Raw genomic sequence first — 288358 nt, 5'->3', positions numbered from 1 at the left:
CATATGTGGAGCAGATGAATAGGGACTCAGATATCAAAGTTCTGAAGTAAATAGTGAGATTTGGTCAAGAAAGCATACAATTGGGCTTTTCAGCTTACATGAGGTGATTAAAACTAACTGATAATATGATTCAGAAACTTAAGTGGATATAAACAAGAGGAAGTCCTAGGATGGGACTCTGTGACTCTCTAATGTAAAGAGGTAGAGGGGAAGAGGGGAAGTTAGCAAACAAAACTGAAAGAATAGTGATGGGATTGGTATCAAACGCGAGAAAGTGTATTGCCCTGGGTGCCAAGTGAAGAAAAGTGTTTCCAGGAGATACGAATGACCCACTCTGTGTAATGCTGCTGCTAATCAAATAAGTTGAACTTGTATAATTGGATGTACGAAATAGGGAATGGTTACAGTGGGCTGTTGGGACAACAATCCAATTTGTGCTAGCTTTAAAATAAAATGGAAGGATAGGAATTAGAAATAGTTTTACTAACATGCAGTCAGGGGTTTATTAAAGGTATCTTTTCCAATAGTGATGAACTGTGGTTCTTGAATAGGACTAACCAGTACACTACCAATCCTGACTACAATCACCACAATTTTGCTCTCTTCTAAAAATTCCAATGAATTTTCCCTATCATTTTGATCCACTCTGCAAATGTTTTCCTTCACACTTGAGTAGCTTTTAGGGTTTCTACCTCCTTTTCTCTTGTCTTCAGTTATTCTTTCAATTCACTTACTTTCACTCTAATTCTTTCTAACCTGTTTTTAAATCAATCTCTTGATTATTCATTTAAATGTGTTTTTTCTTTTCATTTCTAGAATTCTTCTTTTTGACCTTTTCAAATTTCTTTATTTTTTTTTTCCATCACCCAACCCTCAGACACTAACTTCTTTTTTGGTGGTCCATCTTATCCCTTAAATTTTGATTCATTCTAAATATTTGTACTTTATAATCTGTATTCAAGAATTCCATCATTTGGGTTTTTTTTTTTTTCTTTTTTTTTTCTTCTTCCTGTTTTTTTTTTTTTTTCTGGCATGATTTTCAATTTTGATCATAGCTTCCAAATCCTATATGGCCTGGGTTGAGAATAACTGCAAAAGTTTTTATTCCACAACAATGATTGCTAAAGTCTGGGAAATAATTTGGCTATGATAAACTGTACATACAGGGATATTTTTTTCCTATGAAGAAGATAATGGCAATGACTGTAGATGAAACACTGGAGCTTTATTTTTTTATGTGCTAGTATATATTTGGAAATTTAAAAATGAGAAACGTAAGATATTTTAAACTCTCTCTCTCTCTCTCTCTTTTTTTTTTTTTTTTGTAGTCTGGAAAATACTATATCCATTTTAAGGGAAACAAGCCTAAACTGAATCTGCCAAATCAATACTAATTTGATCTAGACAACACATACTAATGGTGAAGAATAAATAGAGTAGAAGTTGGGATAGAATTCTTATTTATGTCATCGTATAGATAATACTCATATTATATAATTGTTAATTTCAAAATCAGATCCTCTGGATTTATAATTTATTTTGTCCTTGTGCACTCTGTGTCTGCTTTCTCTTGGATTACTTGAATATATTTAGAACTCCAGATATGCCTGGATGGCTCAGTGGCTGAGTATCAATCTTTGGCTCAAGGTGTGATCCTCGGGTCTTGGGATGGAATTCCACATTGGGCTCCTTGTGGGGACCCTGCTTCTCCTTCTGCCTATATCTTTGCCTCACTCTGTGTGTCTTTCATGAACAAATAAAATCTTTTTTTTTTTTTAAAGAACTCCATTTCAATTAGTATATTGGTTTCTTGACTATCACTGTTTACATTATATTTTTATGGTTGCTCTAAGATTCCAGTACATATTCTTAACTTTTCACATTCTAGATAGAATTAATTACACAGCTTAAGAAATCTTGTACACAACAAGTTGATTGATCACCTCTTCTACTCATCATGGTATATAGTTGTCATATGTATTATATCTTACATATGTGGTAAACACTGGAGAAAACTTGCAAACTTTGCTTTGAGTGGCCAAGCACACTACAAAAAAATTAACAGAAGATTGTCTTCCATATTTATCCCAATATTTATAACTTTACATGGCCTCAAGCCTTCCCAAAGACCGAGTTTTCTAATGAAACTATTACATGTAAACTTGACAAATTTCCTTCCTTTAGCACTTCTTGCACTGCAGGCCTGCTGGTGATGGGTGTTCTGAGTAGTTGTTTGAAAATGTCTCAATTTACTGTCATTCAGGTAGACTATTAATGACATGGAATTCTAAGTTGGCACGGTTTTTTGTGTGAGATGGATATTATATTGTGTCCTAAATTTCATTATTTGTAATGAGTGTCTAGGCATAGAAAATGTTATTCTCCCATTGCTTTCAATATTTGCTTATCTGTTTCAAAGTATGACTATAATCTGCCTACTTGTGATGTAGGTGTTTTGTTTTGTCTTTGGTGGGGAGTGGTTTGCTGGGATTCTTGAAATTAACTTGGTGTTTTTCAACAAATTTGAAATAGCTTCAGCCATTATTTCTTCAAATAATCTTGTATTAATCATTTCCTTCTCCTTGTATGATACTAATTATATGTGTCATAACTTCTGATATTATCACGTTGATCTCTCTTGTAAAAATTATTTTTGATCTTCTCTCAGATTGCATTATTATTCTTCTCCAATCCAGAGCATCTGAGGGGGACAAAAGCTAAATATTTCCATATTGCCTTAGGAGGAGCCACAAAGAAACACTGGCTATAATTAAGGACAGAGCAACATATTTTAAATCTTAAAGTCATATTTTGTCTAAAACTTTACAATCATTAATAACCGTAAGATACCTAGGGATAGGGCAGCCCTGGTGGCTCAGTGATTTAGCGCCGCCTTCAGCAAAGGGAGTGATCCTCAAGTCCCAGGAGTGAGTCCCTCATTGGGCTCCCTGCATGAAGCCTGCTTCTCCCTTTGCCTGTGTGTCTGCCTCTATCTCTCTCTCTGTGTCTCTAATGAATGAATAAATAAAATCTTTAAAAAAAAAAAAAGATACCTAGGAATAAACCTAGCCAAAGAGGTAAGTGATCTGTAATCTGAAAACTATAGAACATTGGTGAAAGAAATTAAGGAAGACACAAAGCAATGGAGAAACATTCCATGATCATGGATCAGAAGAACAAATATTGGTAAAATATCTATGCTACCTGGAGCAATCTGTACATTCAATGCAATCCTTATCAAAATACCATCAGCATTTTTCTCAGTGCTAGAAGAAACACTCCTAAAAATGTATGGAATTAGAATAATTTGTACCTAAATAAGCCAAAGTAATGTTCAAAATAAAGTTAAACCTGGTGGTATCACAATTTGGGACTTGAATCTATATTACAAAGCTATATTCATCAAGATAGTATGGTCTTTTGTTTTAAGATTCGTTTATCTATTTGAAGGGGTGCAGAGGGGCAGAGAGGTGGGAAAGAATCTTCAGCTGACTCTGCATTGATCTCAGAGCCCAAGGTGGGGCTCGATCTCATGACTCTGAGGTCATGACATGAGTGAAAATCAAAAGTCAGACATGTAGCTGACTGTGACATCCAGACACCCCTCCGTGGCTCTTTTTACTCAGATCACACTAGATTAACCCTCTGAAAATATTGTTTCATATTTATGTATCTCCAGTGCTTTTGGTAGATTGTCTGACTTAAATTCACTTTACCAGAGGTTTCCAATGGCTTCTTATGGGTACATGTAAGATATTAAGCACCTTTTTCAGAAGTATGTAGATATGTTAAAAAAAACTTTGGGAATGGAAGCCCCAGTGGCCCAGTGGTTTGGCGCCACCTTTGGCCCCGGGGTGTGATCCTGGAGACCCAGGATCAAATCCTGCATCAGGCCCCTGCATGGAGCCTGCTTCTCTCTCTCTCCCTCTGCCTGTGTCTCTGCCTCTCTCTCTCTCTGTCTGTCATGAATAAATAAATAAAATATTAAAAAAGATACTTTGGGAGAAATTGGGATGTGTTTTACATCACAATGTTAACATTAAGCAAATTTGCTCTTTTCTCCATTATCAGTAGTAAGAAATACATATGTGTGGATGGGATACTTGCAACTGGATGAAAAAGGACATTTCCGTGTCTTCTTCTCCCAGGCCCTGGAAGGTTCCTCAACTAAGAAATAAACAGGCTATCTTGCCAAATATTGCCAATTATTTTCAAATTTCTTCATTTCAAAAGAGACAACTGTTAAAAGTAACTCATTGAGTGAGGAGACTGGCCTTCTTCACCAATGAGTGAAAGAACAGGAATTGCAACTTGATTGCAAATATGAAAATGCATGTCCAGAAAAACTTACTCTTGTTTACTATCCATAAGTGACATATATTGAATTTTTAAAGTCATGTTTTAAAATGCAAACATCTTTGTTGTGTATGATGGAAGTGGTTAAGTCAGATAATATATCTGATGTCCAGTGAAACTAATATATTGTAACAATAAAGATTTGGATGAATGAGGGGAAGAAGACAGTGTCAGAGCTTGGGTTCTCTTGGAAATCAGTCTTTGTTAAATATTTGGGAAAACAAAATAGGAAGATATCACATGTAGTAAGAATATCATCTAGTTAGGCTATATATTCAGGATCTTTAGATATTATACTATTGATTCCTCAGTTCAGCCGTATGGGGTAGCTACAATTATGGTCATCATGTCACAAGAGATGGCAATGAAGCATCAAGTCCCTAAGTCAAAATGGCTGATCTAGAGAATACTTGTGTGCCAAGAGGTGGTGTTCAAATAATCTTCAAGTAACTCTATGAATAAGATCTATATCTATAATATTTCCCAGGATAGGAAAGTGAGCCAGAACAGTTATGCAACTGACTCATAGGCCTAAAGTGTGTATTTAGATATTACATTGAAGAGGCCTAGTTTCACTTCCAATGTCCTTAAATTTTATCCTTTACTGCTTATTCCCATTTGTAAATTGATCAATGACTCTGGTGTGAGCATCTACATGAGGATGTTTATTACTATCTGAAACTACAATAATTTTGCACAGAAGGGGCAAAAACTAGATGAGAAGTGAAGAAAGTACTAAATTGTCCATCTATTTCCCAATATTTTTCTTTTGCAAACATCTCTATCTCATGAAATCTGAGAAACATATCCCTAAGGCTATTGTGATAGATTATTGTTTGATAAAACTACATTTTCACCATCTGACCACTTTGAAAGGAGTACACATTGCAGAAAATCAATGCTAAATTCAGCCATGTGACTTGTTTTTACAATATAATGTGAGTGGGAATGTGATAGCTTATGAGTTAGTCCAAGCAATAAGAATTATATTTCTCTAGGGCCTAATTTCTACTATAAATTGTCATATACCATGTTGCCCACTCTTCTAAGAAATAAATAAATAAATAAATAAATAAATAAATAAATAAATAAATAAAGTCACAGCTGATTCTGTAGTCTGGAGCCAAGCCCATACATGCGAAGCTTGATCAACTAAAGCCCAATCAAACCACAAAATGGTGAATGAGAAAGAAATGCTTATTTTTTCAATGTCAATACAATCTTGAGTGTGGAGGCCGAGAAAATTAAGGCCATTCCACTTTAAGTTCAGCGTTAGCACAAGTACAGCCATCCCAGGCCCCTGTAATAAGAGCTGAACTTTACCTTACTTCAGTTACAGGAAGAAAACAGCTTACAGCTTAAAGTCCTAGAAAGCCCCATATTAGAATAAGAACAGAGCCCAAGCCAAGGGCTGGAAGCCTCTATTAGAATAAGAACAGAACTCAATGCAGTATATTTTGTTATTTTTTTTTTTGCCAAAACTTAAAAATAAAAGGCAAACAAACAAAAAAGAAGATTTGATATTGAAAACAGCAAGAGAAAACTACTCATTACATTTAGGAAAATAATTATATGCTTCTCGCCAGAAGCAATAAAGAAAAAAAAAAAAACAGAAGGTCAAATTCAGAACTGAATGTACTAAAAAAATAAGAAAGAAACCAACTCTTCTACAACAACAACAACAACAACAACAACAAAAAAAAACAAAACAGAACAAAATAAAATAATACAAAAAGATTGTCAAACAAGAATTATAAATTCAGCAAAACACTGATAAGATTATTTAAAACCATCCTTATGGGGCACCTCAGTGACTCAAATGGTTAAACATCTGCCTTAGGCTCAGGTCATGATCTCTGGATCCTGGGATTAACCTATCCTACTCCCCCTGACAAACTCCCTGCTCAGTGGTGAGTCTGCTTCTCTCTCTCCCTCTGTTTTCGCCTCTGCTTATGTTCTCCCTCTCATCAAATGAATAAAAATCATTTTTAAAAAGCCATCATTATAACACTGGATGGTTGAATCTATACCACATACCTTATTTTTGTTAGCATTTGTTAATTTTTGTGATATGCTATCACCATGAATGCTGCATTTCAAGTCACCAATGTGAACTCATGAATACAGTCTAGGAAAAGACATGCATAATTGGTGTTCAGGAAGCAGTGTTAGCCGACTTCAGTTTGACATTCTTAGAAGTACAGGTTCCCTGTTCTATAAGAAAGTAGAGTGTTCTATGAAGGCCTTCCTAAGCTGAAATGGTTAAATTGAAGAAACAATAACCATTAATTTATATGAAAAAGTTGTTGGTCCAAAAATTATCTTCTTGGGCTTTTCTGAGACTGTAACTCATCTTGCTAATGGATGCACAGAAATAAATTGAGATGAAGCACAGATGCTCAAAAAGAGAATTCAAAGCTATGCTTGATACTGAGATGCCCAGCACAGGTTCTGAGGAAGGAATTTGATGGGGCACTCTCAGAGCTTAGGGTGTGTGCTGCCTCTGTAACAGCAAAACTACCACTGAACACGATCTTTTGCTTCTGCTTTTTGTCCTAAAAGCAAAAATCCTCTTCAGATTTCTGTCATTCAGCAAAAACAGATACTAATGTGGGTCTTTCTAAAAGTGACATGACAGAATGCAAATGTTTGAAAAGTTGAGAAATAACTGTAATAGTTAAGGGGAGAAAGGATGTACCTTAGTGCTATTTTCATATAGTTTATAAGAATTTAATCAAAATAATTTGAAGTAGAGGGCAATCAATTAACGATATATGTGTAAAGATGGAGGGCTAGGAGGTCCCATGCTCACTGGCCCCACAAAAAAACCAATAAGAAGAGTCACTAAACATTCAAAGTAAGAATGGGTCAGGGAAATCTCTAGACAACAAAAAAATCAGTAAAAACCTTGTGGAGCTCAGAAGTCCAGGATAAAAGGAATGTAAGTATTTTGTCTGCATCACCGAACCCTCCAGTTGAGAGCCACTTGGCAGTTAGAGAAATCTCCTCAGAGTGAGTTAAGACATGGAGAAAAGGGGAGCAGGAGAACCCAGCAAGCTTCACCTATGCAGGTTTTGGAACAGAGATGCCCCAACTATCCAACAAAAATATCAAACTCTAGAATGTCAGGTGAAATCAAGACATTCTCTGATAAAAGAAAACTAAGAAATGTGTCACCACCAGACCCACTCTCAGTTAAAGAAAAATTATAACATTCAATGATTCTCAATGTATGTAGAGAAATATTTAAGGCATATAAATGGGACACAATAAAGGAACATGAAGGTAAGGCTCTACATCTTAATGAAAGTGCTACGGATTGTGTTAGACTGTGTAGACTGTGATATATGCATATATATTTATCTATATAAAGATATCTGATATCTATATTATTAATATGAAGAAAATTAGAACATATATGAACATATACATAACTTTATATGTATAAAGGTTTTATGAAGAAAAGATCTGTTTTGCTATAAATTATAATCCATCAATTAGGTCATGATGTAGAATATTATGACCTTCATTTTTATCCCACAGCATCATAAACAGTATCAAAAAATAAATTCCAGTTTGATCATAAAACCTAATTAAAAGGTAAAAAATAAAGAGAGAAATGAAAAGATGACTCCAGGAAGGTAATACAGGAAATTATATTCATGAATTTTGGTGAACCTCTGAAACGGGCCCAAAATAATCACTAACACACAAATGGGATTAATTGGACCATGGCAACATTCAAATTCTGATCATTAAAAGACTCCAGTTGGGGAATAAAATGCAAGCCACAGCCATTTCCAACTAGTAAACGGAAAAGCACTCATATCTAAAATATGACAAGGGCTTGGGATGTGTGGGTGGCTCACTTGGTTAAATGGTCTGCCTTAGGCTCAGGTCATGATGGCAGGGTCCTGGGATGGAGCTCTGCCTGGAGCTCTCAGGCTCCCTGCTCAGCCAAGAGCCTGCACTACTCACTCCTGCTGCTGTTGCTCCCCCTGTTCGTGTTCAAGCTCTCTCTGTGTTTTTCTGGCAAATAAATAAATAAAATCTTTGAAAAATATAAGACAAGGACTTCTAAGATGTGAAAAGAAAACACTATCTTGGAGAAATGAGCAAAAGAAACACTCGAGCACTTATTCTCACAAGAGAATATCCCAATGGCTCACAACCTAGAAAAATGGTACAGCTGTAGAACCATCAGAACTTATTGTAGTAATTTTTCTCAGACTGCTGAGTTTATCCTCAAGGGACTATTTGTATAATGTGTGTTTACACAAAAACTAGATAATTATAGGGATAATTTATTATATTGAAAAATATACATATCCAAGGTTGTGCAATTTCATGCTAATGTTAGAGGAAAATGTCTTATAATCATTTATAAACACAGTTACAATGTTATATTAATACATTATTGTTTTATTATGACAAATGCATATGTACATTCCATAAATATACCATATACTATGTAGCTATATATAATAAATTATTATCAATATGATTTGTGGAAAAGGACATAGAAAAGGCCTTCCATAAAATAATTATTTGTAATTCCCACATACTAAAAAGGAACTAAATTTCTGAGAATAGATTTTGAAAGGTCATCTTCAAAAAACACAGTTGAAAATTCACAAAATATAGACAGATGCAATACATAGATGGATTACAAATATCATATGAGAGTGAAAGGAGACACACATAAAAATGCATGCTGCATGATTCCATTGATATACACTCCAAAAATAAACAAAGGTGTTACACATTATTAAAATTGGCAGAGGTAATGGAGGCTCTAAACTTCTCTTTTCTGCTCAGATTTTAATTATGTGATTCCCACTACTTTGTGAACAAGTTGCACAATCATATTTTAAGTTTCTTGGTGTGTTGTAAAATTAAATAGTAAAGTCATTTCAGACAAAAGAGCTTTTATGAAAGCATGTTTTATATGAAGAGCACGAATTGGAAATTATTAAGTGTACATTAAAGGTATGAAAATGTAAATAAAATATCGCAGACTCAAACTGTGCAATAGTAACAGATTTTAAAATAAACTAAAAATATGTACAAAAATATGGATGAACTCTACAAATATATCAACTGATAAGCTTTTATTAAATCTAAAAACATTTGAAATATTATCATTTCCTCTTTATCATTAATGTTGATCGGGGTAGAGTTCTTGAAGTACAACATGTCAAAATCTCGTTTGATGGTTTTCTTTCAATGCTAATGGCCACAGTAATGTCGTGGAGAAAGATTATGACATATTATCCAAAAAGTTTTTAATATTAAAACATGCAAATGTACAACCTGCATTAGTATACACGGATGTATATAACATATACATGCACCCTTATAAGCTTGTAAAAATAAAATGAAACACGCACATATATACTCTCAAAAGAGTTGGGCTTTTATCCCCAAATTTATATGCCCATATAAAGTAAACCCACAAAAATGTCCATCTCTACATGTCCCTTGAGTCACTGAATAAAACCACTTTTTTGGAATTGTTTAATGACTCATCTTTTATCGTATTATAACAGGAGTAAATTTGAGGCCATTGGAAACAGTGGGTATGGAGATTATTATTTTATTTTAATATTTATTTATTTATTTAGTTATTTAGTTAGTTAGTTATTTGAGAGAGAGAGAGAGCATAAACAGGAGGGACAGAGGGAGAGGTATAGAGAATCTCAAGCAGACTCTGCTCTCAGCCTGGACCCCAATGGGGCTCAAACTCAAGACCCTGGGATTATGACTTGAATCAAAACCAAGAGTTGGACACTTAAAAGAGCCATCCAGGAACCCCAGGTATGATCATTATAAATGAGTATTTCCTCCTATTATAGCATAAGAAATAATATTGTTCTATATTCATGATTTCTGAACATTTATTATGTGATTTTCTACTTAATTTACCCCACAAGAATCTTTGCCAAGCTTAAGACGGAGATAAAATACAAATTCTACTAGTATATGAGGTTTGAAAGTGATAGTGTACCTTTCTGGGTCGTTATTTCCAGGGAAGTGTTATTCCGCACTTGTCCTTCAGTAGCTAGAAATATTAAAACAATGCTCATACAAACTTAATATTAAGCTAAATAAGTCATAATGATTTGAGTTTCTTAGTTTAAATTTGGTGTATTGTTTAAAATTAGAAAACTCTGGAATAAAATTGATTTACCAGTAAAAGTTTAATAAAATGATGAACACATGGGGGAAAATGATAAACATATGGGGGAAAATAATCCAAAGCTCTAAGAACCAAACATCTCCATTTCTTAGAGTATTTGATTTAGCCCATCTCAATTAATTTATATTTCTCAATAAGGTCTCTCCTATAATTTGCATTTGAGTTATGAAGTCTGAATATATGTCTGATACTCTCTACAGTGATACCCTTACTTCTACTTTTGACAAATTCGAATTCAGAATAACCATTCCACACTTAGGGCATATATGCATTAAAATGAGCTAATACAATTCCATAAAGTTCTGTAATATTTTAAGACACTGATGATCATCAAAGGGAAAAATTCCCTTGTGGTCATTCAAATACTCAGAGAGAATACCAGCTATTTTAATCACAGTGTACATCAAGACAAGGCAGATGATTCCCAGGATTCCAGCAATGAGCTTCCCTGGACATGATGATAAATAGTGGGAAGAGAAATGAAAACACTGACAAAGGATGGATGGAAATAATCATTTAGGAAATTTACATACAAGAGAACCAATGATGCACAAGGAGTCACGTATAAATGCATGGCCCCCAAACCTGCATCTACTCTTGTAATCTTCTCTCAGAATATACCGTTGCATTTGCAGTAAATATATTACCCCATGAGATGTGATAAAGACCATGAATTACAACACTTGAACAAGGCTCATCCTTAGATTTCAACTACAATATTATATTCCTGCTCCAAACTCTGATCCTCACAAAAGAAAAATATGGGAGATCATTTCCTACTCATACCCTCCACTCCAGCACCCAAAGAACACATCCTAGAAAATTATACTGTGTGTAGTGAATGTTTTACCTTTGCAGGGGTAGTTCTTGCCATCCCCTTGAAGATCCTGAGAAGCATTTTGAAGATTTAATTCTGCATAGGTTTTTTCCTGCTCAGTTACTGAAGTGGAACACTTAGTGCCCTTAGCTTTCATTTGCTGTCTTTTTGAGTCCTTAGACTGATTGAGCTCTGCATAGGTACCTCCTTGGTTATGCATGTCTGCAGCTGCAAAGTGGCAGGCACAGTGCTGAGTGGAAGTGTACTGAAGGACTTGATGAAGAGTATATGTAATGACAAGATAGTGTCATTAGCAAGGACAGCGACACTGGGTGGAGTGTGGGGTGAGTGATTTCATTTGCAGTTGAGCAATGCAAAATCTGGTGCTAATTTCCTTAGAACTTTAAAGAAGTGTTTCATGATAGTATAAGTGGTTTCTACAATGTTATTCTATGTTTGACACAATAGTATTGGTTGGAGTAATGTAAAGTGAAAATTAGTGAAGAAAGGAATTCAGGAATAATATTGTCCTTCTTAAGACAAGATCAGAATCCGCAGAAACACGTGAACATTATTAGAATAACTGGGTTAATATTAAAATGCTGTATTAGAAAGAAAATGCTGCACCAGTATTTCTGACAATTTTTAAATGCATTATTGGTTAAAAAATTGAGTGCCCTAAATTAAGGAATACTAGTTTTGGCATATAAGAATTTCCTGTAGTAAATGACTTTTAGTTGAGGACTTAGATTTCTTTCCTAAAAGGTAACGTTCAGCCATCATGTGACCATTTATTTTGAATAATTGTGGAATTCTGAGAAATCGTTATATTTTAAAAGAAATAATTTTATATGTTGAAAAATGTTATGACATAATAAATTTATCTCAGATCTGAACAATACTGAAAACAAAAACCAAACAACATTTTTTTTTTTTTTTTTTTTTTTTTTTTTTTATTTTTTTTTTTTATTGGTGTTCAATTTACTAACATACAGAATAACACCCAGTGCCCGTCACCCATTCACTCCCACCCCCCGCCCTCCTCCCCTTCTACCACCCCTAGTTCGTTTCCCAGAGTTAGCAGTCTTTATGTTCTGTCTCCCTTTCTGATATTTCCCACACATTTCTTATTTAACACCAGAAATTGATAGCTGATTTAATGGCAAACATCTGAAACCATAAAATGATAAAATTGTACATCATTTAGAGTAGAACACTATTGGTACAAACTTCCAGAAAGATCTTTGAATGTCAAAAACATAAGGGTAGCTTTAGTTATATAAGGAATTCTAATAAATGAAGTTAATGTCATTTCATAATTCAGTCCATGCGTTCTGCAGTCAGTGAAATTTGGAATTACTCCTGACTCTCCGATTTACAAAGTATGACTTTTAAAATATTCCTTCCTGTCTAGTTTATACTAATCTAAAATGGGAATTAAAATATGTAAAATATAATGCATATAAAACACTATTCCATCTGGATTTTCTAAGCTCTTAATACTGTATTAGTTATTTTAAGTACTTTTAACACAATATTCACATCACCATTACTGATTCATAATCTTTGGACATGTAACATTAGTCATTAGATAAGAATGTCTTTCAGTATTAAATATCTTTCTTTGCCAATTTTGATCAATTTTTTAAAAAAGTCTTTTGATTGTTGCATACTTAAGTTTAAGTTAGCATTTTCAGAAGATCCCTCATCTTGCTTTTCATGAAAAAATCAAACTTCTTTTATATATCAAAGCAAATGTATGAGAAATTAACTTTTACTTTTAGGATTTGGTGATTCACTTTCTTTAAGATTTTATTCATTCATGAGAGACAGAGAGACAGAGAGGCAGAGACATAGGCAGGCAGAGGGAGAAGCAGGCTCCCTGTGGGGAGTAGGACTTATTCCCAGGACTCCAGAATCACACGCTGAGCTGAAGACAGACACTCAACCATTGAGCCACCCCTGTGTCCCTGATGGATTCATCTTAAGAATCTATTTTTCTTAAGTATTTATTAAAATTTTAGTTGGTTAACATATAGTATAATATTGGTTTCAGGAGTAGAATTTAGTCATTCATCCTTTACATAACGCTCAGTGCTCAGCAATACAAGTGTCTTTCTTAATAGTCATCATGCATTTAGCCCACTCCTGTTCACCTCCCCTCCATCAACCTCCAGTTTGTTCTCTATAGTGAAGAACATCTCATGGTTTGATTAGTTCTCTTTTTTTTTCTCTTCACCTATGTTCATCTGTTTTAAGAATCTATTTTAAATATGAGCTAAATATCAAATAATATATGTAATTCTATCTATATTGATGACAAATCCAAAATTAACTGTTCCTTGTCATGATGCTTATGGGATTTCACTTGAAATTCTGTTGATTTGCAAACATAATTATGCATGTGTAAATGCACCTAATTACTTCTCCACAGGCAAAAATTTGAATGCTTTAAGAAATTCTCCAATGTATTTCCTATTCATTCCTGTCTGTTACCCTGAAGGTTTGGAATAAAAATGCCAATGTTCTCTGCCATTTGATTATGTATTAGTTGTACCTCAGTTGCATCCCATCCAGCATTTGTATCTCCTACTAAATGAGGTGGTTAGGAAGAGAGACAGGGCAGTGCAGACACATACCTTCTGTTGGCCAGAGGGTAAGGCATCTTCCAGTAGGAGACCAGGTTACTCTGATAAACAGACACTAACTGTGGTCTTTACAGACTGCAGGCCCTGTGAGAGCTCAGAGTGACCCAATAGTGGAAAAAGTAGATTTCTCATCACTGTGTCACTTAAAATTTGAACAGGAAATTCTTACACTTGGGCTATTTTGAAGATACTTTATCTCATCACACACTTCCAGAATATAAACACTTTCAGTTTGTAGTGTGTCATTTATTTTGTCCATTGGCAAGTATCTCTGAGAAGCTTTTGTGTTCCAGAAGGTATTGGGATCAAAGCCTTGGCAACTCAGGCTGTTAAATGACTTCCATCTGATCAGAAACACTGAGAATTAGGCCTTCTGAAAAATATCTTACATGTTTAAGTTTTACTTTTAGACAAAGTTGCCGAATTTTCCATTACATGCTTCTTGTTCTTATGTGCTTGCTATGTCATTTGCAGAGGGAGAAGCAGGCTCCATACAGGGAGCCCAACGTGGGACTCGATCTCAAGACCCCAGGATCACACCCCAGGCTGCAGGCGGCACTAAACTGTTGTGCCACCGGGGCTGCCCCCTGCCTTGTTTTTTAATAGACCTGTAATCAATCTCATTACTTGTAAAAAAGTTATTTATATTTCTGCTGAATAGAACAAAATGCCTGTGGGAAGGACACAATATTGAATAATACAGACCAATAGCACCATGAAGGAGGTTTGAATTCTGAATAATTACTACTACTTATGGAGTCATCCTCCAATGACAACAAGTTGGCTCTATTATAATAGTAATACTTGTTTTCTTTTTTTTTTTTTTTTTTTTTTTTTTTTTTTTTTTTATTTACTTATGATAGTCACAGAGAGAGAGAGAGAGAGGCAGAGACACAGGCAGAGGGAGAAGCAGGCTCCATGCATCGGGAGCCTGATATGGGATTCGATCCCGGGTCTCCAGGATCACGCCCTGGGCCAAAGGCAGGCGCCAAACCGCTGCACCACCCAGGGATCCCGTAATACTTGTTTTCAATGAGATAAGCCTAGGTCTAATGAAGTACTGGGAAAATTAATGTAATTTTTGAAAATTTTACTTAACTGAAAAAATTGAGCGAGGGCAGCAAAGGTACTTTTAAAACACAATTAGGTGATACATAAACATCCACAGAAATAAAGCATTAAATCTAAATTACATAGTCTGCATCAATATAATTCTTATCCATTTTTTACATTGTTGGATTTAACTTGTGAATAATTTTGGAGGATAGTTGCATGTATATTTCTATTGGTCTATAAAGTTCTGGGATTTATTGCAATTAGGTAACAATTTTATTTTTATTTTTATGTATTTATTTTTAATTATGTACTGTTGACATACAATACTATAGTAGTTTTAGTTGTAGACATAGTGATTAAATATTAATACACATTATGATATTATCATGATAAAACTCATTACCATATGTCTCCATACAGAATCAATAGTGTTATTGACTATATTCCCTATGCTATAATGTACATCATTGTGACTTATTTATTTTATAACTGAGAGGTTGTACCACTGACTTCACATATTTCAGCCCTTCCTTATCCCCTCAACCCTATAGAAATTAAACACTCTTCATATATAAAGTCTGCTTCTGTTTTGTGTGTTTTTAGATTCTACATCATCAGTTTAATCATAGGGATTTTGCTTTTCTCTGACTAATTTTATTTACATAAAACTTGTAGGTTCATCAATGGTGTCAAATATGACAAAAATTTCATTATTTATATCTGATTAATATCCCATCATATATATAGTATATATATAGACATATATATATCCCATCATATATATACATATACACACACACACATATATATATATATCCTACTTATTCATTCATGTATAGATGTGACGACAAATGGGTTGCTTCCATATCCTGACTATTGTAAGTAATACTGCAATAAATAGATGGTGCATACATCTCCTCAAGTTAATGTTTTCATTTTCTTCAAATAGATACCCTGAGGTGAATTTTCTGGATGTTCCACTATTTCCATTTATAATGTTTTGAAACCTCCATACAGTTACCCATCCTGACAATATCAACTTAAATTCCCACTAAGAGTGCACAAGATGCCCTTTAATCCATATCTATGCCAATATTTGTTATTTTTGTCTTCCATTCTGACAGGTATGAGGTGAGATTTCATTAGGGCTTTGATTAACATTTTCCTGATGATTAGTGATGATGAATAATAACTTTTCATGTGTTGGCCATCTGTATGTCTCCTTTCAAAGAATATCTATTCCGGTCGATGACCCATTTTTAAATCCTTTTTTCATATTAATTTTGGTGTTGAGCTGTTGGAGTTCTTTGTATATTTTGAATACTAACCTCTTGTCAGATATATAATTTTCAAATATCATCTTACATTCAGTAGGCTGCCTTTTATTTTGTTGGTGTTTCTTTGGCTGAACAAAGCTTTTTGAGTTTGACGTATCATTTTTTTTTCCATTTCATTGCCCTTCTTTAAGGAGACACATCCAAAGAATAAAGTTAAGCCCTCTCTCCAAGAACTTAATGCCAATGGATTCTTTGGGAATTTTATGATTTCTGGCCTTCCATCTGGTTCTTTAACTCAATTTAGGTTTATTTTTGTGTATGGTGTGCAAAAGTAGTTTAATTTTTTAGCACATATTTTTCAGGTTTTTTAAACAACACTTAGTGAAGACTCTCATTTCCCCATCGTCTGTTCTTGCCTTCTTCATCGTCTATGAATTGACCATATAAACCGAAATTTGTTTCTGGATTTTCTTTTTTTTTTAAATTTATTTTTATTGGTGTTCAATTTACTAACATACAGAATAACCTCCAGTGCCCGTCACCCATTCATTCCCACCCCCCGCCCTCCTCCCCTTCTACCACCCCTAGTTCGTTTCCCAGAGTTAGCAGTCTTTACTTTCTGTCTCCTTTTCTGATATTTCCCACACATTTCTTCTCCCTTCCCTTATATTCCCTTTCACTATTATTTATATTCCCCAAATTAATGAGAACATATAATGTTTATCCTTCTCCGATTGACTTACTTCACTCAGCATAATACCCTCCACTTCCATCCACATTGAAGCAAATGCTGGGTATTTGTCATTTCTAATTTCTGCGGTTTCTATTCCATTCATTTGATCTCTGTGTCTATTGTGGTGCCATACTGCTTTGAATGCTACAACTATGTAGTATAGTTTGAAATCTAAGAGCATGTTATGTCCTGTTTTATTCTTCTTTCTAAAGGCTGCTTTGGTTTTAAAGTCTAGTTTTTCTAAGTATTCTTACTCTGGCTTTCTTTTGATGTCCATCTGCATGGTAATTTTTTTCTCCACTCTCTCAACTTTAATCTGCAGTCTCTTATTTACAGCACATACATGGGTCTTGTCCTTTTTACCCATTCTGACACTCTATGTCTTTTGACTGGAGCATTTAGTCCACTAATATTCAAAGTTATTATTGATAGATAAGTATTTATTACCATTTTATTACTTGTTTTGTCATTGTTTCTGGAAATTTTCTCTCATCCCTTCTTATCTTGGTCACTTTTGGTCTCTGCTTTACACTTGTGCCCTTTAATATTTCCTGTAAGCTGTTTTAGGTGTCACAAACACCTTTAATTTTTGGAGTGAAAAATTATTTATGTCATCTTCCATTTTGAGTGGTAGCCTCTGTGGATAGAGTATTTTTCATTGCAGATTTTTCAAATTCACCAATTTGAATATATCATACCACTCCCTTATGACTTGCCAAGTTTGTGTTGAGAAATCTCCAGCTAGCCTTATAGGTCTTCTTGTTTAAGTTAAGGAATTCTTCTATTTTTTTATTTTAAGATCTTTTTATCATCATATTTTGCAAAACTATTTATAATATGTCTTTGTGTTGGCTGGTTTTATTGATTTTGATAGGAATTCTCTGTGCCTCGTGGATCTGGACTATAAAAAGACACAAAGCAGGGCATTATATAATTATAAAGACAATCCAACAAGAATATCTAACAATTGTAAATTTATAGCACCCAACATGGGAGCATTTAAATATTAAAATCAATTTGTAACAAATATGAAGAACCTCATTTAGTAACACAATTATAGTAGGGAACTTTAGCACTCAACTGACATCAATAGACAGATCATCTAAATGGAAAATAAACAAGGAAACAATGGCTTCAAATGACAATCTGGATCAGATGGACTGAACAGATATATCAGAAAATTTTGTCCTAAAACAGCAGAATATACATTCTTTCCAAGTGCACATGAACATTCTCCAGAATAGATCATGTACCAAGTCACAAAACAGGCAACCAGAAATGCAAAAAGATTGAACTCATACCATGCACCTTTTTTTACAACAGTGCTATCAAATTTGCAGTCAGCCAGGAGCAAAAAATGGAAAAAGCAAATATGTGGAGGCCAAATAAAATGTTATTACATACTGAATGGGTCAACGAAGAAATCAAAGAAGAGATGAAAAATATGTGGAAACAAATGAAAATGAGAACACCACTGTAGAAAACCTTTGAAATGCAGCAAAAGTGATTCTAAGAGGGAAGAATATACCAATACAGGCTTACTTGAAGAAGCTAGAAAAATCTCAAGTAAACAACCTAATATTATCTCTAAAGATCAATGAAGGAAGCCCAAAGCCAACAGAAAGTAGAAAATAATAAGCAATAGAGCAGAAATAAATGATATAGAAACTAAAATTGATAGAGCAGATCAATGAAATGAGAGCTGGTTCTTTGAAACAACTGATAAAATTGGTAATCTTTTAGCCAGACTTATCAAAAAGAAAAGTAAAAGGACACAAATAAAATCACAAATGAGAGAAGAGAAACAACAAACATCCTTACAGAAATAAAAGGACACAAATAAAATCACAAATGAGAGAAGAGAAACAACAAACATCCTTACAGAAATAAAATTATAAGAGAATATTATGAACAACTAACTATATGCCAACAAATCGGACAACTTGGGAGATATGGACAAATTCTGAGACACACATAAACTACCAAAACTGAAGCAGCAAGAAACAGAAAATTTGACCAAACTAATAACCGGTAAATAAATTGAATCAGTAATAAAGAAAAAAACAGCCAAAATACAAACTCCAGTGACAAATGGCTTCATAGGTGAATTCTACCAAACATTTGAACAAGAGATAATACCTATTCTTATCAAATCATTCCAAAAAGGTCAAAAAGAAAACCTCCAAATTCATTCTATGAGAACAGCATTACCCTGATACCAAAACCAGATAAAGACTCCATGGAAGAGAGAACTACAGGCCATATCTCTGATGGAATATGGACACAAAAATTCTCAATAAAAGTCGAGCAAATAAATCTAACAATACATTAAAAAAAATCATTCATCATGATCTAGTGGGATTTATTCATGGACTGCAAGAATGGTTCAATATTTGCAAATCAATCAACATGATACACCACATTAATAAAATAAAGGATAAAAACCATATGATCCTTTCAATAGATGCTGACAAAGCATTCTATCCACTCATGATAAAAACTCTCAACAGAGTAGGTTTATAGAGAACATACCTCAATTTTATAAGGCCGTATATGAAAAACTCAAATATCAATCTCCGTGGGAAAAAACTGAGAACTTTTCCTCTATGGTTAAGAAAAGACAGGAATGTCCACTCCTACCCCTATTGTTTAACACAATACCAGAAGTCCTACTCTCAGCAATCAGACAACACATAGAAATCAACAGTATCCAAATCAGTAAGGAAGAGGTCACTTTGACTATTTGTAGATGACTTGACATGCTCCGTAGAAAACCCAGAAGACTCCATCAAAAAACCGCTATAGAACTTCTTGGGCAGGGCAAGATGGCAGAGGAGTAGGGTCCCCAAGCCACCTGTCCCCACCAACTTACCTAGATAACTTTCAAATCATCCTGAAAACCTATGAATTCGGCCTGAGATTTAAAGAGAGAACAGCTGGAATGCTAGAGTGAGAAAAGTTCGTGCTTCTATCTAGGTAGGAAGATGGAAAAAGAATGCATATAAAAGAATCCAGTGGGGGAAGGGCCCGTGAGAAGCCGGGCTAAGGCCAGGTGGAGAGAGCCTCCAGGACAGGAAAGCCCAGTCCTGGAGAAGCAGGAAATTTTCCAATCTTCCCAGATGGAAAGGCGCTGGTAGGAAAGTTGGGCAGGACCCCAGGAGGGGCAGTGGAGCCCCCAGGTTCCCCTGGGTCACTAACAGAGGAGGTGGCCCTGGGAGAGTGCACACCACACACTGCAGGCTGAGCTCCCTAAAGGGCTGGAGCCCAGGCCGGCAGGGCATCGGGAGAAGCTCAGGTGGGGGCTCCACATGGAGGGGGCCATGCGGTCCTGGGAGCGTGATTCTAGTGGCGCCAGGGGATACAGCCCAGGATCCTGCACTCCCCTTGGGACAAGCAGAGTCTGGGAGGGCACAGGACAGCGAGGACGCTCCTGCCGCTGGGCACCCCTGAGCTGTGCAGATCAGCGCCCCTGCCCCTGGAGCATCCAGGCCCATGCAGACTATGGTAGTTACTGCTGGAGCAGCCTCCAGGGCTAGAAAGCTGGCCGCCGCCAGTCTTTTTGTTCCTCCCTGTTTCACCTTGTGCCTGGGATGGAGCGGGGCCACCAGGTAACAGGGGTCTCACAGGATAAAGAGCTCTCACTGAGCCATGCACCAAGCAGGGGGTGGGGCAGCCCCCCAAGGTACATACCCTGAGAATCAGCATAGCAGGCCCCTCCCCCAGAAGACCAGCTCGAAGTACAGGGGAAGAGCAAGTTCTTGACTGCGCAGGGCTCAACAGGAGTACAGGGGAAGTCCAGGGACTTACAATATATAGGATCAGAGGATACTGCTCCCTGTTTTTTATTTTGGTTTTTTGTTTTGTTTTTGTTTTTGTTTTGTTTATTTGTTTGTTTTCCCCTTTTTTTCTTCTTCTTCTTCTTTTTTTTTCCATCCCTTTTCCGGTACAAGTTATTTTAAACCACTCTACACTGAGCAAAATGACTAGAAAGAAGAAATGACCACACACACAAAAAAAATAAAAATAAAAAAAAATCAGAAATAGTACTCTCTCACAGAGCTACAGAATTTGGATTACAATTCGATGTCAGAATGCCAATTCAGAAGCACAATTAAAAAACTATTGGTGGCTCTGGAAAAAGCATAAAGGATTTAAGAGACTTCATGACTGCAGAATTTAGATCAATCAGGCCGAAATTAAAAATCAATTAAATGAGATGCAATCCAAACTGGAGGTCCTAATGATGAGGGTTAATGAGGTAGAAGAAAAAGTGAGTGACATAGAAGACAAGTTGATGGAAAGAAAGGAACTGAGAAAAAAAAGGGAAAAACAATTAAAGGATCATTAGGAAAGGTTAAGGTAAATAAATGACAGTCTCAGAAGAAACAATCTACATTTAATTGGGGTTCCAGCGGACACCAAAAGGGACAGAGGTCCAGAAACTGTATTTGAACAAATCCTATGAGAACTTCCCTAACTTGGGGAGGGAAACAGGCATTCAGACCCAAGAGATAGTGAGATCCCCCCTTAAAATCAATAAAAACTGTTCAAAACCCCAAAGTTTAATAGTGAAACTTGCAAATTCCAAAGATAAAGAGAAGATCCTTAAAGCTGCAAGAGACAAGAAATCACTAACCTGTATGAGGAGAAGTATTTGGTTAACAGCAGATCTCTCCACAGAGACCTGGAAGGCCAGAAAGGGCTGACATGATATACTCAGGGCCCTAAATGAGAAGAACATGCAGCCAAGAAAAACTCTATCCAACAAGGTTATCATTCACAATAAAAGGAGAGATAAAGAGCTTCCAAGATAGGCAGAAACTGAAAGAATATATGACTATGAAGCTAGCTGCCAGAAATATTAAGGGGGACCCTGTAAAAGAAAGAGGGAGTCCAAGGAAACAATCCACAAAAACAGGGACTGAATAGGTATCATGATGACACTAAACTCATATCTTTCAATAGTAACCGAACGTGAATGGGCTTAGTGACCCCATCAAAAGGCGCAGGGTTTCAGACTGGATAAAAAAGCAAGACCCAGCTATTTTCTGTCTACACGAGATTCATTGTAGACCTAAGGACACCTACATCCTGAAAATAAAAGGTTGGAGAACCATTTACCATTCAAATGGTCCTCAAAAGAAAACAGGTGTAGCCATCCTTATATCAGATAAACTAAGGTTTATCCCAAACACTGTAGTAAGAGGTGAAGAGGGACACTATCTCATACTTAAAGGATCTATCCAACAAGAGGACTTAACAATCCTCAATATATATGCCCCGAATGTGGGAGCTGCCAAATATATAAATCAATTATTAACCAAAGTGCAGAAATATTTAGATAATAATACACTTATACTTAGTGACTTCAATCTAGCTCTTTCTATACTCGATAGGTCTTCTTAGCACAACATCTCCAAAGAAACGAGAGCTTTAAACGATACACTGGACCAGATGGATTTCACAGATATTTACAGAACTTTACATCCAAACGCAACTGAATACAAATTCTTCTCAAGTGCACATGGACTTTCTCCAGAATAGACCACATACTGGGTCACAAATCAGGTCTTAACCAATACCAAAAGATTGGGATCATCCCCTGCATATTTTCAGACCATAATGCTTTGAAATTAGAACTAAATCACAAGAAGAAGCTTGGAAGGATTTCAAACATGTGGAGGTTAAGGATGACCCCGCTGAAAGATGAAAGGGTCAACCAGGAAATTAGAGAAGAATTAAAAAGATTCATGGAAACTAATGAGAATGAAGATACAACCGTTCAAAGTCTTTAGGACACAGCAAAAGCAGTCCTGAGGAGGAAATACATCGCAATACAAGCATCCATCCAAAAACTGGAAAGAACTCAAATACAAAAGCTAACCTTACACCTAAAGGAGCTGGAGAAAAAACAGCAAATGGATCCTACACCTAGCAGAAGAAGAGAGTTAATAGAGATTCCAGCAGAACTCAATGAAATAGAGACCAGAAGAACTGTGAAACAGATTAACAAAACCAGGAGTTGGTTCTTGAAAGAATTAATAAGATAGACAAACCATTAGCCAGCCTTATTAAAAAAGAAGAGAGAAAAGACACAAATTAATAAAATGAATGAGAAAGGAGAGATCACCACCAAGGAAATGCAGATGATTTTAAAAATACAGTATGAGCAGCTATACACCAATAAATTAGGCAATCTAGAAGAAATGGATGCATCTCTGGAAAACCACAAACTACCAAAACTGGAACAGGAAGAAATAGAAAACCTGAACAGGCCGATAACCAGGGAGGTTATTGAAGCAATCATCAAAAACCTCCAAAGACACAAAAGTCCAGGGCCAGTAGACTTCCCGGGGTAATTCTATCAAACAATTAATGAAGAAACCATACTTATTCTACTAAAGCTGTTTGGAAAGATAGAAAGAGATGGAGTATTTCCAAACTCATTCTATTTGGCCATCTTAATTCCAAAACCAGACAAAGACCACAGCCAAAAGGATAATTATAGATGAATATCCCTGAACAACATGGATAAAAAATTCTCAACAAGATACTAGCCAAGAGGATTCTACAATACATTTAGAAGTTTATTCACCATGACCACGTGGGATTTATCCCTGGGATACAAGGCTGGTTCAACACTCGTAAAGCAATCAATGTGATTGATCATATCAGCAAAAGGAAAAACAAGAACCATATGATCCTCTCAATAGATGCAGAGAAAGCATTTGACAAAATACAGCATCCATTCCTGATCAAAACTCTTCAGAGTGTAGGGATACAGGGAACATTGCTCAGTATCTTAAAGCCATCTACAAAAAGCCCACAGCAAATATCGTTCTCAATGGGGAAACACTGGGAGTCCTTCCCCTAAGATCTGGAATACGACAGGGATGTCCACTCTCACCACTGCTATTCAACATAGTACTAGAAGTCCTAGCCTCAGCAATCAGGCAACAAAAATAATTAAAAAGCATTCAAATCAGTGAAGAAGAAGTCAATCTCTCCCTCTTCACAGATGACATGATTTGGTACCTAGAAAACCCAAAAGACTCCACCCCAAGATTTCTAGAATTCATACAGCAATTCAGCAGTGTGGCAGGATACAAAATCAATGCCCAGAAATCAGTGGTGTTTCTATACACTAAAAATGAGACTGAAGAAAGACACATGAAGGAGTCAATCCCATTTACAATTGCACCCAAAAGCATAAGATACCTAGGAATAAACCTAACCAAAGAGGTAAAATATCTATACCCTGAAAACTATAGAACACTTCTGAAAGAAATTGAGGAAGACACAAAGAGATGGAAAAATATTCCATGCTCATGGATTGGCAGAATTAATATTGTGAAAATGTCAATGTTACCCAGGGCAATTTACATGTTCAATGCAATCCCTATCAAAATACCATGGACTTTCTTCAGAGAGTTGGAACAGATCATCTTAAGATTCGTGTGGAATCAGAAAAGACCCCAAATAGCCAAGGGAATTTTAAAAAAGAAACACATAGCTGGGGGCATCACAATGCCAGATTTCAGGTTGTACTACAAAGCTGTGGTCATCAAAACAGTTTGGTATTGGCACAAAAACAGACATACAGATCAATGGAACAGAATAGAAAATCCAGAAGTGGACCCTCAACTTTATGGTCAACTAATATTCGACAAAGCAGGAAAGACTATCCACTGGAAAAAAAGACAGCCTCTTCAATAAATGGTGCTGGGAAAATTGGACATCCACATGCAGAAGAATGAAACTGGACCATTCTCTTATACCATACACAAAGGGAAACTGAAAATGGATGAAAGATCTAAATGTGAGACAAGATTCTATCAAAATCCTAGAGGAGAACACAGGCAACAAACTTTTTGAACTTGGACACAGCAACTTCTTGCAAGATACATGTACGAGGCAAGGGAAACAAAAGTACAAATGAACTACTGGGACTTCATCAAGATGAAAAGCTTCTGCACAGCAAAGGAAACAATCAACAAAACTAAAAGGCAACCTACAGAATGGGAGAAGATGTTTGCAAATGACCTATCAGATAAAGGGCTCTTATTCAAAATCTACAAGAATTTCTCAATCTCAACACCCAAACCCAAATAATCCATTTAAGAAATGGGCCAATGACAGAATAGACATTCTCCCCAAGAAGATTTACAAATAGCCAACAGGCACATGGGAAGATGCTCAACATCACTCATCATCAGGGAAATACAACCAAAATCATGATGAAATCCCTTCTCACACCTGTCAGAATGTCTAAAATTAACAACACAGAAAACAGATGTTGGCAAGGTTACAGAGAAAGTGGATCCCTCTTATACTCTTGGGTGAATGCAAATCGGTGCAGCCACTCTTGAAAACAGCATAGAGGTTTCTCAAGAAGTTAAAAATAAAACTACCCTATGTGTGATCTAGCAATGGTACTATTAATTATTTACCCAGAGGATACAAGAATATTCTCCGAAGGGGCATATGCACCCTAATATTTACAGCAGCATTATTAACATTAGACAAACTATGAAAAGAGCCCAAATGTCCATGGACTGATGAACAGGCAAAGAAGATGTCATACATAGACAGAGAGATAGAGAGATAGACAATGGAATATTACTCAGTCATCAAAAGATGATATTCTCTTTTGCAATGATATGGAAGGAACTAGAGTGTATTATGTATGTTAAGCAGAGTCAGCCAGTCAGAGAAACTACCAGATGATTTCACTCATATGTGGAATTAAAAAAAAACAAAAAAACAAACAGACGAATATAGGGGAAGGAAGGAAAAGAGAGGGAGGTAACCATAAGAGATCCTTTACTATAGAGAACAAACAGTCTTGCTGGAGGTTAAGGTGGGCAGGGGATTGGCATGGTGACTGGCATTGAGGAGGGCACTTGTGATGAGCACTGGGTGTTATAGGTAAGTGATGAATCACTAAATTCTAGTCTTGAACCAATATTACAGTATTTGTTAACTAACTAGAATGTAAGTAAAAACTTGAAAAAAATAAAGAAAGAAGACTCATGGAATGGTAAAGCTTGCAGGGACCATGGTAGTCCAGTAGCAAGCACCTTGTGCATTGAAAGATGAGGAAGGGGTGCCTGGATGGCACAGTCAATTATGTGACCAACTGTTGGTTTCAGCTTGGATCCTGATCTCAGGGTCATGAGGTCGAGTCCCACATTGGGCTCCGTGTTCAATCTGGAGTGTGTTCTCCCTCTCTCTCTAACCCTTCCACTTGTGTTCTTTCTCTATCTCACTCTCAATAATAATAATAATAATAATAATAATAATAATAATAATAAATCTTAAAAAAAAAGATGAGAAAAATAAATCACATTTTCAGACACAGTGTAGACCCTGGAGCTACAAAGCCTCACCCATACCACATACACTACCCTGCTTGCCTCATCTTTCCTCAATCTCCCTTTTCTGCTCTCTCTTCCTCCTTCTTCTTTCCTGGACACCATATGCTTAGTGAGGCCAGCAGGACCAAGAGCTAAAAATGTCCTGGGCGTGGTCTTTCATAAAGGCTTTCATCAAAGGCATTTATCTTGAAGTTGAAGCCATGATGAGCCAGGAACAGAGACTTGTCTATATGTACAGTGTCAAAGAATCTGTAAGACAGCAGAGGTTGATTTTTAAAAATTATATCCTAATTAGCAAGGCAATAGGACCTTCTCCACCATTTAAGTGAAAAAACATGTTTAGCTTAAAATTCACCAGTGGTAAGCAGAAGATGGATTGAGTACACATGGCAGAGGGGGTCTAGTCAACTGGCCAATCAGAGGGAAAAACAACAAGCCCTCCACCTCCTACCGAAATGTATTATAGGGGAAAGGTTTTCACCGTCAACACTACTGGCATGTGGGCCGGATGAGCCTTTGTTGGGGGACTGTCCTGTGAATTACGGGATTTTAACAGCTTTCTAGAACTCTACCTACTAGATGCCAGTAAAACACGGATCCCCTACCTGTGAAATCAAGCATGTTTCCAGACATTGCCATACATCCCATGGGGGACAAAATTGCACATGGTTGACAACTATTATTCTATATCAAGGCGACCAATAGATCCTACTGTAGAAAGGAAATACTGTCTACTAGTGCTGCCCTATCTGTTATGTGGTTATTACATATCTGATATATATGGCTAGTGTGATTGAGAAAGTGAATTTTTAATTTTATATAATTTTAATTAATTTTAATGTAAATTGTCACATGTGCCTGGCCAGTGACCACCGTATTAGTGAAGACCCATATGTATAAAGAACTAATTATGAAACAACATTCTCTTAACAATCAACAGGTCAAAGAAGAAAAAATTCTTTCATAGAATAACTTAAGGGGGAAATTAAAAAGTATCTTGAGGCCATCAGGGTGGCTCAGTTGGTTAAGCATTCAACTCCTGATTTTGCTCAGATCATGATCTCAGGATCTTGAGATCAAGCCCTGTGCCGGGATCTGCAGTGAGTGTGGAGCCTGCTTAAGATTCTCCCTCTCCTTTCCCCCTGCCTCAACCCACTCCTGGGTTCACTTTCTAACATAAGTACATAGTATCTTGAAACAAATGAAACAAGGAAACACAATATACCAAAACATTTAGGCTGCAGAAAAAGATTTCTAGGAGAGCTTAATGTTATAAACACATACAGAAAAAATATACATAAATATCTCAAGGAACTCTAGAAAGAATAGATAAATGGATAAAGAAGAAGTGGTACATATGCAATGGAGTATTATTCAGCCATACAAAAGAATGAAATCTTGTCATTTGGAATGATGTACATGGAGCTAAAGAGTAATGCTAAGTGAAATAAGTGAGTCAGAGAAACACAAATACCATATGATTTCATTCCTAAGTGTAATTTAAGAACAAAAAAATGTGCAAAGGGGGGCACCTAGGTGGTTCCGTTGGTGAAGCAACTGCCTTTGTGTGTTGTTTATTTTTTTCACTTCACAAGGCTTAATACTGTTTCATGAAAAGAACTCTTACTAAACTAGGAGTAAAAGTAAACCAACTAAACATAATAAAGACCAAATATGAAAAAAAAATCCCAACTAATGTACAAAATAGAAAAAGACTCAAACTTTTCCTCTAAAAACAGGATCAAGATAAAGTTCTTTACTCTGGTCTTTCTGTCAAATATAGTAATCTATATTTTGAGAAATCTTAGCTAGAGCAATTAGGCAAGTAAAAGAAACAAAAGACATCCAAACTGGAAAGGAAGAAGAATAACTATATTTGCAGGTAACATAATCTTATATGTAGAAATCGTAAGGATTAAAAAAAATTAGAAGCAGTAAACAAATTCAACAAGGTTGCAGAAAACCAACACACAAAAAATCAGTTGCATTTCTGTATGTTAACAATGAACAATTTAAAGTGGAAATTAAGAACACAACTCCATTTACCACAACACTGAAAAAAGTAAGATATTCAGGAATAAGACTAACGAAAGAAGTGAAAGAATCATACACTGAAAATGAGAAAACATATGTCAGAGTAATGTTTAAAAAAACATAAAAAATAGATATCTTACTTTCATAAATTGATAGGCTTAATATATTTTTTAAAGATTTATTTATTTATTGATGAGAGACACACACATAGAGAGGCAGAGACAAAGGCAGAGAGAGAAGCAGGCCCTGTGCAGGAAGCCTGATGTGGGATTCGATCAGAGGACTCCAGGATCATGCCCTGAACCAAAGGCAGACGCTTAACCACTGAGCCACCTGGGCGTCCTGATGATAGATTTAATATTGCTAAAATGTCAATGCTGCCCAAAGTACTTCACAGGTTCAAGGCAATCTCTATCAAAATACTGATACCATTTTTTTTTCCCAGAAATCAAAAAATCCGTCCTAAAATTATTTGGAATCAAGGGAAGCCAAATAGTCCAGATAACTTTGGAAAAAAAGAACAAAGTTGGAGAATTCACATGTCCTCGTTTCAATACATTGCCCAGCTAAAGAAGTCAAAATAGCATGGCCCTGGTATAAAGATAGATATACACAGACCAGTGAAGTGTAACAGAACCAGAAATAAACCCTCATGTATATGGTCAGATAATCTTCAAAAAGGACGTAAAAACTACCCAATAGGGAAAGGATAGTCTCTTTAACAAATGCTGTTGGAAAAACAGAGTATCTACATGCAAAACAATAAAGTAGGCTCTTGCCTGACATCATCTACAAAGACTTAACTCAAAATGTATCAAAGAACCAAACGTAAAAGTTAAAATTATCAAACTCTTGAAAGAAAACACAGGGAAAAGATTCACAATATTAGATCTGCCAATGATTTCTTTCTTTTTTTAAATAGGCTCCATACCCAGTGTGGAGCCTAATATGGGGCCTGAACTCACAACCCTGAGATCAAGACCTGAGCTGACACCGAGTCATATACTTACTGACTGAGCCACCCAGACATCCATGGACCTGGCAATGATTTCCTGACTATGATACCAAAGCACCAGCAAACAAGTAAACATAGACAAATGGGGTATATAAAACTTCAAAGTGCATCAAAGGATACAATCCAGAGAGTGAAGAGACAACGAATAGAATGGGAAAAATATTTGCAAATCATATATTTGACAAAAAGTTAATATACAAATAACTCCTATGAACTTCGTAGCAAGGCAACAAGTAACCCAATGAAAAAAAGGACGAAGAACTTGTATAGACATTCCTTGAAAGAAGATGTATAAATGGCCAATAAGCCTATGAAATGATGCTCAACATCACTAACCATTAAAAAATGCAAATCACAACCATGATGAGGCTCACATCACACCCATTAGGATGACCACTATAAAAAAAAATGTTGGTAAGGATATGGAGAAATTAGAATAATTGTGCATTGCTGATAGGAATATAAAATGGTGCAACAACTATGTAAACAGTATGAGAGTTCCTCAAAAAAATTAAGAATAGAACTACCATATAATCCAGCAATCCCACTTCTGGGCGTGTAGTCAGAAGAATTGAAAGCAGGGTCTCCAAGAGACATCCATCTTCATAGAAGCATTCTGTATCATAGCCAAGGGGTGGGAGCAACTCAAATGTCCATCAAAGATAAACGGATAAAGAAAATATGGTATATACTGATTTTTATTCATTTATGAGAGACACAGAGAGAGAGGCAGAGACACAGGCAGAGGGAGAAGCAGGCTTCATGCAGGGAGCCCGCCATGGGACTCCATCCCAGGTCCCCAGGATCAGGCCCTGGGCTGAAGGCGGCGCTAAACCGCTGAGCCACCTGGGCTGCCCTCTCTTTCTTAGTAAAAAGAAATTTTACCACATTACAAATGGAGTATGACACAATCACTTGTACATTTTAATTAGCTTAGTCTAGGATCCCCAGGTGACTCGGGGGTTGAGCGTCCGCCTTCCACCCAGGGTCTGATCCTAGGATCCAGGATCAAGTCCCCCATCATGCTTCCTGCATGGAGGCTGCTTCTTTCTCTGCCTATGTCTCTGCCTCTCTCATTCTCTGTCACTCTCATGAATAAATAAATAAAAATCTTTAAATAAAACAAAACAAAATAATTAGCTTAGGCGTTTGCTGGAAAGTGCTGCTTGTTGCTCGACTTATGTTCCATGGAATCCATGAGGCACAATCATACTTACATTCGAGGCTTGCTGCTTTCTTTGTGTCATCAATGTGCTCCTGCTTCTTTATCCCTCTTTATGCTTTTTGGTTTGATGAATTAATTTTCATTATTCTATTTTAATTACTCCATTTTCTCCATTCAAGATTCAGCTTTATTTCTTTTTTTTATTTAATGATCTTCAATGATGTTACTTCTCCTCTGCTAACTTCCTAGTTTTGGATATGTGTCTACATTTATATCTGTTTCTCTGTTTCTCTGTCAGTGTGCGTAGATACACAACAGTATTTCAGTTCAGTTGGTGGTCAAGCTGGAGATTCATTGCCTACTGTCTACTTAGTTCTGTGGCTGACAGCAGGTTTCCTACTTGTTAACAGTCTGAAGACTCACCAGATTGATACATCATGCTGCCTTTTTATGATCACCCTCATATGTTTCAATTCTTCATGCCTGCAAACACACTAATTCTTACTTTTAACAGTCAATGTTCATTCCCCTTTTTTACATCCATGTATATTCATAAATGGTCATGTTCATTTTTATATCCATATTCAAGTAGGCAGCATTATTTCCATATATATGTATACACACACACACAAACACACACACCAATCTTGCTCTCATTTTGCTCAGACGGTCTGTACTTCAAGTAGAAAATTTTCCTTCAGTTTGAGGAGATGCCTTTTGTTTGTTTCGTGGAGCAAATCTGGCCATGTGTTTTCTCTGTTTTGTGGGATATGATTCAGAATTCCTGGGATTCTGCTTCCCTGCTCAGTGGGATGCCTGCTTCTCCCTCTCCCTCTGCCTGTCTCCACTGATTATGCTCTCTCTCTCTCACTCTCTCTCATAAATAAATAAATAAATAAATAAATAAATAAATAAATAAACAAAATCCTAAAAATTAATACTACTTCTAAAAAATAACACACAGAGTGAGCATAAAGGTGGACATGCAGGCCTGCTAGACCTGGCTGGAGACCCCCTCCCTCATGCCTATGTTTGTTGTCTTCCCCTTGTGTTGCTGGCTGCAGAGATGCATGACCTCCCGGGGATGGAGGAGGCCCATGGAGGAGCCACCCTGGCTCCTGAACGACCCCGTCATGAGTTCAGGCTCCTATCTGAACAGCCACTCAGCGCTGTCAGGTGGGGAAATCTGTGCTGACGCGGTACTGACATTGGAGGAGTCACTTGGTAATTCAGCATAATGGGATAGAACTACAAAATGGGCATCACCAAATTAACTGAAATAGTTATCAGTCTACTAGTTTTAAAATCACCAATGGACACCTGGCTCAGTCTGAAGAGCGTGTGGTTATTGATCTTGGGGTCATGAGTTTGAGTCCCACATCGGGCACAGAGTTTCCTTTAAAAAAAAGAAAAGCACAAGTATTTAAAAATACCCCAAATCAATAAAGCTCCCACCGCTGAGCTGGCCCATGGCGGGATGGGTCTTCCCACCTGCTCCTTCAGGCACTGAGCCCTGAGCAAGATAGTGCCAGAGCTGACAAGCAGACCAGATCCTCCCTCTCAGAGCTCATGCTCCAGGGGGGAAGAAGAACAAAATACGGAACATCATCAGGAATGAAAAGAGCAATTGCTCCCTAGGAAAAGAGCCTGGTGCTACCTCTGGGTCCTGAGCTCCGCAGGTGATGCTGTGACAAAGTGTGGGGCTTTGACAAATGCAGCAGCTGGGGCTCCAGGGAGCCACTGAGAGGAGGAGGTGAAGCCCCAGCAGGGCCACTGCCTCGCCAGGATCAGAGCCTGGGAAGGACGCAGAAGGAGGCATGAAGCCAGTTCTGTGTTCTCCGTTGGGGGCCAAGGCTGCCCCTCCCCTTCTTGAGGGGGCTGGGAAAAGGTTGTGTGAATGGAACTGGCTACAGACATGGAGATGTGACAGGGGTGGAGGTGGGCATTGACAGCCCAGACGGGAGGCATTCCAGCACGTTCCAATCTGAGGAAAAGCCCAGGTCTGGGCGACCCACTGGGTGCACCGCTGTCCACAGCTCACCTAGTGGAAATGAGGGAATGGCCCGTGACACACGACAGGCAGTGCTTCTTATAAGGACGGCCTCACACCTTCTAGGCCAAGACTCCGCCAACACCTTCTGTAGGGTTTGCCTTGGATTCAGGAGCTTAGGATCATGGGAAGCTATTGCCCATCCCTCCCCCGGTGGGACTGTCATCATCTGGGCCTCATGAACGAGAGTACTGGTGCCCACGTGTGTGCAAAAGGACCTTGTGGGCCTGGACGCATGTACACACCAAGGAGGAACATGTGGTTGGGGGTATTTCCTGCATATGACACCCGCCTCCAATGTCATAGATATGATGCCACAGTGGCCTAGGGACGTCTGGAGGAAGCACCCGCTAGGATAATCCCTAGCCCACAGGCAAGATGCAGACCATCCCCGACGGGCACAACGGCTTCTCCGGGGTCAAAAGCGGGGAAGAATGGAAAGTTGTGTCTGAACCCAGGTGTGTTTCCAGGCTGGGGCCCTGGCTGCACACAGCCCTTCCCTGGGGCCTGTGGAGAGGCGTGCGGTTGTGTCACTGTGTGCACACAGGCCATTGCCTGCACGGAGTGGGGAGCCACCCCGAGCGCTGCTCCTGAAGCTTCCCCCAGGAGTGGACTCAGGTAGAGGGTCCCAGGCAGTGAGGTCACTTCCTTGACACAGAGCCCAACAGAACTTGGAACCCCTGTAACCAGGCACCCACATTCTAGTGCAGCCCCACCTCAGGCTCACTTGGCTGGAGACATCCGCTACTGAAAGATGTTCTCTTGCTGCTTTCCCACTTCTGGGGACTCTGGCTTCCAGGAACCCCAGGGATGCCGCTTGTTCAAATGCTGTAGACTTTGGCTCCACCATAAAAACCAACACCTCAGGGTGTTTATCAGGAGGCTCCGTAAGGTAATACAGAGCAGCGCAGGGAAGGCCAGGCCACCTGTGCCAGCCATCCTGGGCAGCCCCATCCCCTCCTCTTCAGTTTCAGGGAAACAGGGATGTGTGGGCAGGTCGCATCCAGGCTGGAGGATGTTGCAGGGCAGCAGGTTCCCCGGTGGGTGATCCCTTCAGGGTCACCTGATGTCATGGTGGGCAGGGTGGAAACAGGATTCCTGAGGTGCCTCTTACCTAACCCAGAGTTAACCCAAGGCCCTGCAGCCACCATCCCTTTGCTCTCCTTGGGGGAGGTGTGCACCGACTGTGCTGTGGTGTGTCTGGAATGGAGTCAGCTGGGTGTGCGGCCCAGCCAAGGCAGCCAGACCGGCCACTGAGGCCTCCTGCCTGGCTGCCAGGCACTGTCTTCACAGAGCTCCACACAGGACCGGGGCTGGAGTGGGAGGAACGGGTCATCTGTCCCACCACCACGAGGAACTGGGAATTGCCCTTGCACAGCTAATAGAGGCCAGCATGGGCTCAACGTGAGTGCAGGGGCTGGGGCCACCTGACACCCAGGGCCCTGATGTGGCAGGAAGGGCCCAGGGGCAGAAGCCACCCTGCTACTGTACCCTTGGGCTCCCCCCTAGACTCCTGCTCCCACAGGAGTCTGGATTCCCCTCCTCCCCAAACTTGCCTCCATGGCCTTGCCCCTGCCTGGGCCAGATGCAGAGTCCCTGTGCACAGATTTGTAGGAATATCAGAATAGAGCCTTCAGGGGATCCCTGGTCACCCAGTGGTTTAGCGATTTCCTTCCACCCAGGCCCTGACCCTGGAATCTTGGGATCAAGTCCTGCCTAGGGCTCTCTGCATGGGGACTCCTTCTACCTCTGTCTATGTGTCTGCCTCTCTCTGTCTCTGTCTCTCTGTGTCTCTCATGAATAAATAATAAAAACTTTTAAAAAAGAGACACACCATGTCTCATCGCACGTGGTCTCCAGTAGTTTGCACTGTGCTATGCTTTCTCCTAACTGGTGCTCCCAGGAGATCCTGTTGGCCTGAGGTCCTTCCCCACTTTCTCCAAGGCTTGAGCATGGTCTTGGTGAGTTGGGAGACTTTTTCCCAAAGGGACACGGGGCTCACTGTACTATGTCTATTGCTCTGCAGTTAGGTTTTGAAGGAGCACATCCCTGCCCCCCATCCCGGAGTCAGGCACAGGGGCCTCGTGTGCTGCACAACATGTCAGAAGGCCAGTCAGTTCCCACAGCCACTGAGCCCTTCACTGATGCAGGACTTCGATGGGATTCCCTTCTGTTGCCAAATCACAGGGCGGTGCTGAACATCCTGCAGCTCTCACACCCTGGGCCCTCCCACCCAAGGAAAGTTCTCCGTATTGGCACCTCAAGAGAGGCACGTGTGGTCAAACTCAAGGGGTGAAGCCGTTAACGCAGGGAGGTGCTGTTAAAACTCAGCTGAGTATCGGACCTGGGATACTAACCTCTCCCACTTGAGGTCCTTGTATTGATCCAATTTTTTTTTTTTGAAAATGTATCCTCTAAGATTATTTCTTTATTGGATAGTCTGTTTGTTTAAGAGACAGGCAGAGAGCAGGGAGTAGGAGAGGGAGACACAGGCTCCTCAAGCAGACTCTGCCCCAAGCACAGAGCCTGCCCGGGGCGGGATCTCAGGATGCTGAGACCGTGACCTGAGCCACAACCAAGAGTCAGATGCTAAGTGACTGAGCCGCAGGCATCAAGCCCCGTGTTCCTGCTGTGGGGACTCCTGCCCCCCCCAGCCACTAAGAGCTCGGGCTTTAGTCTGCGCTCCAACTCCCAGGCCTCCTGGCGGCTACAGTGCAGGCTGCATGTCCCCTCTGTCCCACCTCAGGGTGAGAGGGCCTCAACTGTGAAGTGGAATAGATCTGCCCAATGAAGCCCAGCCGGACAGAGCTGCTGGAGCACGAAGTACAAGAACTGCTGCCAGCCTTGCTGTGCAGGGACAACATCTATATTTTCAATTTTTTAGAGGACTATCATGTATTTGGCAGCACTGCAGAGGTGCTGGACCTGCTGTTTACAAAGTGAGCACCCTGACCCTCCACAGCCCAGTGGGATGGACCACCTACTGGTTGGGAGTCTTGGGAATGTTTCTGAACTTCCTGGACCCCCGGGCTGCTCCTCCGACTGGAGTAGAGTCACACAGGGCCTAGTCGGGTCCTGTAGGGAAGCCCTCGGGCCTGGCCTGTGGCAGGTCGGCTTGAGGGGCTGTGCTAGTGCTCCCCAGTCGTCATTCTCTCCCCATGATGAAGCCTGTGCTGCCTCCCCCACCGTCACCAGGGTCTTGAGCTGGGCTGTTTTCCCATTGAAAGGGAGGTTTGAGAGTCCATCGGGGGTCTGTGTCTTGGGGCAACCAGACTGGGGGACCCCGGGGACACCGGGGAGCCCCAGGCCACTTGGATTTTGGCCATGGGCCTGGCCAGAGCTCTTTCATTCCTCAAGCATTCAGGAAGCCCCAGCAGGTGCAGGTGCTTCTCCTGGAGCTGCCCGTGGCCCCGTGCACAGAGCTGACGGCCCCCCAGGGCTCTGGACTAGTCAGGTGTCAGAGGGTGACAGCCCCCATGATGAGAGGTCGCGTCCACAGGATGATTCATGTGATGCCCCCCGCCCTCCTCTAGATATGGATGCATCGTAGCTGCCTATGAGGAGAACGACGGAGTCCTGGAGCAGTGGAAAATGTGAGTGAGCTCTGGCTCATGCAGGAGGGCCTTCCCTCTCCAGGAGGGCAGTGAGGGAGCTGTGGGTCGGAAGGGCTGCTGGACCCTCACCCCACACATCTGCAATTCCTGTGACAGGGTAAAGGTCTAAGGGCCCTTCAGGAAAAGAGCAAAGGACAGCCGTGGATGGGGTGTGGGCTTTGTGGGAGAGCACTGGGACCCCCCAGGAGACCTTCTCCATGCCCACCCCCTCCCAACCCTCTGCCTACCCCACACCTGGGCCCCAGAGCAGAGGTTGTGGGGAGCATTGCGCTCACCAATCTGGTGGCACCTGGACCTGGGTGCACAGCAAGTGCTCAGGAGGGCCAGTGAGGGCTCACAGACAAGACGGCCCTTGCCCCATGAGAGATGGGAGATTAGAGTCAGTGGAAGGACACCCCCTGGGGGCTCCTGGTGAGTGAGGTAGCGCAGAGCCACAGGAGGGAAGGTGGCGGTACCGGGCAGCTCCTGCCAAGGCCTGGCAAGACAGAGAGCCCAAGCCCTCCTTGCTTGGACATTCCCAGAGCGACAGTGTGTGCAGTGAGGGCAATGACAAGCCAGATGCCTCGCCTCCCCAGACGCCTGCCAGTGGATTCAAGGGGCAAGTGGGCCAGGAGCCAGGCTGAGGAGGGAGTCCCACTTCCCCAGGAAAGACAGTGATGATCACACTGCCTGTCGTGGGCTCCCACACACAGAGGCTTCGTGCCAGCCCCTCCTCAGTGAGCAGGCCTGTGGCAGGCAGGACCATCAGGTGGCAGGTGGACAAGGAGCAGGACTGGCCTTCGACAGCCCCGAGTGGGAGGCTGGGGGCCCTGGTTTCTGCAGGGCTTCCCTGGGACACCTGTGTGTGAGGGAGCCCTGTCTTCTGATGCCTGTGCCCACCCGTCCTTCCCCCGCGCCATCTCCTGCATACTGGACATTTGGCTGGACTACTAATCAGAGGATTTTCATCAGCTCCCAGAATTTCCCTCCCTGACCAAGCTGCTGGCATTCATGGGGCAGCACATGCCAGGCCCAGACCTGGAAAACCATGCCTGGTGTTACCTCAAATAATTCAGACGCCTCCATCCAGTGGAGCCAGAGGCTGGGGGTGAGGAGGACTGGGGCTGGCCGAGTTGGGGACAGTGTGGGCCCCACAGATCAAGCCTCTGTGCAGCTGGGCCGGGAGCAGTGGGTAGGCTCACACCCCCATCCCCACGGGCTGCAGTCTGGGGAGACCTCCCAGGGCTCTTGCACTCACACACGTTGAATGGTCGGAAGAGTGTCCTTGATTTGTGAAGGACGTGGAAAGTCCATCCTGGTGATGATACTTTGTCTTCTTGGAGCTACAGCTTCGGCCCGAGAACAACACCCTGAACCACCTCAAGAGCCTGCCCCAACTCCGACTGTGGGGCCTGCTCCACCTTCAGGACCTAAGGTGATTGACCCGGTCCTGGCTGCTGGAGCTGAGGGCTTGGCCCGAGCCAAGATGCCACCTGCTGAGTCGAAGCCCCTGCAGATAGTGGTCACTGCTCTAGTTCACTGTTCTGCACCCTGGAGGAGCCACCTGCACCCTTGGGACCCCTAGAGGATGAACAGGCACCACCACCTGCTATCGAGGTTGCCGATGTGCTGGAGCAGTCACCTAACTCAATGGAGCAACCGGCTTTGGACCCCAAGCAACACCCTGAACCACCCCAAGAGCCCGCCCCAGCTCCGACTGTGGGGCCTGCTGAAGCTTCAGGGCCTGAGGTGATCGAGCGAGTCCCGGCTGCTGGAGCTGAGGGCTTGGCCCGAGCCATGATGCTGGCTCCTGAGTCCAAATCAGTGCACGTGGTGGTCGCACCTCTGATTCCCTGCCCTGATGAAGAGGAGCCTCCTGCACCCTTGGCCACCCTAGAGGAGGAGTAGGCCCTGGCGCCTGTAATCAGGGTCCCCAAAGTGCCAGAGCCGCCACCTGCCCTTGGAGCAACTGGCTTCAACCCCTGAGCAACACCCTGAACCACCTCAAGACTCCTCCCCAGCTCCTACCACGGGGCTCGTGATGGATCCAGCCCAGCAGAAGGCTTGCCCTCCCCTGTTATTGCACTGTTTCTATATTTTGTGTTTTTCATAAACCTCTATAATGGCTTATGAATTTTATTTGTAATAAAGGATAAGTTAACTTCACACAAAATTTACTCTGATGCTTTTAAATTATACATCGTGGTACTTTAGGTCCCTTCACAGTGTCGCAGGCCCCGGAGCCCAGGGCACCGGGGGACACAGCCCAAGATCCGGTGCTCCCTGGGACAGGCAGAGGCCAGGAGGACACAGGACAGCAAGGACGCTCCTGCCGCCAGGTGGCCCCAAGCTGTGCACATCAGCGGCCCCCGTCCCTGGAGCATCCAGGCCCCTGTGGACTGGGAGCTACAGTAGTTACTGCGGGAGCTGACTCCAGGGCTGGGCAGCTGGCCGCCACCACTGTTGTCCCTGCTGGTGTCAGTCTGTACCTGGGACTGAGCAGGGGCCTCATAGGATAAACAACTCCCACTGAACCCATGCACTTGGCAGGGGGCTGGAGAGCTCCCCCAGGTGCACACATCTGAGAATCAGCCCCTCCCCCCCAGAAGACCAGCTAGAAGGTCAGGGGAAAAGCAAGTTATTGACCAAGCACCACTGAAATGTTGCAGGGGAAGTCAAAGGATTACAGTATGTAGAATAAGAGGATGCTCCCCCTTGTTTTTTCTTTTCTGTTTCTTTCTGTTGTTTCCCCACACCCCTTTTTTATTCTTTTTTTCTTCTTCTTTTTTTTTCTCTTTTTCTCTTTTTTCCAGTACAAATTGTTTTTGGTCACTCCACACTGAGAAAAATGACTAGAGCGAAAAACTCACCTCAGAAGAAAGAATCAGAAAGAGTCCTCTCTCCCACAGAGTTCAAATTTTGGATTACAATTCAATGTCAGAAAGCCAATTCAGAAGCACAATTATAAAGCTACTTTGGCTCTAGAAAAAAGCATAAAGGATTCAAGAGACTTCATGACTGCAGAATTTAGATCTTATCAGGCAGAAATTAAAAATCAATTGAATGAGATGCAATCCAAACTGGAGTTCCTAACGACGATTGTTAACGAGGTAGAAGAACGAGTGAGTGACATAGAAGACAAGTTGATGGCAAGGACAGAAACTGAGGAAAAGAGAGAAAAACAAAAGACTATGAGGATAGGTTAAGGGAAATAAATGACAGCCTCAGAAGAAAAAATCTACATTTAATTGGGGCTCCCTAGGACGCCAAAAGGGACAGAGGTCCAGAAACTGTATTTGAACAAATCATAGCTGAGAACTTCCCTAACTTGGGAAGGGAAACAGGCATTCAGATCCAGGAGATAGAGAGTTTTCCCCTCCTAAAATCAATAAAAATCGATCAACACCTGGACATTTAATAGTGAAACTTGCAAATTCCAAAGATAAAGAGGAGATCCTTAAAGCAGCAAGAGATAAGAAATCACTAACTTTTATGGGGAGAAGCATTAGGACAACAGCAGACCTCTCCACAGAGACCTGGCAGGCCAGAAAGGGCTGGCAGGATATAGTCAGGGTCCTAAATGAGAACAACCTGCAGCCAAGAATACTTTATCCAGCAAGGCTCTCATTCCGAATAGAAGCAGAGATAAAGAGCTTCCAAGATAGGCAGAAACTGAAAGAATATGTAACCTCCAAACTAGCTCTGCCAGAAATATTAAGGGGAACCCTGTAAAAGAAAGAGAGAGTCCAAGGAAACAATCCACAAAAACAGGGACTGAATAGGTATCATAATGACACTAAATTCATATCTTTTTTTTTTTTGGCGGGGTACAGTATACTTTATTGATGGTACAGGACAAGGTAGGGCTCCCCAAGCCCCTCCCCTTCTTTGGTTTCTAGGATGTAAATTGGAGGTCAGGAGATTCTCAGTTGTTGGGGGATTAAGTTGGGGCAGGGACTCCCCAGCAGCTGAGGGCCTCTCTCTTCCTCTTGTTCTTGCTGGGGCTGGTGGTCCAGGAGGCTCTTACTCCTTGGAGGCCATGTGGACCATGAGGTCCACCACCTGGTTGCTGTAGCCAAATTCATTGTCATACCAGGAAATGAGCTTGACAAAGTGGTCATTGAAGGCAATGCCAGCCCCAGCGTCCAAGGTGGAAGAGTGGGTGTCACTGTTGAAGTCACAGGAGACAACCTGGTCCTCAGTGTACCCCGGCATGCCCTTGAGGGGGCCCTCCGATGCCTGCTTCACTACCTTCTTGATGTCGTCATATTTGGCAGCTTTCTCCAGGCGACAGGTCAGATCCACAACTGACACATTAGGGGTGGGGACACGGAAGGCCATGCCAGTGAGCTTCCCATTCAGCTCAGGGATGACCTTGCCCACAGCTTTGGCGGCACCAGTGGAAGCAAGGATGATGTTCTGGGCAGCCTCTCGGTCGCCACGCAACAGCTTCCCAGATGGGCCGTCCACAGTCTTCTGGGTGGCAGTGATGGCATGGATGGTGGTCATGAGGCCCTACACGATGCTGAAGCGGTCATGGATGACTTTGGCTAGAGGAGCCAAGCAGTTGGTGGTGCAGGAAGCATTGCTGACATCTTGAGGGAGTTGTCATACTTCTCGTGGTTCACACCCATCACAAACATGGGGGCATCAGCAGAAGGAGCAGAGATGATGACCCTCTTGGCCCTGCCCTTCAAGTGAGCCCCAGCCTTCTGCATGGTGGTGAAGACCCCAGTGGACTCCACAACATACTCAGCACCAGTATCGCCCCATTTCACGTGCCCATCAAAAGGCACAGGGTTTCAGATGGATAAAAAAGCAAGACCCATGTACTTGCTGTCTACAAGAGACTCATTTTAGACAGAAGGACACCTACAGCCTGAAAATAAAAGGTTGAACAATTTTCCATTCAAATGGTCCTCAAAAGAAAACAGGGGTAGCCATACTTATATCAGATAAATTAAAGTTTGTCCCAAGGACTGTAGTAAGAGATGAAGAGGGACACTATTTTATCCTGAAGACTGTAGTAAGAGATGAAGAGGGACACTATATCATACTTAAAGGATCTATCCTACAATAGGACCTAACAGTCATGAATATTTATGCCCTGAATGTGGGAGCTGCCAAGTATATCAATCGATTAATAACCAAAGGTAGACATACTTAGATAATAATACACTTATACTTGGTGATAGAATTTAGCACTTCTTACAATCGACAGGTCTTCAAAACACAACATCTCCAAAGAAACAAGAGCTTTAAATGATAAACTGGACCAGATGGATTTCACCGATATTTACAGAACTTTAAATCCAAACGCAGCTGAATATACATTCTTCTCAAGTGCACATTGAGCTTTCTCCAGAATAGACCACATACCGGGTCCCAAATTGGGTCTTAACCAATACCAAAAGATTGGGATCGTCCCCTGCATATTTTCAGACCATAATGCTTTGAAATTAGAACTAAATCACAAGAAGAAGCCTGGAAGGATTTCAAACACGTGGAGGTTAATGCTAAATTAACCTGAATGATCCTGCTAAAAGATGAAAGGGTCAACCAGGAAATTAGAGAAGAATTAAAAAGATTCATGGAAAATAATGAGAATGAAGTAATAACCTTTCAAAATCTTTGGGATACAGAAAAAGCAGCCCCGAGGGGGAAATACATCGCAATACAAACATCCATCCATAATTGGAAAGAACTCAAATACAAAAGCTAAGCTTGCACTTAAAGGAGCTGGAGAGAAAACAGCAAATAGATGCTACACCCAATAGAAGAAGAGAGTTAATAAAGACTCGAGCAGAACTCAATGAAATGGAGACCAGAAAAATGTGGAATAGATCAACAAAACCAGGAGTTGGTTCTTTGAAAGAGTTAATAAGGTAGACAGATCATTAGCCAGCCTTATTAAAAAGAAGAGAGAAAAGACTCAAATTAATAAAATCCTGAATGAGAAAGGAGAGATCACCACCAATACCAAGAAATACAAAAGATTTTAAAAACTTATTATGAGCAGCTATACACCAATAAATTAGGCAATCTAGAAGAAATGGATGCATTTCTGGAAAACCACAAACAACTAAAATTGGAACAGGAAGATATAGAAACCTAAACGGGCTGATAACCAGGGAGGAAATTGAAGCAGTCATCAAACACCTCCCAAGACATAAAAGTCCAGGGCCAGACAGCTTCCCAGGGGATTCTATCAAACGTTTAATGAAGAAACCATACCAATTCTACTAAAGCTGTTTGGAAAGATAGAAAGAGATGGAGTACTTCCAAACTCATTCTATGAGGCCCACATAACCTTAATTCCAAAACCGGACAAAGACCTCACCCAAAACAAGAATTATACAATAACCCTGATGAACATGTGTACAAAAATTCTCAACAAGATACTAGCCAATAGGATCCAACAATACATTTAGAAGATTATTCACCATGACCACGTGGGCTTTATCCCTGGGATGCAAGGCTGGTTTAACACTCATAAAGCAATCGATGTGATTGATCATATCAGCAAGAGAAAAAACAAGAACCATATGATCCTCTCAACAGATGCAGAGAAAGCATTTGACAAAATACAGGATCCGTTCCTGATCAAAACTATTCAGAGTGTAGGGATAGAGGGAACATTGCTCAGCATCTTAAAGCCATCTATGAAAAGCCCACAGCAAATACCATTCTCAATGGGGAAACACTGGGAGCCCTTCCCCTAAGGTCTGGAACATGACAGGGATGTCCACTCTCACCACTGCTATTCAACATAGTACTAGAAGTCCTAGCCTCAGCAATCAGGCAACAAAAAGAATTAAAAAGTATTCAAATCTGCAAAGAAGTAGTCAAACTCTCCCTCTTCGCAGATGACATGATACTGCACCTAGAAAACCCAAAAGTCTCCACCCCAAGATTGCTAGAACTCATACAGCAATTTGGTAGCGTGGCAGGATACAAAATCAATGCCCAGATCAGTGGTGTTTCTATACACTAACAATGAGACTGAAGAAAGAGAAATGAAGGAGTCAATCCCATTTACAGTTGCACCCAAAAGCATAAGATACATAGGAATATGCCTAACCGAAGAGGTAAAGATTCTATACCTTAAAAACTACAGAACACTTCTGAAAAGAATTGAGGAAGAACCAAAGAGATGGAAAAATATTCCATGCTCATGGATTGGAGGAATTAATATTGTGAAAATGTCAATGCTACCCAGGGCAATTTACACACTAAATGCAATCCCTATCAAAATACCATGGACTTTCTTCAGAGAGTTGGAACAGATCATCTTAAGGTTGTGTGTATCACTAAAGACCCCAAATAGCCAGGGGAATATTAAAAAAGAAAACCATATCTGGGGGCATCACAATGCCAGATTTCAGGTTGTACTACAAAGCTGTGGTCAGCAAGACAGTATGGTACTGGCACAAAAACAGACACATAGATAAATGATGGAACAGAATAGAGAATCCAGAAGCAGACCCTCAACTTTATGGTCAACTAATATTTGACAAAGCAGGAAAGACTATCCACTGGGAAAAAAGCCTCTTCAACAAATGGTGCTGGGAAAATTGGACATCCAGATGCAGAGGAGTGAAACTAGACCATTCTCTTTCGCCATACACAAAGGTAAACTCAAAATCAATGAAAGATCTAAATGTGAGACAAGGTCCATCAAAATCCTAGAGGAGAACACAGGCAACACCCTTTTTAAACTTGACCAGAGCAACTTCTTGCAAGATACATCCATGAAGGCAATGGAAACAAAAGCAAAAATGAACTATTGGGACTTCATCAAGATAAGAAGCTATTGCACAGCAAAGGATACAGTCAACAAAACTCAAAGACAACCTACAGAATGGGAGAAGATATTTGCAAATGATGTATCAGATAAAGGGCTAGTATCCAAGATCTATAAAGAACTTATTAAACTCAACAGCAAAGAATCAAACAATCCAATCATGAAATGGGCAAAAGACATAAAGAGAAATCTCACAGAGGAAGACATAGACATGGCCAACACGCACATGAGAAAGTGCTCCACATCACTTGCCATCAGGGAAATACAAATCAAAACCACAATGAAGTACTACCTCACAACAGTGAGAATGGGGAACATTAACAAGGCAGGAAGCCACATATGTTGGAGAGGATGTGGAGAAAAGGGAACCCTCTTACACTGTTGGTGGGAATGTGAACTGGTGCAGCCACTCTGGAAAACTGTGTGGAGGTTCCTCAAAGAGTTCAAAATAGACCTGCCCTACGACCCAGCAATTGCACTGTTGGGGATTTACCCCAAAGATACAGATGCAGTGAAACGCCAGGACACCTGCACCCTGATGTTTCTAGCAGCAATGGCCACAATAGCCAAACTGTGGAAGGAGCCTCCGTGTCCATCGAAAGATGAATGGATAAAGAAGCGGTGGTATATGTACACAATGGAATATTACTCAGCCATCAGAAATGACAAATACCCACCATTTCCTTCGACGTGGATGGAACTGGAGGGTATTATGCTGAGTGAAATAAGTCAATCGGAGAAGGACAAACGTTATATGGTCTCATTCATTTGGGGAATATAAAAAGTTGTGAAAGGGAATAAAGTGGAAAGGAGAAAAAATGAGTGGGAAATATCAGAAAGGGAGACAGAACATGGGAGACTCCTAACTCTGGGAAATGAACAAGGGTGATAGAAAGGAGGTGGGCAGGGGTGGGGGTGACTAGGTGATGGGCACTGAGGGGGGCACTTGATGGGATGAGCACTGGGTATTATGCTATATGTTGGCAAATTGAACACCAATAAAAAAATTAAATAAATAAAAAATAAAGGGAAAAAAAGAAGTCATGCATACTGCAATTATGTTAACAGATGATTGTTTTTCCTATTTACGCAGATATTTATACTTTTCATGCCCTTCTCATCTTCCCAAATACCCATTTTTCCATCTGATACTGCTAACCCTTGGGCCTGTAGCACCTCTTGTAATGCAGGCCTGTTGTTGATGGGTGTTCTGAGTAGTTGTTTGAAAATGTCTTAATCTACCTTCATTCTGGAAATCGATAAATGATATAGAATTCTGGGTTGGCAGATTCTTTTCTTGTGATTAATATTCTACTGTCTTGTACATTTCATTATTTCTAATGGATTTTTGGACATCTTAATTGTTATTCTATCATTGCTCTTAATGTTCTCTTTTTATCTCTTTCAGAAGTATGACTAAAATGTACCCACTTATGCTTTAGCTTTTATTTATTTGGGTTTGAATTTAATATGGCACTTTTCAACAAATTTGAAATACTTTCAGCTATTATGTCTTCAAATTTTTTTCTGCCAAATGTTTCCCTCTCCTTCTAAAATCTTGATTACATGTCACAACTTTGAAGTTATCACATCGTTTTTCCTTCAAAAATAATTTTTGCTTCCTCTCAGATTGGATTAATTTTATCCAAACAGAGAATTTGGGCATACAAAAGCTAAATTTTTACCTGTTGTCTTAGGAGGAACCACAAAGAAACAATAGTTATAATCAAGGGAAGAATCTAATAAAATATAGGGCAAAGCAACAGTTTTTATGGTTAATGTCTCATTTTATCCCAATTTTATCTCATTAATTACCAGAGAAGTGAATTTTCAGATTAGGAAATTTGGTATGCAGGATTAGGCATACATAGATCAGTCCTTCCTGCATTGTCTCTGGAACTGCCTGCCTGCCTAGTATACACTTTCTACTCTGCTCCAGTAACAGTCAATTTTAAAAGGGCACCATCTTCCTCTGAATTTAGTGCTGAAATGAGTATTGTTAACTTGGGATCCAGGGGAATCCCTGGGTGGCTCGGGGAATCCCTGGGTGGCTCAGCGGTTTTGCGCCAGCCTTTGGCCCAGGGCGCAATTCTGGAGTCCCGGGATCGAGTCCCGCGTCGGGCTCCTGGCATGGAGCCTGCTTCTCCCTCTCCCTCTGCCGGTGTCTCTGCCTCTCTCTCTCTCTCTCTCAGTCTATCATGAATAAATAAAAATAAATTAAAAAAAAAACTTGGGATCCAGAACAACAAGCTCTTTATGTTCAATACCTAATGCATAATCTCAGAAAGTGAGATACAGAGAAAACTACCATTTTGATCTTTGGATCCATGACTTCTGCATGGCTCTTTCTATTCTGAATTCACCCTTGATTAACACCCTCCTAATATTGTTATATATATATATATATATACACACACACACACATATATATATCACAAATATATATATCACAAATATATATCACAAATATATATATATATATATATATATATATATATATATATATATCACAATAAAGCACATCTTCAGTGCTTTTAGTGGATCTCATAACCCAAGCTCACACTACTAAATGATTCCCATGGCTTCTTATGAGTACATGTAAGATTGTAGGCACCTTTTTATGAACATATTTAGATGTGTAAAAAATACTTCAAGACAAAATTGGGAGATGTTCCACATCAGAATGTATTAAGCAATTTCTCTCTGACTTTTCCCCATCCTCAATGGTGTGAGATACATGTGTGGATGGGATATTCCCACAATGGAAGGAAAGGGCATTTCAGTGTCTTCTTTCCCTAGGTCCCTGTAGGTTCCCCAAATCTGAGAACTGAACAGGCTATATTTTCAAATCTAGACAATTATTTTCAAATTTCTTCAATTCCAAAAGAGGCGGCCCTTATATACGCCCAAACTAATGCATTAGGTGAGGAGACTGGGGTTTTTGACCAATAAGAGGAAGAACAGTAACTGTGACTTAATTGCAAAGATGAAAATGCATGTACCGGAAAAAATTACTCCTGTTTAGTATCCTTACATGACATGTATTGAATTTCTCAAAAACCTGTGTTAAAATGCAAACATTTTTGATGTATATGATGGGGGTGGTTAAGTCAGATTATATTTCTGATGCCCAGCTAAATATATTGTAACAACAGAGATTTGGAGGGGTGAAAGGAAGAAGACAGTTTTAGAGCTTGTGTTTTTTTGGAAATCAGCCTTCACTGAAAATTTGGAAATTCAAAGTATGTAGAGATCCCACAGCAAGAATTTAATGTGGTTAGGCTTTATTTTAAGGATCTTTAGGCATTATAGTATTACCCCTCAGATCAGCCCAATGAGCGGCTACATATATGGTTATCATATCAAAGGTGATGGAACTGAAGCATGATGTTTTTAAGTAAAAATGTAGAGATTTCGTGAATACTTATGAAGCAAGAGGTGTGTTTCCTTTTTTTTTTTTAATTTTTATTTATTTATGATATTTACACACACAGAGAGAGAGAGAGAGGCGCAGAGACACAGGCAGAAGGAGAAGCAGGCTCCATGCACCGGGAGCCTGACGTGGGATTCGATCCCGGGTCTCCAGGATCGCGCCCTGGGCCAAAGGCAGGCGCTAAACCGCTGTGCCACCCAGGGATCCCAAGAGGTGTGTTTCAAATAGTCTTCAAGTAACTCTATAAATAAGATACTATTTGCATTATATTTTGTAAGAGAGGAAATTGAGCCAGAGAAATTATGTAGCTGAGTTACCAGCCTAATACTGTGCATTCAGAAGTGAGCTGGTTTCATTATAGATGTCCTTAAACTTTATACCAGACTGTATACTCACTGCTGTTAAGTTGATCAAAGACCTAGGTGAACATCTGCATGATGATGTTTACCACTATACAAAGCTAGTTTATAATAAGTTTTGTCATAGAGGAAACAAAACTCTAGATAGGAGGTTAAGAAAGTGTGATATTTTTTATTTCTTAATGTATATTTTTTACAAACAAAGATATCTCATGAAATATAATGAGAAAAATATTCCTATGGTCATTGTGGTAGATTAGGTTATTTTTCAGTGAACCCATATTTCCTCCAACTGACCAGTTGAAAACAGTATACTTTGCAAACAATTATTGATAGGTTTGGCCATGTGACTTATTTTCACAATATATGGTGAGTGGGAAAGTGGCACCTTTTGAGTTCAGAGTGCAAAATTAAGAACCACATATCTGCTGGCCCCTTGAAGAGCTGCAAATCTCTTTTTAAATAGGTCATATACCAGATATCCCACTGTTCTAAGAATAAAATATATAAAAGAGATCTGAGCTGCATCTGTGGTTTACAGCCAAATTCATACAAACCCAAACCTCCATCAACTGAAACACAGTCAAACCACAAAAGGGTGAATAAGGAATAAATTCTTATTTTTAAATGCGATTGAAATCTTAGGTTGTTGGTAACACAATTTTTGCAATTAGCTACAACTACTATTTATGTATTATATTAATTTTGAATATTCACCTACTCTGTGTTAACAGGGGAAATAAATATAAAAATATAAAGAATATGTCTGTGCAGGCTGGGTGGCTCAGTGGTTTAGCATTGCCTTCAGCCCACGGCATAATCCTGGAGACCCGGGATCGAGTCCCACATCAGATTCCCTGAATGGAGCCTGCTTCTCCCTCTGTCTGTGTCTCTGCCTCTCTCTCTCTGTCTCTGTATATCATGAATAAATAGATAAAATATTTTAAAAAGAATATGTCTATATTCAAAGAGATAAATGCATATGAAATATAAATTTATTATGCAAATAATAATTGAGTTTAATATATATCTCTCTCTGAAGGTCATTGAATTAGGGTAGAAAAATCTCTTAATCATTGTCAAATTACTAATGTTTGTTCTTAATTCTGGTAATAACTAGTTGTTTGACTCACACAAATATCTATACATTTTAAATTCTTATTATCTTCATTATTTAACCTTTTATTTTTTCACATTCAAACTTGGTAATAATAGTGACAGAAGTGAGAACATAGAGATTTTTTTTAAGATTTTATTTATCTATTCATGAGAGACACAGAGTGAGAGGCAGAGACATAGGCAGAGGGAGAAACAGGCTCCTTACCTGGAGCTTGATGTGCAACTTGACCCCAGGACTCTGGGACCACACTCTGAGCCAAAGGCAGACCCTCAACCACTAAGCCATGCAAGTGCATCCAAGGACATAGAGAATTTAATAAACAATATCTCTCCCAAAATATCTGAAACCCAGGAAAGCAACAGACAAGAAAAAGGACCAAAAACTACTGGCTATTATCCAAGGAGAAAGCAATCTCTACCAATAATGAACCTAACCTTTCACAGTACTGCACTAAAACAGATTCTAAAAACACACTCTGGTTCCAAATCTGAGGAAGTGGGGCAGATGTGAAAGGCTCTTATACAGCCACCCGGTGCTGGCTCCATGATCACCCTGAGTGCCTGTTAACAACTGAGTACTCCCAGCCCCTCATCGATCCCTTACTGCCCTTACTGTTGTCAGATAATGGAGCTAGGTGCTATCAACTTCTCTCCCTTGTTAGCTCACATGAGGTTGTGTCCTATTGGTGAAGGCAATTAACAAGACACTGAAAGGGAATATAAGGGAAGGGAGAAGAAATGTGTGGGAAATATCAGAAAGGGAGACAGAACATGAAGACTCCTAACTCTGGGAAACGAACTAGGGGTGGTAGAAGGGGAGGAGGGCGGGGGTGGGGGTGAATGGGTGACGGGCACTGGGGGGGGGGGGGGGGGGCACTTGACCGGATGAGCACTGGGTGTTATTCTGTATGTTGGTAAATTGAACACTAATAAAAAATAAATTTTATAAAAAAAAAAAAACAAAAAACAAAAAAAAAAAACCAAGACACTGCTGCAGAAAGGTCTTTTCTTCCTGGTTTCAAGGTGTTTTCATGGTGTTTGGCTACTGTGGCTTGGTTGCCAGCTGCATGCAGGCAGGAAGTCGTGTGTTTTCAACCTCCAGTAAGATTTTGTGGCCAATATCAGTCAAAGTTTCCCATCCTCCAGCCTCTACACACTTACACTCTGGCAGGGGTCCTTCCTGCTTGCCCGTCACAGCCTGAGATCCATCCTCACCACCTTCAGCCTGTGGTCTGTGCAGCTGCTCCGTCCCAGGCCAATCCCGTGAGCATGTCTGCCATGAAGCTGTGTAGCCACATTGTCTTCGGTGACATCTGAATCCCATCTTCAGAGAGTAGATCTGGCTTTCTCAGAAATCCTTCCTTTACAGTATCCTTATAACTTTCTTTCATCTCCTTTCTGAAGGCTTTCCCTTGCAAATGGTTAATAACGCTTTATATCGAACTTCTCCTGGTTTCTGTCGCCTTCCTCAAAACTGACTGATAACCTTGCCACCCTGAGTTGCTCAACCTTCATTTGTAGCTCCTTTAAGGGCTAGGACAAGTCGATTAATTTGGAAATATGAGTGGAAGTGTTCACCTTATTGAGGACTTTATAATAACAGTGCTTTATATTATGATTTGTAATTTATATATAATTTATTTTAGTAAATACAAAAGCTTAAAATGTATAATAACATGTTCCTGAGTATATATATTTTTACATTAAATAAAGGTTGAAAAATAGTTCTACTCATCAAGGGAGAAATCTCAGGTATACTTTGGACGTACGGTGAGTATAATGCATCACTATGGATTCATACTTGGCAACAAATGAACCATTTCTAGTGAGTGATGTTGATAACAGGGGAAGCTATCAGGGGTGCAGACAGGGGCAATATAGGAAATCTCAGTACCTTCCTCTTAATTCTGTTGTGAATCTAAAATTGCTCTCAAAAATGTCTTTAAAAAATAACTGAGTAAATAATCATACAGCTTGAAGAAAAGAGAAATGTGTTCTTTCTAGATAATGAGATAGCATTATACCAAATTTAGGTAAGCTTAAGTATCTGGTGCTTACAGACATATGTTTTTCTTTCTACGCAGGATGCAAAAGAAATTTTGTTGTTTATATGAAGATATAGAAATGTACAATTGTCTCTCCCTGAAGTTACTGACAACCTGAAATATAGAAAATAATATCTAATTAATCTTAGCAATGTGTAATTTAATATTTTCATGAAGAAACAATTCATTTACTAGCAGTTATATATCTAAATCTGACCATTTTCTCTCATTTTTTATGGAAACACTCAATCACTGTGTTTATATAGTTATCACATAATGCTTTTTTCTTTGCATGACTAATTCCTTTATGGTATAAAATATAGGAAATCTTGAGAAACTTACTGTTTGGAAAAGAAAGTTAAGCCTTTAGGCAACACCCATGAATTATTGCTTCTCCGGGAGACTCTAATCCATGAAGAGGAAATGAAGAACTTCAACATATACTATGAGGAAATAGATTTTATTAGTTATAAAATAAAGCTCTTAAGCTCATTTAAATTTTGTAGCAATAAATAAAGTTACTTCCTTCTTACATTATTATTATTATTATTATTATTATTATTATTATTATTATTTTAGGAGGGGGAGTGGAAAATCTCAAACATGCTCCACATTCAGGGCAAAGCCCCACAGGAGGGTAGGGGGTTCCATCTCAGACCCTGAGATCATGACCTGAACCAAAATCAAGGGCCTGATGCTTATCTGAGTGAGCGACCCGGGTGCCCCTATAGAATCTTCCAAATTATAATATAATGTTACACACTGGGCACATTACGAAAATATCTTAGTAAGACTAAGTGCAGAGGACGATCTGCCAAAGATAACAATTTCAGAGTTCTGATCATTGATCAAAGGTTAGTAATAATTTATGAAATATTTATTATTGAAAAAACTCCTAGAGATTCAAGTAAAAAGTACGTTTGTAATGTTTTTGCCTAGGACTGCTCCCATGCCTCCCCATCTGCCTGTCTTAGGTCAGTGACCAAGAAGAATTGTAGTATTTATAATTTTGGAAAGGCTACAAAAATCACTGGGGCTGTTGCCACAGGAGCAGATGTATGAACAATGGGAAAAGGGATAAATGGCCCAATGCTTTTGCAGCTCAAAGTGGAGAATTTACCTGATAAAGATTGAGGAAGACTCAAACTTTCTAAAGTGGATTTATCTCCCATAAATAAAACGGGAAGATATTGAAAGTGAAAGTACAACAGAAGTGATGACATTAGCTCTCTCTACACACTCCAGGCTGATGGAAAAAAAAATGTGCCTACATGTAGAGAAGACCCAGATAAACCCAATTAAAAGTGAAACTGAAAGAGAGTTGAAAACTGATAGTAAATTTATGGGTACTCCCAGTCTCTCTCTCTCTCTGTCTCTCTGACACCCACACACACCCACACACACTCACGCAAACACACACATGCACACACATCACATGGCAAAGGGTGGAAACCCTACTGACGCAATATTTGAATACATCCTTTAAAAAATATTAGTGGTTAACATCTAAGGTACAAAATCACAAAGCCAATCTCTAGAAAGGTAGGCTAGAAAATAAAAATAATAAGAATGTGAGAAAACGGAGCAGAAATATCAGCTGGCAATTCGGAGAAGACTCTGTGTTAAAAGTTATCGAAGTTCCAGAAATAAAAAAAAATCTAAGAAAAATGAAATACAATGCATGTTCATTAAACTATATTTTCAGGGATCCCTGGGTGGTGCAGTGGTTTGGTGCCTGCCTTTGGCCCAGGGCGCGATCCTGGAGACCCAGGATCGAATCCCACGTCGGGCTCCCGGTGCATGGAGCCTGCTTCTCCCTCTGCCTGTGTCTCTGCCTCTCTCTCTGTGTGACTATCATAAATAAATAAAAAAATAAAAAAATAATCCAATGATCTTATTTAGGTAAGAACATTTAAAAAAAACTATATTTTCAAAATATCTACCAAAATTTAAAACATGCATAGAAAGTGAGAAATGTCTATATACTACAGGAAAACAAGGCTAATAGAAATTTTTACTGAGAAAAGATGTTAAATTTATTAGAAAAAAGTATTTTAAAGTAATATTGTTGTTCAATTCAACCTTGCAAAGGAAGGAAATCCTGTTACATGCTACAACATGGACGAAACCCCAGAACATTACACTAAGTGAAATAAGCCAGTCACACACAAAAGAGTATATTATCCTACTTATATGATGTATCGAAGTAGTCAAAGATAGAAAATAGAATGACGATTGAAAAGGGTTGAAAGGAAAGTGGAGGAGGGGAATTATTTTCAAAGAGTATAGAGTTTCAGTTTTAAAAGGCAAAAGTTCTAGAAATCTGTTGGACAATGATGTGAATATAGTTAGCACTCAAACTATCTGATTAAAGTTGGTTAAGATACATGACATAAAATGTTAAAATGTACTTTAAAATGTAATGGATAAGATGTGAGATGTGTGATTCCTACTATACAAAATCCCAGAGAAAAATAAAACTATGGAAAAAGTAAAAATATCAGTGGTTGCCAGTATTTAGCAGGAAGGGAAGAATTAATAGGTGAAGTACGGAAGATTTTTAGGCCAGTGAAACTATTCTATATAAAATGTCTTTACACATTTCTCCAAACTCAAAAAAATTACAAAATCAAGAGTACATCTTAATTTAAACTAAGGTCTTTCAGTAATAAAGATGGGTGAATGTACATTCATCAGTTGTAGCAAATGTACCACTCAAGTGGGGGATATTGATAATGGGAAAGGCTATACAGATGTAGACAGTAGTGGTATATAGGACACCTCTGTGCCTTGTCTCAGTTTTGCTGCGAACCTAAACCTACTCTCATAAATAAAGTTTATTTTTTAAATAAATGGGTAATATGATAAATTTTCTATTATTTTTAACACGATTAAAAAATAAAATAGAAAGTAAACAAACAAAAAGAGGTGATCTTGAAGGCACCAGAGAAAAACTACTCATTACAACTAATAATATGATTAGTAGAGGAGTTCTCACCAGAAACTATGAAGAATAAAAGACAGAGAAGGTCAAAATCAAAGAGCTGAAAGTACTGGAAAAAAATTAAAAACAAAACACAAATCAGAAACCTCCAAATGAAAGCAAAACAAAACAAAGAAACTTGTCAAAAAAGAATTCTAAATTCAGCAAAACAATCTTGCAAAAAAAGAAGGTACACAAGGACCTAACAACACACACAAAACCTATGAATTTCTTCTGAGCAGACATGTTCTCCAGAAATGTTTTTCAAGCTAAAAGTACATGACACTAGTTGGTAACATATATCCACAAAAAGGCAATAGAAAAAAAAGAGGAGGAAGAAGAAGAAGAAGAAGAAGGAGGAGGAGGAGGAGGAGGAGGAGGAGGAGGAGGAGAAAGGAGAAGGAGAAGAAGAAGGAGAAGAAGAAGGAGAAGAAGAAGGAGAAGAAGAAGAAGGCGGCAATATAAATAGTAAGTATGTGGGTAAATTTAAGAATCTGTGTGTGTTTTTTTCTCTATTTCTTTAAAAGATAAGATCATTTAAAACCATCATACCACTGTATGGTTGGTCTATACCATATATAAATACAACCTTGTGCTGGTAATTGGGCACATTGGAAGGGGATTTATGCCTTATTTTTTTTTTTTTTAGCATTTGTTGATTTTTGTGGTGCAAATCACCTTGAATGGTTTATTTCAAGTCACTAACATGAAATCATGAACACAGTGTTGAAAAAAATTTGTATAATTGGTGCTCAGAAACTGGTGTTAACTGGCTTTAACACATTTTTGGAAGTGCAGGTTTCCCTTACTATCTGAATCTGAAATATTGCTATGAAACAGTTTTTAGGTTAATATGGTACAAATTGAATAAGTTAATACCATTAATTTACATGGAAATTTTTTGAGCATTCCCAGACTGCCAGCTAGGCCAGAGCTGAACCTTTGACTCCACCATCCCAGACTATTAGACCCTGCCTCTGGTCCCAAGCAATACTGAACCACATAATCCCAGAATCTGTGTCACTGATGCATTTCCTTTACTAGCCTGAGTCACAGGGATTATCCTTTGAGACCCAAGTACAGTGTCCATGGGATATTGGCATATGCCTCTACTCTAGACATCATGCAATAGTGACAAGTAAAGCTGTGCCACTGGACATGGCATCGTGGTGGTTTCACTTGCACTTGATCCTAGGACTATAGCTCCAATGCTGCTTTGAGGGCTTTGAGTGTCAGCAAGCCAGAAGGGTCACCAAGAAGGCTATCCTCGCTGAACATTCCTCTCATGCCCAGGCCAGTAGAGAGTAGAATGGGATTTTTTTTATTGCACCATAGTTAACATCCAGTGTTATATTAGTTTTACGTATACGATAAAGTAATTCAACGTCTAGATACATTACTCATTGCTCATCATGATAAGAATATTCTTTTTTTTTTTGAAATTTTATTTATTCATGAGAAACACACGGAGAGAGGCAGAGATGTGTCAGAGGGCAGAGCAGGCTCCCTGTGGGGAGCCTGATGTGGGACTTGATCTCAGGACTGGATCAAGTCCGGGATCATAACCCGAGCCAAAGGCATATCACTGAACCACCCAGATGACCCATGATAAGGATATTCTTAATCCACTTTACTTATTTCATCCATCCCCTGTTTCCATTTCCCTTCTGGTTTCCATCAGTTTGTTCTCCATTATTAAGTGTCTGGATTTTTGGTTTGTCTCTTTCTTTCCTGGTTCATTTGTTTGGTTCTTAAATTCCACGTAGTGTGAAATCATATGGTTTTTCTCTTTCTCCGACTGACTTATTTCACTTAGCATCATAATACTCTCTAGCTCCATCCATGTTATTTGCAAATGACAAGATTTCATGCCTTTTTATGCCCGAGTAATGAAATATTACTCGGGCATAAAACATAAAACAATGAACATAGGGCTACCTACACCTTTTCAAATTAGTGTTTTTGTATTCTCTGGATAAATATTCAGTAGTGGAAATACTGGATTATAAGGTAGTTCTAGTTTTAAATCTTTTAAGGAATCTCAATACTTAATACAGTGGCCGCATCAGTTTGCACTCCTACAGTGCACAAGGGTTCCTTCCTTTTTCTCCATATCCTTGAAAACTCTTTTTATTTCTTCTGTTTTTTATTTTAACCATTCTGAGGCATGAGGTGATATCTCATTACAGTTTTGATTGACATTTCCCTGATGATCAGTGATGTTCTTCATGCGTCTGTTGGCTATCTGCATTTCTTCTTTGGAGAAGTGTCTGTTCATGTCTTCTGCCCATATTTTAATTGAACTACCTGGGGGGATTTTTGGTATTGAGTTGTATATGTTCTTTATGTATTTTGGATACTAACCACTTCTAGATATGTCATTTGCAAATATCTTCTCCCACACAGTCGGGTGTGTTTTAGTTTGGTTGATCTTTTCCTTTGCTGTGCAGAAGCTTTTTATTGTGATATAATCCCAATAGTTTACCTTCCCTCTATTTACCTTGCCTCAGGAGACACTTCTAGAACAATGATGCTATGGGCTATGTCAGAGAATTTCTGTCTGTTCTCTCTTCTAGGATGTTTATGGTTTTCAGGTCTCATATTAGGTCCTTAATCCATTTTGAGTTTCTTTTTCTGTATGGTGCAAAAAAGTGGTCCAGTTTTATTCATTTGCTTGTAGAAGTCCAATTTAACCAACATTCTTTAAGAGACTTTTTCCCCTTGCATATTCTTTCTTCCTTTGTCAAAGACTAATTGAATATGAACTTACGGATTTATTTCTGGGTTCTTTATTGTGTTCTATTGATCTATCTGTGTCTTTATTTGTGCCTCTACCATACTGTTTTGATTACTACAGGTTTGTAGTGTATCATGAAAACTGATATCTCCAGTTTTGTTCTTTTTCAAAATAGCTTTGGCTGTTGGAAGTCTTTTGTGATTCCATACAAATTTTAGGATTATTTGCTCAAGTTCTGTAAAAAATGCTGTTGCTATTTTGGTATGAATTATATTAAATCTGTAGATTTCTTTGGACAGTATGGACATTTTAACAGTGTTTGTTCTTCCAGTCCTTGAGCATGGAATGTCTTTCCATTTGTGTCATCTTTAATTTCTTTCATTAATAATTTATAGTTATTAGAATATACATCTATTACCTCCTTGGTTAAGTTTATTCTTAGGTATTTTATTATTTTGACACATTCTTTATGGTGTATTTTTAAATGAGATTGTTTTCTTAAATATCTTTCTGCTATTTAATTATTGGTATATTGGGAAAGCACCAGATTTCTGTACATTGGTATGTGTCCTGCCATCTTGCTGAATTCATTTGAAGTTCTAGTAGTTTCATTGTTACATCTTTAGGGTTTTCTATATAAAGTATCATGTCATCTGCAAACAGTAAAACAGAAGTTTTACTTCTCCTTAACAGCTTGGATGCCTTTTATTTCTTTTTGTTGTCTAATTGCTATGATTGGGATTTCCAGTACTATGTTGAATAAAAATGGTGAGAGTGGACATCCTTGTCTTTTTCCTGACCTTAGGGGGAAAGCTCTGTTTTTCATCATTGAGGATGATGCCAGATGTGGAGTTTTCACGTGTGGACTGTATTCTGTTGAGATAAATTACCTCTAAATCTATTTATGTTGCGGATTTTTAACAAAAATGCATTTTGTATTTTGTCAAATGGTTTTTCTCCATCTAAATTATCATATGAGTTTTATCCTTTCTCTCATTGATGTGATGTATCACAGTGGTTGATTTGCAAATATTGAACCACCTTTGCATCCCCGGAATAAATCCCACTTGATTGGTGCAAATAACTTCTTTTAGTATATTGTTGGATCTAGTATGTTAACATTTTAATGAGGACTTTGCATCTATGTTCATCAGAGATAATGGCCTGTAGTTCCCTTTTCTCCTAGTGTCTTTATTGGATTTTGATATCAGGGTAATCCTAACTTCACAGGATGAATTAGGAAGCATCCATCCACTTCCTTTGTTATTTTATTTTATTTTTTTGAATACTTTGAGAAGACAAAGTATTGACTCCTCTTTGGATCCTTTGTAGAATTATTTGTGAATCCATCTGGTCCTGGACTTTTGTTCATTGACAGTTTTTTTGGTTGCCTGTTCAATTTCATTGCTGGTAATCAATCTGTTCAAATTTTCTACTCCTTCCTGATTCAATTTTGTGAGGTTATATGTTTTTAGGAATTTATCCATTTCATTTATCCATTTCTTACAGGTTTCTGTATCATTTATTTACATTTTTTAAAAAGATTTTATTTATATAGAGAAAGAGAAACACTGAGCAGGGTGAGGGACAGAAAGAGAGGAAGAGAGAATCCCAAGCCAAGTCTGCTGAGCACCTGGAGCCCAATGAGGGGCTTGATCCCACAACCCTGAGATTATGACCCCAACCAAATCAAGAGTTGGACACCCAACTGACTAAGACACTTGGGTGCCCTATATCATCTATTCCTAATATAATAATCTGATACAATATAAACTTTATTATTTACTTCCTTTTGCTGGTTTTGGGCTTAGTCTGTTATCCTTTGTCTAGCTCCTTTAGATGTAAAGGTTGTTTATATGAGATTTTTCTTGCTTCCTGAAGTAGACCTATATTGCTATAAACTTCCCTCTTAAATCTTTTTTGCTGCATCCTAAAGATTTTACAGTATTGTGCTTTCAATATCATTTGACCCCATGTATTTTTTTAATTTCCTCTTTGATTTCTTAGCTGACTCATTCATTGTTTAGTAATGTGAAATTAAACTTTCATGTGTTTGTGTTCTTCCCACATTTTTTTCTTGTAGTTTATGTCTACTTTCAGAGCATTGTGATAAAAGATGCCTGGGCAAATTGAACACCAATAAAAAATAAATTTATAAGAAAATAAAAAGATGCTTGGTATGTCTTCAATCTTGTTCAATTTGTTGAGACCAGTTTTTTGGCCTATTCTGGATAATGTTACATGTGCACTTGAAAAGAATGTGTATTCTGCTCTAATAGAGTGGAATGTTCTGAATATACCTTTTAAATCCATCTGTTCCAGTGTGTCATCAAAGCCACTATTTTCTTCATGATAGTCCATCTAACTCTATATCTGTTTTTCTGTGTTAAGAAAGTCAGCTACATCTCCTACTCTTAAAAATAAGAGCTTTATGAAGAAGAGTTCCTGTAGTGCCCTGATACTTAATGTCCCTTGTTCTTCAGTGGATTCAGGCATTTCAGGGATGTCTCCTGTTTTTGTTGTGTGAGCCCTGCTCTTGTGGCTGAGCTACTTTCACCTTGAGTCCAGTCATCTGCAATGGCTCTCATTGTCTGTCGGGGGCAGGGTTTGGTCCTGTCTGAGGCCTACTTGGGCTTGAGGTGAATCAGACCACGCATTTCCAAACATGCAATAGCATAGAACTGAAGACTATTCTCCCTGTGTTCTCCCATGAGAAGCTCCATTAGTGGGCAGGGCCTAGAGTGAGACCATATGTCTACCCTCAGCCCTCTGATGAGGCCACAATTAGACCTGTGTGTGTGGTTATCTACCTTTCTTCCCCAGGGCAAAAATCCTTCAGACTGGTATTATCCCCTGCTGGGGCTGCTTGCATACTGCGAGGCTTGTGGCACAGTTTTGGATGGGCTCTGGACAAGGGAATGTTGGAGGTAGTAGGTTCCCAGGAGAAATAGGGCAGGGCACACAATGTTAACAAGTTTTGTTCAGGTGGAAGAGACCTGGAACAGAGGCCTGGCTGGAGAAGCCATGACTGCAGGGAACTAAGGGTGATACATAGTGTTAGCAAGTTAGGTGGAGTACATTAGATCACCACTGGTTCCTGCACATGTCCTTGTCTCTATACCAGGGGGCAGTGGAGTGAAATGCTGCTGGCTAGCTCCTTTGTTCCTTTGAAGAACTCTGCTTCCCTACACATGCTCTGAAATTAGTAAATACATCTCTTTCCTGTATGTCCCAGGTGTTTTTCAAGCTGCTGTTTCTATGGTGTGTCTCAACCTGTTGTTTGTGGTGCAGACTCTTTAAGGGCGGGGACTGAGTTTTCTATAGCTCCCTCAGCCTCACCTAGAGATGAGACTATTCATTTCTTTTTTAACATTCCAGGTCTTAGATCCCATTGATTATAAGAATTCACAAAATAAACTCTGGTTTTCAAGCCAATATTATAGGATTCTTTTTCCCTGAATGAGCTCTCCAGGCCTGTGGTGCTTTGTGTGAGGATTCTTTCTCTTCTTTCTATACACCCATGGCAGCCCTTCTTCCCATGAACAGTTCTGCAGGTCTGCTTAGCTCCTGATTGACTCTGGATTTCCTATCTTCTTGGAGGTAGCCTCTTCCCTATAATCAGCAGTAGATAGTCTTTTCTATAAGTCTTTGGGTCATTTTCTAGGTTATTAACAGTGATGTGGGTGTTACCTAGTTGTATCCATGAGATGAGGTAAGCTTCTTACTTGGTACTTCCCCAGAAGTTGAGATAATATTTTAAAGATATCAAAGGAGAAAAAAATAGCTGTCAACCAAGAATGCCTTACTCAGCAAAGCTACCATTCAGAAATAAAGGAGAGATAAGATTTTCACACCATCTCAGGGGATGGTGAATCAAAGTTTCAACTCTGGCCTTGGATGGCAATCACAGGATTGCAGCATCATGACTCCGCTGGTATCTGTTAAAGCCGTGCAGCATAAGCACTAGATGTACCCCACAGAAATGCTAAAGGGAATTCTTTAAGCCAAAACAAACAATAAAACCCAAATTAATAAAATAAAAATATATGAAAAGTGTAAAATCACTGGTACAAGCAAAAGGAAAAAGATCCCTGACAATGATTTAGGCAATGCTGTCTAGAATAAGTCAACAGAAGCACAGACATCAAAAAAATAAAATAAAAATGTGAGACCACATTAGATAAGGAGATTCTGCACAGCAAAGGAAAGTCAAAAAATTGAAAAGACAGCATAGAATGAGAGAATATAATTGCAAACCATATATCTGATAAAGGGCTAATTTCCAAAATATATAAAGAACTCATACAACACTATAATAAAGAACAGAATAATCCAATTTTTAAAATGGACAAAGGACCTGAGTAGTCAGTTTTCTGGGGACATACAAATGGGCAATAGGTATATGAAAAGGCGTTCAACCACACAATTAATCAGGGAAATGCAAATCAATGAGTATAAAGCAATGATATGATCACCTCACATCTAGTAGAATGGGTTTTATCAAAAAGAGAAAAGATAACAAATATTGGTAGAATGTGAAGAAAAGGAAGACTTTTGGTGGGAAAATAAATTGTTGTAGACACAATGGAAAATAATATGGTAATTTCCAAAGAAAATTAAAAACAGAACTATCATATAATTCAGTAATCTCATTCTTTGGTATATATTAAAAGGAACTGAAATCAGTATCTGCAAGAAATATCTGCACAGCCATGCTCATTACATTACTTACAACAGCCAACAAATGAAAGCAAACATATGTCTGCCAACAGATAAAGGGTTAAGAAGGTGTATATATATATATATATATATATATATATATATATATATATATACCTTTTGTGATATATATATATATATACCTTTTGTGATATATATATATCACAAAAACATAAATGTTACTCAGCCATCCCCAAAAATGAAGTCTTGCTATTCATGACAAATGGATGGACCTTGGAAGCATTGTACTAAGTGACATACATTAGACAGAGATACACAAATACTGTGTGATCTTACTTGTATGTAGAATCTAAAAAACTTGAACTTGTAAAATACAGTCAGATGTTGTTTACCTGGGCCTAAGAGGCGGGGAAACTGGGGAGATGTTGTTTAAGTGTACAAAGTTACAACTGGAAGATAAATAAGTTCTGTAGACCTGATGTACAACATAGTGATTGTAGTCAGCATTAGCATATTAGAAACTTCAAAGTTGCAAAGAGACTAAATCTTAACTGTCTCCAACACAAAAAAGAAATGATAAACCTATGACATGACAAAGGTGTTAGCTAATATTATGACGGTAATCATACTGCAATATATGCAATGCTATATGTAAGCTATATCTCAATAAAAACAAACAGAAGATACATTTGTTCTACTTACAGGAATGACGAGAATATAATTTAAAATTAGAGCTTTGATATCAACAAAGGGTTTAAAATGGAACACTAAAATAATATGTGTTTAATACAAAAGATATCAGTTAAGATAGAAGAAAATAAGACATATACATAGAACATACAGCAAAATGACAGACTTAAATTCAAGTATACAAATAATTGCATTAGAGAGGGAGGGGCAGGATGGCAGAAGAGTAGGGTCCCCAAATCACCTGTCTCCACCAAATTACCTAGAAAACCTTCCAATCATCCTGAAAATCTATGAATTCGGCCTGAGAATTAAAGAGAGACCAGCTGGAATGCAACAGTGAGAAGAGTTCGCGCTTCTATCAAGGTAGGAAGACGGGGGAAAAAGAAGTAAAGAAACAAAGGCCTCCAAGGGGGAGGGGCCCCGCGAGGAGCCGGGCTGAGGCCGGGGCGAGTGTCCCCAGGACAGGAGAGCCCCGTCCCGGAGAAGCAGGAGCTGCACCAACCTTCCCTGGCGGAAAGGCGCTCCCGGGGAGTTAGAACAGGACCCAGGAGGGCGGGGATGCGCTCGGGCTCCCGGGGACACTAACAGACACCTGCGCCCGGGAGAGTGCGCCAAGCTCCCTAAGGGCTGCAGCGCGCACGGCGGGGCCCGGAGCAGCTCGGGCGGGGGGGGGGACTCGGGCGGCGGCTCCGCGGAGGGGGCTGCACGGCCCCGGGAGCAGCTCGGAGGGGCTCGGACAGAGGAAGAGGTTCCGTGCGGACGGGGCTGCGCTGTTCCAGGAGCAGCTCAGAGGGGCTCGGGCGGCGGCTCCGCGGAGGGGGCTGCGGGGCGGGAGCGCGAATCCACCAGCGCAGGCTCCGGAGCACAGGGCGCCGGGACACAGCCCAGGATCCGGCCTCCCCCGGGACAGGCAGAGGCCGGGAGGGCCCAGGACAGCGAGGACGCTCCTGCCCCAGCTGAGCAGATCAGCGGCCCCGCCCAGGAGCCTCCAGGCCCTGCAGACTGAGACCTCCGGAGTTATTGCGGGGGCTGAATCCAGGTTTCCAGAGCTGCCCCGCCACTGGGGCTGTTCCTCCTGCGGCCTCACGGGGTAAACAACCCCCACTGAGCCCTGCACCAGGCAGGGGCAGAGCAGCTCCCCCAACTGCTAACACCTGAAAATCAGCACAGCAGTCCCCTCCCCCAGAAGACCAGCTACTGACTGACAACAACTTCCAGAGGAAGCCTAGGGACATAAAGTACACAGAATCAGAAGATACTCCCCCGTGGTTCTTTTTTTTTTTTTTTTTTGTTCTGTTTTGTTTTGTTTTGCTTTTTGATTTGTTTCCTTCCCCACCCCCCTTTTTTTTCTCCTTTCTTTTTCTTTCTCTTCTTCTTCCATTTTTTTATTCGTTTTTTTTTCTTCCTTTTTTTTCTCTTTCTCTTTTCTTTCCTTCTTTCTCTCCTCTCTTTTTCTCCTTTTCCCAATACAACTTGCTTTTGGCCACTCTGCACTGAGCAAAATGACTAGAAGGAAAACCTCACCTCAAAAGAAAGAATCAGAAACAGTCCTCTCTCCCACAGAGTTACAAAATCTGGATTACAATTCAATGTCAGAAAGCCAATTCAGAAGCACTATTATACAGCTGCTGGTGGCTCTAGAAAAAAGCATAAAGGACTCAAGAGACTTCATGACTGCAGAATTTAGAGCTAATCCGGCAGAAATTAAAAATCAATTGAATGAGATGCGATCCAAACTAGAAGTCTTAACGACGAGGGTTAACGAGGTGGAAGAACGAGTGAGTGACCTAGAAGACAAGTTGATAGCAAAGAGGGAAACTGAGGAAAAAAGAGACAAACAATTAAAAGACCATGAAGATAGAATAAGGGAAATAAACGACAGCCTGAGGAAGAAAAACCTACGTTTAATTGGTGTTCCCGAGGGTGCCGAAAGGGACAGAGGGCCAGAATATGTATTTGAACAAATTCTAGCTGAAAACTTTCCTAATCTGGGAAGGGAAACAGGCATTCAGATCCAGGAAATAGAGAGATCCCCCCCCTAAAATCAATAAAAACCGTTCAACACCTCGACATTTAATAGTGAAGCTTGCAAATTCCAAAGATAAGGAGAAGATCCTTAAAGCAGCAAGAGACAAGAAATCCCTGACTTTTATGGGGAGGAGTATTAGGGTAACAGCAGACCTCTCCACAGAGACCTGGCAGGCCAGAAAGGGTGGCAGGATATATTCAGGGTCCTAAATGAGAAGAACATGCAACCAAGAATACTTTATCCAGCAAGGCTCTCATTCAAAATGGAAGGAGAGATAAAGAGCTTCCAAGACAGGCAGCAACTAAAAGAATATGTGACCTCCAAACCAGCTCTGCAAGAAATTTTAAGGGGGACTCTTAAAATTCCCCTTTAAAAAGAAGTTCAGTGGAACAGTCCACAAAAACAAGGACTGAATAGATATCATGATGACACTAAATTCATATCTCTCAATAGTAACTCTGAATGTGAACGGGCTTAATGACCCCATCAAAAGGTGCAGGGTTTCAGACTGGATAAAAAAGCAGGACCCATCTATTTGCTGTCTACAAGAGACTCATTTTAGACAGAAGGACACCTACAGCCTGAAAATAAAAGGTTGGAGAACCATTTACCATTCGAATGGTCCTCAAAGGAAAGCAGAGGTAGGCATCCTTATATCAGATAAACTAAAATTTACCCCAAAGACTGTAGTGAGAGATGAAGAGGGACACTATATCATACTTAAAGGATCTATTCAACAAGAGGACTTAACAATCCTCAATATATATGCCCCGAATGTGGGAGCTGCCAAATATATAAATCAATTATTAACCAAAGTGAAGAAATACTTAGATAATAATACACTTATACTTGGTGACTTCAATCTAGGTCTTTCTATACTCGATAGGTCTTCTAAGCACAACATCTCCAAGAAACGAGAGCTTTAAATGATACACTGGACCAGATGGATTTCACAGATATCTACAGAACTTTACATCCAAACTCAACTGAATACACATTCTTCTCAAGTGCACATGGAACTTTCTCCAGAATAGACCACATATTGGGTCACAAATCGGGTCTGAACTGATACCAAAAGATTGGGATCGTCCCCTGCATATTCTCAGACCATAATGCCTTGAAATTAGAACTAAATCACAACAAGAAGTTTGGAAGGACCTCAAACACGTGGAGGTTAAGGACCATCCTGCTAAAAGACAAAAGGGTCAACCAGGAAATTAAGGAAGAATTAAAAAGATTCATGGAAACTAATGAGAATGAAGATACAACCGTTCAAAATCTTTGGGATGCAGCAAAAGCAGTCCTAAGGGGGAAATACATCATAATACAAGCATCCATTCAAAAACTGGAAAGAACTCAAATACAAAAGCTAACCTTACACATAAAGGAGCTAGAGAAAAAACAGCAAATAGATCCTACACCAAGCAGAAGAAGGGAGTTAATAAAGATTCGAGCAGAACTCAATGAAATCGAGACCAGAGGAACTGTGGAACAGATCAACAGAACCAGGAGTTGGTTCTTTGACAGAATTAATAAGATAGATAAACCATTAGCCAGCCTTATTAAAAAGAAGAGAGAGAAGACTCAAATTAATAAAATCATGAATGAGAAAGGAGAGATCACTACCAACACTAAGGAAATACAAACGATTTTAAAAACATATTATGGGGATCCCTGGGTGGCCCAGCGGTTTGGCGCCTGCCTTTGGCCCAGGGCGCGATCCTGGAGACCCGGGATCGAATCCCACATCGGGCTCCCAGTGCATGGAGCCTGCTTCTCCCTCGGCCTGTGTCTCTGCCTCTCTCTCTCTCTCTGTGACTATCATAAATAAATAAAAATTGAAAAAAAATATTAAAAAAAAATAAAAAATAAAAACATATTATGAACAGCTATGCGCCAATAAATTAGGCAATCTAGAAGAAATGGACGCATTCCTGGAAAGCCACAAACTACCAAAACTGGAACAGGAAGAAATAGAAAACCTGAACAGGCCAATAACCAGGGAGGAAATTGAAGCAGTCATCAAAAACCTCCCAAGACACAAGAGTCCAGGGCCAGATGGCTTCCCAGGGGAATTTTATCAAACGTTTAAAGAAGAAACCATACCTATTCTCCTAAAGCTGTTTGGAAAGATAGAAAGAGATGGAGTACCTCCAAATTCGTTCTATGAGGCCAGCATCACCTTAATTCCAAAACCAAAGACCCCACCAAAAAGGAGAATTACAGACCAATATCCCTGATGAACATGGATGCAAAAATTTTCAACAAGATACTAGCCAATAGGATCCAATAGTACATTAAGAAAATTATTCACCATGACCAAGTAGGATTTATCCCTGGGACACAAGGCTGGTTCAACACCCGTAAAACAATCAATGTGATTCATCATATCAGCAAGAGAAAAACCAAGAACCATATGATCCTCTCATTAGATGCAGAGAAAGCATTTGACAAAATACAGCATCCATTCCTGATCAAAACTCTTCAGAGTGTAGGGATAGAGGGAACATTCCTTGACATCTTAAAAGCCATCTATGAAAAGCCCACAGCAAATATCATTCTCAATGGGGAAGCACTGGGAGCCTTTCCCCTAAAATCAGGAACAAGACAGGGATGTCCACTCTCACCACTGCTATTCAACATAGTACTGGAAGTCCTAGCCTCAGCAATCAGACAACAAAAAGACATTAAAGGCATTCAAATTGGCAAAGAAGAAGTCAAACTCTCCCTCTTCGCCGATGACATGATACTCTACATAGAAAACCCAAAAGTCTCTACCCCAAGATTGCTAGAACTCATACAGCAATTCGGTAGCGTGGCAGGATACAAAATCAATGCCCAGAAGTCAGTGGCATTTCTATACACTAACAATGAGACTGAAGAAAGAGAAATTAAGGAGTTAATCCCATTTACAATTGCACCCAAAAGCATAAGATACCTAGGAATAAACCTAACCAAAGAGGTAAAGGATCTATACCCTCAAAACTATAGAACACTTCTGAAAGAAATTGAGGAAGACACAAAGAGATGGAAAAATATTCCATGCTCATGGATTGGCAGAATTAATATTGTGAAAATGTCAATGTTACCCAGGGCAATGTACACGTTTAATGCAATCCCTATCAAAATACCACGGACTTTCTTCAGAGAGTTAGAACAAATTATTTTAAGATTTGTGTGGAATCAGAGAAGACCCCGGATAGCCAGGGGAATTTTAAAAAAGAAAACCATATCTGGGGGCATCACAATGCCAGATTTCAGGTTGTACTACAAAACTGTGGTAATCAAGACAGTGTGGTACTGGGACAAAAACAGACACATAGATCAGTGGAACAGAATAGAGAACCCAGAAGTGGACCCTGAACTTTATGGTCAACTAATATTCGATAAAGGAGGAAAGACTATCCATTGGAAGAAAGACAGTCTCTTCAATAAATGGTGCTGGGAAAATTGGACATCCACATGCAGAAGAATGAAACTAGACCACTCTCTTTCACCATACACAAAGATAAACTCAAAATGGATGAAAGATCTAAATGTGAGACAAGATTCCATCAAAATCCTAGAGAAGAACACAGGCAACACCCTTTTTGAACTCGGCCATAGTAACTTCTTGCAAGATACATTCAGGAAGGCAAAAGAAACAAAAGCAAAAATGAACTACTGGGACTTCATCAAGATAAGAAGCTTTTGCACAGCAAAGGATACAGTCAACAAAACTAAAAGACAACCTACAGAATGGGAGAAGATATTTGCAAATGATGTATCAGATAAAGGGCTAGTTTCCAAGATCTATAAAGAACTTATTAAGCTCAACACCAAAGAAACAAACAATCCAATCATGAAATGGGTAAAAGACATGAAGAGAAATCTCACAGAGGAAGACATAGACATAGCCAACATGCACTTGAGAAAATGCTCTGCATCACCTGCCATCAGGGAAATACAAATCAAAACCACAATGAGATACCACCTCACAACAGTGAGAATGGGGAAGATTAACAAGGCAGGAAGCCACAAATGTTGGAGAGGATGTGGAGAAAAGGGAACCCTCTTGCACTGTTGGTGGGAATGTGAACTGGTGCAGCCACTCTGGAAAACTGTGTGGAGGTTCCTCAAAGAGTGAAAAATAGACCTGCCCTACGACCCAGCAATTGCACTGTTGGGGATTTACCCCAAAGATACAGATGCAATGAAACGCCGGGACACCCGCACCCCAATGTTTATAGCAGCAATGGCCACAATAGCCAAACTGTGGAAGGAGCCTTGGTGTCCATCGAATGATGAATGGATAAAGAAGTTGTGGTCTATGTATACAATGGAATATTACTCAGCCATTAGAAACGACAAATACCCACCATTTGCTTCAACAAATGGAACTGGAGGGTATTATGCTGAATGAAGTAAGTCAATCGGAGAAGGACAAACATTATATGTTCTCATTCATTTGGGGAATATAAATAATAGTGAAAGGGAATATAAGGGAAGGGAGAAGAAATGTGTGGGAAATATCAGAAAGGGAGACAGAACATAAAGACTCCTAACTCTGGGAAACGAACTAGGGATGGTGGAAGGGGAAGAGGGCAGAGGGTGGGGGTGAATGGGTGACAGGCACTGAGGAGGGCACTTGATGGGATGAATACTGGGTGTTATTCTGTATGTTGGCAAATTGAACACCAATAAAAAATAAATTTATTAAAAAAATTAGAGCAGACATAAATGATAGAGAAAAGATAACAATAAAACAGGGCAAAATAACCAGGAGTTAGTTCTCTAAAAAAAAAAATAATAAAATTGACAAATCACTAGTCATACTTATCAAAAAGAGAAAAAACCCAAATAAATAAAATCACAATGAGAGAGGGGAAACCACAAGCAATATCACAGACACACAATCAGTTATAAGAGAATATTACAAAAAAGTATATGCCGACAAATTGGACAATCTGGAAGAAAGGGTTAAATCCATAGAAGCATAGTCACTACTAAAACTGAAGCAGGAAGAAATTGAAAATCCAAACAGAACGGGTAACCAGCAAATAAATTGAATCAATTATCAAAAATCTCCCAACAAACAAAAGTCCTGGGTGAGTTGGCTTCCCAGGGGAATTCTGCCACACATACAAGGAAGAATTGATATCTGTTCTTTTTAAAATACACCCAAAAATAGAAATGGAAGGAAAACTTTCGAGCTTATTCTATGAAGCCAGCATTATCATGATTCCAAAACCAGACAAAGACTCCACTGCAAAAGAGAACTACAAACCAATATCTCTAATGATCACGAATACAAAAATTCTCAACAAAATTCAAACCTATCTAATCCAACAGTACATTAAATGAATCATTTGCCTTGATCAAATGAAATTTATTCCTGGGTACAAGGGTGGTTTGAAATCAGTCAACTTGTTAAATGACATTAGTAAAAGAAAGGAGAACCATATGATCTCAACAGATGCAGGAAAGACTTTGACAAAGGAAAACATCCAGTCATGGTAAAAATCATCAAAAGTCCTGATATAAGGAACATACTCTACTCTTAAAGGCCATACGTAAAAACCCTACAGCTAATATCATCCTCAATGGGGGGAAAACTGAGAGCTTTTCCTCTATGGTCAAGAACAAGACAGAGATGTCCACTGCACCTGAACATAGTCCTGAAAGGCCTAGTTACAGTAATCAGAAAACCAAAAGAGATAAAAGGCATCTAAATTGACAAGGAAGAAGTGAAACTTTCATTATTTGTAGATGACATGATACTCTATAGATAAAACCCAAAAGACTCCACCAAAAAACTGCTGCAACTGAAAAACAAATTCAGTAAAGTCACAGGATACAAAACCAATGTACAGAAATCTGTCACATTTCTACACACTAATAATAAAGCAGCAGAAAGAGAAATCAAGGAATCAATCCCAATTACAATTGCACCAAAAACCAGACACCTAGGAATAAACCTAACCAAAGAGGTAAAGGATCTGTACTGTGAAAACTATGTAATACTGATAAAAGAATTTGAAGATGAAAGAAAGAAATGAAAAAACCAGATCACCAGGGTTCCTCAATCGTTTAAGCATTTGACTTGATTCTGGCTCAGGTCATAATCCCAGGTTGTAAGATCAAGCCCCACATCAGGCTTCACACTCAGAACGGAGTCTGCTTGGGATTCTCTCTCTCCCTCTGTCCCCGCCCCCCCATCCACCACTCACATTCTATAAATAATGAATAAATAAATAAATAGATAGATAAATAAATAAATAAATATCTTTTAAAAAAAAGGAAACAACAAAAAATATTCCGTGGTCATGAGTTGGAAGAACAAATATTTTTAAAAATGTCCATACTACCCAAGGCAATCTATACATTCAATGCAATCCCTATCAAGGTGCCAATAGCAGTTTTCACTGAGCTAGAACAAATATTCTTAAAATTTGTATGGAACTGGAAACAACCCTGAATAGTCAAAGTAAACTTGAAAAAGAAAAGCAAAGCTGGAGGCATCACAATTTCAAACTTTAAGATATATTATAAAGAACCTGTGATTAAGACACAATGGTACCAGCACAAAATAGACACAGATCAGTGGAACAGAATAGAAAACCCAGAAATGGACCCACATTTAACTGTATGTCAACCAATATTTGATGAAGCAAGAAAAGAGAACACAGGCAGTAACCTCTTTGACATTGAACATTGCAACTTCTTACTAGATATGTCTCCTGAGGCAAGGAAAATTAAAGAAAAGATAAACTATTGGAACTTCATCAAGATAAAAAAAAACAAAAAAACAAAAGAAACATCCAAAACTAAAATGTAACCTTTGAATGAGAGAAATATTCACAAATGACATAATTGAAAAAGGCTTAGTATCCAAAATCTATAGAGAACTTATAAAACTGAACACCCAAAAAATAATCAATCCAGTTAAAAATGGGTGTAAGACGTGAATAGACATATTTTCAAAGACCTGCAAATGGCTAACAGACACATGAAAAGATGCTCAACATTACTCATAGGGAAATATAAATCAAAACTATAATGAGATATCACCTCACACCAGACAAAATGGCTAAAATGAACAAAACAGGAAGCAACAGGTTCTCATGTAGATGTGGAGAAACAGAACTAGGAATCCTCTTCACTGTTGGTGGGAATGACAACTGGTGCAGCCACGGTATAAACCAGTTTGGAGGCTCATTGGAAAGTTAAAAATAGAGCTACCTTATGATCTAGCAATTACACTACTAGATATTTACCCAAAGACACAAAAATATTGATTCAAAGGGATACATGCTTCCCAATGTTTATAGCAGCCTTATTGCTAATAGCCAAATTATGGAAAGTGCCCAAATGTACCTGATGAATGGATAAGAATAGGATATATATATATATATATATATATATATATATATAATATATAATTATATATATAATGAAATATGACCCAAAAATTGAAATTTTGCCATTTGTAATGACATAGAGCTAGAGAGAATTATGCAAAGTGAAAAAAGTCAGTCAGATAAAGACAAAGATCATATGATTTCACTCCTATGTGGAAATTAAGAAATAAAACAGATGACAATAGGGGAAAAAAATAAGAGAGGCAAACCAGAAAACATACTCTTAACTATAGAGAACAAACTAGACTGCCTGGAGGGGAGGAGGGCAGGGGGATGTGTTAAATTGGTGATGAGTATTAAGGAGGGCACTTGAACTGGGGCCTGTATGTAAGTGATGAGTTACTAAATTCTACACGTGAAACTAATATTACATGGTAAGTTAACTAACTGGTTTTAAATAAAAACTTGAAAAAATAAATTAAATGATTTCCCTGATGCAGAATGCATTTGATAAAACTATATTCTTATTTTGAAAAAAAAAATCTTTGAGAAAGAAAATAGAGGAAATGTTCATGAAAAGATCTAGAAAACACAAGATGACTCTGAAATAGAATAAATACATATATATGTATTGTAACAAAAGGATATTTTTTAAAAAGGAAAAGGAAATAAAATAAATAACTAAATTAATGAAACAAATTAGAAGGTGCAAAACTTTTACTCACACACATTTAGTGAATAAATTTCAACAATGATGCAAAGTCATTCAATGGAAAAAGTATAGACTCTCAACAAATGTTGTGTAATAACTGGCTATCATATAATATTAATAATTACATATCCTATATTACATGCAAAAATGCTCTGAATTGATCATAAACCTAAGTGTAAACTATAAAATTCCAAATGAGTGCAGGAAAAGATGCTCAACACTATTACTCTTGGAAAAATTAAATTAAAATCATTACAATTCAGACTTCCCCCTCTGGAAAGATAGAGAGGATATACTTATCCCTAATCCTCCCACCAAATAGATCCAAAACAACTAGAGATATATATATATCAACCATAAGAGGATTTAGACAGATGATGAGAAACTTTACAGAACCAGGCACTCCAGATCTGGGGAATGACATGGCAGCAAATGCCATGGAATTTCTCTTTACCTCACATATTCCAGACTGAGCAAATGACAGACACTAACAGGTACAGACAAAAGTCTCAAAAATATTTTTTCTCTCCAATCAAAATAATGGCAAATAAAAAGCCATGCTAGAAAGACAAAGATATTTTAGACACTGTGCATTATTTCATTGAAATCCTTTGACTATGAAATAAAATTATACAATAATCTAGAAAAATGTTGGAATAATGTAATAAATTGAAATATGCACATATCTATGACCATGTAATTTCATTCTCATGCTTGGAAGAAATTGCATTATAATTATATATAATTACAATTATGATGTTATATTTCTAGATCATTATTCTATTATGATAAATATAATATTTATATGCCTAAATATACATATACTATGTAGTTATGCATCATATATAAATAAATATTTATATAAATATATCATTATAAATATAATATGTGAAAAAAGACATAGAAAAGGCTTTTCATAAAATAATTATTCGTAATACCCACATACTAAAAAGGAACTAAGTTTCTAAGAATAGATTTAAAATATCATAATCATATCAGATAGGAGTAAAAATTCACAAACTATAGACAAATGTCATAATATAGATGGATTACAAATATCATATGAAAGTGCAAGGAGACACACATAAAAATATGTACTGAATGATTCCATTCATATAAAGTCTGAAAGTGAAGATATTTCATAATATTGAAGTTGACAGGACTGATAGAGGCTCTAAACTTTTATTTCATGATTCAATTTGTAGTTACATGATTCTAACTATTTTGTGATCAATTTGCACAATCATATGTTTAGTTTCCTTGTGTGGTAAAATTAATTAGTAAACTTTATTTCAGGCATAAGAGCATTTATAGAAGGATGGTATTCTATGAAAAGCAATACTGAAAATTATCAAATGTACATTAAAGGAATAAAAATATAAATAAAATATAGAGTCAAGTTATGGAATATTAACAGACTTTAAAATAAACTACAAATACATATAAAAATATAGATGAGCTCGAGAAAGACATTAATTGATAAGCTTTAATAAAATCTGGGAACATTGAAATCTTACCAGTTCTTCTTCATCATCTATGTAGAGCAGGTTAGAGTTGTTAGAAGCACAGGATGCCAAACTCTCATTCCATGGTTTTCTTTCAGTGCTAATGTAATAGCAATGGTTGGAATATGTAAACCACTCTTTTGGACAATGACCACAGTGATAAGCTAAAGAGAGATTATGAGATATTATACAAAACATATTTGAATATTAACAAATTCAAATTAATTTACATGCTTGCATAGGTATATACATAGGTATACATATCTAGGAACACTCACAGGATGATATAAATAAAATATGCTCACACATGCTCACAGAGAATAGTTACCTTGTCATTCCCTAATTTATGTGCCTATATAAAGTAAACATACAAAAATATCAATCTAAGATTGTCCTAAGAACACTGAATAAAACGACTTCTTTAGAATAGTAAAATGATTTTTTATCATGTTTTAGCAGGAGGAAATTTGAGGCAAATAGAAACAACAATAATATCAGAATTTGAAAATCATTTTATACCTTTTTGAATGTTTGTTTTCAGGGATGAATTGTTCTGCTCCAGTATTTCAGTAACTGAAAAAACTAAAGAAATCATCATAAAAACTTAAACTGAAATAAATATATTATGATTTCAGTTTCTTAACTTAGAACTTGGAATATTATTTAGAATTACAAAATTCTGTAATAAAATTTATTTCACCAAGCAATATTAACAAAGAAATGAAGATTTGGGAGAAAATATTTCAAAAGCCTATTAAAAACGAAACCTCTCCATTTCTTACAGTATTGGGTTTAACCAGTCTTAAGAATTAGTTTGTATTTATTTCTCAATGTGTCTCCTAGAACACCTCTTTGAGTAATGAAACTGAATATATGTGTAGTACTCTCTACAACTATTCTGTTATTTATACTTTTGACAAATTGAGAATAATTGTTCCACTTTTATAGCATTCATGCATTAAAATGAAAGATCTATTCCATAACAGTATGAGATACTTTGAGGCAGTGATGATCATTAAAATGAAATTTCCCAGATAGTCATTCAAACACTTACTTACAGGGAATAAGAACTATTGTTATCACAGTGGACATCAAGACAAAGCAGATGACTCCCAGCATCCTAGCAAGGATCTTCCCTGGAAATAGTAGTAAATATTAGGAACAGAAATGAAAACACTGACAAAGGATGGATGGAAATTATCATTTAGGAAATTTATGTACAAGAGAACGAACGATGCACACGAAGTCCACATATGGAAATTTGGACCCCAAACTGTATCTACCATTGAAATCTTTTCTCAGAATATATCATCGCATTTTCAGTAAAGGTAATATTCCATGAGTTATCAAAGACTATGAATTACAACAGTGCTTGAGTAAAATTAGTCTATTAGTCTACAATACTATTTACCAACTCCAAGCTCTGATCCTTACAAATGAAAAATATAGGACATCATTCCCTACTCATTCTCTCCACCAATGTGCCCCAGAGCACATTCTAGAACAGTTACACTGTGTGTGATTTAAATGTTTTACCTTTGCAGTGGTAGTTCTTTCGTTCCCCTGGATGATCCTGAGAAGCATTTTGAAGATTTAATTCTGTATAGGTTATTTCTTGCTCAGTTACTGAAATGGAATTTTTAGTGCCCTTAGCTTTCATTTGCTGTCTCTTTGAGTTATTCACCCAATTAAGTTCTGCATAGGTACATCCTTGGTTATTCATCGCTGTAGCTGTGTAGTGGCAAGCACAGTGCCAAGTGGAACTGAACTGAAGGACTTGACGAAGACTGTATGTAATGAAACTGCCAGGACGGTCACACTGGGTGGAGCGTGAGGTGGGTGATAGTACTCATTTGCAGTTGATGATGTAAAATCTGGTACTAATTCCCTTAGAGCTTTAAATCCAGTCATGGTTAAACATTGAGAAGTCTGATTGGGACACAGCTTTAGTACATAAAAGAACTTCCTGTAATAAACTCCTTTAATTTGATGACACTTATTTATTGGAAGGTGATGTGTTCTTATCAATGATCTTTTCTTTTGAATAATTGTAGTTCTGTGAAATTAAATTTTAAAAGAAAAATTATATATGTTCAAATGTCATGCGATACACTAAACTTATCCCAAACCTTAACAATATTGAAACAAAATAACAAAAACCATGTTTTGAAAACTACTCACTTAACACCAGAAATTGGTATTAATGGCAAAATATGAAACTATAAAATGATAAATAAAAATGTAGATCCTTTATGGAAGAACACTGATGTTACAAACTTTCAGAAAGATCCTATGACTGTCCTAGGTTATGAGGGTAGCTTTGGTTGTGTAAGCAATTTTAACAAATCAAATAAATGTAAGTTAATAATTCCACCAATGAGTTTTGAAGTCAGTGAGATCTAGAATTACTTCTGGCTCTCAAATTTACAAAATGTGATCTTTAAAAACTTACTTTATGTCTAGCAATTTAGTTTACTAATCTAAAATTGGAGTAAAAAGGTGTAATTTATAATCTATATACATCACTTAATATTCAATCTGGCTTTCATAAACTCAATTATATATTAGTTATTTTAATTTTAACATAATAGCCACTTTATAATTACTGATTTATATTCTTTAGATGAGGCAACATAACTCATTAGACAGTAGTACCTTTCAGTATGGACTTTTGTTGGCCAAGTTTTCCTCAGTTTTTAAAAAAGTTTTTGACTATTTATAGTTAAATTTAAAGTAGCATTTTACAGAAGGAACTTCTTCCTGCTTTTTATAGAAAACCAAACTGCTTTCATTTACATAAGTAAGTGTATGAGGAATAATGTTTTACCTCACTCTTTGATGAATTCATTTTAAGAGTTCATTTTTAAAGCCTGAGCTAAATATCAAATCTTACATGTAATTATATCTAGACTGATGACAAATCCAAAATTAACTGTTTCTTATCATGATGCTTATGCGATTTCACTTGACTTTATATTGATTTATAGACCCAGCTATGTGTGTTTGTATACACTTGATTACTTCACCATAGGTAATATTTTAAATACTTTAAGAAATTTTCTAAGATATTTCATATTTATTCTTATTTTTCACCCTGAATTGTTGGAATAAAAATACCAACGTTCTTTGTGATTTGATTGTATATTAATTATACCTCGAGTACATCCCATCTAGCATTTGAAATCTCCCACTAAAAGTTGGCTATTAGAGAGACAGGGCAGTAGAGCTACATACCTTCTGTTGGCCAGAAAGTCATGCATCTTCCAGTAGGAGACCTTGTTACTCTTGTAAACAGGTAATATCTGTGGTCTTCACAGACTGCCGACCCTGTGAGAGCTCAGAGTGAGGTAATAGTGGAAAAAGTTGATTTCTTATCAATGTGTCACTTAAAATTTGAACAGGAAATTCTTACACTTGGGCTATTTTGAAGACACTTTATCTCATCACACACCTCCAGAATGTAGCAGTTTTCAGATTTTATTGTGTCATTTAATTGGCATGTGTCTCTGAGAAATTTTTATATTCCAGATGATATTGGGGTCAGAGACTTGACCACCCAGGCTGTTCATTAACTTTCATCCGTATCACAAACACTGAGAATCTAGACCTTGTGAGAAGTGTCTTTGATGTTTAAGTTTTAATTTGAGATAAGATTGCTAAATTATCATCACATACTTCTTTCTTGTGCCCTTGCTATATCACTTCTATTATACTGAAAATACTTTAAAATCATCATCCCAGTAACAGGGATGTACTGGTATTTGACACTAATTCCGAAGACTTCCATTTTCAACTTTATTGTCACTGTCACAATGACATCAATTTCCAAACTTCTCTATTTTTCAGCCTTAGTTTTTAATACGCCTGCATTCAATTATATTATCTTTAAATAAATTATTTAGATTTCTGCTGAATAGAATACATTTCTGGGAAGGATATCAAAAAATATTGAACAATAACACCATGGCAGAGATTTAAATATTAAGTAATTACTCAAATATTCATTGATTCATCCTCCCATGATAACTAGTTGTATAGGAATAGAAATATTTCTTCTAAATGACAAAAGCCTAACTACATAAGGGAAGATGAAGGCAAATTTTTAAAATGTTATTTTATTTAAATTCAGTTAATTAGCATTTAGTGTATCATTAGTTTCAGAAGTAGAGTTCAGTTATAAAGATGAAGGTATTTTTAGATTTTTAGAAAAATTGAGGAGGCAGAAAAAGTACTTTTAAAATGCAATTATTTATTTATTTTTTGCATCTATGTTTCTATTGATCTGTATGTTTCCCTTTTTCTTTGCAACACTGGGTGACAATTTTATTTTTAATGATGCATAATTCACATACAATATTATATTAGTTCCAGTGTCCAACATAGTGATTCAAACTTTATATACATTATGAAATATTCACCACTGTATAGCTTGTTACCATTTGTCACCATGCAAAGATATAACAATATTGTTGACTATGTTTCTGATGCTATAATTAATATCACTTATTTATTTTTAAGTGTTCATTTAAATTCTGGTTAGTAAACTTACAATATAATATTAATTTCAGGTGTAAAGTATAGTGATTCAACACTTCCATACAACACTACTGCAAGAAGTCCACTCTTAATTCCATCATGCATTTAATCCAGCCCCACACCATCAGTTTGTTCTCCACAGTTAAGACTGTTTCTTGCTTAGCCTCCCTCTATCTTTTTTACCCTTTGCTCCTTTATTTTGTTTCTTAAATTCCACATATGAGGGAAATCATATGGTATTTGTCTTTCTCTAGCTGACTTATTTTGCTTAGAATCATAATACTCTTTAGCTCCATCCATAGTATTGCAAGTGGCAAGATTTTCTTTACTGGCTGAGTAATATTCATGTATATCATATGAATATATATACTATGAATATATATTTTATGAATATATGTTACATATATATAAAATCTCATATATTTTTTACCCATTCATCAATCAATCAGTGGACATGGGCTGCTCCATTTTTTGGCTATCGTGGAAAATGTTGCTATAAACATCGGGACATGTATCCTTTTTAATCAATATTTTTGTTTCCTTTGGGTAAATACCTAGTAGTGCAATTACAGGGTCATAGGTAAGTTCTATTTTTAATTTTTTGAGGAACCTCCATACTGTTTTCCAGAATGGCTGTACCAATTATCATTCCCACCAACAATGCAAGAGGGTTCCCCTTAGTCTACACCCATGCGAGCATCTGCTGTTACCTGCGTTGTTCATTTTAGCCATTCTGATTGTGTGAGGTGATATCTCATTGTAGTTTTAATTTGTATTTCTCTGATAATGAGTGAGGTTGAGCCTCTTTTCATGTGTCTGTTAGCTTTGTAATATAACTTGAAGTTCAGAATTATGATGCCTCCAGCTTCACTTTCCTTTTTCAAGATTACTTTGCTATTCAGAGTCTTTTGTGGTTTCATACAAATTTAGGATTATTTGTTCTGGCTCTGTGAGAAGTGCTATTGGTATTTTGTATTTTGATTGGGGTTGCATTAAATCTGTAGATTGTTTCAGATAATATAGACATTTTGACAATATTTGTACCTTGAATCCATGGGTATGTAATATCTTTCCATTTCTTTGTGTTATTCTATTTCTTTCATCAGTATTTTATAATTGTCAGAGTATAAGTCTTTCTCCTTTTGACTAGGTTTGTTTTCAGGTATTTTATCATTTTTGGTGTAATTATAAGTAGGATTGATTCCTTAATTTCTTTTTCTGCTGCTTCATAATTGGTGTATAGAAATACAGCACAATTTTGTATATTAGCTTTGTATCCCAAGACTACAAAATTTGTTAATGGGTTTCTAGCCATTTTTTGGTATGGTCTTTTTGGTTTTCTACCATCCAAATACTAACGAGGCCCGACCCTTCTTAGCTTCCGAGATCAGACGAGATCAGGCGCGTTCAGGGTGGTATGGCCGTAGACTCTTTTTTGGTTTTCTATAGGGAGTATCATGTCATCTGAAAATAGTGAAAGTTTTATTTCTTTTTTGTTGATTTGAATGCCTTTTATTTCCTTTTGTTGTCTAATTTTGCTGTCTAATTGCTATAAGACTTCCAGTAATATGTTAAATAACAGTGGTAAGAGTACATTCCTGTCTTGTTCCTGATGATAGAGGAAAAGCTCTCAGTTTTTCCTCATTGATGATGATATTAGCTGTGGGTTTTTCACAGCTAATATGGCCTTTATGATGTTGAGATATGTTTCCTCTTTCCTTATGTTACTGAGAATTTTTATGAATGGTTTTTATGAAACTGTAGTTTGTCAAATGCTTTTTCTGCATGTATTGAAATGATTGTATGATTCTTATCCCTTCTTTTATTATGTGATGTCACCTTGATTCCTTGGCAAATATTGAACCACCCTTCCAACTGAGAAATAATTTACCATGGTGAATGATTCCTTTAATGTATTGATGGATATGGTTTGCTAACATTGTATTGAGAAAATCTATATCCATGTTCATCAGGAATACTGGAGTATAGTCCTCTTTCTTTAGTGGAATCTTTAGCAGGTTTGGAGTATCAGGGTAATACTGGCCTCATAGAATGAATTTGGTCATTTTTCTTTCTTTTCTATTTTTTGATGCCTGGCTGGGTCAATCTGCAGAGCATGTGACCCTTGATCTTGGTATTGTGAGTCCAAACACCACATTGGAGGAATGGTAGAAGAAAGAAAGAAAGAAGAAAGATGAAAGAAAGAAAGAAAGAAAGAAAGAAAGAAAGAAAGAAAGAAAGAAAGAAAAGAAAGAGAAAGAAAGAGAGAGAGAAAGAGAGAGAGAAAGAAGGAGGAAATGCCTTACAGTTTGAGAAGAATATGGATTAATTATTTTTAGTGTTTTTGTAGAATTTGCCTATAAACTTGTTTGTTTTGATTACTGATGAAATTTCATTACTGATTATTGGTCTATTCAAGTTTTCTATTTCTTCCTGTTTCAGTTTTAGTAGCTATCCCTACACTCTCAAGAGTTTTGATCAGGAATGGATGCTGTATTTTGTGAAATGCTTTCTCTGCATCTATTGAGAGGATCATAAGGTTCTTGTTTTTTCTCTTGTTGATATGATGAATCACATTGATTGTTTTACGAGTGTTGAACCAGCCTTGCATCCCAGAGATAAATACCACTTGGTCATGCTGAATAACTTTCTTAATGTACTGTTGGATCCTATTGGCTAGTATCTTGTTGAGAACTTTTGGATCCATGTTCATCAGGGATATTGGTCTATAATTCTCCCTTTTTGGTGGGGTCTTTGTCTGGTTTTGGAATTAGGGTGATGCCAGCCAAATAGAACGAGGTTGGAAGTACTCCATCTCTTTCTATCTTTCCGAACAGCTTTAGTAGAATAGGTATGGTTTCTTCTTTAAACGTTTGATAGAATTCCCCTGGGAATTTTTGTGTCTTGGGAGGTTTTTGATGACTGCTTCAATTTCCTCCCTAGTTATCAGCCTGTTCAGGTTTTCTATTTCTTCCTGTTCCAGTTTTGGTAGTTTGTCTTTTTCCAGAGATGCGTCCATTTCTTCTAGACTGCTTAATTTAATAGCGTATAGCTGCTCATAATAAGTTTTTAAAATCGTTTGTATTTCCTTGGTATTGGTGGTGATCTCCTCTTTCTCATTCATGATTTTATTAATTTGAGTCTTTTCTCTCTTCTTTGTAATAAGGCTGGCAATGGTTTATCTATCTTATTAATTCTTTCAAAGAACCAACTCCTGGTTTTGTCAATCTGTTCCACAGTTCTTCTGGTCTCTACTTCATTGAGTTCTGTTCGAATCTTTATGAATTCTCTTCTTCTGCTGGGTGTAGGATCCATTTCCTGTTTTTGTCCAGCTCCTTTGGGTGCAAGGTTAGCTTTTGTATTTGAGTTCTTTCCAGTTTTTGGATGGATGCTTGTTCTGCGATGTATTTCCCCCTCAGGACTGCTTTTGCTGTATCCCAAAGATTTTGAATGGTTGTATCTTGATTCTCATTAGTTTCCTTGAATCTTTTTAATTCTTCCCTAATTTTCTGGTTGACCCTTTCATCTTTTAGCAGGATGGTTCTTAACCTCCATGTGTTTGAATTTCTTCCAAAATTCTTCTAGTGCTTCAGTTTTAGTATCAAAGCATTATGGTCTGAAAATATGCAGGGGACGATCCCAATCATTTATTATTGGTTAAGACCTGATTTGTGACCCAGTATGTGGTCTATTCTGGAGAAAGTTCCATGTGCACTTGAGAAGAATGTGTATTCAGTTGCATTTGGATCTAAAGTTCTGTAAATATCTGTGAAATCCGTCTGGTCCAGTGTATCGTTTAAAGCTCTTGTTACTTTAGAGATGTTTGGCACCCTCTGAAACCCCAATTAAAAGTAGATTTTTTCTTCCGAGGCTGTCATTTATTTCCCTTAACCTATCCTCATGATCTTTTGTTTTTTTCATTTTTCCTCAGCTCCTTCCTTGCCATCAACTTATCTTCTGTGTCACTCACTTGTTCTTCTACTTCATTAAACCCCATCATTATGACCTCCAGTTTGGATTGCATCTCATTTAGTTGATTTTTAATTTCAGCCTGATTAGATCTAAATTCTACAGTCATGAATTCTCTTGAATCCTTTATGGTTTTTTTCCAGAGCCACCAGTAGCTTTATAATTGTGCTTCTGAATTGGCTTTATGACATCGAATTGTAATCCAAATTATGTAACTCTGTGGGAGAGAGTACTATTTCTGATTCTTTCTTTTGTGGTGAGTTCTTTCTAGTCATTTTGTTCAGTGCAGAGTTTCTAAAAACAAGTTATACTAGAAAAAAGAAGGAAAAATAAAGAGGAAAAAAGGGAAAACAAACAACAAAAGTTAAAAACAAAAACAAAAGAAAACAAGAAAAAAACAAGGAGGGTTATCCTCTGATTCTATATACTGTAAGTCCCTCGACTTCCCCTGGAGTTTTCCAGCACTGCTCGGTCAAGAACCTGCTCTTCCCCTGTCCTTCCAGCTGGTCTTCTGGGGGAGGGGTCTGCTGTACTGATTCTCAGGTGTGTGCACCTGGGGGAGCTGCCCCACGCCCTTCCAGGTGCACAGCTCAGTGGGAGCTGTTTATCCTGTGAGGCTCCTGCTCACTGGCAGCCCGCTCTGTCCCAGGCACAAAGTGACACAGAGGAACAACAGTGGCAGCGGCCAGCCTTCCAGCCCTGGAATCAGCTCCCGCAGTAACTACTGCAGCTCCCAGTCCGCAGAGGCCTGGATGCCCTGGGGGCCGGGCTGCTGACCTGCACAGCTCGGGGGCACCCGGGGAAGGAGCGCCCTCCCTATCCTGTGTCCTCCTGGCCTCTCCCTGTCCCAAGGGGAGCACCAGATCCTGGACTGTGTCCCCCAGGGCCCTGGGCTCCTGGGTCTGCGCTGCGGGAAGCCCGTTCCTGGGGCCGCGCAGCCCCTCCCCACGGAGCCGCCACCCGATCAGCCATCGGAACTGCTCCCGGGTCCCGCCGCCCTGGGCTCCAGCCCTTTAGGGAGCTCGACCTGCGGTGTGTGGCACGCTCTCCCCTGGGCGCACCCCCTGTTAGTGCCCCTGGGAACCTGGGGGCTCCACTGCCCCTCCTGGGCCCTGCCCGAGCTCCCTGGGAGCGCCTTTCTGACTGGGAAGATTGGTAAAGTTCCTGCTTCTCCGGTAGCGGCTCTCCTGTCCTGGAGGCTCTCGCCCGCGGCCTTAGTCCGGCTCCTCGTGGGCCCCCCCTCCCTTGGATGCTTTTTTATGTATTTTTCCGTCTTCCTACCTTGATAGAAGCACGAACTCTTCTCACTGTAGCATTCCAGCTATTCTCTCTTTAAGTCTCAGGCCAAATTCATAGGTTTTCAGGATGATTTGAAAGTTATCTAGGTAAATTGGTGGGGACGGGTGACTTGGGGACCCTACTCTTCTGTCATCTTGCCCCGCCCTTCCCAATTGAAAAAAATCCGTGTGGAGTCATTTACTTCCAACCCACGTTAAAGGGTCAAGTAGAAGCCCCTGAAACTGTAGACTTTTAAAACACAAGTTAGTGACATGCCACAGATCTAACATAGTCCAAGGCGATGACATGAAGAAAGACCTGGAGTTTCGCTGAATTTAATCTGGGGGACAGGGGGACAAAGACTTGGACTCCAATCAGACTCGGACTTGGACCCCAAGGCTTTGTCCTCTCCAGTTTTTATTAAGAGAGCTAACAGGTTGGCTATAGGAATTATTAACTTTTGGAAGCAGAGAAAAACACGTTTACTTCAAAAGGTAAAAGAATAGGCTATGGACTCCAGGAGGGGGGAGCAAAGGAGCTGTATCTGGAGAACAATGTGGTAAAGAGTTAGTGTGCAGACTCATGACCTCCCATTCCCCCAGTGTGGCCAGCACCATGAGATTCAGTTCTCGGATAGGCTCTACAGCCTGTTCCCCACAGTGACATTAGTTCACTACAGTGACATATGAACACCAAAGAAATAGGGGATGCTTGGGTGGCTCAGTACACTTGAGTATCTTTTATTGTCTCTACCTCCTTTTCTCTTGTCTCTAGTTCTTTCAATTCAGATACTTTCTTCCTAATTCTTTTTAATCTGTTCTTTATCATTCCATCGATTTTTCATTTAAATGCTTTTTTTTTCATTTCTAGAATTCCTCTTTTTTACTTTTTCAAATTTCTCTGGGTTTTTCCCATCACCCAACCCTCAGACACTAACTTCTTATTAGGTAGTCCATCTGTATCCCTTATACTTTGATTCATTCTACATATTAGAATTTTATAATCCATATTCAAGAATTCCATCATTTGGATTTTTTGTTTTCTTTTTCTTTTCTTCTTCTTACTTTTTTTGTTTGTTTGTTTTTTGCTTGGTTTTCAATTTTGATCATAGTTTCCAAATCCTATATGGCCTGGGTTGAGAACAACTGTAGAAGTTGTTCTTCAGCAACATGATCACTAAAGTCTAGGAAATAATTTTGCTTGTGATAAATGGTACATGTAGGGAATTTTGTTTGTTTGTTTTCTTTGAAGAAGATAATGGCAATGGTTATGTGGATGAAACTCTGGAGCTTTATTTTTATGTACTAATATATATCTGGAAATTTAAAAATGAGAAAGATTTTTTTAAAACTTTTTTTCATAGTCTGGAAAATACTACATCTATTTCAAGGGAAGGCAGCCTAAATTTAATCTGCCAAAGGAATACTACCTTAAGTTAGTTAACATATACTATGGTGAAGAATTGGAAAAGTAAGAATTGGGATAGAATTCTTATGTCATCATATAGATAATATTCCTATTATATAATTGTTAATTCCAAAATTACATCCTTGTGGATTTATAATTTATTTTGTCCTTGTGCACTCTGTGCTGCCTTCTCTGTGATTATTTGAGTATTTTTTAGAACTCTATTTCAATTAGTTTATTGGCTTCTAGGCTATCCATGTTTACATTACAGTTTTAGGGGTTGTTCGAACATTACACTACACACTCAACTTTTCACAAGTCCAAGTGGAATTAATTGTGCAGCTTAAGAAATCTTGTACAGAGCAGGTTTATTGATCACCTCTTCTTTCCATTATGGTGTAAAGTTGTCACATATATCACATCTTACATACATGGTAAACACTGGAAGAAATTTGCAAACTTTGCTTTCAATGGTCAAGCACAATGCAAAGAAATTAGCAGAAGATTGTCTTCCATATGTACCTCAATATTTATAACTTTACATGTCCTCATGCCTTCCCAAAGACCCAGTTTCCAAATGAAACTATTACATGTGAACCTGGGAAATTTCCTTCCTTTAGCACTTCTTGCACTGCAGGCCTGCTGGTGATAGATGTTCTGAGTAGTTGTTTGAAAATATCATTTACACTCATTCTGGAAGACCATTAATGATATGGAATTCTGGGTTGGCAGGGTTTTTTACTTGAGATGAATCTTCTATTACCTCCTAAATTTCATTATATGTAACGAGTGTGTAGGCATAGAAAGTGTTGTTATTCTCCTATTGCTTTTAATATCTGTTAATCGGCTTCAGAAATATGTCTACAATGTGCCCACTTGTGATTTAGTTTTTATTTTTTTATTAAGATTTTGCTTGGTTTCCTGAATTTAACTTGGTGTTTTTTTTAACAAATTTGAAGTCGCTTCAGCCATTAATTCTTCAAATACTCTGTGCTCATCATTTCCCCCTCCTTGTAAGATACTAATTATGCATGTCACAACTTTTGGTATTATCATGTTGATCTTTCTTGTAAAAATTGTTTTTGAACACCTTCAGATTGCATCATTATTTTTCTCCAATCCAGAGCATTTGAGGGGGCAAAAGCTAGATGTTTACATGTTGCCCTAGGAGGAAGCACAAACACTGGCTGTAATCAAGGGCAGAGCAACATTTTTAAAATGCTATAATCTTATTTTGCGTCTGCCTGTCTGTCTGCCTGTCGCCAAAACACAACGTGTCAGCTATAATCTTATTTTATCTATCACTTACACTCCTTAATGACCAGAAAATAAAATTTTCAGATTAATAAATTTAGTACCCAAGATTGGACAAACAACTTTGTCCTTTTCACATTTTCTTTGGAACTGAGGGCCTGCATAGAATATACTTTCTACTCGTCTGCAAAAAAGTAAAAGGGTACTACCTTCCTCTGGATTTAGTACTGAAATGAGTACTGTTTATTTGGGATTGAGAACAAACCCATTCTATTCAATACCTAATACAGATTCTCAGAAAGTTAGACACAGAGAAAAGTATCATATTGATCTTTGTATTCTGCCTTCTCTGTGATTTTTCCCCTTTCTTCTTTCTTTTCTTTTTCTTTTTTTTTTGTTTCTTTCCTTTTTATTAGTTTCAGAGACAGACTTTAGTGATTCATCAGGTGCATATAACACCCAGTGCTCATCATATCACCTGCCCTCCTTAATAACCATCACCTAGCTACCCCATCCAACAACCTTTCTCTACAGGAGCCCTCAATTTGTTCTGCATTATTTAGCATCTCTTATGGTTTACTTCTCTCTCAATTTTCATCTTATTTAATTTTTTCTTCTCATTTCTTACTTTCATCTGTTTTGTGTCTTAGATTCCATATATGAGTGAAATCATACGGTATTTGTCTTTCTCTGAGTGACTTATTTCCCTTAGCATAACACCCTCCAGTCCTATCCACATCATTGCACATGGCAAGATTCATTCTTATTAATGGCTGAGTAATATTCCAATTTATATAGACCACATCTTCTTTATCCATTCATCTGTTGATGGACATCAAGGGTTTTTTCATATTTTGGCTATTTTGGGCCAATGTTTGCTGCTCTAAACATTGGGGTGCACTTGCCCCTTCAAATCACAATGTTAGTATCCTTTGAATAAATATCATGTAGTACATTTGCTTGGTCATAGAGTAACTTTATTTTTAACTTTTTGTGGAACCTCCATGCTGTTTTCCAGAATGACTGTACCAGTTTGCATTCCCACCAACAATGTAAGAGAGTCAGGCACAACAATGCTGTCCACTCTCAGCACTTCCCCAAAAGAAGCCAAAGTAATGTTGAACAAGTAAATCAAAGCAGGATGAATCACACTTCTGGACTTCATGCTGTATTATAAAGCTATCATCATCAAGACAGCGTGGTCTTTTTTTTCTTAAGATTGATTTATTTGAAAGAGAGAAGGGGGAGGAGAAGAGGCCAAGGGAGAGTGAGTCTTCCACAGACTCCACCCTGAGCCCAGAGCCTGAGGCCAGGCTAGATCTCATGACCCTGAAGCCATCAACTGAGTCAAAAAGAGTCACCTAACTGACAGCAAGTTCCAGAAATATATCTGTGACACTCTATTTGAGCTTCACACTTGATTACCTCCATGAAAACATTTTTCCATATTTATATGTCTCCAGGGGTTTTGGTGGATCATCTAACTTAAGCTCACTCTACCAAAGATTTTCCATGGCTTCTTATGGGTACATGTGAGACATTAGGCACCTTCTTCAGAAGTATGTAGATATGTCAAAAAAGACTGGGGAAAAAATGGGAGGTGTTCTACATCACAATATTATTTTAAAGTAACTTCCCTCTTACTTTTCTTGCTTCTCAATGGTAAGAAATACATAGATGTGGGTGGGATACACAACACTGGTTGGGAAAGGGCATTTCAGTGTCTTCTTTCCCCAGGACCCAGTAGGTTCCCCAAAACTAGGATCCACACTGGCTATCTTGCCAAACCTTGACAATTCCTGTCAAAAGTTCTTTATTTCCAGAAGAGACAACATGTATAGAGGTCCAGAGTGAAACATTGGGTGAGGAGACTAGAGTTCTTGACCAATAAAGAAAGAACAGAAATTGCAACTTGATTGCAAATATGGAAATGCATGTCCAAAAAAACTTACCCTTGTATAGTGTCCATACATGACATGAACTGAATTTTTAAAACTCTGTTTTAAAATGAAAAAAAAATCTTCAATATATTTGATGGGATTGGTTAAGTCATATTATAGTTCTGATGCCCAGTGAAAGTAATATGTCATAAAAAATTGAGATTCAGACAGATGAGGGGAAGAAGATAGTATCAGAGCCTGAGTTTTTTGGAAATCAGTTTTTGTTGAATATTTGGAAAAGCAAAATAGGAAAATATCACATATACCAAGAATATCATGTGGTGATATTTTCAGGATAATTAGACATTTTATTACTGATCCTCAGATCAGCCGTGTGGGGTGTCTACAATTATAGTCATCATGTCACAGGAGATGGAAATGAAGCAACAAGCTCTTAAGTCAAAATGCCTGATCTAGAGAATACTTGTGTGCCAAGAAGTACTGCCCAAATAATCTTCAAGTAACTCTGTGAATAAAATCTGTATCTATCATATTTCCCAGGACAGGAAATTGAGCTAGAACAGTTATATAAACTGACTCACAGGCCTAAAGTGTGCATTTAGAAGTTACATTGAAGAGGCATGGTTTCACTGCCAAAATCCTTAAACTTTACCCCCCTACTTGCTTATTCCCATTTGTAAATTGATCAGTGACCTTCTGCAAGCATCTATATGATGATGTTCACCACTCTATGAAACTACAACCTATTTGGCACTGAGGAGACAAAAACTAGATGAGAAGTGAAGAAAGTACTAAATTGTCCATCTATTTCCCAATACTTTTCTTTTACAAACCACCTTCTCTATCTCATGAAATATAATGAGAAACATATTCCTAAGGCCATTATGATAGATTAGGTTACTGTTCAATAAAAACTATATTATTACCATCTGGCCACTTTGAAAGGACTGCATCTTGCAGAAAATCCGTGTTGAGTTCAGCTACGTGACTTATTTTTACAATATAATGTGAGTGGAATTGTGATTGATATGGGTTCAGAGTACAGGCGATAAGAATCACATTTCTCTAGCCACTAATTTCTGCTATATAATGTCATATACCAGCTAACCTGCTTTTCCAAGAATCAAATAAATAAAAAAATGTCTGAGTTTAATGTGCACTCTTGAGCCACTCCCATGCATGCCAAGCCTCGATCACTAAAGCCAGTCAAAGAACAAACTGGTAAATTAGAAATAAATGCTTATTTTCCAATGTCAGTGCAATCTTGGCTTGTTTGTAGCCTAACTTTGGTAACTTAGTTATAGCTACCATTTACAATTATATGAATTTGATTTTGAATATTCATATAATTTCTCTTTTGAAGTATATAGAATCAGTATGGAATATGAAGAATGTCTATATTCAAAGAAATAGTTGTATATGCAATATGAATTTGTTTTGCAAATAATTATCCTGTTTAATTTCTCTCCCCCGCTTATAACTGTACTAGGGTAAAAATATCTAAACCATTATCAAATTACTAAAGTTTGTCATGAATTGTGGCAATACCAAAAATACCAAAATCTTCATACTTTTACTCTTTTATTCACTTTAACATTTTATTTTTTACATCAAATATTTTCTAGCATGAGTAGAGAGTGACAGAAGTGAGTTCCTAGAGACTTTAATAAAACCAGATATCTAAAAAAAAAAAAAAAAAAAAAAAAACCAGATACCTTCCAAAATATCTGAAATCCAGGTAAGGAAAGCAACACGCAAGAAGAAATATCAAAGGACATGGGTTATTTTTGATTGAGGAAAACCTAATCTCTATCAAAATGAATCTAATTTGAGTTGTGCTTTACTGAAAGTGATTCTGAAGATAATGTTGGTTCCATGATCTGAGGAAGTGGGGCAGATGTGAAAGGCTCTTATATAGCCACCCTGTGCTGGCTGCATGATCACCCTGAGTGCCTGTTAACAACTGAGTACTCTCAGCCCCACATCAATCCCTTATTGCCCTTACTGTTCTCTGATAATGGAGCTAGGTGCTATAAACTTCTCTCCTTTGTCAACTCACATGAGATTGAGTTATGTTGCTAAAGGCAATTGAGAGACAGTGCAGCAGAAATGGCTCTTCTTTCTGGTTTCTTGGTGTTTTCAGGGCCTTTTGCCAGTATGGCTTGGTAGCCAGCTGCATGCATACAGGGAGTCCTGTGAAATCTTCCTGCCTTCTGCTCTGTGCCTTCTAACACTCTTGCAGAGATTCATCCCTCTTGCCAATCACAGCCTGAGATTTATCTTCACCAAGTTCAGCCTGTGGACTGCGCAGCTGCTCTGTCCCAAGCCAATCTTGTGAGCATATCTGCCTTGCACCTGTGTGTAGGCACATTGTCTTCAATAACATCTACAACCCATCTTCAGAGAGTAGACCTGGCTTCCCAGTGATCTCTCCTTTGGGTCTTCTCCCTCAACCCTAAGAAACTCTTTATGATGTTCTTTATTTTAGCTGCCTTTCCTCTCAGCAGGCTTTCCCTTATAAATGGATAATAATTGTTTATCAAGCATCCCCTGGTTTCTGTCTCCTGACTAATTTTTATTCTGACTGATAACATTACCACTCTATGTGTTCAACCTTTATCTGCAGCCCCTGTGAGGGCTAAGACAAATCAATTAATTTGGAAATATAAGTGGATTGATCACCTTATTGAAGACTTTACAATAATACTCCTTGTCACAATAATTTGTAATTTATGTATATGTTATATATATGTATATATATAATTTAAATAGCTAAAGGTAAGAAATGCATATGTACCTTGAGTATATATTGTTTACAATAATATAAATAAACATTAAAAAATAATTCTGCAACATCATAATGAAACCTCAAGCATACTTTGGACTTTGGGTGATTATGATGAATCCACAGTGATTGGTAACAAGTGAACCATTCTAGTGAGTGATGCTGATAATGAGAGAGGCCATGTATGTGTGTATACAGTGACAATATAGGATAGCTGTGTACTTTCATCTTAATTTTGTTGTGAATCTTGTTCTAAAAATGATTTTGGAGAAAATATTTGTATGGCTATTGAAGAAATGAGAATTATGCTCTTTACAGATGGGGAGATAGCATTACACTAAAATAGGTAGCTAAGTTCTCAGATTTTATACATGGGGAGACAGTGTTATATGGAAATAGGTAGCTAAATTATCTGATGTTTACAAACATATGTTTTTAGATCTAAGCAAGATTCAAAACAACCTTTGTTTGAGTCAAAGTTGAAATATGGACAATTCTTGTTGCTCTCTGAAGAAATCGGCAATCTGAAAGAGAGAGATTATATCTCATTACCCTAAAAATATATAATACAATATTTTGAAGAATAAACAATTTAATTAGACTAATATATGCCTAAATCGGAATATTCCCCATGTAATTTTCCAATGGAAACACTTCAACAATTGTGTTTATATAATTGCTCACATTTGTACTTATTTGTAAGATTAATCCTTCTCAGGCATAAAATACAAAAGTTGTCATGACACTTACGCTTTAGAAAAGAAAGTGGAGACCTTTGTGCACACAGGTGAATTAATACTGATTCTTTGGTAGTCTATAATCCATGAAGAACGAATGAGGTGACTGAACAAAGACTATGAGAAAACAGTTTTTTTAGAAGTTAAATAAAAGCTCTTATACTCATTTGAATTTTATACCAAAATATAAAGTTAATTCTTTATATAATCTTTCAGATTATAATATAATGTTATACACTGGACACATTATAAAAATATCTTAGTAGGACTAAGTGAAGAAGACTAAGAAAAGTAACAATTTCAGGGTTCTGATCATTGATCAAAAGTCAATAATGATTTGTGAAATATCTATCTTTGATAAACTCCTAGAGACTCAAGTAAGAAGAAGCACATCTGTAATCTTGTTACTTAGCACTGCTCTCATGTCTCCCTACCTGCTCATCCTAGCTCAGTGATCCAGATGCATGCAGTTGTATAATTTGGAGCAACTGCAAAAAGCAATAGTGCTGGTGCCATTGGAGAGAATTGATTAGCACTGGGGAAAGGAGAGAAATAGCCCATTGGTTTTTCAGCTCAAAGTGCTGATTTTGCTTGTTAATGAATGAGGAAAACTCGTATATTTACTAGTCAGAGGCTTTGGTCTTCGGTTAAGCACTGCAATCCCCATAAATATAATGGGAAGATATGTAAGAGTATAACAGAGGAGTTGACATGAGATCTCTATACACTTTTGGTCGATGGAAAAAATATGGGCACAGGGAGAGGAGATCAAGATGAAGCCAGTATACAGTAAAAGCAAAAGCATCCTTAAGACCTGATTTTAAAGCTGTGAGCACTCCTCTCCCACATTCACACACACACACACACACACACACACACCACATCACATCACATGGCATTGCAGAAGTAGAAATCCAACTGACTTGCATTGTTTGAACAGAGTTAAAAAAAAAACTATGGACGATGTTGAAGCTACAAAATCACAAGGACAATGCCTAGGAATGAGATAAAAAATTTGAAAAAAAAGAATTTGGAAACACTGAAAAAAAATATCAGTTGGCCTGACACCTGGGTGGCTCTGTTGGTTCAACTTTTGCCTTAGGCTCAGGTCATGATCAAAGGGTCCTGGGATGGAGCTCTATGTTGTGCTCTGTGCTTGGCAGGGAGTCTGCTTCTCCTTCTACCTCTGCCATGCTGCTTCCTGTTTTTCTGTCTCTCAAATAATAAATAAAATATTTAAAGGGGATCCCTGGGTGCCTCAGCGGTTTTGCCTGCCTTTGGCCCAGGGCGCGATCCTGGAGTCCCGGGATCGAGTCCCGTCGGGCTCCCGGCCTGGAGCCTGCTTCTCCCTCTCCTCTGCCTGTGTCTCTGCCTCTCTCTCTCTCTCTCTCTCTCTATGTTTATCATAACTAAATAAAAATAAATTTAAAAAATATTTAAAAATATATATCAGCAAGCCCACTTCAGGAAAAAAATTATGCTGTAAAGTTTATGTAACCTCAAAAATAATAAATCTAAAAACTGAAATAAAAAGAATAATTGCTAATGTTTCAAAAATATCTAAAAATTTTTAAAACCATGCAATGAACTTAGAAGATGTATTCTAAATTAGGGGAAAACATAGGTCAGCATAAACCTCTACTGGGTTATTATGTTACATTTATTAGAAAAAATGCTTTAAACTCATATTTAACAATATATGTATATTACAAAGAAAACTTAGTTCAGATAACTAAATGAACATATGATGGCCTCAACATAGCAAGTAGAGTATATCGAGAAATAAAATATATGAATAAACCACAGAAAAATTTTGTATTTATAAATGCATACCTAAATGAATTTCATTAATAAACTATGGAAAATTTGAGATGCAATAGAAAAAAACTGATGAATCTGAGGAAGTAGTAAAAAAAATTATTCACTCATAGAACGAGAGAAAAAGGAGAGCAAAATTAGCAGAGCTCGGAAATCCTCCAAATAGGAAAACCAGCATAGGTCTAAATACAGTCTGAGAAGGAGAAAAGAAGCAGGAGTTAAAAACATAAACCACAACCAGAAACACCATCGAAAGTTACAGTGAGTGAACAAATTCTTAAATGTATTCTAAAAATATTTTTTAACTTTAGAGGCTCAAGAAAGTAAAAATAACACAGAAATACAGAAAACAATGAAATGACTCTAGAACACATGCAAATACAGACCAAGTAATACTCCTGAGGGAACAGGATTATGAGGTGACTCAAGTCAGTGTGAAAATCATGGAATGAGTTATAGATCTTCCACCTCCAGCAGCCTTAGACCACATACCTACCACGGAATCCGTATCTGCACAAGACACTAGTTCACACTGGAGGGCAATGACAAGAGCAAGATGAAGGAATAGGATGGTCTAGGCCCTAAATCGCCAATGGAAAAAATAACTGAAAAGTGTATCTGAACATAAAGTATATTCACTCTAATCATTTTTGATGAGGACGCCAAGACCATTCAATAGGAAAGGGACTGTATCTTTCACAAACAGGATTGGGAAACAGACTATCCACATGCAAAAAATGACTGGACATTAATATTTACACCATATATTCAAACTAACTCAAAATGGACCAAAGACTTAAACATATCATGTAAAACTATAAAATTCCATAAACGGAACATGGGGGAAGTGTGCCAACATTTTGTGTAGCAACGATTTCTTGGATAAGCCAGCAAAAACACAGACCACAAAGGAAAAGTCCATTGTAGGCAAACGGGCTACTCCGAACTAAACATTTCTGTGCATGAAAGGGCATGATCAACAGAATGAAAAGACAGAAAGGGTGGGAAAAAACAATTGCAAAATTACATCTCAAAAAAGGAATTCATATCCAGAATACATGAAGAATCATCTAAGTCGATAAAAACACCAAAAAACAATCAACCCAATTACAAAATGGGGAAAGCCATTGACTCACCATTTTTCCAAAGAAAACATATAAATAGTCAAAAAGCATATGAAAAGATGCTGTGTATCAGTAATTATCAGAACAATGCAAATCAAAACCTCAATGAGATATCACTTCTACTATTAGGATGAATACTATCAAAAAAAGTGTCACTAAGGAGGTGGTAAAAGAGGACCCTTGTACATTGTGTTGGGAATGTAAATTTGTCAGCCATTATGAAAAACAGTCTGGAGCTTCTTCCAGAAATTAAAAATAAAATACCTTTTGAACCAAATCTCACAAGTAGGAAAATATCTAAAAGAATTGAAAGCAAGAGCTCAAAAAGATATCATTATTTGTGTGTTTACTGCAGAATTATTTCCAACAGCCAAGTGGTAGAAGCAACTCAATTGTCCACTAATGGATGAACAGATCAAGAAAGCATAGTATATACATGACAATGTAATATTACTATTCATCCTTAAAAAGGAAGGAACTCCTATCACATGCTACAATGCAGATGAAACCAGAGGACATTATACCCATTAAAATCAGGAGGTCCACACATACATGGGGGAAAAAAAGTATATGATCTCACTTATATGAAACCTCTTTTGTAGTCTAACTGATAGAAACAGAAAATAGAATGGTGATTCCTAAAGTCTGAAGGATAGTGGAGAAAGGGAATTACTCCACAATGAGGATGACGTTTGAGTTTTACGAGGTGAAAGTTGTAGAGATCTGTTGGGCAACAATGTGTATATATTTAGCATTCCATAATTGTATGCTTAAAGTTGGTTAAAATGCATGATATAGTTAATAATAATCAAATTATCAAAAACGCCCAAAATGTCCAAGAATGATAAGTAGATGAAGATATATGCATACACAATGGAATATTGCTCACCCATCAGTAAGAATGAAGTCTTGCCATTTGCAACAACTTGGGTGGAGCTAGAGTGTGTTATGTTAAGTGAAAAAAGTCCATCAGAGAAAGACAAATACTATATCTTTTCACTCATATGTGGAATTTAAGAAACAAACCAGATGAACATAGGGGAAGGGGAAAAAAGAGAGGGAAGCAAACTTAAGAGACCCTTAATTACAGAGACCAAACTGAGGGTTGATGGTGAGTATGAAGGTGGAGGATGGACTAAAATGGTGATGGGTATTAAGGAAGGCACTTGTTGTGTTGAGCTCTGAGTATTATATGTATCTTTTTAACCATTAAATTCTACACATGATGCCAATATTACACTATATGTAACTTAACTAGAGTTTAAATAAAAATTTAGGGAAAAAAGATGTATGATGCAGTTTATATATATATATATATATATATATATATATATATATATATAATACACATTTAGATTTTTTGTGATTCATTTATTTATGAGAGACACACAGAGAGAAGCAGAGACATAGGCAGAGGGAAAAGTAGGCTCCTCGAGGGAGCCCTATGTGGGACTGGATCCCCAAACCTGGGATCACGCCCTGAGCTTCTGAAGGCTGATGCTCAACTGCTGAGAGCCAGCCAGATGTCCCTGATGCAGTTAAATATAATGTAAGATGTGAGAATGTACAATTTCCAATATATCACAGTCTGGAAGAAACAAAACTTTGGAGACAGTGAAAGATCAGTATTTGACAGGGTTTGGCAGAGAAGGAAGGATGGATAGACAGAGCATAAAGGAATTTTTACGCAGTAAAACCATTCTGTATAACTCCATACTGGTTGATACATATCATTACATATTTCTCCAAACTCATAAAACACACAACATCAAGAGATAACCTTAATGTAAACGATGGTCTTTAGATGATAAAGATGTGTCAATATAGGTTTATTAATTGTAGCAAATGAATCTCTGCACTGAGGGATACTGAAAATGAGAGTCTATGTGCTACACATGCAGACAATAAACAAAAGGAGAATACAGAAAATCTATGCTTTCTCTGAGTTCTTTTGTGTTATGTGATTTTTTTGCCACAACTTAAAAAATAAAGAACAAACAAACAAAAAGAGATGATCTAGACAATAGCAAGAGAAAAACCACTCATTACAATTAGAAAAGTAACAAGATAAATAATAGATGAATTTTCACCAGAAATAATAAAGAAAAAAAAGGAAGGTCAAATTCAGAGCTGAACATACCAAAAAAATGAGAAACAAATCAACTTCGCCCCACAAAAAAAGAAAACAAAACAAAAGAAAATAATACAAAAAGACTCTTCAAACAAGAATTATAATTTCAGCAAAACAACTGATAAGATTTTTTGAAACCATCATAATGGGGCACCTGGGTGGCTCAGATGATTTAACATCTGCCTTGAGCTCACGTCAAGATCCCTGGGTCCTGGGAAGGAGCCATACCCTCCTCTCCACTGTTGGACTTCCTGTTCAGTGGAGAGTCTGCTTCTCTTTCTCCCTCTGCTTCTACTTTCTGCTCATTATCTCTCTGTCAAATGAATAAATAAAATCTTTTTTAAAAGCCATCATTATAGCACTGTATGGTCAAATCCATAACACTTTATTTTAGTTAGCATTTATTAATTTTTGTGATGCACTGTCATCGTGAATGCTCCATTTCAACTCACCAATGCGGGCTCATGAATACAGTCTAGGAAAAGACATGCATAATTAGTGTTCAGAAACTAGTCCTAGCTGAATTCAGTATGACATTCTTAGAAGTACATGTTCCCTGTTCTATAATAAAATAGTGTTCTATGAAGGCCTCATTAGTGATACTGTATCAATCAAGACACACTTTCAGCCCCCAGAGGACAGCTTGAATTGCCATTGTGGGATAGGCTGCCTGAGCTCTGTTCCCAGGTCGCTGGGACCTGACATGGCTTTATCAAAACACCACTGGATCCTGCTGCTGTCCTGTGATTGTTGCTTGGGATAAAGTTGAAACATTGACAATCATCCCTAGACTATGCTACTATGATACCCTTTCCTATGGCTCTGAGCACCCATTGAAGCTTGTCATCCCAGAACCAGTGTCACTGCCAGACAGGGTCACAATGGTGAGATGCTAGGACACATATACAGTGTCCAGGAAATATGCGTACTTGTCTCCATCCTAGATACCAGTACCAATGCCACAGAAAGTGAACCTGATCACAATCACACAGGCACTATGATAGTTCCATCTGTGCCTATCTTGGGCAAGAGATCCAATACTGTTTGAGGGCTCTGAAGGTGGCATGCCATACCACCACCAAAAAGGAGCCTCCCAGCAATATATGTTCCTCCCATGGGTAAGACAGGAGAAAGTGGATGATATTTCTAAAGTGGTCAAAGGGAATAACAACTGTCAACCAAGAATACATTACTCAGCAACTTCTCATTCAGAAATGAAGAGGAGATAGAGGCTTTCAAAGAATCCTCAGGGATGGCTTGTCAAAGTTTCAACTCTCACCCCAGATGGCAGTCAGAAGTGAGCAGCAGCATCACTCCAGTGGTAGCCTGTTAAAACCATGTGTCAGAAAAGAATTTAACCTAGTCCTACCCTTTAAAAACTCCTTTTAAAGAAAAGCTAAAAGGAATTTTAAAGGTGAAAAAAGAGATGAAAATAAGTACCATAGAAACATATAAAAATATAATATCACTGGTAGAGACAAAAGAAAAACTGTCCTTGGGACGCCTGGGTGGCTCAGTGGTTGAGCATTGCCTTCAGCTTGGGGCATGATCCTGCAGTCCTGGGATCAAGTCCCACATCAGGTTCCTTGCATGGAATCTGTTTTTCCCTCTGCCTATGTCTCTGCCTCTCTCTCTCTCTCTCTCTCTCTCTCTCTCTGTCTCTCATGAATAAATAAATAAAATCTTTTTTAAGAAAGAAAGAAAACATATCTTTGAAATAGGTGTCAGCTATGATTTCTTGGACGTCTTGAAAAGACAGGCAAACCACATAGAAAAATAGGACTGCATTAAGCTAATGTACACAGCAAAGAAAATAATGAGAGAGTTGAAAAGATGTTGGAAGAACAATGTACAGAACAAGGAAAAAATGTAAACCATTTATCAAATAAGGGAGCAATATCCAAAATATATAAAGAACTCATTACAATGCAATAAAAGAGAAAATAATACAATTTCAAAAAATGGCAAAGAACCTAGGTAGACATTTTTATGAAGACATACAATTGGCCAATAAGTGCATGATAAGTGCACAGAATCACTAATCATCATGGAAATGCCAATCAAAACCACAAGAGATATGACCTCTAACCTGTTAAAATGGTTTCTTCCAGAAAGATAAGAGAATATTGGTGAGGATGTGAAGAATAAGAAATCCTTTGCAGGAAATGTAAATTGGTGGCTGTATAAGGGAAAATAGTATAGCAACTTTTCAAGCAATTACAAATAAAACTATCATATGAATCCGCAATGTCACTCTTGCGTACATATTTAAAAGAACTGAAATCAGTATCTCAGCGGCATATCTGCACACCCATGCTCATTGCAATGTTATTCGCGATAGCCAAGATATTGAAGGAAACTAAATATCTGCCAACAGATAAATGGTTAAAGAAAGTATGATACACACACACACACACACTGAAATAGTATTCAGTCATGAGAGAGAAGGAAATCTTCCCATTTGTGAAAAATGAATGGACTTTGGAGGCATTCTCTTAAGTGACAAAAGTGAGGCAAGATCGACAAATACTGTATGGTGTCACTTACGTGTAGAATCTGAAACACTGATCTAGTAAAATCAAAGAATAGAATGTTCTTTACCAGGAGCGGCGTGGGGAGGAAGGGGGAGATGTTTAAGAATACAAAATTATAACCAGTAGTTAATAAGTTCTGAAAGTTTTGTGTACAATATAGTGATTATAGTCAGCATTACTCTATTATAAATCTCAAAGATCCTGTGATTAAATCTTAGCTGTTCTTGACACCCACAAAAAATGATAAATATGTGACATAAGAGAATTGTTATCTAAGATTACCATAGTAATCACGCTGTAGTATATAAATGTATCATATGAACACATTTATGCCTTTAATTTAAACAATGTTATGTCAATTATATCTCAACAACACACACACACACACAAAAACAACCCAAAAGTATATTTGTGATACCTACGGCTCCTACTAAGGAAATAAGAATATAGCTGAGACAACAATAGAGAAATTAAAATGGAACCCTAAAATAAGATGTTTAATACAGGTAAGGTGGAAGAAGAAAACAAAACCTAAACATAGAATGACAGCAAATGAGAGACCTAAATCCAACCGTCCCAGTAATGACACTCATGTGAATTAAATAAGTATTCTAGTAAAAAGACAGAAATTGTCACTCTGAATAAAAATGTAAGATCTATCCATACCCTCTCTGTAACACACACCTTAGACCTAAAGATAGAACAGGTGAACATAAAAAGATAGCAAAAGATCTACAAACAATAACCCCAGAAGTGAGCACAAACAGCTATTCTAATATCAGACAGTTGCTATTAAAACAAGAAATATTATTAGAAAACAAAACAAAAACATTTCTACACACTAAGGCTGTCAATATGAGAAGATAAAACAATGATAAACATCTATTATTCACCTAAAAACAGAACCCTTAAATACAAGAAATAGAAACTGACTGATTTGGAAGGATAAAGAAACAATTCAGTGGTACAGTGGAAGACTTAAAAGATCTTCTGTAAATAAGTGATAACACAGCAAGTCACAAAATCAGGACGATGGAAGACTATCAAAACCAGCTTGACATAATTGACATATAGAAGGGGTTTAGGTCATAAATAAGGATCAAACATTTCAAGGATGGAGATATTCAACGTATATTCTCTGAAGACAAAGGAATAAATTAGATGCAACAACAGAAAGAAATTTGGGGGATTTCCAAACCTGCGGAAAGTGATACACTTCTGAAAAATTTACAGTTCAGGGATGAAATCTATGAAAATACCTTGTACTAGATGACAGAGATTACCTTGTGCTGGACGACTCTGAACAGAATATTTCAAGACTTTTATGGGGAAACTAAAGTAATGTTTAGAGACAATTTGTAGCTTTCTCACTTAGAAAAGGAAGAACATTAGAAATGCATGATCTGAGTAGCTTCCCTCTCAAGTAGCTATACAGAGAGGAGCCAATTGAAGTTAAGGAAGAGAAGATAAACACATACTTAGCTGAAAGCTGACTGTGAGGTATGGATAGCAGAATAACTCACGGTAGCCCCAAAGGATGAATGCTCAAATATTCAAGGGCATCAGCAATAGAACGGATTCTGACTGTAGTCGAATCAGACAATGGAACAGCAAGGAGTTTGGGCAATTTAAACTTCACGCAAATACATGAATAAATCACACATTTAGCTTCCCCTAAAAATGTCAAAAATAAAATATACATACTATATGTTTCTATTTATGTAAATGTTTTGTAAATGGAGATGAGAACATGAGAGGGCATTTCACAGTGCTGGTAGAATCATTTTCATTCTGTGTAATGTGACACTTGAAAATTCAGTCATTTGTTGGCATGTTTTGCACGTGCACCCATCTGTTGCACATTATTCCACTAAAAAATTACTGTAAGGCATTATTATGAAAATATGCAAATATATAGAAACTAGACAGAAAATTGAAGAAATCTTACTAAATACAACTTTTGAAAACTAAAACAGAAAAAAAATATCCAATAACATACAACTTCTAATATAATTTAGTTGTAATTCAGAAAGCTTTGCATACTCCGTTACAGAATACTTAGACATTTGTGAATGACAGAAGTGTAATGCTAAATAAAAACCAAACAGAAACTGTTGTAGGGCAAAGAGTCGAATAAAACCCATTGTAATAAAAAGACTATTTCTAAAGTATGAAATTGACATAAAAATATGTAGCAAGGTTAATGAAACTAAATAGACAGAGCATAATTTAGACCCAATCATATATGGAATGCAGGTTTCAACAAACATACAGTCATTCCATGGATAAAATATGTAGTCTTACAACAAATGCTGTGGAAACAATCCAGTGACAAGTAATATTAATTATATATATATATGTATATATACTTTATATTGTAAACAAAATGCTAAAAATTTATCATCCAAAGTGTAAATGATAAACTTACAAGAAGATGTATTAGAAAAAAACACCTATCCTATAATTGAACAGATATTTCTTAGAAAGAACCATAGAAGCATGATCCATGAAAGAACAATTTGATGAAGTGTAGGTCGTCAAGATAATTTCTGCTCTTAGAAGAGAAGAGACTTGAGAGGAAATATTTACGGATCATACATCTCATAAAAGACTTGCTGCCAGGATACATGCAGAATTCTCAAAGCAAAATAAGAAAAAGTAAAAATATAAACAAAATATGCCAAGAAGCTGCACCAAAATCATATATGGAGGGCAAAAGAGTACAGGGAAAGATGCTCAACACTATTAAAATCTGGAACATTCAAATTAAAACCCCTACAAATCAGTGCTTGCTTCAGCAGCACATATTACTTAAACCCTTACAAATCAGACTTCCTGTACCAGAAAGATAGGATGTGGTTTTCCTTGTATCTCCCCCAAATTAGCTAAAACCCCTGGGCATTATGTGTAAAATGATACAGGAAGATTCAGGCAGGTGATGAGAAAGCTGACAGAACCAGGTACTATAGAAATGAGAAATGAAATGCCTGTGAGTGCCCTGGAATTTCTCTCTACCTCATATATCCCAGACTGGTGCCAGAGAGGCTGGCAATCCACAGACACCCACGGTACACACAAAAGCCCCAAAAATGTTTTCTTTCCTCTCCAGTCAAAATAACAGGAAAAAGGCATGCTAGGAAAACAGAAAAATTTAGACACTAAGTGTATTATTATTCCAATCAAAAACCATTGACTATCCAACAAAAATATCAAACTCAGGAATGTCAGGGGAAATCAAGACATTCTCTGATAAAAGAAAACTAAGAAATGTGTCACCACCAGACCCACTCTCAAAGAATTGCTAAAGGGAATTTTCTAATCAGAAATTAAATGATAAAAGAAGGAAACTTGGATCATCAAGAAAAGGAACAAAAGAAAGAACAAAGCTATAATTAGGTCTAATGGACATTCCTTCACTGCTTGTGTTTTCTAAAATGTTTGATATTTGGTGTAAAATTATCAGTTGAAGCAAAATTATAACATTCAATGATTCTCAATGTGTGTACAGAAATATTTAAGACATATAAAAGGGACACATTAAAGGAACATGAAGGTAAGGCTCTACATCTTAATGAAAGTGCTATGGGTTGTGTTAGACTGTGTAGACTGTGATATATGCATATATATTTACCTATATAAAGACATCTGATATCTATATTATTTATGTGGAGAAAAACAGAACATATATGAACATATACATAACTTTATATGTATAAAGATTTTATGAAGAAAAGATCTATTTTGCTATAAATTATAACCCATCAATTAGGTCATGATGTAGAATATTACGACCTTCATTTTTATCTCACAGCATCATAAATACTTATCTCACAGTATCAAAAATTAAATAAATAAATACTTATCTCACAGTATCAAAAAATAAATAAATAAATATTATCTCACAGTATCAAAAAATAAATTCCAGTTTGATCATAAAACCTAATTAAAAGTTAAAAAATAAAGAGAGAAATGAAAAGATAACTCCAGGAAGGTAATATAAGAAATTATATTCATGAATTTGGTGAACCTCTGAAACGGGCCCAAAATAATCACCAACACACAAATGGGATTAATTGGGCCATGACAACATTCAAATTCTGATCATTAAAAGACTCCAGTCGGGGAATAAAATGCAAGCCACAGCCATTTCAACTCGTAAACTAAAAAGCACTCATATCTAAAATCTGACAAGAATGAAACTAGACTACTCTCTTGCACCATATACAAAGGTAAACTCAAAATGGATGAAAGATCTAAATGTGAGACAAGATTCCATCAAAATCCTAGAGGAGAACACCGGCAACACCCTTTTTGAACTTGGCCACAGTAACTTCTTGCAAGATTCATCCATGAAGGCAAGAGAAACAAAAGCAAAAATGAACTATTGGGACTTTATCAAGATAAGAAGCTTTTGCACAGCAAAGGAACAGTCAACAAAACTCAAAGACAACCTACAGAATGGGAGAAGATATTTGCAAATGACATATCAGATAAAGGGCTAGTTTCCCAGATCTATGAAGAACTTATTAAACTCAACAGCAAAGAAACAAATAATCCAATCATGAAATGGGCAAAAGACATGAACAGAAATCTCACAGGGGAAGACATAGACATGGCCAACAAGCACATGAGAAAATGCTCCTCATCACTGGCCATCAGGGAAATACAAATCAAAACCACAATGAGATATCACCTCACACCAGTGAGAATGGGGAAAATTAACAAAGCAGGAAACCACAAATGTTGGAGAGGATGCGGAGGAAAGGGAACCCTCTTACACTGTTGGTGGGAATGTGAACTGGTGCAGCCACTCTGGAAAACTGTGTGGAGGTTCCTCAAATAGTTAAAAATAGATCTCCCCTACGACGCAGCAATTGCCCTGCTGGGAATTTACCCCAAAGATACAGATGCAGGGAGACTCCGGGATACCTGCACACCGATGTTTATAGCAGCAATGTCCACAATAGCCAAACTGTGGAAGGAGCCTCGGTGTCCATCGAAAGATAAGTGGATAAAGAAGATGTGGTTTATGTATACGATGGAATATTACTCAGCCATTAGAATCGACAAATACCCACCATTGCTTCGACATGGATGGAAGTGGAGGGTTTTATGCTGAGTGAAATAAGTCAATGGGAGAAGGACAAACATTATATGGTGTCATTCATTTGGGTAATATAAAAAATAGTGAAAGGGAATAAGGGGAAAGGAGAAAAAATGAGTGGGAAACATCAGAGAGGGAGACAGAACATGAGAGACTCCTAACTCTGGGAAACGAACTAGGAGTGATGGAAGGAGAGGTGGGCAGAAGGTGGGGGTGACTGAGGTGGGCACCTGACGGGATGAGCACTGGGTGTTATGCTATATGTTGGCAAATTGAACACCAATAAAAAATAAATGTATAAAAATATTAAACATAAAATGAAATAAAATATTAAAGTAAAATAAAATATGACAAAGGCTTGTGATGCGTGGATGTCTCACTTGGTTAAATGGTCTGCCTTAGGCTCAGGTCATGATGGCAGGGTCCTGGGATGGAGGTCTGCCTGGAGCTCTCAGGCTCCCTGCTCAGCCAGGAGCCTGCACTACTCACTCCTGCTGTTGCTGCTCCCCCTGTTTGTGTTCATGCTGTGTTTTTCTGGCAAATAAATAAATAAAATATTTAAAAAATATAAGGCAAGGACTTCTAAGACACGGAAAGGGGACACTATCTTGGAGAAATGAGCAAGAGAAACACTTGAGCACTTATTCTCACAAGAGAATATCCCAATGGCTCACAACCTAGAAAAATGGTACAGCTGTAGAACCATCAGAACTTATTGTAGTAATTTTTTTCAGACTGCTGAGTTTATCCTCAAGGGACTATTTGTATAATGTGTGTTTACACAAAAACTAGATAAATATAGGGATAATATATTGAAAAATACACATATCCAAGGTTGTGCCATTTCATGCTAATGTTAGAGGAAAATGTATTGTAATCACTTATAAACACAATTACAATGTTATATTAATACATTATTGTTTTATTATGACAAATGCATATTTACATTCCATAAATATACCATATACTATGTAGCTATGTTTAATAAATTATTATCAATATGATTTGTGGAAAAGGACGTAGAAAAAGCTTTCCGTAAGTAATGATTTGTAATTCCCACATATTAAAAAGGAACTAAATTTCTGAGAATAGATTTTGTAAGGTCCCATTCAAAAAACACAGTTGAAAATTCACAAAATATAGACAGATGTTATATAGAGATGGATTACAAATATCATATGAGAGTGAAAGGAGACAGACATAAAAATTCATACTGCTTGATTCCATTGATATAAAATCCAAAAATAAACAAAGGTGTTCCACATTATTAAAATTGGCAGGGGTAATGGAGGCTCTAAACTTCTCTTTCTTGCTCTGATTTGTAATTATGTGATTCCCACTAATTTGTGAACAAGTTGCACAATCATATTTTAAATTTCTTGATGTGTTGTAAAATTAAATAGTAAAGTCATTTCAGGCAAAAGAGCTTTTGGGAAAACATGGTTTTCTACGAAAAGCACAAAGTGGAAATTATTAAGTGTACATTAAAGGCATAAAAATGTAAATAAAATATCGCAGACTCAAACTGTGGAATAGTAACAGATTTTAAAATAAACTAGAAATATGTACAAAAATATGGATGAACTCTACAAATATAATATTAACTGATATGCTTTTATTAAATCCAAAAACATTGAAATCTTACCATTTCCTTTTTATCATCTATGTTCAGCAGGGTAGAGTTCTTAGAAGAACAGGATGTCAAACTCTCGTTCCATGGTTTTCTTTTAGTGCTAATGTAATAGCAATTGTTGGAATATGTAAACCATCCTTTTGCACAATGGCCACAGTAAAGTCCTGGAGAAAGATTATAACATATTATCCAAAAAGTTTTGAATATTAAAACATGCAAAGGTACAACCTGCATGTGTATACACAGATGTATATAATACATCCATGCACCCTTATAAGCTTGTAAAAATAAAATGAAACACACACTTATATACTCTCAAAGGAGTTGGGCTTTCATCCCCAAATTTATATGCCCATATAAAGTAAACCCACAAAACTGTCCATCTCTACATGTCCCTTGAGTCACTGAATAAAACCACTCTTTTGGAATTGTTTAATGACTCATCTTTAATCGTATTATAACAGGAGTAAATTTGAGGCCATTGGAAATAGTGGGTATGGTGATTATTTTATTATTTTATTTTAATGTTTATTTATTTATTTGTTTAAGAGAGTGAGAGCATAAACAGGAGGGACAGAGGGAGAGGTATAGAGAATCTCAAGCAGACTCTGCTCTCAGCCTGGAGCCCAATGGGGCTCAAACTCAGGACCCTGGAATTATGACTGGAATCAAAACCAAGAGTTGGACACTTAAAAGAGCCATCCAGGAACCCCAGGAACTCATTATAAATGAGTATTTCCTCCTATTATAGCATAAGAAATAATATTGTTCTATATTCATGATTTCTGAACATTTATTATGTGATTTTCTACTTAATTTACCCCAAAAGAATCTTTGCCAAGCTTAAGACGGAGATAAAATACAAATTCTACTAGTATATGAGGTTTGAAAGTGATAGTGTACCTTTCTGGGTAGTTATTTCCAGGGAAGTGTTATTCCGCACTGGTCCTTCAGTAGCTAGAAATATTAAAGCAATGCTCATACAAACTTAATATTAAATTAAATAAATCATAATGATTTGAGTTTCTTAGTTTAAATTTGCTGTATTGTTTAAAATTAGAAAATCTGGAATAAAATTGATATACCAGTAAAAGATCAATAAAATGATGAACACTTGGGGGAAATGATGAACCCAAGGGGGAAAATAATCCAAAAGCTTTAAGAACCAAACATCACCATTTCTTAGAGTATTTGATGTAACCAATCTCAATTTATTTATATTTCTCAATAAGGTCTCTCCTATAACTTGCATTTGAGTTATGAAGTCTGAATATATGTCTGATACTGTCTATAGTGATTCCCTTACTTCTACTTTTGACAAATTCGCATTCAGAATAACCATTCCACACTTAGGGCATATATGCATTAAAATGAGCAAATACAATTCCATAAAGTTCTGTAATATTTTAAGACACTGATGATCATCAAAGAGAAAAAATCCCTTGTAGTCATTCAAATACTCACAGAGAATACCAGCTATTGTGATCACAGTGGACATCAAGATAAGGCAGATGATTCCCAGGATTCCAGCAATGAGCTTCCCTGGACATGATGCTAAATAGTAGTAAGAGAAATGAAAACACTGACAAAAGATGGATGGGAATAATCATTTAGGAAATTTACGTACAAGAGAACCAATGATGCACAAGGAGTCACGTATAAATGCATGGCCCCCAAACCTGCATCTACTCTTGTAATCTTCTCTCAGAATATACCGTTGCATTTGCAGTAAATATATTACCCCATGAGACGTGATAAAGACCATGAATTACAACACTTGAACAAGGCTCATCCTCAAATTTCAACTACAATATTATATTCCTGCTCCAAACTCTGATCCTCACAAAAGAAAAATATGGGAGATCATTTCCTACTCATACCCTCCACTCCAACACCCAAAGAACACATCCTAGAAAATTATACTGTGTGTAGTGAATGTTTTACCTTTGCAGGGGTAGTTCTTGCCATCCCCTTGAAGATCCTGAGAAGCATTTTGAAGATTTAATTCTGCATAGGTTATTTCCTGCTCAGTTACTGAAGTGGAACACTTAGTGCCCTTAGCTTTCATTTGCTGTCTTTTTGAGTCCTTAGACTGATTGAGCTCTGCATAGGCACCTCCTTGGTTATGCATGTCTGCAGCTGCAAAGTGGCAGGCACAGTGCTGAGTGGAACTGTACTGAAGGACTTGATGAAGAGTGTATGTAATGACAAGACTGCTAGGACAGTGACACTGGGTGGAGTGTGGGGTGAGTGATTTCATTTGCAGTTGAGCAATGCAAAATCTGGTGCTAATTTCCTTAGAACTTTAAAGAAGTATTTCATGATAGAATAAGTGGTTTCTACAATGTTATTCTATGTTTGACACAATAGTATTGGTTGGAGTAATGTAAAGTGAAAATTAGTGAAGAAAGGAATTCAGGAATAATATTGTCCTTCTTAAGACAAAGTGATTCCACAGAAACATGTCAACATTATTAGAATAACTGGGTTAGTGTTAGAAAGAAAATGCTGCACCAGTATCTGACAATTTTTATATACATTATTGGTTAAAAAATTGAGTGCCCTAAATTAGGAAGTACTAGTTTTGGCATATAAGGAATTTCCTGCAGTAAATGACTTTTAGTTGAGGACTTAGATTTCTTTCCTAAAAGGTAACGCTGTACCATCATGTGGCCATTTATTTTGAGTAACTGTGGAATTCTGAGAAATCGTTAAATTTTAAAAGAAATATTTTATATGTTTAAGAATATTATGACACAATAAATTTATCCCAAATCTGAACAATACTGAAAACAAAAACCAAACAATATTTTTTTGAAGTATTTAACACCAGAAATTGACAGCTGATTTAATGGCAAGCATCTGAAACCATAAAATGATAAATAAAATTGTAGATCATTTAGGGTAGAACACTGTTGGTACAAACTTCCAGAATGATCTCTGAATGTCAAAAGCATAGGGTAGTTTAGTTGTATAAGAAATTCTAATAAATGAAGTTATTGTCATTTCATAATTCAGTCCATGCGTTCTGCAGTCAGTGAAATTTGGAATTACTCATGACTCTCAAATTTACAGAGTATGACTTTTAAAATGTTCCTTCCTGTTTAGCTCCCTAGTTTATACTAATGTAAAATGAGAATTAAAATATGCAAAATATAATGCATATAAAACACTACTCCATCTGGATTTTCTAAGCTCTTAATACTATATTATTTATTTTAATACTAATACTAACTAGTATTACTAACAATATTCACATTACCGTTACTGACTCATATCCTTTGGACATGTAACATAATTCATTAGATAAGAATGTCTTTCAGTATTAAATATCTTTTTTTGCCAATTTTGATCAATTTTTTAAAAAGTCTTTTGATTGTTTCATACTTAAGTTTAAGTTAGCATTTTCAGAAGATCCTTCATCTTGCTTTTCGTGAAAAATCAAATTTCTTTTTTTTTTAAGGTTCATGTTTGTTTTTTTTTTTTTTTTAAGATTTATTTATTTATTCACAATAGACAGAGAGACAGAGAGAGGCAGAGGGAGAAGCAGGCTCCATGCCGGGAGCCCGACGCCTCACTCCATCCCGGGACTCCAGGATCGCGCCCTGGGCCAAAGGCAGGCACTAAACCGCTGAGCCACCCAGGGATCCCCAAACTTCTTTTATATATCAAAGCAAATGTATGCGGAATTAAGTTTTACTTTCACAATTTGGTGATTCACTTTCTTCAAGATTTTATTTATTCATGAGAGACAGAGACAGAGAGGCAGAAACATAGGCAGAGGCATCTCCCTGTGGGGAGGCTGATGTAGGACTTATTCCCAGGACTCTGGAATCTCACCCTGAGCTGAAGACAGACACTCAACCATTGAGCCACCCCGTGTCCCTGATGGATTCATCTTAAGAATCTATTTTTCTTAAGTATTTGTTTAAATTCTAGTTGGTTCACATATAGTATAATATTGGTTTCAGGAGTAGAATTTAGTGATTCATCCTTTACATATAACGCTCAGTGCTCAGCAGTACAAGTGTCTTTCTTAATACTCATCGCGCATTTAGCCCACCCCTGTCCACCTCCCCTCCATCAACCTCCAGTTTGTTCTCTATAGTGAAGAACATCTCATGGTTTGATTAGTTCTCTTTTTTTTCCTCTTTACCTCTGTTCATCTTAAAATAGATAAAAATCTATTTAAATATGAGCTAAATATCAAATAATATATGTAATTCTATCTATATTGATGACAAATCCAAAATTAACTGTTCCTTGTCATGATGCTTATGGGATTTCACTTGAAATTCTATTGATTTGCAAACGTAATTATGCATGTGTAAATGCGCCTAATTACTTCTCCACAGGCAAAAATTTGAATATTTTAAGAAATTCTCCAACTTATTTCCTATTCATTCCTGTCTGTTACCCTGAAGGTTTGGAATAAAAATGCCAAAGTTCTCTGCCATTTGATTATGTATTAATTGCACCTCAGTTACATCCCATCCAGCATTTGTATCTCCTACTAAATGAGGTGGTTAGGAAGAGAGACAGGGCAGTGCAGACACATACCTTCTGTTGGCCAGAGGGTAAGGCATCTTCCAGTAGGAGACCAGGTTACTCTGATAAACAGACACTATCTGTAGTCTTTACAGACTGCAGGCCCTGTGAGAGCTCAGAGTGACCCAATAGTGGAAAAAGTAGATTTCTCATCACTGTGTCACTTAAAATTTGAACAGGAAATTCTTACACTTGGGCTATTTTGAAGACACTTTATCTCATCACACACCTCCAGAATGTACACACTTTCAGTTTGTAGTGTGTCATTTATTTTGTCCATTGGCAAGTATCTCTGAGAAGTTTTTGTGTTCCAGAAGGTATTGGGATCAGAGCCTTGGCCACTCAGGCTAAGTGACTTCCATCGGATTCACAAACACTGAGAACTTAGGCCTTCTGAAAAATATCTTACATGTTTGTTTTACTTTTAGACAAAGTTGCTGAATTTTCCATTACATGCTTCTTGTTCTTATGTACTTGCTATGTCATTTCTATGTACTGACAATACTCTAAAATCATCATCCCCTTAACAGGTATTTAATAATATCTTACACACATTCTGAAGTATCAACTTTTCAAATTTATTATCACTACATTTTCAACTTTATTTTCACTGTCAAAAAACATCAATTTCCAAACTCTTCTTCTCATTTTTTTGCCTCAGTTTTTTTTTAAGATTTTATTTATTTATTAATGAGAGACACAGAGAGAGAAGGGGGAAGAGACACAGGCAGAGGGAGAAGCATCCTCCATACATGGAGCCTGACATGAGACTGGATCATGGGTCTCCAGGATCAGGCCCTGGGCTGAAGAGGCACGAAACTGCTGAGCCACCCAGCTGCCCTGCCTTAGTTTTTAATAGACCTGTAAAAATCTTATTACTTGTAAAAAAGTTATTTATATTTCTGCTGAAAAGAACAAAATGCCTGTGGGAAGGACACAACATTGAATAATACAGACCAATAGCACCATGAAGGAGATTTGAATACTGAATAATTACTTCTACTACTTACGGAGTCATCCTCCAATGACACGTTGTCTCTATTATAATAGTAATACTTGTTTTCAATGAGATAAGCCTAGGTCTAATGAAGTACTGGGAAAATTAATGTAATTTTTGAAAATTTTACTTAACTGAAAAAATTAAGCGAGGGCAGCAAAGGTATTTTTAAAACACAATTAGGTGATACATGAACATCCACAGAAATAAAGCATTAAATCTAAATTACATAGTTTGCATCAATACAATTCTCTTCCATTTTTTACATTGTTGGATTTAACTTGTGAATAATTTTGGAAGATACTTGCATGTATATTTCTACTGGTCTATAAAGTTCTGGGATTTATTGCAAAATTAGGTGACAATTTTATTTTTATTTTTATGTATTTATTTTTAATGATGTACATTTGATATACAATACTATAGTAGTTTTAGGTGTAGACATAGTGATTCAGTATTTATACACATTATGATATTATCATCATGATAAAGCTCATTACCATCTGTCTCCATACAGAATTAATAGTGTTATTGACTATATTCCCCATGCTGTAATGTACATCACTGTGACTTATTTATTTTATAACTGAGAGCTTGTACCACTGACTTCCTTTCACATATTTCAGCCCTTCCTCAACCCCTCAATCCTATAGCAATCAACCACTCTTTATATATAAAGACTGCTTCTGTTTTGTTTGTTTTTAGTTCTATATCACTAGTTTAATCATAGGGATTTTGCTTTTCTCTGACTAATTTTATTTACATAAAACTTGTAGGTTCATCAATGGTGTCAAATATGACAAAAATTTCATTCTTTATCTCAGATTAATATTCCATCATATATATAATATATGTGTATATATACACATATATATACATCCCATCATATATGTATACATACATATATTACATATATATACATATCCTACTTATTCATTCATGTATAGATGTGTCGACAAATGGGTTGCTTCCATATCCTGACTATTGTAAGCAATGCTGCAAAAACAGAGGGTGCATACATCTCCTCAAGTTAATGTTTTCCTTTTCTTCAAATAGATACCCAGAGGTGAATTTTTGGATGTTTCACTATTTCCATTTATAATTTTTTGAAGAGCCTCCATGCAATTACCCATCATGACAACGTCAACTTAAATTCTCACTGCAGTGCACAAGATTCCCTTTAATCCACATCTGTGCCAATTTTGTTACTTTTTGTCTTCCATTCTGACAGGTGTGAGGTGAGATCTCATTGGGGTTTTGATTTGCATTTTCCTGATGATTAGTGATGTTGAATACCTTTTCATGTGTTGGCCATCTGTATGTCTCCTTTCAAAGAATATCTATTCAGGTCCATAACCCATTTTTTAATCATTTTTTCATATTAATTTTGGTGTTGAGCTGTTGGAGTTCTTTGTATATTTTGAATACTAACTTCTTGTCGGATATATAATTTGAAAAGATCATCTTCCATTCAGTAGGCTGCCTTTATATTTTATGGTGCTTTCTTTGGCTGCACAAAACTTTTTGAGTTTGATGTATCATTTATTTTTTTTTCCTTTCGTTGTCCTTCCCTAAGGAGACACATCCAAAGAATAAAGTTAAGCCCTCTCTCCAAGAACTTAATGCCAATGGATTCTTTGGGAATTTTATGATTTCTGGCCTTCCATCTGGTTCTTTAACTCACTTTAGGTTTATTTTTGTGTATGGTGTGCAAAAGTAGTCTAGTTTTATTTTTTAGCACATATTTTTTGGGTTTTTTTTTTTTAACTGTAGTGAAGACTCTCTTTTCCCCATCGTCTGTTCTTGCCTTCTTCATTGTCTATGAATTGACCATATAAACAGAAATTTGTTTCTGGGGTTTCTATTCCATTCATTTGATCTCTGTGGTCTATTGTGGTGCCATACTGCTTTGATTGCTACAACTATGTAGTATAGTTTGAAATCTAAGAGCATGTTATTTCCTGTTTTACTCTTCTTTCTAAAGGCTGCTTTGGTTTTAAAGTCTAGTTTTTCTAAGTATTCTTACTCTGGCTTTCTTTTGAAGTCCATCTGCATGGTAATTTTTTCTCCCTCTCTCAATTGTTATCTGCAGTCCCTTATTTGCAGCATATACATGGGTCTTGTCCTTTTTATCCATTCTGACACTCTATATCTTTTGACTGGAGTATTTAGTCCATCAATATTCAAAGTTATTATTGATAGATATGTATTTATTACCATTTTATTACTTGTTTTGTCATTGTTTCTGGAAATTTTCTCTCATCCCTTCTTATCTTGGTCACTTTTGGTCTCTGCTTTGCACTTGTGCCCTATAATGTTTCCTGTAAGCTGTTTTGAGTGTCACAAATTCTTGTTTAAGTTAAGGAATTCTTCTATTTTTTTATTTTAAGATTATTTTATCATCATATTTTGCAAAACTATTTATGTCTTTGTGTTGGCTGGTTTTATTGATTTTGATAGGAATTCTCTGTGCCTCTTTGATCTGGACTGTAAAAAGACACAAAGCAGGGCACTATATAATTATAAAGACAATCTAGAAGATGTAAGAATTGTAAATTTATAGCACCCAAAATGGGAGTACTTTATATTAAAATCAATTTGTAACAAATATGAAGAACCTCATTGAATATAAAAAAGAGTGAAAGGCAATAAAGGGGCTAAGGAGAAAAAATGAGTGGGAAATATCAGAAAGGGAGACAGAACATGAGAGACTCCTAACTCTGGGAAACGAACTCGGGGAGGCGGGGAGGGGAGGTGGGTGGGGGGGGGTGTGTGACTGGGTGACGGGCACTGAGGGGGGCACTTGATGGGATGAGCACTGGGTGTTATTCTATATGTTGGCAAATTGAACACCAATAAAAAATAAATTTTAAAAAAAATTTGTAACAACTATGAAGAACCTCATTGATAGTAATACAATTATAGTAGGGAACTTTTGAAGTCCACTGACATCAATGGACAGATCATCTAAATGGAAAATAAACAAGGAAACAGTGGCTTCAAATGACAGTCCGGATCAGATGGACTGAACAGATATATCAGAACAATTCGTCCTAAAACAGCAAAATATACTTCTTTTCCAAGTGCACATGAACATTCTCCAGAATAGACCACATATCAAGTCACAAAACAGGTGACCAGAAATGCAAAAGGATTGAACTAATACCATGCACCTTTTTTTTAACAACAGTGCTATTAAATTTGCAGTCAGCCAGGAGCAAAAATGGAAAAAGCAAATATGTGGAGGCCAAATAAAATGCTATTTCATACTGAACGGGTCAACCAAGAAATCAAAGAAGAAATGAAAAATACATGGAAACATATGAAAATGAGAACACCACTGTAGAAAACCTTTGAAATGCAGCAAAAGTGATTCTAAGAGGGAAGAATATACCAATACAGGCCTACTTGAAGAAGCAAGAAAAATCTCAAGTTACAACCTAATATTATCTCTAAGATCAACGAAGGAAGCCTAAAGCCAGCAGAAAGTAGAAAATAATAAACAATAGAACAGAAACAAATGAGATAGAAACTAAAAACAATAGAGCAGATCAATGAAACAAGAGCTGGTTCTTTGAAACAACTGATAAAATTGGTAATCTTTTAGCCAGACTTATCAAAAAGAAAAGTAAAAGGACACAAATAAAATCACAAATGAGAGTAGAGAAACAACAACCAGCCTTACAGAAATAAAATTATAAGAGAATATTATGAACAACTATATGCCAACAAATCTGACAACTTGGGAGATATGCACAAATTCTGAGACACATATAAACTACCAAAACTGAAGGAGGAAGAAACAGAAAATTTGACCAAGCTGATAACCAGCAAAGAAATTGAATCAATAATAATAATAATAATAATAATAATAATAATAAAACAGCGAAAAAACAAACTCCAGGGACAAATGGCTTCATAGGTGAATTCTACCAAACATTTGAACAAGAGATAATACCTATTCTTCTCAAATCATTCCAAAAAGGTCAAAAAGAAAACCTCTAAATTCATTCTATGAGGACAGCATTACCCTGATACCAAAACCAGATAAAGACTCCATGGAAGAGAGAACTACAGGCCATATCTCTGATGGAATATGGACACAAAAATTCTCAATAAAAGTCGAGCAAATAAAGCTAACATTAAAAAAATCATTCATCATGATCTAGTGGGATTTATTCATGGACTGCAAGAATGGTTCAATATTTGCAAATCAATCATGATACACCACATTAATAAAAGAAAGGATAAAAAACATATGATCCTTTCAATAGATGCTGACAAAGCATCTGACAAAGTTTACTATCCACTCGTGATAAAAACTCTCAACAGAGTAGGTTTATAGAGAACATACCTCAATTTTATAAGGCCGTATATGAAAAACTCAATTATCAATCTCCGTGGGGAAAAACTGAGAACTTTTCCTCCATGGTTAAGAAAAGACAGGGATGTCCACTCCTACCCCAATTATTTAACACAATACCAGAAGTCCTACTCTCAGCAATCAGACAACACATAGAAATCAAAGGTATCCAAATCAGTAAGGAAGAGGTCACTTTGACTATTTGTAGATGACTTGACATGCTCCGTAGAAAACCCAGAAGACTCCATCAAAAAACTGCTATAGAGCTTCTTGGGCAGGGCAAGATGGCAGAGGAGTAGGGTCCCCAAGCCACCTGTCCCCACCAACTTACCTAGATAACTTTCAAATCATCCTGAAAACCTACGAATTTGGCCTGAGATTTAAAGAGAGAAGAACTGGAATGCTACAGTGAGAATAATTCATGCTTCTATCAAGGTAGGAGATGGAAAAATAAATAAATAAAAAGAATCCAGTGGGGGAGGGGCCAGTGAAGCCTGGCTAAGGCCAGGTGGAGACAGCCTCCAGGACAGGAAAGCCCAGTCATTTGCCAATGACCTATCGGATAAAGGGCTAGTATCCAAGATATATAAAGAACTTATTAAACTCAACAGCAAAGAAACAAATAATCCATCATGAAATGGGCAAAAGACATGAACAGAAATCTCACAGAGGAAGACATAGACATGGCCAACAAGCACATGAGAAAATGCTCCTCATCACTGGCCATCAGGGAAATACAAATCAAAACCACAATGAGATACCACCACACATCAGTGAGAATGGGGAAAATTAACAAGACAGAAACAACAAATGTTGGAGAGGATGTGGAGAAAGGGGAACCCTCTTGCTCTGTTGGTGGGAATGTGAATTGGTGCAGCCACTCTGGAAAACTGTGTGGAGGTTCCTCAAAGAGTTAAAAATAGAACTGCCCTATGACCCAGCAATTGCACTACTGTGGATTTACCCAAAGATACAGATGCAGTGAAACGCTGGACACCTGCACCCCGATGTTTATAGCAGCAATGTTCACAATAGCCAAACTATGGAAGGAGCCTTGGTGTCCATCAAAAGATGAATTTATAAGGAAGCTGTCGTATATGTATACAATGGACTATTACTCAGCCATTAGAAACGACAAATACCCACCATTGCTTCGACACGGACGGAAGTGGAGGGTTTTATGCTGAGTGAAATAAGTCAATCGGAGAAGAACAAACATGATATGGTCTCATTCATTTGAGGAATATAAAAAATAGTGAAAGGGAATAAAGGGGAAAAGAGAGAAAATGAGTGAAAATATCAGTGTGGGTGACAGAACATGAGAGACTCCTAACTCTGGGAAACAAACTTGGGGTAGTATTGGGGAGGTGGGCGGGGGGTTGGGGTGACTGGATGATGGGCACTGAAGGGGGCACTTGATGGGATGAGCACTGGGTGATATGCTATATGTTGACAAATTGAACTCCAATTAAAAAAAGAAACTGCTATACCTCGTCAGTAAATTCAGTAAAGTTTCAGAATACAAAATCAACATACAGAAATATGCATTTCTGTATACAAAAATTGCATTTGTATACACAAATAATGAAGCAGCAGAAAGAGAAATTAAGGAATCAATCCCATGTGTAATTGCACCAAAAATGAGAAGACATTTAGGAATAAGCCTAACCAAAGAAGTAAAAAAACTGTACTCTGAAAAATATAAAACACTGATGAAATAAATTGAAAATGATACAAATAAATGAAAAGACTTTTTATGTTCATGGATTGGAAGAACAAATATTGTTAAAATGTCTATATTAACCAAAGAAACCTACACATTTAATGAATATCTATTAAAATACCATCAGCAATTTTCACAGAGCTAGAACAAACAATCCTAAATTGTATATGGATCCATAAACACTCAGAACAGCCAAAGCAACCTTGAAGAAGAAAAGCAAACAAAACAAAACAAAACAAACAAACAAAAACCACAAAAACAAAAACAAAAACGTAGGCATCACAATTAATTTCAAGCTATATTACAAAGCTATAGTCATTAAAACAGTATGGCACTGGCACAAAAATAGACATATAGATCAATGGAGCAGAATAGAAAACCTAGACGTGACCTCACAACTATATGGTCAATTAATCTTTAACAAAACAGGAAAGAATGTCTAATGGGAAAAAGACAGTCTCTTCAACAAATGCTGTTTAGAAAACTGGACAACACCACGCAAAAGAATGAACCTGGAACACTTTCTTACACCATACACAAAAATAAATTCTAAATGGATGAAAAACCTAAATGTGAGACAGAAAACCATGCAAATCCTAAGGAGCACACCAGCAGTAACTTCTATTATATTGGCCATAGCAACTTCTATCTAGACATATCTCCTGAGGTAAGGGATACAAAAACAAAAATAAGCTATTGGGTTTTCATCAAGATAAAATGCTTCTGCATAGTGAGAGAAAAAAATAAAACTAAAAGGCAAACCTGGGAATGTGAGAAGATACTTGCAAATGACATGTCTGATAAAGGATTAGTACCAAAAATATATAAATAAGCTTTCAAACTCAACACTCCAAAAATGAAAAATCCAATTAAAAAGTAAGCAGAAGCCATGACCAGACATTTTTTTCCAAAGACAACATGCAGATGGCCAACAGACACAGATGGCTCACATCACTGGCCATCAAGAAAATATAAATCGAAACTACAATGAGATATCACCTCACACCTGTCAGAATGGGTAAAAATAACAATACAGGAAAAACCAGGTGCTGAGGAAGATGTGGAGAAAGGGGAACCCTCTTGCACTTTTGGTGGAAATGCAAACTGGTGCAAACACTTTGGAAAACAGTGGGTGATTCCTCAGAAAGTTAAAAATAGGACTACCTTACAATCTAGCAATTGTACTACTAGGTATTTACTCAAAAGATACAAAATAAAATCTTGGGTTGTTTGTACCACAACTTTAGCAATTAGTTACAATACCATTTACATATTATATGAATTTTATTTTGAATATTCATATTATATCTCTATTGCATAAAAGAGTGTATAAAGGATAAGTATAAAAAAGACTATGTTCAAACAGATAGATGTATATGAAATATGATTTATTTTACAGTTAATGATTGAGTTTAACCTCTTTCCTTCTTATAATTGAACTAGGGTGGGGAAATATCTGAATCATTATCAAGCTACTAATGTTTATCATAAATTCTGGCAATTAATAGCTGTGTGACTCACATAAACATCTTTTTAGTTTTATTCTTGTTTTCTTCAAAATTAAACATTATATACTTTGCTTTAAGGTACTTTTTCATATGAGTAAAGAGTGACAGATGAGGGGACCTGGAGAATTTAATAAAACCAGATCTCTTCCAAAAGATCTGAAAACCATGTGAGGAAAAAACACATGAATGCTGAGGACATCAAGACATTCTCTGATAAAGGAAAAATAAGAAACGTCACCACCAGATCCACTCTAAAGAACTGCTAATGGAAGTTATCTATACGAGAATCAAAAGAAAAAAGAAGGAAACTTGGATCATCAGGAAAATAATAATAATAATAATAATAATAATAAGAAGAAGAAGAAGAAGAAGAAGAAGAAGAAGGAGAAGAAGAAGAAGAAAGCTATGATCAGGTCTAATGGACTTTCCTTCACCTCTTGTGTTTTCTAAATCATTTGATATTTGAAGCAAAATTGTCAGTTGAAGAAAAATTATAACATTGGTATGATGCTCAATGTAGATAGTGATATATTTTAAGACATTATAGTCTAAATGGAAAAAGTAAAGGGACATAAAGGAAGGTAAAGCTCCACATTTATTCAAAGTGCAATCGGTTGTAATAGACTGTGTAGACTGACATATGTAATCTATATAAAGATATCGAATATCTCTATTATTTATATAAAGCAGATCAGAACATATAAGGACATATATATAACTGTATTTGTATGAAGAAATGATCTACTTGGTTATAAGTTATGCTCCATCAATTAGGTCTTGGTATAGAAGTGTGGTCTTTACTTTTATCTCACAACATCACAAACACAGCATCATGAATAATAAATTCTAATGAGATCATGAACCCTAATTAAAAGTTAAAAATGTAGGAAAAAAGGTAAATCCAGGAAGATAATATAGGAAATTATATTCATGAACTTTGATGAACTTCTGGAATAGATCCAAAATCACTAACAACCAAAAGGATAAATTGGACCACAGTAACATTGAATTCTGATCACTAAAAGACTCCAATAGAGGTAAAAGTGCAAATCACAGCTATTTCCATCTGATAAACTCAAAAAAGTGCTCATATCTAAAATATGACAAGAACTTCTAAGAAGTGAAAGAAAACATATTTCAGGAGAAATGAACAAGGGACACACTCGAGAACTTATTCTCACAAAAGAGAATATTTTAATGATTCACAACCCAGAAAAATGGTACTGTTATATAAACACCAGAACTGATTGTAATAATTTTTCTCAGATTATTTAGCACCAAGGGACTATTTTTACAATGCATATTTACACAATAAACTAGAGAAATGTAGGGGATATTTAAAAAATATGACCATGCAATCTCATACCAATGCTTAGAGGAAATTGTTATAATTATAATGTTATAAATATATGTAAATAAAATTATCATGTTATATTTATGCATTATTGTTTTACTATGAAAAATACACATATATGCATTCCATAAATATAATATATCATATACTATGTAGTTGTGATAATAAATTATTATCAATATGATATGGGGAAAAGGATATACAAAAGGCTTTTCATAAAATAATTATTCATAATACCCACATACTGATAAGGAACTAAATTTCTGAAAATAGATTGAAAAATGTCATATTCTTATAAGACAGCAGTGAAAATTCACAAACTATAGACAAATACAATAATATAGATAGATTACGAATATCATGAGAGTGAAAGGAGACACATATAAAAATACATATTGCATGATTCCATTGATATAAAGTCCAAAAATAAGCAAAGATGTTTCACATTATTAAAATAAGCAGGGCTGATAGAGGCTCTAAACTTCTCTTTCATGCTCTGATTTGTAATTACATGGTTCCCACTACTTTGTGATCAAGTTGCACAATCACGTTTAGTTTTCTTGCTGTGTGGTAAAATTAAATAGTAAAGCTATTTCATTCAAAAGCATCTATTGAAGCCTGGTTTTCTTTTTGAAGCATGGTTTTCTATGAAAATCAAGAACTAGAAATTATCAAATGTATATTGAAGGTATAAAATATTAAAAAAAACATTGTTGAGTCTAAATTTTTGAATATTAACAGACTTTAAAATAAACTAGAAATATGTACAAAACTATAGAAAAACTCTACAAATGTAACATTAACTGATAAGCTTTTATTATATCTAGAAACATTATAAATCTTACTGTTTCCTCTTTATCATCTATGTAGAGTAGGTTAGAGTTCTTTGAAGCACAGGACAACAAACTCTGTTTCCATGGTTTTCTTTCTATGCTCATGTAATAACAATTATTGGACTACGTCATCCACTCCTTTGGACAACAGTCACCATGATAAATTAAAGAAAGATTATGAAATATTACCCAAAAAAGCTTTGAACATTAAAACATGCAAATTTACAACTTGCTTATTTATACACGGGTGTATACAACATCCGTACACCTTCACAAGTGAGCAAAAATAAAACAAACACACACACATTCCTGGAAGAGCCAGGCTTTCATACCCCAATTTATTTGCCCTTATAGAGTAAATACACAAGAATGTCCACCTCTACATGTCCTTTGAGTCACTGACAAAACCACTTTTTGGGAATTGTATAATGATTTATCTCTTATTATGTTGTAGCAGGAGGGAATTTGTGGCAATTGGTAACAATGGATATGATGATTTTTAAATGAGGATTTCTTCATATTGTTGCATAAAAAGGAATACTCTCATAATCATTACTTATTAACATCTATTATCTGATTTCTATAATTCATATCCCTCTACTATACGTTTGTACATAGTAGGTAGAAACAAAATATAAACTGTACTAATATCAGAACTATGAAAATCATTATATATCTCTTTGGATTCTTGTAATTAGGTAACAATTGCTCTTCTGTGGTGTTTAGTACCTAACAAAATGAATTAATCCTTGTAATAATTTTTTTTCTCTTTGAAACCTGGTGTATTTTTTTAAGATTAGAATACTCTGAGATCAAATTGAATTTCCAGTATCAGTTAATAATATCATGAGGATTTGAGGGGAAATCAATTCAAAAGCTTAAAGGACCAAACTTCACCATCTCTTAACCATATTTCATTTAGCCAATCTCAAGAAGTAGTGTGTATTTCTCAATAAAATATATGTATATTCTCTACAATTAGTATGTTATTTATACTTTGAGAAACACAGAATAGGCATTCTACGTTCTACATGCATACATTACACGGAAAGTTCCAGTTCATAATATTGAAATATTTAGAAGCATTGGTGATCATTAAAAAGAATAGATTTCTCATAGTCATTCAAAGATTTGCTCACAGGGAATAGAGCCTATCATTCTTGCTACAAAGTACATCTAGACAATGCAGATAGTTACCCGAACCCAGCAATGAGTATATGGTGGGGGTGGTTAAGTCAGATTATATTTCTGATGCCCAGCTAAATATATTGTAACAACAGAGATTTGGAGGGGTGAAAGGAAGAAGACAGTTTTAGAGTTTGTGTTTTCTTGGAAATCAGCCTTCACTGAAAATTTGGGAATTCAAAATATGTAGAGATCCCACAGCAAAAACTTTATGTGGTTAGGCTTTATTTTAAGGATCTTTAGGCATTATAGTATCACCCTTCAGATCAGCCCAATGAGCGGCTACCTATATGGTTATCATATCAGAGGTGATGGAACTGAAGCATGATGTTTTTAAGTAAAAATGTAGAGATTTCGTGAATACTTATGAAGCAAGAGGTGTGTTTCAAATAGTCTTCAATTAACTCTATAAATAAGATACTATTTGCATTATATAGTGTGTAGGAGAGGAAACTGAGCCAGAGAAATTATGTAGCTGAGTCACCAGCCTAATACTGTGCATTCAGAAGTGAGCTGGTTTCACTATAGATGTCCTTAAACTTTATACCAGACTGTATACTCGCTGTTGTAAGTTGATCAAGGACCTAGGTGAACATCTGCATGATGATGTTTACCACTATACAAAGCTAGTTTATAAGAAGTTTAGTCATAGACGAAACAAAACTCTAGATAGGAGGTTAAGAAAGTGTGATTTTTTTTATTTCTTAATGTTTATTTTTTACAAACAAAGATAGCTCATGAAATATAATGAGAAAAATATTCCTATGGCCATTGTGGTAGATTAGGTTATTTTTCAGTGAACCCATATTTCCTCCAACTGACCACTTGAAAACAGTATACTTTGCAAACAATTATTGATAGGTTTGGCCATGTGACTTATTTTCACAATATATGGTGGGAAAGTGACACCTTTTGAGTTTAGAGTGCAAAATTAAGAACCACATATCTGCTGGCCCCTTGGAGAGCTGCAGATCTCTTTTAAAATGGGTCATATACCAGATAGCCCACTGTTCTAATAATAAAATATATAAAAGAGAACTGAGCTGCGTCTGTGGTTTACAGCCAAATTCATACAAACCCAAACCTCCATCAACTGAAACACAGCCAAACCACAAAAGGGTGAATAAGAAATAAATGCTTATTTTTAAATGCCATTGTAATCTTGGGTTGTTGGTAACACAATTTTAGCAATTAGGTACAACTACCATTTATGTATTATATTAATTTTGAATATTCATCTACTCTGTGTTAACAGGGGAAATAAACATAAAAAATATAAAGAATATGTCTGGGCAGTCTGGGTGGCTCAGTGGTTTAGCGTCGCCTTCAGCCCAGGGCGTGATCCTGGAGACCCGGGATTGAGTCCCACATCAGGTTCCCTGAATGGAGCCTGCTTCTCCCTCTTTCTGTGTCTCTGCCTCTCTCTCTCTGTCTAGTATATCAAGAATAAATAAATATTTAAAAAGAATATGTCTATATTCAAAGAGATAAATGCTTATGAAATATAAATTTATTATGCAAATAATAATTGAGTTTAATATATCTCTCTCTCTGAAGGTCATTGAGTTAGGGTAGAAAAATCTCTTAGTCATCAAATTACTAATGTTGGTTCTTAATTCTGGTAATAAGTAGTTGTTTGACTCACACAAATATCTGTACATTTTAAATTCGTATTTTCTTCATTATTTAACCTTTTATTTTTTCACATCCAAACTTGGTAATAATAGTGACAGAAGTGAGAACATAGAGAATTTTTTTAAGATTTCATTTATCTATTCATGAGAGACACAGAGTGAGAGGCAGAGACATAGGCAGAGGGAGAAGCAGGCTCCTTAGGTGGAGCTTGATGTGCAACTTGATCCCAGGACTCTGGGACCACACTCTGAGCCAAAGGCAGACTCAACCACTAAGCCACGCAAGTGCATCCAAGGACATAGAGAATTTAATAAAACAATATCTCTCCCAAAATATCTGAAACTCAGGAAAGCAACAGACAAGGAAAAGGACCAAAAACTACTGGCTATTATCCAAGGAGAAAGCAATCTCTACCAATAATGAACCTAACCTTTCACAGTACTGCACTAAAACAGATTCTAAAAACACACTCTGGTTCCAAATCTGAGGAAGTGGGGCAGATGTGAAAGGCTCTTATACAGCCACCCGGTGCTGGCTGCATGATCACCCTGAGTGCCTGTTAACAACTGAGTACTCCCAGCCCCTCATCGATCCCTTACTGCCCTTACTGTTGTCAGATAATGGAGCTAGGTGCTATCAACTTCTCTCCCTTGTTAGCTCACATGAGGTTGTGTCCTATTGGTGAAGGCAATTAACAAGACACTGAAAGGGAATATAAGGGAAGGGAGAAGAAATGTGTGGGAAATATCAGAAAGGGAGACAGAACATGAAGACTCCTAACTCTGGGAAACGAACTAGGGGTGGTAGAAGGGGAGGAGGGCGGGGGTGGGGGTGAATGGGTGACGGGCACTGGGGGGGGGTGGGGCACTTGACCGGATGAGCACTGGGTGTTATTCTGTATGTTGGTAAATTGAACACTAATAAAAAATAAATTTTATTAAAAAAAAAAAAAAGACACTGTTGCAGAAAGGTCTTTTCTTCCTGGTTTCAAGGTGTTTTCATGGTGTTTGGCTACTGTGGCTTAGTTGCCAGCTGCATGCAGGCAGGAAGTCGTGTGTTTTCAACCTCCAGTAAGATTTTGTGGCCAATATCAGTCAAAGTTTCCCATCCTCCAGCCTCTACACACTTACACTCTGGCAGGGGTCCTCCCTGCTTGCCCGTCACAGCCTGAGATCCATCCTCACCACCTTCAGCCTGTGGTCTGTGCAGCTGCTCCGTCCCAGGCCAATCCCGTGAGCATGTCTGCCATGAAGCTGTGTAGCCACATTGTCTTCGGTGACATCTGAATCCCATCTTCAGAGAGTAGATCTGGCTTTCTCAGAATTCCTTCCTTTAATCCGACGGTATCCTTATAACTTTCTTTCATCTCCTTTCTGAAGGCTTTCCCTTGCAAATGGTTAATAACGCTTTATATCGAACGTCTCCTGGTTTCTGTCGCCTTCCTCAAAACTGACTGATAACCTTGCCACCCTGAGTTGCTCAACCTTCATTTGTAGCTCCTTTAAGGGCTAGGACAAGCCGATTAATTTGGAAATATGAGTGGAAGTGTTCACCTTATTGAGGACTTTATAATAACAGTGCTTTATATTATGATTTGTAATTTATATATAATTTATTTTAGTAAATACAAAAGCTTAAAATGTATAATAACATGTTCCTGAGTATATATATTTTTACATTAAATAAAGGTTGAAAAATAGTTCTACTCATCAAGGGAGAAATCTCAGGTATACTTTGGACGTACGGTGAGTATAATGCATCACTATGGATTCATACTTGGCAACAAATGAACCATTTCTAGTGAGTGATGTTGATAACAGGGGAAGCTATCAGGGGTGCAGACAGGGGCAATATAGGAAATCTCAGTACCTTCCTCTTAATTCTGTTGTGAATCTAAAATTGCTCTCAAAAATGTCTTTAAAAAATAACTGAGTAAATAATCATACAGCTTGAAGAAAAGAGAAATGTGTTCTTTCTAGATAATGAGATAGCATTATACCAAATTTAGGTAAGCTTAAGTATCTGGTGCTTACAGACATATGTTTTTCTTTCTACGCAGGATGCAAAAGAAATTTTGTTTTTGTTTATATGAAGATATAGAAATGTACAATTGTCTCTCCCTGAAGTTACTGACAACCTGAAATATAGAAAATAATATCTAATTAATCTTAGCAATATATAATTTAATATTTTCATGAAGAAACAATTCATTTTCTAGCAGTTATATATCTAAATCTGAATTTTTCTATCATTTTTATGGAAACACTTCAATCACTGTGTTTATATAGTTATTCACATAATGCTTTTTTCTTTCCATGGCTAATTCTTTAATGGTATAAAATATAGGAATTCTCGAGAAACTTACTGTTCGGAAAAGAAAGTTAAGCCTTTAGGCGACACCCACGAATTACTGCTTCTCTGGGAGACTCCAATCCATGAAGAAAAAATGAAGAAGTCCAATATATACTATGAGGAAATAGATTTTATTAGATGTCAAATAAACCTCTTAAGCTCCTTTAAATTTTGTAGCAACAAATAAAGTTACTTCCTTCTCACATTATTTATTATTATTATTATTATTATTATTATTATTATTATTATTTTAGGAGGGGGAGTGGAAAATCTCAAACATGCTCCACATTCAGGGCAAAGCCCCACAGGAGGGTAGGGGGTTCCATCTCAGACCCTGAGATCATGACCTGAACCAAAATCAAGGGTCTGATGCTTATCTGAGTGAGCCACCCGGGTGCCCCTATAGAATCTTCCAAATTATAATATAATGTTACACACTGGGCACATTACGAAAATATCTTAGTAAGACTAAGTGCAGAGGTCGATCTGCCAAAGATAACAATTTCAGAGTTCTGATCATTGATCATCTCAGACGAAAATATCTTAGTATGACTAAGTGCAGAGGACGATCTGCCAAAGATAACAATTTCAGAGTTCTGATCATTGATCATCTCAGACCCTGAGATCATGACCTGAACCAAAATCAAGGGTCTGATGCTTATCTGAGTGAGCCACCCGGGTGCCCCTATAGAATCTTCCAAATTATAATATAATGTTACACACTGGGCACATTACGAAAATATCTTAGTAAGACTAAGTGCAGAGGACGATCTGCCAAAGATAACAATTTCAGAGTTCTGATCAATGATCATTGATCATTGATCAAATTAGTAATAATTTATGAAATATTTATTATTGAAAAAACTCCTAGAGATTCAAGTAAAAAGTACATTTGTAATCTTTTTGCTTAGGACTGCTTCCATGCCTCCCCACCTGTCTGTCCTAGATCAGTGACCAAGAGGAATTGTAGTATTTATAATTTTGGAAAGGCTACAAAAATCACTGGGGCTGTTGCCACAGGAGCAGAAGTATGAACAATGGGGAAAGGGATAAATGGCCCAATGCTTTTTCAGCTCAAAGTGGAGAATTTACAAGATAAAGATTGAGGAAGACTCAAACTTTCTGAAGTGGATTTATCTCCCATAAATATAACGGGAAGATATTGAAAGTGAAAGTACAACAGAAGTGATGACATTAGCTCTCTACACACTCCTGGCTGATGGAAAAAAATGTGCCCACATGTAGAGAAGACCCAGATAAACCCAATTAAAAGTGAAAGCTGACGGAGAGTTGAAAACTGATAGTAAATTCATGGGTACTCCCAGTCTCTCTCTCTCTCTCTCTCTCTCTCTCTCTCTCTCTGACACGCACACACACTCATGCAAACACACACACATGCACACACATCACATGGCAAAGAGTGGAAGCCCTACTGACTTGCAATATTTGAATACATCCTTTTAAAAATATTAGTGGTTAACTAATAGTGTTATGCTATATGTTGGCAAATTGAACTCCAATAAAAAAATAAAATGGTAAAAGTTCTAGAAATCTGTTGGACAACGATGTGAATATAGTTAGCATTCAAACTATCTAACTAAAGTAGGTTAAGATACATGACATAAAATGTTAAAATGTACTTTAAAATGTAATGGATAAAATGTGAGGTGTGTGATTCCAACTATACAACATCCCAGGAAAAAATAAAACTATAGAAACAGTAAAAATATCAATGGTTGCCAGGGTGTAGCAGAAAGGGAAGAATTAATAAGTGAAGCATGGAAAAATTTTGGGCCAGTGAAACTATTCTTTTTTTTTTTCAGTGAAACTATTCTATATAAAATGTCTTTACACATTTCTCCAAACTCATAAAATGTACAAAATCAAGAGTACATTTAATTTAAACTAAGGTCTTTCAGTAATAAAGATGGGTGAATGTACATTCATCAGTTGTAGCAAATGTACCACTCAAGTGGGGGATATTGATAATGGGAGAGGGTACGCAGATGTAGACAGTAGTGGTATATAGGAAACCTCTGTGCCTTGTCTCAGTTGTGCTGTGAACCTAAACCTACTCTCATAAATAAAGTTTATTTTTTAAATAACTGGGCAATATGATAAATTTTCTATTATTTTTCGCATGATTAAAACAATAAAATAGAAAGTAAACAAAGAGAGGTGATCTTGAAGGCACCAGAGAAAAACTACTCATTACGTTTAATTACAACTAATAATATGATTAGTAGAGGAGTTCTCATCAGAAACTATGAAGAATAAAAGACAGAGAAGTCAAAATCAAAGAGCTGAAAGTACTGGAAAAAAATTAAAAACAAAACACAAATCAAAAACCCCCAAAAGGGGATCCCTGGGTGGCGCAGCGGTTTGGCGCCTGCCTTTGGCCCAGGGCGCGATCCTGGAGACTCGGGATCGAATCCCACGTCGGGCTCCCGGTGCATGGAGCCTGCTTCTCCCTCTGCCTGTGTCTCTGCCTCTCTCTCTCTCTGTGACTATCATAAATAAATAAAAATGTAAAAAAAAAAAAAAAAGAAAGAAAGCAAAACAAAACAAAGAAACTTGTCAAACAAGAATTCTAAATTCAGCAAAACAATCTTGCAAAAAAAAGAATGTACATAAGGACCTAACAACACACAAAAAAACCTATGAATTTCTTCTGAGCACACATGTTCTCCAGAAATGTTTTTCAAGCTAAAAGTACATGACACTAGGTGGCAACATATATCCACAAAAAGGCAATAGAAAGGAAGAAGAAGGAGGAGGAGGAAGAGGAGGAGGAGGAGAAGAAGAAGGCAATATAATTAGTAAGTATGTGGGTAAATTTAAGAATCTGTGTGTATTTTCTTCTCTATTTCTTTAAAAGATAAGATTATTTAAAACCATCATACCACTGTTTTGTTGGTCTATACCATATATGGATACAACCTTGTGCTGGTAATTGGGCACATTGGAAGGGGATTTATGCCTTATTTTTTTTTTAGCATTTGTTGATTTTTGTGGTGCAAAGTCACCTTGAATGGTTTATTTCAAGTCACTAACATGAAATCATGAACACAGTGTTGAAAAAAATTTGTATAATTGGTGCTCAGAAACCAGTGTTAACTGGCTTTAGCACATTTTTAGAAGTGCAGGTTTCCTTTACTATCTGAATCTGAAATATTGCTATGAAACAGTTTTTTTTTTTTAATTTTTATTTATTTATGATAGTCACACAGAGAGAGAGAGAGGCAGAGACATAGGCAGAGGGAGAAGCAGGCTCCATGCACCGGGAGCCCGACGTGGGATTCGATCCCGGGTCTCCAGGATCGCGCCCTGGGCCAAAGGCAGGCGCTAAACCACTGCACCACCCAGGGTTCCCTTTTTTTTTTTTTTTTTTTTTTTGCTATGAAACAGTTTTTAAGCTAATATGGTACAAATTGAATAAGTTAATACCATTAATTTATATGGTAATTTTTTGAGCCGTCTCAGACTGCCAGCTAGGCCAGAGTTGAACCTTTGACTCCACCATCCCAGACTATTAGACCCTGCCTCTGGTCGCAAGCAACACTGAACCTCATAATCCCAGAATCTGTGTCACCGGTGCATTTCCTTTACTAGCCTGAGTCACGGGGATTACCCTCTGAGACCCAAGTACAGTGTCCATGGGATATTGGCATATGCCTCCACTCTAGACATCAGTGCAATAGTGACAAGTGAAGCTGTGCCACTGGACATGGCATCGTGGTGGTTTCACTTGCACTTGATCCTAGGACTATAGCTCCAATGCTGCTTTAAGGGCTTTGAGTGTCAGCATGCCAGAAGGGTCACCAAGAAGGCCTGTCTCAGCCTGTTGTTTGTGGTGCGGACTCTTTAAGGGCAGGGACTGAGTTTTCTATAGCTCCCTCAGCCTCACCTAGAGATGAGACTATTCATTTCTTTTTTAACGTTCCAGGTCTTAGATCCCATTGATTATAAGAACTCACAAAATAAACTCTGGTTTTCAAGCCAATATTATGGGATTCTTTTTCCCTGAATGAGCTCTCCAGGCTTGTGGTGCTTTGTGTGAGGATTTCTTTCTCTTCTTTCTATACACCCATGGCAGCCCTTCTTCCCATGAACAGTTCTACAGGTCTGCTTAGCTCCTGACTGAATCTCTAGATTCCTATCTTCTTGGAGGTTGCCTATTCCCTATAATCAGCAGTAGATAGTCTTTTATACAAGTCTTTGGTCATTTTCTAGGTCATTAACAGTGATGTGGGTGTTACCTGGTTGTATCCATGAGATGAGGTAAGTTTCTTACTTGGCACTTCCCCAGAAGTTGAGATAATATTTTAAAGAGATCAGAGGAGAAAAAAATAGCTGTTAACCAAGAATGCCTTACTCAGCAAAGCTACCATTCAGAAATAAAGTAGAAAGATTTTCACACCATCTCAGGGGATGGTGAATCAAAGTTTCAACTCTGGCCTTGGATGGCAATCACAGGATTGCAGCATCATGACTTCGTTGGTATCTGTTAAAGCTGTGCAGCATAAGGAATTTATAAGCACTAGATGTACCCTCCAGAAATGCTAAAGGGAATTCTTTAAGCCAAAACAAACAATAAAACCCACACAAATTAATAAAATAAAAATATATGAAAAGTGTAAAATCACTGGTACAAGCAAAAGAAAAAAAGATCCCTGACAATGGTTTAGGCAATGCTGTCTAGGATAAGTCACCAAAAGCACAGACATCAAAAAAGCAAAATAAAAATATGAGACTACATTAAATAAGGAGATTCTGCACAGCAAAGTCAAAAAATTGAAAAGACAGCATAGAATGAGAGAATATAATTGCAAACCATATATCTGATAAAGGACTAATTTCCAAAATATATAAAGAACTCATACAACACTATAATAAAAAAGAAAATAATCCAATTTTAAAAATGGGCAAAGGACCTGAGTAGACATTTTTCTGGGGACATACAAATGGGCAATAGGTACATGAAAAGGTGTTCAACCACACAGTTCATCAGGGAAATGCAAATCAATGAGTATAAAGCAATGATATGATCACCTCACATCTAGTAGAATGGGTTTTATCAAAAAGAGAAAAGATAACAAATATTGGTAGAATGTGAAGAAAAGGAAGACTTTTGGTGGGAAAATAAATTGTTGTGGACACAATGGAAAATAATATGGTAATTTCCAAAGAAAATTAAAAACAGAACTATCATATAATTCAGTAATCTCATTCTTTGTTATATATTAAAAAGAACTGAAATCAGTATCTGAAAGAAATATCTGCACAGCCATGCTCATTACATTACTTACAACAGCCAAGAAATGCAAGCAAACACATGTCTGCCAACAGATAAAGGGTTAAGAAGGTGTGAGATATATATATATATATATATATATATATATATATATATATATATATATATATCACAAATCATGAATGTTACTCAGCCATCCGCCGAAATGAAATCTTGCTATTCGTGACAGATGGATGGACCTTGGAAGCATTGTACTAAGTGACATACATTAGACAGAGATACACAAATACTGTGTGATCTTACTTGTATGTAGAATCTAAAAAACTTGAACTTGTAAAAATACAGTCAGATGTTGTTTACCTGGGCCTAAGAGGTGGGGAAACTGGGGAGATGTTGTTTAAGTGTACAAAGTTACAACCGGAAGATAAATAAGTTCTGTAGACCTGATGTACAACATAGTGATTGTAGTCAGCATTAGCATATTAGAAACTTCAAAGTTGCAAAGAGACTAAATCTTAACTGTCTCCAACACAAAAAAGAAATGATAAACATGTGACATGACAAAGGTGTTAGCTAATATTATGACGGTAATCATATTGCAATATATGCAATGCTATATGTAAGTCATATCTCAATAAAAGCAAACAGAAGATACATTTGTTCTACGTACAGGAATGACAAGAATATAATTTAAAATTACAGCTATGATATCAACAAAGGAATTAAAATGGAACACTAAAATAATATGTGTTTAATACAAAAGATATCAGTTAAGATGGAAGAAGAAAATAAGACATATACATAGAATATACAGCAAAATGACAGACTTAAATTCAAGTATACAAATAATTGCATTAATGTGAATGAAATAAATACTATAATCAGAAGAAATTATAGAAATTATAGAAATAGAAAAAGAAATTAGAATTATGAATAGAGTAGAAATAGAATAGAATAGATAGAAATAGAATAGAAATATGAATAGAATAGAAATAGAAATTATCATTCTGAATAAAAATATAAGATCCATCTATATGCTATATACAATAGACACACTTTAGATTTAAAGGCACAGATAGGTGAAATTAAAATAAGATACCCTGAAAACAGTAATCATAAGTGAGCAGAAATGGCTATTCTAATATCAGATAAAGTAGCTATTAAAACAAGAAATATTATCAGGATTTTAAAAATTCAAAATAGTAAAGCTATCAGGATAAAGGGAAGAGAAAACTATTATAAAAATATATTGGGTTGCCTGGGTGGCTCAGTGGTTGAGCATCCGCCTTTGACCCAGGGCATGATCCTGGAGTCCTGGGATCAAGTCCCATATCGGGCTAACTGCATGGAGCCTGCTTCTCTCTCTCTGTGACTCTCATGAATAAATAAATAAAATCTTTTCTTAAAAAAGTTATATTATTTACCTAACAACAGAACCCTCAAAAGCATGAAGTAGAAACTGACAGATTTAGGAGGATAAATAAACAATTCAATGAGTATAGTTGGAGATTTAAAAACTCTTCCCTCAATAAGTGATAGAACACTAGCCGCAAAATAAGAAGGACTATGAAAGAGTGTAAAAACGCTAGAATCCAGCTTGATGTAACTGACAAATGTAGAAAGTATCCCTCTAGTTCATGAATGATATAAAAATTTAAATAAGTGACAGGTCCCTGTGTGGTAAAGTTGGTTAAGCATTGGACTCTTGGTTTCTGCTAAGGTTGTGATCTCAGGGCTTGAGATCCAGCCCCCCATTGGGCCTATGCTCAGTGCAGTCTGCTTAAGACTTGTTCTCTCCCTCTGCCCCACTTCCGTCTAAAATAAATAAATAAATAAATATTTAAAAACATTAAATAAGTGAAATAATTCAAAGAACATTCTCTAAAGAAAAAAGTAAATTAGAAATCAACAACAGAAAGAAATATGGAAAATTTTCAGTTCGGAAAGTGATATACTTCTGAAAATTTACAATTCAAAGATGAAACTTTTGAAAATACCTGTACTGGATGATATAAATTACCTTGTACTGGAATGATATTAATGATTATTAATGATGATTATATCAGATATTAAACTGAGAATATATCAAAAAATTTAGGCTGGAACTAAAATAGTGTTTAGAGATAATTTCATAGCTTTATCACTTATATTCAACATGAAGAATGTTATGAAATGAATGATCTGAGGACCTCACCTCTCAGGAAGCTAGAAGAAGAATTTAATGAAGTTATAGAAGGAAAAAGTGATAAACATATATTTAGATGAAAGCTGGTGCTGAAATATGTATAGTTAAATATAATTCATGGTAGCCTCAAATAGGACAATACTCAAATATCCAATGGTATCATCATCGGAATGAATTTTACATTGTAGTACAATCAGATAATGGAACAAGGAGCTATGGACAATTTCATGCAACTATATGGATGATTCACACAAGTTTAGCTTTACCTGAGAAAGCCAAAAATAAAGTATACATACTATAATATTCCATGTAATTGAAGTGCTTTTTATCAGAAAAGAACATGAAAGGGACATTTTGCAATTCATTTCCTCATTCTGTGCAATGGTGATATTGAACATTCAGTCACCTGTTGGCATGTTAACATGTGCTTTCATCTGTATGCATGTTATACTTCAGTAAAATTACCATAACATAATATTTTGAAAATATGCAAATACCTTTAAAAATAGACATAAAAGAGAAAAAAATCCTAAAAAATTTCAACTTGTAAAAACCAAAACAAAAAGAAATAAAAATACCAGATATATCTTATAATTTCTAACAGGATTATATATGCAAGTCAAAAAACTTTCCACATGGTTATGGAGTATTTAGATGTTTTTGTATAAAGAAATCTATAATTTCAATTTTTTAAAATAGAAAGTTTTTGTGGGGTAGGAAAAAAATATGTAGTTATGAAGGGATTTTTTTAAAAAGGAAACATGTCCGTGGCAATTATAGATAGATTTTAACAATAAATAAAAAACAATAGACCATGACGTACATAGATGTACTGAAGCAATACCATGCTAAATGTACATTTGAAATCCCATAAAATTAATCCATCACATTAGCAGAGTAAGGAAGATAAAATGATATGACTTCTTGGGGGGTAGGAACTAAGGTGATGGTATAGTAAAATGACCCTAGGGTTGCATCATCATTTGAAGACAACTAGATGACTAGCAAAAGATCTGAATATCCAAGAAATTGTCCTGAAGACTGATAGAACAAACTGCACAACTAGAGGGAGTGTAGAGAACACATCGAGAAAGATATCAAGTGTAGAAATGTGGTTTGGGGGAGAAACAGGTCACAGGTGCTGCAGAGAGGTGGGAGTCCTGGTCATGGAGAAACGTGATAGAGAGAGGAATGCACAGGGGAGTGAACAAGGAGAATACTTCCCCAAAGCTATTGACTGAGAAAACAAGAGAGGTTGATTTTCATGAGTTTTTGCCATCAGTGCAGCTCGAAGACTGTTATTTTAACAGTCAGTAGGCTCTGCTTGAATAGAGACCTAAGCGTAGTGCCCTACTCTTGGAGAAAAGGCAGGCAAGCAACCCTGGGACAGATGGCATGATCTGAGTATCTCCTAAGGTGCACAAGGAGAATCCATTTTCATTTCTACTAGCATATCTGTGAGAGGTGTCATGGTACATCTGGAGACAAAAGAGATGGCAGGATCCACTTCCCTCCTCTGTCCCTCAGCATAGGCACAGAGACACCTACTGAGGGCAACTAATGTGGACACTGGCTGTTTAGCCTGCTTTGCTCCAAATCCCATGCCCCTGTGCTCAGGCATGACTGCCATGATGGGTCAAACCTGCATCAGTTCCGGCATGCCAAGAACATCCCCCAGAAGACCAGCCAGGTCCCTGCTACACCAGGCCCCCCAAAATTGGAGTTTTAAAGGTCAGCAGGCTTGGCTGAGGTAAAGTCCAAAGTGCATGTGGTACTCCAGGCAGGCAAACAACCTGGAGACAGACAATGTGAAAACAGCAATTGGAAAAATGCCTGAGATGCGCAAGAAGGAATTGTTCACTGTTGTGGAAGGGCTTCCATGAGAGCAAGCATAGACTCCCCTCTCTGGAGATGAAGAAGCTAGCTGGCACCATTTCCCTCCCCTCCCCCTCAGCATAAACCAACCTCAGTAAATAGCAAGCTACAACCTAAGGTGCATGCACCAAGTCTCACCTCACTGTGCCTGCTGGTACTCCTTCTCTTGGGCAAGTGTGCCTAAGGACCAGGAGCCGTGGGCTCTTTCCCCAGAAGATCAACACAAATCCCCACATGCACCATGTCAATTGATCATAGGGTTCTGCCATCCTTCAGTTCCAGTGGAAATAGCATCAGGTCTCATTTAACAAGCAGATGAAACCACACCTAGTTAATGCTTGCTGCCCTGGCCAAAGCCCAAACACTGCCCACTGCAGGCAAGAAGAAACTCTGTAGATGTCTGACCTGAGGGATAGAGCAGCCAAAACACAGCAGCAGAGCACAAGCAGTACACACCACAGACACGTCCTGAAGTGCCAGGCTCTGGACATTATATGGCTTCTTCTTCAAAAGCCATTACTTTCAGGAGGAGGAAACAACAGGATTTTATAAGACAGAGAAAAATAGAGACCAAGGCAAATTGCCAAGACAGAGAAATTCAACCAAAAAGAAAGAAGAAATGATCACAGCCAGATATCTAATCTACAAAGATACAAGTAACCTTCTTGACACAGAATTTAAAGCAACAATCATCTAGATACTCACTGGGCTTCAAAAAAGCATGGAAGACCTCAGGGAGACACCTGCCACAGAGAAATGAGAGCTAAAAAAAAATCAGTCAGAAATTAAAAATGCAATAACTGAGATATGAAAATCAACTAGATGTAATAACTTCAAGGACAGAAGAAGCAGAGAAATGTATAAGTGATATAGAAGATAGAATTATGGAAAGTAATGAAGCTGAACAAAAGAGAGAAAAAAGAATAGTGGATCATGAAAGTAAACTTGGAGAAAATGTGACTCCATCAAATATTAAAACATTCATATCACAGGACTCCCACAAGAAGAGAAAAAACTGGGAGAAGGCATGTTTGAGGAAGTAATAACTGAATACTTTCCTAAACCAGGGAAGGAAACAGACATTCAAAGCCAAAAAGCACAGAAAACTCCCAATGAAAGCAACAAAAACAACCAAGACTTATTGTAGTTAAATTTACAAAATATAATGATAAAAAATCTGAAAGCAGAAAGACAAAAGAAGACCCGAATTTACAATGGAAGAGAAATAACGTTAGCAGCTCTCTCCACAAAAATCTTGGTAAACCAGAACCAATTGTCATGATATATTCAACTTGCTGAATAGGAAAAATCTGCAGCCAAGAATACTGTATCCAGAAAAGCTATCATTCCAAATAGGAAAGATCAAGCATTTCGCAGGCAAACGAAGACTAAAGAAGTTCATGACCATTAAACAGACCTGCATGAAATATTAAAGGGGTTCTTTTGAGTAGTAAAAAAAGACCAAAAGTGACAGAAACTAGAAAGGAACAGAGAAATCCCCAGAAACAACAACGAAACAAGCAACGAAATGGCACTACATACATACCTATCAATAATTACGCTGAATGTAAATGAACTACATGCTCCAATCTAAACAACTAGAGATATATATATATCAGCATAAGAGGATTTAGACAGATGATGAGAAACTTGACAGAACCAGGCACTCCAGATCCAGGGAATGACATGGCAGCGAATGCATTGGAATTTCTCTTTACCTCACAAATTCCAGACGGAGCAAATGACAGACACTAACAGGTACAGACAAAAGCCTCAAAAATATTTTTTTCTCTCCAATCAAAACAATGGCAAAAAAAAGCCATGCTAGGAAGACAAAGCTATTTTAGACACTGTCCATTATTCCATTGAAAACCATTGACTATGCAGCAAAATTATACAATAATCTAGAAAAATATTGGAATAATGTAATAAATTGAAATATGCATATATCTATGACCATGTAATTTCATTCTCATACTTAGAAGAAATTGTATTATAATTATATATAATTACAATTATGATGTTATATTTCTAGATCATTATTCTATTATGATAAATATAATATTTATATGCCTAAATATACATATACTATGTAGTTATGCATCATATATAAATAAATATTTATATAAATATATCATTATGAATATAATATGTGAAAAAAGACATGGAAAAGGCTTTTCATAAAATAATTATTTGTAATACCCACATACTAAAAAGGAACTACATTTCTGAGAATAGATTTAAAATATCATAATCATATCATATAGGAGTAAAAATTCACAAACTATAGACAAATGTCATAATATAGATGGATTACAGATATCATATGAAAGTGAAAGGAGACACACATAAAAATGTTTACTGAATGATTCCATTCATATAAAGTCTGAAAGTAAGTGAAGATATTTCATAATATTGAAGTTGACAGGGCTGATCGAGGCTCTAAACTTTTATTTCACGATTCAATTTGTAATTACATGGTTCCATTTTGTGATCAATTTGCACAATCATACGTTTAGTTTCTTTGTTGTATGGTAAAATTAATTAGTAAACTTTATTTCAGGCAAAAGAGCATTTATAGAAGGATGGTATTCTATGAAAAGCAATACTGAAAATTATCAAATGTACATTAAAGGAATAAAAATATAAATAAAATATAGAGTCAAGCTATGGAATATTAACAGACTTTAAAATAAGCTACATATACATTTAAAAATATTGATCAGCTCTAGAAAGATGTTGATTGATAAGCTTTAATAAAATCTGGGAACATTGAAATCTTACCAGTTCTTCTTCATCATCTATGTAGAGCAGGTTAGAGTTGTTAGAAGCACAGGATGCCAAACTCTCATTCCATGATTTTCTTTCAGTGCTAATGTAATAGCAATGGTTGGAATACGTAAACCACTCTTTTGGACAATGACCACAGTGATAAGCTAAAGAGAGATTATGAGATATTATACAAAAGATATTTGAATATTAACAAATTCAAATTAATTTACATACTTGCATAGGTATATCCATAGGTATACACATCTATGAACACTCACAGGATGATATAAATAAAATATGCTCACACATGTTCACAAAGAATAGTTACCTTGTCATTCCCTAATTTATGTGCCTATATAAAGTAAACATACAAAAATATCAATCTAAGATTGTCCTAAGAACACTGAATAAAACGACTTCTTAGAATAGTAAAATGGTTTTTTATCATGTTTTAGCAGGAGGAAATTTGAGGCAAATAGAAACAACAATAATATCAGAATTTTGAAAATCATTTTATACCTTTCTGAATGTTTGTTTTCAGGGATGAATTGTTCTGCTCCAGTATTTCAGTAACTGAAAAAACTAAAGAAATCATCATAAAAACTTAAACTGAAATAAATATATTATGATTTCAATTTCTTAAGTTAGAACTTGGAATATTATTTAGAATTACAAAATTCTGTAATAAAATTTATTTCACCAAGCAATATTAACAAAGAAATGAAGATTTGGGAGAAAATATTTCAAAAGCCTATTAAAAACCAAACCTCTCCATTTCTTACAGTATTGGGTTTAACCAGTCTTAAGAATTAGTTTGTATTTATTTCTCAATGTGTCTCCTAGAACACCTCTTTGAGTAATGAAACTGAATATATGTGTAATACTCTCTACAACTATTCTGTTATTTATACTTTTGACAAATTCAGAATAATCATTCCACTTTTATAGCATACATGCATTAGAACGAAAGATCTATTCCATAACAGTATGAGATACTTTGAGGCAGGGACAATCATTAAAATGAAATTTCCCAGGTAGTCGTTCAAACACTTACAGGAAATAAGAACTATTGTTATCACAGTGGACATCAAGACAAAGCAGATGATTCCCAGCATCCTAGCAAGGATCTTCCCTGGAAATAGTAGTAAATATTAGGAACAGAAATGAAAACACTGACAAAGGATGGATGGAAATAATCATTTAGGAAATTTACATACAAAAGAACCAGCGATGCACACGGAGTCCACATATAGAAACTTGGACCCCAAACTGTATCTACCATTGAAATCTTTTCTCAGAATATACTATCTCATGTTCAGAAAGGTAATATTCCATGAGTTATCAAAGACTATGAATTACAACAGTGCTTGAGTAAAATTAGTCTATTAGTCTACAATACTATTTACCAACTCCAAGCTCTGATCCTTACAAATGAAAAATATAGGACATCATTTCCTACTCATTCTCTCCACCAATGTGCCCCAGAGCACATTCTAGAACAGTTACACTGTGTGTGATTTAAATGTTTTACCTTTGCAGTGGTAGTTCTTTCGTTCCCCTGGATGATCCTGAGAAGCATTTTGAAGATTTAATTCTGTATAGGTTATTTCTTGCTCAGTTACTGAAATGGAATTTTTAGTGCCCTTAGCTTTCATTTGTTGTCTCTTTGAGTTATTCACTCGATTAAGTTCTGCATAGGTACATCCTTGGTTATTCATCTCTGTAGCTGTGTAGTGGCAAGCACAGTGCCAAGCGGAACTGAACTGAAGGACTTGATGAAGACTGTATTTAATGACAAAACTGCCAGGACGGTCACACTGGGTGGAGCGTGAGGTGGGTGATAGTACTCATTTGCAGTTGATAATGTAAAATCTGGTACTAATTCCCTTAGAGCTTTAAATCCAGTCATGCTTAAACATTGAGGAGTCTGATTGGGAAATAGTTTTAGTACATAAAAGAACTTCCTGTAATAAATTACTTTTATTTGATGACATTTCTGTATTAGAAGGTGATGTGTTCTTATCAATGATCTTTTATTTTGAATAATTGTAGAGTTCTGAGAAATTAAATTTTAAAAGAAAAATTATATATGTTCAAATGTCATGCGATACACTAAACTTATCCCAAACCTTAACAATATTGAAACAAAATAACAAAAACCATGTTTTGAAAACTATTCACTTAACACCAGAAATTGGTATTAATGGCAAAATATGAAACCATAAAATGATAAATAAAAATGTAGAACATTTATGGAAGAACACTGTTGTTACAAACTTTCAGAAAGATCCTATGACTGTCCTAGGTTGTGAGCATAGCTTTGGTTGTGTAAGCAATTTTATCAAATCAACTAAATGTAAATTAATAATTCCACCAATGAGTTTTGAAGTCAGTGAGATCTAGAATTACTTCTGGCTCTCAAATTTACAAAATGTGATCTTTAAAAAGTTACTTTATGTCTAGCAATTTAGTTTACTAATTTAAAATTGGAGTAAAAAGGTATAATTTATAATGCATACAAATCACTTAATATTCAATCCGGCTTTCATAAACTCAACTATATATTAGTTATTTTGATTTTTAACACAATAGCCACATTATAATTACTAATTCATTTTCATTAGATGATGCAACATCTAACGAATTAGACAGTAGTACCTTTCAGTATGGAATTTTTTGCCAAGTTTTACTCAATTTATTTAAAAAGTCTTTTGACTATTCATAGTTAAATCTAAAGTAGCATTTTACAGAAGGAACTTCTTCCTGCTTTTTATAAAAAACCAAACTAGTTTCATTTACCTAAGTAAGTGCATGAGGAATAATGTTTTACCTCACTCTTTGATGAATTCATTTTGAGAGATCATTTTTAAAGCCTGAGCTAAATATCAAATCTTACATGTAATTATATCTAGACTGATGACAAATCCAAAATTAACTGTTTCTTATCATGATGCTTATGCAATTTCACTTGACTTTATATAGATTTATAGACCCAGCTATGTGTGTTTGTATACACTTGATTACTTCACCATAGGTAATATTTTAAATACTTTAAAAATTTTTCTAAGATATTTCATATTTATTCTTATTTTTCACCCTGAATTGTTGGAATAAAAATACCAACGTTCTTTGTGATTTGATTGTATATTAATTATACCTCGAGTACATCCCATCTAGCATTTGAAATCTCCCACTAAAAGTTGGCTATTAGAGAGACAGGGCAGTAGAGCTACATACCTTCTGTTGGCCAGAAAGTGATGCATCTTCCAGTAGGAGACCTTGTTACTCTTGTAAACAGGTAATATCTGTGGTCTTCACAGACTGCCGACCCTGTGAGAGCTCAGAGTGAGGTAATAGTGGAAAAAGTTGATTTCTTATCAATGTGTCACTTAAAATTTGAACAGGAAATTCTTACCCTTGGGCTACTTTGAAGACACTTTATCTCATCACACACCTCCAGAATGTAGCAGCTTTCAGCTTTTATTGTGTCATTTAATTGGCATGTGTCTCTGAGAAATTTTTATATTCCAGATGATATTGGGGTCAGAGACTTGACCACCCAGGCTGTTCACTTACTTTCATCCGTATCACAAACACTGAGAATCTAGACCTTGTGAGAAATGTCTTTTGATGTTTAAGTTTTAATTTGAGATAAGATTGCTAAATTATCATCACATGCTTCTTTCTTGTGCCCTTGCTATGTCACTTCTATTATACTAAAAATACTCTAAAATCATCATCCCAGTAACAGGGATGTACTGGTATTTGACACTAATTCCGAAGACTTCCATTTTCAACTTTATTGTCACTGACACAATGACATCAATTTCCAAATTTCTCTATTCTTCTGCCTTAGTTTTTAATACACCTGCATTCAATTATATTATCTTTAAATAAATTATTTAGATTTCTGCTGAATAGAATACATTTCTGGGAAGGATATCAAAAAATATTGAACAATAACACCATGGCAGAGATTTAAATATTAAGTAATTACTCAAATATTCATTGATTCATCCTCCCATGATAACTAGTTGTATAGGAATAGAAATATTTCTTCTAAATGACAAAAGCCTAACTACATAAGGGAAGATGAAGGCAAATTTTTAAAATGTTATTTTATTTAAATTCAGTTAATTAACATTTAGTGTATCATTAGTTTCAGAAGTAGAGTTCAGTTATAAAGATGAAGGTATTTTTAGATTTTTAGAAAAATTGAGGAGGCAGAAAAAGTACTTTTAAAATGCAATTATTTATTTATTTTTTGCATCTATGTTTCTATTGATCTGTATGTTTCCCTTTTTCTTTGCAACACTGGGTGACAATTTTATTTTTAATGATGCATAATTCACATACAACATTATATTAGTTCCAGTGTCCAACATAGTGATTCAAACCTTATATACATTATGAAATATTCACCACTGTATAGCTTGCTACCGTTTGTCACCATGCAAAGTTATAACAATATTGTTGACTATGTTTCCGATGCTATAATTAATATCACTTATTTATTTTTAAGTGTTCATTTAAATTCTGGTTAGTAAACATACAATATAATATTAATTTCAGGTGTAAAGTATAGTGATTCAACACTTCCATACAACACTACTGCAAGAAGTCCACTCTTAATTCGATCATGCATTTAACCCAGCACCACACCATCAGTTTGTTCTCCACAGTTAAGACTGTTTCTTGCTTAGCCTCCCTCTATCTTTTTTACCCTTTGCTCCTTTATTTTGTTTCTTAAATTCCACATATGAGGGAAATCATATGGTATTTGTCTTTCTCTAGCTGAATTATTTTGCTTAGAATCATAATACTCTTTAGCTCCATCCATAGTATTGCAAGTGGCAAGATTTTCTTTACTGCCTGAGTAATATTCATGTATATCATATGAATATATATACTATGAATATATATTTTATGAATATATGTTACATATATATAAAATCTCATATATTTTTTACCCATTCATCAGTCAATCAATCAGTGGACATGGGCTGCTCCATTTTTTGGCTATCGTAGAAAATGTTGCTATACTTGGTCATGGTGAATAATTTTTTTAATGTACTGTTGGATCCTATTGGCCAGTATCTTGTTGAGAATTTTTGCATCCATGTTCATCAGGGATATTGGTCTGTAATTCTCCTTTTTGGTGGGGTCTTTGTCTGGTTTTGGAATTAAGGTGATGCTGGCCTCATAGAATGAATTTGGAAGTACTCCATCTCTTTCTATCTTTCCAAACAGCTTTAGGAGAATAGGTATGGTTTCTTCTTTAAACGTTTGATAAAATTCCCCTGGGAAGCCATCTGGCCCTGGACTCTTGTGTTTGGGAGGTTTTTGATGACTGCTTCAATTTCCTCCCTAGTTATTGGCCTGTTCAGGTTTTCTATTTCTTCCTGTTCCAGTTTTGGTAGTTTGTGGCTTTCCAGGAATGCGTCCATTTCTTCTAGATTGCCTAATTTATTGGCGTATAGCTGTTCATAATATGTTTTTAAAATCGTTTGTATTTCCTTGGTGTTGGTAGAAATCTCTCCTTTCTCATTCATGATTTTATTAATTTGAGTCTTTTCTCTCTTCTTTTTAATAAGGCTGGCTAATGGTTTATCTATCTTATTAATTCTTTCAAAGAACCAATTCCTGGTTCTGTTGATCTGTTCCACAGTTCTTCTGGTCTCGATTTCGTTGAGTTCTGCTCGAATCTTTATTAACTCCCTTCTTCTCTTGGGTGTAGGATTTATCCCTGGGACACAAGGCTGGTTCAACACCCGTAAAACAATCAGTGTGATTCATCATATCAGCAAGAGAAAAACCAAGAACCATATGATCCTCTCTTTGGATGCAGAGAAAGCATTTGACAAAATACAGCATCCATTCCTGATCAAAACTCTTCAGAGTGTAGGGATAGAGGGAACATTCCTCGACATCTTAAAAGCCATCTATGAAAAGCCCACAGCAAATATCATTCTCAATGGGGAAGCACTGGGAGCCTTTCCCCTAAGATCAGGAACAAGACAGGGATGTCCACTCTCACCAATGCTGTTCAACATAGTACTGGAAGTCCTAGCCTCAGCAATCCAACAACAAAAAGACATTAAAGGCATTCAAATTGGCAAAGAAGAAGTCAAACTCTCCCTCTTCGCCGATGACATGATACTCTACTTAGAAAACCCAAAAGTCTCCACCCCAAGATTGCTAGAACTCATACAGCAATTCGGTAGCGTGGCAGGATACAAAATCAATGCCCAGAAGTCAGTGGCATTTCTATACACTAACAATGAGACTGAAGAAAGAGAAATTAAGGAGTCAATCCCATTTACAATTGCACCCAAAAGCATAAGATACCTAGGAATAAACCTCACCAAAGAGGTAAAGGATCTATACCCTCAAAACTAGAGAACACTTCTGAAAGAAATTGAGGAAGACACAAAGAGATGGAAAAATATTCCATGCTCATGGATTGGCAGAATTCATATTGTGAAAATGTCAATGTTACCCAGGGCAATTTACACGTTTAATGCAATCCCTATCAAAATACCATGGACTTTCTTCAGAGAGTTAGAACAAATTATTTTAAGATTTGTGTGGAATCAGAAAAGACCCCGAATAGCCAGGGGAATTTTTAAAAAAGAAAACCATATCTGGGGGCATCACAATGCCAGATTTCAGGTTGTACTACAAAGCTGTGGTCATCAAGACAGTGTGGTACTGGCACAAAAACAGACACATAGATCAGTGGAACAGAATAGAGAATCCAGAAGTGGACCCTGAACTTTATGGTCAACTAATATTCGATAAAGGAGGAAAGACTATCCATTGGAAGAAAGACAGTCTCTTCAATAAATGGTGCTGGGAAAATTGGACATCCACATGCAGAAGAATGAAACTAGACCACTCCCTTTCACCATACACAAAGATAAACTCAAAATGGATGAAAGATCTAAATGTGAGACAAGATTCCATCAAAATCCTAGAGAAGAACACAGGCAACACCCTTTTTGAACTCGGCCATAGTAACTTCTTGCAAGATACATCCACGAAGGCAAAAGAAACAAAAGCAAAAATGAACTATTGGGACTTCATCAAGATAAGAAGCTTTTGCACAGCAAAGGATACAGTCAACAAAACTCAAAGACAACCTACAGAATGGGAGAAGATATTTGCAAATGACATATCATATAAAGGGCTAGTGTCCAAGATCTATAAAGAACTTATTAAACTCAACACCAAAGAAACAAACAATCCAATCATGAAATGGGCAAAAGACATGAACAGAAATCTCACAGAGGAAGACATACACATGGCCAACATGCACATGAGAAAATGCTCTGCATCACTTGCCATCAGGGAAATACAAATCAAAACCACCATGAGATACCACCTCACACCAGTGAGAATGGGGAAAATTAACAAGGCAGGAAACCACAAATGTTGGAGAGGATGCGGAGAAAAGGGAACCCTCATACACTGTTGGTGGGAATGTGAACTGGTGCAGCCACTCTGGAAAACTGTGTGGAGGTTCCTCAAACAGTTAAAAATAGACCTGCCCTATGACCCAGCAATTGCACTGTTGGGGATTTACCCCAAAGATACAAATGCAATGAAACGCTGGGTCACCTGCACCCCGATGTTTATAGCAGCAATGGCCACGATAGCCAAACTGTGGAAGGAGCCTCGGTGTCCAACGAAAGATGAATGGATAAAGATGTGGTTTATGTATACAATGGAGTATTTCTCAGCTATTAGAAATGACAAATACCCACCATTTGCTTCAACGTGGATGGAACTGGAGGGTATTATGCTGAGTGAAGTAAGCCAGTCAGAGAAGGACAAACATTATATGTTCTCATTCATTTGGGGAATATAAATAATAGTGAAAGGGAATATAAGGGAAGGGAGAAGAAATGTGTGGGAAATATCAGAAAGGGAGACAGAACGTAAAGACTGCTAACTCTGGGAAACGAACTAGGGGTGGTAGAAGGGGAGGAGGGCGGGGGGTGGGAGTGAATGGGTGACGGGCACTGGGGGTTATTCTGTATGTTAGTAAATTGAACACCAATAAAAAATAAATTAAAAAAAAAAAGGAAACCAAAGCTGGAGGCGTCACAATTCTGGATTTCAAGTTGTACTACTGAAGTAGTAAGGCTGTACTCATCAAGACAGTGTGGTACTGACACAAAAACAGGCACATAGATCAATGGAACAGAATAGAGAACCCAGAAATGGGCCCTCAACTCTATGGTCAACTCGTCTTTGACAAATGAGGAAACAATATCCAATGGAAAAAAGACAAATGGTGTTGGGAATTGGACAGCCACATGCATAAGAATGAAACTGGACCATTCTCTTACACTACACACAAAAATAAACTCAAAATGACTGAACGACCTAAATGTGGGACAGGAATCCATCAAAATCCTGCAGGAGAAAATAGGCAGAAACCTCTTTGACCTCCGCCACAGCAACTTCTTGCTAGACACCTCTCCAGAGGCATTTAGAATGAGTGATCCCTGGCGACTGGGTCATACACACCTGAACTGGCCTGTGAGTCAGAAATATCACAATATCCTTTCACAGGGGAGAGCCACTTGAGGACATCAGCAGATTCTAGAAAGCCAAAGAATAAAATCCAGCAGTTACATATAAATTGTGAACAAAATCATAAGTAATGTAAGAAAAAAAATGTTTAAAAAACTTTGTAAGAAAATCAGCAAATATCATGAGGGATCATGTAATGCTGAGGCCACTTCCCCTAAAATAGGGAAGACAGAAACAGAAATGTTTGCTATTATCCTTGATACTCTAATAGTTTTGATAGTATTAGCTAATAAAATCAGGCAAGAAAATAAGTTTTACACAGGATAAAAGAAAAAAAAAGCGAGCTTCCCCCACAAGTGATATGATTCTGCACTTGGAAATCTCATGGCATTATGCAAACTCCTATGAATCAGAATCAGAATAGGAATCTAGGAAGTTGGCTGGGTACAGGAAACCATGCAGAAGTTGACAGTTTCCTCAATAGAAGGAAACAAAACTTAAAACCAAGAAACACAGGGACACCTGGGTGGCTCAGCAGTTGAGCATTTGCCTTTGGCACAGGGGGGGTGGGGACGTGGCTAATCCTGGGATCTGGGATCAAGTCCCACATCCAGCTCCTTGCAGGAAGCCTGCTTCTCCCTCTGCCTATGTCTCTGCCTCTTTCTCTGTCTCTCATGAATACACAAGATCAAAAAAAAAAAAATGGGAAACACACATATCAGCTCTATGCTGAGCCCCAAGGATACTTTTTTTTCTTTCAGGTACAGGAGCTTAGAATGGAGGGTGTTGGGGCTGTGGGGCTCTGTGTTCCTCCAGGACAGGCTTAGTATTAGGGTTATGGGACCGGACACCCTGGACAGGCTTGGAGCCCCAGAAGCCCTCCCCTCACCGACCCGGAGTGGGAACCAACCAGGTGGGCTGGTGCCAGATTCCTGCTTGGTGAAGCAGAATGAGCTCGTGGATGGGGATGCGACAGGGAGGATAACTGGACGCTGCCACACCTCGTCTTGCTGGCTGTAGGGCTGAGGCAGGGGTCAGGAGGGAGAAGAGGCCCTGCGCCCCCTCCCCACCTCCCCCAGTGCCCTGAAGTGGGCAGACTGCAGGGAGCAGCCTCCCCAAGGGCAAGCTCAGGAAACAGGCTGGCGCCCCAATCCTAGACAGACCCCTGTGGTGGGGAGAGGAGCAGCCTCAGGCTGACCTTCCCGAGGCCCCTCCCCACCCAGGGCTGCTGAGCAGGAGCCCTGATGTGGGCGTCAGGGCACTTGTCATGGGCACTTGTGACCATCCCTGGCTTCAGACGCAAGGGAAGGAAGGAGGTTCCCGCAGAACACACTCACGTGGCAGCTAACTGCCCCCTGCTAGGATGGCAGTTGGTGGCAGTTAGGGGTCTGTGCTCCTGACCTGGCTCCTCCTCCCCAGTTCGGCCCACAGAAAATGAAGGGGCAGGTCAAGCTCTTCCCCTAGTGCGTAAAGCAGATCAGCCTGGATGTGACCCCGACCTTCCGCAGCCACATCGTATTCTGGGACCGCTATGCTGGAGGTGAGGCTGCTGGGCAAGCAGGGTCCTCGGGGGGGGGGGGGGGGGGCAGGGGAGCCCCGTCGGGCCCAGGGGAGGCACAGGGGACCTCAGAGTGGGGAGTGCAGGGTCTCTGAGGAGAGCAGGGAAAGGCAGCAGCAAAAAATTACTGCCACATGGTAGAAGTGCTCTGGACTACCACGTGCCCAGGCTGGGGTCTGAGGCCATGGTGGGGGGAGGCGCTCCTGGCATCGCTTTGTGAGCCGAACCGCAAAGGGTTACGTAGATCTGGCCACGTGAAGAGCAGAGGGGCGTGGGCCGTGGGTAGGGGACACTACTGGGAGACGGGGGCCAGGCAACACAGACGAGGCTGGACAAGGATACACATGGACCAAATGAGGGTCAGAAGGGTCAGAATAAGTAACACTCACTCTTGGTGTTTTTATATATATATCTGATTTTTTTTCCATTTTGTTTTGGACAATTTCCATCATTGGTAAAGAGAAATAGTATGATGAACGCCCCAATGCCGTCACCAGGTCCAGCCCAGGGTTCTGTGCTCATCCCATGCTTCCCCAGCCTCAAGGGTGTCACAGCAAACCAGGGACCTCGGGTCTACTTTATCTGTGGACATCTCCACTTGAGCTATAGAAAAAGGGGATCCCCTTGGTATTCGTGCCCAGGACACCATCACCACCCGGCAAGGATTTAGTGCATCCCTTAGTCTACAGCGAGTGTTGGTGCCTCCCTGGGCATGGAGGTTCTCTGGATGGTCTGTTCTCATCAGAAGCCCAGGTTTTGGGTTGTGCCTCTGTGCGCGGATGGAGACCCTAATGGGGGAGGGGGCGTGGCTGAGCGGGAGGAATGGGAATGCAGTGGGCGCTCAGACAAGCTGGGGTGCAGGTGGATGCAGATCTGTCTGTATGGAGACCGTGGTGGCCAGCAAGGTGCTTCAAAGCCTGGGACTCTGGAGGGAGTGACCAAGAGGGCCACCCAGGCCAAGGCTGGCGCTGAGAAGCCGCCAGGCAGGCGTAGACTGGGGCTTCCCAAGTCCTGCAGACCACCTGTCAGCGCCTGATATACACCTCCAGTTGTATCTGAAAGCACGGGGATCCCTCAGAAGTGAAGGTCATGGCAGTTTGGCCCAGGATGTCCAAGGGTATTTTGGAGGAGCAAGTGAGTGACAGTGGTGATGGGTTGTCTCTCAGGGCAAGAGGAAGGAACACTCTAGGGTGTCAGCTATAGTAGCTGAGGACATTGCTGGAGTGTTCACCAAGTGGGAGAACCAAGCAAAACCACCTTGAGGTAGGGTTGTCTTACTTTAGGGAATTTAGGGATGCCCATGAGACACCCAGGGATTTAGCTATAGGCTGAATGGAGAGGGATGGCAACCTGGTGACTATGTACTACCATGGGGAGGGGGCCCAGCGCCGACCCCTGGGCACACCTGGCATCACTGTCAACCAGGGAAGGGAAAGCTCATCCTGGGGCCAGGACCAGCGGCTGGGGGCCCAAGGGAGGCTGGCACAGGGGGTTAAGTTGCCATGAAGCTAGTGTGGCTCAATATCCCTCACCTGCTCAGGCTTCTCCAGGCACCAGGACAGACCCTAGCAATGGGTTCCATTGTCACAAATTGTAAAATTTGTCAAATGAAGGCATGTGTGCAGTTTGGGGACAAAGGGGCTAATTGGGTGAACCACTTCATCTTCCTTCCTTCCTTCCTTCCTTCCTTCCTTCCTTCCTTCCTTCCTTCCTTCCTTCCTTCCCTCCATCTTCCTTCCTTCCGTCTTCCTTCCTTCCACACTGAGAAGGACTGTGTGACATATGACCTCCCTGGTACTGACCAGTAAGAGACTCCATTTCTGGGAGAGTTTCAGAACTGGTTAGATGAGGTCTTGAGCCCCAGTGTGGTGACATGACCTAGCATAAATGACTCCATTTGGGGCCTATGGTTTTCTTTCAAACAGGTTGGAGGCAGCAAAATTCCAGCCATGGACTCACACTGTTTCCTGTGTTTCAGTTTAGTGTCAACTAAGATCCAGGCTGTTTGGGGTTCATGTTGTACACACAGGTTATCTGCCGTGATGTGCTCAAGAATTCATTGACATTACTATCCATCTAAACAGCAGGATTCTGCTGTTTAAACCTTGACAGCCTTTGTGTTTACTGCTGGCTCCCCCCACAGAGTCCGTGGGTCTGTGCGGGAACCTCCGAGGGGCCACAGAGCACCACTGCATCTCCAGCCCACAGTGTGAGGGTCGCGCTTACATGCAGAGCCTCTGCCTCAGACCACTATCTGCTGGGGGATTGTCTTTCCTATTGTCTCATGTTTTTCTCCTGTAATGCTGAAGCTCATTTTCCTGGGCCCCTTTCATTTTATTGATTCCTGCCATTCCCTGAAATCTCTGACTCCTTCAATAGGCTCACAGTGTCCTCTTTCATTCATGTTCAGCTTATCGTACCCCAAACTCACGTGCCACTAAGAACGCACCATGGACAGCACCGGGCTGTCTTGCGATGCCTGTCTGCACTGGAGCCCCTGTATGTGAGTTGTCTGATTTCTTTTTAAGCAGTAGTGTTTTTACAGTCAGAAAACAACCTATGAATGTTTTTTGCCAAACAATTTGCTGCCTGTCACTAAGAATGCCCCTGCTCCCCTCTAAGGGCTCTCATTTCCTATTTCTAGGAAGTAAGAAGCTTCCCACTGACGTGGATGCATTCTGTGTGTATTTTTCCCTATTGTTTAGTTTCAGGAGTACAACAACCGATTAGACCAATCTGTACATTACTCGGTGCTCCCCATGAGAAGTGCCGCCATCTGTTCCCTGATGAGGTTCTGACATTTTCACTAACTGTATTCCCTATTCTGTTCTTTTCATCCTCGTGACTTAATACCTGGAAGTCTGCGGCTCTGAATCCCCGTCCCCTATCTGCCGTGCCCCCCACAGCCTCTGCTCTGCCACCACCACGTTTGTTCTCTGTATTGAAGAGTCTGTTTGATTTTTCCTTGGTTCCTTTGTTTTGTTTTTTCAGATCCCACATATGAGTGAAAGCATACAGTATCTGTCTTTTTCTATCTACCTGACTTCTTTCACTCGACGTATAACCTCGGTCCTTCCAGGCTGTCACCATTGACAGGCTGTCAGGCACTCCCCCTGGACAGATAGGTCCTGTGCTCTCATGCTATACCATTTTCAGAGGGTCCTGGGCTCCCTCAGGATTCAGGGGAGTGAGGAGCCATTCTGCTCCCTCTTTTCACCTATGTCCTTGGCTCTGAGGTATCCCTGCTGTGGGGGCCCCCTCTGTTTCAGGCACACCAAGCAGGGTCTCCAATGGAACCTCAGGAAGATACTGACCTCTCGCTGTGCAGGGTCACTGACCATCATGGTTTTCTGCAGTGAGTCATCTAGACCCCCCTTCATCACATCTCAGGGGGGTGGTCTCCACTTACAGGAATGCCTCTCTGGAGGCAGGACCCATCTCACCAGGTCAGGCCCTCATCCCCTGGAGCCCGCTGAGGGCCAGAGTCTGTGCTAGCCTAGGGCTGCGAGACCCAGGAGGCAAACCCGGAAGTGGGCAGGAATAGAGCTGGGCCTTGGGCCGGGCACCTCTACACTCAGAGGTGTGGCCTCAAGGCCTGCTTTGGGGAGGGCCATATGTGTGCCTTCTGTACTCAGAGGGTGGATCCAGTCAGTTCAGCAGGCTCCAGAGGGTGAGGGGCTCTGGGACATGACGTCCTTTCTGTAGGAGGACAGTCTGGTCTGGAGCAAGATGGGACTGATGCTCCCCACTGACACCCTCAAGGCAAGGGCCTCCATAGCTCCAAAGGCTTCTGTGGGACTGCAGGAAGTTCAGCTATAAGACAAGGTCAGGGAGGGAGGGTGCAGAGCAGAGGGAAGGGACAACCAGCATGGACAGGAGGAGGGAAGAAGGGGAAGAGTCTGCCCTGGGGAGGGCACATGGGACGGTGGATAGAACAGTGGGAGGGAGGGAAGGTGGCTGCTGGGCTGATGCAACCACAAGAACCTCACAGAGGCTGGAGACTTGATAGAGGCCAACTGGGCTGCTCCCAGGACCCTTGGTCACTGCTCACCACCCAGGGACAAGTGTCCATTTGGATGGGCCAGGGGTGTGTCATGCTCAGGAATTCTGACAAGACAAGGGGTAACAGAGATGTCCTGACATAAAACAAGGGTGAAGTCACAGCACACACAGCAGGGATGATGGCAGGTTGCAGGGAGAGGCAGGCTGGACACTAGACACTGAGGCCCTGTGAAGGTGTGGGGACATCAGCTGGACGATCACAGGGTGCAACCAGTCTATACTGACAGCTCTCAGGCTGGCGCACTCTAGGACAGTGACAGGTCACCTCCTGGGGATGGCTGTGGGGGCGCCTCCTACCCCACTTGCCAGCAACAAACTTTCTCAGACTCCCACACAGAATGCTGCCCCTGGATGACCCACAGGCACCTGGAAGCCCCTGCCCTCCCTGGGGTCAGCCCTCTTCTCCCAAGTGTCCTGGGCTAAGACTTGTGGGCCAGGGGGTCAGGGACCCAGTCCTCAGGGCTCTGCTTCTCTTGCCTTCCAGGGAAAAGGAGCTGCCTGGCCCCAGCCCCCATGAGGCAAAGGTAATAGTCTGATCTGCTACAGGGCTGGATGTGGTCGCTGGACATGGGGCTAGGTTTCTCCAGACCCAGTGCCCAAAGCTGTCCCAAGGGGGATTTCACCAAACCCCCCTGTCCCAGGGCTACATGTGCTGCCAGGAACACACCTTGAGACGGGGAGCCAGGGCCAGTGTGAGAAGCGCTGTGAGTTTGTTCACATTAAGGGCCCAAAGGGTGGCTGGACACTACATGGAGCATCAATCTGAAATAGCTGGCAGCTTATCTACTGCCTCTACTTCTCATTTTGCAGCAAAAAATGCCAGGAGACCTGGAGAGCAGACAAGCAGGTGAAGATGCTGTGCAAATGGGACACATACCAGCACAGCAAGAAGGTGGGGCTCTGGGTGCCCACGGAGGGAGGACACTCTGTCCCATTGGGGGGATAGGGAGGGCAGCCCATTGCTGCCCAACACACCCTCCCTCCACCCCCAGAAGTATCCCCTTGCCTGGGGAGTCTGATGCCAGAGCCAAAGCCACCCCCCAGGCCCAAGGGGCACCAGAGGTAGCATCAGGTAAGAGCCACAGTCCCCTCGTCCTTGTGGGAGACAAGGCCCAGTACTAGGTAGACCAGCCTCTCCAGTAACACCATGGAGCAGAAGGCCAGAAATTTCTAGATGCCTCATGCTCCATCGGCTCTCTGATACCACCCTGGGCCTGTCTCACCAGCACTGCCTTCTTTCCTATAGATGCATGGAAGCATCTACAAAGGGGTCCCTCTGCAGGTGCGAGGTCAGGTTAAGTCCTGCCTGCTGGACACTGAGAAGGTAAAGTCAGAGAACAAAGGGAAGGAAATATGAGGTAGGGCCCTTCCACATGTGGGAGAGGCATGACCCTCAGATGAGGCCTTTTCAGGAGCTTAGGGGGAACCCATGGAAGGGGGGTGAAGTCAGGTGCCTCAGAGACCTGGAGGGCCCCAGACCTCTCCTGGTGCCTCTCAGCCCTGACAGCCCCACCCATCTCCCTGCCACACTCCACCTTGGGGGGCTGTAGGACTCAGGTGGGTGTCAGGAACAGAGAACCTAAGAGTTCTCCTCTCCCAGTGCCCTGAGGTGGACCATTGCCCTGAGGACAGATTCCAGGGAGCAGCCTCCCCAAGGGCAAGCTCAGGGAACAGGCTGGTGCCCCAGTCCTAGACAGACCCCTGTGGTGGGGAGAGGCGCTCCTGGCATTGCTTTGTGAGCCGAACCGCAAAGGGTTATGTAGATCTGGCCACGTGAAGAGCAGAGGGTGGGGGCCATGGGTAGGGGACACTAATGGGAGACAGGGGCCAGGCAACACAGACGAGGCTGGACAAGGATACACATGAACCAAATGAGGGTCAGAAGGGTCAGAATAAGTAACACTCACTCTTGGTGTTTTTATATATATATCTGATATTTTTTCCATTTTATTTTGGACAACTTCCATCATTGGTAAAGAGAAATAGTATGATGAACGCCCCAATGCCGTCACCAGGTCCAGCCCAGGGTTCTGTGCTCATCCCATGCTTCCCCAGCCTCAAGGGTGTCACAGCAAACCAGGGACCTCGGGTCTACCTTATCTGTGGACATCTCCATATGCATTTTAGAGAATAGCGATTCCACGGAGGGGCACCTACACTCCAATGTTTATACCAACAATGTCCACTATAGCCAAACCGTGAAAAGATCCCAGATGTCCATTGATAAATGAAAGGATAAAGAAGATATGATATATATATACATATATATATGAAAGAAATCTTGCCATTTGCAACAACATGGATGGAACTAAAGGTATTATGCTTATGCTAAGGGATATAAGTCAATCAGAGAAGGCAGTTACCATATAAGTCTACTCATATGTGGCATTTAAGAAACAAAACAGATGAGCAGAGGGGGAGGGAGGTAAAAATAAAACAAGACAGAATCGGAGAGGGATTTAAACCATAAGAGACTCTTAACTATAGGGACCAAGCTGAGGGTTGCTCAGGGCAGGGGTTGGGGGATGGGATAACTGGGTGATGAGCATTGAAGACAGCATGTGATGACATGAGCACTGGGTGTTATATATGATGAATCACCGAATTCTACTTCTGAAACTATAATGTACTGTATGTTCATTAATTGAATTTAAATTTTAAAAAGGTAAAAATGGGTATCCCCTTGGTATGCATGCCCATGACATGATCACCACCCTGCAAGGATTTAGTGCACACGCTTAGTTTGCAGCCAGTAATGGCACCTCCTGGAGGCTCTCTAGACAATCTTTTATCATCAGAAACTCAGGTTTCATGTTGAGTCCCCAGGTGCCAGTGGAGACCTTGATGATGCTGGGACAGAGCGGAAGGGAAAGGAATGCAGTGTGTGTCCACACAGGTTGGGGTGCAGGTGGACGGACGCAGGGGATGGAACTCTGTGCGGGGTCTGTCACTAGCACATTACCAGCCCACACCTGTCAGAAAGGCTGACAGGCGGCACCTGGTGTTGGCATGCCCGTGGGGCAGCAGGACCTGGGTCATGCAGCCATGCTGGAAGGCAATCTGGTGGCTTCTTACAAAGCTGAATGGAGCCTCGTGATAGGCCCCAGTGGTGCTCATAGATATTGACCCAAATGATTTGAAAACATTTATCTGTATAAAACCTGCATGGATGTTCCCTGCTTTATTCACAATGGCTCAAATCTGGAGACAATCAAGATGCTCTTAGATGAACAAACACTGGTAATCCATAAAACAGATACAATTCAGGAATGAGCTATCCATGCACTCGATGCCATGGGTGTGATGTGCTTGGTGAAGGAAGCCAGACTCGTGTATGGTTGCATTCACAGGACATCTGGAACATCTGGACATCTGGAACAAGCCAGATCATGAAGAGGAGAAGAATCAGGGGCTACCACAAGCGGGTGCAGAGGGGAATGCCTAGCTACAAAGGGGAGGCTCAGGGTGGAGCAGCTGCTCTGGGGCTGGATGGGTAAAAATCCAGGAGCTGCACATCCCACAGTGTGAGCTTTAATGGAGACAAATAGAAAAAAAAATAAAAATAAACATCCATCACACTGAGTATCTGCATCTTATTGTGTGTAGACCTGATCCCCCCCCCAAAAAAAAAAAAAAACAAAACAAAACATTGTACAGTGAGGTGCCCTGAACATTGCAGGGCCTGTGTGGCTGGTTTCTTGGCCTCACTGGCCTCATGATGTCTGGGTTGGCCAGACAAGAGCAAAATCACCTTCCTGTCCCCTTTCCTAGACAGCAAACCCTGTTCCATGTTCTCTCGGTCTATTCCATGTACAACACTGTGAGTATCCCTGTCACCAGGCAGGTTACCCCTTGGGTATCATTGTCTTGAGCATTTATGACCAAACATGATGTACTAGTTAAGGACACCAGCTCCCAATGTCTCAGAGAGGCAAGAGAAGGGCTCTCTAAGACTAAGGAGGAGGGGCTGGGGTGCAGACCTCACTGCTGGGGAGGGACAGCCCCTGAGTCCTTGAGGCCTGAGACTGCATCGCTGTTGTCATAAAACTTGGGTCTGGATCCTGAAGGACCCTACTACTAATTAGTAACTGGGCAGGGAGGAAAGTTCCCACTACTCCAAACTCCACGACTTTAGATGGCCACCTTCCACGTAAGTGTGGCTCTTGCAGGAGGTGGGCTACTGCCGGGGCAGGAACCAGATTGTGGCCATCCTGCTGATGTTCTTGAGTGAGGAGGATGCTTTCTGGATGTTGGCCTAGCTGATAACCAACGAGAGGCATGCCATGTATGGTAGTCCAGGCCACTGGACTGGACTTGGAGCTCAGGAGAGTCACCCTTGGAGCTCAGGAGAGTCACCCCAGGCAGGCAGGGACCCCCACCCAGTCCACCTCTGAACTGGCATAAGACACTTCCTCCCCAGGTTGCCTTCAAGTTCCTGTACCCATGGCCAACAGTCCCACCATTTGTGGACCATTCTTGTATCCCAGGTGGTCCTTCAGTCTCCTGTCTGGCTGACTGTATGCCCACCCAGGCATTCTGCAAGCTCACAGCCAGACGACGTCCTGGTGGCAGCTCTGGTCTCCCACTCCTGTGTGCCCACAGCCTAACTCCATGCACAGGAGATGATGGTTGAGCACACATCGGCTGCCCCACTCTGGAGGCTGTCCCTTAGTGCTGGGGACCCCTTGCTCCCACCACAGCCACTGCAGAAAAGAGGGTGCTGGGTCACACAGGTCTTGTCCTCAGCACAGGGCACAACCCATCTGGGTCTTTGTGAGGTGGGTCCTCTGCCCCTGTCTCCTCAGGCCTAGAAGAGAGTCCTGCTCTCAGGGGGAACATTTCTAGCCCTGGCTCAGGAGGGCATGGACACACACTTAAGTCAGAGCATGGGAGAGGAGGCAACTGCCAGGATTCACCCCCTACCTAGTGGGGGAGAAGACTCTGATTGTTGGGAGGCCTGGGCCTTCTCAGGCTTCTTCATTCCAGGGTTCCCCAAACCGCTGAGGTTCCAGGCCTATCATAGCCACATTCAAGGAAAAGCACTCCCAAAGCTTAAGAAGCACATGGTAAGTAGAAGCACCCCAGAGGCACTGTCCCCATGGCCCGGGGCAGGGGTAGGGGGTGTGCAGACCCTTCTGCAGCTGGCAAGAGTCTGTTTTGTTATTTCTTCTGCTGGCCCCAGGGGCACCGTTGAAGCAGGGCCCTGGGAAGTGTATCCTCTTGGCTCCATGTGGTCCTGGCACACGGAGGTTTTTGGTCACTGGGTGGGTCCTCGACACCTCCTCCCATTTGGTCAGGATGAGAAACAGATGTGCACTGGCATTTACACTGCCAAGTGGTTCTTTCAGTGTTTCGTTGACTGGGTAAGGCCATCCAAGGAGACCTGGTCCCTGACCCACTCCCTGCCCCCTGGGAACAGAGCTTAGTGCCACCCTCCAGAGTCAGACCAGGCCCTGGACCTCTAAGGCTGAGGCTTGCAGCTGAGACCCATCCTGGTGAAGCTCAGAAGCCTCTTTGAGGGGGTCCTAGGGCCCCTCTGTCTCAGCCTCAGTTCCCCCAGCTTGTCCGAGGGTGTGGACAAGCCCTTGGCCCATTCTGCAACCAGCCTGGGGTCCTCTCAGGGCATGTTACCACTGATTGTGGGGAGAGTCTGATGCAGCCAGGGAGGGTGCCAGGGCCTATGGGCAGATGGGAGTCTTTAGCCTATGCTGAGACCCCATGGGCCCTGCTTAGGGTTCTGCTTCACAGAGCCCAAGGCTGCATACCTGTGTCCGAAAGCCCCAGCGGCTCAGGTTCTGGCCTGTCTGCCATCAACTCAGGACCCCTCACTGGCCTGGCTGCCTCCACAGTGATGGAATTCCCTCCCAACCCTCCCAGTGAACCAGGAGGATACATGTAGGTTGAAGCCAGAATGTTGGGTCCCTTTCCCTTCAGCACCACCTTGGGCCACCCCAGGGTGCACACAACAGACCTGGCCCAGGGACTCCCAGGAGGAGCTCCACACCGCCCACTAAAGATGGAGCTGTAGGGCCCAGGACACCTCTCCTGCCCTGTGGTCACTGCAGCTCATGCCCCTCTCATGAAGCACCCCCCACATAAGCCACAAGTGCTTGAGCCAGAAAGGCCTGGCGTGGCCCCAGGCTCTGCAGGGACAGAGATGACAGGAGTCCCCTCCCCCCCAACAACCAGAATGAAGACTGACTGTTGGGACCGAGCCCCCATGGCCCTTGTGAGTCCTGGATTCTGGCCCAAGCCTGGATGTGCACTCTGAGCATGCCCCATACATCCATGTCTTTGACTTGGATCAACCCTGTCCTAAGCAATTTGACTGGGAGCAATAGATCATACCAAGGAAGGGGTAACATGAGCAGGCAGGTGGCCCCACCCTCACCCACACAAGGGGCCAGTTCCTTCAGATGCTGGGTTATCTTACAGTCAGTCACCTGGCACCAATGGGACAGACATTTAGAGGCCTGCTCAGGAACCTAAAAGTTGCAGCCCCAGGTCAGGCCTAAAGTTGCTGGGAGGTGTGGACCTGGCAGCCTGGGCCCATCACTCTGCCATCCTTAGCAACTGCTTCTCAGGGACCCCAAACTCAGGAAATGTGATGCCACCCAGAGTCAGCCAAAGATTCCAAGATGGGGGACTCTAGCACCCAGGCCCCCATGTGATTTCAACGTCCCCTCAAGGAGAAGGTTTCCCTCCCAAGCGGAACACACACATCCTTGGCTCAGAGCCTCTTTTTGCTGTTGAAAGTTCAATAAAGTGTTTCTGTGCCAAAATGAGAAGCCAGCCTGTTCCTGCAATGCCCAGAGCTCTGTGCAGGAAGCCCCGGACAGATACCCAGAAAGGAAGAGGGTGGCACGGTCCAGGCTGCATGACCAGCCCCTGCCAGGTGCCCCTGCAGAAGAGCCTTCAGGCAGACTAAGCTGAGGGTCCCCTGTGCCTTCCAATCTTGGCCAAATTCCAGGACAAGACTGTCAATTTACTATCACTCAGCCAGTGCCCAGTGGGCCAGGATGGGGCTGGAAGGAGAGTGACAGCCAGGGTGCCAGTGGTGTCACTTCACAACAGTCTGTGCAAAGCATCCTGGGAGGTCTGTGGTCACTGTCCAGGGAACCTGGGCTGGCTGGCCTCCAAAGGTGCTTGCTTCCTCCTCCCCCTCCTCCTCTCTTGGGTCATGCCTCCTCCCAGCATGTGCCCTCCATGCCCTGTGCTTGTGCTCCTAGGGCCCAGAGGGCAAGCAAGGCATGTCACAGTGTCCACAGTTGTCAAGAGAGCAGGCCTGCAGCTCATGCAGCCTGCCCATCTTCGTCAGGTGGGCTCAACTTTCACACCTCATGCCGCCAGATCTTTTGCACCACTGTGTAGAAGGCAGCCTCCAAGCCCAACAAGAAGGGGCTGGCTGGCAGTGGGACTCTGCCTGAGAGCCTGGCAGGGGTGGGGACCGAGGGAACCCTGCCTCAAGCTCATGAAGAATCCCAGCCTCTCCCCGACCCTGACTTCCACACGGGTAGCTACCCTTTGCTCATCCTGCAGCCCCAGGGCTACCCCCATCAGGCAACTTGCTTCTCAGGAAGTCCCCGAAGGGTGAACCTTAAGTCTGACTCCCAGGCTGAACATCTTGTGTCCCCCTCCTATCTGACCTAACCCCCTTGTCCCCAACAGAATATTAAGAGGGCAGTACCAGCAAGGACCCATAGAGCTCTCTGTGGGCAGAGAGGCCACAACCCCAGGGTCACCTTTGGACTCAGGGCAGCCCTTTCACGAACCTCAGCCTCTTTCTAGAGCTGTGTCAGCCCAGACCTTTCCTGCCTTGCCATCTGTGGACACTTACAGAGCTAGGGGCTGCTGGGTCACGGGGGTCTCATAGAGTCCCAGAGGGTCCTGGAAGTGGAGCCAGAGCATGCCTGCCCATGTCAGGGGAGAGGGGGCAATAAGCACTGTTTCCTAGCAGGAGTAGGTCCTTAGCTAGCTGTGGGGTGGGGAGCCCATTCACCTGGTACATGTCGAAAGAGGTCTCAATGTAGAGAATGCCATAGCTGTGGAGAGACCCTAGGCCTGCCAGGACCCCGTGGTGCACAGTCAGGTCACACTTGTTCCCTACCAGTACCATGGGTACATCATTGGAGTTCTTCACTTGCTTGATCTGCACCCTGTGAGGAAGAAGGTCAGAGCCAGTCAGTGGGCTGCAAGCATGGCTGCATCCAGAACCCTGACAGAGAGACACAGAAACACAGAGGGTCAGGGAAGCCCCCAAGATCCCAGAAGCAGCTCACCCATACTGGAGGATGTTCTCAAAGAACTTGGTGTTTTTGATGTAAACACACAGAAGAAACCTTCTCCAGTGCACCTATACTTGTCCCACATGGAACTATACTCCTCCTGGCCCACCATTTCCCAAGGCCCAGTAGGCACGTCTCACCAGCGATTACCACTTGCTTCCAATAAGAATCCTGCAAGAGAACAGTGCTAAGGAACTACCCCCATCTCTCTAGAATAGCACAGTCAAACCACCAGCCAGTCCCAGGCAACTTTCCTGCCCATCCCAGGTCCCACAAGGAGGGGACACCCTCTTACAAAGCATACAGAAGACAAACCCATATCAGGATTCAGGGCTAGGGACAGGAGCAGCACAGCTCACCTCGATGGTGGGGTCATATTTATCCACCAAGAGGTTCCGGATGAGAGAGATGGTCAGGGCAGTCTTCCCCACCCCTCCAGCACCCACCTTTCTCAGCACAGACCCTCAAGTCCATTCTTATCTCAATCCCTAGGACTCTGGAGAAAGTTCTGGTCAGCCTCTTGGCTGTTGTCCTCTGAATGAGCAGATTTATCTCTTGGGCTGAGCCTCCTGTGAGTCTTACCCTCATGGTTCCTCACTGTCTTGGTAGCAATTTAACAGGTATGTGTATATTGTTTTTACCCTGTGCTAGCTTTGATTCTCAACAAGGTATTGACTTGAGCCTCTCTTCACCATCTCAAGATATGGGACCACCTTTTTCTTTTCAAGATTACATAATGCACCCTGTACTTGGGATTATACTCCAAGCCCTTGGGAGGCCCAGAAATAGGTATTTCTGAGACATAGATATGAATCACATTATCTTTGCCTTTAGAAGATATTGATTTAGGGTTAGCAACTCACAGTAGCCACCTGGTAGTATCCAGGCTGAAGTTGGCACTAGCCTACTGTCTTAGGAAGAAGGCCAGAAAAGGCAATAAATTTTCTGTTCAGGACACAAGGATTTACTGGAGGCATTCATGACACCAATACGTAAGAAACATTATACTGATTTACAGTTCCAACCAAACTCAGATCTACTCTCAGCTGCCCTTGCCTGGGTTTTCATCCCACAGGTAAACCACTCCAATTGTAAGTGCAGCATTGCTGTGATGAAGGGCACCTCATGGTGCCATGTGGGGATCATAGCAGTCCCCTCACTTAGGATGGGAAGGAAGTGGGGATGGAGGCAGAGCCAAGGGTGGCATCCTGGTTGGGGGCCTGATTGGGTTGGATCCTGTAGCACCCTCCACAGGCTTCCTCTTGGTACCCTTGTAGCCTTCTGAGGCATAGTGCTACCCTCTTGGAGCCCCCCACTATCTCTTTAAATCTCCTCATTTCCCTGAACCACCCCTCACCTCCTGGGAGCCATCCTGCCGCCTAGATCCATGCTTGTTCCCCAGGGGGTCTTCCTCCCTCTAGAAGCAACCTGACATCTCCTGGGAGATACCCCCTGAACCTCCATCATCCCTCTAGGAGCACCCTGTCTTTTTGGAGCACCACCTCATCTCTCAGAAGTCCCCACATCCCCCTAAGTTCCCCCTGTCTCCCTGGAGCCCCTCTATCCCTTGGGAGGCCCTCCCATCAAAGTCCCCCCAAAGTCTCCTATGCTCCTGAGAGACCCCAAAGTCCAGCAAGGATAGAAGTCAGGCAGTCAGGCCTGCAAGTTGTGTGGATCACTTGTCAGCCCCTGACACATAGCTCCAGTTGTATCTGAAAGCACAGAGATCCCTCAGAAGTGAAGGTCATGGCAGTTTGGCCCAGGATGTCCAAGGGTATTCTGGAGGAACAAGTGAGTGACAGTGGTGATGGGTTGTCTCTCAGGGCAAGAGGAAGGAACACTCTAGGGTGTCAGCTCTAATAGCTGAGGACATTGCTGGGGTGTTCTTCAAGTGGAAGGACCGAGCAAAACCACCTTGAGGTAGGGTTGTCTTACTTCAGGGAATTTGGGGATGCCCATGAGACACCCAGGGATTTAGCTATGGGCTGAATGGAGAGGGATGGCAACCTGGTGACTATGTACTACCATGGGGAGGGGGCCCAGTGTCAACCCCTAGGCACACCTGGCATCACTCTCAACCAGGGAAGGGAAATCCCATCCTGGGACCAGGACCAGGACCAGTGGCTAGGGGCCCAAGGGAGGCTGGCACAGGGGTGTAAGTTGCCATGAAGTCAGTGTGACTCAATATCCCTCACCTACTCAGGCTTCTCCAGGACCAGGACAGACCCTAGCAATGGGTTCCATTGTCAAGTTGTAAATTTGTCAAATGAAAGCAACTGAATTAGCATCTTTCCACTTCAGCATTTCCTCTCTTATGCTCCCCCTCTGGTCCCAGAGGCCCATGGCCATGGCTCCAAGAAGCCTGCTGCTAGGACTGGCTGTACTGGTCAGGGGAAGGATGGGAAAGGGTCACAGAGCCATCTCTGAGGGCATCTTGGTTGTACTTGGGTTGTGTGACTATTTAGCAATGACATAGCTTACTTACCAGCATTTTTTAAAAATATAAAAACTGGGACACCTGGGTGGCTCTCTGGTAGTGTCTGCCTTTGGCTCAGGTTGTGATCCTGGGATCCTGCCATTGAGTCCCCCATGGGGCTCCCAATATCACTTGCCAATAATGAACACCACAGGGCTGTCTTTGGACACCTGTCTGCACTAGAGCCCCTCTATGTGAGTTGTCTGATTTCCTTTTAAGTAGTATCGTTTTTACAGTCAGAAAACAAGCTATTGATGTTTTTGCCAAACAATTTGCTGCCTGTCACTGAGAATGCCCCTGCTATCCTCTAGGGCTTTCATTTCCTTCTTCTGGAGAGTGAGGAGCTTCCCACGGATGTGTGATTTTTCTTTCTGTCTGTATACCTATCATTCTCTTATTTAGTTTCAGGAGCACAACAATGCATTTCGACAATTCTGTACATTATTCACCACTCCCCATGAGAAGCGTTGCCATCTCTTCCTCATACAAGGTTCTTAAAGTATCACAACTGTATCCCCTGTGGTGTACTTCTCACCCTCATGACTTCTTTACTTCTTAACTGGAAGTTTGCAGCTCCTAATCCCCATCCCCTATTTGCCCATTCCCTCATGACCTTCTCTCAGCACCACGACATTTGTTCTCTGTAATTAAGAATCTGTTTGCACAGCAATGGACAGATCACCTAAACAGAAGATCAAAACAGATCAAACAGAAGATCAAAAAGGAAACAAGAACTTTGAAAGACACACTGCACCAGTTGGACTTCACAGATATATTCAGAGCATTTCATCCTAAACCAACAGAATACACATTGTTCTTGAGTGCACAGGGAACTTTCTCTAGACTAGTTCACATACAGGGTCACAAATCAAGTCTCCACTGATACCAAAAGATTGGGATCATTCTCTGCATCTTTTCAGAATACAATGCTTTAAAACTTGAACATAAAAGAAAATTTGAAAGGACCACATATACGTGGAGGTTAAAGAGCAATCTTACTAAAGAATGAATGGGGCGGGGATCCCTGGGTGGCTCAGCGGTTTGGCGCCTGCTTTTGGCCCAGGGCATGATCCTGGAGTCCCGGGATCGAGTCCTACGTCAGGCTCCGGGCATGGAGCCTGCTTCTCCCTCCTCTGCCTCTTTCTCTCTGTCTATCATAAATAAATAAATAAATAGATAGATAAATAAATAAATAAATCTTTTTTTAAAAAAAAAAGAATGAATGAATGGGTCAACCAGGAAATTAAAGAATTTAAACAATTCATGGAAATAAATGAAAATTAAAACAGAACTCTTCCAAGTCTTTGGGATGCACAAAGGTGGTCCTAAGTTGAAAGTATATAGCAATACAAGACTTTCTCAAGAAACAAGAAAAGTGTCAAATATACAACCTAACTTTACACCTAAAGGAACTGGACAAAGAACAGCAAATAAAGTCTAGATCCAGCAGGAACAGAAAAATAACAAAAATTAGAGCAGAAATCAATGATACAGAAACCACAAGAACAGAACAGATCAATGAAACCAGGTGTTAGTCCCTTAAAGCATTAACAAGATTGATAAACCCCTAGCCAGAAGTATCGAAAAGAAAATAGAATGGACCCAAATAAATAAAATGATAAATGAAAGAAGAAAGATCACAATCAACAATGAATTAATACAAATAATTATATAAATATATTTTGAGCAACTATATGGCAACAAATTATGCAATCTAAAAGAAATGGATGTATTTTTAGAAAGATATAAACTACCAAAACTGAAACAGGAAGAAATAGAAAACCTAAATAGAGGGACGCTTGGGTGGTTCAGCAGTTGAGCATCTGCCTTTGGCTCAGGGCATGATCCCAGAGTCCCATGATCGAGTACTGCATCAGGCTTTCTGCATGGAGCCTGCTTCTCCCTCTGCCTGTGTCTCTGCCTCTTTCTCTCTCTCTCTCGGTCTTTCATGAATAAATAAATAAAATCTTTTAAAAAATAAAAAGAAAACCTAAACAGATCCATAATCAGAGAAGAAACTGAAGCAGTAATCAAAAATCTCCCAACAAGGAATGCCTGGGTGGCTCAGTAGTTGAGCATCTGCCTTTGGTTCAGGGCATGATCCTGGGGTCCTGGGGTCCTGGGGTCCTGGGATCAAGTCCTGCATCAGGAATCCCTACAGAGAGCCTGCTTCTCCCTCTGCCTATGTCTCTGCCCCTTTCTGTGTGTCTCTCATGACTAAATAAATAAAATCTCTTTTTTTTAAGTCTCCAACAAACAAGAGTCCAGGACTAGAAGACCTCCCAGTGGAATTCTACCAAACATTAAAAGAATTAATACCTATTCTTCTGAAACTATTTCAAAAAATAGAAATGGAAAGGAAACTTCCAAACTCATTCTTCGAGGCGAGCATAACCTTGAGCCTAAAACCAGACAAACACCCCACCAAAAAGGAGAGGAGAATTACAGAAAAATATCCCTGATCAACATGGATGCAAAAATTCTCACCAAGATATTAGCCAACAGGATCCAATAGTACATTAAAAGGATCATTTACCACGACCAAGTGGGATTTATTCCTGGGCTTCAAGGGTGGTTCGACATCCACAAATCAATCAATGTGATACATCACATTAATGAAAGAAAGACAAGAACCATATGATCCTCTCAATAGATGCAGAAAAAGCATTTGACAAAACACAGCATTCTTGCTTGATTAAAATTCTCCACAATGTAGAGATAGAGGGAACATACTTCAATATCATAAAAGACATACAAAAAGCCCACAGTGAGTATTATTCTCAATGGGGAAAAACTGAGAGCTTTTCCTGTAAGGTCAGGAACAGGGATGTCCACTCTCACCACTGTTCAACATAGTATTAGAAGTCCCAACCTCAGCAATTAGATAACAAAAAGAAACAAAAGGTATTAAAATTGACAAAGAAGTCAAATTCTCACTCCTCACAAAGTATGCTTTACATGGAAAACCCAAAAGACTCCACCCCAAAATTGCTAGAAGTCATACAAGAATTCCCCAAAGTGGCAGGATATAAAATCAATACACAGAAATCAGTTGCATTTCTATACAATAACAATGAGACAGAAGAAAGAGAAATTAAGAAATTAATCCTATTTACAATTATACCAAATTCCTAAGATGCTTATTAATAAGCCTAACCAAAGAGTTAAAGGATCTATACTCTAAAAAATATAGAATACTCATGAAAGAAATTGAGGAATGCACAAAGAAATAGAAAAATATTCCATTTTCATGGATTGGAAGAACAAATATTGTTCAAATGTCTATGCTACCCAGAGCAATTTACTCATTCAATGCAATCCTTATCAAACTACCATCAACATTTTTCACAGAGCTGGAACAAATAATCCTAAAATTTGTATGGAATCAGAAGACTCAGAATAGTCAAAGGAATGTTGAAAAAGAAAACCAAAGCTGGAGGCATCATGATTCTGGACTTTAAGTTGTACTACTGAATTAATATAGCTGTACTAATCAAGACAGTATGGTACTGGCAACAAAAACAGACACATAGATCAATGGAACAGAATAGAGAACCCAGAAATCGTCCATCAACTCTATGGCCAACTAATTTTTCACAAAGGAGGAAAGAATTTCCGATGGGAAAAATGACAGTCTCTTCAACAAATGGTGTTGGGAAAATTGGACAGCCACATTGCAAAATAATGAAACTGGACCATTCTCTTACACCACCACAAAAACAATTACACAATGACTGGAATACTTAAATATGAGACAAGAATCCATCAAAATCCTAGAGGAAATCATAGGCAGCAACTTCTTAGGCTGCAGCCACAGCGACTTCTTGCTAGACACATCTTCAAAAACATAGGAAACAAAAGTGAAAAAGACTATTGGGGCTTCATCACAATAAAAAGCTTTTGCACAGCAGAGGAAACAGTTTCTAAAACCAAAAGACAACCTACAGACTGGGAGAAAATATTTGCAAATGTCTTATCAGATAAAGGGCTAGTAACTGAAATCTATAAGAATTTATCAAACTCAACATCCAAAGAACAGATACTTCAGTCAGGAAATGGGCAGAAGACCTGAACAGACATTTCTCCAAAGAAGACACACAAATGGCCAATGGACACAAGCAAAAATTCTCAATACCACTCAGCATCAGGGATATATGAATCAAAACCATAATGAGATACCACTTCCCACCAGTTAAAATGACTAAAATTAACAACACAGTAAACAACATGTTGGCAAGGATGCAGGGAAAGGGGAACCTTCTTATGCTGCTGGGGAAATGCAAGGAGGTATAGCCACTCTGGAAAAAGTATGAAGGTTCCTCAAAAAGTTAAAAATAGAGCTACCCTATGACCCAGTAATTGCACTACTAGGTATTTACCCCAAAGAAACAAAATGTAGTGATCCAAAGGAGCACCTACTCCCCAATGTTTCTAGCAGTAATGTCCACAATAGCCAAATATAGAGACTCCATGTGTTCATTGGCAGATTAATGAATAAAAATGTGAGAGATAGATAGATGATAGATAGATAGATAGATGATAGATAGATAGATAGATAGATAGATAGATGATGATAGATAGATAGATAGATAGATAGATAGATAGATAGATAGCCACCTCCCTTTAGCCCTTGGCAGCCACTGATCCACTTTTTTGTCTCCATGGGTTTATCTGTTCCTGATATTTCATATATAGACTCATTCAACATGGGATCTTGTAGAAAGTTTGAATGCTACAGTACGATGTAGAACAAAAATTCTGGATGGGAAAGGAACCCTGCTCAGCAGTAAGTCTGCTTCTCCTTCTGCCACTCCCCTCGCTCATGTCTTCTCTCCCCCTCTTTTCAAATAAAATCATAGAAATAAAAAGAAAATCATAAGAAATAGGGTCACCTGAGTAGCTCAGTTAAATGTCCACCTCTTGATTTTGGCTTAGGTCATGATCCCAGTGTTGTGAGATCAAAACCCACATTAGGCTCTGTACTGAGCATGGAGCCTGCTTAAGATTCTCGGTCCTCCACAATCTCTCTCTCTCTCTCCCTCTCTCTCTCTCAAAAAAAGAAAGAAAGAAAGAAAGAAAGAAAGAGAAGAAGACGAAGATGAAGACGAAGAAGAAGAAGGAGAAATATAAGGAAGAAAAAATACATTTACAGTGCTATTCTGTAAAAAAAAAAAAAATTCATATGTAAGTGGACCGACCTGGTTCAAATCCTTGTTGTTCAAGGGTCAACTATATAAGTAGTTGTAATAATCCACATAATGTACGTTAAGAATTCAATTAATGGGCTCTCAGTCAAAGAGATCTGGAATTAATCTGGCCTTAAAGCTTATAATGTGTGACCTTTGAAAAGTTATTTAGTATCTAGTGTTCTGGTTTACTAATCTAAAATGGAAATAAGAATATAGTACTTCAATGTTTGTAACATTTAGCCTCAACCTGGCACTTCTAAGCTCTCAAGAAATATTAGTTATTTTAATTGTTCTTTTAATTGCAATTTCCATGTTATTATTTCAGATTCATATCAGACTCTGCACAGTAATTTATTAAGTAGATTCTTTTTAATCAGTATGATACACATTTTTGCAATGTTTGTTTAATTTTTTAAAAAGTCCTTTGTCGGGATCCCTGAGTGGCGCAGCGGTTTGGAGCCTGCCTTTGGCCCAGGGCGCGATCCTGGAGACCCGGGATCGAATCCCACGTCGGGCTCCCGGTGCATGGAGCCTGCTTCTCCCTCTGCCTATGTCTCTGCCTCTCTCTCTCTCTCTCTGTGACTATCATAAAAAAAGTCCTTTGTCCAGGGGCACCTGGATGGCTCAGGTTAAACAACTGACTCTTGATTTCAACTCAGGTCATAATCTCAAATCTCTGAGATTGAGCCCTACATTGGCCTCTTCACTGCTTGAGATTGCCCCTCTCCTCTGCCCCTCTCCAGCTTTCTCTCTCTCTCTCTCTCTCTCTCTCTCTCAAATAATTTTTTAATGATAAATATCCTTTGCCTATAAGTAAGTTTAAATTAGCATTTTAAAGAAGCTACCACATCCTGATTTTTATTGAAAATCACGCTGCTTTTATTCAATTCAAGTAAGTATATAAGGCATTATGTTTGGTCTTTATCATGCAACAAATTTCTTTTAAAGAATTGATTTATAAAGGATAAGCAAATACAACAACATACTAGTGTCTAAAAAACACCTTGTACTTATTGTGAAATCCAAGATTAAATGTTCCCTGTCATGATCTTTTGTGGTTTTCACTTTAAATTATATTGATTTACAAACCCAAACATGAATGTATGTATGCACTTAGCTAATTTCCTACAGACAATAATTTGAATACTTTAAGAAATCTTCCAACATATTTTATATTTTATGTATATTTTTACCCTGAATATTCAAATAAAAACACCAATGTTCTCTGTGATTTGATTGTATAGTAGTTGCATCTTGGGTGCATCCCATCCAGCATTTCAAATCCCCCATTAAATGAGGTGGCTAGTAGAAAGAAAGGAGAGTAGCAGAAGGTTGTGCATCTTTCTTGGGGCAGGCTAGGTTATTCCCATATAGGCCTGCTAGGGCTAGGGTATAAAAGAGAAACTTGACAACCTAAGTCCAAAACAAGAATACACATTATCTCTGACCATCACAGATTGCCCCGTGAAAACCTAGACTGAAGCAAGTATGGAAAAAGTAGATTTCTCATCAAGGTGTCAATTAAGATTTGAACAGGACATTCTTACACCTGGAATATTTGAAGCAATTTCAGAATGCAGGGAACTTTGAGCTCTCATTGAAAGGGTAAATGGACTTCTCGGTATGTCATTCAGATTCTCCTTTTTCAAACGCTTCTGATAAATTGTTTTCATACTATTCAAGATTTGGGTTGTAAAAGACGGAGGCTTGACCACTCCTATGGTTAACTTGTTTCCATCTTAATCACAAACACTACAAGCTTAGAGTTTTCAAGTTTTGCTTTGGGAACTAGGTTGCTGAATCTTGGCATTACTATATTTTTTCATCATATCCCCATTATTACATTTCCAACATCATAGAAAAAATTCTATGTTCTAAATATCATAATCCCATTATCAACAGGTGTTTAATGATATTTGCTACTAATTATTCCAAGGAATTACTACATTCCCAACCATATTACACCTGACACAAAATCTAGCATTCCCAAAATAACACCTCTATTCATCTGCTCCAATTCTTACATTCAATTTTATTTTTTTAAATAAATAATTTAATCTACAGTTTTCCTCTGATAAAAATAAGGGTCCCTTAGAAGGACATAATATAAATAATATTGAACTGTATCACCATGCAAAGGTTGAAATATTTAATAATGGCCCATTATATTATTCATTAGTTCATCTATTAGTTATGACTAACAACTTACAATTTATACCAAACTTTTTCTCCGGACCTATGAAAGGTATGAGAGGTAAAAATATTCAGACTTAATTAAATGTAGGTAGTTTAATATGCATTAATTAATTCATTGAACTAATAATCATTAAGATTTTATAAGGTAGCCTGTTCTCTGTTATACACTGAATAGAGACAGTCACTGTAATACAATGGTTTAGTCTACCTGAGGAAAATATTGAAATAATTACAAATAATTGTGTAAGGGCAGTGATAGGTATGTGTACCTTGAAAAAGAACCACAAAATCTAATTCTGGCATGGGTTGACATAGGGCAGAGGTTAGGAACAGTTTTGTTTTAAGAAATAGTATCTGATTTGAGTCCTAAAGAATTGTTAAGGGTTAATGACATAACTTAGGAGAGAAGCAGATAAAACAAAGAAAACCACATGAAATCATGGACAAAACAAATGGTCCTTTTGACAATATTCAATACTAGGAAGACAGAGGAAATGAAGACAGAAACATGGTGGGATAAAGAATAATCGTGTATCCTTTCTTTTTTTTTTTTTGAGATTTATTTCTGTATTTTAAAGGAAGAGAGAGAGCACTCAAGTAGGGGGAGAGGCAGAGGCAGAGGGAGAGGGAAAGAGAGAGAATCCTTAAGCCACCTCCCTGCTCAGCACAGAGCCAGATGCAGGGCTGTATCTTATAACCTTGAGATCATGACCTGAGTGAAAATCAAGAGTCAGATACTCAACTGGCTGACACCCCCAATCCTGTGTCTCTTTAAGCATCTTTATTATTATCCATAAGCAATGGAAGCTTACTGGGTTGCATAAATCACCTTATATTGACTAATTTGAGTTTTAAATATACAACTGGTTGTTGTAGAGAAGTGATATTGACCTTCAAGAAAAGCTAGGAAAATATCAAACAGTTACAAGGCACGAGAGGCAACTTGAGAGTGCATGATAAGAATGTTAATGAGAAATATCCATGAAGGTAATATAAAACATAATAATTATTATAATTAATAATAATAAGCAATAGATTTAGGAGTGATGCTACCAAGGCTTAATAAATGACTGAACTTTAGGAGGTAAAAAGGAGAGGACACAGAAAATGAAGAAAAATATTGCCATTTCTTTGGAGCCTATTTGCTACTGGTGGTAGTGATTATTTAATATTTGCATATGTTTAACACGAGGTGCCCATCCTCAGTGTTCAGAAATTCATCCTACACAAACCTGGAGTTAATAGGCTAACAGGTTAAACATTAAAAGTCAGCTTTCAAATGACTAGGGTGGACCCATTCTGCTGCATAGAAAACAAGTTGTCATGAGTTCCTGACAAAGACGTTGAATTAAACTTTCTTGGGGTGCCTGGGTGGCTCAGTTGATTGAGCATATCTGCCTTCAGGACAGGTCATGATCCTAGGGTGCTGGGATGAAGGCCTGTATCAGGCTCCCTGCTCCGCTGGGAATCTGCTTCTCCCTCTCCCTCTGCCTCTCCACCTGCTAGTTTTCTCTCTCTCTCTCTCTCTCTCGCTCTCTCTCTCTCCCAAACAAATACATAAAATATTTTTTAAAAAGACTTATTGCTGCTATAAACATTAGGGTGCAGGTGTTCTGGTGTTTCACTGCTTCTGTATCTTTGGCGTAAATCCCAGCAGTGCAATTGCTGGGTCGAAGGGCAGATCTATTTTTCACTCTTTGAGGAACCTCCACACAGTTTTCCAGAGTGGCTGCACCAGTTCACATTCCCACCAACAGTACAAGAGGGTTCCCCTTTCTCCACATCCTCTCCAACATATGTTGTTTCCTGCCTTGTTAATTTTCCCCATTCTCACTGGTGTGAGGTGGTATCTCATTGTGGTTTTGATTTGTATTTCCCTGATGGCAAGTGATGCAGAGCATTTTCTCATGTGCGTGTTGGCCATGTCTATGTCTTCCTCTGTGAGGTTTCTCTTCATGTCTTTTGCCCATTTCATGATTGGATTGTTTGTTTCTTTGCTGTTGAGTTTAATAAGTTCTTTATAAATCTTGGAAACTAGCCCTTTATCTGATATGTCATTGGCAAATATCTTCTCCCATTCTGTAAGTTGTCTTTTAGTTTTGTTGACTGTATCCTTTGCTGTGCAAAAGCTTCTTATCTTGATGAAGTCCCAATAGTTCATTTTTGCTTTTGTTTCTTTTGCCTTCGTGGATGTATCTTGCAAGAAGTTACTATGGCCGAGTTCAAAAAGGGTGTTGCCTGTGTTCTTCTCTAGGATTTTGATGGAATCTTGTCTCACATTTAGATCTTTCATCCATTTTGAGTTTATCTTTGTGTATGGTGAAAGAGAGTGGTCTAGTTTCATTCTTCTGCATGTGGATGTCCAATTTTCCCAGCACCTTTATTAAAGAGACTGTCTTTCTTCCAATGGATAGTCTTTCCTCCTTTATCGAATATTAGTTGACCATAAAGTTGAGGGTCCACTTCTGGGTTCTCTATTCTGTTCCATTGATCTATGTGTCTGTTTTTGTGCCAGTACCACACTGTCTTGATGACCACAGCTTTGTAGTACAACCTGAAATCTGGCATTGTGATGCCCCTGGCTATGGTTTTCTTTTTTATTTTTATTTTATTTTTATTTTTTTATTTATTTTTTGGTTTTTTGGTTTTCTTTTTTAATATCCCCCTGGCTATTCAGGGCTTTTTCTGATTCCGCACATATCTTAAGATGATTTGCTCCAACTCTCTGAAGAAAGCCCATGGTATTTTGATAGGGATTGCATTAAAGGTGTAAATTGCCCTGGGTAACATTGATATTTTCACAGTATTAATTCTGCCAATCCATGAGAATGGAATATTTTTTCATCTCTTTGTGTCTTCCTCAATTTCTTTCAGAAGTGTTCTGTAGTTTTTAGGATATAGATCCTTTACCTCTTTGGTGAGGTTTATTCCTAGGCATCTTATGCTTTTGGATGCACTTGTAAATGGGATTGACTCTTTCATTTCTCTTTCTTCAGTCTCATTTTTAGTGTATAGAAATGCCACTGACTTCTGGGCATTGATTTTGTATCCTGCCACACTGCCGAATTGCTGTATGAGTTCTAGCAATCTTGGGGTGGAGTCTTTTGGGTTTTCTATGTGAGTATCATGTCATCTGCAAAGAGGGAGAGTTTGACTTCTTCTTTGCCAATTTGAATGCCTTTTATTTCTTGTTGTTGCCTGATTGCTGAGGCTAGGACTTCTAGTACTATGTTGAATAGCAGTGGTGAGAGTGGATATCCCTGTCGTTTTTCTGATCTCAGGGGAAAGGCTCGCAGTGTTTCCCCATTGAGAATGATATTTGCTGTGGGCTTCTCATAGATGGCTTTTAAGATGCTGAGGAATGTTCTGTCTATCCCTACACTCTGAAGAGTTTTGATCAGGAACGGATGCTGTATTTTGTCAAATGCTTTCTCTGCATCTATTGAAAAACCTTTCTCAATCCCGAGGCAAGATGCTGATTTGGGTGAGGGCTGGTGTCTTTCTCTCTGTAAGCAGTTTAGAGTTAACACTGTATCACAGCAAGGGCCCTGGGCCCCACTCAAAGAAAAATAAACATGGTATATTCTCTGGCCCTTAATTAGAAGTTGATGTATGGAATTTAGGGGAAAGGCAGCTAAAGCTTTTGTTTCCCTTTTTAAATTGTCATTTTTTAAAAAAATAAAAATAGAAATAAATAAACTTATTGAAATCTGTAGATAAAGAGTTCAAAGCCTTGACTCCAGCTAGAATCTCTCTGTTCAGAAGGCACATGAGAAAATGCTCCGCATCACTTGCCATCAGGGAAATACAAATCAAAACCACCATGAGATACCTCCTCACACCAGTGAGAATGGTGAAAATTAACAAGGCAGGAAACCACAAATGTTGGAGAGGATGCGGAGAAAGGGGAACCCTCCTGCACTGTTGGTGGGAATGTGAACTGGTGCAGCCACTCTGGAAAACTGTGTGGAGGTTCCTCAAAGAGTGAAAAATAGATCTGCCCTACGACCCAGCAATTGCACTGCTGGGATTTACGCCAAAGATATAGATGCAACGAAACGCCGGGACACCTGCACCCCGATGTTAATAGCAGCAAAGTCCACAATAGCCAAACTGTGGAAGGAGCCTCGGTGCCCATCGATAGATGAATGGATAAAGAAGACGTGGTCTATGTAAACAATGGAATATTACTCAGCCATTAGAAACAACAAATACCCACCATTTGCTTTGTCGTGGATGGAACTGGAGGGTATTATGCTGAGTGAAATAAGTCAGAGAAGGACAAACATTATATGGTCTCATTCATTTGGGGAATATTAAAAATAGTGAAAGGGGATAAAGGAGAAAGGAGAAAAAAATGAGTGGGAAATATCAGAAAGGGAGACAGAACATGAGAGACTCCTAACTCTGGGAAACAAAAAGGGGTGGTGGAAATGGAGGTGGGCAGGGGGTGAGGATGACTGGATGATGGGCACTGAGGGGGGCACATGATGGGATGAGTCCTGGGTGATATATGTTGGCAAATTGAACACCATTAAAAAAAATAAAATAAATTAAAAAATTTAAAAAAGAAGGCCTGCTTTTAAAGAAAAAAGACACACCTGTAAAGTTTCTTGTTTCCTAAGCCTATCTTACAACAGAAATAAAGGCTCAAAGTTAACAATCCTTGTTAAATACATCAGTATTAGTTTAATTAAATACATCAATTTTCACATGATCTTAATTTAAACTCTATTTTAAACTCTGCTCTAAGGTTCCCTGGAATATTTTATAAGGAAAAATGACCAACAGAAAATTCCACAAAAGCTCTTTGAAATCTGAGCATTCAGATAAATATAATATGTAGTTAGGTCTATAAATTCTAAGCCATCTTATAAAATGTATTTCAATAATTACAATTTTCTTTTTCAAATAAGCATCAGGAAATAAATTTCCCTATAAGACTATATTCAATTGAAATATCAGTAAAGCTCAAATTTAATTGTATATCATGAATTAAATTTCTCACTCTACTAGATCCCAACACAATCATTCAAAGGTAAGCAAAAATTTACCCTTTGTTACAAGAGAATAGAGTGCTTTGCCATTACGGGGTGCCAGTTTATAATGGCACATACCACTCCTTTATGTGTCTCATCCTTTATTTGTCCTTTAAAGTAGCAAAGACTTTCCCCAACTTTCCAAGTTTACACACACCTCAGAATTGAAATGCCAATCTTTATAATCCTAAGTCAGAATTTTCCAGAATTTAGCTAGATTATAAACTCCATATTCAAGAAAACTTTGCCAGTGAGAGCTTTTCAGACCTTAGTCTTGTTTCTCCCCTTCCTTTCTCAGTGAATCTGTAGTTGATCTTGTATCTGGTACACCAAAGACTTTCATTTCTGGTAGGCTAGAGGATTTTGATAAATCTATTTTCCAAAAATGAAAAGTAAAGAACAAAGAACTCAACATTATACACGGTAATAAATACAAAAATTTAGTATAGTAAATAGCTATTATATATTAACCCCTCATATATTTTATCTTTGTATAGAATGTTTCAAGTTGTAAGGCCTATATATCTTTATTTTAGTATTTTCAAAACCAGTATTAAAACATAAAATCTTACACATACAGGAAAACCTACAATGTATGTACACATAGACTTCATATGTATAATTAAATAATTTTAAAAATTCCTCAGAAGAATAAGATATTCAATGTTTGCAATAGATTTGCAGTCACCTTTAGTCACTGACTCACATAGTATATTTAAATTTCTTTATGTCAATCCATTTTATAACTCCAAATTTCATATTTGTTTTATTGTCCTTATAAATGCAATCATAATTCATTAATTCATGAATATTAATATTATTTATAATAAAAGGTGATTGGATTTTGACACAAGCCATATCAGCACAATCCTAGGCTTACAAATCCTCTCCACCTATGTATGCACGGTTAAATTTTGTATGCTCATAAGTATGGAATATTAGTCTTCCTTTTTCTAATATGTTTGTGAATATCTTTAAATCAATCTCATTTTCTCTGTTTGTGTCTTATTTATTTTATTGCCTGAAATTGGCCTCATTTTATTCTTTATAGTATTTCTGTTGTCAAGAAATATATTTACAAAAATAGCTTCATTTGAAACCTTTCCATTAAGCAATTCACACATAATTCAGGTCATTATTTCAGCCACATAGTCAGTAAACATCACCTCCGATAATGCTGACCTCATAGTCTGAGCTACACATCCCCTGAAAGTCACAGAGGTCCCACTGCAGCTTTGGCAGTGCTAGTGCTTGCTCTGTATCTATAGGTGTGAGCAGAGATGCCGTAGCCCACACTCACCAGCTCACACTCATAGTGTTTGTTCTACTTACTTTTCTGTTATACATATATTCAGTTTCTGTCCACATTCAATTTTGATGGTTATATTGCACTTCTAAGTGCTTCCTGAGTAGAGGCGTTACACTTCTTTTCAATTTCTTATATCCCCTGAGGGTCAACGAATATTTTATCTTTTTGTTGTTACTGCATGATAGAGCATATGAAAAACATTGAGACAGAAAGGTGTTACCTTTGAGCATACTGTGTCTTGTCTGAAATATCCTTTAGTCCCTTGCATTTGGCTAAATCTCAAATATCACAGAAAACTAGTGTACGATATTTTCCACAGCCTACATTTGTGTGAGACCCACTTTACATACTGCTAACACAGCCTAGGCTCACTTTAATCACTTATTGTTTTACACTATGATGTCTGTGTCTTAATCTCCTATAGACCACAAGTATCTTGATGGACTATGTTTGCTGATCTTTGCAACGTAGGACTATCACCGTAACAGGATGCATATGTTAACTCAATAAATTTGAGTTCAGTAATAAATAAGTGGGGTGGAATTTATGCTATGCCCTAGAATTTCTGTTCATTCCGTATCACATGTAGAAAACACAAAATAATGTTTAGGATATAACTCAGGTAAGTATCTGTCTTTTTTTGTCTTTCTTTCTTTCTTTTTTCTTTTACTTTTCCGACAGTCATAATGTTTAAAGTGAATAAAGAAAGATAGCACTGGATGAAGTACAGAAGTGTTGAGTCACTAGATTGTATACCTGAAACTAATATTACACTGTATGTTAACTAACTGGAATTTAAATAAAAATTTTAGAAAGAGAGAGAAATGTTTGTGAAAGACATAAAATATAAACAATTAGAATCCAATATTTTAAAAATAAAACTATTGGAAAATTTTAAGTGGTTGAATGTCCACCTTTTCTATTTTATAGGCAGCTCCCCTCAACACTAGACTCAACCACCTGCAATTCAAACAAAAAACTGCTTATTTTAAATTACAGTCCAATTAGTGAATTCAGTTAAGAAGTACTAAAATTGCAAGTGTGACTTAAAAGTAAAGAGTCTGCAAAAATGATCCATTTGTTTCTGTTTAATTTTTTGTTCCTTTATTTCTGTTTTTAATTAGCAAATGTTTAATAAAATGTTGGCATATTATTAATACACTTTACAATAAAATTAATAAATTTTACAAAATTTGCTTTCACTATAGACATAGCTCTACAATTATATATACTATCAGAACAAGGACGGAGTATTATCACAGATAAAGAAGAACAATCTAAAATGATAAAAGTGTCAAGCATTCAAAAACACAAAAATCCTTAGTGTAAATGCACCTAATGATAGAGTATAAAATACATGAGACAAAACTGATAGAACTATATGAAGAAATAAACAAGTTAACTATTTTAGGTGGAGACTTCAATACATCTCTATCAGTAACTGACAGATCCAGCAAGCAGAAAATCAGTAAAGATATACATGACCTGGCAACATTATCAATCAACTTGGCGTGGTTGACATTTACAGAATGATTTATCCAACAAAGGTAGAATGCATGCTCTTCTCAAACTTCATGGAACATTCCCCAAGATCAACTATATGAAACATACCTTAGCAAGTTTAAAAGAATAGAAATTATACAAAGTATCTTCACAAAGACCACCACTGCATTAATATAGAAATTAATAATAAAAGATAAAGGAAACATTCAAACAATTGGAGCTTAAACAACATCCTTATAAAAACAAAAAACTGCTTATTTTAAATTACAGATTAGTGAATTCAGTTAAGAAGTACTAAAATGGCAAAAGAAGAAGTCTGAAGGGAAATTAGAGTATAATTTTAAATTAAATGAAAATACAACCTACCAAAATTTGTGAGATACAGTAAAAGCAATGCTTAGAGGGGAAACTTCTAGCATTAAATACATAGAATAGAAATTTTTTTTAAAAAAATGCTTCTATCTTAAGAAACTAAAGAAAGAAGAGTAATCTAAGCTTAAAGATAATAGAAGAAAGAAAGTCATAAAAATTAGAGCAAAAATCAATGAAATTGAAAACAGAAAGCAAAGGGGAAAAGTCAATGAAACCAAAGCTGATTCTTTAAAACTATCAACAAAATTGATAAAATTCTAGTCAGGCTAACCAAAAAAAAAAAAAAAGAGAGAGAGAGAGAGAGAGAAAGGAGAAGATACAAATTATTAACGTTAAAAACAGAAGAGGTGTCATTACAGACTGCATTAAAACAATACAGTATTATGAGACTGAAGAAAGAGAAATTAAGGAGTCAATCCCATTTACAATTGCACCCAAAAGCATAAGATACCTAGGAATAAGCCTAACCAAAGATGTAAAGGATCTATACCCTCAAAACTATAGAACACTTCTGAAAGAAATTGAGGAAGACACAAAGAGATGGAAAAATATTCCATGCTCATGGATTGGCAGAATTAATATTGTGAAAATGTCAATGTTACCCAGGGCAATATACACGTTTAATGCAATCCCTATCAAAATACCATGGACTTTCTTCAGAGAGTTAGAACAAATTATTTTAAGATTTGTGTGGAATCAGAAAAGACCCCGAATAGCGAGGGGAATTTTAAAAAAGAAAACCATATCTGGGGGCATCACAATGCCAGATTTCAGGTTGTACTACAAAGCTGTGGTCATCAAGACAGTGTGGTACTGGCACAAAAACAGACACATAGATCAGTGGAACAGAATAGAGAATCCAGAAGTGGACCCTGAACTTTATGGGCAACTAATATTCAATAAAGGAGGAAAGACTATCCATTGGAAGAAAGACAGTCTCTTCAATAAATGGTGCTGGGAAAATTGGACATCCACATGCAGAAGAATGAAACTAGACCACTCTCTTTCACCATACACAAAGATAAACTCAAAATGGATGAAAGATCTAAATGTGAGACAAGATTCCATCAAAATCCTAGAGAAGAACACAGGCAACACCCTTTTTGAACTCGGCCATAGTAAATTCTTGCAAGATACATCCACGAAGGCAAAAGAAACAAAAGCAAAAATGAACTATTGGGACTTCATCAAGATAAGAAGCTTTTGCACAGCAAAGGATACAGTCAACAAAACTCAAAGACAACCTACAGAATGGGAGAAGATATTTGCAAATGACATATCAGATAAAGGGCTAGTTTCCAAGATCTATAAAGAACTTATTAAACTCAACACCAAAGAAACAAACAATCCAATCATGAAATGGGCAAAAGACATGAACAGAAATCTCACAGAGGAAGACATAGACATGGCCAACATGCATATGAGAAAATGCTCTGCATCACTTGCCATCAGGGAAATACAAATCAAAACTACAATGAGATACCACCTCACACCAGTGAGAATGGGGAAAATTAACAAGGCAGGAAACAACAAATGTTGGAGAGGATGCGGAGAAAAGGGAACCCTCTTACACTGTCGGTGGGAATGTGAACTGGTGCAGCCACTCTGGAAAACTGTGTGGAGGTTCCTCAAACAGTTAAAAATATACCTGCCCTACGACCCAGCAATTGCACTGTTGGGGATTTACCCCAAAGATACAAATGCAATGAAACGCCGGGACACCTGCACCCCGATGTTTCTAACAGCAATGGCCACTATAGCCAAACTGTGGAAGGAGCCTCGGTGTCCAACGAAAGATGAATGGATAAAGAAGATGTGGTTTATGTATACAATGGAATATTACTCAGCTATTAGAAATGACAAATACCCACCATTTGCTTCAACGTGGATGGAACTGGAGGGTATTATGCTGAGTGAAGTAAGTCAGTCGGAGAAGGACAAACATTATATGTTCTCATTCATTTGGGGAATATAAATAATAGTGAAAGGGAATATAAGGGAAGGGGGAAGAAATGTGTGGGAAATATCAGAAAGGGAGACAGAACGTAAAGACTGCTAACTCTGGGAAACGAACTAGGGGTGGTAGAAGGGGAGGAGGGCGGGGGGTGGGAGTGAATGGGTGACGGGCACTGGGTGTTATTCTGTATGTTAGTAAATTGAACACCAATAAAAAATAAATTAAAAAAATAAAATAAAATAAAACAATACAGTATTAACATAAGGGTAGTTGTAAGAGATAAAACAGGTTAGAGTGGAGGAAAAAACACAAGACTTAAGATTGTTTCTCTTTCGACAGATGTTATTTTGTTTTAACCTCTGTAGTGTCTGTAGCCATGTCTTCTCTCTCATTTCTGATTTTCTTTCTTTTTTCCCCTGTGATCAATCTACATATAGATTTATCAATGTTATTAATTTTTTTAAATCCTGCTTTTGGTTTACCGAATATATTTCTGATTTATTTTCTATTCCTTCTCTCATCTTAATTATTTTCATTTTACATTGTTTTGTGTTTAATTTTTAATTCCTTATTATACTTACTTAGTTGGAAGCTTAGTTAACTGATATGAGACCTAATAATTTAGGTGATAACATTCCCTATAATAATAAATGAGGAAGAAAGAAGAATTATACTTTTTTTTTTCTACTTTAGTTTGCTCCTTACCTAATAAGTTTTTGGTCAAGTGTCCAATTTTTGATTTTAGATATTTAAATCCATTCAGAGTGTTATAATATGGTTCTTATGTTTCATGTTTGGTTTTTATGGGAGAATTTTCATCAGCTGAAATGTGATCATCATTTTCTATGTTCTTCCTGTAATAACTTAAAATATGTGAAATATCATTTTTATGGAGTTGGTGTGGTAAAGTGGGTGCTTTATTAGATTTACTTAGGTCAAGAGTGGCCTCTTCTGTCATGAGAATGCAATGCAGCACCTTCAATGAATGGATTTTGGAGAGAGAAGAGGTGTCGTTTTTTTCTTAATGTCATTTTGTCTAACATATCCTAACACTCTCCCCACTTGACAAGCATATTTCTGCTTCTTTTTTTGACTAAGCTTACTTGGATTATGAAATGCATTTTTATTACCAATAACCATGGATGATTTCTCTCTTTACCCAAAAAAGAATGCAAATTCAATGTTTTTATGTATAAAGTCAGTTCATTTTCTGTCACTACAGGGGGCATTGATTCTAGGAGGTAATAAGGAATTCCTTTTACTTTTATACATTTGCTGGAATCACATCTTATCTGAACTCAAATACCCTGTAAAACACGTATTATTCCTCCACTGTTGCCAACTGGAAGAAAAATAAATCTAAAAACTTCTGTCCATCATTTATTTTAGCTACAGAATAGCAAAAACACCTTCAGTATTACCAAGCAGAGGGTTTTAATTAAATGTACACATTAATGGCCTTCTCTCTTTCTCTTTTTTTTTTTTTAACTTCTTCAGTCTTGACCAGAAAGTATCATTCTGGTAATAGGTATTCTATCCAATATTTAGCTCTCCATTATTTCTCTATATCTATTGTTATGTAGTCCTTTTAAATGTTTAAAGAAAGGTTAAAAACTACACTATTGTGAGATTCTTATCAAGATTCTTATCATTGTTAGAATATCATCCTATGCCACTGTCTGTTCCTTCATAGTATTTCTCCAGTGCCTCACAAAGTGTATACAGTAGTCCCCCCACCATATGTGGTTTCAATTACCTATGTTTCAACTGTAGTCTGGAAGCTGATGATCCTCAGGACAATGTCAGAAGGTCGATAGTAGCCTCACACTAAGTCACAGTGCCTACAACAATCCCCTCACTTCATCTCAACATTTTCCATCTCAAATTAGCCCAAGAAGGACAAGTACAATACATTTTGAGACACTTTCACACAGCTTTTATTATTGTATATTATTATAATTTTTTCTATTTTATTATTATTGCTATTAATCTCTTACTGTGCCTAATTTATAAATTGAACTTAATTACAGGTACTATATACAAGAAAAACAGTATATATAGGATTTGATACTTATCCTCCCTGCAGATAAGGGGGAACTATACATGACTGAGATCTTCATGAGAAGACTGAGATCTTTACAGATATACAAGACATATTTAGATGTTAAGAATATTAACTCATTTCTATCATGAAGCTTATAAATAAATTTTTCAGTTTATTGTTATATTCCTTTTTTAAAAATTAATTTTCACCAGTTTAATTATAAACCATCACAAATTTCCTGGAAAATCTTCTGTAATTTTTGCTTTAAAAAGGACTTCCCATTCTGATTAGTTACCACATTTTCACTATTTTTTTTCACTTTATATATCTCATTCTACTTTCAACTTTTGAGTATATTTTGGTATACAGTATGGAGAGAATACGTGAGATCTATAATTTTCAAATTATATAACTGTTATGAAATAAACTATCATTTCTTAAATTATTTGAAATGCCACTTGATTGCAAATAATTATATTCGTCTTTTTATAAATCTGTTTCATTTTTAAATGACAGTAGAAGATCTTAACTTTATCAGACAAATTTCAATTATTATAATTTTATTTTTACTTATTTCAGTTTCATCCAGATGGACTCTAAACCAAACTCCTAACTGATTTATACTAATTTGATCAATTTGTCCAAAACAAAGAGGAAATAATCTAGGGGCAAATACATTTTTTTGTCATTATATGGAGTTATAAAGTATAGTTGTTATGCTTACCTTACAATAAGTGTTAAATAGAAGGAATATAGTAGGGAAAGCATAATAATATAGGAGATAATAAATTTAATTTCAGCCACCATTTACTTAGCATTTAATGTCAGACAGGTTTTGAGCCCTTAGATGATGATAATGCTGGATACGTGATATATGATAGATAAGTAAATGATAGGTAGGTAAGTAGTTAGATAGATGATAGATATAGATAGATAGATAGATAGATAGATAGATAGATAGATGATAGATAGATAGATAGATAGATAGATAGATAGATAGATAGATAGATGATAGATAGATAGAATGGTATGAGTTTTCCTTGTCAAATGATATGCTGAAATACTAAGACTTTTACTCTTCCACAGAGCCCAATGCTACCATTTTAACTTCAATTTCACACTGACATTGACCATTTTTGAAGAATCTTCTATGTCCATAAAAGTTTTTTGTTTTGGGTTTTTTTTTTTATTTCAAGTATGTATACTCCTCACAGCACTAGGCTTTTCTCTACTCTCTTCTTCCTGAGATCCCTCAATCCATATTTTTAGAGGAAGTAACTGAGAAGATCTCCGAAGTTTTCTTACTTGAGTGATAATCCACTAATTCAGTCTGATAGTTTCAATTTCTGGACATATCCTCCATATTTCCTTATAAAATAAATGTAAGCAAGATGGAGGCTGAGAGGATTCACTTACTGACTCAGTCCTTCATTTTGAAATTAAAATTTTCTAGTTTCCATTAATTTACCTTCTATATAACTAAAATACATAGAGAAGAGAAAACTTACTATTCACATATATTTTTTCATAGATTATTAAAAGCAGAAGCCAAACATATAACATGAGTTATAAAATTCTTTCTATAGTTTATCTGCATATAACCAGGACAATATAAAAAATCCTTGGGCAATTTGACTACGTCTTAGTTTCATGACACTTATGCATTTAAATTATTTTTGGCTTTCCCTCTTTCATACACAAAAGAAATAATTTTACTGTGTGAATTGCAGCTATGATCTTTGCTGTAAGAGAAAAATGAGAAGCAGTAATGGGAACTATATATTTAGCTTAATAACATAGGAGTAAATAAGATGGTTTGTGTCATCTACAAGATACAATTACTGGCACTGAGTTAAACCAAAGTCTCAAACATATTCATTTAATATTTCTTCAATTAAACAAAAGCAAACTCAAGTCCAGAATTTTTTATTAAAGTGACCATTCTGTTACAACTATTTCTTTCTCTAAATTCCCAGGGGGAAACAAACTATTAAATGTTGCAGACGGTTTTCAGTTAAAATATTTACTCATCCATATTGGCATGCAAACTGTAATTTCCATTTAAAATAGCCACTATTGTTCATGTACTTCACCACGTCAATATTACCTCTTGACTAAAGCATTAAAACTGTTTAAGTCCTGAACCATCTCACAATAGAAAAATAAAGACACCACTGTGACCATACTGGTTTAGAAGTTCTGCTGACTAGAGAGGATGTTGGGTAACCAATAAATCAACCTTCCCCAACCCATCACCTTCTCCAGTTATTGCCCAATCTCCTTAAGTTATACATCTTGAAAAGAAAATCTAAACTTCCTTTGTCCATCTCATAAGCCACTGAAACCTAACTTTTATTCTTCTAAAACCAATTTTTTGAGTATAGTTGACACACAAGGCTACATTCATTGCAGGTGTAAAAGAAAGTCATTCCACAAGTCTATACGGTATGCTATGCTCACAAGTGTAGCCACCATCTGTCACGATATGTATTATTACAATACGACTGACTATATTCCCTATGCTGTGCCTCTCATCTCTGTGACTTATTCATTCCATAACTGGAGGCGTGTGTCTTCCCCTCCCTTTCACCCATTTTGCTTATCCCTCCATCTCCCTCTCCTCTGTCAACCATCAGTTTGTTCTCTGTATTTACAGATCTTTTTCTGCTTTCTATGTCTTTTTTTTTTTGCTTTGTATGTGTTTAGATTCTACATATGAATGAAATTATAAGGTACTCATCTTCCTCAGTCTGATTTGCATTCTTTAGAAGGCATGACAAAAAATGAGATTATGCCATTTTTGACGAGTGAATCTAACTTTTGTCCTTCTATACCATTAAAGCTGTTACAAGATCTCAAATGATATAATCTCTATAGCTAAACCTAATGGATATTCTTTAGTATTCACCATGTTTATCACTCAATCATTCTTGAAATATTGTAGTCCAGAAGTTTCTAAGATACTAATTTTCGACTTTCTTTTCTTTTACAAGACTATGTAACAATACATCCTCCTGTGGTTCCATTTACCCCTATGCATCATTTCAATATTGATGCTGCTCAGATATGGTGCTAGATCTCCTTCTCCAGCATGGTCCTACTTTAATAATCTTTATTAATAAAAGATGACTGGCAGTTATATTTTGCTGACTTTGTATTTTTGTGTTGCATATAAATTGTATTATACCTCCACACCATGTTAGCAAAATAGCTATGCTACTTGCAAACACAGCTGGGTATGAACTTGACATCTTGTCACAGAGAAATGAAAGGGATAGAGTGTAGTTATAGTGGCTTTTATATTAGTGTCCAACTGATGAAAACATGGTTGTTTTTCACTCCTTTCCAAACGTGCAAACTATGTAAATACAGTCAAAAGTGATGTTTCTATGCCCACAAAATGTTCGAGCCTGCTCTCTTCCACTTGTTGCTGTTTCCTGTCTTTAGTAAAGCATTGTTGAATGTAGTTCTTTTACTGTGGTAAAAGGAATAGATTACAGTTTTCTCTTTCTTTAAAGATTTATTTATTTATTTATTTATTTATTTATTTATTTATTTTAGAGGGGGGAAAGGGCAGAAGGAGAGGCAGAGAGAATCCCAAGCAGAGTCTGCACTGAGTGTAGAGCCCAACACAGGGTCAATCACATGACCCTGAATCATAACCTGAGCTGAAACCAAGAATCACACACTCAACTGACTGTACCACCCAGACATCCCTAGATTGCAATTTTCTTCACCAAAAAGTTTGATATAACTCTTGCTGGCACTGGAGAAATGAAATGTGGAAGAGAAAATGTCTTTTGATTTACTGCTAACAATGTGTGAGTCTGTGTAAGTCCCTCACAAGCCCCCAACTTTCTTCTATATTTTCTGCAGACATTTCTGGAACAGTGAGACTACCTGCCAGGGCATAGGAAGAACTTCACCATCATGTGTTCTCTTACTTCCACTCTATAGGTTACGCATGTGTTTATTTACTTTCGCTGTGGTCCATTCACAGGCTGAGAGGCGTTAAGGACAAGGTGATTCTGAATTTGCATGAGAGGACTTTTCAAAAGTGCTTTATTTCTCATTTGCCTCTATTTCATTTGGAAATATTTTTTAAAAACTATTTTTACTTCTAAAAATGGAGTTTAAATGCAGAACTAATTGAATGAGAATTTTTGTTTTAGCTACACTTGTTCCATTGTTGATTGCGTATATATGAGTTAAAAAGAGAAGTTTATAAAGCAGGAGGGTTTCTATTCTCATTAAAACAACAGGGCTCTGTTTTGAGGAGCATGTAATCAGCTGGATATTTCACAGATATACCAAATTTATTACAACTGAAACTTACCATTCTGGACTTCCAGAAGTCTTTTCTTTCTTCTGTGTTCTCCACTGAGTGGAGCCATCAGCTAACCAAATATCCAGTGATATCACTGGATTTAATCCATGATTCCAAATACCTGATTCAAATGGATAAAAAAAAAAAGAGCTCCTTTTTATTCCATCTCCTTTCAATTAGAGGTCAAGTGGTCACTAAGTAAACCTTTCTCTGTGCTATTTTCTCTATAGAAAACTTCTTATGCATAACATTGACTTTTGACTAATTCTGACTCAGTCCTTTAGGTTTGAGTTCTTTATTCCATAGTGAATGCCGTGCTGTGCCTTGTTTCCCCCTTCAGAATAGTAATTTCCACAGATGCCAGGGACACTGAGGCATGACACCTCTGAGATCTCAGCCCAGAGGTTTTGCCATCAGCTAAAGACATCTGCCTCACTTTCCTACTGGACACCTACATCCATGTCTGAGCGATACGAGAGAGATAACAACCTGGCCCTCACTTCAATTTGAGGTTATTCTGATGGACCTTCCCAGCTTCAGAGATTCCCATTAAGTTGGCTGAAGCTCTAAGTTGGTTGTCAGTTCGTTGCAGTTCATCTGTCCAATACTGTCCTTTCCCACAAAGTGCTGGTCACAAGAGCATTTTTGATACAATAACCTGTCTCTCACATATACTCTCCAAAGAACATGCTCTTTAACTGTCACTCCAATTCTACTGCAAAACTGAAAAGTCTGTAAAGTCTTCTGAATTCCTCACTATTTTGTATTTAATATGGAGTCATTAATTTTTTTATTCACTATTTTCCCACATTTCTAATATAATCTTATCTGCCATTAAGTGGTATAGTATGTTTATGTTAGACACCTCTTTGAATAGATATATGAGAAGATGTATATGCTAGTGTGTTTCAGGGCACAGACTTTTACATTAAGATATCAGAGTTCAAATTCCAGCTCTGCCACTAACAAGTTCTATAACCTTAGAAAGTTTAAATTAGCCACTTCTTTCTTCTATAAAATATTGCAATCTACTTTATTTGAGGATAAATTTGATTTACACATATAAATCACTTGTAATAGCACTTGACACAGAGTAAAATTTAAATATATGCTTGCTATTATTTTATTTTATTTTTCTTAAAATCTCTAGACTTTCCTGAGGAATATATTTGATTTGTAGGACCCTTTTATTACACAGGAAAAATCAGTGTATGATTGTAGGGAAATTCATGCTATTGTTAGTCAGACTATAGGCTTTTTTCTGAGAACTCCTCCCCCTTCCATACATATGCCTATAGCTGAGGTGGCCATATTTTGATGGCTTAGCCCTCCCTTAACATGGTAAATATTTTTTTCTAGTAAAATTAAATAGGAAACTCTCTCATAAGAAAAGATATAACATGAATGTCTGAAAGTAGTTATTGTCTATGTTTTCAATTACAAGAAAGGAATGTGTCTTCATGAAAAAATAAATAAATAAACCCCACATGGAAAGAGAAAGGCAGAGAAAATCAGCACAGGTGGCTGGTAGACTTAAGATTCCTAGCTCATTTTCCTGTGGCCAAGCTGTTTTGCTACCTTTCCTTTGGTTTGTTCACTCAAACTTTTTTTTTCCTCAATTATACATAGTAACCAAGTATATTTCCAAAGCTAGATTGAATTCTGTTACCTGTAATTAATAAAGTCAACATGACTTGTAGAACAGGTAAAAGGAAAAGAAGATAGGAAAAAAAAAAAGAAAGAAAGAAACACCTGTGCAGACGATTGAATGAAAAAGAAAGGGAATAGGAAGGAATGAAAGAAAATGGAAGGTAGATTAAGGAGGTAAAAAGATTAGTCTCATATGTATGAAGAGTATTTAATCACCAAAATTTCTTTTTTTTTTAATCACCAAAATTTCTAACAATAAAACTTTTAAGTCATATTATGTTCCACAGTTTACAAGGAGCATAAAAATTTTCTTCTCATCTAAAACAGTAGCTAACCCCAAACACTTCTTCTAATCTAATCATTCTTCTAAATGCTTTAAACAATGATGCTCTTTAATCCTCAAACAGCTAGGAGGTACAGCTATTATCATCCCAATCTTGTGACCTAGGAAATTGAGACTCATAGATGAATAATGTGCCAGATGGCAAATATATAAGTATTGTAATAGAAAATATTTGAGTCCAGGCCTGAAATTTCTAACAGCAAAGGTTTCTTTACCACACCTGTCAATAAATCAAACATCATCCTAAAGAAATGAATGTTCCCTAATGAAAACTTCAAGTTAAAAAACATTAGGGAGCAATTAGAGAAAGACCTATTAAGGAAACTAAAAGTATAGGACCAGAGTGGAAGGAAGAAAACCAAGAAGGGGCAGAACTGTTCAAAGTAAAATAATATTATATCCAAAGATGATGATTATGACAAAGTGTCAAGAAGAATGAAATAAGTAATCCAGTAAAATTCTGTAAGTAAATAGTATGAGCATTGAAATAAATTGGATTTGTGAATTAAACACACTGCCTAAACCAGAAAGACATATAAAAAAATTTGAAATGAATGAATGACTAACAAATAGACCATTAGCATTTTAAACAAAAGCAGTCTCAATAAAGAAGAGAAAAAGAAAAGACAAATAACGATGTTCTGGGTAATTATCGGAAAGTGAGAAAGTATATAATCTGGGTGGATTCTTCCTTTGAGCGCATTTACTTTGAAAAGAAGCCTACATAAGAGGCAAATTGAAGGGGATATGCATAGAACCGGATGGGTACAGATGCATGGGTATGTTCTTGGAAGTAAAGTACTTTAAATGGAAGTGGTTGCATGTATGTGATGGGAAAATTAATGACATAAAGCTTGAAACAGTGTGGGGAGATAATTAAGGGTTGATCCAAGTCTATTTAAAAGTAGCCTTTGACAGGAAATATATTTTTTTCCACTAAAAGGGGAAGTAAGGAATTGAAGATATAAGTGAAACATATATTTAAAATGTGCTAGGAAGACTTCTGCAAGCAATTTTGAAAATAGATGACTTCAGAAATTTGTTTTATTTTTTAATGTCATGCTTTTTGTTGCTGTGATATTCTGTATTTTTTTACATCCTTTGTATGTGTTAAATCATTTATTGCTTATATTTCCCATTATATTTCTTCTGAAGGTTTGTTTCCATAGGATCATAACTATAAATGAATAAATAGACTTTGAAATATAAAACAGATCCAAAAAGACTAAGTGGTCACAATAAATGACATGTTTATTAGTTCATTTATATAACTCTCACAAAATCAAACAGGTTCTGAATTTCTAACTTTTCTGGGTTACTGTGGTATTCCTGCTACAACTTTAGATGTTGCTTTCTTCTATCATAAAGTCATTATCAGTTTCTGCCATGAAAAAAAAAGTTACAAATAATATGGAAAAAAAACAATAGAATAAAGACTGGCATATCTTGAGTCTGAGATGTGAGCTTCATAGCTTTTCTCTTAACTTTCTTCGTCTGATTTTTAGTGGGCAGCCTTCTCACACAAGCATGAAGAGGACTTAGTGCAGTTATCAGTACCAACAGTGTGTGAATTTACATACACACAATTCCCTTGGAAATCCAGATTTCGCTCTGGCAAACCCCTGGGGAAATGTAGAAAACACAAGTCACTGGTCAAACTCACTATGTTCAAACTAGTGTTATTTAAAAACTACTGTGTGAAATTCATTATGCCTAGTGCTGTCAAACAAGGCAGTAAAGACTCTCTCCCTCTTTTGAATAAAGAACTCATGCATTGATAGAAGAGATGAGTATAGAACCCATAAATAAGTATCACAAAATATGATAATTATTTACAAGTGGGAAAATATACACCAGCCTAGTGAGAAAGAGAATGCTCTGGCTAGAAAATTATGGCAATAGCATGAAAGGACATATGACTTGAGATATAAAATTATGTTTTAAGTATAAATTGGCATAATAGAAACCACTCAACTATGCACGTACAGCTGCAGATGGTGGAGTATTTTGCTTGTAAATACATTATATTAGATAGCCAATATTAGCAATGAAATTTAAAATGTATATATGTACTTATGTGTGTGTGTGTAATATGTCAGAACTCTTCCCTCTGATCTGATGTGTTCTTCAATCTACAAAATCACTACTGACATAAATGCCATACAGCAGATGTTATCAAATACTCTGATTGAATTTAGTCCTTGACTAGAGATCTAGAGTTTTTTAGGTCATTGTCAATAAAACTACCTTTCATCAACTCCACAGCAAAATTGATTATCTAGTACTTCTGGGAAAAGGTAAAGTTTATCTACTCAATTATTAAATGCATAATACATTCCTTTTCAAAATGCCAAAGAAATTAGGAAAAAGGGAATTTTGAACTGAGTAAGAAAAATAAATTTCCAAGATATTTTATGCATTCTTCCATTCATTAATTCAACACACCTATTGAGTATTCTGTGTATCAAACATTGTACAGGGTTTGAAATAGAAGAAAACATTCAAGTCACAAAATTCTAATAACAAAAATGATCAACCACATTATACAACGTCATCTTGAGTCTGGTTACTAAAATTAAGAAATATTTTTATTGTCATAGTATTTATAACATTCCTCCTTTTCTAGAAGATTGATGAAATTTATTGTGATTGTGGGAATGTGATTAACCTATATAAAGAGATCATGATCACATAAGAAACCTGATATAATAATATCAAAGTCTTCATTAAAAAAACCCAGCATATTTAAAGCAATTTTGAGATGGTAATATTAAACCCATTTATCCTTTATAACTATTAATTTGAAAATTATATTTCCTACAAGACAAACTTATTTGGACACTTATAATGAAAATATGCCAAAGATATATCTTGCATTTCTGAATAATTTAAAATGAAAGAATGTTATTTGAAAGCAAATATGATATTTCATTTGGCAAAGGAAGAAGAATAAAATTCATATTTAAAACCCAAAAAAGTAATAAATAAAATTATCAACCATGAACATAAGCATAGACAAATAATTTGACACAACAGTATAGGAAAGTCCAGAAAAATATTCATGTCTTAGAAACTTAATATATAAGAAACCATTCCAAAAAAATTAAAAATAAATAGGATAAAAGGTCAAAAGTATTATTAATGGTTATAGGAAAAAAGTCTCACTAAACATTAGACAAACATAACCTAAAAGGACAAAATAAAAATAATTTACTATCAAAATTATCAAAATAAACAAAATCTGTTTGTCACATAGTGATGAAACAGATTTATAATATATATATATATATATATATTTTTTTTTTTTTTTTTGCCGTAGTTGTCTAATGCAGTGTTTCTGGATCACAATTAACCAATATGTGCTTGAAACCATAAAAAGGACCCAAATTCCTTGGCCAAGGAGTGACAATTTTATACTTCTTCCCCTAAGAACAACAGAGATGTCCCAAACTTTATATATAATAATATTCTTCTCCACATTACATTCCTTATCCAAAATTGTAATTAATCAGATCATCTAATCATAGAGGCATAGTTACACTAATTATGAAATATCTAAATGACTTGTCTCAATTCTGTCCCTGGTAATCTCTATTTCCTCAAGTTCTTTAAGCAAAAGACATTAAGAAAGGAATTAGGAATTGGGTTATATATTGGAAACTTACAGCCGAGGAGAAGGAGAGGAGCCATCCTCCCACTTCCATTCATTGTCCTCCTCCTTGTAAGACAGGCCAAGCCAAGTACGATTTACTACAATTAATTTCATGATAGTCTGCATGGAACCAACAAGTACAAAAGTATTAATACTAAAAGCACATTAGAGATGAAAAATACGGAATTTGTGTCAGGTGAGAAGTAAAAGAAACAAAAATAAAAATACTGCAGTATATATATGTCCACTGATAAAGGAAATATCAAAAAAAAATTCAGTTCTGTAGCATCTGTGCTTTTCTCAAACTAGGAATTAATTGCAAAGAAAAAAAGAAAAGATAGCCAACATAAAATTACATATTCAGGAGGACACTGTACACTAAAAATGAATTACCTTTCTTAACTCATTTTGTCACTTATTCAATGCTGTGCTTAGTCTTCTAGATCAAACTATACAATTGAACAAAAAGGAGGAAAATCCCAGCTTGGGGGTATTGAGTCCAGATAGAAGTAAACATCATATATACTAATGATATGTAAAAAGATGAGAAATCCTATAAAAGAAATTAAAGCAATGAACCACAATGAGATATCATCTCACACCTGTCATAATGGCTAATGTCAACAACAAAGAAACAACACTTGTTGGCCAGGATGTGGAAAAAAAGGAAAAGGAATCCTCATGCACTGTTGATGGGAATGCAACTGGCACAGCCAATGTGGAACATAGTATGGAGGTTCTGCAAAATATTAAAAGAGCTACCCAATCATCCAGTAACTGCACTAAGGGATATTTACCCAAAGAATACTAAACATTAATTTGAAAAGATATATGTATCCCTATTTTTATTGCAGCATTATTAACAACAGCCAAGAAATGGAAACAGCTCAAGGATTCATCAAGAGATGAATAAATACAGAAGATGTTGTATGTATGTATGTATGTATATACATATATACATATATGATGGAATATTACCCAGCCTTAAAAAGAAGAAAGTCTTGACATTTGCAACATGGGTGGATCTAAAGGGTATAATGCCATTCAAAATAAGCTAGTCAGAGAAAGACAAATACCATATGATTTCACATATATGTGGAATTTAAGAAACAAAACAAAAGAACAAAGGAAAAAAGAGATAAATCAAAACCAGACTCTTGACTAGAGAGAACAAACTGATGGTTACCAGAGAGGAGGGGAGGGATGGGTGAATTAGGTTATGGGGATTAGAGTACACTTAACAAAAAATAAAGAATAATTTCATTATCTTGGAATTAAATAGAATGAGTTAATTTTTTTTAAAAAAAAAGAGTACACATCATGATAAGCACTGAATAACATATAGAATTGTTGAATCACTATGTTGTATTCTCGAAACTACTATAACACTGTATGTAAACCATACTGCAATTAAAATAATAAAATAATGAAGGAAAGGAAAGGAAAGGAAAGGAAAGGAAAGGAAAGGAAAGGAAAGGAAAGGAAAGGAAAGGAAAGGAAAGGAAAGGCAAAAAAAAATTAGAGCAGGGCCAGAAGAACTAGGAGTACAGAGGAGGGCAACTGCGGATGATGGAAGGTGGGCACTGATGCACACGTTGCAAAGTAAAATGGGTTCCCAGGGCAGGCTCATTGAGAAGGTGATAACTGAATGAATGCATACTTGAAGTGGTTAGTCATGGCTATATGAGAGAAGAACATTGCATGCGGTGGGAGCAGCAAATGCAATGTTTTTACAGGGAAGTTATGCCTGGTGTGTTGGGAAAAGAAAGGTGTGCTGAAGCACAGCACACCAAGAAAAGATGAGTGAAAAATGAAGCAAGAGAGTATTCCTTTCTCTGCTCTTACAGCCACAGTGAACACTACTTCCTTTGGGTGGTCCTGCTACATATTCATATCCCAGAAGCAAAGAATAAAATACAATCTCACCTTCAATACACTCCTTTCTGTCTTTAAAAATGTAGCATTCAAAGAGATACAAAGATCAGAACAGTTTAACCAAGAAACCATTTCCATAGTTTGATGGTAGCAGTAGTCTTTGTATTGAACCCAGTGATTCAGAGGAGGTCCACACCTGTCTCCTAGGAAGAAAAAGATATTTATAGCTTAGAGCCCATAGATCCTCAGAGCCCACAAACAAGGCCTATTGCTTCATATGTTTCCCTTTTAAGATAAATATGACTGCTATTAAGACTTATTATTTTTAAAAAATAATTATCAACTCGGAATTTTCTTGATTTCTTTCACATTACCTTGTTTCTCCTTTAGTTCTTGTAAAGCCTCAATGAGATACTCCTTCTGGCTTTGGACCCACTGTAGGGTTTCTACATAGGACAATAGGACTTAATAGATGAGAATACACATTACATTGGATTATTTTTTGCGATTTTAAGAGTCATAATAATGAAATTATCAAGTGGCAAATATACAGATATTTTTGGTTCAATTCCCTTCTCTTCTGAATTAGTTTCATCTCTAGCTGAAATAATCAATTGCTTAGAAACCAGCCTTTTAAAATGCACACATCATGGTCATAGTCAGCAATACTGTATTATAAATTCAAACTTCCTAAGAGACTAGATTTTACTTGCTCTCATACAAAATTTAAATAATTATGTGACATGATACACTACTCCAGTAATCATATTGCAATATGTAAATGCATTAAACCAACATGTCATACACCCCAAACTTACACAATGTTATATGTTAAGCATATATCAATTAAAAAAAAAAAAGAAAAGAAAAAGAGGGCAGCCCAGGTGGCTCAGCGGTTTAGTGCCGCCTTAGGCCCAGGGCATGATCCTGGACACCCGGGACTGAGTCCCATGTTGGCCTCCCTGCATGGACCCTGCTTCACCCTCTGCCTGTGTCTCTGCCTCTGTCTCTCTCATGAATAAATTAATAAAATCTTAAAAAAAAAAAAAGGAAAAAAGAAAGGAACCTGTCTTTTAACACAACATATCACTAAAGGACTCTCAGATGGGCTGATTTAATTATTCGATATAAATTTGATACTTCACAGGAAATAACATTGTAATGCAAGGCCTTTGTAAAAAAAAATATCTCTTTATCATAAACAGTCTATTTTATATTATAATTATTTAGCATAAAATAAGCTTTATGATGACTCTAGTATTTTAAACTTCTCTCCTTAGGAGGAATTTAGCAACTATGAAAACACTATGATTTTTCATATATTTAAATTCTCCCATTTCCATGCTCCCTAAATATTTTGCACATATCTCTACTACACATCTGGACATTTTGATTTTTTTTTTGGTTTATATATGCCTTCTCCTGAACTTCCTAAAGGTGATGTTCATACTGATCACCAGCCTAATGGCTATTATTTAGTGTGCACAGAAAAAATATGAATGAATAAATGAGGGAATGAGATAGTTAATGTAGGAGGCTGTGTCTCATAAATGTGTGACTCACTCAGTTTCAGAAGATGATGGGGAGAAGAGGTAAGAAGCCATCAAAATCACCATGCTGCTGTGTCAGAGAGCAACCAACCATTTACATTATGCAACCAACCATTTTAGGGCTGCAAAAAGAAACTAGCATTCTGTATAGAGAGTTTGTTCTAACTCTCATATTACCTTTATTTTGGGCAAGAACTTTTTGGATCTTTAGACATTTTTCGGTTCTGTTTTGGAAAAGCTCCATCCATTCGTGAAGGCTCTTCATATTGGTTGTTGTTACCTCAACAGTTTGAAAGTCTAAGAACAAGAATTCCCAATACATATAAAACACATGCTTAATTACAAAACAGCAGTGTATTCAATTATAAAGTACTTTTTTTTTTTTTACTTTTCTCCTTACGAAAGTTCTCCATAAATGTTTTCAAAAGCTGTGAAAAGATAGTTGGCCAAATACTCTTTCATTTATCCACTATTACGTCTGAAGTCTATGCTTAAATCTAAAATATCAACATAATTTCCTTATAAATTTGAATGCATGTTTCTATTAATATAAAATGGTCCAACCCAATAAAACAAACAGCAAAAACAACAATGTCTTGAATAAATCTTTTAGCATCATGACTGGTTGATTTAATGTTTAGAATTTCACCTCTGGATCAAAATTATAGAATTTTGAGTATCAAACTAGTGATATCAAAGAAGAACATTTACTTTTAAATCACCAGTTGGAAATAATTTTAGTAATAATAAAAACATTCTATTGATCTAATTTAGGCTGCTAGAGACATTGAAAATTTAAACAAATCATTAAAGAAGTTATTTTCTGATTTCTAAGTACTGTTGTAAATTCATTGAGCTTATTTCTTAGGAAATTATAATTTTCAAATAATAATAATCATTACTATCAATATCTCTACAGTAATTGCAATAAAATTGCCTTCCTGGAAAAATATTGCAGTTATTGAGAGTTCACAAGGTTAAATTCATTCATGTAGTAAAAAGTTGTGATAATTTCGTGTCATTTTTTGCCTGTTCTTTTTTCACTGTGGTAACCAAATGTTTACCTAAAACTGTTATCTGAAAATGGTTTAAAAAATATAAGAAAAAATCTCCCCTAATTAATCAGACTTACATTGATAACCAAAGAATCCACAAAATATCAAGACCAGCAGGCTGAAGATTCCCAGGATCACAGGAGTGATTCCTTACAGAGAAAAGGAAAAGAAGAAGCTGAGAAACAGAGTGAAGGATAATTAGAGATACTGTGAGCTTCTGTCATTTGAAAGATTAATACCATTATTTTCCATTTGTTATTGCTCTAAAATGTCTCAAATTTTCTGATATTATCCAACGTGTGAATTACTGTGAACTTTTAGGCTGACTGAGAAGAAAAAAAAAAAAAAACCTACTTAACAGGATGTGCAGAAATGGTTAGCATAGCAGACCCGATTACCATTATTTGAAAGGTCTGCTTGTAAGGTTGGCCTTGGCTGGCATCTGGAAACCTAGATATCAGGAGGATTCCCACCACAGTTATTGATAAGAGTGGGTCATTATTCCTGAACTGTTTGTGCACACCACATAATATATGATGAAGACCTATTTTCCTTCTGGAATTCTGTCTGGAATTTTGTTACATGCCAGCCACAGATTGCCTCTATAATCAGCTCCAATAAAGATCCTAAACACCAATTCTCTAATGAGTTTCCTGGGAGGGCACATTGTCAGAACTTACTGAAGGAATTTGTGTGACCCATGTGACTGTACTAGGAAAAGACACTTGGAAGCTTGAGCCTCCTCTCCACTATTCTTCACTCCCTGTACTTTTTCCCTGTGCTGCCTATGTTTGGTATCCTTGCATTGTCATAAACCTTAGCTGTAAGTACATATATCCACATGAATTCTCCCAGCCAATCATCAAACCTGAGCATGGTCTTGGGGATTTCCACCACAGATGAAAATTTTACATACAGGTATTAAATATCCTTAAATGCCAACTATAATATTTCAGTTCAGATTATCTTATCCTCACTAATATAATCAGATGGGGAAGTATTTAATTATTTTATTTTATTTTTAAGATTTTATTTATTCATTCATGAGAGACACAGAGAGAGAGAGAGAGGGAGAGAAACAGAGTCAGAGACACAGGCCGAGGGAGAAGCAGGCTCCATGCAGGGAGCCTGACGTGGGACTCAGTCCCGGGTCTCCAGGATAAGGCCCTGGGCCAAAGGCAGGCGCTAAACCGCTGAGCCACCCAGGCATCCCTATTTATTTTAAACCTCTGTTATTGTTAAGATAGAATTCTTTATTTGAACTTGCTGACTAGTGGTATATCCTTCCACTAAAGAATTACCATAAATATTATGGAATATTTAACTGGGTGATAATTGCTTTCAGGACAAACATCATCTATAATTTCTTCAGTTTCACTACAATAATATGTTACATTGTCATTCTAGAAAACAAACTTTCAGTCATCATTGTTTATAGCCTTTCCTTGATTTCCTTCTGAAATAAACTTATAGACTCTAGTGTAAAAAAAGTATTTATACTTCTGAAGAATTACACTTCCAAAATAAGGTGAAATGTCGCCATCATATAGAATGGTTATAATATTAATAAGTAATGTCCAAATAATTTCCTCAACTTTCTGAATAATGTAATGGTGGTTATCAACCAGAGGCAATTTTGTCCCCAAGTGGCATTTGTAAGTGTGTAGAGACATTCTTGGTGTCATAGTTGAGGGGTAAGTGCTACTGGTGTCTAGTGAGTAGAAGCCACAGATGCTGCTAAATGTCCTATAGTCATTGGACCATCCCCCACAACAGTTATCTAGCCCAAAATGTCAGTGGTGCTGAGGTTGAGAAATCCTGCTCTACTAAATGCTTCATTATGATCAAAAGGAGGAAATCATACAGTTGGGTTCTACCTTTCTTGATTTTTTTTACAAGTTTGCTGAAATTTAATGGCTGAGTAATATTCCATTGTATACATATACTACATCTTCTTTATCCATTCATCTTTCGGTGGACACCAAGGCTCCTTCCACAGTTTGGCTATTGTGGACATTGCTGCTATAAACATCGGAGTGTAGGTTTAAATCATGATCATATTTTAAATTTTGAATTTTGATCATGTTTAAGTCTCTCAATTTCATGTCAGGAAACATGTCTAAATTTGGACAAATGGCTTCTTTTACCTTTGAGTATTTTCTTTAGTGTATGTCTTTGTTAGACAATGTGTTTTTGTTTTACTTCTATATACATTTTGAAAATTTTTAATCTCTGTATTTTCTCTAAATTGTAAAATTCCCAAATAGTAACAGCTAGAGAAAAGTAAAATCAGGTAAAGTACCTTAAGATAACAAAGAGAGAACATAAATGCATAAAATCTGGTGTATATATACTGTACCATTCATCCTAGTGGGCTCAGAGATTGTTCTCCATTCACCTTCTGGAGGAGGAGGAGGAGGAGAAGGAGGAGGTGAAGGAAGGGGAGGAGGAAGGCCAAGTGGTGGTTCCAAGTCTACAATAGGAATTGTCTCTGTCTCCTCTGTGATTTCTTTTAGCATAAAGAAAATGCACAATTAATTTATAATCTTGTAAAGCAAATGATATTAGAACTTAATTTAAAAGATTCATTACTATTTTCAAAAATTGCTAGAAAAACAATATTATAGTAGTAGTGAAATCAAAGACATTCAAATCACATTTCCATCCAACAGCCCACTCAGCTAAAACTATTTAAATGATTGATTACACTTTGGGTTGAGCCAGGAAACAGATTATTATTTCTGTTAATTTTATTTAAAAGTATGCTATCAGTATATCTGAAAAATATTAAAGAAATTACAGGCCTTTATGTCTCTGTTATAATCATAACCAGCAGTTATGATAGACAAAGAATTAAAATTTTATTTTCATTAAAATGATATAGGATTTTGAATTAAAAAAATACCTGGAGGCTGCTCAGAGTTTTCAGCATTGGACATTATGAAGCCTTCTAGATGATTTCTTTCCTCAATGGTGAAGAAGAGCCCACAAAGATGTTAGCAGGTGACTGAAAAGATTTGTTCTGCTACTATCCTCCTAGAGTTGGTGAAAAGTCCAGACCTAGCCTAAGTGGGTCAGCTACTTACAGTTGTATGAGACTAACTTTGGTAAGAAACCACAGAGGAAATGTGAAAGCAGCTGGATATATTTCTAATAGTTTTTCAAAACTAAAATTATTTCTATTTAATTAGATTATGTAAAACAAGCCTTTTAATAGCATCTGGCTTATGTAAATCATAATCTGGAAATAAATTAGGAAAAGCCACTCTCATAAAACAATTGTAATTAATAGTCCATAGTGAAAATTTTCGTGAGAATTGGATATATACTGAAGGAGATGTAGGTACATGGAACCTAGTCTAGACAACCAGAGGAATAAGAAAAGGAGCAATACTGGAAATAACAGATACCTGTTAAAGGTAGATTTAAATGACAGCCTATAACAAATGGCTATTGAAGATATAAACCACATAATAAAATCTATAGACCTAGATATTGACAAGTTTGGCTTAAGCTTTTTTGGTACCATCCCCCCTCCACCAACTTTTTTTCAAGTAAATACAAGTTCTATTTAAATAAATAAAATCGGGTAGCCACCAACAATCTACCATTTACTATTTATTGGTCTCCCATGGCTCAATATTTGTAGTGAGTAAAAATAGATATTGTATATAAACAAAAATAGATATGACTCTCATCATTGGGGTTACAACCTCATAGAAATGAATGTATATTTAGGCCAGTCTGGTTGAAACCACACAAGATACTTTAGATAGGCAGTTGTCATGTTTTCCACTCTTCTGTATCCAGTTCAGATCAATCTTACAAATAATCCTAAATATATATTGCATTTTATCTTTTAATATATGAAATACAAGGTTGGTTGGCTAAAAAGAATAATAACACTACTGTTCACTTAAAAATCTCAGTAAATTTAGGGATGCAGAGAACTGAGACTTAAAAAAATATCAGACGTTGACTTTTTGCCTATATTGTAATTCATTTTTATTTTATTTGCTTTCTGAATCTAAATTTAGAAATCTGATTGTATTGCATTGGGTAAGAATTCAGATAAGTGACAAAAAGAAAAAAATATTGATATCTAATGTTTGAATATCACTTATAATAAACAATATGAAAAATATACATATGGACATATATGGTATTTCATTCATGGATCCATTCATTCTATTAGAATGAAATAAACTTACTGTAGTGTACCCTTTTGATATGATTAATCACCTCTACACCTGAGTAATTATATATCCATGCATTTTAAAAAGAAAACACTTTAAAGAATAAGCCACATGCTTGCACACAGAAATATTACTCTTGACATGAGAAAGAAAGAAATCCTGCCATTTGCCACAACATGATGGACCTTGAGAGCATTACGCTAAGTGAAATAAGCTAAACAGAGAACAACAAATAGAATCTGGAAAAGAAAATCAAACTCATGAATATAGAAGATTGATTGTCAAGGGTTGGGGAGTGGAGGAAACAGGGAGAGGTTGGTAAAAGGATATAAACTTTTAGTAAAATGAATATGATAACACCATATCATATAATTGAAATTTGCTAAAGGAGTAGAATTTCAATGCTTTCACCAAAAGGTTATGTTTCAGTAAAGCTGAAAAAAAAGATATGAAACCTAAAATCATACAAGAATAGAAAGGGAATGGAAGTATATCTGAGGTTTTTGCTTTTTTTCAGCTTTATTAAGGTATAATTGACATATATATCATTGTGTGAGTTTAAGGTGAACAACATGTTAATTTGATATATTTATATATTGCAAGATGATTCCCACTATGAAGTTAGGTAATACTTCATCCCATCATATCATTACCATATCTATTTTGGTAAGAACATTTAAGATCTACTATCATAGCAACTTTTAAGTATATAATAATTGTATTATACTATAGTAGTATTAACTGTAATCACCATGCTATTCCATTAGCTTTATAGAATTTATTTCTTAAAACTGGAAGTTTGTGCCCTTTGACTAACATCTATCCATCTACTCCAACCCATAGCCCCTGGTAGCCACCATTCTCCTTGCCATTTCAATTAGTTCGGCTTTTTTTTCTGGAACACTATGCAACTGTTTTATTTATTTCTTCTTCCAAGTGGTTATTTAAATTCAAGTTAATTAATTTAGTGTAGCATTAGTTTCAGGAGTAGAATGTAGTGATTCATCACTTATATACAGTGCCCTTCTTAAGCCCATCACCTGTTTAGCCAATTTCCCCATCTACCTCCTTTCCAGCAACCCTCAGTTTATTCTCTATAATTAAGAGTCTCACATGATTTGCCTCCCCATATGGTTTTATCTTATCTTACTTTTCCTTACCTTCTCCTATGTTCATCTGTTTTGTTTCTTAAATTTCATATGTGTGAAATCTTGTATTTTCCTTTCTCTAACTGACTTAATCCACTTAGCATAATACTTTCTAGCTTTATCCACATTGCTGCAAATGGCAAGATTTCATTCTCTTGTTTTTGGCTGAATAGCATTCCATCACTTCTTCCTTATCCATTGATCATTTAATGGACATTGGGCTCTTTCTATAGTTTGGCTATTGTTGGTGGTGCTGCTATAAACATTGGGGTGCATATGCCCCTTCAAGTAAGTATTTTTATATCCTTTGGGTAAATACTTCATAGCACAATTGCTGGATTCTCTTTTTGAGGAACTTCTTTAGGAACCTCTATACTGTTTCCAGAGCGGCTGCACTAGTTTGGATTCCTATCAATGGTATAAGAGGGTTCCCCTTTCTCCTAACAATATTTATTCTTCAATCCATGAGCCTGGAGTGTTTTTCTGTTTCTTTGTGTCTTCCTCAATTTCTTTCATAAGTGTTCTATAGTTTTCAGAGTACAGATCTTTTAGCTCTTCAGTTAGGTTTATTCCTAGGTATCTTATGGGTTTGGGTGCAATTCTAAATGGCATAGATTCCTTGATTTCTCTTTCTGCTGCTTCATTAGTGACGTATAGAAGTGCAACAGATTTTTGTATGTTGATTTTTACATCCCGTGGCTTTGCTGAATTCATGTATCAGTTCTAGCAATTTTTTGGTAGAGTCTTCAGGTTTTCCATGATAGAATATCATGTCATCTGGAAAGGCTTCTTCTTTGCCAATCTAGATACCTTCTATTTCTTTTTGTTGTCTGATTACTGAGGCTAGGACTTCTAGTACTATGTTCAATAACAGTGGTGAGAGTGGACATCCCTGTAATGTTCCTGATCTTAGGGGAAAAGCTCTCAGTTTTTTCCCCACTGAGGATGATATTAGCTGTAGGTCTTTCATATATGACATTTATTATGTTGAGGTATATTCCCTTTATCCCTACATGGTGGAGAATTTTTATCAAGAAAGGATGCTATATTTTGTCAAATGTTTTTCTTCATCTATTTAGAGGATTATATAGTTCTTATTGCTTCTTTTATTAATGTGATGTATCACGTTGGTTGATTTGCAAATATTGAACCACTCCAGCAGCCCAAAAATAAATCCCACTTGACCACAGTAAATAATTTTAATGTTATGTTGGATTTGATTTTCCCTGTATTTTATTGATAATTTTTGCATCCATTTTCTTCTGGGATAATAGTCTATAATTCTCCTTTTCTTAGTGGGGTGTCTGTCTGGTTTTGGAATCAAGGTAATTCTGGCTTCATAGAATGAGTCTGGAAGTTTTCCTTCTGTTCTTAGTTCTTTTTGGAACAGTTCCATAATAGGCATTAATTGTCCTTTAAATGTTCAGTAGAATTCCCCTGGGATGGCACCTGGGCTTGGACTCTTATTTGTTGGAGAATTTTAATTACTGATTCAATTAGCTTGTTGGTCATGGGTCTGCCCAAATTTTTTTTTCTTCCTGTTTCAGTTTTGGTAGTTTATATGTTCCTAGAAATTTATCCATTTCTTCTAGATTGTCCAATTTGTTGGCATATAATTGATCATAATAGTTTCTTATAATTGTAGTTCTTCAGTGTTGGTTGTGATCTCTCCTCTTTCATTTATGATTCCATTTATTTAGGTCCTTTCTTTTTCTTTCTGATAAATCTAGCTAGAAGTTTATCAATTTAGTTCATTCTTTCAAAGAATCAGCTCCTAGTTTCATCGATCTGTTCTACTGGTTCCTTTTTATTTTTATATCATTGACTTCTGCTCTAATCTTAACTATTTCCCTTCCTCTCTTGGCTATAGGCTTTATTTTGCTGTTCTTTTTCCAGCTCCTTTATGTGTAAGGTTAGGTTGTATACTTGAGACTTTTCTTGCTTTTCTAGGAAGACCTGTGTTACTATATACCTCCCTCTTATGTCTGCCTTTGCTGCATCCCAAATATTTTGGACTATGATATTTTCACTTTCATTTGCTTCCATGTAATTTTTTTATTTCTTCTTTAATTTCATGGTTAACTCATTCATTTCCTAGTAGGATATTCTTTAACCTCCATACATCTGTGTATTTCGAAATTTTTTCTTGCGGTTGAGCTCTAGTTTCATAGCACTGGGGTCTGAAAATAGGTATGATGTGATCTCAGTCTTTTGGTATTTGCTGAGGGCTGATTTGTGACCCAGCATATATTCTATTTTGGAGAATATTCCATGTGCATTCAAAAAGAATGTGTATTCTTCTGCTTTAGAATGAAATGTTATGAATATATCTGTTAAGTCCATCTGGTCCAGTGTGTTATTCAAAGCCATTGTTTCCTTGTTGATCTTCTGCTTAGATAATCTATCCATTGCTGTAAGTGGGGTGTTAAAGTCCTCTAGTATTTTTGTATTATTATAAATAAGTTTCTTTAAGTTTGTCATTGTTTTATATATTTGGGTGCTTGCAAGCTGGAGACATAAATATTTACAACTTTAGATTTTCTTGTGGGATAGACTATTTTATTACCATATAGTGTCCTTCTTCAATTCTTATAGTCTTTGGCTTAAAATCTAGTTTGATATACATATGGCTATTCTGGTTTTCTTTTGATGTCCTTTAGCATGATAAATGGTTTTCCGTCCCCTCACTTTCAATCCAGAGGTGTCTGTGGGTCTAAACTGAGTCTCTTCTCAGAAATATATTGATGGGTCTTTTTATTTCCAATCCATTCTGATACTCTATTTCATTTGTTTGGAGCATTTAGTCCATTTTCATTCAGAGTAATTATTGGAGGATATGAATTTAGTGCCATTTTATTACCAGTAAAGTCACTGTTCCTGCAGACTGTCTCTGTTCCTTACTAGTCTTTGTTGCTTTTGGTCTCTTTCCTGCTCAAGGGTCCACTTTAATTTTTCTTACAGAGGTGGTTTAGTGTTTATGAACTCCTTTAGTTTTTTGCTTGTCTTGGAAACTCTATCTCAACTCTTTATCTTCTGAAGGACAACCTTGCTGGATAAAGTATTCTTGGCTGCATATTTTTTTTCCATATAGCACACTGAATATATCAAGTCACTCTCTTCTAGCCTGCCAAATTTCTCTGGACAAGTCTGTGCTAATCTTATGCATCTACCCTTGTAGATTGACAGTTTGTCCCTAGATGCTTTCAGAATTATTTTTATCTTTGTATGTTTCAAGTTATACTATGATATGTCATGATTTTGACCTATCTTTGTTGATTTTTCTGAGAGTTCTCTGTGTCTCCTGAACTTGAATGCCTATTTCCTTCCCCAATTACAGAAGTTCTCAGCTATAATTTGTTCAAATAAATCTTCTCCCATTTTTCTCACTCTTTCTCTTTCTGGGACTCCTATGATTTGGTTTTATTGCATTTCATGGAATCACTAATTTCCTTAAGTCTATATTCGTGATCTAACAGTCTTCTTTCCCTCTTCTTTTTAGTTTCTCTATTTTCCGTAATTTTATCTTTCTATATAACCTATTCATTCTATTCATTCCTCTGCTTGTTCCATCCTTGCTGTGATTATATCCAGTCAATTTTGCATCTCTGTTATGAAATTTCTTATTTCGGCCTGACTAGTTTTTAGGTCTTTTATCTCTGCAGCAAGGGATTTTTCTTGTGTTTTCAATGCTTCTTTCAAGCCCAGCTAGGATTCTTAAAGACTGTGGTTCTAAATTCTTGTTCACATTTATTGTTTATATTTGTTTTGAACAAATCCCTGGTTGTGATTTCTTCTTGATATTTCTTTTAGGGAGAATGCCTCCATCTTGTCATTTTGTCTAGGTTTTTTTCTTTTGCATGTTGTGAAAGCTTATTATGCTATGTTTCCTGCTCCTGAGAGTAATGTTACATTAAGAAGGTGTCATGCACTGTCCAGGGTCTGGTGCTTCAGGAAGTGTTTCTGGTATATTCTGTGTATACTCTGCTGTTGTGTTTTGGCTGCTCTTTCTCACAGGTCAGTCCTCATACAGTTCTTCCTTGCTTGTAGTGAGGAGTGTTTGCACCTTTACAGGTGTGCTTTGATTTGTTTATTAAACCATGTGTGCTTTGATTTGTTTATTAAAATAACCCCAACCAGGTGTGCTTTGTTTTATTTATTAAAATAACCCCAACCAAAAAAACAAACAAATTAAAAAAAAAACCTGATCCAAAGAAAGAGAAAATGAAAGTTTTCAAAGCAAACAAACAGACAAACAAATAATTATAAGCCTGATTCCAAAGGAGGGAAAAAGAGAGAGAGAAAGCCTGGTTCTAGTTCCACCAGGAAACTGATGCTTTGGAACATTCTATGATCAGTACACTTGGTGCATGTGAGGGGCCTATGCTGTCTTCTGGGAGAGAGGATCACTACACCGGTTCACAGTCAGATCTGCCCTAGTAAAGATGTGCCTGCCCTAATGTTTATAGCAGCAATGTCCACAATAGACAAATTGTGGAAGGAGCCATGATGTCCTTTGACAGATTAATGGATAAAGAAGACATGATATAGATATATATATCTATATATAGATATAGATATAGATATATGTGATATAGATGTGATATATATATACACACACACACACACACACACACACAATGGAATATTACTCAGCCATCAGAAAGGATGAATACCCACCATTTTCTTTGATGTGGGTGGAACTGGAGGGTATTATGCTGAGTGAAATAAGTCAATCAGAGAAGGACCATCATCATATAGTTTCACTCATACGTGGCATATAAGAAATAATGAAAGGGACCATAAGGGAAAAGAGGGAAACTGATTTGGGAAAAATTAGAGAGGAAGACAAACCATGAGAGAGACTCCTAACTCTGGGAAACAAACAAAGAGTTGCAGAAGGGGAGGAGGATGGGGGGTTAGGGTAACTGGGGGAGGGAACCAAGGAGGGCCAGTGGTAAGATGAGCACTGGGTGTTATACTATTTATTGGCAAATTGAATTTAAATACAATATTTTAAAAAATAAACATACTTAGGCAAAACAAATAATAAATTTAAAAAAATGTGCCTGCAGAGTACAATGTGTTGGGGTTTGGTGTAAGCATCTCCAGCCTCTACTAGGGGCCCTGTGTTGCTAACTGAAGCCATGGGCTGGAGAGGAAGGCAGAGGGGAAGAGCATGGCATCACCTTGCTCTCTCATCCCCAGAGAAGGGAACTAAGGCCCACTGTCATTTAGGAAGCTCTCACAGAAAAACAGTCTTCCCTCTTGTGTCTCAGGCTTTCATCAGATCCCTATCCTCACTTTGTCTGTGCCCAGGCCTTTGGCATGCCCCACACCACAGGTCTGTATTTAATCCCAGGGTGCAGCTGGGATTCAAAATCTTAAAGGATCCAGCACAGCAAAAATTTGCTCCCATCCTCCAGAGGAGAGCCTCTCCATGCTGTGACTGGTGCCTTATTGTTCCAGAAAAATCTACTATATTATCTATTAGTGATACCTAAAATTATACTGGGTCAGAAATTTTATATTTGTCTGTCTTCTAATTTATATTTTCTTTCTATCATGCTCAATAAAATACAACAAATGCTTCATATATAGCTTAGGAATGTATAAATGACCAAGAACAGATTGGAAACAAAAAAATGAAGAAATTAAGGACAGGACGAATTTTGAAATACTTTCTTTAACAGAATCTGTTGCTTCTGAACACATACAATTAAATGATTTATGCTTTACAAAAGATGTCATTTTGGAATACATATTAAGCTGTTTCTCTTGCCTACTTCCTAATCTCCACCCTCTCTTACCACTGAAACCTACCCATAGGGTTAATGAGGTTAAAAGTGTCACCAGCAAGATGCTCACTAACCCCTTTTCTTCACGAGACTCAAGCTTATCTTTTAGAGACAAACAACAAGAAGAGCTCTAGCTGGCTTAAACCAGTTTGAGCTTGACCACTAACTTACAGCTACGTAGATAGACCGAGTAGTGTCAACAATTACTTTTACCTCATTATGTTAGAAGTTCTACCCAAAGAAGAGCACAAGCTTCATTAACACAATATAGGATGCATGTGTAGGCATGTTTTCTACGTACACCTGGGCAAACCTATGCCAGCCTTAATATGCAATGACAAAACTCCCTTCCCTCAATATTCATCCTAACTCTTTATTTTAAAAGTAACCCACTCACTCACACTTGGGGAGTCACAGTTTTGGAAGCTATTCCCTGTGATCTTATTTGCTGCAAATAGATTCCTTTGTGAGCCACTCCCACCTGGTTTAGTCTATACTTATGACTCACCAAGGAGCAAACTCATTCACTTCAGTTACACCATCAGTGATTTCTCTGTCTAAAATTGAAAACCCAGGGAAGATTCTGTGCATATTTTTCTCAAAATTCAGTTAATAAAAATGCCGAGCACAAGAATTTCCAGCTATTTCATGTGGCAATCCAATCCCTATGATAATGATCTATAGAAGATGAAATCTAGAAGGAAATTCAGAGCATATTAAATTAATGTAAGCCTTTATGTGAAAGTACTGCATCTATATGATGTGGATAAATATAGATAATGAAACTCATTACATTACCTATGATTATCTGATTTCTAATTGTTTTTTTCTCCTAGATTTTCAGATTCTTGGGGAAACAGCTTTTTTCACTTTAAACATTTAACCATAAAATTTAGCAAAAGGTTGACCTTTTGCTAAGGTCACAGAAGGAATAGGCTTGCTTTCTGCCATAGATTTTTGTACTGCACCATCTGGCTCTCTTCTCCCTTTCAGGACTGGAGATTATTCAAGAAGCTGCAAAGTAATCTGAAAGGTGGATGCACATGGTGTCACTCTTTCAGGAAATGGCCACCTCTGAAAAGTACCTCACCCAAGGTCAAGCTCCCTTCCTGGCAACAATTCTGATGCCAATGTTCTATTACTATTTTTGTACCTGACCATTATCTTTTAATCACTTATTCATGTTTTTTTTCATGTTTTTTTTAAAGATTTTATTTGTTTATTCATGAGAGACAGAGAGAGAGAGAGAGAGAGGCAAAGACACAGGCAGAGGGAGAAGCAAGCTCCATGTAGGGAGTCTGATGTGCGACTCGATTCCGGGACTCCAGTATCATGCCCTAGGCCAAAGGCAGGCACTAAACCGCTGAGCCACCCAGAAATCCCCTGACTTATTCATGTTTTACCACAGAGAACTTTAGTCTATGAAACATAACTAGGGTTAATTCCAAAACAGAAAGTTTGCATTCAAGGAAGAAAAATACATAGGAAAGAGATAAAAGCATATTCAATGTTTCACATCACACTTTATTAGATATTTTACATATTGACATAATAAAAGGACATTTGGCCTATAGGTTTTATTTAATGTCATTATTAAGAAAATAAGATATAATTTTCCATTGTCCATAAAGTGACCTAGGAAGCTAGTCAAATTCTCCTATGAATATACCAGAGAAGGTTTTTTTTTTCCAAGGGTTTTAATACTAAAAGTTAATATCTAAGGATAGTTTAACTGAAGTTATTTAAAATAAATTACTAATAAATATCAAATAAATGTTATTTTTTTCTTTTGTATATATAGAATAATTTTTTTTCTTGTAATCTTTTATTACTACATTATCCTAGATTTTAAACAAATTACTATTTAATTTTAGATTTTATTGAGAAGCTAACATCACACAATTCTATAACCTTCACCACTTTACAAAGTAAACAAAGGGGAAAATGGCTTCAAACTTGCTTTGTCTTAGATGTTACCATAGCTAAAAATAGTTCTATATTAACACCCTCCTGTGATCAACCAATGTGTCTCACTTAGATTGCCATCTACATCTTGATTGTACCATGAAAAAAGGACTCTGTTTTGTAAATTAGTTAACTGGCAGGCATATTTTACAGAGGTCTAAAAAACACAAACAAAAGGAAGAGGGGTGAATTATAGACCAATTCATAGAACATATCCTTGGAGATGGAAAATCAAGAGAAGTGATGGACTTAGAGAAAGAAGAGATGAAATCACAATAACCAGATTCTCAGACCACCAATACAGAGATAATTCAATTGCATTCAAATGATTACTAGCTCCCATGTAGAACAAAACAAATTTTCAAGATAGAAAAGGAGTTATCAGAAGAAATGATTCCTCAAATAGCCACTTTTATACAGTATTAAAGTCAATGCAACTTAATCTCCTTCACCCATTTAAAACTTTGAAGTTGAATGCATTTCAAGACAATGCCCCATTTCAAATCTACTTTAATAAATTACAAATGCACTCTTAGTTTGCATGTGTATGCTCTCTCTTTTTAAAGCACTTAATACATATTTAATAACAGTAAGTATAAAAAAAATGTGAAATTAATATGCTGAGGCCATTTTCACTGACTTTTTTGTAGAATGACCAGAAAAAAGGCAGCTCAATCCTTTAACTTTGGGGGGATCCCTGGGTGGCGCAGTGGTTTGGCGCCTGCCTTTGGCCCAGGGCACGATCCTGGAGACCCGGGATCGAATCCCACATCGGGCTCCCGGTGCATGGAGCCTGCTTCTCCCTCTGCCTGTGTCTCTGCCTCTCTCTCTCTCTCTCTCTGTGACTATCATAAATAAAAAAAAAAAAAATCCTTTAACTTTGAATGAGTTAGATAAAAACATGTCAAGGCTATGTTTGAAACTATTGTACTATAAAAATAACTAAAATGTTTGAGCATCTAAGGCTAATTTTTTCTTTGCTTTATCAGCAAAATAATTAAACATCTAATTAGATATTTTGACTATTATATTTTTGGTTTGCTTCTATTGGGTTAAAATATGAGACAAACAATTCAGCTTTCCAAAATTAAAAGATTTTACCCTATAAAAAGATTTTACCTATTTTCTCCAGTGAAACCATAAGAAGACAGTGCCTTTAATAAAGTAGTACATCAATGCTTTGAAGAGAAAAATAGTAGAACATAAAGTCATTTTGGTAAAGAAATATACATGAGCTTTCAACTTTAGAATTATATTTCTGGTGAAAACAAATTCAAAGCAATTTGTGGATCCCTCTTTCTGGAGAGAAGAAACTAAATTACTTTGGTAAATCATTCTCTGAAATACCCTGCAAAGTTTAATTCACAAAATATACAAAATAAGATGCTAACTAGGTATGTGTATGTTAAAATATATAAAAATTCTGATTTTTTCTATTTCTACAAAACATTATAATGTATTAGCTAAATATAATATAATACAAATTACAAAGTGTCTATAGATTTGTTCCACTTATTATTTAAATTTTAACAGTAAATTTAATCTTAAAATTATATAGATATAACATATCCTTCTTTGTTGGTTTCATTAAAACTTAAAAAGTATGATTTGTTAAACAAATACTACAAACAAGTATCATTGAGGTTACAGGTAACACACTAGAGTTGCTATTCCTCCTGTTCATATTACACATACATATCAAAACTACTTTGAACATATTTTTGATATTACTATTAGTCAAGTTTCACTGCTTAGAACATTATTCTCAAATATCTAATTAATAGGCTACATTTCCCAGCTATTGTTCTTCTCTCATTTTGTATTCTTCAAGGATTTATACATACAAATCCCCAGATATATAATTTATTATTAAGATGCAGACTGGTGAAATTCTGACTCAAAAGGCAAACTGCAACTAACTCTGGAGAATACAACTTTTAAAAATATTTTTTCCCTTGTAATGCCTACAAAACAAGCATCTGTGCAATGTGTATCAACTAGACCTAAAACCTGATATGCAATACAAAATTTGTATGTGCTACATATTTTCAACTAAACGTAGTGGTTGGGATTCTAGAATGTGCCACTGAGTGGATTTTCTCCATTTGTGACCTGAAAGTATGCAATGGATCTGGAAAGGAAGAGAATTAGAAAAGATAAGGGAAAGTTTTACTTTGAATCACAACTGTGTAATTTATTACAATTACACTATACCTGATCTCTACTATGTATTTTAAGAAATGAGAAAGAAACTGAAGAGATATACATTGTTCAAATGCAATTTTAAGAGAGTGATGATGTATTAAAAGACTCAAGATAGTAAAATGTCAATTTTCTCCAATTTAATCTAAACTCAACACAATCCTAATAAAAATACTAGCAACATTTTTTGTAGAAGTTGACAAACTGATTCTAAAGTTCACATGGAAATAAAATGGAAATAAAATAGCCAAATTAATTTTGGAAGAAAAAGAATAATGTTGGGAAGTACACATTACCTAATTTCAGATTTATTATATAAGCTATATTCAAGAGAATGTGGTATTGGCACCAGATTAGGTTTCAACAAATATGTAAATGGTGTCTGGTAGAAAACAAATTCCACACTTTCAGAGGCACACTTACAGATAAGCAGTAAGGGAAGGTGAAAGTGAATCCTAGCCATGAGAGCAGAGTCACAGACATCAGTGTGTGCTCATGTTTAGCTTAGTATATATACAGATAGTTCGATACATAAACAAATATTCATATGTGCATATACCTGAATTAGTATATCATGGAACTCTGTCCACTTAAGAACCTACAAACAATGGAGCAGCCCCGGTGGCTCAGCGGTTTAGCGTTGCCTTCAGCCCAGGGTGTGATCCTAGAGACCCAGGATGGAGTCCCATGTAGGGCACCCCTCATGGGGCCTGCTTCTCCCTCTGCCTGTGTCTCTGCCTCTGTGTGTGTGTGTGTCTCTCATGAATAAATAAATAAAATATTTTTTAAAAAGAAGAACCTACAAACAATGAAATCCCACAAAGAGGGCACAGACCCAGTACCAGATATTGGTTTCTAAATACTATTTATTGGTACAAGGAACTACAGATCCTTGGAGAAATGATTGATTTTAAGGTTGGAACAAAGGAAATACAAGGTAAGCTCAGAGTATCTTACAATGCCAGAAAGTAAGAAAGTGCTAAAAAATATATATATATAAAGATTGGGGCATTTACAGCACCTGCAGCAGCTAACCTGAAAAACCTCCCAATGGCCAAAAAATGGAAAAATTTAAGCAACAGTATAAGGTACCATTTGATCATAACTGAAGTATAAAATTAATATTGATGAGCCCATGCTATTATAAATGATTGAGAAAAGAAATTGAGAAAGAAATAAATGGGAAAGCCAAAGACAATTTTTTTCTTTTTTAAGATGTTTATTTATTCATGAGAGACGCAGAGAGAGAGAAGCACAGACGCAGACAGAGGGAGAAACAGGGTCCATGCAGGGAGCCCGGTGTGGGACTCAATCCCGGGTCTAGGATCACACCCTGGACTGAAGGCGGCGCTAAACCGCTAAGCCACCCAGGCTCCCCTAAAGACAAACCTCACATAAAAATTTCCACTACTCCCTTTCCAGGAGGTTTACTACCACCTACAGTGGGCAGGACTTGGTGACTTTCTACAAAGAACACAGAATGGAAGGCAAGAAATGGTAACTTTACAAGAGCAATACCTAACCTAGCAAATGCTATATTAATCAAGCTATAAAGTTAATACCCCCAGTGTTGTCATGCGGATTACATGTATCCCTGATGAGATTTTATTTCGCCTTTAGAACCATCATTCTAGAAACCCATAACTCCAGTCTGATGTAATAGTTTCTTGAGAGGACTGTGAATTTAGGATGGTTTTATGTTTATCTACATGTGTATATTCTTGAAATGAAGACAGAAAGGAAAACCAATAAAATTTTAACAATAAGTCTATTCGTTTTATTATTACCTAGTAATAAAAAATGATTTATTTTTTTAGATATTTCAAATTATTTCAGGATTAATATAATAGCCACTAAGTGCATAGCATAGTGCTGACTTCTTATAAAGTATTCAGTAATCCGGGTAAATTAATATCTAAAAAATTAGAGAAAGTAATTTGTAAGGGAAGCATAATCAAAGTGAAGACTGGAAGAACTATGATGACTATGGAATATTAAAGAATTAGTGAAATTTTTAGCATATGCTTTGTGATGAAAGTAATTACAGAACATCATTGGCTAATAAAGATAAAGTACTGTAAAACAGTATAATAGTGAAAAGAAAATGATCAAAAAGTCAGGCAGAGAACTGACTTTTGCTAAGTGGAGGAAAGTAGTAACTAAGAAGATTGTAAACATTTGATGGACTTGCAAATGTGGGAAGCCAAGGCATAAGCAAATAATTTCAGGGTCTAATATTCCCATCACAATGATGTTGAGTGCTGACCTTGCCAGATGTCTGTTGTGGTGAAGTCTTTAGAAGTTGGAGATAGCAGGACAAAAATAAGGAATGGCAATTAGAAAACCAAAAAGAGCATAGAGTCAGAACAGAAATAGGGTTACTCTTTTACAGGCTTCCTATGGTTATCCTTGATTGCATTCTGTTTGAACATTTCTGTAAACCTTTATTTTGAGTAGCGAAATACATTTCCCTTTACATGAGTTCTCCAGATTAGAACTCAGTGGAAGATGTCTGCAAATGTGCCACTTTCAAATGTTTTTCTATATGCATGAAATCTATAACTAAAAGCCACTTTACTGTGTTACTCTGTGATTATTGACTGTGAAAAGAGATAAAGCTATTTCAACTTTCTAGTAAGTTAGAATCCATACATTTCACTTGCACTGTGACTGTTTATCCATTACACAGTAGGAAATGCTTCCTCAGACTATGAAGGAGGAATTGAACATATTTCTGTTCTTTATGATTACACACTGAAAGGCAATTTATGCTGGAAGGAACTGAAAAGCAGACTGCAAAGAGAACATGTTACAGAAAAAAAATATTTCAAAAGATAAAGCAATTAAATTTAGATGTATTTTAAAGAAACCAGGGACTGAATGGCTCTCAATCTAATAAACTTAAGACTTGAGAATTCATTGCTCAAAATCGCTTTCAGATAAATGTTGGGGAATGATAGACTATTCTTGTTCATGGATTTTCACTTAACTTATACTACATTAGTTTAGATGATGGATTTAAATATTTAATTAAGAACAATTTCTATTTAGAACCTAGAAGGTTTGCGTCTGTTATAGGGATTATATTTAGGGTCTTAGCATTTGGTAGTGATGGTAGTCTTTTTTTTTTTTTAATATGCTGTGTTTGGATTCTATGCAAAATGGCCCTTTAAATTATATTGCCCTTTCATCTACTCTGTTGAAAAAACTACCTATTTCCAAAATGAAAGATGCAGATGTGAAGCCAGAAGTTAAAATATGAACTGCTTTCTCAGACTTTCACATATACCTGACAAATACTGAAGCATCTTGGGTAACAAGAGCAGAGATCATATAGAACCCTGAGGAATCACCTTGGGTCCAGGCTCCCACACAGAGTCCATCGCCTTCTGGGGCTCCTCTCTTCTGTTTGGATTGACTCCAGTCAATGCAGAAGCTGCACTGCATGGACACAGGTATTATCAACTCTATCTATAGATTCGCTCTCAGAACATCTTGCTTGTACCAGTGCCACTTTTTTGTGAACACAGATTGTTTTTTTTCCTGTAAACTGTAAGTAATACTGTAAACTTAAGTAATTAAAAATTAATTTACAAGATGAACTATCTCCTGTAATTTTTCATGGTTTACCATTGACTATAACAATAGTTTTCCTAGCAAATATTTCAACATATCCTTTGCATTAGCCATGTGAGTTAACAGAGTAAATAGTCACATCAATGAAGATATGATATGAGTAATTAAGTACTTATTTAATCAATGATTAAATTTTTTAAGATTCTTTTAAAAGATTTTATTTATTTATTCATGAGAGACGCAGAGGGGCGGGGGCAGAGACACAGGCAGAGGAAGAAGCAGGCTCCATGCAGGGAACCCGATGTGGGACTCGATCCTGAGTCTCCAGGATCATCCCCTGAGCCAAAGGCAGGCACCAAACCGCTGAGCCACCCAGGGATCCCCAAAAATTTTTTTAAGATTTTTTAAAGAATAAATAAAATTTATTAATGAGAGACACAGAGAGGCAGAGGCATGCACAGAGGGAGAAGCAGGCTCCCTCCAGGGAGCCTGATGTGGAACTCAATCCCAGGTCCCCGGAATCACACCCTGAGCTGAAGGCAGATGCTCAACCACTGAGCCACCCAGGTGACCCAATCAATAATTAATTTGTCTTATCTATATAATAATGTGTTTCTCTATTTCACATCCACATCTAGTCTTTGCTTATTTGTGTGATATAGCTTCTACATTCTGATACATTCCAGATTTGGCAAGCAATTTTTAAAGCCATTGTGAATGTTTTTCTGTATGATGGCAATATTTAAGAGAAGTTATTTTGTGGGAAATTATTAAATATCAAAAGTGAATATTATGAACATATAGTAGCCTATTTATTTCCAATTATAATATAAAAGATAACAATAGAGTATAATTGTCTGAAAAATTAAAATAAATAATAAGGGTGTAATTTGAGGGTACACTGGCAAGTCAGTGAGCTTATGAACTTTAAAAAATTTTATGGAATCAGAATTCTATTTCATATTAATTTCTTGGATTAATGATAATATTTAAAATACTTGAAACAAATTAATTAACTTTTCAAAAATTTGCAAGGAAAATTGTTTGTTTTTATCCTGTGATTTCAAATATTATAGAAATAACACAACAAACCCCATAGGAGTACAGCTAAGCCAAGTTGGTCCTAACTATACAGTTGTTCATTTCTAACATCATTTTGGAAGAGGTGACAATAATCCTTTAGGAGATTAGGGGTAACAAATTTTCTTTGACATAAAAAAGAAAGAATAAAGATTAATAGAAAAAATATAGCAGGAAAGATCATGAGGGAGAAATTTTAGAATAACCTGTTATATAACACTATCCTTGCAATAAAATGGCTCATACAAATTTTTTGGTATTTTTCAGGATAGGGACAATTTTTTAAGTGTAGTGTAAATACTTCATATATTATAACATGGTTGTTCTTTTAAAATTAGTATAATACCACATTTGGAAAACTTCAGATGATGAATGAAATGACAATATCTAAGCGTGTAAAGAGAAATGCTCATCCCTAATAAAAGTGAATATTCTGAGGTAGAACTCTTTCTTGGAAGACAACTGCAAAGGTAAAATCATATATTAGCAGTTAAATGACATGAAATACTAATTTCAGTGTTACACAGAAAACCCAGGAAGGGTAGAACTTGAAAGTTTACCTTTAAAAAACTGTGAATTTTTGTACCTTTTGAAACTGTGTCTTAAAATTTCCCAGAGATGAATGAAAAGTGTATAATATATACAGAGATCAAACATCCTCCAGCTAAGAGGAAACATCCTCATCCTAAGAAGCAGATGCAAAAAGAAAGTGAGCGTTTTTCCCCAATCCTTACTGAATCTTGATATTATATTCTATTCCTTGTCAAATATTTTTTAGCCCACCGCTAATGTCATTACTTAGCCATTTACAAAGTTCCTCAGAAGCTTCTGATGTCTCCTTTACCTAAAAAGCCTGGATCATATTCCGGATATTTCCAGGAAACCTTGTATTTGAGGTTGTTGATGATCAGTCATGCTGTGTGTAAATCTCTCCCTCCTCTATGACAACTTCTTTCAATAAACTCTCTGTTTCTCTTGGTTCTACCTCCATGTTTCCATTCTGCAGCACAGATTTGTTCTTTAAGGTGTTTATTCTCATAAATGCTTAATACAGTCATCAATAGTTTTCTCCTGTACTGTTCCTGTCACCTCCTAATTTACCCTGAAGTCAACAGATTTTGAAACTCCTATTGAAATTGCCAAATAAACTTCTACAAACATATCTCTGATTATTTCACCAAATGCTAAGAAACTATTTACGTATTTTTTATTCTATCTTGGATTAAGCTGAAGTTCCCATATTCATATTTGTTTTCCTGAGTCATAATCATATTTCAACCAAACAATTTTAAGTTCACAAGTCATGGCTCAAGTTCTACAGCCTCTCACTATTCTTACCAAGATTTAGTGCATTTTATTAAATAAATGTTTCTTATTTTAACACACACATTTAAAACAAGTTCCAAAGATTTTAGATGGTTGATTTTTTTTTTATTACGATGCATTTCATTAGTTACGGTTGTTCTGCTGAGGAGCAGTGATACAGAGATTATCATGCCATCATTCTGGCAGGAAGATTTCTCTATGTGTATTTTTATTACACTCTTTAGAAGTTAAAACTTCTATATTCCTTAGCCACAACACTTTTCATGATATTTTACATATAATGGATGCTAATTTAATATCTTCTGGATTGAAATATAGTTTACATTTCAATCCTGCAACTAACATATTATAGCAACATTGAGACAAGCAATTCTGCTATATTTGTGTAAGATTCATTTAGGTCTTACCTCACAGAGAGTAAGGTGAGAAAACCCTTAATGATGATGCAAGTAATATAATCAGAGTGCCTCACAATGCTGTATTTCAAGTTTTTTATTCCCTATTAATTAATGAACACCTAGAAGAATTTCCAAGCTATATTTTCCCCCATTTTTCTCTCTCCTCAGGCTCTAGAGATGAGTTTTATGCCAGGATTTGTTTCTATATAATTCTTTTTTACAGATGTATTTTAATAAATAGATCATAGCTCATTTTAAAATGTAGCACATTTAAAGAGATCAATGGATGTAATTTATTTTTTAGTAGTTACAGGTTACTTGTAACTCATTGTGTCAACAAATACAGGGCTCCATTTGTAGTGATGGTATACATTTTTTCCTTTAAAGTAAACTTATTTAAGTTGAGAAACAGTTAACACAAACTACTGCTTATATAATTATATGGATTGAATGCAAATGGAGCACAAAATTGTTACATGGTATATAAATACCTGGGGTTTAGAAAAAATACAAAAACACTAATTCAAATGAATACTTGCACCTCTTTGTGTATAAGCATTATTTACAATCACCAGGAAATAGAAACAGGCCAAGTGTCCATTGAACAATGAATAGATAAAGATGTGGCATATATATTCAAGGAAATGTTATTCAGCTATATAAAAAAAAGGAACTTTTTTTTTTTAAAAAAGGAACTTTTACCACTTGCAACCACATGGGCAGAATGAGAGAGTATAATGTTAAACGAAATAACTCTGAGAAAGATAAATTCCATATGATTCACTCATTTATGGAACTTAAGAAACAAATCATCAAAGAAAAAAGAAAAGAATTAGAGAAATGAAGCAAGAAACAGATTCTTAAGTATAGAGAACAAACTAATAGCAGAGGGAAGGAGGATGGAAGTACAAGTGAAATAAGAGATGGGGATTCAGGAGGGCACTTATCTTGATGAATAGTGAGTAATACATGAAATCGCTGCATCACTATATTATACACCTGAAATGAATATAACACTGTATTTAACTATACTGGAATTGAAATTAAAAATTTTTTAAAGGAAAAGAATATCAGTTATTTCAAGTCTCCATCTGTAGATGAATGAACAAAGATGTGGTATATAATATAATGGAATGATGAATACTCAGCTATTTAAAAAATGAAGTCTTGCCATTTGCAACAACATAGACAGACCTAGAAGGTATAGTGCTAAGAAATACAAATCCCATATGATTTTACTCATATGTAGAGTTTAAGAAACAAAACGAAGAACAAACAAAAAATAGAGATGAACAAAAAGACTTCTAAATACAAAGAATAAATGGAACTGGAGGGTATTATGCTGAGTGAAGTAAGTCAATCAGAGAAGGACAAACATTATATGGTCTCATTCATTTGGGGAATATAAAAATTAGTGAAAGGGAATAAAAGAGAAAGGAGAGAAAATGAGTGAAAATATCAGTGAAGGTGACAAAACAGGAGAGACACCTAACTTTGGGAAATGAACAAGGGGTAGTGGAAAGGGAGGTGGGCGGGGGGTTGGGGTGATTGGGTGATGGGCACTGAGGGGGGCCCTTGGCAGGATGAGCACTGGGTGTTATGCTATATGTTGGCAAATTGAACTCCAAAATAAGGGAAGGGAGAAGAAATGTGTGGGAAATATCAGAAAGGGAGACAGAACGTAAAGACTGCTAACTCTGGGAAACGAACTAGGAGTGGTAGAAGGGGAGGAGGGCGGGGGGTGGGAGTGAATGGGTGACGGGCACTGGGGGTTATTCTGTATGTTAGTAAATTGAACACCAATAAAAAATAAATTTAAAAAATTTTTAAATAAAATAAATAAATAAATAATAAAATAAAAATAAAATAAAATAAAATAAAATAAAATAAAATAAAATAAAATAAAATAAATAAATTGTTGGTTGCCAGAGAGGAGGAAGTGAAACAGATGAAGGGGACTAAGAGTATGCTTATCTTGATGGGCATGATTGATCTACAGAATTGTTGAATCATTATACTGTGCATCTGAAACTAAAATAACACTCTGTTAATTATACTTCAATATAAATAAATAGATAAATGCATATATACATACCTGAGGTTTAAAAGCAGTGCTTAATAAGAGTTTAAGTTTTAAAAGGAGTATTTTTTATTTTAAAAATAATGCATATACTCATTAAAATATTTTTACTTTTCTCTAAATGAAGTAAAATAATACATATGAACCATTTAAAAGACACTTTCTGATAAACGTATTAATTTAAAGATATATTCCATTTTCTACACACATACCACTTCTTTATCTATTTATCTATTAATGGATTCTTAGGTTGCTTCCATTTCTTACCTATTTTAAATAAGGCTGAAATAAACATAAGGGTGCATATATCTTTTTGAACTAGTGTTTTCATTTTCTTTCAGTAAATATACAGTATTTGATTCATTGGAACGTATGGTATTCCTATTTTTTTATTTTTTGAGGACTCTCCATACTGTTTTCCCCAGTGACTGTATCAATATGCATTACCCCATAAGGGTTCTCTCAAGTATTATTCAGCCATAAAAGTTGAAGAGATCTTGCATTCTGCAACAGTACAGATGCTCCTGGAGGGTACTATGCTAACTGGAATAAGACAAATACCAAATTATTTCACTTGTATGTGGGATTTTTTAAGAGGTACACACAAACAAACAAAAAAAAACAGAAACAAATCCATAAATACAGAGAACAAACTGATAGTTGACAGAGGACAGTAGGGGGATGAGTAAAATGAGTGAAGGGGAGTAGGAGGTACTCCTAATTACAGAATAAATAAGTCATGGTAACGAAAGGTACAAAGTAGGGAATATTGTCAATGGTATCATAATAGCATTACATGGTGACAGATGGTAGCTACACATGTGGTGAGCCTAGCATAATGAATAGAATTGTCAAATCATTATGTTGTACACCTGAAACTGATGTAAAATTGTGTCAACTACATTTCAATAAAAAATTAATAAATTAATCAAGAAGTTTTTATCATGTATCCAGGACCAACATTCTATCTTGTCACAAATATTAAAGATTTCATACATTGAAGTATTAAGAATAATTTGTGTCACATAGTGAACAATCAAATATTGCTTTTATCATCTTATAATCAAACACAAAAACGATAAAAACTAAACCATCTAACCATTTAGGGAAGTTTTTATCACAGATTTTCCACAGGAGAATAGTAAGGATATTCCTCAGATTCAGAAATGAACTGTTCAGAAAGTGTTTCTCATGCAAAAGGTAAAACTGACTGAAGAAGAATTATAAATGAATATATGGAAAGGGCAAAAATATTTATGGAAAAATAAATACTCAGACTACATTTTATGGCTGATTAGTTGTGGGACATAAAGGAGACAAATAAATCAAATTTGAAATCCAAATTATTGGGTCCTTTTGTGTGAACAGTGGTAACTTACATGAAAAGCAATAGAAAACTTCTGTGGGTATTGTACTGTTTGGCAAAAGACATTGAGTAATATAAGAACTTTAAACTTTGAAGTGACTGCTAACAACGAAGTATAAAACAGTTGAAGGATTACAGCTTAGAAAAGATTCAGGAGAGAAATTGTGTCTCTAAATTATTTTTCATGATTTCCAAATCTTTGAACTTCTATTCATCCTTTGCTTGGCAATCAAGTGTTGTTTTAAAATCTGATCATTTGGCTTTACTGTTAAGTAGCTTTTAAAAGCTAACCAAACCCTGTATCGATGATTCTCAATGAATGGGGTAGTGAAGCAGTCTTTATAATGATTAACTAGCATAATATTGAATATTACCAATATTTCACAAGCATATTGGTGTGGAAATTAAAACTCTTTAGACTGAGATCTTGTCTTAATAACTTAGCATCTATATGATGGGGGAAGAGAGGACGAGCTGAGGATAAAGCACAAGCTTGGGGCAGCATATTGACAAGTCCTTGAAACAGGCAGAGGGACATTTTCCTAGGGGCTCAACTGCCTAGATGTCAATACTTTGCTAAGGGCAAAAGGCAATCTTAGCCCAACCCCCAGGGTCCTTTAAGTCTACTTTAACCTATACAAATTCCTTTAGAAACTTCCTTTATCTCTAAACCCCCCCAAGATACGTGTTGGCAATCCTCCCCCAAGCACTTGGCCCACCGATATATATCTGAAGGGTCTCATGACTCAGGTTTTATTAGATGGTAATAAATGACCTTTTCCCAACAATAGCGAGACCCCTCAAAGGTCCTGGAAACCTTGCTGCCAAAATTCCTTAGAGAGTATGCTATCCTCAAACACCTCCCAATTCCCAGGTATATAATCAGCAGCAGCCTTTCCTGCCCACAGGTCCTGTCCCAGTGCTTTAATAAAACCACCATTTTGCACCAAAGACATCCCAAGAATTCTTTCTTGGTCGTTGGCTCTGGACATCACCCCATCAAACCTCACCTATATTCCAAAACTTCATTATATATAAGGTTTTATCTTTTTTATAATGTGATTTTTGTTTTCCTTCATAGACTTATCCCCCTAAAATCCCTTATATACTATGTATCTTCCACATGTACTAACTTTGAACCAAGTTAATACATCATGTTGTCTGATTCCTTGGTTTCAGAAAATTGAGTGCACAAATCTAGAATTTTATTAACCATCCTTTCCCTCTCTTCTCTCTCATTCATAGACAAAAGCAAAGTTAAGATCAACACTAATTTGTGAAGACTTGCTGACATGTCACATTATTCTAGAACCTATATTTAGTCAATCATCCCTCTTCTGAGTTCTAATAGCAGCTCTCCATTATCTTTGTTCTACCACCCAGCATATAGTCCTCTAATATGCTATCCGCATTACAGAGAGTGAATTCCTTGAAGCCAGAAGCCAGAAGCTCATTTCCCATTGCTATATTATCAAGGTCTAGTAAAATGTCTTATCATTAATTAATGTCCAGCCAGTAGTTGTTGGCTAAATCTTAATGCTCAATAATATTTGAGCGCATCAGAGGCTGACTCAGATCAGACAGTAGTCATATGAATGTCAGACACACCAATTGAAATGAGTTTATAATTTCATTTAACTTTTCTAATTCATCCACTATTAGAATTTCCAAGGTATAGCAAGTGTAAATTAAACCTGAAGCAATTAGAACACATTTATCTTTAAAATATATTGTTTTCTCACAGATACCTTTCTATTTCCTATCAATAATTTCATATATATTTAGTTTCAGCCTCTTTGAAAGAAATCATTACACCTCTAGCAAAATTAAGAAACATAGCATCAACACTGATCTTATAGTAAAAGAAAAATCTCTAAATGAGTTTAAATTGAAGATCAGTTAATTCCCACTCATATTACATTTCAATTCATGCTAGCTTCCAAAGAACTGAACTAAATGTTTTATAATTCTTATTATCATTATGTCTTGCTTTGAATACAGAAATAATTCATTGTTATTTTCTATAAAAATTAATATATTAACATTCTAGGTGCAGGGTAATCTTTTAATACCCTCCCATAGATAGATTAATAGACAGTAAGAATCTCTCAGTTTTCTGTATTAGTCCAGTTATCCACATACTTGACTTTCATCAGCTGTGAAATCACTATAAAAAAAATATGAGCATGAAAAAGATCAATAAAACCAAGCAAACTTTGAATCCAGAAAGAAGATATTTGTAGTCTGAATTAACTTCCTTTTTACTCCAATACAAAATTTCATGTGTGGGAAGGAGGTTGACTAGACTTGCTGTGACCATTTCTCAATACATACAAATAGTGAATGATTATGTTGTACACCTGCAACTAACATAAACTTATATGTCCATCATATCCACCTTGTTTGTTCTCTATCATCTATCATTAAGAGTCTCTTACAGGGGGATCCCTGGGTGGCTTAGTGGTTTAGCACCTGTCTTCGGCCCAGGTCGTGATCCTGGAGTCCCAGGATCGAGTCCCACGTCGGGCTCCCTGCATGGAGCCTGCTTCTCCCTCTGCCTATGTCTCTGCCTCTCTCTCTCTCTCTCTCTCTCTGTGTGTGTGTCTCATGAATAAATAAATAAAATCTTAAAAAAAAAAGAGCCTCTTATGGTTGTTTCCCTCTCTCCTTACTTTTTTTTTCTTTTTTCCCCTTCCTATGTGTTCATCTGTTTTTTTCTTAAATTCCACATATGAGTGAAATCATATGGTATTTGTTTTTCTCTGACTAGCTTATTTTGCTTAGTGTAGTACATTCTAGCTCTATCCATGGTGTTGCAAATGGCAAGATTTCATTCTTTTTTATGGCTGAATAATACTCCATTATATATATATATATATATATATATATATATATACCAAATCTCTATCCATCATCAGTCAATGGACATTTGGGCTCCTTCCATAATTTGACTATTTTTGTAATGCTGCTGTAAATAATGGGGTGCATATATCCTTTCAAATCAGTATTTTTGTATTCTTTGGGTAAATACATAATAGTACAATTGCTGGGTTATAGAGTAGTTCTATTTTTAGCTTTTTGAGGAATGGTCCATACTCTTTCCAGAGTGACTGCACCACTTTTCATTCCCAGAAACAGTGCAAGAGAGTTCCCCTTTCTCCACAACCTTGCCAACACCTGTTTTTTCTTTTGTGGTTAATTTTAGCCATTCTCATAGGTGTGAGGTGGTATCTCATTGTGGCTTTTATTTATGTTTCCCTTATGATGAATGATGTTGAGCATCTTTTCATATGTCTGTATGTTTTTTGTGAAAAAAAATGTCTATTCATGTCTTTTGCCCATTTTTTTACCTGGATTTTTTCTTTTTTTGGGTGTTGATTTTGATAACTTCTGTATAGATTTGGATAATAATACTTTATCAGATATGTCATGTGTCAATGTCATATGTCAATATCTACTCCCATTCCATTAGGCTGCCTTTTAGTTTTGTTTTTTGTTTTTTTTGCTGTGAAGAAGATTTTTATCTTAATAAAGTTCCAATAGTTTTTTGTTTGTTTTTGGTTTTGTTTCCACTACTTTTAGAGATGTGTCTTGCAAGAAGTTACTGAGGCTGAGGTCCAAAAGGTTGCTGCCTGTGTTTTGATGGTTTCTTATCTCACATTTAGGTCTTTCATTTATTTTGAATTTATTTCTGTGTATGGTATAACAAAGTGGTCCAGTTTCTTTTTTTATAATAAATTTCTTTTTATTGGTGTTCAATTTGCCAACATACAGAATAACACCCAGTGCTCATCCCGTCAAGTGACCCCCTCAGTGTCTGTCACCCATTCACCCCCACCCCCCGCCCTCCTCCCCTTCCACCACCCCTAGTTCGTTTCCCAGAGTTAGGAGTCTTTATGTTCTGTCTCCCTTTCTGATATTTCCCACACACTTCTTCTCCCTTCCCTTATATTCCCTTTCACTATTATTTATATTCCCCAAATGAATGAGAACATATAATGTTTGTCCTTCTCCGATTGACTCATTTCACTCAGCATAATACCCTCCAGTTCCATCCACGTTGAAGCAAATGGTGGGGATTTGTCATTTCTAATGGCTGAGTGATATTCCATTGTATACATAGACCACATCTTCTTTATCCACTCATCTTTCGATGGACACCGAGGCTCCTTCCACAGTTTGGCTATTGTGGACATTGCTGCTAGAAACATCGGGGTGCAGGTGTCCCGGCGTTTCATTGTATCGTATCTTTGGGGTAAATCCCCAACAGTGTAATTGCTGGGTCGTAGGGCAGGTCTACTTTTAACTCTTTGAGGAACCTCCACACAGTTCTCCAGAGTGGCTGCACCAGTTCACATTCCCACCAACAGCGTAAGAGGGTTCCCTTTTCTCTGCATCCTCTCCAACATTTGTGGTTTCCTGCCTTGTTAATGTTCCCCATTCTCACTGGTGTGAGGTGGTATCTCATGGTGGTTTTGATTGTATTTCCCTGATGGCAAGTGATGCAGAACATTTTCTCATGTGCGTGTTGGCCATGTCTATGTCTTCCTCTGTGAGATTTCTCTTCATGCCTTTTGCCCATTTCATGATTGGATTGTTTGTTTCTTTGGTGTTGAGTTTAGTAAGTTCTTTATAGATCTTGGACACTAGCCCTTTATCTGATATGTCATTTGCAAATATCTTCTCCCATTCTGTAGGTTGTCTTTGAGTTTTGTTGACTGTATCCTTTGCTGTGCAAAAGCTTCTTATCTTGATGAAGTCCCAATAGTTCATTTTTGCTTTTGTTTCTTTTGCCTTCGTGGATGTATCTTGCAAGAAGTTACTGTGGCTGAGTTCAAAAAGGGTGTTGCCTGTGTTCTCCTCTAGGATTTTGATGGAATCTTGTCTCACATTTAGATCTTTCATCCATTTTGAGTTTATCTTTGTGTATGGTGAAAGAGAGTGGTCTAGTTTCATTCTTCTGCATGTGGATGTCCAATTTTCCCAGCACCATCTATTGAATAGACTGTCTTTCTTCCAATGGATAGTCTTTCCTCCTTTATCGAATATTAGTTGACCATAAAGCCGAGGGTCCACTTCTGGGTTCTCTATTCTGTTCCATTGATCTATGTGTCTGTTTTTGTGCCAGTACCACACTGTCTTGATGACCACAGCTTTGTAGTACAACCTGAAATCTGGCATTGTGATGCCCCCGGCTATGGTTTTCTTTTTTAAAATTCCCCTGGCTATTTGGGGTCTTTTCTGATTCCACACAAATCTTAAAATAATTTGTTCTAACTCTCTGAAGAAAGTCCATGGCATTTTGATAGGGATTGCATTAAACATGTAAATTGCCCTGGGTAACATTGACATTTTCACAATATTAATTCTGCCAATCCATGAGCATGGAATATTTTTCCATCTCTTTGTGTCTTCCTCAATTTCTTTCAGAAGTGTTCTCTAGTTTTTAGGGTATAGATCCTTTACCTCTTTGGTTAAGTTTATTCCTAGGTATCTTATGCTTTTGGGTGCAATTGTAAATGGGATTGACTCCTTAATTTCTCTTTCTTCAGTCTCACTGTTAGTGTATAGAAATGCCACTGACTTCTGGGCATTAATTTTGTATTCTGCCACGCTACCAAATTGCTGTATGAGTTCTAGCAATCTTGGAGTGTGGTCCAGTTTCATTCTTCTGCATGTTGCTGTCCAGTTTTCCAAACACCATTTGTCAGAGACTTTTTTCCATTGGATATTCTTTCCTGCTTTGTGGAAGATTAATTGACCATAGAGTTGTGGGCCCATTTCTCAGTTTTATATTCTGTTCCATTGATCTCTGTATCTGTTTTTGTGCCAGTACCATATTGTCTTGATGACTATAACTTTGTAATATAGTTTGAAGTCCATACTTGTGATGCCACCTGTGTTTTTTGTTTGTTTCTTTGTTTGAGGATTGATTTGGCTATTCAGAGTCTTTTCTGATTCCAAATTTAGGATTATTTGTTCTAGCTCTGTAAAAAAATGCTGATGGTGTTCTGATAGGGATTGCATTAAATGTGTAGATTGCTTTGTGTAGTATAGACATTTTAACAATGTTTGTCTTTCCAACCCATATGCATGGAATGCTTTGCCATTTTTTGTATCCTCTGCAATTTCTTTCAAAAGTGTTCCATAATTTTCAAACTATAGTTATTTTGTACTTTGGTTAGGTTTATTCCTAGGTATCTTATGGGTTTTGGTGTAATTGCAAATGGGATCAATTCCTCAATTTATTTTTCTGCTGCTTTGTTATTAATGTATAGAAATGCACTAGATTTCTGTATGTTGATGTTTATAACCTGTGACTTAGCTGAATTCATGTATCAGTTCTAGCAATCTTTTAGTGGAGTCTTTTGGGTTTTCTATACAGAGTATCATGTCATCTGCAAAGAGTCAAACTGACTTCTTCTTTGATGATTTAGATGCCGTCTATTTCCTTTTGTTGTCTGATGCTGATGCTAGAACTTCCAGTATTATGTTAAACAGTAAGGGTGAAAATGGACATCCTGTCTTGTTCCTGACCACAGGAGAAAAGCTCTCAGTTATTCCTCCATTGAAGATGACATTAGCTGTGGGTCTCTCATATATGGCCTCTGATATTGAGTTATGTTCCATCTGTCCCTACTTTGTTGAGTTTTTTTCTTTTATTGGAGTTTAATTTCCCAAAATATAGCATAACACCCAGTGCTCATCCCATCAAGTGCCCCCCTCAGTCTGTTGAGGGTTTTTGTCAAGAATGGATTTGCTTGTATTTCCATGGTGTTGGTTGAGTTTTCCTTTTCATTCATGATTTTATTTATTTGGATCTTTTCTCTTTTCTTTTTGATAGGTCTGGCTAGGGGTTTATCAATTTTATTAATTCTTTCAAAGAACCAGCTCTTAGTTTTGTTCACTATGGATTTTTATGTTTCCTTATTATTTCTTTCGGCTCTAATCTTTATTATTTCCCTTCTCCTGCAGGCTTTAGGCTTTATTTGCTATTCTTTCTCTAGTTCCTTTAGGTGTAGGGTTAGGTTGGCATTTGAAATTTTTCCTACTTCTTGAGGTAGGCCTCTGTATTGCAATATACTTCCCTCTTAGGACTGCCTTTGATGCATCCCAAAGGTTTTGGACTATCATGTTTTCATTTTCATTTGCTTCCATGTATTTTTTTATTTTATCTCTAATTTTCTGTTTTACTCATCCATTCTTTAGTAGGATGTTCTTTAACCTCCATGTATTTGTGGTCTTTCCAAATTTTTTCTTATGATTGACTTCAAGTTGTTTTTTTTTTTAATTTTATTTATTTATTCATGAGTGACACATAAAGAGAGGCAGAGACATAGGCAGAGGAAGAAGCAGGCTCCCTGCAGGAAGCCTGATGTGGGACTGGATCCCATAACTCCAGGATCACACTCTGAGCCAAAGGCAGATGCTCAACCACTGAGCCACCCAGGTGTCCCTGACTTCAAGTTTTATAGCATTGTGGTCTGAAAATATGCATGGTGTGATCTCAATGTTTTTGGACCTGTTAAGGCCTGATTTATGACACAGTATGTGATCTATTCTGGAGAATTTTCTCTGTGCACCCAAAAAGAATGTGTATTCTGCTGCTTTAAGATAAAATGTCTCAATATATCTGCTAAGTCCATCTGGTCTAATGCATCATTCAAACCCATAGTTCCTTGTTGATTTTCTGCTTAGATTATCTGTCCTTTGATGTAAGTGGAGTATTAAAGTCTCCTACTAGTGTTGTATTATTATCAATGAGTTTCTTTAATTTTGTTAATAATTGATTCATATATTTTGGTGCTCCCAAGTTGAGAGCACAAATATTTACAATTGTTAGATCTTCTTAATAGATATACCTTTAACTATGATAGAATGCCCTTCTTCACCTCTTGTTACAGTCTTTCTTTTAAAATCTATTTATCTGAGGACACCTGAGTGGCTAAGTGGTTGAGCATCTGCCTTTGGCTCAGGGCATGATCCCAGGTCCGGGGATCTAGTCCCACATCAGGCTTCTGTGAGGAGCCTGCTTCTCTCTCTGCCTGTGTCACTGCATCTCTTTCTCTCTCTCTCTCTCTCTCGATAAATAAATAAATCTTTTTTAAAAATTTAAAAAACAATAAAATAAAATAAAATCTATTTGTCTAAGTATGGCTACTCTAGCTTTCTTTTGATATCCATATCATGAAAGATGGCTCTCCATCCCCCCATTTTCAATCTGCAGGTGTGTTCAGGTCTAACATGAGTCTCTTATGGGACACCTGGGTGACCCAGTCAGTTAAGTGTCCAAATCTTGGTTTTGGCTCAGGTCATGATTTCAGGGTCCTGGGATTGAACCCCACATGAAGCTTCCCAGTCAGCAGGAAGGCTGTTTATCTCCCTCTTTCTCTGCCCATTCCCCGCCCCCCACTCATGTGCATCCTCCCTCTCTCTCTCTCTCTCTCTCTGAAATAAATAAATAAAAGTTTTACAAAATGTAAAAAGTAAAATAGAATGAGTCTCAGGGCCCCTGGGTGGCTCAGTCAGTTAAGCAACTGCCTTTGGCTCAGGTCTTGATCTCCTGGTCCTGGGATTGAGCCCATGTCAGGCTCCTCCCTAGGCAGGGAGTCTGCTACTCCCTCTCCCTCTGCCCCTCTCCCTGCTCATGATCTCTCTTTCTCTTTCACTCTTTCTCACAAATAAATAAATATTTTTTAAAAAATTAAATTAAATTAAAAAGTCTCTTTTAGAGAGCATATAGATGGATCTTGCTTTTTTAAAAATCCTTTATGATACTCTATGTCTTTTGATCAGAGCATTTATTCCATATACATTTAGAGTGATTATAAAAGATATTAATTTATTGCCACTGTGTTACCTAGACAGTTGGTGATTCTGCTGATGTTCTATTTCTTTCTAGTCCTTGTTGCTTTTGGTATTTTTCCCCTCCTCACACTGTTCCCCTTGATATTTCTTTTGGGGCTGGTTTTTGTCATGAACCCCTTTAGTTTTTGTCTGTCTGAGAAACTCTTTAACTCTTCTTCTATTCTGAATGATAGCCTTGCAAGACAAAGTATTCTTGGCTGCATATTTTTCCCATTCAGCTGAATATATCCTCCCATTCTCTTCTGGCCGCCAAGTTTCTGAGGATAGATGTACTTCCCTTGGTAGGTTAAGGGCTTTTTTCTTCCCTTGCTGCTAGGATTTTTTCTTGTCTCTGTATCTTGTGAATTTGACTATGATGTGCTTCGATGATCATTGGCTATTTTTGAATTTAATGGGAGTACTCTGCACTTCTTGGATTTTGATGTTTGTGTCTTCTCTAGAGAATTTTTCAGCTATAGTTTGCTTAAGTAAACATGCTCATTTTCTCTCTCTTCATCTTCTGGGACTCCTACAATATGACTGTTACTACATTTTAATAATTCACTGAGTTTCCTAAATCTACCTTTATGATCCATTATCTTTGTTTCCCTCTTCTTTTCAGCATAATTATTTTCCATAATTTTATCTTCTATATCACTAATTTGTTCCTCTGCTTCATCCATCTTTATTATTATGGCATCCATTTGGGTTTGCATTTCAGCTGTAGCATTTCTAAATTTGGTCTGACTAGATTTCAGCTCTTTTTTCTCTGTAGTAAAGGATTCTCCAGTGTCTTCTCTGCTTTTTTTCAAGCCCAGCTATTATCCTTATAATTGTTGTTTTAAATTCTAGTTATATCTGTGTTGACTAGATCCTTGACTGTCATTTCTTCCTATTATTTCTTTTGGTCTGAATTCTTTTGTCTTGTCATTATGGTAAAAAAAAAAAAAAGTAAAAGTAAATTAAATTAAGTTTTTTTTTATTTTTTTTTATTTTATTTATTTATGATAGTCACATAGAGAGAGAGAGAGAGAGAGGCAGAGACATAGGCAGAGGGAGAAGCAGGCTCCATGCACCGGGAGCCTGACGTGGGATTCGATCCGGGGTCTCCAGGATCGCGCCCTGGGCCAAAGGCAGGCGCCAAACCGCTGCGCCACCCAGGGATCCCAAGTTTTTTTTATAATAAAAGAAAAGAAGCTAGATCTTAGGCATGTATTGGTATGCTTCAAGAGAAGCTTGAAAGAAAAAAGAAAAAAGATTAAAAGGTGAAAGTACTTCTAAAAATAAAATAAAATTTAAAAATTACTCTTTCTATATCCAAAAATTTAAACAAACAAAACCAAAAAAAAAAAAAAAAAGGAAGCTAGATTCTCTTTCCCCTAGAGCTGAGTCTTTGCCGCACTCTATGATCAGTAGACCTGGTGCTTGTGAGAAGCTTGTGCTGTTCTTCTGAGGGAGTTGCATGCTGCTCTGATTCTCAGGTGAACTTGCCCTAGTGGAGGGGTGGCTGCCGGGCACAGTGGGTCAGGGCTTGGTGTAAGGACCTCCAGTGTCCACTTGGTGGTGCTGTTTTTCTCTCACTGAGGTCAGTTGCTGCTCGTGGGTGAGGGGTGAAAACTTACCCCACTCTCTCCTCTCTGGAACTGGGAGTACATGCCCACTACTCTTTAGGAAGCCCTCACAGAGGAAAAACCAATCGCATCTCCTGTGTGCCTAGCTTCTCGCAGATCCCTGTCTTTACCCTGTCTTTGCCCAAGCTATCTGCCTGCGGGGCCAGGTAGCACTCTTGTGTTTTATCTCAGGCATAGCTGATGTTTCTTTCTTTTTTTTTTTTTTTTTAATTTATGATAGTCATCACAGAGAGAGAGGCAGAGACACAAGCAGAGGGAGAAGCAGGCTCCATGCACCGGGAGCCCGATTGTGGGATTCGATTCCGGGTCTCCAGGATCGCGCCCTGGGCCAAAGGCAAGCGCCAAACCGCTGCGCCACCCAGGGATCCCGATGGCTGAGTTTCAAATCCCAATACTTCAGAGAGCCCACACACACACAAAGCACAGACCTCACTGATCCTCTGGGGGGAGGGTCTCACTGAACTGTAACCGGTACTGGCTTGTCCCAAAAAACAGTCCCATGATGGTGCAGTGGTTCAGACTTTATGGTAAATTGCAACACACAGCTGGCACCAGGGTTTGCAGCCCTCACCCATGTCTTTGTTCCTATGCTAGTGAATGTCACAGCCTAATGGCACCCACCGCCTATTTTGCCAGCAGAGAAGCCGTATCACCCATACCAAATGCACTCCAAGCAGGGGAACTTCTTCACCCCATGCCACCCCGGGGATCCTCAGACTGTGCTGTCTGCTCTTGGGTTCCACCCTCCTTCCCCACCCGAACACCACCAGAGAGAACCCTGGCAATGGTGCTGAGCACTGAAACTTCAGACTCTCTATTCTGCTGCTTATAAAAACAAAACAAAACCCAGTGGTATTTAAGCCCTCTAGTTTTCCCAGTCAATGGTTTTGGGCAACAGTTTTCTTATGCAGTCCTCTGCAATTTTTTTCACTCTTTTTTCCCCCATTCTCTTTCTCTCTCTCTCTCTCTCTCTCTCTCTCTCTCTCATTCTCATTCTCTCTCACTCTTCTCTCTGTGATTAATTAGGGCTCCCTCCACTCCACAGTACCTTTCCCCACAAAATCAATTCTCAGCTCCTACCTCCATGGATAATTATTTTTGCCTTTGGCTCAAATAGACACACAGCTTTGTTCTCTAAGACCTCCGACCAATTTTGGGGGGTGTTCACATTTGATGTGTGTGTAGCTATGTTCAAGGGAGGAGATAAGCTTAGGGTTGCCTTATTCTTCTACCACCTTAACCCTCCCCGTAGACACCTTTTCAAGTTATTTTTTGTATATGGCCGAAAGGATGGATTAAGTTCCTTTTTTTAAGTTTTTGCATATGAATTCCTAATTATTCCAGCATCACTTGTTGAAAGCACCTTTCTTCTGTTGAAATATTGTGGCACTTATTGTCAAAAATCAATTGACCATTTACATGTGAATCTATTTCTAAACTCTTTATCCTGTTCCATTGATCTGAGTATCTATCTTCTTCTACCAATATCTTGATTACTGTGTCTTTATATACACCTTCAAGCAAGGTAACATGAATTCTCCTACTTTGTCCTTTCTCAAACGTGTTCTGACAATTTTTTATTTTTCCTTTTTCTTTTTGTGAAATTTGCAAAAAATGTCTGGTATTTTTCTGTGAACTTTAGATCCAGATCTAATGGGAAAGACTTTATATTCCTTCCCATACCCATTCCATTCCCTCTAGAGGGACAACCTAAACATTATGTGTATCCTTGTCTGTGATTTTGTATTTCCCTACATATTGACAACTTTTATATTTAATGCAATTTTATATATACTACTATATATTTATATATGACATAATCATGAATGAACAATATACAGAATGGAAATATACCTAAATGAAGGTATTGCAGTGCATGATCTACAATGCTATTTTATTCATCACCATGTCTTCCAGGTTCTACCAATATTGATACAAAAGGATCTGGAACTTCATTTTAACTTCAGTCTAGAATTTCACTGTATTAAATATACTACACCTCACTTATTTCTTTTTTTCTCAGATGTCTCATGTATTTCTCAGATGTCTCATTTTTCAGTATCAATAATGCTGCAGTGAACATCACTATATCAATGAAATTGCCTATTCATACAATCAGCATTTTCTGGACATTTGGGTTACCTTTTTCTTATACCAATGAACAAGTTTTTTTTTTAAAAATTCTTAATGGCATCTTTTTATTGCTGTTATTGTTATGTGCACTACAAATGTCTTTTTCAATTTTTCCCTTTTTGTTTGGAATTAATTACAGACTGACAAGAACTTGCAAAAATACTACAGAGATCTCAGGTATACTACACCAAATTTCCATAATGTTAGCTCTTATATAATTTTTCACATATTTGCATAACAACTTACATAAAAATATGTATGACATAAAATCAAGAAGTTGACATTGGTAGAAGCAACATAATTTATTCCTATCTTACCATTTTGTTTATTTGATTTTCTAGTTTTATTAAGATATAATTGAGTTTAAGTTTGTAAGTTTAGAGTGTACAGAATAATAATTCATTACACATATTGTGGAATGTTTACCACAATAAGTTTAGGTAACATCCATCATCTCATATAGATACCAAAAAAAAAGAAAAATTAAAATATGGATATTTTTAAGGTTTATTTATTTGAGAGAGAGAGAAAAAAAAAATATGTACAGGGGGAAATGGGAGGAGGGAGAGGGAGAGACAGAAACCCAGGCAGACTCTGTGGTGAGCACAGAGTCCGATTCTGGGCTCAATCTTCATACCCTGCAATCACCACCTGAGCAAAACCAAGAGTCAGATGCTTAATCGACTGCACCTCCCAGGCACTCCAATATGAATTTTTTTATTGTGATGATAATTGTTCAGATCTACTCTCTTAACAGCTTTCAAATATACCACAGAGCAGAGTTAACTGTAGTCATCATGTTGTACATCACATCCCTAGTACTTATTTGTCCTAAAATGGGATTTTGTACCTTCTGACAACCTTCTTGCAATTTCCCATTTCTCCACCTCATCTCTTGTGGCCTCTTTGTTTTGTTTTGTTTTGTTTTGTTTTGTTTTGTTTGTTTCATTGAAGCCATCCTAATCAGTGTGAGGTGATATCTTACTGAATTTGAATTTCATTTCCCCAATGATTAGTGATGTTGAGCATCTTTTTATATCCTAGTTGAACATTTGGATGTATTTCCTTGAGAAATATCTCTGTCCGTTTTTTAATGAGGATATTTTTTCCATGTTTTTGCTGAGTTGTAGGAATTCTCCATATATGTGGATATAACTCTTTTCAGGTATATAACCTGCCACATTCTTCATTCTGTAAATTTCCTCCTCATTCTGTTGATGGTATCTTTTGATGCAAGAATTTTTCAGTTTTAATCTAATCCAATTATTTTGTTTTAACTCTTGTTGTCTATGCTTTAATGTCATATACAAGAAATCATGGCCAAATCCAGTGTCATGAATATTTTCCTCTATGTTTTCTCCTAAGATTTTTATATTGGTATGTCTTACATTTGGGTCTATGATCCATTTTGAGTTCATTTTCTTTTTTTTAATATTTTATTTATTTATGAGAGAGAGAAAGAGAGAGAGAGAGAGAGAGAGAGGCAGAGACACAGGCAGAGGGAGAAACGGGCTCCATGCAGGGAACCTGACATGGGACTCCATCCCAGGCCTCCAGGATCACGCCCTGGGCTAAAGGTGGCGCTAAACCGCTAAACCACCAGGGCTGCCCTGGAGTTCATTTCCTATGTGGTAGAAGGTCAGGGTCAAATTTCTTTTTTTTTTTTTTTTTTTTTTTTTTTGCATGTGAATAGCCAGTTTTTACAGCACTACTTGATGAAGATACTGCCCTTTCCTCCATCAAATGATCTTGGCACTCTTGTTAAAAATCAGTTGACCGGGGATCCCTGGGTGGCGCAGCTGTTTGGCGCCTGCCTTTGGCCCAAGGTGCGATCCTGGAGACCCGGGATCGAGTCCCACATCGGGCTCCCGGTGCGTGGAGCCTGCTTCTCCCTCTGCCTGTGTCTCTGTCTCTGCCTCTCTCTCTCTCTCTGTGTGTGTGACTATCATAAATAAATAAAAAATTTAAAAAAATAAAATAATGCTTAAATCTTAAAAAAAAAAAAAAAAAATCAGTTGACCAGGCGGGGCAAGATGGCGGGAGAGTAGGGTCCCCAAGTCACCTGTCCCCACCAAATTACCTAGATAACCTTCGAATCATCCTGAAAACCTATGAATTCGGCCGGAGATTTAAAGAGAGACCAGCTGGAACGCTACAGTGAGAAGAGCTCAGCTTCTATCAAGAGACACAAAGAGAGAGGCCGAGACAGAGGGAGAGGCACACTCCACGTGGGGAGCCGGGTCTGGGACTCAATCCTAGGACCCCTGGATCACGACCTGAACTGAATGCAGACGCTCAACTGCCTAGCCACCCAGGTGGCCTGTTGGAAGTTTCCTTGTGGAAGGGTTTTGGCGACCGTGCTGTAGGGGCTGCTTCATTGGAATCCAACTTAGGACATTGGTCCTTCAGAGGAGCGAACCCCTTTATTATATATTGCTTGATTCAGTTTGCTAATTGAATTAGCTTGAGGGTTTTGTGTCTGTGTTCACGTAATAGATGCCTCTTCTTTTGTTGTCTATTTTTTGTTAAAGTTTTCATTCAAATTCCAGTTACTTAACATACAGTGTAATATCAGATCCAGGTCTATAAAACAGTGATTCCACACTTCCATGTAACACCCCATGCTCATCACAACAGGTGTCCTCTGTAATCCTCGTCATTTATTTCACCAGACCGCCCCATCCCCCACACCTACCCTCTGGTCATCATCATTTTGTTCTTTATAGATAAGAGTCTTTGTCTTGGTTTGCCTCTCTCTCTTCTTTCTCTCTTTGCTCATTTGTTTTGTTTCTTAAATTCTACATGGGAGTGAAATTATATGGTATTTGTCTTTCTGTCATTGACTTATTTCACTTAGCATGATACTCTAGCTCCATCCATGTCCTTGCAAATGCTAAGAATTTGTTCTTTTTTATGGCTGAGCAATTCATATATATCACATCTCTCCCGCCCTTTTTTTTCCCAACAAATCTTGGTGTATTACCCAAACTCAGCAAGTTTCAACAATACTCATTGATTAGCTCACAGTTCTGTAGATGAGAGGTCCAACTGAGCTCAACAGAATTCTTCTTAGTGTCTTACAAGGCTCAACTCAGGGTGGCAGCCTGAGTAGGCTTTGAGCTAGAGGATTAGGGAAGAATGTACTTCCAAGCTCCTTCAGAATGTTGGCAGAATCCAGGTCCTTGTGGCCATATGTGTCCGGTTCAGTTTCCCTTGCTGTCAGATGGGAGCACCCTCTGCCCATAGATACTATTCACATTCTTGTCACCCACATTCTTTCGACCTGACCCTTGCATCCTCATAACAGTGTATTGAGTTCCTCTTGCAGTTTCAGTCCCTCTGACAACCGCCTTCTCCTCCACCTGGAGAAAACTCTATGCTTTGAAAGGTCTCATGTGTTTGGATTAAGCCCAGCTGAACAATTTAGGTTTGGCACATTATCATAAGAGTATCCTCATGGGATAAAAGTCATGAGTGCCATCTTAAATTCATGGGTTGCACAGAGATGGATATGAACCGTTAGACAAGAACACGTTTAAGAAACAAACATAATCGCTTAAACTATATCTGACTAAAATGTTACATATTTGCATATTTCTGAGGGAATGAAAGTCCCTTTGGGACAATAAATATATGTATATATATGGGCATGTTTCCAGGTCGACTATTACAATGTATACCGCATCTTGCTTATGCATTCAGCAGTTGATGGACACTGAGCTGTTTCCAAAATTTGGCTATTGTAGATAGTGCTATCTACAGGAGCATATTTTTTCTGTGAAAATAATTTTTCATTTCTCTGCAATAAATTCCCAGGAGTGCTACTGCTGAATTATGTGGTAATTGTGTGCAAAATATTTTTTTTACAAAACTGCTAAACTCTTTCCCAAGAATGATTGTAAGATTTTACCAAAACTGTGTGGAAATAGTTTTTTCAAGGCAGTTTTCTCAGGTCGTGATCCCTGGGTCCTGGGATTGAGCCCCGCATTGGGCTCCCTGTTCTGGGGGAGCCTGCTTCTCTCTCCCTTCGCCTACCTCTACCCCTACTTGCTTCCTCACTCTTTGTCAAAAAATGAAATCTTAAAAAAAAAATCAGTTGACCATATATGCAAAGGTTTATTTCTGGTCCCTCTAGTCTGTTCCATTGCCCTGTATGTGTGTCTTTATGCCAGTAACATCCTACAGACAGAACCAAACTTAAGATAGATTGACTTATGATGGGTCAAATTATGATTTTTGACTTTATGGTGGCAAAAGAGTGATATGCATTTAGTAAAAAACATATTCTGAGTTTTGAATTTGGATCTAACAATATGTGGTATCATACTCTCATAATACCAGGCAGTGGTAGTGAATGCATCTCCCAGAAAGACGTGTGATCACAAAGGCAAAACAACTGATGCACTTAAACTATTCAGTACCCATACAACCATTCTATTTTTACTTTTCACTTTCAGTACAGTATTTAATAAATTGCATAGGCTATTCAATACTTTATTATAATAGAAGATTTGTGTTAGATGATTTTGCCTAACTGTAGCCTGATGTAAATGTTCTAAGCATGTTTAAGGTAAGCCAGTCTAAGCTTTGATTTCAGTAGGTAGTTATATATATCTTTGTTTTACAATATTTTCAAATTACAATCAGTTTATTGGGACATAAACATCATAAATTCAGGAAGGACTGTATTTTGATAATTGTAACTTTGTTACAAGTTTTCAAATAAGGAGATGTAAGGCCTTCAATTATGTTCTACTTTTTCAAGATTTTCTCAACTATGGATAGTCCCTTGAGATTTTATTTGTTAATCTGGATAAAGTCTTATGTGCAATTGAGAAAAATGCCTATTCTGTTGTGGGTAGAGTGTTCTCTATATGTCTGTTACATATAATTGATCTAAAATGTTGTTCAAGACTTCTTTTTTTTTTTTTTTTAACTGAGCTTCTGTCTGATTTCTCTGCAAGTTAGGCATAGTGGTGATGAACTCCCTTAGCTTTTGTTTGTATGGGAAAAATCTCTCTTTTATTTCTGAAGAATACATTTGCTAGATAGATTGCTCTTATTTGGCATTTTCTCTGCATCATGTTGAATATATCTTCCTGTTTGTTTCTGATCTATAAAGTTTTTGCTGAAAAATCCACCAATAGCCTAATAGGGGTTCCTTCAAAGGAACATATAGGAACAATAACAACAACAACAACAAAAAATAAACTATAGAGCCAATGCAATCCAAACTTCCAATAGCATTATTCACAGAAATAGAGAAAGCAATCCCAAAATTTATATGAAACCACTTAAAACTTAAAATATACAAACCAATCAAGACTGAAGAACAAAACTAAAGGTATCTCAATTCCTGATTTTAAACTATACTACAAAACTAAAATAATTAAAACAATATAGTACTGGCATAATAATAGACAAATGGAACAGAATCAAGAGCCTAGAAATAAACCCATACATACATGGACAACTAATATTGACAACTAAGCTAAGGAAACTCATTGGAAAGAGTTATTATAAGTTATTATAAGTCTCTTCAATGTATGGCGTTGGGAAAACTGAATAACCACAAGCAGGACAGTGAAACTGGACCATATATTATCCTAGTCACAAAAATTAGCTCAAAATATATTAAAGACATAAACATAAGACCTGAAACCATAAAAATCTGTGAAGAAAACATGGAGTAAAAACAACTGACATTGGTCTTGGCAACAGAAGCAAAGATGAGAGTGAACAGAGACAAACCAAGAAATGCCAAGAACTGCCAACAACCACCAGAAGCTAAGGAGAGGAAAGGAAGGATTTACTCAAACAAGTGAAATAAAGAATCTCAAATGGATCATGTTCTTGGTACCTTGATTTTAAGCTTCTAGCCTCCATAACTATTAAAAAATGAATGTATGTTGTTCAAAGCACTCAGGTTATGGCACTTGTCATGACAGCAGAAGGAATAAATATACCACTCATGTAACCAGCACCCAGATTATTATACCCACTATTATCAGCATCTGAGAAATACCCCCTTGGATGTTGTTTCTTTCCAAGGATAACTGTGCACTAATGTAAATACTACTCATTCCCCATTATTATTCCTTTTAGAAAGAAATCCACACTGCAGGAAATTTTGTCCTGATTTCTAATAGGAGAGATTAGACTTACTTGGTATTTAACATTATAAATAAATAGAATCTTATAGGATGAATTATTTTGTCTGATTTCTTTGTTCAAAATTAGGTTTGTGATATCAATCCACAAAGACATGAAGATAGCTTAATTAAAAAAATACCAGAAAGAGATGCTAGCCTCACAAATAATAGGAAATTGTGCATTTAAATGGCACAAGATAACCACTTATGTATTGGTGATGATTTTATGGGCAAAATCAAACAGATTGATAAGATACTGTGTTGGTAAAGAGTACAGAACCAGGAATTCTTGAATGTTACTGTGTGGAGATGATAGATGTACAACTTCTATCGAAATATTTATTAAACTTCAATATACACACCTTGATACAGAAATTGCACTGCTAGAGACTTACACTGTATATATATATGCTTTGTGGTAAATGATCCTGTACTAAATGCTATTCGTTACAACATTTTCCTACAATTTTAAAATTCTAAGACAAACCTAAATATCTATCGGAAATAAAACTGGTAGATAAATTTGATACATCCTTTTAATGTAACATTTTCAGCTGCTTACAAACAGCAACACAGCTCTTTTGGTATTGATATGGAGCAAACTGCAGGGTATGTTTTTAAACAAAAATGTAAAGGAGTAATACTATTGTTTGCAGTTATGTAACATTTTTGTTTGGCAAATAGCATGCATATAGCTGTGCTTTCCTAGAATATCTCTGGAATACAATCTAAACTAGTTACATGTTTGCCTCTGAGAAGGGAACTAGGTGAATAACGAACAAAATAGGTTAAGAGAATTTGTTCATTTTGTATCTCTTATATTTTGAACAATGTGAATGTATTAATTACCTATTTGTATCAAGATCATCTCATTATTTTTTATTTATTTTTTTAAGATTTATTTTTATTTATTTATGATAGACATAGAGAGAGAGAGAGGCAGAGACACAGGCAGAGGGAGAAGCAGGCTCCATGCACCGGGAGCCTGACGCGGGACTCGATCCCGGGACTCCAGGATCGCGCCCTGGGCCAAAGGCAGGCGCCAAACCGCTGAGCCACCCAGGGATCCCCTCATTATTTTTTTAATGTAGAATCTTTTACTCAATCAAAATCAATGTATTTGACTTTCTCTGATTTAATAGTTCTTGAATTCCAAAACAATACATTTATTTTTTTGGATATGTAATTTCCTAAAACCTTTGTGTTTTAACCTTGCTGAGGAAGGTTTGAAAACCCTTAATAAATCATGCATAAAGGACTAATTTGAGTAAATACTCTAAGCTTTCCCCCTAGTAGCTGTTAAAGAATGAAAATATTACAACTTCTATGATAGTAATTATTTTAAGGGACAGTGAACTCCTTTTCACAAATGTAAAGAAACTGTTTACTACAATCAGCAGTAAAAATAGTTGATGACTTGAGATGTCCGCATTTTACATCCAGCAAACTCTGTTGGAAATTCCTGCATCAGAAAATATATTTATTTTAGAAAGTCATCTCAGGCAAAATTTATCACAAATTTAAAACATGTATAATTATTTGAATGGACATACAATGCCTGTGGGAGACATATAGCTGTAAGATTATAAAGTTATTGTAACTAAAACTAATGGAAATGCTGCCAATGGACAATTGGAGAAAGGGAAGAAGTTGAAAGGGTAGTATAGACTGGGATGTATACATGAGTGAGACATGTAAAACTTGAAAAATTCTTCTTCTAAGATTCCTGAAACTTCTAGGAAGTGACCAAATACAATAAAATAATTATGTGACACATTGTAACTGCACATAAAATTTTTTTCAGGTTTCTATGATTCATATTAATGTGCACAGAGTGTGCATTTCCAACACTAGCCTCACTTTGGCATAGAAAGTATTAAATGCATTTAAAACAGGATGTACTTTTCCCCGCTCAGCCTAATGTCTTCCACAACAAACAAATCATTAAAATTTTGTGAAATTGGGCAATGATACTAAGGTATTGGATTTTAAATTTGGGGGCTAAGCTACAGTTCATAGAAAAAAAAATGTTAGAAGTTTTAATTTCCCTCCAAATGTTCATGCATATCTCTGATGGGAAGTAGTAATTTCAAGTAGTAAAATTGTCAGTGAAAAACTCACCAATCTTTTAAAATCTGTTATTATTTGAGTAGTACTTCTTTTTAAAGGATTCCATTAACCTACCTGTTCCTTCATGGTTTTCCTTCTGTATCTTGAAGCATTTTACTCTATAATGATTTCTGGTTATCCTCATCTCCCCACTATCTTATCATTATCTTAAACATTTGGGTGTCCAAAGTTCAGGCCTTCAATTTCCTGAGAATCACTTCCACTCTCTTATTTAACACACTGTCTATGCACTACTCTGTGCAACATCTGCATTCCCAGCATAGACCTCTCACTTGAATTTCATAATCATATATCACAATGGCCTATGTGAAACCCCATATATAGTTAAATGTTTAATATATTTGTTAAATTATACCTAAAACTGAATTCCAAATATGCCATATTAACATTAATATCAGCATCATTCTTACAATTTCTAGACCAAAAACCTTGGAGGCATCCCTGATTGGTCTCTCTCACACATCTTTGAAAGAAGTGTGGAATCTGGCCACTTTATACTAGCACCAACCCTAGCAATCTTCGTCAAGCCACCACATCTCACCTGGATGAGTCCAACACATTCTGAGGTAGGCTCCTGTGTCCCCATATACTCCCTGAACCCTCCCCAAAATAACACACACCATCTAATCTCAACAGAATGTACACAGGGAGTCTCTAAACCAGGAAGCCTTCGCTTTTGTCATTCCTCTGCTCAAAACCCTCTAATAGCTTTGCATTGCCCCCATAAAAAATCCAAGTTCTTAGACTTTTCTCATGTCCTACACGCTCTCACCATCATTGTCTCTCTGACCTACATCTCTTCCTCCTTATTCACTTTGCTCCAGCATCACAGGCCCTCTTGCTATTCCCTCAAGCATGCTAAATACACTCCTACCTCAGAGTCTGCAACAGCTGTGTCTACTGCTAGGATGCTCTCCCATCAGGTAATCCACAGGGCTTGCTCATTCAAGATACTGTGCAAACATCATTTCTCAAGGACTCTGTCTCTGACCATTCCATTTAAAAGAGTGAAATCTCTTCCTCTTACTTTCATATACAAAAGTCCCTATGATATAGCTAACGTAAGAAACTTCCCGACACTCCGTAGTATTTATCTTCTTCTAATGTGCCACGTAATTTACTTGACATATTTGGTTTGTCCTCAGTCATCCCCACCAGCACTATCATGCCTGCATTAGGATGGATTATCTAGGGCAGCCCAGGTGGCCCAGTGGTTTAGCACCGCCTTCAGCCCAGGGCCTGATGGTGGAGACCCGGGATTGAGTCCCACATTGGCTCCCCGCATGGAGCCTGCTTCTCCTTCTGCCTGTGTCTCCGCCTCTCTCTCTCTCTCTCTCTCTCTCTCTCCCTCATAAATAAATAAATAAAATATTTTTTTAAAAAAAAGAATGTATTATCTATAAGAGGAGAATACTGTTGCATGTTTTATATTCATCAATGTAACTTCAATGGCTAGAATAGTGCCTGGCATATTGCAGGCAATCAATAAACAGCATGGTAATTAGCCCATGTCTCTCATACTGCCCGTCATGCTACCTAGATTTAGTTAGATCATTTTCTTCATTTTATAAACTAGTTTCCTGGACATCAACCAACAAATCGATGGGATTTAATCGATGGGAGAGAGGACTGCCATATATTATGTGCACTTGGGTGAAATAATAGCATAAAAGACACTAAGTGACCACATAAGATTACTAAAGGATGTATTGGAAAATGCTCTTTTTTTTTTTTTTTTTAGTTCCTAAATGATACCAAATAAAGAGGTACAAGTTTCACTGACAGAGACATCTGGGTTTAGATACAACTTTTCTTTCCTTGTTATATTTTTACCATTTCCTGCAAGCATACCAGTGAACATACCAGTATCAGAGAACATACAAGAGAAGGATACAAAAACAAAATATCACTTTACTGTTTGCAAGGACCTTCCATTAAAGAACATGAGAATAAATAATGCTCTTTAGGTCTCTTTGAGGCCTGAGATTTGCATTTGATTGCCTATCTAAGAAGCGATATCAAGTGGAATTAAAGATATTCATTCCCTAAGTCCCCTAAAATCCTTTCTTCTTCTTGACCTATAATCTACCAGGCAGTTCCTGAGGACGAAAGGGAGTGAGAAAACTGTGAAATGAAACTTACACCCTCTGAGATAGATGTGTGCCATCCAGCCATTGCCAGGGGTACTTAGCTCCTGCTTTAAATAATCCAATCCAATAATTGTATTTTATTTTTGATTGAATGAAGCGCTGTGGGAAAATTAGAATTATTAGTAATATTCATAGCAGTAATCAAGGATTCATGAATACTGGATATTTTTATCTTCAAATGCTGGTATGCTAAATGGAGGAGGCAAACTACTTTCTCCATGGTGTAGAGAAGAAATGGAAGTGGAAAGGACAAAATCACTCAACTTTTTATGACTGAATGAAAGATATCCAGAAAGGGATATGATGGCCTTAAAAGAATCTCCACCTATGATAAACTAGATAGGTAAATATGATTCCACTAAACCTAGAACTTCTCTCTCCCTCAAATAAAGTGAAAAAACAAGGTTCAATCTGGAGATATCTGCAATAATCTGAAGGACAGATATTTCTGTAAAACAATAAGAAAATTATCCAATAAGAAAAAATGGACAAAACATAAGATCATATTTCAAATAAATAAAGCATATTGCTAATAAATTTTGAAAGATTCTAAGAGAATCTTAGATCAGGAAAATGCAAATCAAAACCACAAGGATAGGGGATCCCTGGATGGCTCAGCAGTTTAGTGCCTGCCTTCTGCCCAGGGTGTGTCCTGGAGTCCTGGGATCAAGTCTCACATCAGGCTCCCTGCATGGAGCTTGCTTCTCTCTCTGCCTATGTCTCTGTCTCTCTGTCTCTCTCTCTCTCTCTGTGTCTCTCATGAATAAATAAATAAAATCTTTTTTAAAAACCCACAAGGATATATTTTACAACTAAAGCAATTATAGTGAAAGGGTTATGGGGAAAGGAGATAAAATGAGTGGGAAAAATCAGAGAGAGTGACAAAACATGAAAGACTAATTCTGGGAAACAAACAAAGGGTAGTGGAAGGGGAGGTGGGCAGGGGGATGGGGTGACTGGGTGACGGGCACTGAAGGGAGAACTTGACGGGATGAGCACTGGATTATACTATATGTTGGAAAATCAAACTCCAATAAAAAATATACCCCCAAAAAGCCATTATTTAGTTCATCTGTTTTTTATAGGTAAAAGTGATTAATTTATATTACTATTTCAATAAGAATTTTATTTTATTTCTTTTTTAAAAACAGGCAGAGGGAGAAGCGGGCTTCATTCAGGGAGCCTGACACAGGACTCAATCCCAGGTCTCCAGGATCAGGCCCTGGACTGCAGGCAGCACTAAACTGCTGAGCCACGCAGGCTGCCCATAAGAATTTTATAAACAAGAGAACCTAAAGGTTGGGTTTTTGGAGGGTAGTTTTTTTCTTGGTTTCTTTGCTTTTTTTGTTTGTTGGTTTTTTATGTAAGCTCTACACTCAACATGGGGCTTAAACTCTCAACTCTTGAGATCAAGTCATCAGTCATGCTCCACTGACTAAGCCAGCAGGTACCCTCGAATGTTGTGGAGATTTTTTGTTTTTTGTTTTTTCCAAACATAGAGCTTTTAATTCATTCTTCATAAGATACTACTAGAAGTAGCATTGCTAGGACAAAATAGTGTAACTAAAATTCAGTGCCTAAATGGAATCTTTAGAGGGAAATCTACAGAATCAAATCAATTGACTTTATGGTCCTAAACTTTATAAGGAATGGCACATATGATTTAGATTGTCTATTCTAGAAAAGAGATGCTTCCTCTGTCATTCTGGATTGTAAGTAAAATAAAAATCCATTAAAAAAATCAATCCAGCTATATTCAATATCTACTTTCATTCTTTTTCCTATGGCTATTCATGAAAGTACAATGTGAATTACCTCTTTAGATTGCTCACACCATTGAAGGAAGTTTTTCTTTGCCCTGTATTAGCTCTGAGAAGTTATATAGCGAACCATCTAATATATATTAAAATGTGATGGTGTAACACACACAATAAAAAGACTGAAAATCAGTCCATGGCACACACAGCAGAGCAATTTCTCTTGTTCATTGTTTAAAACAATGAATCTTGAGGGGCAAGATGGCAGGAGAGTAGGGTCCCCAAATCACCTGTCTCCACCAAATTACCTAGAAAACCTTCAAATTATCCTGAAAATCTATTAATTCGGCCTGAGAATTAAAGAGAGAACACCTGGAATGCTACAGTGAGAAGAGTTCGCGCTTCTATCAAGGTAGGAAGACGGGGAAAAAGAAATAAAGAAACAAAAGGCCTCCAAGGGGGAGGGGCCCCGCGAGGAGCCGGGCTGAGGCCGGGGCGAGTGTCCCCAGGACAGGAGAGCCCCGTCCCGGAGACGCAGGAGCTGCACCGACCTTCCCGGGCGGAAAGGGGCTCCAGGGAGGTGGAGCAGGACCCAGGAGGGCGGGGATGCCCTCGGGTTCCCTGGGACAGTAACAGACACCTGCGCCCCGGGAGAGTGCGCCGAGCTCCCTAAGGGCTGCAGCGCGGGCGGCGGGACCCGGCGGGACCCGGAGCAGCTCGGAGGGGCTCGGGGGCGGCTCCGCGGAGGGGGCTGCGGGGCGGGAGCAGCTCCGGGGACTCGGGGGCGGCTCCGCGGAGGAGGCTGCGGGGCGGGAGCAGCTCGGGGGCGGCTCCGCGGAGGGGGCTGCGGGGCGGGAGCAGCTGGGGGGGCTCGGGGACGGCTCCGCGGAGGGGGCTGCGGGGCGGGAGCAGCTGGGGGGGCTCGGGGACGGCTCCGCGGAGGGGGCTGCGGGGCGGGAGCAGCTCGGGGGCGGCTCCGCGGAGGGGGCTGCGGGGCGGGAGCAGCTCGGGGGCTCGGGGGCGGCTCCGCGGAGGGGGCTGCGGGGCGGGAGCGCGAATCCACCAGCGCAGGCTCCGGAGCACAGGGCGCCGGGACACAGCCCAGGATCCGGCCTCCCCGGGACAGGCAGAGGCCTGGAGGGCTCAGGACAGCGAGGACGCTCCTGCCCCGAGCTGAACAGATGAGCGGCCCCGCCCGGAGCCTCCAGGCCCTGCAGACGGAGAGCTCCGGAGCTACTGCGGGGGCTGAATCCAGGGCTCCAGAGCTGGCCCCGCCACTGGGGTTGTTCCTCCTGGGGCCTCACGGGGTAAACAACCCCCACTGAGCCCTGCACCAGGCAGGGGCACAGCAGCTCCACCAAGTGCTAACACCTGAAAATCAGGACAACAGACCCCTCCCGCAGAAGACCAGCTGGACGGACAAGTTCCAGGGGAAGTCAAGGGACTTAAAGTATACAGAATCAGAAGATACTCCCCCGTGGTTCTTTTTTTCTTTTTTTCTTTTTTTGTTGTTGTTTTGTTTTGTCTGTTTTGCTTTTTGATTTGTTTCCTTCCCCCACCCCTTTTTTTCCTTTCTTTCTTTTTCTTTCTCTTTTTCTCCTTTTTTAAATTTTTTTTCTTCCTTTTTTTCCCTCCTTCTCTTTTCTTTCCTTCTTTCTCTCCTCTCTTTTTCCCCCTTTCCCAATACAACTTGCTTTTGGCCACTCTGTACTGAGCAAAATGACTACAAGGAAAACCTCACCTCAAAAGAAAGAATCAGGAACAGTCCTCTCTCCCACAGAGTTACAAAATCTGGATTACAATTCAATGTCAGAAAGCCAATTCAGAAGCACTATTATACAGCTACTGGTGGCTCTAGATAAAAGCATAAAGGACTCAAGAGACTTCATGACTGCAGAATTTAGAGCTAATCAGGCAGAAATTAAAAATCAATTCAATGAGATGCAATCCAAACTAGAAGTCCTAACGACAAGGGTTAATGAGGTGGAAGAACGAGTGAGTGACATAGAAGACAAGTTGATAGCAAAGAGGGAAACTGATGAAAAAAGAGACAAACAATTAAAAGACCATGAAGATAGATTAAGGGAAATAAATGAGAGCCTGAGGAAGAAAAACCTACGTTTAATTGGTGTTCCTGAGGGCGCCGAAAGGGCCAGAGGGCCAGAATATGTATTTGAACAAATTCTAGCTGAAAACTTTCCTAATCTGGGGAGGGAAAAAGGCATTCAGATCCAGGAAATAGAGAGATTCCCCCCTAAAATCAATAAAAACCGTTCAACACCTCGACATTTAATACTGAAGCTTGCAAATTCCAAAGATAAAGAGAAGATCCTTAAACCAGCAAGAGACAAGAAATCCCTGACTTTTATGGGGAGGAGTATTAGGGTAACAGCAGACCTCTCCACAGAGGCCTGGCAGGCCAGAAAGGACTGGCAGGATATATTCAGGGTCCTAAATGAGAAGAACATGCAACCAAGAATACTTTATCCAGCAAGGCTCTCATTCAAAATGGAAGGAGAGATAAAGAGCTTCCAAGACAGGCAGCAACTGAAAGAATATGTGACCTCCAAACCAGCTCTGCAAGAAATTTTAAGGGGGACTCTTAAAATTCCCATTTAAGAAGAAGTTCAGTGAAACAATCCACAAAAACAAGGACTGAATAGATATCATGATGACACTAAACTCATATCTTTCAATAGTAACTTTGAACGTGAACGGGCTTAATGACCCCATCAAAAGGCAGAGGATTTCAGACGGGATAAAAAAAGCAGGACCCATCTATTTGCTGTCTACAAGAGACTTATTTTAGACAGAAGGACACCTACTGCCTGAAAATAAGAGGTTGGAGAACCATTTACCATTCGAATGGTCCTCAAAAGAAAGCAGGGGTAGCCATCCTTATATCAGATAAACTAAAATTTACCCCGAAGACTGTAGTGAGAGATGAAGAGGGACACTATATCATTCTTGAAGGATCTATCCAAAAGAGGACTTAAAATCCTCAATATATATGCCCCGAATGTGGGAGCTGCCAAATATATAAATCAATTATTAACCAAAGTGAAGAAATACTTAGATAATAATACACTTATACTTGGTGACTTCAATCTAGCTCTTTCTATACTCGATAGGTCTTCTAAGCACAACATCTCCAAAGAAACGAGAGCTTTAAATGATACACTGGACCAGATGGATTTCACAGATATCTACAGAACTTTACATCCAAACTCAACTGAATACACATTCTTCTCAAGTGCACATAGAACTTTCCCCAGAATAGACCACATACTGGGACACAAATCGGGTCTCAACTGATACCAAAAGATTGGGATCGTCCCCTGCATATTCTCAGACCATAATGCCTTGAAATTAGAACTAAATCACAACAAGAAGTTTGGAAGGACCTCAAACACGTGGAGGTTAAGGAAAATCCTGCTAAAAGATAAAAGGGTCAACCAGAATATTAAGGAAGAATTAAAAAGATTCGTGGAAATTAATGAGAATGAAGATACAACCGTTCAAAATCTTTGGGATGCAGCAAAAGCAGTCCTAAGGGGGAAATACATCGCAATACAAGCATCCATTCAAAAACTGGAAAGAACTCAAATACAAAAGCTAACCTTACACATAAAGGAGCTAGAGAAAAAACAGCAAATAGATCCTACACCCAGCAGAAGAAGGGAGTTAATAAAGATTTGAGCAGAACTCAACGAAATCGAGACCAGAGGAACTGTGGAACAGATCAACAGAACCAGGAGTTGGTTCTTTGACAGAATTAATAAGATAGATAAACCATTAGCCAGCCTTATTAAAAAGAAGAGAGAGAAGACTCAAATTAATAAAATCATGAATGAGAAAGGAGAGATCACTACCAACACCAAGGAAATACCAACGATTTTAAAAACATATGAACAGCTATACGCCAATAAATTAGGCAATCTAGAAGAAATCGACGCATTCCTGGAAAGCCAAAAACTACCAAAACTGGAACAGGAAGAAATAGAAAACCTGCACAGGCCAATAACCAGGGAGGAAATTGAAGCAATCATCAAAAACCTCCCAAGACACAAAAGTCCAGGGCCAGATGGCTTCCCAGGGGAATTCTATCAAACGTTTAAAGAAGAAACCATACCTATTCTACTAAAGCTGTTTGGAAAGATAGAAAGAGATGGAGTACTTCCAAATTCGTTCTAAGAGGCCAGCATCACCTTAATTCCAAAACCAGACAAAGACCCCACCAAAAAGGAGAATTACAGACCAATATCCCTGATGAACATGGATGCAAAAATTCTCAACAAGATACTGGCCAATAGGATCCACAATACATTAAGAAAATTATTCACCATGACCAAGTAGGATTTATCCCCGGGACACATGGCTGGTTCAACACCCGTAAAACAATCAATGTGATTCTTCATATCAGCAAGAGAAAAACCAAGAACCATATGATCCTCTCATTAGATGCAGAGAAAGCATTTTACAAAATACAGCATACCTCTCTGATCAAAACTCTTCACAGTGTAGGGATAGAGGGAACATTCCTCAACATCCTAAAAGCCATCTAAGAAAAGCCCACAGCAAATATCATTCTCAATGGGGAAGCACTGGGAGCCTTTCCCCTAAGATCAGGAACAAGACAGGGATGTCCACTCTCACCACTGCTATTCAACATAGTACTGGAAGTCCTAGCCTCAGCAATCAGACAACAAAAAGACATTAAAGGCATTCACATTGGCAAAGAAGAAGTCAAACTCTCCCTCTTCGCCGATGACATGATACTCTACATAGAAAACCCAAATGTCTCCATCCCAAGATTGCTAGAACTCATACAGCAATTCGGTAGCGTGGTAGGATACAAAATCAATGCCCAGAAATCAGTGGCATTTCTATACACTAACAATGAGACTGAAGAAAGAGAAATTAAGGAGTCAATCCCATTTACAATTGCACCCAAAAGCATGATACCTAGGAATAAACCTCACCAAAGAGGTAAAGGATCTATACCCTCAAAACTATAGAACACTTCTGAAAGAAATTGAGGAAGACACAAAGAGATGGAAAAATATTCCATGCTCATGGATTGGCAGAATTAATATTGTGAAAATGTCAATGTTACCCAGGGCAATTTACACGTTTAATGCAATCCCTATCAAAATACCATGGACTTTCTTCAGAGAGTTAGAACAAATTATTTTAAGATTTGTGTGGAATCAGAAAAGACCCCGAATAGCCAGGGGAATTTTAAAAAAGAAAACCATATCTGGGGATATCACAATGCCAGATTTCAGGTTGTACTACAAAGCTGTGGTCATCAAGACAGTGTGGTACTGGCACAAAAACAGACATATAGATCAATGGAACAGAATAGAGAACCCAGAAATGGACCCTGACCTTTATGGTCAACTAATATTCGATAAAGGAAGAAAGACTATCCATTGGAAGCAAGACAGTCTCTTCAATAGATGGTGCTGGGAAAATTTGACATCCACATGCAGAAGAATGAAACTAGACCACTCTCTTTCACCATACACAAAGATAAACTCAAAGTGGATGAAAGATCTAAATGTGAGACAAGATTCCATCAAAATCCTAGAGAAGAACACAGGCAACACCCTTTTTGAACTCAGCCACAGTAACTTCTTGCAAGATACATCCACGAAGGCAAAAGAAACAAAAGCAAAAATGAACTATTGGGACTTCATCAAGATAAGAAGCTTTTGCACAGCAAAGGATACAGTCAACAAAACTAAAAGACAACCTACAGAATGGGAGAAGATATTTGCAAATGACATATCAGATAAAGGGCTAGTGTCCAAGATCTATAAAGAACTTATTAAACTCAACACCAAAGAAACAAACAATCCAATCATGAAATGGGCAAAAGACATGAAGAGAAATCTCACAGAGGAAGACATAGACATGGCCAACATGCACATGAGAAAATACTCTGCATCACTTGCCATCAGGGAAATACAAATCAAAACCACCATGAGATACCACCTCACACCAGCGAGAATGGGGCAAATTAACAAGGCAAGAAACAACAAATGTTGGAGAGGATGCGGAGAAAAGGGAACCCTCTTACACTGTTGGTGGGAATGTGAACTGGTGCAGCCACTCTGGAAAACTGTGTGGAGGTTCCTCAAACAGTTAAAAATAGACCTGCCCTACGACCCAGCAATTGCACTGTTGGGGATTTACCCCAAAGATACAAATGTAATGAAACGCCGGGACACCTGCACCCCGATGTTTATAGCAGCAATGGCCACGACAGCCAAACTGTGGAAGAAGCCTCGGTGTCCAACGAAAGATGAATGGATAAAGAAGATGTGGTCTATGTATACAATGGAATATTACTCAGCTATTAGAAATGACAAATACCCACCATTTGCTTTGATGTGGATGGAACTGGAGGGTATTATGCTGAGTGAAGTAAGTCAGTCGGAGAATGACAAACATTATATGTTCTCATTCATGTGAGGAATATAAATAATAGTGAAAGGGAATATAAGGGAAGGGAGAAGAAATGTGTGGGAAATATCAGAAAGGGAGACAGAACGTAAAGACTGCTAACTCTGGGAAACAAACTAGGGGTGGTAGAAGGGGAGAAGGGCGGGGGGGTGGGAGTGAATGGGTGATGGGCACTGGGGGTTATTCTGTATGTTAGTAAATTGAACACCAATAAAAAATAAATTAAAAAAAAAGAATGAAACTAGACCACTCTCTTTCACCATACACAAAGATAAACTCAAAATGGATGAAAGATCTAAATGTGAGACAAGAGTCCATCAAAATCCTAAAGAACACAGGCAACACCCTTTTTGTACTCGGCCACAGTAACTTCTTGCAAGATACATCCACGAAGGCAAAAGAAACAAAAGCAAAAATGAACTATTGGGACTTCATCAAGATAAGAAGCTTTTGCACAGCAAAGGATACAGTCAACAAAACTAAAAGACAACCTACAGAATGGGAGAAGATATTTGCAAATGACATATCAGATAAAGGGCTAGTTTCCAAGATCTATAAAGAACTATAAAGATCTATAAAGAACTCCAAAGAAACAAACAATTCAATCATGAAATGGGCAAAAGACATGAAGAGAAATCTCACAGAGGAAGACATAGACATGGCCAACATGCACATGAGAAAATGCTCTGCATCACTTGCCATCAGGGAAATACAAATCAAAACCACCATGAGATACCACCTCACACCAGTGAGAATGGGGCAAATTAACAAGGCAGGAAACAACAAATGTTGGAGAGGATGCAGAGAAAAGGGAACCCTCTTACGCTGTTGGTGGGAATGTGAACTGGTGCAGCCACTCTGGAAAACTGTGTGGAGGTTCCTCAAACAGTTAAAAATAGACCTGCCCTACGACTCAGCAATTGCACTGTTGGGGATTTACCCCAAAGATACAAATGCAATGAAACACCAGGACACCTGCACCCCGATGTTTATAGCAGCAATGTCCACAATAGCCAAACTGTGGAAGGAGCCTCAGTGTCCATCGAAAGATGAATGGATAAAGAAGATGTGGTTTATGTATACAATGGAATATTCCTCAGCCATTAGAAATGACAAATACCCACCATTTGCTTCAACGTGGATGGAACTGGAGGGTATCATGCTGAGTGAAGTAAGTCAGTCGGAGAAGGACAAACATTATATGTTCTCATTCATGTGAGGAATATAAATAATAGTGAAAGGGAATATAAGGGAAGGGAGAAGAAATGTGTGGGAAATATCAGAAAGGGAGACAGAACGTAAAGACTGCTAACTCTGGGAAACGAACTAGGGGTGGTAGAAGGGGAGGAGGGCGGGGGGTGGGAGTGATTGGGTGACGGGCACTGGGGGTTATTCTGTATGTTGGTAAATTGAACACCAATAAAAAAGCAAAATAAAATAAAACAATGAATCTTGGGGTGCCTAGGTGACTCAGTCGGTTAAGCATCCAACTCTTGATTGCAGCTAAAGTCTTGGTCTCTGGCTTATGAGTTCGAGCCCCATATGGGCTCTAGACTGATTGGATCCTACTTTAAAAATACATAAATAAATAAAATAGTGGTTCTTCTAGGTCTCTGTTACCCCTGTGTCTCCTCTCGAGAGAAATTTATATCAATTAACAAGTGCTTCAAAATAAAGTGGCCAAATAACATTGGAAGAAAGTTGAAACAATTATCCTAATAAAGACATAAGACTTCTTATAAAGCATTTACTTAAGTTGAATAAAGTAGACATACCTGCTCCTCTTTATTATCAATCTTAATGAGACTAGAATGTAGGCCTTGGCATGACTTCTTACTCCTCTCCCAAGTTTTCTCTTCTTTTGAAAAATAGTAACAGCTTTTTCCACAGCAGTACCAATTTTCTTGAAATGAGTCATAGTCTTTATCTTGAAAACAAAAGCCACAATGGTTCTCAACCACAAGACCACTTAGAGAACTGCCCTTTCCACATATTTCTTGCTTGCTGCAGACCAATGTTCAAAAAATTAGCATTTCCCCCACTTCCCAAAAGTCTAATGTTGGGAAGAGCTCTTTGGCCAAATTGTGGTACCAGGGACTATCTCTGAACAGACTTCAGATCATTGTTATGATTACACTGAGAAATCTTGACTTCTCGAGGACAAATATACTGCAACAACATGGAGTAGATATCCTCCTCGCAGGAAGAAATCCACCAAAGTGAATATACAGATATGGTGTTAATTCCAAGGGATCTATTTTGGGGGAAAATTCATTCACGAACATAAATTACTCAATCAAATCAACATGAGTTTGTGAAAGTCAAGAGTTCATTTAGCTATAATAAAGAAAATAGATTTGATTTTTTAAAAAAGTACCTGACAAAGTACAACAGAAAGTTTTAAAATTATATCTTGAAATGGGACAGAGGGGATAATTCTTTAAAAAGAATCCATCTGTAAACTATCACTGTAGGTATTCAGTACATACCTATGATAGGTGGTAAAATTGAGTGATCTTCAACTTCTACAAAGGAAACATTTTTTTCTTTTGTGTCCTTCATATCTTGCATTGTGTGTCCAGAACACCTCTGAAAAACTTAAATCCATATTATAAAATTAAGGTCATGAATGCCTTTAATAGATCATATTATGCTCACTCTAATTCTAAATGGCATAGTGAATGTTGTTGACTAAATGAAATTACAATCAGACAATGTTAGTCTAAAATGTTTGGGAAATATCAGAAAGGGAGACAGAACGTAAAGACTGCTAACTCTGGGAAACGAACTAGGGGTGGTGGAAGGGGAGAAGGGCGGGGGGTGGGAGTGAATGGGTGACGGGCACTGGGGGTTATTCTGTATGTTAGTAAATTGAACACCAATAAAAAATAAATTAAAAAAAATAAAAAATAAAAATAAAAAAAATAAAATAGTTTGAAGTGTCACAGAATAAAACAGAATTTTACATAAAAATGTAACTTGCTATGTATTATTTTTAAGTATATAAAAGATATAAAACATATAAGCATATAAGTCAGAAAATATAAACTTGAAATAAAACATTAACTAGCTTCTATGCCATCTACTCTTCAAATAAATATATTAAAGTTGGTGAAATTTTGTATTTAGTATTTATTTAGCATTTAGTATTCACATGTAAAGCCAAATACAGTGATTTCGCTCTCCTCTAGGATAAGCTTATAATGGATTCATTGAATTTACATGGAGCAAGAGCTCAGATGGTTCCTTCTAATATGCAAAAGGAAAGTTAAAAATCTCTGAAACATTGGCGCCTGCCTTTGGCCCAGGGCGCGATCCTGGAGACCCGGGATCGAATCCCACATCGGGCTCGGTGCATGGAGCCTGCTTCTCCCTCTGCCTGTGTCTCCGCCTCTCTCTCTCTCTCTCTGTGACTATCATAAATAAAAAAAAAAAAAAAAAAAAAAAAAAATCTCTGAAACAGTAGTGTCTTGCCAAAGCTCACAAAAAAATGTAAAAGCATGAAGTATACTGCTTTGTGTGTGAACATTAAAAGAAAAATGCTTTAATTTTGTTACACAACTGAGAAACATAATTTTCAATTCTATTACTGCTCACCATCATTCAACTAAGTTCTATTGGATGTCTCTTTGACAAAATCCAATAATATCAATTGCACAGTCTCTTAATTTACTCAATTGCAATAAATGCAATTACTGCTTCAATTCAGTCACCCATTCCAATGTTCATATATTGGATCTGAATTAAGAAGACATATTAAGACCTCTAGTACCTAAATACTATTATTTCTGTGACTAACCAATTCCCTTGTCCTTTCGTTTCTGTCTATCCAAGGACACAGGGTACAGAACTAATCTTGGAAGGACCTCCAAGAACTTTGCAACATAGTCTTTAAAATAACAACTTAAAATAACCAACTTCATTGGGGCACCTGGCTGATTCAATCTGTAGAGCATGTGACTCTTGATCTCAGGGTCATGAGTTCAAGTCCCACATTGAGTGTGGAGCCCACTTAAAAATTTAAAAAAATTAAAAAAATATGAAAATGCCCAACTTCAAAATACTCTTGTCATTCACCATCTCAACTTCACACAAGCTTCTGAAAGTCAGATTCAAAAGAATCACAAAACTGTACACATATGGTTTAATGCTGACCAACAGTTATCTTTCTCATCACTAGTGCACCTCAACATTACACAGTGTTAATTATATAGTTATTAACACTCTTCTCAATTCAACAGCTATTTCCAGTATTTATACTTTTCCTAAATTTTCTAGTGCACCTCCTTGACTCTCCCTCTCAGATGGCCTCATCTGCTATTTCACAAAGAAACAGTCACTGGTAACTATACATTCCTCCCCAACTTCCTGCTTTTCCTCCTATAAATATACAGGCATCCCTCACTCCATCTCAGAAAAAAAAAAATGCTTCTCGTTGAACAAGTCTGAAACTCTCATCCCTACTGAGGATTTCATCTTCTACTGAATCTTTGGTGATTGTGATCTCCTACTATTATATTTCTCCCTTGAGCGCTCAACATTTTCCTTCTCATGGCTCCCATCTCTTGGATATACTCATCTCCAGTAAATTCTCCCACAAAATTTCCTGTCCTCTTTCATATTTTTTATAACAGAACTGTTTTCCTAACTCTTAGATTAGGGATAGCATAAGATTGTTCATAATACTTCATCCATGAAACACTCTCAACATTACTCTCAGAGCTTCTATTTACTTTTTATTTAGCTGATTTGTTAGCCATCCAGAATTTTAGCTAGTACTTTAACCATTACATTTATCTACTTTTTAAAAAAAAGATTTTAGTTATTTATTTGACAGAGAGGGAGAGAGCATAAGGAGGCAGAGCAGCAGACAGAGACAGAGGGAGAAAGAGAAGAAAAATCCGCCTAAGTAGGAAGCCTGATGTGGGACTCCATCCCAGGACCCTGGGCTCATGACCTGGGCTGAAGGCAGATGCTTAACTGACCAAACCACTCAGATACCCCTTCATTTATCTATGTTGATATTTCATTTCATCCCATCTTTGTACCTCTCTCAAACAGTGTAGCTAAAACTCATTACAATCACCCCCTTGATATTATTAACTCTTTATGTATTTTCTGGAATAATACATTTTATTTTGTTTTTAACTATTTAAGTTTATTTTTAAAAGTATGATGATATACAAGAAATTATGTGATTTTGCTCTTTTTTCATTTCATATTATTTTGCTAAGATTTGTCCACATTGCTGTGTGTCATTGTAGTTTGTTTTGACAAACTACATAAAGTCCATTGGTAAATAAATTGCAGAGACTTCATTTGCTCTGCCATTAATGATCATCTGCATAGTTTTGAGATTTTAGATATGGAGAATGGCACCGCTAAATACAGTCCTGAAGTTGTGCATTTCTGTTCCTGTGCAAGTGTATCTGTTGGATATATACTTAGAGTGAGAAAAATTGACTCATGTTCAGCTTTAGGAGATAATAACAAACTGACAAAGTGCTATGTGAGTTTCTAGTTCCTTTACAATGTATGAGATCATGTAGATCCTTATACTTTTAATACTTGATAATTTTTTTGCTTAGCCATAATTTAAAAAAATAATTTTCTGTATTCACTGCCTCTGCTTCCTAATGTTTGAAGTTTTAGCCATTGCAATCAGGCTTTGACCATACCCACCATTCCACTGAATCTACTTTAGAAAATGTGATTAGTGACCTCTCTCTTGCTAAATTTAATAAAAATAGTGTTGGTGATGGTTTTACTTGATTTTCATCTACTATTTGGAACCCATGACTATCTTTGGCCTCCTTTCCATATGATGCCATAATGTTTTGGATTCCCTCCTACTTATTTAACCAAAGCATCACTGTTTTTCACTGTTTACTCATCTTCCACTTTCTTCTAAATACTGGTTTATCCTAAGGATCATCCTCTCACCCTTGTTCTTCTAGCATAATCTACTCTTCCTGGTTCTACAAGGTAGAACATGGTCTAGCTTATGCTTTCTTCTATTTTTTTTTATCAATACATGTTAGACTAATTGATGAAACCACAATCAATTCATATCTTTACTAGGCATCTCTCGTGATTTCCAGACTTTTAAAACTATCTTATATGTGCTGATGGTTTTACCTACTGCCAAAACTCACTCTAGAAGACTCATACCAATCTAATTCTTCCTGGTCATCTCACTGGTATGCCACAAGCTCCTCACTCTTCACAATTATTACCACACACACACACACACACCAATTCATACCTGATGTTCCTCTTGTTCTTACTATAACATTTAGTGGAATATATTTGCCAAAGTGCATAGCCTGATGTCAAATGGTATCACTGATTTACTTGTATCCCTTCCACAATCAATAACAGGCATATCCTAACAATTCTACATGTTAAAATTTCTCACATATGGTCCCTATGCTTCATTACTTCTTTCATGACACTAATTCATTCTAAATAATCCTGATTCCTGAAATATCCTCCTATCTGATCCCCCTCACCCACTTTCCAGTCTATTCAGATTGACCTTTCCAAAATTCCTATCTGTTCAGGGGACATGAATCATGTTTTTTCTTTGTGAAAATCTTCCAACAGTTTCTTTTGTTTTTAGAACAAATCTAACATTTCTTAAAATGATATTAAAATTATCATAAATTACATACCGAGCAAAACGTATTTCTAGCTACTTCTTTTATTTTCCCAGAAACCTAATTTTTCTAACACATCATTATGTTCTTTTGTTCATGTTGTTTTTGCCGAGATGACTCTTCTCTACCCTGAGCTTCCTGATTAAGTCCTATCTAGTCTAATATAATAGATAATATCAATTACTATATCCTGGAGGAAAGCTTTCTTGACCTCCACATGGAATATCCAATCCTTATGATATCTTCATACCATTGTCCCAGCACTAATAATATATATTTTAAAAACTGCTCATTTAAAAAAAATCTTCCCTTTAAACTGAGTTCATGAGAGCTGATTTTTAAAATTCTTGTATCTTTAGTTCCATACAGAGTTCCTGAGCCAAAATTATGTTGAATGAATGAACCAAGGAATTAATAAACATCAAGGAAAAGATATTAGAAGTATTGTATACATATTTGTAGAAATTGAGATGAAATATATAGAAAGTGATATACAAAACAGACCAACTTGATATTCCTCCATGATTTAAGCAATATTGTATTATGATAGGGAATGTAATAATCAGGGCAACTGGGTGGCTCAGATAGTTAAGTGTCTGCCTTTGTCTAAGGTCATGATCCCAGGGTCCTGGGGATCAAGCCCCACATCAGGCTCCCTGCTCAGTAGGAAATCTGCTTCTCCCTCTGCCTCTCCCCCAGCTTGTGCTCTCTCTCTCTCACTCTCTTTCAAATAAATAAATAAAATAAAATCTTTTTTAAAAAGGGTGTAGTATTCAAATAAAAATTTTTCCAATTCTCTGATTATATGGAAAACCTCGTTCTATATAAAATATAAGGTTGAATATATATATGTAAGCCTCACTGTACATTTCAGCCAAATTTTGTGCCATTACAACTATTATATACCCTAATTTGTGTAGCATAAAAAATAAGTGTTAGCAAAATAATAAAAATCATCATCATCAATATTATCATTGATACCATCATGATTATTAACATTTCTATAGGACTTTGTGATTTACAAAGGCTCTGAAGAAATTCAGTTTTTATAACATCTCATTTATCATTTTGGCTCATTTTTCTTATAAGAACTGTGTATGCCCAATACTCACACATAGATCCTAAGACTGTGATTGCCAGCAGGAGGAAAAAACATATAACTCCTAGGATTAATGCAACCATATGCCATGGAAATTCTGTACAAATCAGAAAGCAAAATATAGAGTAAATATTGAGCATAGCAAAACCCCTGGAATTAGAACGAAATGGAAATTCATTCTAGAATTTAAAATGAATGTCACTATTCACTGTGATAATAAATCTTACCTTTAATATATCCATTGATATATAAAGAGCCAGACATAAAATATCAAATACATATAGACATGATTATCATGATTTCACTTTTTCTTATCTGACTTCATAATGTTTTCAGAAAACAAGAAAACAACCTGAAAAAACCTTTACCTCTCCTTTTACCCACTGGATGTCTTTTGTCCTGTTTCCTTGAATAGGGTAATTTCAGCTTTGCATATACCAGTCTGTCTTCACTCACTTTTGAAGTCTGCAGGCAAAGAACACAGTTCAAATCCTATGCAATGTTCATAAGGCATAAAAATATTCATCATAAAGTATCAAGGACAGCTAAATAAATGCTAAGCATGATAAACATGATAATCTAAAATAGCAAATTTAAGTAAATATCTCGGAATATTAGGAAGAAAATTGTTTTCAACTTCTCTTTGTAATGCCTTACAACAATGATCCTACACTATTAAATAAAGGTCCATTACTGTTTATGGACATGATATGCTAACTTTCACTGTTTTTTAAAATAATTGAATTCATTGCCAAAATTTTAAAATGTATATTATATTCCAAACTCATCTAAAAATCTAGATTTATACCATCTTTTGAAAAATTATGTTTGATCACTTAGTGTCTGTTTTATGCTCAAAAGGGCAGTATTTTGACAACAAAAAGAGTCACTCCCTCTTTAGTAATACACACGCAAATTTGACAAACACCGTACCCACCACATTGTTGTCAGACCCCATTCATTCATTCACATGAACTTCATAGTCACTGGGTCATGACTCCATTTCAGAGTGTGAGAAAAATGTGGAAATCATGGGGTTCAAGGAAAGGGAGTTTAGGAAGTAATATTAAATGAGGGAGGAATGACTTGTCATTCTAACAACAATGCTGTGCAGTGGTGATCTCTTTTCTATTTGTAGATGGAAGAAAACAGTCTCCAAAACAAGTAATATATATAAATATATATTTAGTTAAAGTATGTATATTATATATATAGCTTATATATGTTTATCCAAATAATGATCCTTCACTTACACTTAACTTATATAAACAATACTTTCCAAAAAATACTTAATAAATTCTCTCCACTAAAATATAAATATGTAGCGATTAAAGAAGAGAAAGCATTTTTCCCAAAAGAAATTTTTGTTAAGTGTAGAAAGACTATATAACTGTTCTTCCTAAATAGATTTGATTCTTGAGTTTTAAAAATATCTAATATTTCATCATTTAATTGCTTTATAACTTCACGAAACTTGATTTGAACCATCACCTAATACATATCTAATATGTAAAGACACTGCCATTTGTTTTTAATAAATATTCTCTCTGCCAAAGTGCCAAATCATAAGGTAAATTTTGTCTCGAGGTCATGTTTTCCTAGGTAGCCAGTTTCTGTTTAGTTGTATTTTAACTGCATATCTGTATAACAAACTAACAAGAAAAGAAATTTGCAAATATAAAACTAGATTTACTTTGATAGAAAATAATCTTATTCTCAAGGCATCAAACTTTTGTATTACATTTAACTGAAAGATAAGAGAATTTAGCCTTTGGATAATTAATTGCTAACTGGTTAGGTAGCACCCATAGAGATAAGGTGGAAAAAAACACAGACTTATGTTGTCTAAAAAAGAATTAAGTATCCCTTAAAATATTTAAAGATTAAAGAAATCATATTCTGCATAGGAAATATTTTGACCCACTCCCATTCTGATCCATTCCTGTCTTCACTTGTAGAATAAAGTTAGCATTTGGTATGAATTAACACAGATCCCAAAGTCAGTTATTTTCTGCAACATTCCTACCCCACCCCCAACTTTGTATATAGCTTTCCTGTAGCAAATTCTACTTTATCCCTCTTTGCTCCTCAATGGAACAGCACAGGCATGGGTCACACAAGCTCCCTGGCTGCAATACCTGCATCTGTGCCTTGGGATTTCACCAGCTGGAGAAATAGCTTGGTCAGGAATACCGCTACAATGTCCTGGTTCTGCAGACCTTTCACCTCTGCTTTGACTCTAGGACGTACTTGCTGATATGTTTGACTCTCAGAGAGATCATGTCAGAAGAAAGATAGACAATGATCATGTGACATTAGATATCCCACACACAGCTTCCACTGGTGTCAGTATCTCATTAAGTCCTGCACTCTACTGTGTAGACAAGAGTCATTGAGAACTCAAATGCTAAATTTTATACACATTTCTGAAACATTTCTGGCTTTAGCCCAGTTACCTTGAGATTCAGTTACCTTGAATCTTGAAAAAAAAAATCCTTCTCAAAATCTCATGAGATTAGGAAATACTTAACAATAAAACTGAAAAATTATAAAAATAAAAAGGGTAATATGCATATTCTACCTAATGTGATTCATGATTTCTTTTTATGGAGTGACAGTTAGATAGCAACTGCTACATATATACAGTAAAAATAAGAGAATGTCAACATGTGTACACATTTTAGCCTCTATTTTTAACAAACATCCTAAGAATATCCAGATTGTTTAATATATCACATTAAATCTAAATACATAAAAGTTGAGATAATTTGAAGAAAACCACATTTCTACTTATTTCCTGTGTTCTCTTCAAATTGCCTGAAGAAAGTAACTCTTTAAATAATAAAATTAAGACAGAAACAGAGACACAATTAAAATTTGGAATAGGTTTCCCTATAGCCCTTTTAAAGCTTCAAAATCAAAGTAATCTGTTCTGTTAGTTCTATCAGAGCATGTTTTAAAATGTTTAATTCAGTGAGCAGCTCTAAAGCCCTATGTAACCCTAGAAGTCAGTGTCAGACTGGAACAAAAGCAGTTTTGCTTTGTTTTTCACATCTACCACATTGATCTGTGATCCTCAAGGGCCCAGTGCTCTACTGCTTTAAAATACTTCTTAGAAATACATAGTAATAAGAACTGAAATTCAACTCTATGTCAGCGACACCAGGCGAAGTCTTTTCAAAACACTCTTTCGTGGTTTGAGCTGCCTTTTCCATCACTCCCAAAGCACAATTATCTTATCCTCTTCTAAATAATGGCAGTAGCACATTGAGAGTCTCTAGCTTTTTCTCTTGTACGTTTGCCTTTGGATCACACTTTTTCTTTGCTAAGATCTAACTGTTTCAGGAAGTAGGTTTCTGACATAAAGAGAGAAAGCATTCTGCAAATTCTGCATGCAGCAGGGCTTTCTCTCAAGGTTAAACATGGTCTTTAGCCATGCCTATGAACTATGATGTTCCAGGCTCCTGAGTGGAATTACTCTGCATGGCAGCTGCACATCGCTCTCTATGCCTTATGTCAAATTCCCCAATACCAAAATATATCATTTAACAGAAATATATTTGATAATTCTTTTTTTTTTTGCTACTAAATACTATATATCTTTCTGGTAAAGGATGACTAAACCAGAAAACTGACTGTGAGCATGTGTTTTAGAGGATAAATAGTATGGACTTGTAAACTCTCAGGGCAGCACTGTCTTCTGGGATGTGGAGCATTAACACCTGACTGTAGTTCATACTTGTCTGCTTCTGAAGCAGCAGCTGAGTGAAGTGACTGACTTTGGAAGTCCCCTCCTCTCCAGCAGCATTCAAAATACCTACCATGCAAATGAGTTAGCTGGGAGATTGAACTTTAGGATCAGAATCTTTTAGGAGGTATTGAATAACATTTGTATAGCTTAGAAACCAAGTGGAAAATTGACTCTCAGGGTTAGCATACATTTACAGGAATATATTGCCTCTGATCTTTTTAAAAGTTGCCTAGATTGTGTTTATCATTTTTAATGTTAACAGGTCAATCAATACGTATATATCCTTAAGAACTTGGGGCAGAGCATCAATGAAAAATACTTATTAGTGATTTTAGTTGTTAGGGCATTTTTAATAAGATGCCAGGTTTATCATAACTAAAATAGATGTAACAGGTTGTAGAAAACCTATGAAATATATAGCTTTAAATATTTCATCAATAATATTTAGAGCAAGTAAAAACAATAATACTTTGGGCATATGACTCTTGTTTTTAGGATTGATTTTTAATTTTCTAACTATTTTGAGAAATGAGGCTATTACTAATTAGTTAGTTATAGAGACATTATATGCAAAAATCTTTCTGTCTTTAAATCACCCACACACTTTTATAACCAATGTCAGTGTATTTTTAGTGTTTCTTAAAATGTTTCCTATACTTCTTTTCTACTTCAACTTTTATTTATCATATAAGGTTTCAATAAAATATCAGTTGTATTCACTATTTTTACATTCACCAAGCCTAGCCTGTGTCAAAGAAAAATAAACACTATAATGATATTGAATGAAAAGATTTAAAGTAGTAGAAACCACAGTTTAACCTGAAGATGAAATAATAAGTAAACAAACCAAGGAGAGAGACAGAAGTGTTCGTGATAACATAGGTAAACAGAATAGAGCAGAATGACAGCTGACCCAACTAAACTAATGTGAAGTTTATAATAAAGCAACTAAAGTGTATAAAATTTTGAATATTCCAAAAGCAAAGGTCAAAAAGAAAATTGGTTTTATTTTTAATTTTTTATATTATGCTTTTCTTATATATTATTTTCACTTATTTTTATAATAAAATTGATAAAAGTTAAGTGAGTGTGAAGAAATCAGGAGTCCAAAATTCTTGGTTACATTACACGGCAAGGAACAGGGACAAGTGATTTACTTTGAAAACTAATAAAAGCTTGTGTAAACAGAAGTGAAAATTATAAAAGGAGACAGTTTACTTTACATTTTCATGTGTAATTTTTGATCAATAACATAAATTGGTACATTAAATCTCAAATTATTTGGGAGCATTTCTGTTACACTTTTGCCTTTAGTAGCTAAAGACTTAAGCTCTGATTTGCCTTCTCCTATCACCATAACTATTGGTATTTTTCTTACCTTAGTTTCAAGAATAATCTTTATTTCAGTAAAGCTGTCAGCAGAAACAGAGTATCATTTTAAAAAGTGCTGTTTCCTCTCATACTTTTGATTTTTGCAATTTCCCCATCATATATCCTATCTTGAAAAATTATGAATAATAGTTATGTTTTTGCAGGAAATGTCAAAGTAGACTTGCCTGTTTTCTAGTAACCTATGTTTAATGTTAGTTTGGAAGAGGAAGCAATGTAAAACAGACCTTTCTAAATTTTCAAATTACCTAAAAATATGAAAGGTACTGACTTCATTATCAGTTGAGATTTAAATCAGAAGATAGCCAGAGGGAGCTAAGATGGTGGCATGATAGGAAGACTCTAGGTTCATTTCATCTGTCAAAAACACCTAGATAACTATCAAATCATTCTAAATACCCAAGAAATTGATCTGACTGACAGAACAAACTCCACAACTAGAGAGAGAGAGGAATCCACATTGAGGTAGGTAGGAAATGAAGAAACATGGTTTGAGGAAGAAACGGATCATAGGAGCTGCAGAGGGGAGAGAGCCCTGGTCATGGAGAAATGTGAAAGGGAGATGCTCAGAGAGGAAAGTACAAGGAGAACACTTATCCAAAGCATGAGTATATTTCCCCAATGTCATTGACAGGAAAAATGTGAGGGGCTGATTTTCATGCGTTTTTGCAAAAAAGTAGGACCTGAAGACTAGAGTTTTAGCAGACAATGGCTTGGCTAGAGCACCTTGGATAAAGCACCTTGGATAGAGCACCAAGGGCACTCCCTGCTCCTGGGGAAGCAGGAAAGCAACCCCTGGGCAGATGGTTTGATCTGAGGATCTCCTAAGGCACACAGAGAGAGACTATTCACTCTTCTTGGAGCATATCTGAAAGAGGTGACATTTGCAGAGTTACCCTTACTGGGACAAAAGAGGTGATGGGCATCATTTTGCCACTCTGCCCCTCACCATAGGCACAAAGTCACCCATGGAGGATGGCAAACCCAGACACTACCTGCCTAGCCAGTGCACTCTGGCACAACTGGCCTTCTCAGTCAAACCTCCCTCAATCCCAGCACTCTGAGACTCTCCCCAAGAAGACCAGCATGCTCCTGCCCAGGTCCCTAAAGCCAAGAATTTTAAAAGTCAGCAGTCTCAGCTAGTATAAAGCCGAGAGGGCTCACTGCTCTTGGAGAGAAGGCAGACAAACAATCTGGGGTAGACAGTATGAATACTGCAATCTGAAAAATGCCTGGGATGCACAGGGAGAGATTATTCATTTTGCTTGGAGTACTTCCCTGACACCAGCAAGCATGGAAACCCCTCTTTGGGGACAAAGGAGTTGGTGGCCATTTCCTACCCCTCCCCTCAGCATAAGCACAGAACCACCTGCAATAAATAACAGAGCACTGGCACAGGCCACCTAACCTCCCTACACCAATTCACACACCCTTGTGCTCTGGCAGTATGGCCCTTCTCAGCTGTGTTTGTTTCAGTCCCAGTGCAGTGGGCCTCTTCCCCAGAAGACCAGTAGAGACACCTGCCCACATCATGTCTCCCAACCAAAGAATTCTACACAGCTTCAGTTCTAGTGAAAATAGCATCAGGTCTCATTTAACAAGCAGACCAGAGCATACTTGGTGTGGCCAAGAACCAAACACTGCCCAGAGCCAGCAAGATGAGCCTTTAGAGATGCCTGGCCCGAAGGATAGAAGAGCCAGAACAGACCAGTAGAGTGCACATAGCACACACCAAAGACAATTCCCGCAGTGCCAGGCCCTAGACATTATATGACCTCCTCTTTATAAAGCTGGTACTCTCAGGGGCAGAAATCATAACAGGCTTTTCTAACACAGAGAAGAAGACAGAGACTTAGAGAAAATCCCAACATGGTAGAATTTGTCCCAAGGGAAACAACAAGGAAAGGTCGTGGCCAGAGATGTAATAAAAAAACACACATAGTAATATGCCTGATTAAAAATATGCCTGATTAATAAAAAAAATTTTTATTAAAAATAAAAAACACACATAGTAATATGCCTGATGGAGAATTTAAAGCCACAATCATAAAGATACTCACTGGACTTGAGGAAAAAATGGAAGACCTCAAGGAGTCCCTTATTGAAGAGATAAAAGGTTAAAAAATGATCCTTCAGAAATGAAAAATGCAATAATTGAGATTTGAAACATACAAGATGCAATGAACACAAGGGTAGGAGAACCGAAGGAATGGATAAGGGGTATAAAAAATAAAATAATGGAAATTAATGAAACTGAAAAAAAGAATAATTATGGAACATGAGAATGGATGTAGTAAACTCTATGACTCCATCAAACATAATAACTAATATGGGATTCTCAGTAGAAGAAGAGAGAGAAAAGGGGCAGAAATTTTATTTGAGGAAATAATAGCTGAAAAGTTCCCTAATCTGGAGAGGAAACAGACATCTAGATCCAGGAGGTACAGAGAACTTCCATCAAAATCAACAAAAGCACGCTAATACCAAGACATATTATAATTAAATATGCAAAATATAGCAATAAAAAAAATCCTGAAAACAGCAAGACAAAAGAAGTCCCTTACTTACAAGGGAAGAACCATAACACTAGCTGCAGATGATGTCTCAATAGAAATTTGGCAAGCCAGAGGGAGTGGCATGATATATTCAAGGGGCTTAATGGGAACAATCTGCATCCAAGAATACTCTATCAGCAGGGCTGTCATTCAGAATAGAAGGAGAGGTAGAGTTTCTTAGATAAGCAAAAGCTAAAGAAGCTTGTGACCACTAAACCAGCCCTGCAAGAAATATTAAAGGAGACTGTTTGAGTGGAAAGGAAAGACCAAAAGCAACAAAGGCAAGAAAGCGACAGAGAAAAACTCAAGAAACAATGACAAAACAAGTAATAAAATGCCACTAAATACATATCTATCAATAATTCTCTAAGTGTAAATGGAATAAGTGCTCCAATCAGAAGCCATAGGGCATTAGAATGGCTAAAAAAAAACCAAAATCCATCTATGTGCTGTCTACAAGAGACTCATTTTAGACCTAAGGACACCTGCTGATTGAAAGTGAGGCCACAGAGAAATATCTATCATGCAAAGAGATGTTCAAATAAAGCCAGAGTAGCAATACTTATATAAGACAATCTAGATTTAACCCAAAGATTGTAACAAGAGATGGGGAAGGGCATAATATCATACTAAAAGGGACTATTAATCAAGAAGATCTTGGGGCACCTGGGTAGCTCAGTCAGTTAAGCATCTGACTTCAGCTCAGTTGGTGATTTTAGGGTCCTGAGATTGAGCTCCGTGAGGGCTTCCCATTAAGTAGGGAGTTTGTCCTTCGCCCTCTGCCCCCCTTCCACTCATTCTTGCTCTCTCTCTCTCTCAAGTAAAATATTTTAAAAAAGGCTTATCAATTGTAAATATCTATGCTCCCAAAGGGAGCACCCAAATATATAAAACAATTAATAACAAACATAAAGGAACTCACTAATAAAAATTCAATAATAGAGGAGGAGGGGCAGGATGGCAGAAGAGTAGGGTCTCCAAATCACCTGTCTCCACCAAATTACCTAGAAAACCTTCAAATTATCCTGAAAATCTATTAATTCGGCCTGAGAATTAAAGAGAGAACACCTGGAATGCTACAGTGAGAAGAGTTCACGCTTCTATCAAGGTAGGAAGATGGGAAAAAAGAAATAAAGAAACAAAAGGCCTCCAAGGGGGAGGGGCCCCGCGAGGAGCCGGGCTGAGGCCAGGGCGAGTGTCCCCAGGACAGGAGAGCCCCGTCCTGGAGACGCAGGAGCTGCACCGACCTTCCCGGGGGAAAGGGGCTCGCAGGGAGGTGGAGCAGGACCCAGGAGGGCGGGGATGCCCTCGGGCTCCCGGGGACACTAACAGACACCTGCGCCCCGGGAGAGTGCGCCGAGCTCCCTAAGGGCTACAGCGCGCACGGCGGGACCCGGAGCAGCTCGGGGGGCTCGGGGGCGGCTCCGCGGAGGGGGCTGCGGGGCGGGAGCAGCTCGGGGGGGCTCGGGGGCGGGAGCAGCTCGGGGGGCTCGGGGGCGGCTCCGCGGAGGGGGCTGCGGGGCGGGAGCAGCTCGGGGACTCGGGCGGCGGATCCGCAGAGGGGGCTGCGGCCGGGAGCGCGAATCCAACAGCGCAGGCCCCGGAGCACAGGGCGCCGGGACACAACACAGGATCCGGCCTCCCCCCGGGACAAGCAGAGGCCGGGAGGGCCCAGGACAGCAAGGACGCTCCTGCCCCGAGCTGAGCAGATCAGCGGCCCCGCCCGGAGCCTCCAGGCCCTGCAGACGGAGAGCTCCGGAGCTACTGCAGGAGCTGACTCCATGGTTCCAGAGCTGGCCCCGCCACTGGGGCTGTTGCTCCTGGGGCCACCGGGTAAACAACCCCCACTGAGCCTTGCACCAGGCAGGGGCACAGCAGCTCCCCCAAGTGCTCACAACTGAGAATCAGCACAACAGGCCCCTCCCCCAGAACACCAGCTAGACGGACAAGTTCCAGGGGAAGTCAAGGGACTTAAAGTACACAGAATCAGAAGATACTCCCCCGTGGTTCTTTTTTCTTTTTTTTTTTTGTTGTTGTTGTTTTGTTTTGTTTTGTTTTGCTTTTTTGTTTCCTTCCCCCACCCCTTTTTGTCCTTTCTTTCTTTTTCTTCTTTTTTTTATTTTTTTTCTTCCTTTTCTTTCCTCTTTCTCTTTTCTTTCCTTCTTTATCTCCTCTCTTTTTCCCCTTTTCCCAATACAACTTGCTTTTGGCCACTCTGCACTGAGCAAAATGACTAGAAGGAAAACCTCACCTCAAAAGAAAGAATCAGGAACAGTCCTCTCTCCCACAGAGTTACAAAATCTGGATTACAATTCAATGTCAGAAAGCCAATTCTGAAGCACTATTATACAGCTACTGGTGGCTCTAGAAAAAAGCATAAAGGACTCAAGAGACTTCATGACTGCAGAATTTAGAGCTAATCATGCAGAAATTAAAAATCAATTGAATGAGATGCAAGCCAAACTAGAAGTCCTAACGATGAGGGTTAACGAGGTGGAAGAACGAGTGAGTGACATAGAAGACAAGTTGATAGCAAAGAGGGAAACTGATGAAAAAAGAGACAAACAATTAAAAGACCATGAAGATAGATTAAGGGAAATAAACGACAGCCGGAGGAAGAAAAACCTACGTTTAATTGGTGTTCCCGAGGCACCGAAAGGGACAGAGGGCCAGAATATGTATTTGAACAAATTCTAGCTGAAAACTTTCCTAATCTGGGAAGGGAAACAGACATTCAGATCTAGGAAATAGAGAGATTCCCCTCCCTAAAATCAATAAAAACCGTTCAACATCTCGACATCTAATAGTGAAGCTTCCAAATTCCAAAGATAAAGAGAAGATCCTTAAAGCAGCAGGAGACAAGAAATCCCTGACTTTTATGGGGAGGAGTATTAGGGTAACAGCAGACCTCTCCACAGAGACCTGGCAGGGCAGAAAGGGCTGGCAGGATATATTCAGGGTCCTAAATGAGAAGAACATGCAACCAAGAATACTATATCCAGCAAGGCTCTCATTCAAAATGGAAGAAGAGATAAAGAGCTTCCAAGACAGGCAGCAACTGAAAGAATATGTGACCTCCAAAACAGCTCTGCAAGAAATTTTAAGGGGGACTCTTAAAATTCCCATTTAAGAAGAAGTTCAGAGAAACAATCCACAAAAACAAGGACTGAATAGATATCATGATGACACTAAACTCATATCTCTCAATAGTAACTCTGGACGTGAACGGACTTAATGACCCCATCAAAAGGCGCAGGGTGTCAGACTGGATAAAAAAAGCAGGACCCATCTATTTGCTGTCTACAAGAGACTCATTTTAGATAGAAGGACACCTACAGCCTGAAAATAAAAGGTTGGAGAACCATTTACCATTCAAATGGTCCTCAAAAGAAAGCAGGGGTAGCCATCCTTATATCAGATAAACTAAAATTTATCCCAAAGACTGTAGTGAGAGATGAAGAGGGACACTATATCATAATTAAAGGATCTATCCAATAAGAGGACTTAACAATCCTCAATATATATGCCCCGAATGTGGGAGCTGCCAAATATATAATTCAATTATTAACCAAAGTGAAGAAATACTTAGATAACAATACACTTATACTTGGTGACTTCAATCTAGCTCTTTCTATACTCGATAGGTCTTCTAAGCACAACATCTCCAAAGAAACGAGGGCTTTAAATGATACACTGGACCAGATGGATTTCACAGATATCTACAGAACTTTACATCCAAACTCAACTGAATACACATTCTTCTCAAGTGCACATGGAACTTTCTCCAGATAGACCACATACTGGGTCACAAATCGGGTCTGAACCGATACCCAAAGATTGGGATCGTCCCCTGCATATTCTCAGACCATAATGCCTTGAAATTAGAACTAAATCACATCAAGAAGTTTGGAAGGACCTCAAACACGTGGAAGTTAAGGACCATCCTGCTAAAAGATGAAAGGGTCAACCAGGAAATTAAGGAAGAATTAAAAAGATTCATGGAATTCTCATTCATTAATGAGAATGAAGATACAACCATTCAAAATCTTTGGGATGCAGCAAAAGCAGTCCTAAGGGGGAAATACATCGCAATACAAGCATCCATTCAAAAACTGGAAAGAACTCAAATACAAAAGCTAACCTTACACATAAAGGAACTAGAGAAAAAAACAGCAAATAGATACTACACCCAGGAGAAGAAGAGAGTTAATAAAGATTCGAACAGAACTCAACGAAATCGAGACCAGAGGAACTGTGGAACAGATCAACAGAACCAGGAGTTGGTTCTTTGACAGAATTAATAAGATAGATAAACCATTAGCCAGCCTTATTAAAAAGAAGAGAGAGAAGACTCAAATTAATAAAATCATGAATGAGAAAGGAGAGATCACTACCAACACCAAGGAAATACAAATGATTTTAAAAACATATTATGAACAGCTATACGCCAATAAATTAGGCAATCTAGAAGAAATGGACGCATTCCTGGAAAGCCACAAACTACCAAAACTGGAACAAGAAGAAATAGAAAACCTGAACAGGCCAATAACCAGGAAGGAAATTGAAGCAGTCATCAAAAACCTCCCAAGACACAAAAGTCCAGGGCCAGATGACTTCCCAGGGGAATTCTATCAAACGTTTAAAGAAGAAACCATACCTATTCTACTAAAACTGTTTGGAAAGATAGAAAGAGTTGGAGTACTTCCAAACTCGTTCTATGAGGCCATCATCACCTTAATTCCAAAATGAGACAAAGACCCCACCAAAAAGGAGAATTATAGACCAATATCCCTGATGAACATGGATGCAAAAATTCTCAACAAGATACTGGCCAATAGGATCCAACAGTACATTAAGAAAATTATTCACCATGACCAAGTAGGATTTATTCCCGGGACACAAGGCTGGTTCAACACTCGTAAAACAATCAATGTGATTCATCATATCAGCAAGAGAAAAACCAAGAACCATATGATCCTCTCATTAGATGCAGAGAAAGCATTTGACAAAATACAGCATCCATTTCTGATCAAAACTCTTCAGAGTGTAGGGAAGAGGGAACATTCCTCAACATCTTAAAAGCCATCTATGAAAAGCCCACAGCGAATTTCATTCTCAATGGGGAAGCACTGGGAGCCTTTCCCCTAAGATCAGGAACAAGACAGGGATGTCCACTCTCACCACTGCTGTTCAACATAGTACTGGAAGTCCTAGCCTCAGCAATCAGACAACAAAAAGACATTAAAGGCATTCAAATTGGCAAAGAAGAAGTCAAACTCTCCCTCTTCACCGATGACACGATACTCTACTTAGAAAACCCAAAAGCCTCCATCCCAAGATTGCTAGAACTCATACAGCAATTTGGTAGCATGGCAAAATACAAAATCAATGCCCAGAAATCAGTGGCATTTCTATACACTAATAATGAGACTGAAGAAAGAGAAATTAAGGAGTCAATCCCATTTACAATTGCACCCAAAAGCATAAGATACCTAGGAATAAACCTCACCAAAGAGGTAAAGGATCTATACCCTAAAAACTAGAGAACACTTCTGAAAGAAATTGAGGAAGACACAAAGAGATGGAAAAATATTCCATGCTCATGGATTGGCAATTAATATCGTGAAAATGTCAATGTTACCCAGGGCAATTTACACGTTTAATGCAATCCCTATCAAAATACCATGGACTTTCTTCAGAGAGTTAGAACAAATTATTTTAAGATTTGTGTGGAATCAGAAAAGACCCCAAATAGCCAGGAGAATTTTAAAAAAGAGAACCATATCTGGGGGCATCACAATGCCAGATTTCAGGTTGTACTACAAAGCTGTGGTCATCAAGACAGTGTGGTACTGGCACAAAAACAGACACATAGATCAATGGAACAGAATAGAGAACCAGAAGTGGCTGGCCCCTCGACTTTATGGTCAACTAATATTTGATAAAGGAGGAAAGACTATCCACTGGAAGAAAGACAGTCTCTTCAATAAATGGTGCTGGGAAAATTGGACATCCACATGCAGAAGAATGAAACTAGACCACTCTCTTTCACCATACACAAAGATAAACTCAAAATGGATGAAAGATCTAAATGTGAGACAAGATTCCATCAAAATCCTAGAGGAGAACACAGGCAACACCCTTTTTGAACTCGGCCATAGTAACTTCTTGCAAGAAACATCCATGAAAGCAAGAGAAACAAAAGCAAAAATGAACTATTGGGACTTCATCAAGATACGAAGCTTTTGCAGCTTCGTATACAGGATACAGTCAACAAAACTAAAAGACAACCTACAGAATGGGAGAAGATATTTGCAAATGACCTATCAGATAATGGGCTAGTTTCCAAGATCTATAAAGAACTTATTAAACTCAACACCAAAGAAACAAACAATCCAATCATGAACAGAAATCTCACAGAGGAAGACATAGACACGGACAACAAGCACATGAGAAAATGCTCTGCATCACTTGCCATCAGGGAAATACAAATCAAAACCATGATGAAACTACCTCACACCAGTGAGAATGGGGGAAATTAACAAGGTAGGAAACCACAAATGTTGGAGAGGATGTGGAGAAAGGGGAACCCTCTTACACTGTTGGTGAGAATGTGAACTGGTGCAGCCACTCTGGAAAACTGTGTGGAGGTTCCTCAAAGAGTTAAAAATAGATCTGCCCTACGACTCAGCAATTACACTGCTGGGGATTTACCCCAAAGATACAGATGCAATGAAACGCCGGGACACCTGCACCCTGATGTTTCTAGCAGCAATGTCCACAATAGCCAAACTGTGGAAGGAGCCTTGGTGTCCATCGAAAGATGAGTGGTTAAAGAAGATGTGGTCTACGTATACAATGGAATATTACTCAGCCATTAGAAACGACAAATACCTACCATGTGCTTCAACGTGGATGAAACTGGAGGGTATTAATAGTGAAATAAGTCAGTCGGAGAAGGACAAACATTATATGTTCTCATTCATTTGGGGAATATAAATATAGTGAAAGGGAATAGAGGGGAATTAGAAGAAATGGGCAGGAAGTATCAGAAAGGGAGACAGAACATGAGAGACTCCTAACTCTGGGAAATGAACTAGGGGTGGTGGAAGGGGAGGAGGGCGGGGGGTGGGGGTGACTGGGTGGCAGGCACTGAGTGGTGCACTTGACGGGATGAGCACTGGGTGTTATTCTGTATGTTGGCAAATTGATCACCAATAAAAAATAAATTTATTATTTTAAAAAAAGTACAAAAAGATTGAGAAAATACCATGCATACTTCCTAATCACAATATTATGAAACTTCAAGTCAACCACAAGAAAAATTTGGAAAGGTAACAAATACATGCAGGTTAAACAACGTGTTACTAAAGAATAATGAGTCAGCCAAGAAATCAAAGGAGAAACTTAAAAAGCACATGGAAATGAAGAAAATGAAAATACAACTATCCAAAACCTTTGGCATGCAGCAAAAGAAGTCCTAAGAGGAAAGTATATAGTAAATACAGGCCTACCTCAAGAGGCAAGAAAAATCTCCAATAAAAAACAAAAACAAAAATCCACCTAATCTTATACCTAAAGAAGCTAGAAAAAGAACAACAAACAAAACTGAAAGCAAATCAAAAGGAAGGAAACAATAAAGATCAGAGCAGAAATAAATGACATGGGGTGGGGAGGTAGAAGAGATCAATGAAACCAGGAACTGTTTCTTTGAAGAAATTAATACAATTGATAAATGCCTAACCAGACCTACCAAAATGAAAAGAGAAAGGAACCAAATAAATAAAAGCAACAAATGAGTGAGGAGAATTAATACCAACACCACAGAAATGCAAACAATTATAAGAGAATATTATGAAAAACTATATACCAACAAATTGGACAACTGAAAAAAAGGAATAAATTGCTAGAAACATATAAACTACCAAAACTGAAACAGGAAGAAATAGAAAACTTAGATAACCAGAAAGAAAATTGCATCAGTAATCTAAAATCTCCCAAAAAACAAAAGTCTAGGGCCAAATGGCCTCACACTGAAATTCTATCAAACATTAAATAAGAGTTGATACCAATCCTTCTCAAATTATTCTAAAAAATATAAGTGAAAGAAAAACATCCAAATTCATTCTACAAGGCCAGTATTACCCTAATTCCAAAACCAGACAAAAGACTCTAGTAAGAAAATATCTCCAGGTCCATATCATTGATGAACATGGATACAAAATTCCCAATAAAATATAGGGCAAATCAAATCCAACAGTACATTAAAGGAATCATTCATCAAGGTCAAGAGGGACTTAATCCTGGGCTGCAAAAGGGGTTCAATATTTACATATCAGTGTGATATACCACATTAATCAAAGGAAGGATAAGAACATTATGATCCTTTCATGGTGTGTATAAAATGCATTTGACAAAGTACAATACCTTTTAATGATAAAAACTCAACAAAGTAGGATGAGAGGGAATATACCTCAGCATACTAAAAACCATATATGAAAATCCACAGCTCACACTATCCTCAATGGGGATAAACTTTGAGTTTTTCTTCTGTGGTCAAGAACAAGACAGGAATGTCCACTCTCACCACTGTTATTTAACATAATACTGGAAGTCCTAGCCATAGCAATCAGACAACAAAAAGAAATAAAAGGCTTCTAAATCAGCAAGAAAGAAGTCAAACTTTAATTATTTGCAAATGACATGATTCTCTCTATATAGAAAACCTGAAAGACTCCACCAAAAAATTGTTAGAACTTATACAAGAATTTAGTAAAGTCACAGGATAGAAATTCACTGTACAGAAATATGTTGTGTTTCTATACACAAATAATGAAGTGGCAGAAATAGCAATCAAAGCAATCCTATTTACAGATGCATCCAAAACCATATCTAGGAATAAACTTAACCAAAGAGGTAGAAGATCTATGCTCTGGAAAGTATAAAACACTGATTAAAGAAACCCAAGACGGGGGTGCCTGGGTGGTTCAGTAAGTTCAGGATCTGAGTCTTGGTTTCAGCTTAGGTCATGATCTTAGTGTGGTTGAGATCCGGTCAGGAGTTAGATGCTACACTCAGCACAGTCTACTTGAGTTTCTCTCTCTTTCCCTTTATCTCTCCCCCCACTAGCACTCGTTCTCTCTTTCTCTCTCTTTCAAAAATAAATAAAATCTTAAAAAAAAAATAAATTCAAGACAATCCAAAAAAATGGATAAACATTTCATCACGTCCACAGATTGGAAGAAAAATATTGTTAAAACATCTATGTTACCCAAAGCAATCTATGTTACCCAAAGCAATTAAATCCCAGATTTAATGCAATCTCAACAAAATGTGAACAATATTTTTCACAGAGCCAGAACAAACAATCCTAAAATGTGTATGGAATGAGAAAAACCAAATAGCCAAAGCAACCGTCAAAAAAAGTAATAGCAGAAGGCATCACAATTCTATACTTTAGGTTGTAACATTATAACTATAATATTACAAAATTGTAGTGAGTAAGACAGTATAGTACTGGCACAAAAACAGACAGATACAAATTAATGGAACAAAATAGAAACCCAGAAATAAACTCACAACTGTATGGTCAATTCATCTCCAACAAAGCAGGAAAGAGTATATGGAAAAAGTCTCTTCAACAAATGATTTTGGGAAAACAGGACAGCAACATGCAAAAAAATGATACTGGATCACTTTCTTACACCATACACAAAAATATATCCAAAATGATAAAAGACCTAACTGTGATACAGGAAACCATCAAAATCCTTGAGAAGAACACAGGCAGTAACCTCTTTGACATTGGCCATAGCAACTTTTTCCTAGATATGTCTCCTCAGGCAATGTAAATAAAATAAAAAATAAACATTTGGGAATTATCAAAATAAAAAGTTTCTGCACGGAAAAGGAAACAATCAATAAAACTAAAAGGCAGCCTATGGAACATGAGGAGATACTTGCAAATGATGTATCTGATAAAGGATTAGTATCCAAAATATATAAACAATATATCAATCTCAACACTCAAAAAGCAAACAATCTGGTTAAAAAATGAACAGAAGACATGAAGAGACATTTCCCACAGAAGTCATAAAGATAGCCAACAGATGCGTGAAGAGATGCTCAACATCACTCATCATCAGGAAAATACAAATCAAAACTACAGTTAGATATCACCTCACACAGTCAAAATGTCTAAAATCATCAACACAATAAATGGCAGGTGTCAGGGAGAATGCAGAGAAAGGGGAACCCTCTTGTAGTGTTGGTGGGAATGCAAACTGGTGCAGCCACTGTGGAAAACAGTATGAAGGTTTCTCAAAAAGTTAAAATTAGAACTACCTTACAATCCAGCAATTACACTATTGTCTTTCAAGTTCTGTGCCCATTTTTTAATCAGGATATTTATTTCCATTGTTTTTGTTGAGTTGTAGGAATACTTCGTTATATTCTGGTTATATATCAGATATAAACCTGCCACCCTCTCAGTTCTCTAAGTTGTCTTTTCATTCTGTTGATGGTATCTTTTAATGAAGAGAATTTTTCCGTTTTGATTAGTCCATTAATTTAACTCTACGCTTCAGTGTCACATATAAAAAATCATTGACAAATCTAATGTCATGAAAATTTTCTCGTTGGTTTTCTCCTAAGATTTTTATGATGACATGTCTTTCATTTAAGGCTCTGATCCATTTTGAATTACTTTTGTATGTGATATAAGTTAAGGGTCAGATTTTATTTTTGTATGTAAATAGCCAATTTTTCCAGTATCTCTTGTTGAAGAGACTGTCATTTCTTCCATCAGATAGTCCTGGCACTCTTGTTAAAAATCATTTGACCAAAAATACAAAGGTTTGTTTCCGGGGTCTGTATTCTATAACATCAGCCTATATTTCTGTCTTTATGCCAGTACCATCCTATAGACTGAACAAAAATTACAAGTTGACCTATGATGGGAGAACTTATGATTCTATGACAATGATTTTATAATGACTTTATGGTGATGGAAAAGTGATGCACATTCAGTAGAAACTATATTTTGATTTGGATTTTTCATCTTTTTCCAGGCTAAACCATACTCTCATGATGCTGGACAGTGGCAGTGAGCCACACCTCTCAGAAAGCCATGTGATCCCAAAACAACTTATGTACTTACAACTACTCAGCACCCATACAACCATTCTGTTTTTCACTTTTCACTTTCAGTACAGTATTTAACAAATTACATGAGATATTCAACACTTTAATATAATGGAGGCTTTGTGTTATATGATTTTGCCTGACTGTAGGCTTATAATTTATATATGTAAATATATACTATATTTATATAATTTTATAAATTATATATATATATATTTGCCAGTTAGATTATTCTTGTTTGGGATGCCTGGGTCACTCAGCGGGAGTCCCCAGATCGAGTCCCACATCAGGACCCTGCATGGAGCCTGCTTCTCCCTCTGCCTGTGTCTCTGCCTCTGTGTGTGTGTGGTCTCTCATGAATGAATGAATGGATGAATGAATTAGATTATTCTTGTTTGGCATTTTTTCTGTCAGGTATTTGAATATATCCTCCCTTTTATTTTTCTAGGCTGTAAAGTTTTTGCTGAAAAACCTGCCAAAAGCCTAATAGGAGTTTATGTGTATGTTACGAAGGGAACATACAACAACAAAAACAAAAAGCCATGTACAAATTCAATGCAATCACTGTCAAAGTCCAATAGCAATATTCACAGAAATGGAGAAGGCAATCACAAAATCTGTATGAAACCACAAAAGACTTTGAATTGAAAAAGCAACCCTGAGAATGAAGAACAAAACTATAGGCATCCCAATTCCTTATTTTAAACTATACTACAAAGCTATAGTAATTAAAACAGTATAGTACTGGCGTAATAATAGAGAAATGGAACAGAGTCAAGAGCCCCAAAATAAACGCATGCATATGTAGACAACTAATATTAACAAGTAAGCCAAGAAAATTCACTGTAAAAAGGATAGTCTCTTCAAAATGGTATTGGGAAAACTGGATAACCACATGCAGAATAATAAAATTGAACCCTATATTAAATTACTCACAAAAATTAATTTAAGATGAATTAAAGACAAACATAAAACCTGAAATCATAAAATTCTATGAAAAAAACATAGAGGAAAAACTCCTGGCATTGGTCTTGGCAACATTTTTTTTTTTTCAGAAATGACACCAAACGCAAAGGAAACAAAAGTAAAAATTAAAATCTTGATATTAAAAAAAACAATAAAATCTTGATATTGTAATTCCCACTACCTGTAATAATGGCCTTTTTTGGAAATAGAATCACCACAGATATAATTAAGCTAAAATGAGGCCGTTAGGGAGGGACCTAATCAAATATGATGAATCTCCTGATGACAAGAGGGATATTTGATCAATGACATACAGGAAGAATGCCATGTGATGACAGAAGCAAAGATGAGAGTGATACAGAGACAAACCAAGAAATGCCAAGGACTGCCAACAACCATCAGAAGCTAGGAAGAGGAAAGGAAGGATTTACTCAAACAAGTAAAATAAAGAGTCTCAAATGGAACATAGTCCTGTCATCTTGATTTTAAACTTATAGCCTCCACAACTATGAAAAATGAATGTATGTTGTTCAAAGACATTCAGGTTATGACACTTGTCATGACAGCAGAAGGAATAAATATACCAACCATGTAACCAGCACCCAGATTATTACACCCACCAATATCAGCACAGGAGAATGCCCCTTGGATGTTGTTTTCTCAAGGATAACTCTGCACCATGGTAAATACTATTCATTCCCCATTATTACTTTTAGGAAGAAATCCACACAGCAGGAGTTTTTCTCCTAGTTTTTAATAGCAGTGATTAAACATCCCTAATGTTCAACCTTATAAATAAATGCAATAATAAAAGAATGAGCTATTTTGTGTCAGGCTTCTTTTGCTCAAAATTAGGTTTGTGATATTAATCACAAAAACATGGACAGATAGTTTAAATAACAGAAATACCAGAAAGACGTGCTGAGACTCACAAATAATAGGAATTTGTACATTTAAATGACAGAACAAAACCACTTTTATTGGTGAAGATATTATTGGCAAAATCAAACAGATCAGTAACACACTGCACTGGTAAAGAAGTGAGGAAGCAGGAATTTTTTTAATTTTTTAATGCTACTGTCTGGAGATAATAGGTGTACAACCTCTACTGAAATATTGCATGCCTATTAATCATTTTATTAATTTGCCTATCATTTATAAATGCCTATCATTTATTTAGTTTGACAGAGAGAAAGAGAGACAGAGAGAGAGAGCGCGCACAAGCAGGGGGAGTGGCAGAGGGAAAGGGAAATGCAGGCTCACCACTGAACAGGTACCCCAATGTGGGGCTCAATCCCAGGACCTTGGGATCATGACCTGAGCCAAAGGCAGATGCTTAACTGACTGAGCCACCCAGGTGTCCTGATGTACAGCAGTTTTTGACACAGAAATTTCACCGCTAGAGATTAACCCTACACATATGCTATATGGTAAATGATAATGTATTAAGTGCTATTCATTCAGGCATCTTTCTACAGTTTAAAATTCTGGGACAAACCTAAATATCCATTGGAAATAAAACTAGTAGATAAATTTTTGGTCCACCTATTTAGTGCAGCATTGGCAGCTGCTTACAAACAGTGATACAGGTCCTATGTACTGATATGGAACAAACTGCAGGATATGTTTCTAAACAAAAATGTAAAGAAGAAGCACCACTGTTTGTAGTTATGTGACATTTTGTTTAGCAGACAGCACGCATATGCTTGTACTTCCCTAGAATATCTCTGGAATACAATCTAAACTAGTTACATATTTCCCTCTGAGAAGGGAACTAGGTGAATAGCAAACAAGATGGGTTAATAAGAGGATTTGTTCATCATTTCAAACAATGTAAACGTATTAATTCCTATTTATTTATATCAAGATCATTTCATTATTTTTTAAATGTAAAATCTTACACTCAATCAAATTGACTTTATTTCCCATTCTCTGATACATTGACTCTTGAAATTTCTAAACAATAAGCTTATTTTGGGGTGCATAATTTTACTATTTATAAACTTCAGTGTTTTACCCTTGCTGAGAAATGTTTGAAAGATCATAACCCTTAATAAACCATGCATGGTGGACTAATTTGAGTAAATACTCCAAGTTTTTTCCCCTAATAACTGTTGAAGAGTGAAAATATTAAAATTTTGATGTCAGTAATACTTTTAATAATCAGAGCCAGTGAACTTTTCACAAATGTAATGAAAGTGTTTACTACAATCAACAGTAAAAATAGCTGATGACTTGAGGTGTCCACATTTTACATCCAATAAACTCTGTTGGAAATCCCTGCATCAGAGAATATATTTATTTTACAAAGCCATTTATCAGGCAAAATTTATCACAAATTTAAAACATATATACAGGGGGATCCCTGGGTGGCTCAGAGGTTTGGCGCCTGCCTTTGGCCCAGGGCGTGATCCTGGAGTCCCGGGATCGAGTCCCACGTCGGGCTCCCAGCGTGGAGCCTGCTTCTCCCTCCGCCTATGTCTCTGCCTCTCTCTCTCTCTCTCTCTCTCTCTCTATGTCTATCATAAATAAATAAATTTTTAAAAAAATAAAATATATATACAGTTATTTCAATGGACATACAGTGAGTGAGAGGCATATAGTTGTAAGATTAAAGAGTAATTGTAACTAAACTAATGGAAATGTTGCCAATGGACAATTGAAGAAAGGGAAGAAGTAGAAAGGGTAGTACAAACTGGGATGTATACATGAGTGAGACATGCAAAATGTGAAAAATTCTTCTTCTAAAACTGAAAAAGTCTTCTTCTAAGACTCCTGAAACATCTAGGAAGTAACCAAATATAATAAATTCATTATGTGACACACTGTAACTGCACATAGAGTTTTTTCAATTTCCTATGATTCATATTAATGTGCACAGAGTGCACATCTCCAACACTAGCCTCACTTTGAGCATAGAAGATGCTTATATGCATTTAAAACAGAGTGCATATTTCCCCCTCAGCCTAATGTCTTCCACACCAAAAAAAAAAATCATTAAAATTTTATGAAACTGGGCAATCAGAAGGAATAAGGTACATGGATTTTAAATTTGGGAGTGAGGTTACAATATACAGGAAAAAATATTACTTAGTTTTCCTTTATGACTGTAACTGATAGGAAGTAACAATTTCAGGTAGTAAAATTGTCAGTGAGAATTTGCCAACTTTTTAAAGTCTGCTATTGGGGTGCCTGGGCTGCTCAGTTGATTAAGTGTCTGCCTTTGGCTCAGGTCATCATCCCAGGGTCCTGGGATAGAGTCCCACATCGGGCTCCCTGCTCAGCTAGGAGCCTGCTTCTCTGTCTCCCTCAGACCCTCCCAGCTTGTGCGCTCTCTCTCTCTCTCTCTGTCAAATAAATAAATAAAATCTTTTAAAAACAAAAACAATAATAAAGTCTGCTATTATTTCAGTAGTACTTCTTTTAAGGGATTCCATTACCCTACCTGCTCCTTCATGGTTTTTCTTCTGTATCTTGAAGCAGTTTTCTCAATAATGATTTCTGGTTATCCTCATCTTATCTTATCATTATCTAAACATTTAGGTGTCCAAGGCTCAGGCCTTTCATTTCCTAAGAATCACTTCCACTCTCTTACTTTTCACACTGTCTATGCACTGCTGTGTGCAACATCTGCATTCCCAACACAGACCTCTCACTTGAACATCATAATAACGTATCACAATGCCCTTGTGACTGACACATCCATATATAGCTAATGTTTAATCAATTTCTGAAAATTATATCTAAAACTGAATGCCACATGTGCCCTCTTAACATCAATATCAGCATCATTCGGGCAGCCCTCTTGGATCAGGGGTTTAGCGCCGCCTTCAGCCTAGGGCATGATCCTGGAGACCTGGGATCGAGTCCCAGGTCGGGCTCCCTGCATGGAGCCTGCTTCTTTCTCTGCCTGTATTTCTACCTGTGTGTATGTGTGTGTGTGTGTGTGTGTGTGTGTCTCATGAATAAGTATATCAGCATCATTGTTACAATTTCTGGACCAAAAACTTTGGAGGCATCCCTGATTGGTCTCTCTCACACATCTTTGAAAGAAGTGTGGAATCTGGCCACTTTATACTAGCACCAACCCTAGCAATCTTCATCAAGTCACCACATCTCACCTGGATGACCCCAACACATTCTGAGGTAGGCTCCTGTATCCCCATATACTCCCTGAACCCTCCCCAAAAGAATACACACCATCTAATCTCAACAGAATGTACAGAGGGAGTCTCTAAACCAGGAAGCCCGCTTTTGTCACTCCTCTGCTCAAAACCCTCTAATAGCTTCACATCGCCCCCATAAAAAATCCCAAGTTCTTAGACTTTTCTCATGTCCTACACGCTCTCACCATCATTGTCTCTCTGACCTACGTCTCTTCTTCCTTATTCACTTTGCTCCAGCATCACAGGCCCTCTTGCTATTCCTTCAAGCATGCTAAATACACTCCTACCTCAGAGTCTGCAACAGCTGTGTCTACTGCTAGGATGCTCTCCCATCAGGTAATCCACAGGGCTTGCTCATTCAAGATACTGTGCAAAAATCATTTCTCAAGGGTGCTGTCTCTGACCATTCCATTTAAAAGAGTGAAACCTCTTCCTCTTACTTTCATATACAAAAGTCCCTATGATATAGCTAACGTAAGAAACTCCCCGATATTCCATAGTATTTATCTTCTTCTAATGTGCCACGTAATTTACTTGGCATATTTGGTTTGTCCTCAGTCATCCCCACCAGCACTATCATGCCTGCATTAGAGTGTATTATCTATAAGAGGAGAATACTGTTGCATGTTTTATTCATCAATGTAACTTCAATGGCTAGAATAATGCCTGGCATATTGCAGGCAATCAATAAACAGCATGGTAATTAGCCCATGTCTCTCATACTGCCCGTCATGTTACCTAGATTTAGTTAGATCATTTTCTTCATTTTATAAACTAGTTTCCTGGACATCAACTAACAATTTTAAGTGATTTGCTAATGAAACACAACTACCTTGAGTACATGGGTGGCTTAGTCAGTTAAGTGTCTACCTTCGGCTCAGGTCATGATCACAAGGTCCTAGGATTGAGTCCCACATTGGGCTCCCTGCTCAGCAGGAGACTATGCTTCTCCTTCTCCCTCACCCCTCCTCCCAGTTCTTGCACTCTCTCACTCTCACGATCTCCCTCTCAAATAAATAAATAAAATTTTTTAAGAAAAGAAACAATTCAGAAATTATGTGGACTTGTGCAAAATGATAGCATGAAAGATAATAATGACCACATTAGTGATGCAAAATTGCTAAATGATTTTAGAAGAAGCTCTTTTCTTTTAATTCTTAAATGATACCAAGTAAACAGGTACAAGTTTCATTTACAGAGATATCTGGGTTTTTGTTTTTGCCTTTTTAAAAGATTTATTTATTTATTTATTTATTTATTTATTTATTCATGAGAGACACACAGAGAGAGCAAGAGACAAAGGCGGAGGGAGAATCAGGCTCTCTGTGGGGAGCCCAATGCTGGACTCCATCCCAGGATGCTGGGATCACGACCTGAGCCAAAGACAGATGCTCAACCACTGAACCACCCAGATGCCCCAATAAAGTTAACTTCTGAGATAAGAAAACTCAATTCATTTAGGAACTGATTGATACAACCGAGGTTTAAATTAATCAAGCTGTAGCTGGATTTTTTTAGATTTATTTGATTCCATATGCTATTATTTAGTTCATCTCTTTCTTATGGGTAAGAGTGATTCACTCATATTGTTATTTTAATAAGAATTTTATAAACAAGGGATCCCTGGGTGGCGCAGCGGTTTGGCGCCTGCCTTTGGCCCAGGGCGCGATCCTGGAGACCCGGGATCGAATCCCACGTCGGGCTTCCGGTGCATGGAGCCTGCTTCTCCCTCTGCCTATGTCTCTGCCTCTCTCTCTTTCTCTCTCTGTGATTATCATAAATAAATAAAAATTAAAAAAAAGAATTTTATAAACAAGAAGATATAGGTTTTTTGGTGGTGTTTTATTGTTTTTTGTTTACATAAGCTCTATGCCCATATGGGGCTTGAATTCACAACCCTGAGATCAAAACTCACATGCCCCACTGACTGAGCCAGCCAGGAATCCCTGAGTGTGTGGTTTGTTTTTTTCCTTTTTTTTTTTTTTTAATTTATGATAGTCACAGAGAGAGAGAGAGAGAGAGAGAGGCAGATACATAGGCAGAGGGAGAAGCAGGCTCCATGCACCGGGAGCCCGATGTGGGATTCGATTCCGGGTCTCCAGGATCGCGCCCTGGGCCAAAGGCAGGCGCTAAACCTCTGCACCACCCAGGGATGCCTAGACCATCAGTTCTGTATCATCTCTGATTAGAGCTTAAAAATAAAGTCTATGACACATATATGTTAAACACTTGATAGTCATATATCAGAATACTATACGTTTAAATGTACATTTAATTTGCTTATACACATTTAGTATATTTTTAATTATATACCATTTTAATTTAATTAGAAAATTATACGGGGTAGGGAACTAATCTCTTAAAAAGTAGTGATCAGTGTTAACTGAAGACTCATATTTGCTGAATGAAGAAAGAATATATGAATGAACTAATGTATATGAGTGAATATATAAATACAGACAGAGTTACAAGGCTATACCTCTCGCTGTTTTCTTTTTCTCTGAGTTCTTTTTTCCCTCTCACTTATACCCTGAAAGGCACTCTTTCTCACCCAGCCTGGGACAATGCTGAAATGAATTTATGAAGAAAGTACTCTAAAAGACTAAAGTAGAAGTGTGCTTGTTGAACCTGATGTTTTCCTCCAGGCACTGGGGAAGAGAAAGTAGAAAAGTAGAGTGAGTATAAGATGATGTG

At 37.6% G+C, this 288358-nt stretch overlaps 5 protein-coding genes and 1 pseudogene across 22 annotated transcripts; 1 reads left to right on the top strand and 5 right to left on the bottom strand.

Moving 5' to 3' along the window:
* Nucleotides 1-50653: 50653 nt before the first annotated feature.
* On the bottom strand, nt 50654-75747 carry LOC112665385 (NKG2-F type II integral membrane protein-like). The gene is made up of 6 exons (XM_025455064.3): nt 75293-75747; nt 74815-74892; nt 74276-74338; nt 73769-73920; nt 51423-51523; nt 50654-51194 (listed from the first exon to the last, which is right to left on the bottom strand). Exons 1-6 carry the CDS (start codon nt 75477-75479, stop codon nt 51065-51067), a joined length of 711 nt encoding a protein of 236 aa, XP_025310849.3. The 5' UTR covers nt 75480-75747; the 3' UTR covers nt 50654-51064.
* Nucleotides 75748-85314: 9567 nt separating this feature from the next.
* On the bottom strand, nt 85315-148416 carry LOC112665386 (uncharacterized). Its single transcript, XM_025455070.3, has 16 exons — nt 148291-148416; nt 147986-148106; nt 147087-147161; nt 141789-141881; nt 140083-140172; nt 139606-139683; nt 139071-139133; nt 138564-138715; nt 126479-126579; nt 126147-126250; nt 107432-107521; nt 106871-106924; nt 105980-106131; nt 91637-91740; nt 91349-91410; nt 85315-86110 (listed from the first exon to the last, which is right to left on the bottom strand). Exons 1-16 carry the CDS (start codon nt 148375-148377, stop codon nt 86091-86093), a joined length of 1446 nt encoding a protein of 481 aa, XP_025310855.3. The 5' UTR covers nt 148378-148416; the 3' UTR covers nt 85315-86090.
* On the top strand, nt 148185-156294 carry LOC112665388 (ubiquitin carboxyl-terminal hydrolase 6-like). 15 transcript variants are annotated; one of them, XR_007406462.1, is made up of 8 exons: nt 148715-149018; nt 151061-151149; nt 151920-152005; nt 153197-153236; nt 153523-153604; nt 153959-154036; nt 154904-155026; nt 156063-156294. XR_007406462.1 is itself a non-coding variant. In XM_025455086.3 (7 exons), the coding sequence occupies exons 1-7, from the start codon at nt 148624-148626 to the stop codon at nt 156207-156209; spliced, it is 531 nt and encodes a 176-aa protein (XP_025310871.3). In that variant the 5' UTR covers nt 148206-148623; the 3' UTR covers nt 156210-156294. The 15 variants fall into 15 exon arrangements, 13 of the variants coding, with proteins under 13 accessions (XP_025310872.3, XP_048958615.1, XP_025310871.3 ...); XR_007406463.1 differs by having other exon boundaries at nt 148720-149018; nt 151061-151153; XM_025455086.3 differs by lacking the exons at nt 148715-149018; nt 154904-155026 and adding an exon at nt 148206-148632.
* A 3478-nt stretch (nt 156295-159772) lies between these two features.
* On the bottom strand, nt 159773-164263 carry LOC112665505 (GTPase HRas-like; annotated as a pseudogene).
* Nucleotides 164264-190635: 26372 nt separating this feature from the next.
* On the bottom strand, nt 190636-200616 carry LOC112665508 (natural killer cells antigen CD94-like). Of its 2 annotated transcripts, none has more exons than XM_035707385.2 (8): nt 200440-200616; nt 199894-200043; nt 197612-197683; nt 196657-196776; nt 195304-195393; nt 194981-195132; nt 193068-193174; nt 190636-191024 (listed from the first exon to the last, which is right to left on the bottom strand). In XM_035707385.2, the coding sequence occupies exons 1-8, from the start codon at nt 200471-200473 to the stop codon at nt 190904-190906; spliced, it is 846 nt and encodes a 281-aa protein (XP_035563278.2). In that variant the 5' UTR covers nt 200474-200616; the 3' UTR covers nt 190636-190903. The 2 variants fall into 2 exon arrangements, with proteins under 2 accessions (XP_035563278.2, XP_025311105.3); XM_025455320.3 differs by having other exon boundaries at nt 195304-195375.
* Nucleotides 200617-242363: 41747 nt separating this feature from the next.
* Nucleotides 242364-285103, bottom strand: LOC112665641 (C-type lectin domain family 9 member A-like). Of its 3 annotated transcripts, XM_025455645.3 has the most exons (8): nt 272020-272175; nt 266825-266858; nt 262064-262160; nt 261709-261792; nt 256427-256534; nt 255713-255864; nt 245702-245808; nt 242364-242891 (listed from the first exon to the last, which is right to left on the bottom strand). In XM_025455645.3, the coding sequence occupies exons 4-8, from the start codon at nt 261776-261778 to the stop codon at nt 242771-242773; spliced, it is 558 nt and encodes a 185-aa protein (XP_025311430.1). In that variant the 5' UTR covers nt 261779-261792; nt 262064-262160; nt 266825-266858; nt 272020-272175; the 3' UTR covers nt 242364-242770. The 3 variants fall into 3 exon arrangements, with proteins under 3 accessions (XP_025311430.1, XP_048958660.1, XP_025311429.1); XM_049102703.1 differs by lacking the exons at nt 266825-266858; nt 272020-272175 and adding an exon at nt 284944-285103; XM_025455644.3 differs by lacking the exons at nt 266825-266858; nt 272020-272175 and adding an exon at nt 263834-266787.
* Between the last annotated feature and the right edge of the window lie 3255 nt (nt 285104-288358).

The sequence above is a fragment of the Canis lupus genome, chromosome 27, assembly GCF_003254725.2.
Source record: "Canis lupus dingo isolate Sandy chromosome 27, ASM325472v2, whole genome shotgun sequence".
NCBI classification, from domain to species: domain Eukaryota; kingdom Metazoa; phylum Chordata; class Mammalia; order Carnivora; family Canidae; genus Canis; species Canis lupus.
This window is presented reverse-complemented; position numbering and strand designations above follow the sequence as displayed.

Coding starts and splice junctions, on each gene's coding strand:
- LOC112665385 (XM_025455064.3), bottom strand. CDS start 75,479: ATGAATAACCAAGGATGTACCTATGCAGAACTTAATTGGGTGAATAAC. Junction 74,339..74,814: donor AACAATAGTTCTTATTCCCT/GTAAGTAAGTGT, acceptor TGATTTCTTTAG/TTTTTTCAGTTACTGAAATA. Junction 51,524..73,768: donor TAGATGATGAAGAAGAACTG/GTAAGATTTCAA, acceptor ATTTCCTCATAG/TATATGTTGAAGTTCTTCAT.
- LOC112665386 (XM_025455070.3), bottom strand. CDS start 148,377: ATGGTCACAAGTGCCCATGACAAGTGCCCTGACGCCCACATCAGGGCT. Junction 126,580..138,563: donor TAGATGATGAAGAAGAACTG/GTAAGATTTCAA, acceptor ATTTCCTCATAG/TATATATTGGACTTCTTCAT. Junction 91,741..105,979: donor TAGATGATAAAAAGGAAATG/GTAAGATTTCAA, acceptor GTTTTCTCATAG/TCTTTGTTCAGTCACCTCAT.
- LOC112665388 (XM_025455080.3), top strand. CDS start 148,785: ATGGTAGAAGTGCTCTGGACTACCACGTGCCCAGGCTGGGGTCTGAGG. Junction 149,019..151,060: donor ACCAAATGAGGGTCAGAAGG/GTCAGAATAAGT, acceptor ATTCATGTTCAG/CTTATCGTACCCCAAACTCA. Junction 151,150..151,919: donor CTGTCTGCACTGGAGCCCCT/GTATGTGAGTTG, acceptor CCTCTGTTTCAG/GCACACCAAGCAGGGTCTCC.
- LOC112665508 (XM_035707385.2), bottom strand. CDS start 200,473: ATGTCCAATGCTGAAAACTCTGAGCAGCCTCCAG. Junction 195,394..196,656: donor AGTTCTTGCCCAAAATAAAG/GTAATATGAGAG, acceptor TCATCTATTAAG/TCCTATTGTCCTATGTAGAA. Junction 193,175..194,980: donor CAGAAAGGAGTGTATTGAAG/GTGAGATTGTAT, acceptor GGTTCCATGCAG/ACTATCATGAAATTAATTGT.
- LOC112665641 (XM_049102703.1), bottom strand. Junction 255,865..256,426: donor AATTTTACCACCTATCATAG/GTATGTACTGAA, acceptor TTTGTTTTCAAG/ATAAAGACTATGACTCATTT. Junction 245,809..255,712: donor TTGATAATAAAGAGGAGCAG/GTATGTCTACTT, acceptor ATTTTCCCACAG/CGCTTCATTCAATCAAAAAT.